At 44.5% G+C, this 288,358-nt stretch overlaps 1 protein-coding gene across 5 annotated transcripts; it reads left to right on the top strand.

The window, feature by feature from the left end:
• Positions 1-57,432: 57,432 nt before the first annotated feature.
• On the top strand, positions 57,433-230,263 carry tnpo1 (transportin 1). Of its 5 annotated transcripts, none has more exons than XM_070885929.1 (26): positions 57,433-57,528; positions 61,005-61,051; positions 107,797-107,910; positions 108,532-108,607; positions 128,433-128,582; positions 142,407-142,513; positions 150,319-150,452; positions 155,326-155,407; positions 162,178-162,300; positions 162,887-163,005; positions 191,274-191,334; positions 191,497-191,665; positions 193,932-194,084; positions 197,524-197,749; positions 203,363-203,534; positions 204,003-204,089; positions 208,094-208,201; positions 208,974-209,132; positions 209,254-209,341; positions 209,440-209,538; positions 211,827-211,922; positions 216,117-216,192; positions 217,280-217,379; positions 222,429-222,503; positions 227,045-227,183; positions 227,268-230,263. In XM_070885929.1, exons 1-25 carry the CDS (start codon positions 57,513-57,515, stop codon positions 227,150-227,152), a joined length of 2,745 nt encoding a protein of 914 aa, XP_070742030.1. In that variant the 5' UTR covers positions 57,433-57,512; the 3' UTR covers positions 227,153-227,183; positions 227,268-230,263. The 5 variants fall into 5 exon arrangements, with proteins under 5 accessions (XP_070742030.1, XP_070742031.1, XP_070742034.1 ...); XM_070885930.1 differs by having other exon boundaries at positions 227,045-227,156; XM_070885931.1 differs by lacking the exon at positions 61,005-61,051 and having other exon boundaries at positions 57,447-57,528.
• Positions 230,264-288,358: the final 58,095 nt, after the last annotated feature.

Consider the following 288,358-nt stretch of genomic DNA (forward strand, 5'->3'; position numbering starts at 1 on the left):
AGACACTCCAGAGTGAGGAACAGACCTTAGGGGTCGGCTTATATACAGTGCTCCCAAGGGACGCTGGGATCCCTTGGGACTTCAGGGGATGTGCTCCCTGGTGGCGGAACATGGGAGTGCATGCTTTAAAGATACACAACACTGTGTACTTCAAAAGTTTTTCTTTAATGTCATTTGGTTTAATTGTTTAGAAACTATTTAAGAAATGACCAAACACTGACATTCAGCTCTAAACGTCTAATGGGAAGGTGGATTGTTTTGATAGATAACCAGAATATAAATATTTACTGTATTTATTCACAGCACTTTTCCTTTTTTTAAACTCATGCTGGAAGGAATAGTAAAGTGGGTAGAACTTTTGTCACACTTTTGAAAGATAAATGGGATTGTCTTAGGAGAGGAGAATGCATTTCTAAGTAAATGCGAGTAAAAGTCCTTTTTGATTGACTTGTCAAAACAATACAAAAATCATCCCTCAAACAATAAAGTTGTTACAAAATGCTGATGAAAACCATAGAATATGACAAATTTAGAGCGGGATATTTTAAAAAGGAATTAGTCATTGTGGAGATGGAGTCCTATCTTCACACTGAGGACATCCTCCATTGTGTTATGTGGCACTACCACAGTGCTAAATGGGATAGATTCAGAACAGATCGAGCAGCTCAAAATTCGGCATCCATGAGGCGCTGTAGGCCATCAGCAGCAGCAGAATTATATTCCACCACAATCTGTAACTTCACTCTACCTTTACCATCAAGCCAGGGGACCAAGTCTGGTTTAATTAGGAGCGTAGAAGAGCATGCCAGGAGCAGTACCAGGCATACCTAAAAATGAAGTGCCAAACTGGGGAAGTGCAACACAGAACTACATAAGAACATAAGAAATAGGAGCAGGAGTAGGCCATTTGACCCCTCAAGCCTGCGCTGCCATTTAATAAGATCATGGCTGATCTGATCATGGACTCAGCTCCACTTCCCTGCCCCCTCCCCATAATCCTTTATTCCTTTATCACTCAAAATTCTGTCTACCTCCGCCTTAAATATATTCAATGACCCAGCCTCCACAGCTCTTTGGGGCAGAGAATTCCATAGATTTACAAACCTCTAAGAGAAGAAATTCCTCCTCATCTCAGTTTTAAATGGGCAGCCCATTATTCTGAGACTACGGCCCTGAACTTGGTGGCCTTGCCGTCCGCTGCCGTCAGCTGCTGCCGAGTTTTTTGGGTGGTCTCCCCTCGGTGCCAGTTTCCAGTAGGCCTCCCGTCGGTGGGCGGGGAAGACCGCTGGGAACCGCCCGTTGACGGCCACTAACGCGCAACGCGTGTTAAGTGTCTTCCCGCCCGTCGAGCTGGCAGATTCCTCCGGGCGGGAGTCGTCGGCAACAGAGGAAGAACCATTGTGTGGAGGCAGATCTAACCCAATGGTAAGTGTGAAGATCTGCAAAAAAAGGTTAGTAAACTTCTTTTATTTTATTTTTTTGCAACGATTCATGTGGATGGAGTCCCCTGAAGGTTTTCCAGTCATTTTTTTTTTCTGTACAAATTTTTATTTTTATGTGTTTCCCACCCCGCCCGCCCCCCCCCCCCACCCCCCCAAGCTCAATCCTTGATGGCACTTTGGCAAGGATTGCATTTGCCGCCGAGATTGGGAGCTGTCGCCCAGATTCACGGCATAAGTCGTTTTTTTTGCTGCCGAGTGGTCTTTGCAGATGTTTTGAAGGAATCTCCCTGCCAAAGTAGTGCCACGTCTCTCAGTGGTCCTTTGGGCGACCCTTGGGCGGGCCTTAGCATTGATCAAGTTCGGGCCCTATGTCCCCTAGTTTTAGTTTCCCCTATGAGTGGAAATACCCTCTCTGCATCCACCTTGTCTCGCCCCCTCATTATCTTATATGTTTCGATAAGATCACCTCTCATTCTTCTGAACTCCACTATGTATAGGCCCAACCTACTCAACCTATCTTCATAAGTCAACCCACTCATCTCCGGAATCAACTTAGTGATCTTTCTATGAACAGCCTCCAATGCAAGTACCTATATATCCTTCCTTAAATACGGAGACCAAAACTATACGCAGTACTCCAGGTGTGGCCTCACCAATATCCTGTACCGTTGTAGCAGGACTTCTCTGCTTTTATACTCTATCTCCCTTGAAATAAAGGCCAACACTCCATTTGCCTTCCTGATTATTTGTTGTACCTGCATGATAACTTTTTGTGTTTCATGCACAAGGACCCCCAGGTCCCTCTGTACAGCAGCACTTTGCAATTTTTCTACATTTCAATTATACTTTGCTTTTTTAGTTTTTCTGCCAAAGTGGATAACCTCACATTTTCCAACATTATACACCATCTGCCAAATTTTTTCCCACTCACTTAGCTTGTCTATATCCCTTTGCAGATTTTTTGTGTCTTCCTCACAATTTGCTTTCCCACCCACCATTGTAACATCATCTAACTTGTCTACATTACACTTGGTCCCTTCATCCAAGTCATTAATATAGATTGCAAATAGTTGAGGCCCCAACACAGATCCCTGCGACACCCCAATAGTTGCTGTTTGCTAATCGGAAAATGACCCATTTATCCCAACTCTCTGTTTTCTGTTAGTTAGCTAATCCTCTATCCATGCTAATATATTACCCCCAACCCCATGAACTTTTATTGTGTGCAGTAACCCTTTAGGTGGCACCTTATTGAATACTTTCTGGAAATCCAAATATACCACATCCACCAGTTCCCCTTATCCACCCCGTGCGTTACATTCTCAAAGAACTCCAGCAAATTTGTCAAACATGATTTCCCTCTCATAAAACCATGCTGGATCTGCTTGATTGAATTATGCTTTTCCAAATGTCCTGCTACTGCTTCCTTAATAATGGACTCCACCATTTTCCCAATGACCAATGTTAGGTTAACTGGTTTATCGTTCTCTACTTTCTATCTGCCTCCTTTTTTAAATAGGGGTATTTGATTTGCAGTTTTCCAATCCGCTGGGACCTCCCCAGAATCCAGGGAATTTTTGTAGGTTACAACCAATGCATCCACTTTCTCTGCAGCCACTTCCTTTAAGACCCTAGGATGCAAGCCATCAGGTCCAGGGGATTTGTCTGCCTTTAGTCCCATTATTTTACCACTATACAGTGGAAGGAGCATGCTTTTAACAGAGCAAAGCGATCCCACAATCAACGAATCAGATCAAAGCTCTGCAGTCCTGCCACATCCAGTCGTAAATAGTGGCGGACAATTAAACAACTAATGGGAGGAGGAGGCTCTATGAATAGCCCCATCCTCAATGATGGTGAAGCCCAGCACACAAGTGCAGAAGTCAAGGCTGAAGTCTTTGCTACCATCTTCAGCCAGAAGTGCTGAGTGGATGATCCATATTGGCCTCTTCCTGAGGTCCCCACTTTCACAGACTTTTGCCAATTCGATTCACTCCATGTGATATCAAGAAGTGCACTGGATACAGCAAAGTCTATGGGCTCCGACAGCATCCCGGTTGTCGTACTGAAGACTTGTGCTCCAGAACTAGCCACGCTTCAACCAAGCTGTTCCAGTACAGCTACAACACTGACATCTATCCGACAATGTGGAAAACTGCCCAGGTATGTCCTGTCCACAAAAAGCAGAACAAATCCGATCTAGCCAATTACCACCCCATCAGTCTACTCTCAATCATCAGCAAAGTCATGGAAGGTGTCGTCGACAGTGCTATCAAGTAGCAGTTATTCATCAATAACCTGCTCACTGATACTCACTTTGCGTTTCGCCAGGACGACTCAGCTCCAGATCTCATTACAGCCTTGGTCCAAACATGGACAAAAGAGCTGAATTCCAGAGGTGAGGTAAGAATGACTGCCCTTGACATCAAGGCAGCATTTGACCAACAGTGGCATCAAGGAGCCCTAGTAAAACTAAAATCAATGGGAATCAGCGGGAAAACTCTCCACTGGCTGGAGTCATACCTAGCACAAAAGAAGATGGCTGTGATGGTTGGAGGTCAATCATCACAGCTCCAGGACATCGCTGTAGGAGTTCCCCAGGACAGTGTCCTAGGCCCAACCATCCTCAGCTGCTTCATCAATGACCTTCCTTCCATCATATGGCCAGAAGTGGGATGTTCGCTGATGAATGCACAGTGTTCAGTGCCATTCGCAACTCCTCAGATAATGAAGCACTCCATGCTCGCATGCAGCAAGACCTGGACAACATTCAGGCTTGGGCTGATAAGTGGTAAGTAATATTCACGCCATACAAGTGCCAGGCAATGACTATCTCCAACAAGCAAGAGTCTAACCACCGCCCCTTGACAATCAACAGCATTACCATCGCCGATTCCCCCATCATCAACATCCTGGGGTGGTCACTATTGGCCAGAAACTTAACTGGACCAGCCACATAAATCTTGTGGCAACAAGAGCAGGTCAGCAGCTGGGTATTCTGCGGTAAGTGTCTCACCTCCTTACTCCCCAAAGCCTTTCCATCATCGACAAGGCACCAGTCAGAAATGTGATGGAATAAGAACATAAGAACATTAAAAAATAGGAGCAAGGTTCGGCCATTCAGCCCCTTGAGCTTGCTCCGACATTCAAAAGATCATGGCTGATCTTCTACCTCAACTCCACTTTCCTGCACTATCCCCATAGCCCTTGATTCCCTTTGTATCCAAAAATCTATCGATCTCTGTCTTAAACATACTCGATGACTGTCTCTGTCTAAATATACTCAATACTCTCCATTTGTCTGGATGAGTGTGGCTCGAACAACACTCAAGAAGCTTGACACCACCAGGACAAAGCAACTTGCTTGATTGGCATCCCATCCAACACCTTCAACATTCACTCCCTCCACCACCGGTGTGCCGTGGCTGCAGTGTGTACCATCTACAAGATGCACTTCAGCAACTCGCCAAGACTTCATTAGCAGCACCTCCCAAACTCGCAACCTCTACCATCTAGAAGGACAAGGGCAGCAGGTGCATGGGAACACCATCAGCTGCAAGTTCCCCTCCAAGTCATACACCATCCTGACTTGAAAGTATATCGCCGTTCCTTCATCATCACTGAGTCAAATACCTGGAACATCCTCCCAAACATTATGTGGGAATACCTTCATCACACTGACTGCAATGGTTCAAGAAGGCTACTCACCACCACCTCCTCAAGGGCAATTAGGGATGGGCATTAAATGCTGGTCTTATCAGCGACGCCCACATCCCATGAACGAATAAAAAAATCAGATTAGAGAGGACTGTAAGATATTGAGTAGATTATGGCAGTAAAAACTAGGCTGATAACATCAGCTCAAAAGATTTCCAGAAGCAGAATAAATTCTTGAAGGGACCTAGCAGTACAAGAATGTATTAGGCTTACGACCAAGGAAAAGGCTTCTACCTGAACTGTTTTAACCTTAGTTCATCTTACCTCTAAATGACATACCATAATATGATCATTGTAATCATCTCTCTATCTGTCAATTATTTTATAACTATACCACGCACACACTCTACCAATTTTTACATGAAAATGGTGTCAAGCTGCTACATCTGGTGGATTCCAATTTTGGGCAGGAGTGCTTGCCACCCATTTCAAGGCCTGCTCAAACAATGAGTTGAGCAAGGCTCAGGCAGTCAATACTCACAAGGTTTTTATTTAAATTTTCATCTGCCGACCACCCTGATTTTAAGCAAGAACAGTAGGCAGACAAAGATCTGAATATTTGTGGATTTATCTACTGACTGAACCAAAAATACCAAGGTAGATATTATAAGATGCAAAATGCAGCAACATCCATGCTTTCACCACCTATCAAATTCACTGTAACACAATTATACATAAATCTATTATGCACATTATTTATGTTGACCGTGCACAATTTATACTGCTAAGCAGCTCCAATGAAAACTGGTTATATGCAGTTTTCTGGCATTTTAACACTCATTTCCCCTCTGCGGCTGCCTTGCCCTGTCTATCTGGCTTGGTATCAATTTGTGCGTGCAGAGATCCACAATAGTTCAGTTGCTAAGTGCACTCGGTGTACAGCTAATCCCAGACAGACCAAAATGGTTCCAGCTCTGACACACAGGCCACGATTTTGCCAACGGGTGCGAGTAACATCGGTGGTGTGCGGGGACCGCACTCCCAGCTGCAGCTTGTTAAGCCCGGCCTGCGGGTTTCCCAGCCAATTAACTGGAAGTGGGTCTGATGATGTAATCAGCCAGTTTCCTTAAAGTGACCATGCTCAATTATTTTTTGACAGTTCATCTGTCAATCTTTTGCAGCATTGAGCTACTGCAAACACTGACAAACACTGCACAAAGGTGCACGGCTGCACCCAGGCTCTCCCATGACTTCCTCTAGATGCTTATGGAGGGAGTCACAGCACGCAGGGAGGTTCTCGTCCATTCCAATGGACGGAAGAGACCTCCCCAGGAGATTAACACAGCCTGGTTGCACATTGCACAGGAGGACACAAGCAGGGATGTGGTCAGGAGGACCAAGCTGCAGTGGTGCAAACCTTTCAATGATCTCAGTAGATCACGAAATGTTACTGCAAACCCACACTCAACCTCATCCTGCTGTGCCACTCATCACATCCCCATCACTCTGCCTTCCCTACTCCATCCCTGCACATCCTTACTCACACCAACTTACTTTGCACCTCCACCAATCCCTCTCTTTCTGTCTATCTACCTTATCAGTTCCCCATTTCACTAGCCGCCCCTCACACTCACCCTCATCTTTGTCCAATCATACTAACTAACAACACAAAAGGGTAGGCACTCGGGTCTTTTAGCTAATGTTCACGTATAGTTAATGTTGAAGTGATATCAAACATTGAAATCTTTATTTTCAGGACTTTGCGTTCTTGAACAGATTGGTGAGTACCTTTGGAAGTGGTTTAGTAAGTTGTAGTGAATGGTCAGACATAAGAGTAAACTCCACAATGGGTGATGAATGTGAAAGGAATGGGTTGGACATCGCAGGGATGTTTTATGGAGCTGGTGTGGGGTGATGCCAACCTGGCGCATCATGTGGCAGTCAAGCTGTACAGTGTGAAGTGAAGTAAATGTGGCCATGGTGAGGCCATCACTGGCCTCCTGGGCAGCAATGTAGTTGGGTGCTGATGCCTTGTGTCCTGTGCAGCATCAGGTGATTGCGGAGAAGATTGGTGTTGCTGTTGGTGATGTTGGTGTTTGGGCTGATCGTAGTGGGATTCTAAGGACCAAGGTGAGATTTTTTTCAAGGGAACCGATGCGGCTGGAATAGATGGCAGGTGAGGTTGAGATGACTGAAGTGCCGTCTCAATGCTGAAGGAGGTTGCTCTAAGGAGGTGACAGTGAGTAGCGAGTTCAGTGCCGACAGCTCAAAAATCTCTGCCAATTCCTGAAGGCTTCAGCTTCTGACATTGGAAAGTGAACAGCTGTGAAATGGTAGCTTTTCAACCATTTCTGCAGCTGTCAACTAGCCAAAGTAATAGAGAGTCACTGAGAACTGGACTCCACCCACTCCAAATTCCTCTCCAGCTGCGAACCCATCAAAAGGTTGGTAAAATTATAAGTGCCTGCTTTTAAGCCTCTTAACTAGCATTTAAGTACATTTTAATAATGTTAATTACCTGTTCCACTGCTTGCTGTCGGATCTGCTATCCGAACGCCATCCTGACGGCTGAGAAACTGACATGGAGGCGGGTTCAGAATGGGATCCCAACCCGCTGTCAATCAAGCCATTTTGATAGCAGGCCCACCTCCAAACCCGCATTCGCAGGGCTGGGAAGATTCCGGCCACAGAGTGGTCTTAAATGGAGTGCTTTTAAACAGATTGTTAAATTTGGGAATTTGGAGAGTGAGGGAACTCGGAGCAGAGGGGAAGGAGGTGCTGATTCTCGCCTGCAATACTTGCAGTGCTTTGTGTTGCAGGTAAATATTTAATTTAATCTACCTATAACTTAAACTAGATCAAGTAAGCAGTTTTTAAAAAACTATAAGCAAAGTTAATTAAATACATAAATTCAAATTAAATAACTAAATAAAGGTTATATAAAGGATGACAATGCAGGTGCTGTGCCGCAATTGCAGCAGGTGAAGGTTTGTGGAAGAGTATCGCGATTCACGACGACCACGTCTGCAGTAAGTGCCTGCATCTCAATGAACTTCAGCTCAGAGTTGTTGAGCTGGAATCCAAGGGGAGAGTTATCTGGACACTTTGATCCAGGAGGCAGTCATACCCCTTAGTTAGGTAATGGTACAGGTCTGGTTTGTGGTGAGGGACAGGAGGGTGTGATTGCGACTCAGGCAGGTAAGTGGACTCCAGGTGCCGTGCTGGAGGAGCCTTGGCCTTTGCCCTTCTCCACCATGTATAAGGTTCTTGCTGCCTATTTGGATCAGGGCAGAGTCTGCAGGGTGGATGAGCAAACTAGCCAGGGCACAGTGGTACAGCAGGCTATTCAAGTGGGGGAATGAAAAGGAATAATGTAGTGGTGGGGGCATTTAGTTAGGGGGATAGATATTGTTCTCTGCAGACGCGATCAGGAGTTCCGAAGGCTGTGTTGCCTGCCGGGTGCCAGGGTTAAGGATATTTCCTCGCAGCTCGAGAAGAATTTGGAGTGGGAAGGGGAGGATCCAGTTGCCGTGGTCCATGGAGGAACCAATGACATAGGTAGAACTAGGAATGAGGTTCTCCTGGGTTTGAGGAACTAGGGTCCAAATTAAAACACAGAACCTCAAAGATAATTGTAAAGTCCTGTCCCGTCAGTACAGATTCACACGAGGCATATAGTCAAGTCAAGGTCACTCTGGACCTGCACCTTTATTTCACAGCTCTGGAATGCTGCACTTGCCTGAGACCTGTGCTTATATACCTGTCTCTTGCAAGTGCACCCCTGGTGGTAAGGTATGCTGGTGGTTACAGGTCATATCTTATTACAGTCATGTATAGCATGTTAGGATACAGTTATAGATAATAATGTAATATACATGACATCACCCTCCCCCAAGGTCTTATTGTCTTTATAGGTTCAGTCTCTCAGGTGGTCTACGCTTTCGCGTGGAGCGTCTGAGTTGTGGTTCAGTTGTTTGCCTTGGTGTCTCTTTTTTTTTGGGTGTGGTTGCTGGTATCTCGCCTGGGCTGTCTGTTTCGATTGGTGTGATTGTTGTTGACTCGCCTGGGCTGTCTGTTGGGATTGCCCTTTCCTCAGGTTGTTCCCTCTGTCTGTCAACCAGGTGTGGTGTGAGTTCCACATTGTAGTCTGCCTCTGGTTCTGCAGTGTTGTTGGTAAATCTGCTTTTGACTTGGTCTACATGCCTCCGGCAGGTTTTGCCATTGTCCATTTGTACTACCAGTAGCCTGTTTCCTTCCTTGCCCGTTACTGTCCCTGCAAGCCATTTGGGACCCCTGCCATAGTTTAGTACAAACACTTTGTCCCCTATCTCATTCCATCTCCCCCTCGAATTTCTGTCATGGTATTCAGTCAGCTTACGGCACTTTGCCTCAACGATTTCGTGCATGTCTGGGAGGATTAATGAGAGTCTTGTTTTTAAAGTCCTTTTCATCAACAGTTGCGCGGGGAGGATCCCAGTCAGTCAGTGCGGACGAGATCTGTATGCCAGCAGCAGTCGCGACAGGCGACCCTGCAGTGTGGGACCTTGGATTTTAAGCGTGCCTTGTTTAATGATTTGCACTGCTCTCTCCGCCTGGCCGTTGGAGGCCGGCTTGAACGGTGCCGTCTTGACGTGATTTATGCCATGGTCAATTATAAAGTCTTGGAATTCTGCGCTGGTGAAGCACGGACCATTGTATGTTTTCAAGCCACAGCTGGTCAAGAGATGGGCTCTTCTCTTGTCTGCCTTATCGTCGCCTAACCAGTCTTTGGTTACAAAGCTTTGCTGGAGCCTTTCTATAAAGTCCTCCCAATTGTCTCCGCATTGTACTTTTCATCTGATCCGTTGTTCACCATTCTGTGGATTCTGTAATCCCGTAACTCGTCGCCACTGTAAAGTCCTGTCCCCTCAGTACAGATTCACACGAGGCATATAGTGAAGTCAAGGTCATTCTGGTCATGCAGCTTTATTTCACAGCTGTGGAATGCTGCACTTGCCTGAGACCTGTCCTTATATACCTGTCTCTTGCAAGTGCACCCCTGGTGGTAAGGTATGCTGGTGGTTACAGGTCATATCTTATTACAGTCACGTATAGCATGTTAGGATACAGTTATATATAATAATGTAAGATACATGACAGTATTCATCTCTGGCTTGTTTACTGAGACACACACAAATTAACATAGGACCAAGCAGATCAGAGAGTTAAATGTGTGGCAGTTTCGATTTATGCGGCACTGACACCAGTCCCAGGGAAAGAGGAAACTGTACCATTGGGACAGGCTCCACTTAAACCGGGGTGGGACCAGTGCCCTGGCTAGGGCTGTAGATAGAGCTTTAAAATTCATAAAGGGAGGGAGGATCAGGTGAGGGAAAATTTAGAAATTTAAAGAGAAAAGCCGAGGCAATGGAGCAGTGTAGCAATTTGGGTAAAGATAAGCAGAGTGTGACAGGAAAGGACAGAGAGTTTAACAGTACTAGTGATCAGTGAACAAGGTGAAAATAGGGAATCATGGTAAAAAGCTAAAATTAAAGGCTCTTTATCTGAATGCACAAAGCATTTGTAACTAATGACACAAATAGAGATAAATGCCTTTGATCTAATAGCCATTACATAGGTATAGTTGCAAGGTGACCAAGGCTGGGAACTATATATTCCAGGGTACTTGATGTTTTGAAAAGACAGGCAGAATGGAAAAGGACGGGGTAGGCAGCTCTGATAATAAAGGATGACTTAAGGACAGTAGTGAGAAAGGATCTTGGATAAGACGATCAGGAAGTAGAATCAGTAGGGGTGGAAATAAAAAATACAAGGAGCAGAAAACACTGGTGGGAGTAGTTTATAAGCCCCCTGACAGTAGCTATACCATTGGACAGAGTATTAATCAACAAATAATAAGAGCTTGTAACTTAGATAATGCAATAATTGTGGGGGACTTTAATGTTCATAAAGATTGGGCAAATCAAATTGGCAAAGATAGTCTGGAGGATGAGCTCATGGAATGCATTCGAGACAGTTTCCTAGAACAATATGTTCTGGAACCAATCATAGAACAGGCTATTTTATATCTTCTATTGTGTAATAAGACAGGGTTAATTAGTAATCTCATAGTAAAGGATCCTCTGGGGAAGACTGATCATAATATAATAAAATTTCACATTGGGTTTGAGAGTGAAATACTTAAATCGGAAACTACAGCCTGAAAATTAAATAACTAAAGAAGTTAAGGATAGTGTTAGATTAAAAGAAGAGGCTTATAATGTTGGAAAGAATAGTAGTAAGCCTGAGGATTTAAAACCAGCAAAATATGACCAAAAATTTGATAAAAAGGGAGAAAATAGAATGATATTAGATGAACAAGAAATCTAAAAACAGATTGTAAGAGCTTCAACAAGTATGTAAAAAGGAAGAGAGTAGAAAAAGTAAGTGTTGGTCACTTAGAGGCTGAGACAGAAGGCATTATAATGAGGAATATGGAAATGGCAGATACATTAAACAAATATTTTGTATCTGTCTTCGCAGTCGAAAACAGAAAAAGCATACCAAAAATAATGGGGAACCAAGGGGCTAATGAGAGTGTGTAACTTAAAGTAATTAATATCAGTACAGAAAAAATACTTGAGAAACTAATGGGATTAAAAGCCGACAAATTCCGTGGACCTGATGGCCTACATCCTAGGGTTCTAAAAGAGGTAACTGCAGAGATAGTGGATGCATTGGTTGTGATCTTCCAAAATTCCCTAGGTTCTAGAACGGTCCAGCGGATTGGAAGGTACCAAATGTAACCCCACTATTCAAGAAAGGAGGGAACACTGGCCAGTTAGCCTGACAGCAGTTGTCAGGAAAATTTTGGAATCCATTATTAAGGAAGTAGTCACAGGACAATTAGAAAATCACAATGTGATTAAGGGGCGTCAACATGGTTTCATAAGGGAAATCATATTTAACAAATTAATAAGCATTTTTTGAAGATGCAACTAACAGGGTAGATAAAGGATAGCATATTTGGATTTCAAAAAAACATTCGATAAGGTGCCACATAAAAGGTTGTTACGCAAGATAAAGACTCATAGGGTTGGGGGTAATATACTAGCATGAATAGAAGATTGGTTAATGGACAGGAACCAGAGAGTAGGGGTAAATGGGTAATTTGCAGGTTGGGGTGCTGCAAGGATCAGAGCTTTCGTCTCAGTTATATAGGGCCCAAAATTGATGACCTTACCACCCACTGCCGCCAACTGCCGCTGACATTCCTCTTGAAGTTGCGCCCAATGCCACTTTCCATTTGGTGTGGAGCGGGCGGGAGGGGAAAACCAGCGGGAGCTGCCCGCTGATGTCAGCGGATAGCCGAGTGGCACAACTGATCTCCTGCCCGCCGAGATGCCTTATTGATGCGGGCGGGAGTCGGCGGGAGTCAGTGCCAGAATGGGGAAGGACCATTGGCTGGAGGCTGTTTTATCCCCGATGGTGAGTATGAAGAGCTGAAAAAAAAGGTTAGTAAACATTTTCTAAATTTTTTCTTTACAGCGACTTACCTGGATGGGGTCCCCTGAAGGTATTCCGATGGATTTTTTTTTGATGATTTTCCTTCTGTGGGCCTGACTCCATCCTCGGCGATACTAAAGAACAGAAGAACATAAGAAATAGGAATAGGAGTAGGCCATAAGGCCCCTCGCCAAGCGCCTTTGCCGCTGAGATTGGGAGCTCCCGCCGACTGCTGCCCAGATTGGCAGCATAAGTCCCTCTTTTGCTGCCTGTCTGCCATCTTTTCAAGGACCTTTCTGACGAAAACCCCACCCAAAGTACCGTCAGGTACTTCGGTGGCCATCAACAGTCCTTTGGGCGGTACTTGGGCAGACGGGGGCCTTTACCAATTTTGGCCCCTTACAATTTATATTAATGGCTTAGATGAAGGGACCGAGTGTAATGCACCCAGGTTTGCTGACCATACAAAGCTAGGTGTGAAAGTAAGCTATGAGGAGGACACAAAGAGCCTGCAAAGGGATACAGACAGGTTAAGTGAGTGGGCAATAAGGTTGCAAATCAACTATAATATGGGGAAATGTGAGGTTATTCACTTTGGTAGGAAGAATAGAAAAACAGTGTATTTTTTTTAAATGGTGAGAAACTATTAAATGTTGGTTGTCAGAGAGATTTAGGTGTTAGCATGCAGGTACAACAAGCAATTAGAAAGGCAAATGGCATGTTGGCCTTTATTGCAAGGGGTTGAAGTAAGGAAATCTTGCTACAATTGTACAAGGCTTTGGTGAGACCACATCTGGAGTCTCGTGCACAGTTTTGCTCTCCTTACCTGAGGAAGGATATGCTTGCCTTAGAGGTGCTGCAACAAAGGTTCACTAGATTAATTCCTGTGTTGAGAGGGTTAACCTATGAGGAGAGATTGAGTAGATTTGGCCTATACAATCTGGAGTTTAGAGGAATGAGAGGTGATCTCATTGAAACATGTAAGATTCTAAGGGGTATTGACAGAGTAGATGCTGAGAGGTTGTTTCCCCTGTTTGGAGAGTCTAGAACTAGGGGCACAGTCTCAGGATAAGGGGTCGGCCATTTAAGACTGAGATGAGGAGGAATTTCTTCACTCAGAGGATTGTGAATCTTTGGAATTCTCTACGCCAAAGGGTTGTCGATGTTTAATCGTTTATTCAAGGCTGTGATAGATAGATTTTTGGACTCTAGGGAATCAAGGGATATGGAAATAGGGTGGGAAAGGGAAGTTGAGATTGAAGATCAGCCATGATCTTATTGAATGGTGGAGCAGGTTCAATGTGCCTTTTTTCCTAAGTCTAATTCTTATATTCTTATTTTAAGCACAATTCCCATCCTGTGCTGAGTCAGCTGATCTCAGCATGGGCAGTGTCAGGGGAGCTGTAACTGGTTCCTGCACCCCTCGCATAGTGTGAACAAAAATCACCATTCTAATCATTATTCCTCCCTGGAAAGTTTGTGTCTGTAGGTGTCCGGTGAAGATAGGATTGAACTTGACTACAATGCGCCCTGGTGAAATGGTCTACCCACTCTTGGGCAAAATTAAGGGAAGGTTGTTGGTGCCAATAGAACTGTAGCCTACCACGAATCAGTGACAACCTGGGGAAGCTGCAACACAGGACTACACGCATGCTAAAAAGCATGCCATAGACAGGGCTACGCGATCCCACAATCAATGGATCAGATCAAAGCTCTGCAGTCCTGTCACATCCAATCAGGAATGCTGGTGGACCATTAAACAACTAATAGGAGGAGGAGGCTCCATGAATATCCCCATCCTCAGTACGTGAGTGCAAAAGACAACCATCTTCAGCCAGAAGTGCCGAGTGCATGATCCATATCGGCCTCCTCCTGAGGTCCCCACCATCACAGAAGCCAGTCTTTAGCCAATTCGATTTACCCCACATGATATCAAGAAATATCTGAGCGCACTGGATACAGCAAAGACTATGGGCCCCAACAACATACCGGCTGTCATGCTGAAGACTTGTGCTCCAGAACTAGCCATGCCTCTAGCCAAGCTGTTCCAGTACAGCTACAACACTGGCATCTACCCGACAATGTGGAAAACTGCCCAGGTATGTCCTGTCCACAAAAAGCAGGATAAATCTGATCCGGTCAATCACTGCCCCATCAGTCTATTCTCAATCATCAGCAAAGTGATGGAAGGTGTCATCGACAGTGCTATCAAGCGGCACTTACTCACCAATAAACTGCTCACTGATGCCCAGCTTAGATTCTTCCAGTACCACTCAGCTCCAGACCTCATTAATGACCTTCCCTCCATCATAAGGTCAGAAGTGGGGATATTCGCTGAATGCACAGTGTTCAATGCCATTTGCGACTCCACAGATAATGGAGCAATCCATAACCGCATGCAGCAAGACCTGGACAACATTCAGGCTTGGGCTGATAAGTGGTAAGAAACATTTGTGCCATACAAGTGCCAAACAATGGCTATCTCCAACAAGCGAGAGTCTAGCCACCGCCCCTTGACATTCAACGGCATTACCATCACCAAATCCCCCACCATCAACATCCTGGGGGGTCACCATTGACCAGAAACTTAACTGGACCAGCCACATAAATACTGTGGCTACAAGAGCAGGTCGGAGGCTGGGTATTCTGCGGCAAGTGTCTCACCTCCTGACTCCCCAAAGCCTTTACACCATCTACAAGGTTCAAATTAGGAGCTTGTTGGAATACTCTCTGTTTGCCTGGATGAGTGCAGCTCCAACAACACTCAAAAAGCTCGACACCATCCAGGACAAAGCAGCCTGCTTGATTGGCACCCATTCACTCCCACCAGTGGCTGCAGTGTGTACCATCTATAAGATGCACTGCAGCAACTCGCCAAGGCTTCTTCGGTAGTACCTCTCAAACCCGCGACCTCTACCACCTAGAAGGACAAGGGCAGCAGGCGCATGGGAACACTACCACCTCCATGTTTCCTTCCAAGTCACACACACCATCCTGACTTGGAAGTATATCACCATTCCTTCATCATCGCTGGGTCAGAATTCTGGAACTCCCTCTCTAACAGTACTGTGGGAGCATCTTCACCACATGGACTGCAGCTTTCAAGAAGGCGGATCACCACCATCTTCTCCAGGGCAATTAAGGATGAGCAATATATGGTGGCCTTGCCAGCAACGCCCGCATCCCATGAACAAATTTTTTAAAAAGTAACATCAAGAGAGAAAACTGGAGGAGAATAAGTGCAACAAAAATCTATTCACATTATAATGTTACCAGTAATGCAATCCCATCTCATAAATCATGAGACAAACTCTTAAAAGTCATGAGATTTGGTAAGAAATTATGAGTCTTTATTTTTTTCAAACATAGATACTGGGTTGCCATCCCGAAGTTTTCAACAGCATGTTCTCTCTGCGTGTTTAACTGAATTGGATCAATTGAAACATGCATGTGAGTTTCCCAGACAATTAAATGCAGAGGGTCTGATGACATCACCGATGACTCGCCTTGCACACGTCACAGTTGAAGGTTGTTGGAGGAGGCATACAGTGGTTGGGAGAGGTAGCTATTGCTATATTTTGAAGAGATTTGTGTGGGTGCAAGAAAGGATAGAGTCACAGCACCAGAAATCTGCGCCCAGGTTCTCGGATGCCTCCCTGGAAGTCCAGGTCCAGGGAGTCAGAGCAAGCAAAGAAGTCTCATTCCCTGGTAACGGCAGGAAGAGAGTAGCCACTGAAATCAAGAGAGCATGGCTGGAGATCGCACAAGAAGTGAGCAGTAGGAGTGTTGTCAGCTGTTCCTGGATTCAATGCCGGAAAAGATTTAATGATCTCATGAGGTCAGGAAAGGTGAGTATAATGCCACATTCAACTACATTCTGATGTGTGTGCCATCACAACCCCATCATTCTGCCTTCCTAAGCCTACTCTTGCACGTCACTCCTCACACCAACCTACCTTGCAGGTGCACCCAACCCTCACTGTCCATGCACTTACTCACATCCCCATCTGACTAACTACCACTGACACCAATCCTCATCCTAATGCAATCCTACAAAGTAACGCCACAGAAGGAGGTTGTCATTTATGTGTGCTTGGGGTTACTAGCCACCAGGGGGCGCCACTGTCGGAGGTCATTGGGCTGTACGCTCGGGTGTGCGGGCCAGGTATATAAAGCAAGCCACCATGTAATTTGCGCACTTTGGGCCCGAATAAAGTTGAGGCAGGTTTGCTCCCGAGTGAGTTTACAGTATTCAGTCTATCAAGTTATTACATACATAACAAAGATCATTAGGCCATTCCATCACTCTCATTAAAAGTTCTCTTCTTTCCCTCCTTGCAGGAGAAGAGAGCACAGAACAGGTGAGAAAGGGTAGGGCCTATTAGAGACCATGAGGGTAATCTTTGTGTGGAGGCGGAGGATGTTGGTAGGGTTCTCAATGAATAGTTTGCATCCGTTTTCACAAAGGAAAGGGATAATGCAGATACTGCTATCGAGGAGGAGTGTGATATTCTGGATGAAATAAATATAGTGAGAGAGGAAGTATTAAGGGGTTTAGCAGCTTTGAAAGTAGATAAGTCCCCAGGCCCGGATGAAATGTACCCCAGGCTGTTCTGCGAAGTAAAAGAGGAAATAGCAGAGGCCTTGACCATCATTTTCCAGTCCTCTTTGGATCTGGGCATGGTGCCGGAGGATTGGAGGACTGCTAATGTAGTACCCTTGTTTAAGAAGGGAAAAAGGGATAGGCCGAGTAATTATAGGCCTGTCAGCCTAACCTCAGTGATGGGAAAATTATTGGAAAAAATCTGAAAAGACAGGATAAATCTGCATTTGGAAAGGCAAAGATTAATTAGGGACAGTCAGCATGGATTTGTTAAGGGAAGATCGTGTTTGACTAACCTGATTGAATTTTTTGAGGAGGTAATCAAGAGGGTTGATGAGGGTAGTGCATACGATGTAGTAGATATGGACTTTAGTATGGCTTTTGATACGGTCCCACATGGTAAACTGCTCATGAAGATTAAAGCCCATGGGATCCAGGGCAAAGTGGAAAGTTGGATCCAAAATTGGCTTGGAGGTAGGAAGCAAAGGGTAATGATTGATGGATATTTTTGTGACTGGAAGGATGTTTCCAGTGGGGTTCCACAGGGCTCAGTACTGGGTCCCTTGCTTTTTGTGGTATATATCAACAATTTAGATTTGAATATAGGGAGTATGATTAAGAAGTTTGCAGACAACACTAAAATTGGCTGTGTGGTTGATAATTAAGAGGAAAGTCATGGGATGCAAGAGGATATCAATCTACTGGTCAGGTGGGTAGAGCAGTGGCAAATGGAATTTAATTCAGAGAAGTGTGAGTTGATGCACTTTGGGAGGGCTAGTAAGGAAAGGGTATAAACATTATGCGGCAGGCCACTTAATAGTGCAGATGAACAAAGGGACCTTGGAGTGCTTGTCCACAGAACTCTTTTGGGAGGAAACAAAGACATTAATCCTTAAATCGTGTCCCCCCGATCTGGGGGGCACACCAAACATTTACAAGGCCCTTTTTTGTGTTTTTTGGGGGGGGGTTTTTGCGTTTTTGGTTTTTTAAAAGTTTTTTTGCGCACTAAAATCATATTTTTTTTTCTCCAAGTGCCCCCAATAAAAGGGGAGGGGGACACTTAAAAAAACACCGGCAATTAAAAACAAATTAAACTTTAAAACATAAAATCAAATTAAAATTTGGTTGCCGGGCGTGATGATGCACTCCAGTCCCTCCGGTGCCCACCTCTCGCGGAAGGCCGCGAGCGTACTGGTGGTCACCACGTGCTCCATCTCCAAGGACACCCTGGCACGGATGTACACGCGGAAGAGAGGCAGGCAGTCAGGTTGAACGACCCCCTCGACCGCCCGCTGCCTGGACCGGCTGATGGCACCCTTGGCCGTGCCCAGGAGCAGTCCTACGAGGAGGCCCTCGGACCTACCCGCTCCCCTCCGCACAGGGTGCCCAAAGATCAGGAGTGTGGGACTGAAGTGCAGCCAGAATTTCAGGAGCAGCCCCTTTAAATAATAAAACAGGGGCTGCAACCTCGTGCATTCAATAAAAACATGGAACACGGACTCTTCCAGACCGCAGAAATTGCAGGCGGCCTGGGAGCCCGTGAACCGGCTTAAAAATCTATTGCACGGCACTGCTCCGTGCACCACCCTTCAGGTCAAGTCCCCGATAAATAGTGGGAGGACTCCCACGTAGAGTGCCCTCCATCGGGGACCCCCGCCTCCTCCAGACGGCAAGATGGTACGCCATGGCGTGTCCGGACGGCAGGCGAGGATGGCAAAGTTGAGAGTGTGCAGGAGCAGCCTGTACAGGAAACCCCTCCGCGCGGAACTGAAAGGCACGGAGGGGATTTCCCCGAGGCGGCTCAAGTTGTGAGGCGCCGGCTCCCGAGGGAGGTTCCGGGGTTTGGCGCCAATGAGAAATTCGGTCCAGACGGGGGTCAGTTCGGACGGGATCTCCCCACGTGCTTGAGCCTCCTCGATGCACCTAACGGAGTCAGGGCCCAGAGCTGTTTTTAGCGACCCGATGGCATCGGCCGCGCGGCGGACGTTGGCCAAATTTAGGCACCGCGCCAGTGTGTCTGGCGCCATCCAGCCCGCTCCTCCGCCATCGAGCAGGTCCCTGACCCTGGTCACCTCACCAGCCACAGCCCTTTCGTCCAACCGCCACCTAAAACCTCGGTTGTGGAGGTACGGATTCCCGAGCAGCAGCTCCTGCAGGACAGCCGCCACTCCAGCCGGTGGAGAGCTGCGCTTGGTGGAGACTTTGTTCCAGACCCTGGTGAGTTCCTTGTAAAAGACAGGCAGCTCCTGGAAGGCGGTCCTGACGCCCCCCAAGCTCACAAACAAGAGCTGCGTGTCGTAGTTGAGGCCGTGCTGCTGACGGAAGAAATACGTCGCCAGAGCACGCCACCTGGGAGGGGGCTCGACGTAAAGGTATCTCTACAGGGTCTGAAGACGGAAAATCGCGAGCTGGGTGCTAACGCACACCAACGACTGACCGCCCTCCCCAAGCGGGAGACTCAAGACCGCGGCAGAGACCCAGTGCTTCCTGTTGTTCCAGAAGAAGTCCACCAGCTTCTTCTGTACCTTGGTGACAAACGCAGGGGGAGGGGTCAAAGTGACCAGCCGGTACCACAACATGGCGGCCACCAGCTGGTTTATGACTAGCGCTCAACCCCTGTAGGACAGCACTCGGAGCAGTCCTGTCCAGCGCCCTAGGCGAACAGCGACCTTGGCCTCCAGCTCTTGCCAGTTCGCCGGCCAGGCTTCCTCGTCGGGGCTAAGGTAGACTCCCAGATAGAGGAGATGGGTCGTCCTCCAGGCAAAAGGCCTGAGCTCCTCCGACAGGGAGTCCACCCGCCGCTGACCCACCAGGAGTCCGGAACATTTCTCCCAATTGATCCTGGCGGAGGATGTGGCCGAGTAAATCTCCTGGCACTCACACATCCTCCGCAGGTCAGCGGGATCCTCTACCGCGAGGAGCACGTCATCGGCGTAAGCCGAGAGGACGACCTCCACGCCCGGCCCTTACAGAGCCAGTCCCGTCAACCTCGTCCGCAGGAGGCACAGGAAAGGCTCCACGCAGATGGCATATAACTGGCCGGACATGGGGCATCCCTGGCGCACCCCTCTCCCAAAGCGAAGGGGCGCCGTCAAGGACCCGTTAACCTTTATCAGACACTCCGCGGCGGCGTACAAAAGTCGGATCCGGGCGATGAAATGCGGCCCGAACCCGAAAGCGCGCAGAGTTCCGAACAGATAGTCGTGATCCACCCTGTCGAGCGCCTTCTCTTGATCGAGAGATAGGAAGGCGACCGACCGACAGGCTTAGCGGAGCTTCCAGATTTTCGGCGCCCTCCGGGCTGACTTTCGGCAGGTCCTCCCACAAAACTCTACGTGCTTCCTCGCTGGATGGCTCTGGAGAGAACAGAGCGCCGTAATATTCATGGGCCCTGTTGTTGATGCCCTCCGGATCCGAGACGAGAGAGCTGTCGTCGACCAGCAGCGTCAAGAGCTGCTTACGGACACTCTGTCTTTTTTCCAGCGAGTAGAAGAAGGGGGAGCCGCGGTCCAGATCCCGCAGGAACCGGATCCGCGACCTCACGAACGCGCCTCGCGACCCGACGAGCTGCAGGTCCTTCAGCGAAGCCTTCTTCGCTTCGTACACCATCCGCAGGGCCGGGTCCTCAACGACTTGACCGAGACGGGACTCCAGGTCGAGCACCTCTTTTTCTAGGCGCCCGACCCTGGCTGCCCGCCTCTTGGTCGACCCCCTTGCGTACTATTGACAGAAGACGCGGACGTGAGCCTTGCCCACGTCCCACCATAGCCTCAAGGAGGGGAAGCCCCCCTGCTTCCTTCTCCAGTCGGACCAGAATCGACGGAACGAGTCCTGGAACCGCACGTCCTCCAGCAGCTGGTTGTTAAAATGCCAGTACACAGACCCCGTCCTCGCGCGGAGCGAAGCGAGCTCCGCCCACACCAGATGGTGGTCCGAACACGGCACCGGCCGCATGGAGGCCGCCGGGACGCAGGAAACGTACGCCCGAGACACGTAAAGGCGGTCGACTCTGGACCATCCTACTCCAGGCCTCACCCAAGTAAAGGCGCTGGAGTCGGGATGGAGATTTCGCCAGACGTCCACCAAGTCGAAGGACCCGACCACGTCCCTCAATTTCTCCATCGCAGTCATGCTCTGCGGGGCACCGGAGCGGTCCCTCGCCTCGAGGGTGCAGTTAAAATCCCCCCCGAGGACAATGCAGTCGCCGACGTCGACGGAGCCAAGAAGAGCGGACACCTCTTCAAAGAAGCGCGTCTGCTGCGGGCCGGGCTGAGGGGCGTACACGTTCACGAGATGGAGCGGCACGTCCCCCAGGCGAACCGTGACGTGCAGCAAGCGGCCTAGCATGGGCTCCTCGACCCCCAAGATCTCCGGCTGAAAATGCGGGGCCAACAAGATGGCCACCCCACAAGAAGTGATAGTGAGGTGGCTCATGCGGACCTCTCCTTGCCATTCCAGGAGCCACGTGGCTTCGTCTCCCGGAACAGTGTTGGTTTCTTGCAGGAAGCACACTGCATATTTCCACTCCCGCAGGAGCGAAAAATTGTTAAATCTACGGTGTGCCTCTCTGCCGCCGTTGATGTTGAGGCTGGTTATGGTTATCTTCATGACAAAATAATAGTGCAACCTCTACCTAACCTATTGTGGGGGGGGAGTGGAGTCGTTTGTTGACCTCCACTCCTTCAGCAGCCCAGCGAGGAACCTTTTGAGCCGGCGCAGCTCAAGGCCTTGCGCCTTTGATAAAGGCCCGCCCGCGGCCATGGTTTTAGCGGCGGCGCGGACGGACGCGACGAACAGCCCCGGCTCGGACCATCTTTCCAGGGCCAGATGGGCTCGGTTGCGGCGACCCTGGCTCTGGACCAAAAAGTCCCGGAGTTCCTTTGCAGGAATGAGGGGGGACTCAGCGGCGGGCACGAGGAGATCCACCGCCTCACTGGCGATGGACTCGAGATCTTCTCCCTCGTCCCCCACCGAGTCCCCGTCCCCCTACGGGAGGTCGCCACCAGCAGCCGGCCCGTCGACCGCACGAGGTACGGCAAACGGCCCGGCCACTCCATCCGACCCTGGCTCTGCCCCGATCCCACCCCCAGGATCGTCGGCAGAGGAGTCCCCACTGGGCTCTTTTAAAAGTGGTGCTGGGTCAGGTAGCGACAGCGGAAGGGGTTCCTCCACCGCCCCAGGAACCGGGGAACACAGAGAGACCTGGCCAAAGTAATGTGCCAGGTCCTCCAAGTACCCCAGCTCCAAAGTAGGGGGCAAGGGTTGTTGTTCTTCTCCCTCCCCGCCACCACCCCCCGGCCCAGCGTGTAGATGTTCTGTAAAATTATCATTTTCAGTTTCTGCCGAGTCGAGCAAATCCCGGGGGAAGTTGGATATTGGCTGGGCGGGCTCAGGTTCGGCCTTTTCGGCCCCGCCCGCCTTAGTCCCCGGGACGCTCGACCCGGCGGCATCGTATTCCTCCGCTGGCCCCATGCCCCGCACGACAGGCAGATCTTCCACGCCATCCCCGGGAGGCAGAGGCTGGGCAGCCTCGACTGTCTCACCCTCCCCGGGGACAGACTCCTCTCGCCTACAGCGCAGCTTGGGGGCGCTGGTGGGGGACGCGGGACACGCGGCGGGCACCGACTCCTCCACGGAGGGATGTTGTTCCCCCTCCGCCTCATTGGAGCGGCGCCTCCTTTTGTTCCTGGGGGGGTGCGGAGGCAGGGAGACCTCCATGTCTGCCGAGGCCTCCCGCTCCACTCCCCCCTTTTTTTTATCTTGCCCGCGCCCGAGCCCCTCTGTGATATTAGTCAAGGGCTCGGGCACGGGCTCAGGGCACCCCGCGCTCGCCGGTGACAGGGTTGGGTTGAGCGCGATGATCAGACTGTCTGGCGCACTGAGGGGACCCGCCTCAAGATGTTTCGCCTTCCTCCGCGCCTTCTTTCTGATCGGACGTTCTCCCGCCACCCCGCCGGAGGCCGTGAAAACAAAGACCCCCGACGATGCCCGCGCACTCACAGCTCCCGGCACACGGACGCTACTAGGGGGAGGGGTGGCGGCGGCGCCAGCCTTGTCCGCCTTCGGTGGTTTGGCGGCCTTGGAGGCGGGGCAGTTCTTGCGAACGTGCCCCACCTCCCTGCAGGCACGGCACCGCATGCCGTCCGACGTCCAAAAGACGCGGTAGGCAGTCCCCTCGTGCACCACATTAAAATTGCCCTCCGTCGTCTCCTCCTGCACCAGCCGGACAAAGAGCTGGCGGCGGAAGGAGAACGCATGGCGCAGGCTGTTCTCCCTGAGGCCAAGCGGTATGGGGTTGATCCCCGACCTTACCTCCCCCAGTTGGTGTAGGTGAGGGAGGAGGAGCTCAGCGGGAACAAAGGGCGGGACGTTTGAAATGATGACCCTCTGCGCGGTGGCCTCGAGAGGGTCCACCGGCAGGAACGTCCCGCCCACCGTGAGCCCCTTTTCGAGGGCCAGGGACACCGCCCGCTCCGACCCCAGGAAGAATACAGCCTTCCCAGACATCTTGGAGGCTGCGACAATGGCCGAGGGGCCGACTACCCCAGCCATCGCCCGCACGCACTCCTCGATGCTCATTGTGGGGTGAGTGTAGCTCTTGACCCCGTGTTTTTTTGTTATCAGTCTGAAAGGTGGCAGGGCAGCAGGAGGCGCAGGAGGCGCCGTGGATGTGGACGCTGCCTGCGCATATGTCCTAGCTGGCCCTGCCACCGGCGTAGATGGGGTCGCCATCACGGGGTCCCTTTAAGGGCTACACCCACCCCAAAGTCACAGGCCTTAATGGTCTTTAATTGGCCTCGTTGGTTTTTTGAGCAGAGGGAGCTCTTAATGGGGCACACCTCTCCCCTAGTTAACGAATGGGGAGGGGCCTTGCTCCCTCTGCTCAGTTGTCTGAATTGTTTTTACAATTAGGAGGAAAAGGCTCTCAGAGAGAGAGGGGAGAGACAGAGAGAGAGAGAAAGAGTCTGGGGGGTGGGAAAGAGGGAAGCTGCGAGGGCAGGTCTCCCCTCACAGCGATGGGTGGGTGTTTCTTGGGGTGCACTCCACAGATGGCAAAAAACACAGTCTTTGTAGAATTGTCTTCGGGTGGGGGAAGAAGATGTCTTCACCTGGGGTAGCTGGAGCCACCCAGGCACACACTCCCAACGATGTTTAATAGGGTAATTAGTACTACTTCAGCCAGGGAGCTCCAGCTATCCCAGGCTAGGCAATGGGGGAGGGGTGCTTCAGTGGTGTGTGGGGCCTAGCTGCAAGCAAGACCCCACAGACACTTACACACACACACACCCGCCGCGATGTTCCGGCCCTCGAAAGGTCTTCTTTCCTCCCCCCACCGATACAACAAAGTCTTTCGGGGAATGCACCAAAACACACCCATCTGTCGAAGATTGTCGAAATAGCTCTCCCTCCTTCCACACTGGATGGTGTTTTCTCAGGATGTTCTTTTCCCCCTCTCTCCAACTCTCTGTAGTAGCAATAAATGATACATTTTCTGCTCTCCTCCTCTCCCTCTGGACGTTGAATGTTAGTAATCCTTCCCCCTCCTCATCTTCCTGGGATGTTTCACAGGGCTCACTCTAGGCCTTCCAGACAGGAGCAAAGCAGGTAGCTCCTTCTCTCACAGCAACAGAGCTCCAACTGAATAGGCCACGCCTCCAAAGCTCCAGCATTGGTCCACAGAACTCTTTTTTGGGAGAAAATTAAAACATGAAATCATTAAATCGTGTCCCCCCGATCTGGGGGGCGCACCAACATTTCCAAGGCCCTTTTTTTGTGTGTTTTTTTAAAATTTTTTTTTTTGGGCACTAAAATCATATATTTTCCCACCAAATGCCCCCTATAAAAGGGGAGGTGGACACTAAAAACACCGGCAATTAAAACAAATTAAACTTTAAAACATAAAATCAAATTAAAATTTGGTTGCCGGGCGTGATGATGCACTCCAGTCCCTCCGGTGCCCACCTCTCGCGGAAGGCCACGAGCATACCGGTGGACACCGCGTGCTCCATCTCCAAGGACACCCTGGCATGGATGTACGCGAGGAAGAGAGGCAGGCAGTCAGGTTGAACGACCCCCTCGACCGCCCGCTGCCTGGACCGGCTGATGGTACCCTTGGCCGTGCCCAGGAGCAGTCCTACGAGGAGGCCCTCGGACCTACCCGCTCCCCTCCGCACAGGGTGCCCAAAGATCAGGAGTGTGGGACTGAAGTGCAGCCAGAATTTCAGGAGCAGCCCCTTTAAATAATAAAACAGGGGCTGCAACCTCGTGCATTCAATAAAAACATGGAACACGGACTCTTCCAGACCGCAGAAATTGCAGACGACCTGGGAGCCCGTGAACCGGCTTAAAAATTTATTGCACGGCACTGCTCCGTGCACCACCCTCCAGGCCAAGTCCCCGATAAATACTGGGAGGACTCCCGCGCAGAGTGCCCTCCATCGGGGACCCCCGCCTCCTCCGGACGGCGAGATGGTACGCCATGGCGTGTCCGGACGGCAGGCGAGGATGGCAAAGTTGAGAGTGTGCAGGAGCAGCCCGTACAGGAAACCCCTCCGCGCGGAACTGAAAGACACGGAGGGGATTTCCTCGAGGCGGCTCAAGTTGTGAGGCGCCGGCTCCCGATGGAGGTTCCGGGGTTTGGCGCCGATGAGGAATTCTGTCCGGACGGGGGTCAGTTCGGACGGGATCTCCCCACGTGCTTGAGCCTCCTCGATGCACCTAACGGAGTCAGGGCCCAGAGCTGTTTTTAGCGACTCAATGGCATTGGCCGCGCGGCGGACGTTGGCATAATTTAGGCGCCGCGCCAGTGTGTCTGGCGCCATCCAGCCCGCTCCTCAGCCATCGAGCAGGTCCCTGACCCTGGTCACCTCACCAGCCACAGCCCTCTCTTCCGACCGCCACCTAAAACCTCGGTCGTGGAGGTACGGATTCCCGAGCAGCGGCTCCTGCAGGACAGCCGCCAGTCCAGCCGGTGGAGAGCTGCGCTTGGTGGAGACTTTGTTCCAGACCCTGGTGAGTTCCTTGTAAAAGACAGGCAGCTCCTGGAAGGCGGTCCTGACGCCCCCCAAGCTCACAAACAAGAGCTGCGTGTCGTAGTTGAGGCCGTGCTGCTGGCGGAAGAAATACCTCGCCAGAGCACGCCACCTAGGAGGGGGCTCGACGTAAAGGTATCTCTGCAGGGTCTGAAGACGGAAAGTCGCGAGCTGGGTGCTGATGCACACCAATGACTGACCGCCCTCCCCAAGCGGGAGACTCAAGACCGCGGCAGAGACCCAGTGCTTCCTGTTGTTCCAGAAGAAGTCCACCAGCTTCTTCTGTATCTTGGTGACAAACGCAGGGGGAGGGGTCAAAGTGACCAGCCGGTACCACAACATGGCGGCCACCAGCTGGTTTATGACTAGCGCTCGACCCCTGTAGGACAGCACTCGGAGCAGTCCTGTCCAGCGCCCTAGGCGAGCGGTGACCTTGGCCTCCAGCTCTTGCCAGTTCGCCGGCCAGGCTTCCTCGTCGGGGCTAAGGTAGACTTCCAGATAGAGGAGATGGGTCGTGCTCCAGGCAAAAGGCCTGAGCTCCTCCGGCAGGGAGTCCACCTGCCACTGACCCACCAGGAGTCCGGAACATTTCTCCCAGTTGATCCTGGCAGAGGATGCGGCCGAGTAAATCTCCTGGCACTCACGCATCCTCCGCAGGTCAGCGGGATCCTCTACCGCGAGGAGCACATCATCGACGTAAGCCGAGAGGACGACCTCCACGCCCGGCCCTTGCAGAGCCAGTCCCGTCAACCTCGTCCGCAGGAGGCGCAGGAAAGGCTCCATGCAGATGGCATATAAATGGCCGGACATGGGGCATCCCTGGCGCACCCCTCTCCCAAAGCGAAAGGGCGCCGTCAAGGACCCGTTAACCTTTATCAGACACTCCGCGGCGGCGTACAAAAGTCGGATCCGGGCGACTAAATGCGTCCCGAACCCGAAAGCGCGCAGAGTTCCGAACGGATAGTCGTGCTCCACCCTGTCGAACGCCTTCTCTTGGTCGGGAGATAGGAAGGCGACCGACAGACCAGCCTCCTGGGAATGATGGATGAGGTCCCGGACCAGATGGATGTTATCGTGGATTGTCCGGCCCGGGACCGTGTCAGACTGGTTGAGGAGGATCATGTGGTCCAGCACGGCGCCAAGGCGAGCAGACATCGCCCTGGCGAAGATTTTGTAGTCCGTGCTGAGGAGGGAGACCGGGCGCCAGTTCTTAAAGAGGCGGAGATCGCCCTTCTTAGGTAGCAGGACGATGACTGCCCTGCGTCAAGAGAGGGGCATCTCCCTGGTCGCCAGACTTTCCCCCAGGACCCACGCGTAGTCGCCCCCCAGGACATCCCAGAACGCCCTGTGGAACGCCACGGTCAGCCCGTCCAGCCCCGGGACTTTTCCCCTCGAGAGCCGGTCGAGGGCGCCGGTCAGCTCCACCAGGCTTAGCGGAGCTTCCAGATTTTCGGCGCCCTCCGGGCCGACCTTCGGCAGGTCCTCCCACAAAACTCTACGCGCTTCCTCGCTGGACGGCTCCGGAGAGAACAGAGCCCCGTAATATTCACGCGCCCTGCTGTTGACGCCCTCCGGATCCGAGACGAGAGAGCCGTCGTCGGCCAGCAGCGTCAAGAGCTGCTTACGGACACTATGTCTTCTTTCCAGCGAGTAGAAGAAGGGGGAGCCGCAGTCCAGATCCCACAGGAACCGGATCCGCGACCTCACGAACGCGCCTCGCGACCCGACGAGCTGCAGGTCCTTCAGCGCGGCCTTCTTCGCTTCGTACACCATCCGCAGGGCCGGATCCTCGACGACTTGACCGAGACGGGACTCCAGGTCGAGCACCTCGTTTTCTAGGCGCCCGACCCTGGCCGCCCGTCTCTTGGTCGACCCCCTCGCGTACTCTTGACAGAAGACGCGGACGTGAGCCTTGCCCACGTCCCACCATAGCCTCAAGGAGGGGAAGCCCCCCTGCTTCCTTCTCCAGTCAGCCCAGAAACGACGGAACGAGTCCTGGAACCGCACGTCCTCCAGCAGCTGGTTGTTAAAATGCCAGTACACAGACCCCGTCCTCGCGCGGAGCGAAGCGAGCTCCGCCCACACCAGGTGGGTGGTCCGAACACGGCACCGGCCGCATGGAGGCCGCTGGGACACAGGAAACGTACGCCCGAGACACGTAAAGGCGGTCGACTCTGGACCATCCTACTCCAGGCCTCACCCAAGTAAAGGCGCTGGAGTCGGGATGGAGATTTCGCCAGACGTCCACCAAGTCGAAGGACCCGACCACGTCCCTCAACTTCTCCATCGCCGTCATGCTCTGCGGGGAACCGGAGCGGTCCCTCGCCTCGAGGGTGCAGTTAAAATCTCCCCCGAGGACAATGCAGTCGCCGTCGTCGACGGAGCCAAGAAGAGCGGACACCTCGTCGAAGAAGCGCGTTTGCTGCGGTCCGGGCTGAGGGGCGTACACGTTCACAAGATGGAGCGGCACGTCCCCCAGGTGAACCGTGACGTGCAGCAAGCAGCCTGATCTCCGGCTGAAAATGCGGGGCAAACAAGATGGCCACCCCACAAGAAGTGGTAGTGAGGTGGCTCATGCGGACCTCTCCTTGCCATTCCAGGAGCCACGTGGCTTTGTCTCCCGGAACGGTGTGGGTTTCTTGCAGGAAGCACACCGCATATTTCCCCTCCCGCAGGAGCGAAAAATTGTTAAATCTACGGTGTGCCTCTCTGCCGCCGTTGATGTTGAGGCTGGCTATGGTTATCTCCATGACAAAAGCATAGTGCAACCTCCACCTAACCTATTGTGGGGGGGGAGTGGAGTCGTTTGTTGACCTCCACTCCTTCAGCAGCCCAGCGAGGAACCTTTTGAGCTGGCGCAGCTCAAGGCATTGCGCCTTTGATAAGGGCCCGCCCGCGGCCATGGTTTTAGCGGCGGCGCGGACAGACGCGACGAACAGCCCTGGCTCGGACCATCTTTCCAGGGCCAGATGGGCTCGGTTGCGGCGACCTTGGCTCTGGACCAAAAAGTCCCGGAGTTCCTTTGCAGGAATGAGGGGGGACTCAGCGGCGGGCACGAGGAGATCCACCGCCTCACTGGCGATGGACTCGAGATCTTCTCCTTCGTCCCCCACCGAGTCCCCGTCCCCCTCCGGGAGGTCGCCGCCAGCAGCCGGCCCGTCAACCGCACGAGGTACGGCACACGACCAGGCCGCTGCATACGACCCTGGCTCTACCCCGATCCCACCCCCAGGATCGTCGACAGAGGAGTCCCCACTGGGCTCTTTTAAAAGTGATGCTGGGTCAGGAAGCGACAGCGGAAGGGGTTCCTCCTCCGCCCCAGGAGCCGGGGAACACGGAGAGACCTGGTCAAAGAAGTGTACCAGGTCCTCCAAGTACCCCAGCTCCAAAGTAGGGGGCGAGGGTTGTTGTTCTTCCCCCTCCCCGCCGCCACCCCCCCCCGGCCCAGTGTGTAGATGTTCTGTGAAATTATTGTCATTTTCAGTTTCTGCCGAGTCGAGCAAATCCCGGGGGAAGTTGGATATTGGCTGGGCGGGCTCAGGTTCGGCCTTTTCGGCCCCGCCCGCCTCAGTCCCCGGGACGCTCGACCCGGCGGCATCGTATTCCTCCGCTGGCCCCACGCCCCCCACGACAGGCAGATCCTCTAAGCCATCCCCGGGAGGCAGAGGCTGGGCAGCCTCGACTGCCCCTCCCTCCCCGGGAACAGATTTCTCCCGTCTACGGCGCAGTTTGGGGGCGCTGGTGGGGGACACGGGACACGCGGCGGTCACCGACTCCTCCGCGGAGGGATGTTGTTCCCCCTCCGCCTCATTGGAGCGGCGCCTCCTTTTGTTCCTCGGGGTGCGCGGAGGCAGGGAGACCTCCATGTCTGCCGAGGCCGCCCGCTCCGCCCCCCCCTTTTTCTTATCTTGCCCGCGCCCGAGCCCCTCTGCGATATTGGTCAAGGGCTCGGGTACGGGCTCAGGGCACCCCGCGCTCGCCGGTGACGGGGTTGGGCTGAGCGCGGTGGTCAAACTTTCTGGCGCACTGAGGGGACCCGCCTCGAGATATTTCGCCTTCCTCCGCGCCTTCCTTCCGATCGGACGCTCCCCCTCCCCCCCACCCGGAGGCCATGAAAACAAAGGCCCCCGACAATGCCCGCGCACTCACAGCTCCCGGCACACGGACGCTACTAGGGGGAGGGGTGGCGGTGGCGCCAGCCTTGGCCGCCTTCGGTGGTTTGGCGGCCTTGGAGGTGGGGCAGTTCTTGCGAACGTGCAGTAGGCAGTCTCCTCGTGCACCACATTAAAATTGCCCTCCGTCGTCTCCTCCCGCACCAGCCGGACAAAGAGCTGGCGGCGGAAGGAGAACACCTGGCGCAGGCTGTTCTCCCTGAGGCCGAGCGGTATGGGGTTGATCCCCGACCTTACCTCCCCCAGTTGGTGGAGGTGAGGGAGGAGGAGCTCAGCGGGAACAAAGGGTGGGACGTTTGAAATGATGCCCCTCTGCGCGGTGGCCTCGAGAGGGTCCACCGGCAGGAACGTCCCGCCCACCGTGAGCCCCTTTTCGAGGGCCAGGGACACCGCCCACTCCGACCCCAGGAAGAATACAGCCTTCCCAGACATCTTAGAGGCTGCGACAATGGCCGAGGGGCCGACTACCCCAGCCATCGCCCGCACGCACTCCTCGATGCTCATTGTGGGGTGAGTGTAGCTCTTGACCCCGTGTTTTTTTGTTATAAGTCTGAATGGTGGCAGGGCAGCAGGAGGCGCAGGAGGCACCGTGGATGTAGACACCGCCTGCGCATAAGTCTTAGCTGGCCCTGCCACCGGCGTGGATGGAGTCGCCATCACGGGGTCCCTTTAAGGGCTACACCCACCCCAGAGTCACAGGCCTTAATGTTCTTAAATTGGCCTCGTTTGTATTTTTGAGCAGAGGAGCTCTCAATGAGGCACACCTCTCCCCTAGTTGACAATTGGGGAGGGGCCTTGCTCCCTCTGCTCAGTTGTCTGAATTGTTTTTCCAATTAAGGAGGAAAGGAGCTCTCAGAGAGATAGGGGAGAGACAGAGAGAGTGACAGAGAGAGAGAGTGTGGGGGTGGGAAAGAGGGAAACTGTGAGGGCAGGTCTCCCCTCACAGCGATGGGTGGGTGTTTCTTGGGGTGCACTCCCCAGATGGCAAAAAACACAGTCTTTGTAGAATGGTCTTCGGGTGGGGGGAGAAGATGTCTTTAACTGGGGTAGCTGGAGCCACCCAGGCACACACTCCCAACGATGTTAAATAGGGTGATTAGTACTACTTCAGCCAGGTAGCTCCAGCTATCCCAGGCTAGGCAATGGGGGAGGGGTGCTTCAGTGGTGTGTGGGGCCTAGCTGTAAGCAAGACCCCCACACACACTTCCACACACACACACACCCGCCGCGATGTTCCAGCCCTCGAAAGGTCTTCTTTCCTCCCCCCACCGATACAACAAAGTCTTTCGGGGAATGCACCAAAACACACCCACCTGTCGAAGATTGTCGAAATGGCTCTCCCTCCTTCCACACTGGATGGTGTTTTCTCAGGATGTTTTTTCCCCCTCTCTCCAACTCTCTGCAGTTGTAATAAGTGATAAATTTTCTGCTCTCCTCCTCTCCCTCCGGGCGTTGAATGTGTAGTAAGCCAGCCCTCTCCTCCTCTTCCTGGGCTGTTCTCAGGGTTCACTCCAGGCTTTCGAGACAGGAGCTTCAGCAGGGAGTTCCTTCTCTCTCAGCAGCACAGCTCCAACTGAATAGGCCACGCCTCCAAAGCTCCACCATTGGTCCACAGATTCCCTGAAAATAGCAGGCCAGGTGGTTAAGAAGACATACGGAATGCTTGCCTTTATTGGCCGAGGCATAGAATATAAGAGCAGGGAGGTTATGCTTAAATTGTATAATACTTTGGTTAACCCGCAGCTGGAGTACTGAGTGCAGTTCTGGTCGCTGTATTCGAGAGGGTGCAGAGGAGATTTACTAGGATACTGCCTGGAATGGAGAATTGTTGTTATGAGGACAGATTGGATAGACTGGATTTGTTCTCATTTGAACAGAGGACACTGAGAGACCTCATTGAGGTGTACAAAATATTGAGGGGCTTGGACATAGTGGATAGTAAGGGCCTATTTCCATTGGTGGAGAGGTCTATTACGAGGGGGCATAGTTTTAAGGTGGTTGGTGGAAGGTTTAGAGGGGATTTGAGGGGGGGCTTCTTTAGGCAGAGGGTTGTGGGGATTTGGAACTCGCTGCCTGGAAGAGTGGTGGATGCAGAAATCCTCACCACTTTTAAGAGGTGGTTAGATGGGCACTTGAAGTGCAGTAACCTGCAGGGTTACGGACCTGGAGCTGGTAATTGGGATTAGACTGGATGACCTTTTGTTGGATGGCGCAAATATAATGGTAAGTACTGCAGAGAATCGAATATGGCCAGGGTGATCTCCTGGACTAATTTCGATCACCTGGATGGGTCAGAGAGGAATTTTCCCAGATTTTTTCTCCCTAAATTGGCCTGGGTTTTTATCTGGTTTTTGCCTCTTCCAGGAGATCACATGACTCCGGTTGGGGTGGAGTGTAGAATGTTTCAGTATAAGGGGTGTATAAGTTGTGCGAGGCGGACTGTTTGGGCTGGGTGCTCTTTGCCTTTCCGTCATTGTTCATAGGTTTATATGTAACCTTTAGGGCTGCTGACCAAGGGCCGTGTGGCTCTTTGTCTGCTGGCACGGACACGATGGGCCGAAATGGCCTCCTTCTGCTCTGTAAATGTCTATGTTTCTATGTTTTTAAAGAGAAGGAACCAGAACTGGCCCTCCAATATATCCTAATTTGACTACAGCAGAGGAGAATGCTCTTGAAATAAGTGGAGTGACAGAGCTGCTGGCGGTGGGAGACAGAGAGGGGGATCTCCCAGCAACCTGGTGATGGAATTAAATATCCCACATGGCATACAACAGTCACTCATGGTGACTGATGTCAGCAGCCAGTGAAATTTCATCAATGGCCCATCATCATCATCATTATCATAGGCAGTCCCTCGAAACAAGGATGACTCGCTTCCACGCCAAAAAGGGATGAGTTCACAGGTGTTTCAATGAAGGACCTAATATTCCAGATCCCAAACTACATCCTGAAGAATGGAAGATGCATGTGCTTGGATTTTTTTAATGTGGGGTGGCCGTTGCACACCAGCCACCACACGGGCTTGACAGAACTAGGTCTTGGTCCAGTGGCAAGGATTACCCACGACTTGCTCTGCCCCACGGGCCTAGTGTGCACACATATCGCAGTGTGGGCTGGCCCGTGCTGTCCCTGGGCCCTCGCCTCTTCTGGCCCAAGCTCACGCCTCTCCTGGGCCCCAATCACATCCCTCTGCAATCTCTCGCCGCTCCTTCACCCCGACTTCACCACTCCTGCTGTATCTGCCCACGCTCCAATCACCGACCTGGACCTTGATGACGTCCCTCTTCGCTGCCGTCGCCCTCCTGCACCAGCTCACCCCCCTGTACCTTGAAGTGGGACGTGAAGAATTGTGTTGTCATCTGGTATCTCACACATCACAAGTGAGCAAGTGCAGATGGTGGTGACAGGGACAGCAGTGGAGAGTCCTCACCGGAGAGCGAAGGGCACTCCAAGCTCTGTTCATCATGTGCATAATGGTAACATTAAACAATCTTATAAGGGGTCTAATTCATGTCTTTACTCTCCAACAGCCCCATCAAGAGCCCCCCCCCCCCGCCACCGCTGTCCAGCCAGAGGTGGGAAGACGACTTCTCAGAGGAAGCTCCAGTCTCTTAGGATGCACCACCAGACCGATGCCCACCCAGCACCAGCGCAGATATGCGCACATTGGTGGGTCCTGCAAGACACAAGAATCGTGTTGTCATCTGGTGTCTCACACATCACAAGTGAGTAAGAGCAGATGGTGGAGACAGGGACAGCAGTGGAGAGTCCTTGCCGGAGGGCAAAGGGCACTCCAAGCTCTGTTCAGCTGCAAGCAGATGCTGAACTGAGGAGGCTATCGATAAATAGATTGATCTTGGATGGAGCAGCTTTTCCAGCCATGATGTGCACGATTGTAGAGAGAATGGAGTAGTCCATCTCCAACATGAGCAGCACCATATCGCAGGTAATGGTGACGATGTGCTGTTCCATGGAAAGGAACACCACCTGCATGGAGCAGCTAATATGCAAGTCGAATGAGTACATGCTTGCTGTGAACAACAAATTGCAGACTCTTATTGACTCATCTCTAGAAGGGATAGTAACATAGACGTGGGTGTTCATTGCCCCACTGATGTGCAGCAAGGTGCTCTCCAGCTCCTCGCTAGCAGGGAGGTGCAGGTGGCCCATGAGAGTGATGATGGTGAGAGGGCACGTGGAAGTGGGGTCTCTGTGTTCAAAGTGCTTCCACTTCTCTCCCGTTATCTCCCCCTCAGTCATAGCCCCACATGCAGCCTCGGATCCCAATGACCGAGTCTGCCCCTGCAAAGTTGCAGGAGAAGCTATCTTTGGCAGGGCCCTCACAGGCTTCAAAACCCAGAGGGCATCTACCAAAAGTGTTGAAGCAATCACTGTAGGGAAGTGAGCAGCCTGCCTCTAAAGCTGCTGAATCCACAGGGGTTGCACCTCGTCAAAGAACTCTGAAAAGAAAAAAGACACAATCATAGATGCACAAGGGTATGCACATGGGTAGTTGCCAAAATGTTAGTGTTAAGTTTCAGTTCTATTTATGATGCATATAAATTTATTTCTTTGCACTACTTTCCCATCTTGTCCATTTTTGCCTGCTACCTGGGAAGTGGCCTTGTCACTTGGAGTGACATTACTTAACTCGAGCAATAGGTGTTTGTTTGACAGGAATGGTTTGGTCATTTTAGGACTGCTTTGTGGTGTTGCTGGTGGCGGGGGTGGGGGAACGAGGAAAGTTGGTCCAGCATTTTGGAGCCAGATGGGTGCTCTGGTGAAACTTAACTAAATCGTGCCAGCCCTCCCGGGCAGCATCTCCACCTCAGGCTCTTCCCCCTCCTCATTTTCCAGCTGTTCCTCCTCCTCCGAAGAAGAAGCTGTGTGCTCTGTGCCTTGCTCCTACTGCAGCTCCAATCTTTGCTGCTGCACAATGTTGTGCAGCGCGCAGCATACGATATGATTCTGGAGACCCTGGCTGGTGCGTACTGAAGGGCTCCTCCAGATCTGTCAAGACATCTGTTGTGTGTTCCAGAGATACACATGCGTAAATGTACCTGTCAATCAATCAGTGTTCAGGTATTGGGAGCCGGTCCCCTTTCGGAATTTGAACATTATAAATAGAGGCTTGCCAGGCATGCAGGCAGTTTGCTTTTTTTTGTACAGAAGTTACGGTTTGGAATTAATCAGCAGTTTAACTCATGAGTTTTCTGAGGTAAATCACAAGTTGGGGCTTTTTTCATTCAATTACATCACGAGAGTTAGCATTACGTTGCAACATATTTGATGAGTATCCAGCATGTGTTTGAGTGGATTCCTCTTTTGTTTCAGTGCTTCCCCTTTTCTCCCACTGTAGTGCAGTGTACCAGCCCACTTGGGAGTGGGGAGGCAAACCTGGAGGAGGGGGCAAGTATGGACCCGCAGCCACCTGCGGTATTTTTGTGGAGCCAAGAGGAACTTTTCTTGGCCGCTTTTGGAACCAATTTTTCTGGGTTGTTTTTGGAGCAGTGTCTTTAGGACCACTGGTTAGGCTGCTCAGTGCCAGAACACATGGACGGAGCCTGGGTGGTGCATGCTCCGCCCATCTGTTCGTGAAAATTGCAATCGAGGTCCAAACTGCATCATGGGAGCTTAATTTCCATAATTAAGGGTCCTACCACCAGAAGTAGGCAGGCATTCCGGCCACCTAAGGGAAAGCCATTTTGAGGCCGATACTACCCCATTAATGCCAATTTGGTCAGGTGAAAGTTCGTACCCCCGATCTTCTAATATGATATATATGCAAATACATTGGGGAAATAGAAATAAACATAAGAACATAAGAAATAGGAGCAGGAGTAGGCCATATGGCCCCTCGAGCCTGCTCCGCCATTTAATACGATCATGGCCGATCCAATCATGGACTCGGGTCCACTTCCCCGCCCAATCTCCATAACCCCTTACTCTCTTATCGCTTAAGAAACTGTCTATTTCTGTCTTAAATGTATTCAATGTCCCAGCTTCCACAGCTCTCTGAGGCAGCGAATTCCACAGATCCACAACCCTCTGAGAGAAGAAATTTCTCCTCATCTCAGTTTTAAATGGACAGCCCCTTATTCTAAGATTATGCCCTCTAGTCTAGTCTCCCCTATCAACATCCTCTCTGCATCCACCTTGTCAAGCCCCCTCATAATCTTATACATTTCAATAAGATCACCTATAATTCTTCTGAATTCCAATGAGTGGAGGCCCAACCTACTCAATCTTTCCTCATAAGTCAACCCCCTCATCTCCGGAATCAACCTAGTGAACCTTCTCTGAACTGCCTTCAAAGCAAGTATATCCTTTCGTAAATATGGAAATCAAAACTGCATGCGGTATTCACCAATACCCTGTACAACTGTAGCAAGACTTCCCTGCTTTTATACTCCATCCCCTTTGCAATAAAGACCAAGATTCCATTGGCCTTCCTGATCACTTGCTGTACCTGCATACTAACCTTTTGTGTTTCATGCACAAGTACCCCCAGGTCCCGCTGTACTGCAGCACTTTGCAATCTTTCTCTATTTAAATAATAACCTGCTCTTTGATTTATTTTCTGCCGAAGTGCATGACCTTACACTTTCCAAATAAACTGGATATTGTCCCCAAGGTTCCATGTTATGTACCTAAGTGGTACATGAAATACATTTTGGACATATTGTCTAGAGCTGCAGCAGTGATACCATTAATGTAGCCCAGGGGCCTATTCCCTTAGCTGGGGTGCTGTACTTAAGGGGGCATTGCACTTTTTGCTGGATATTTGTAAATGATTGGCTTTCTGTACTCTTTTTGGTCTTGTATCACAGGGGAAGTTCTTGGAATGAGTTGTAGACTTTCTGATCAATAGCAAAAGCAGTTGTGGCTTGTCAAATATTTAGATATTCATATCTGGAAGATATATAAGAATATTCCCATGGGCATTAAGCTGCATTTGTAGTTTCTAAAAGAGAAGGGCATAGATCAGGGAAGATATAAAAGACATGTGATATTGCACTTTAGATGCTCCCTGCAGACTTGCCCTTATGCTGACACTTATGTATGTGAGGCCTGGGTCTCATCTCTGCAGCAAAAGACTTCAATTTTTAAAGGAAGCCGTCACTAAACTCTGCGCTTTCCTGTAGCCAGATTGGAGACCAGTTACAGCCAGGGGATGTTCTGTCAATGACTGTCAAGGTTACAACTGCTTTGAACTTTAATGAGGCGACTTCTTTCAGGCAAGTGAAGGAGATCTCTGACGCATCTCCCAACCCCCAGGAATTTTATCAGTTTCCTGTAGAAAGCAGCCAGCAGTAAGAAATAGCCTTCCACTTCTGCTGTCTGGCAGAATTCCCAAAATGCAGGCCAGCATTGATTGTGCTGAGGTGGATATATGTGTCTTAGCCCAAACAGTATACAATTTATGAATAAAATGGGGTAGCATTGTATCAATGTGCAAATGGTCTGTGACCACAGCAATGGAATTATGCCTATAAATGTGCATTTTGCTGGCAGCTCCCCTGATTCCTTCAATTTTATTTGAAAGGGCAATAAGACTGCAAGGCTGGGGTTAAGAACATACTCTGCAGGTGGATTCATGACACTATGACAAAGGTTCAGGAGAGGCATTGTACAATCCATGGGGCCGAAATTCACCATCCCTGAAGAGACGGCTACCGCGGGGTTTGGGCGGCTGATCAAAAAAACAATTGGCTGCCGCGGTCGGGCATTTTTCCCTCCCCGAACCATATTCAGCTCGTGGGGAGGGGGAGGGGGGATTTGAGCGGTGCACACTTCCGCTGGAAACGGTGCAGTGAAGCCGCGGTAAAGGAGGGTTTACCGCGGTGAGTTAATCAGCGGGCGAGCCACTGGAAAATGGCCACCACAACGATTTTCAGCTACAAAAAGGTAGGACTTCTTCAAGCAATGTCCCCGCGAGGTATTCGAGTCAGTGCTTGAACGCGACATCGCTGGAGTTTTACCGCAATCGGGGCCCTTTACTACGAAAATAGTTTCATTAATTTTTCATTTGAATTTAAAGTGCAATAAGTTGTATTAATTGTTTTGGCTTCAATAAACCTGCTGAGTGCTGCTCAGAGGTTTTGACACACTTTTGTAAAACTTTCACTTCTGACTGTTTAGTGGAGGCCTGTAGACCTCATTGTGGGTTGCAGAGACCTACTTGTCAGGGTTGACCCTGTCATGTATTCAACCAGCATTGTAACCCATGTATAATCTGACCTAAGTTATACACTGTGAGAACAATGACCAATAGGTGGTGAACTTGTGGGAGACACTCCTAACCTGGACCTTCAGGTATAAAAGGGGAAGCTCCACCCACTTCCATCACTTGAGTGCTAAGGAATAAAGGACAGGTCACAGACTGACCTTCTCTCAAGCATGGGCCTCGTATGCATTTATACTGTATAGTAAGGACGTACCAATGGCGACAAGAAACTGGGATTTAAACCACGCGAGCATGGCCACTAGCAGAACAGACGAGAGGTACTGTGTTAAGGAATGGTTGGGACAGAGATTCAACATTGTTAAAGCAGCACACAGTCTTCCAGGCAGACAAGGGCAATCGGGCATGCCCCAACATGTAGTCGAACCCAGAGGGGGAATTTGACAGAGACAATGGCAAGCTGAATGGCGATTCACGCCATTGCAAGGGACAATGCGGCCAGTAATGGGGCCATCAACACCTGTTAATGGCGCACTCAAGAACAGTCACAGGGGCAGTCAGGGACGATCGACTGGCAAGGGACCTTTTGTTTCCAACAACAGCTCATGTTGGAGGCGTGGAGGCACACACTCAGCCAGAGTTTGCAGAGATGAGCAAAATACCTGCAGAAATTGCAGAAATGAACGCTGGGGGAAATCGCTGGAAGCTGAAGTTCAGCGAGTTGATGTGGAGCACTTATACAGTTCATACACCCAGGACGCCACCAATAATGATGAAAGTGCTCCTCAATGGCATCCCAGTCTCAATGGAGCTGGACATGGGGGCCAGCCAGTCCCTGATGGGTATCAAACAGTTCGAAAAGTTGTGGCCGTACAAGGCCAGGAGGCCAAAATTATCGCCGATTGACGCACAGCTACGGACATACACAAAGGAGATCATTCCGGTGCTAGGCAGCGCCACTGTAGTCGTGACCTACAAAGATTCGGAGAACAGGTTGCCACTCTGGGTTGTCCCAGGGGACGGTCCCGCACTACTGGGGAGGAGTTGGCTTGCTGTCATGAACTGGAAATGGGGCGATGTCAATGCAATTTCCTCTGTGGAGCGAGTATCATGCTCACAGATCCTGGACAAATTTGACTCATAATTCCAACCCGGCATTGGCACTTTTATGGGGGCCAAGGTAGTGATTCACATAAACCCGGATGCCAGGCCAGTACACCACAAGGCCAGAGCGGTGCCGTACGTGATGCGGGAAAAGATAGAAGGCGAATTGGACCGCCTGCTGAGGGAAGGCATCATCTCGCCAGTCGAATTCAGTGACTGGGCGAGCCCAATTATGCCAGTGCTCAAGGCGAATGGGTCGGTCAGGATATGTGGTGATTACAAGGTCACCATCAATCGGGTGTCACTCCAAGACCAGTACCCGCTACCGAGAGCGGAGGACCTCTTTGCGACGTTATCGGGTGGCAAACTTTTTTCAAAATTGGACCTGACCTCAGCTTACATGACCCAGGAGCTGGCGAGTGAGTCGAAGAAGCTGACCACCATCACGACACACAAGGGGTTGTTTCAGTACAACAGATGTCCGTTCGGGATTCGCTCGGCTGCTGCAATCTTCCAACAAAATATGGAAAGCCTCCTCAAGTCGATTCCAGGAACGGTGGTTTTTCAGGATGACATCCTCATCACGGGTTACGATATTGAAGAACACCTCCACAACCTGGAGGAGATGCTACGCAGATTGGACTGGGTAGGGCTGTGACTGAAAAAGGCGAAGTGCGTCTTCCTAGCTCCAGAGGTAGAATTCCTGGGAATGGTCATGGCTGTTGAAGATTTCGGAAGCGAAGGTTCACCCGTGACAGCCCATCAGATTAAAGTCTGGACAAAGAGAGACCCGCTATTGTCTCTAGTCAAGAAATGTGTCCTGAATGGGGACTGGGCAGCCACGTACAGGGCATGCCCTGAGGAATTTAAACCATTTCACAGATGCAGGGATGATTGCCTACTGTGGGGAAACCGTGTAGTCATGCCCCAGATGGGCAGAGAAGTGTTCACCAGAGAACTCCACAATGAGCATTGTCATGATGAAAGCAATTGCCAGGTCACACGTTTGGTGGCCAGGGATAGACGTAGATCTGGAACTTTGTGTTTGCAGGTGCAACACGTGTGCCCAGCTGGGCAATGCGCCCAGGGAAGCCCCCCGAAGCCCGTGGCCATGGCCCGCCAAGCCTTGGTCACGCATCCATGTGGACTACGCAGGTCCTTTCATGGGAAAAATGTTTTTGGTTGTAGTAGACGCCTACTCCAAATGGATCGAGTGTGACATTTTAAATTCAAGCACATCCTCTGCCACGGTAGAAAGTCTACGGGCAATGTTCGCCGCCCACGGTCTACCGGACGTCTTGGTCAGCGACAATGGCCCGTGCTTCACAAGCACTGAATTCCAGGACTTCATGGCAGACAATGGAATTAACCATGCCAGAACGGCACCTTTCAAGCCGGCCTCAAACGGCCAGGCAGAACGAGCAGTGCAGATAATCAAACAGGGGATGCTCAGAATCCAAGGGGGTTCCCTACAAAGCCGCTTATCACGCTTCCTGTTGGCCTACAGATCCCGACCACACACGTTCACAGGGATTCCACCCGCAGAGCTACTAATGAAAAGGATGCTCAAAACTCAGTTATCCCTTATACACCCCACCTTGAAAGAAATTGTCGAGAGCAGGCGCCAGTCACAATATGACTACCATGACAGGAATGAGAGGGCACGATGTATTGATGTAAATGACCCTGTTTTTGTCCTCAACTATGCTGCAGGGCCCAAATGGCTCGCAGGCACTGTGATTGCCAAAGAGGGAAATAGGATTCTGGTAGTTAAACTTACCAATGGACAAATCTGTCGCAAACACGTGGATCAAACAAAAAGGAGGTTCAGCAACCCCATAGAAGAAGCAGAGGAAGAACACAATATTGAGTTTACTCCACCACAGGTGACCAAACACCAGAACCAAAGGGAGGAGAGCCCAGTCACTGTGGGCAGTCCGGATAGGCCTGAGGCACCGCAAACAGCAGGCCAGCGCCCAACAACCGGAGCCCCAACTCAGGCACTCGACAAGAGAGCGTAAACCACCAGAGAGACTCAACCTGTGATCCCAATAAGACTTTGCGGGGGAGGTGATGTCATGTATTCAACCAGCATTGTAACCCATGTATAATCTGAGCTAAGTTGTACACTGTGAGAACAATGACCACTAGGTGGTGAACTTGTGGGAGACACTCCTAACCTGGACCTTCAGGTATAAAAGGGGAAGCTCCACCCACTTCCATCACTTGAGTGCTAAGGTATAAGGACAGGTCACAGACTGACCTTCTCTCAAGCATGGGCCTCGTGTGCATTTATACTGTATAGTAAGGACATATCAGACCCCAAGGATGGGAGGAGTGTTGCGAGGGCGACACCTCGTATACCTAGTCAGAAGCAGAGCAGCACGCAGGAGAAGACATCGCCATCAGCACCATGCACAGAGGCAGCAAGCAAAGGAGGCAGCAGCCATGGCTGCACAACAGAGAGAAGGGCATGCAGATGTGCATAGACCTGCAGCTAGAGAGGGTGGCCAGGAGGGAGATGGCATCCCAGCAAGAGCCTCCACAGGAGGCCGAGAATGAGGAGGACCAGGGAGTTGGCCAGCAGGCAGCTGCCAGGGGAGGTGGCCAACACAGACGTGGGGCAAGGAGGCCATACCCTCAAAGGGTCTATAGACCTCCGTTCTCCTTCCTCCAGGATATGATTTCGGACAGAAGTACTCAGGGAGCTCTGCACTGTCCTAAGAGAAGATCTGTAGCCTCAAACATGTCTCAGGACCGCTCTCACTGTGGAGACCAAGGTCACCATTGCCTTGAATTTTTACACCATGGGGTCTTTCCAGTCTGCCACTGCAGACATTGGCAACATCTCCCAATTCTTGGCACACCGGTGCATCGGACAGGTTACAGATGCACTGTACAGGAGAATGGTCCAGTACATCTCCTTTCCGATGACAAGGGACAAACAGGTGGAGTGGCAGGCCAGATTTGCCTGAATGGCAGGCATCCCGAGGGTGCAGGGTGCCATTGACTGCACATACGTTGGGCTGAGGGTGCCACATCATCACCCCGAGATCTTTATCAACCGCAAAGGTTTCCACTCGCTGAATGTGCAGCTCGTGTGTGGCCACCAGTGTCGGATCCTGGCAGTTGATGCGAGGTACCCAGGCATTCTGCGACAGACCAGTGTGCCCACCGTCTTCACCAGCCTGAATCAGGATTACGGTTGGCTGCTTGGGGACAAGGGATACCCCCTGTCCACTTGTCTGCTCACTCCACTATGCAACCCCAGGCCAGCGCCAGAGCATACATACAATGCCATTCATTGTGCCAGCATGTGCATCATCAAGCAATGCATAGGCATCCTCAAGCAGAGGTTCCGGTGCCTGGACCGCTCTGGTGGCACCTTGTAGTGCTTTTCTCAATGGGTCTCCATAATCGTCGTGGTCTGCTGCATGCTGCACAACCTGGCCCTCATGGGTCAAGCCAGCAGTACCACCTGAGGAGAAGGAGGAGGAGGAGGAGGCGTAGCATGAAGAGGAGGTTCCCCGTTGCCCCAGAGCTAGCAGGTGTCATCCCCATTGCTACCCTGGAAGGGAGATGCAGTTGCATCTCATAGCTGCTCGCTTCAGATAATCCCATTCACACATGACCCTTCAGCTCCAACTTTCAATGGCCATCACAATGCGTGCCTTAACGCAGAATTGCCTACTCCCAAATGAAACACCTGTGCCAAAAATAAAGATTTAGCCAATTATCCAAATCACTGCAAAAATAGAACACAAAGAACAATATAATAACACTCGAATAATTTTTTACCCCTGTGCATCACACTATAACACCTATTATGCGTGACTACCCTAACACTACGCCTAACTCTCATCCCTGTGGCTGCATCATGGGTCCGGGAAGACTGCCATGGTTGTTGGCTACAGCTGTCCTTCCAGGATGCCCTGGAATACCTCTGAGCCTGGAAGGGCCAGGTGCAGACTGGCCAGCACCCTCCTGGGAGGGTGTATCCTCACGTATATGGAGGTGCCTAACACCTCCCCTGCAACCTCCCTCCATGCATTATGTACTGACGGTCTGCCAGGTCTCCCCACGTCAGGAAACAGTATTCTTCTTCTGTCCTCCGCACCGCCCATCATTGTCTCCAGCTCCATATCAGTGAACCTGTTGGCTCTCCTTACACCTCTTACACCAGCCATCCTTTCAAACTCCTTCCCCCCTTGGGGCCTTATTGTTTTACAGGTACAACTCAAAATAGTTGTAGAGCTGTTGAGCCTATGGTCATACTTGTCTGAAAAAGCCCGATCTTGTCTGATCTCAAATGCTAATCAGAGTAAGACCTGGTTAGTACTTGGAAGGGAGACCGACTGGGAATACCAGGTGCTGTAGATGTTTGTTGCCACCACAAGCTGCTCGCAACATTCACACTGTCATCAACAAACTGTTCGCTTCTTCCTCCTGAGTTCAATTTCTCCCTTACCCTCTCTGTTTATTTTCAATTACGACATGCAGCTCCTGTTTGTGAACCTGGGAGGCGTCTAGACCGCCATGCGGAGGCTGCCTGTCTTTTACCAGGAACTCATCAGGGACCGGAACAGAGTCGCCACCAAACGCAGTTCTCCCCCGTTTGCAGTGATGGCTGTCCTTCGGGAGCCGCTGCTCAGGAATCCGCACCTCCACGAGCGCGGTTTTAGGTGGCAGGATGAGAGGGCTGTGTTTGGCGAAGTGAGCAGGGTCAGGGACCAGCTCGATGGCGGAGGAGTAGGCTGAATGGCACCAGAGGAGCTGGCATGGCACCTATCCTGGGCCGACGTCCGGCGTGCGGCCAATGCCATCAATTCGTTAAAACAGCATTGGGCCCTGACTCCTTTAGGTGTGTCGAGGATGCTCAAGCACGTGGGGCGATCCCGTCCGAACTGACCCCCGTCCGGACGGAATTCCTCATCGGCGCCAAGCCCCGAAACCTCTCTCGGGAGCCGGCGCCTCACAACTTGAGCCCCCTCTGGGAAATCCCCTCTGTGCCTTTCAGTTCTGCGCGGAAGGGATTCTTGTATGAGCTGCTCTCGCACACTCTCCACTTTACCATCCTCGTCTGCCATCCGGACACGCCATGGCGCACCATCTTGCCGTCCGGAGGAGGTGGGGGTCCCCAGTGGAGCGCTCTCTACATGGGAGTCCTCCCTTTATTTATTGGGGACTTGGTCTGGAGGGTGTTGCATGGAGCAGTTCCGTGTAATCGGTTTTTAAGTCGGTTCATGGACTCTCAGGCCGCCTATAATTTCTGCAGTCTAGAGGAGTCTGTATTCCACGTCTATGTTCAATGTGTAAGGTTGCAGCCACTATTCCATTATTTAAAGGGGCTGCTCCTCAAATTCTGGTTGCACTTCAGTCCCACGCTCCTGATCTTTGGGCACCCTGTGCGGAGGGGAGCGGGCAGGTCGGAAGGCCTCCTCGTAGGACTGCTCCTCAGCATGGCTAAGGTGCCATCAACTGGTCCGGGCAGCGGGCGGTCGAGGGGGTCATTTAGCCCAACTGCCTGCCTCTTTTCCATGGTTACGTTCGTGCCAGGGTGTCCCTGGAGATGGAGCACGCAGTGTCCACCGGTATGCTCGTGGCCTTCCAGAGGGAGTGGAGTGCATCATCTTCCTGGGAACAGAATTTTAATTTGATTTGGCAAAGTTCCCAGTTCATTTGTTAATTTGTGGATTCTAATGTCCCTTTAATAAGGGGGCACTCGGCTTTATCGTTTAATTTAAAATAGTTGTAGAGCTGTTGCATTGTGAGTGGCTTAGCCAGTCATGTGATGTTCCTAAGACTCAATAAAACTCCAATCAGTTGGGTCTAGGTCATCCATGATGAGGTATGCAGTTATGAGTCTAGTGGAGTGCGATTGTTAAACCTTTGTTAATAAACCAACTAGTTCTTAATAGTAGCAGAAAATGCTGGAAATCTCAGCAGGTCAGGCAGCATCTGTGGAGAGAAAGAGAGCTAACATTTCAAGTCGGTGACTCTATGTCAGATTTCAGCATCTGCAGTATTTTGCTTTTGTATTAGTTCTTAATCGCAATATGGACCACTTTCCATACCTCGGGAGCCTATTATCAGCAAGGGCAGACATCGACGACGAAATTCAACACCGCCTCCAGTGCACCTGGCTGCCTGAGGAAGAAAGTGTTTGAAGATCCAGCCCTCAAATCTGGTACCAAGCTTATGGTCTACAGGGCTGTAGTGATACCCGCCCTCCTGTATGGCTCAGAAACGTGGACCATATACAGTAGACACCTCAAATCATTGGAGAAATACCACCAACGATGCCTCTGCAAGATCCTGCAAATCCCCTGGGAGGACAGACGCACCAACATCAGTGTTCTCGATCAAGCTAACATCCCCAGCATTGAAGCACTGACCACACTTGACCAGCTCCGTTGGGCGGGCCACACTGTCCGCATGCCGGACACAAGACTCCCAAAACAAGCGCTCAACTTGGAACTCCTACATGGCAAGCGAGCTCCAGGTGGGCAGAGGAAATGTTTCAAAGACACCCTCAAAGCCTCCTTGATAATGTGCAACATCCCCACCGACACCTGGGAGTCCCTGGCCAAAGACCACCCTAAGTGGAGGAAGAGCATCCGGGATGGCGCTGAGCACCTCGAGTCTCGTCGCCGAGAGCATGCAGAAAACAAGCGCAGGGAACGGAAGGAGAGTGCGGCAAACCAGACTCCCCACCCACCCTTTCCTCCAATAACTGTTTGTCCCACCTGTGACAGAGACTGTAATTCCCAAATTGGACTGTTCAGTCACCTGAGAACTTACTTTTGGAGTGGAAGCAAGTCTTTCTCGATTTCAAGGGACTGCCTATGATGATGATGATGATGTTGCTATGAATTCTTAAGCAAAAAATCAGTTGTACAGGGCCTTGGTGGGGCCACACCTGGAGTATTGTGTACAGTTTTGGTCTCCTAACCTGAGGAAGGACATTCTTGCTATTGAGGGAGTGCAGCGAAGGTTCACCAGACTGATTCCCGGGATGGCGGGACTGACCTATCAAGAAAGATTGGATCAACTGGGCTTGTATTCACTGGAGTTCAGAAGAATGAGAGGGGACCTCATAGAAACGTTTAAAATTCTGACGGGGTTAGACAGGTTAGATGCAGGAAAAATGTTCCCAATGTTGGGGAAGTCCAGAACCAGGGGACACAGTCTAAGGATAAGGGGTAAGCCATTTAGGACCGAGATGAGGAGAAACTTCTTCACCCAGAGAGTGGTGAACCTGTGGAATTCTCTACCACAGAAAGTTGTTGAGGCCAATTCACTAAATATATTCAAAAAGGAGTTAGATGAGGTCCTTACTACTAGGGGGATCAAGGGGTATGGCGAGAAAGCAGGAATGGGGTACTGAAGTTGAATGTTCAGCCATGAACTCATTAAATGGCGGTGCAGGCTAGAAGAGCCGAATGGCCTACTCCTGCACCTATTTTCTATGTTTCTATGAAGAAAATACATTATACTCACGTTCGTATTCGGTCTCTGAGTGAGATTGCCAATTTAGTGCCACTTAATACCAAACTAGGAATGGTTTTCTACTATGGGCCTATGTCCAGTAGGAATTGCATGGAGAGTGCTCAACCTCATTTTGCATAGGATCATTACAACTACAGACACAATAGACATCCATCTCACCAGTCTAGGCTAGATTTGGGTTCTAGGTCCAGAGGTTAATCCACTGCACCATCCATTAAACAATGTATTTTTAATTAGCCTGGACTATATACTGATCTAATTCAGTTATAATCAACAAATATGACTTCATGTAGTATCTATACTCTAATCCTCAATGGAGCAATATCCATTTTCCCCCCAGGTATTAGTTGATAGTGAATGAGAAGAGGGTGATATATCAAAGTGAAATTGGATGAAACCTATTTTCCCAAATTTTGGTGCAGAAAGTAAGGATGGCACCATAATAAGTTGATGGATATCATGAGGAAGGATGTCATTAGCTATATGCAGACTGGCATCTGAAGAGAGGATTTCCATCTTTAGCCAAGTCCAAAATGAAATAGGGGGATGGATAGAGATGCAGCAGGTGATGGGATCAGTGCTTTCAGTTCCAGTGTTTTCTTTGCTGTTGATGAAATGAATTGAAAATATCAGTAAACTTAATAAATAATGCCTCCATGTAAGACAGATTAGTAAGTGGAGAAAAATGGAATTCACTTCCTAAACCCCTCTGTCTCTCTACCTCTCCTCCTTTAAGATACTCCTTAAAACTTACGTATCACCAGTCCTGTTATTTATTTATCAAAGTTTGTCTGATAACGTTCCAGTGAAGCGACTTGGGTCATTTTACTACATTAAAGGCACTATATAAATGCAAGTTGTTATTGTTAAATGCCTAACTTAAAAATATATAGGCAGTGGTAGGAAGGCCCTCCATCTCCACCTGCTCATTATGAATTGCTGAACTCCAGGATATAGTCAATGTATTCACTGAGGCATATGAAAGCATGGGCCTTACGCTCAACATCCGTAAGACAAAGGTCCTCCACCAGCCTGTCCCCGCCGCACAGCACTGCCCTCCAATCATCAAGATTCACGGTGCAGTCCTCGATAACATGGACCATTTCCGATATCTCGGGAGCCTCTGATCAATGAAGGCAGACATTGATGCGGAGATGCAACATTGCCTTCAGTGCGCCAGTGCAGCCTTCGGCCGTCTGAGGAAAAGAGTGTTTGAAGACCTGGCCCTCAAATCTACCACCAAGCTCATAGTCTACAGGGCTGTAGTAATACCCTCCCTCCTGTATGGATCTGAGGCATGGACAATGTATAGAAGGCACCTCAAGTCGCTGGAGATATATCACCAACGATGTCTTCACAAGATCCTGCAAATCCCCTGGGAGAACAGGTGCACCAACATCAGTGTCCTCATCCAGGCTAACATCCCCAGTATTGAAGCACTGACCACAATCGATCAGCTTCGCTGGGCAGGCCACATCGTTCACATGCCAGATACGAGACTCCCTAAGCAAATGCTTTATGCGAAGTTCCTTCAAAGTGCAAGTGGGAGGGCGTTGAGTTCTTCGAGTCTCAACGCAAAGAGCGTGAAGAGGTCATGCGCAGACAGCGGAAGGAGCGCGCGGCAAACCAGTCCCACCCACCCCTTCCCTCGGTGAATGTCTGTCCCACCTATGACAGGGTCTGTGGCTCTCGTATTGGACTGTTCAGCCACCAGAGAACTCATTTTGGGAGTGGAAGCAAGTCTTCCTCGATTCCGAGGGACTGCCTATGATGATGATGATGAATTGCCTAGTCTAAGAAAATAATGTACTCTTGAAGCTGAACCGGGAGAAATAAGTTGCACACCAAAGATTTGGAGCAAGCTCCACCCCACTTGACTCACAAAGCCTGGATGCTACAACCAGAACTCATGTGGCATCAGCACTATCAAACTAGCACCACCTCTACATACATGCTAATGTCAGTCAGTGTTTGGAGGCTCAGTCCATGTAACAGCGTTTCTGGCAGAAATCAGTGTAAACATGGACCTTTTCCCCTCAGTGCTGTTCCTACTGTTAATAACAGTGGTTTCATCTTCTGCATACTGTAGGCAGGAATTTTTGCACAAGCAGGAGATCTCACCTACAAAGGGGTTGGAATCACAGGATTGAGGAAGGAATGGTACAGAGTGGAGAGGAAAGGGGGAATGGTTGACAATGAAAGGCAAAGGAAATGGATGAATTGATTGCAAGAAGTGTTATATATGTATACTTGCATTTACTCTGTATAGCCACCAGAGGGCTCATCCCTTGGAGTCCCAAGGGATCCCATAATCCCTTGGGAGCACAGGTATTTAAAGAGGCTTCACAGGTTGGAGAGACACTCTGGAGACCTGCAATAAAAGACGACGGTCACATTTTACTTTGAGCTCACAGTGTTCAGTCTGACACTTTCTCCATACACAACAACTGGCAACGAGATACAGATAGCGAACCCAAAGATGCAGAGAACAGTGGGCATCCTGGAGAAATTTTCGGAGGGAGATGATTGGGAAACTTTTGTGGAGCGACTCGACCAATACTTTGTGGCCAACGAGCTAGATGGGGAAGAGAGCGCTGGCAAATGTAAAGCGATACTTCTCACCGTCTGTGGGGCACCAACGTATGGCCTGATGAAGAATCTGCTCACTCCAGCGAAACCCACGGAGAAATCGTATGATGATTTCTGCACACTGGTCCGAGAGCATTTGAACCCGAAGGAAAGCGTTCTGATGGTGAGGTACCGGTTCTACACCTACAAAAGGTCTGAAGGCCAGGAAGTGGCGAGTTATGTCGCCGAGCTCAGACGCCTTGCAGGACATTGCGAATTTGAAGGACATTTGGAGCACATGCTCAGAATTTCTTTTTCGTACTTGGCATTGGCCACGAAACCATACTTCGCAAACTTTTGACTGGAGAGACCCCAACCTTGAGTAAGGTCATAGCGATAGCCCAAGCGTTCATTGCCTCCAGTGACAATACTGAGCAAATCTCTCAGCACACAAATGATGCTACAAGTACTGTGAACAAAGTGATGTTGTTTTCGAATCGTAACGTACAGGGCAGGTCACACATACCTGCAGCTGCATGTCCGCAGATGACTCAGAGTCCACCATCAAGGGTGATGAATGGAAGGACATTAACACCTTGTTGGCGCTGTGGGGGTGATCATCGTTTCCATTCAGGCCGATTCAAAGGGTACGTTTGCAAGGGCTGTGGAACAATGGGACACCTTCAACAAGTGTGCAGACAAGCTGCTAAGCCTGTTAAACCTGCAAACCACCATGTTGCAGAGGAGGACAGATCCACGGAGGATCACGACGAAACAGAGCCTCAGATAGAGGAGGTAGAGGTACATGGGCTGTACACATTCACCACGAATTGTCCCCCGATAATGCTGAATGTTGAACTAAATGGACTCCTGGTGTCAATGGAGCAGGACACAAGTGCAAGCCAGTCCATCAAGGCAAAAAGACTTTCGAAAGACTGTGGTGCAACAAGGCCTCAAGGCCAGTCTTAACTCCAGTTCGCACGAAACTATGAACTTACACGAAATAACTGATTCCTGTAATCGGCAGTGCTACCGTAAAGATGTTCTACGATGGAGCGGTGCACAAGCCACCACTTTGGGTGGTACCGGACGATAGTCCCACGCTGCTCAGCAGGAGCTGGCTGGAAAAGATACGCTGGAACTGGGATGACGTCCAAGCGCTATTGCCCGCTGACGACACTTTGTGTGCCCAGGTCTTAAACAAATTTCCTTCACTGTTTGAACCAGGCATCAGGAAATTCCAAGGAGCAAAAGTGCAGATCCACCTAATTCCGAGGGCGTGACCCATCCATCACAAGGCGAGAGCAGTACATGATGAGAGAAAGGGTAGAGATCGAGCTAAACTGGCTGCAACGAGAGGGCATCATTTCACCGATCGAGTTCAGCGAATGGGCCAATCCTATTGTCGCAGTCCTCAAGGAAGACGGCACCGTCAGAATCTATGGCGATTACAAAGTAACTATCAATTGTTTCTCCCTGGAGGACCAATACCCACTACCAAAAGTCGACCACCTCTTTGCAACGCTGGCAGGAGGATAGACGTTCACGAAGCTGGATCTGACTTCAGCCTACATGACGTAGGAATCATCGAAGGCCCTCACCTGCATCAACATGTACAAAGGTCTTTTTGTTTATAACAGGTGCCCGTTTGGAATCCAATCAGCGGTGGCGATATTCCAGAGAAACATGGAAAGTTTACTGAAGTCGGTCCCGCACACCGTGGTCTTCCAGGACGACATCTTGGTCACAGGTCAGAACACAGTCGAGCACCTGCATAACTTGGAGGAGGTTCTTAGTTGACTCAACTGCGTGGGGCTCAGGTTAAAATGCTTGAAGTGTGTTTTCTTGGCACTTGTAGTGGAGTTCTTGGGAAGGAGGATTGCGGCGGATGGCATCAGGCCCACCAACGCGAAGATGGGGCAATTGAGAACGCACCGAGGCCACAGAACGTGACGGAGCTGTGGTCGTTTCTGGAATTCTTGAACTACCTTGGTAACTTCTTACTGGGTCTCAGCACACTGCTCGAACCATTACATGTCTTACTACGAAAAGGGGGCGAATGGGTTTGGGGCAAAAGCCAAGAAAATGCCTTTGTAAAAGCGAGAAAATTGTTATGCTCAAACAAATTGCTTGTGTTGTAGGATCCATGTAAGCGTTTGGTACTAGCATGTGATGCGTCGTCATATGGCGTCAGGTGTGTATTGCAACAAGCTAATGATTTCGGGAAACTGCAACCGGTTGCTGATGCATCAAGGCTGAGAGAGTTTACAGCATGATTGAAAAAGAAGCGTTAGCGTGTGTCTATGGGGTAAAGAAAACGCATCAATACCTGTTTGGGCTAAAATTCGAATTGGAAACTGACCATAGGCCACTTATATCCCTGTTTTCCGAGAGGAAAGGGATAAATACCAACGCATCGGCCCGCATCCAGAGATGGGTGCTCACGTTGTCCGCATATAACTACACCATCTGCCACAGGCCAGGCACAGAAAATTGCGCTGATGCTCTCTTAGTAGGCTGCCATTGCCCACTATGGGGATGGAAATGGTGCAGCCCGCAGATCTAGCCATGGTTATGGAAGCATTTGAGAGTGAGCAATCACATGTCACTGCCTAGCAGATCATAAACTGGACAAGCCAGGACTCCTTCTTATCTCTCGTCAAAAGCTGTGAGCTTCACGGGAGCTGGTCCAGTGTCCCAGTGAAAATGCAGGAAGAAATAAAGCCGTTCCAGCGGCGCAAAGGTGAAATGTCTGTACAGACAGACTGCCTTCTGTGGGGCAATCGAGTAGTGGTCCCCAAGAAGGGCAGAGACACCTTCATCAATGACCTCCACAGTACGCACCCAGGCATCGTAATGATGAAAGCGATAGCCAGATCCCACGTGTGGTGGCCCGCTACTGATGTGGACTTAGAGTCCTGCGTTCACAGATGTAATACATGCTCGCAGTTAAGCAATGCACCCAGGGAGGTGCCGCTAAGTTTATGGTCTTGGCCCTCCAAACCATGGTCTAGGGTATATGTCGACTATGCAGGCCCGTTCTTGGGTAAAATGTTCCTTGTGGTTGCAGACGCGTACTCCAAGTGGATTGAATGTGAGATAATGTCGGCTAGCACATCCGCTGACACTATTGAAAGCCTGCGGGCCATGTTTGCCACACACGGCTTACCCAATGTCCTGGTGAGCGACAACAGGCCATGTTTTACCAGTGCTGAGTTCAAAGAATTCATGACCCATAACAGGATCAAACATATCACATCTGCCCCGTTTAAACCAGCGTCCAATGGTCAGGCAGAGAGAGCAGTGCAAACCATCAAGCAAGGCTTGAAGAGGGTAACTGAATGGCTCACTGCAGACTCGCCTATCCCGAGTCCCGCTTAGCTACCGCACGAGACCCCACTCACTCACTGGGATCCCACCTGCTGAACTGCTCATGAAAAGGGCACTTAAGTCAAGGCTCTCGTTATTTCACCCTGATCTACAAGAACAGGTAGAGAGCAGGCAGCTTCAACAAAGTACAAACCATAATAGCGCAAATGTGTCACGCGAGATTGAAATCAATGATCCTGTATTTGTTTTAAATCAGGGACAAGGTCCCAAGTGGCTTCCCGGCACTGTCGTGACCAAAGAGGGGAGCAGGGTGTTTCGGGTCAAACTTTCAAATGGACTGATTCACCGGAAACACTTGGACCAAATCAAACTCATATTCACAGACTATCCTGAGCAACTCACCTTGAACCCTACATTTTTTGATCTCCCAACATACACACCAGTGGCAACCGGCACCACGGTTGACCACGAAGCAGAACCCATCATCCACAGCAGCCCTGCAGGGCCCAACACACCAGGCAGCCCAGCAAGGCTAGCTGCACAGCAGCCCAGCGAGGGCCCAACAAATGATTCAACAACAACAGCTTTCACACCGAGACGATCAACCAGGGCAAGAAAGGCCCCAGATCGACTCACATTGTAAATAGTTAGAGTATTGACTTTCGGGGGGAGTGTTGTTATATATGCATACTTGCATTTACTCTGTACAGCCACCAAAGGGCTCATCCTCTAGAGTCCTAAGGGATCCCATAAACCCTTGGGAGCACAGGTATTTAAGGAGGCTTCACAGGTTGGAGAGGCGCTCTAAAAGACTACGGTCACACTTTACTTTGAGCTCACAGTGTTCAGTCTGACTCTTTCTCCATACACAACAATAAGGGGAAAGGGAAAAGGGGGAATGGATTGCAATGAAGGTAAAGGGAAGGGGAATAAATGGTAATTAATCTGGGAAAAGAAGAGAAGAATGGGTAGCAAAAGAGGGGAAAGGGGAAATGTATGACAATGAAAAGAAAAGGTAAAGGGAAATGGAGGCAATGAAGGGCCGAGGATAGAGTAATGAAGAGAAGAGGGACATGCAGAAACTGGGAGCACAGCTCGAGGGAGGAGGGGGACTAGCTTGGATTTGGGGTGAGAAAAGGAGAATACCTGCATTATCCTAAAGGTGGAACTGATGGGGTTGGAGGGGGGAAAGATTGAATAGGAGATAGAACATGAGGTTAGAATTGAATCGGGTGGGTGCAGAAGACACTTTAGAAATGCATTGCCAATTTTATATCATCAGTATTTGGATTTTCCCCTTTGAGCTTTCTTGTGCTTATATATTTTCCTCCAATAAGGGGAAGAAATGTTTGGTATAACTACAAGTTAAGATACATAAGCTGGGGTTACTACTTATTTTCATGTATAGGCTTATAATCAGGGCCATTCTTGAGTTGTCAGCTTTTTAGGGTCTGTGTAAGTTGTTTTGAAGCTGTTGTTACTACTTAGAATCAGTCCTCAGGATCATCTACACTCCAAAAATTAACTCAGTACAGTTCACTTTGAAACATAGAAACATAGAAATTTACAGCGCAGAAGGAGGCCATTTTGGCCCATCGCGTGACTGCACGGCCCTTGGTCAGCAGCCCTAAAGGTTACATATAAACCTATGAACAATGACGGAAAGGCAAAGAGCACCCAGCCCAACCAGTCCACCTCACAACTGCGACACCCCTTATACTGAAACATTCTGCACTCCTCCCCAACTGGAGCCATGTGATCTTCTGGGAGAGGCAAAAACCAGATAAAAACCCAGGCTAATTTAGGGAGAAAAAATCTGGGAAAATTCCTCTCCGACCTCAATTCACAATGAATATTATTATGAGGAAAAAGGACACAATTTTCGGGGTCAGTTTTACATTTTAGAAATTTCTCAACAGATTGTTCAAAAGAAATTGTGCTATCTGGTCCAACATACAGGGGTATCTGACAATTCGGAAAGATAGACAAGAAGGGAAAGGAGGTACGGTAGCTCTGTTAATAAAGGATGATATCAGGGCAGTTGTGAGAGACGACATTGGTTCTAATGAACAAAATGTTGAATCATTGTGGGTTAGTGGGAAAATAGAAGAATGGGAAAATTTTAAACGACAGCAAAGAATGACTAAGAAAGCAATGAAGAAAGGAAAGATAGATTACGAAGGTAAACTTGCGCAAAACATAAAAATGGATCGTAAAAGCTTTTACAGATATATAAAACGGAAAAGAGTAACTAAAGTAAATGTTGGTCCCTTAGAAGATGAGAAGGGAGATTTAATAATGGGAAATGTGGAAATGGCTGAGACCTTAATCAATTATTTTGCTTCGGTCTTCACAGTGGAAGACACAAAAACTATGCCAAAAATTGCTGGTCACAGGAATGTGGGAAGGGAGGACCTTGAGACAATCACTATCACTATGGGGGGGAGTGCTGGATAGGCTAATGGGACTCAAGGTAGACAGGTCCCCTGGTCCTGATGAAATGCATCCCAGGGTATTAAAAGAGATGGCGGAAGTTATAGCAGATGCATTCATTATAATCTACCAAAATTCTCTGGACTCTGGGGAGGTACCAGCGGATTGGAAAGCAGCTAATGTAACGCCTCTGTTTAAAAAAGGGGGCAGACAAAAGGCAGGTAACTATAGGCCGGTTAGTTTAACATCTGTAGTGGGGAAAATGCTTGAAACTATCATTAAGGAAGAAATAGCGAGACATCTAGATAGGAATAGTGCAATCAAGCAGACGCAGCATGGATTCATGAAGGGGAAATCATGTTTAACTAATTTACTGGAATTCTTTGAGGATATAACGAGCATGGTGGATAGAGGTGTACTGATGGATGTGGTGTATTTAGATTTCCAAAAGGCATTCGATAAGGTGCCACACAAAAGGTTACTGCAGAAGATAAAGGTACGCGGAGTCAGAGGAAATGTATTAGCATGGATAGAGAATTGGCTGGCGAACAGAAAGTAGAGAGTCGGGATAAATGGGTCCTTTTCGGGTTGGAAATCGGTGGTTAGTGGTGTGCCACAGGGATCAGTCCTGGGACCACAACTGTTTACAATATACATAGATGGCCTGGAAGAGGGAACAGAGTGTAGTGTAACAAAATTTGCAGATGGCACAAAGATTAGTGGGAAAGCGGGTTGTGTAGAGGACACAGAAAGGCTGCAAAGAGATTTAGATAGGTTAAGCGAATGGGCTAAGGTTTGGCAGATGGAATACAATGTCAGAAAATGTGAGGTCATCCACCTTGGGGGGGAAAAAAAACAGTAAAAGGGAATATTATTTGAATGGGGAGAAATTATAACATGCTGCAGTGCAGAGGGACCTGGGGATCCTTGTGCATGAATCCCAAAAAGTTAGTTTGCAGGTAATCAGGAAGGCGAATGGAATGTTGGCCTTCATTGCGAGAGGGATGGAGTACAAAAGCAGGGAGGTCCTGCTGCAACTGTACAGGGTATTGGTGAGGCCGCACCTGAAGTACTGCGTGCAGTTTTGGTCACCTTACTTAAGGAAGGATATACTAGCTTTGGAGGGGGTACAGAGACGATTCACGAGGCTGATTCCGGAAATGAGGGGGTTACCTTATGATGATAGATTGAGTAGACTGGGTCTTTACTCGTTGGAGTTCAGAAGGATGAGGGGTGATCTTATAGAAACATTTAAAATAATGACAGGGATCGACAAGATAGAGGCAGAGAGGTTGTTTCCACTGGTCAGAGAGACTAGAACTAGGGGGCACAGCCTCAAAATACGGGGGAGCCAATTTAAAACCGAGTTGAGAAGGAATTTCTTCTCCCAGAGGGTTGTGAATCTGTGGAATTCTCTGCCCAAGGAAGCAGTTGAGGCTAGCTCATTGAATGTATTCAAATCACAGATAGATAGATTTTTAACCAATAAGGGAATTAAGGGTTACAAGGAGCGGGCGGGTAAGTGGAGCTGAGTCCACGGCCAGATCAGCCATGATCTTGTTAAATGGCGGAGCAGGCTCGAGGGGCTAGATGGCCTACTCCTGTTCCTAATTCTTGTGTTCTTATGTTCTAACAGGACGTGGGTCTTAACCACTCTATGATTAAGTGGGTCCGCGGAGAAAGAGCACTAAAATCGTTCTCAAAATATTGGTGTGTCTTATTTTAAGTGCATTTGACAGGGATAGAATATATGCTCGTCAATCACTTCCCTGCATTGTGCCAACCAATCCATTCGTCTGTTACCATAGAGATTTTTTTAAATTGCTGCAGGATGTTGTCCTGGTTACCGCCTGAGCACTCATTGACCAATCAGGCTGCCGGTTCCTTGCACGTGACATGTTGGTCGCCGGGCGCCATTTTAGGCGCGGGGAGCTGTTTGTGCACTTACACCGGACACTGTGATGGTTTGGGTTAGTGTGCGCTCGCTAACCAATGCTCGCCGTACAGCGTAAGTTTCTTTATGATTATTATAATATTTGGACGATAGTTACAATCGGAGATGAATAAAATTGTAGTTTTAATATATCTTTCTAAAGATCCCTTTCCCCAGAGACGCGTTATTTTAAGTAAGGTCCAGCACACGGCCAGCTTGAAGCGGGGTGCAACATTGAATGTCTCTGCTTCTCTCTATATTCGTCAGTTTTCTCTCACTGGGTATTTTAAACGCATGAACTCTTATTCCTGTCCGAAAGTCTAGCATAGTATCCACATGTTTGACAGGAGCGAGGAAGAGACCTTGGTATTTTTAGTAATGCTGAGACCTTCCGGACAGAGATGCTGATGGAGACTGGCTTGTGTGGGAGGGCGTTGCATCGTGATCTGGTGGGTCCAGAGAAACAGAGCTGGCACATTCAGGTCACAGAAGGTAAAAAAAAGATGGTGGGGGGCACTATCCAGTTTCTCTTGGAAAGATTTTGGGGAAAGCCTTTTCTCTCGCAGTGGCTAACTTCTGCAGCAATAGTATATCGCCTGAGCATGATTTACATTACCTACCACTTTTTGCTAAATCCATAACCAGATTTTAGAACATAAGAAATAGGAGCAGGAGTCGCCATTTAGCCCCTTGAGTCTGTTCCGCCATTCAATAAGATCATGGCTCATCTGGTCTTGGCCTCAACTCCATTTTCCTGCCTGCTCCCCATAACCCTCAACACCTCTACCGTTCAAAAATCTGTCTATCTCTACCTTAAATATACTCAATGACCCAGCCTCAACAGCTCTCTGGGGTAGAGAATTCCAAAGATTCACGACCCTCAGAGAAGAAATTCCTCCTCATCTCTGTTTTAAACTTATTCTGAAACTAAGCCCCCTAGTTCTAGATTCCTCCACGAGGGGAAACATCCTCTGCATCTACCCTGTCCAGCCTCCTCAGAATCTTGTACATTTCAATAAGATCACCTCTCATTCTTCTAAACATCAATGAGTATGGCCCAACCTTTCTTCATAAGACAACTCCTCCATTTCAGGAATCAACCTAGTGAACCTTCTCTGAACTGCCTCCAATGCAAATATATCCCTCCTTAAATAAGAAGACCAAAACTGTACGCAGTAGTCCAGGTGTGGTCTCACCAATGCCCGATACAGTTTTAGCAAGACTTCCCTACTTATATACTCCATCCCCCTTGCAATAAAGGCCAGCATTCCATTTTCCTTCCTAATTACTTCCTGTACCTGCATGCTAAGTTTTTGTGTTTCATGTACTCCCAGATCCCTCTATTGCAGCACTTTTTCGTCTCCCCATTTAAATAATTTGCTTTTTTATTCTTCCTACCAAAGTGGATAACCTTGGTAGAATCTTGGGCTTCACCTTCTCAATGAGGTGCTAGGGGTGATGTAAAATGGGCAAAGCTCAATTAAGATTATATTAGCCAATCATAGTCAGTGACACTGTAAGATGCTGGCAGATCAGGAGATTTGTTCACCATGCTGTGTCTAATTTACATCACTGACCTGGACTCAAACTCCAGGCCAAGTAGTCTGCAGATGATGCCAAACTGGGAGGGGCAATGGGATCTGAAGAAGTAGCTCAAATTACAGAATGAGTTGTTCAAAATATGCAAGTGGGCACAACATTCCAGCTGAAATTTAATACAGACTATGTGTTAATTACTGCACATGGGAAGAAAAAATGAATGACCCATACTCCATGAATGGTGTTGAATAGCTAAATGAAGTTGAAAAATATGTAGAAATGTCAGTCGGTGCTCATGATATGCAAGCAAATGCAGAGCATCCATTAACCAAGCTGATAAAATGTACTACATAATCAAAACAGTAATCATAGCAATTCACTGTCAGTCTGAACAGTGCAGTGGTCATACTGCATTATGTCCAGCTCTGGTCACCAAGAAATAAAGGAGACATTCAAGTGCTGGAGGCAGTACAGAGAACAACTATAAGATTAATACCTAGATTAAAATACCTGAGTTATGATAAAAAGACATTTCAGCCTGGAGGTGTTTGAGGGGTGATTTATAGAGGTATGTAAGATGGAAAAATCAGGAATTTTACTTTAAATTACATTGTGAGAGTAGGACAAGAGGCATGGGTTCAAACCAGTAAACGACAAATATAAGACCGATATCAGGAAGTTCTTTGCACAAAATGATCAACATGTGGAATGGACTTCCAGCTAGCATAGTGGAGGTCAAAACTTTTGAATCATTTAAGAAACAATTAGATATTACAATTAGTGGAATGTAGGGTCTTTCTGGATGTAAGAACTAAGATGGGCTGCATGGCCTTCCTCGTTGATACATGTCCTATAATCTCCCGAATTATGTGATGCCAAGATGGCACTGGGATGGATCATGGATGTTGTGATTCTGCAACAAATATCTAATACCATTTTCAAATAATTTGTAGACTGTTTCCATAATAGTTTTTGGAAGAGAAATACACATTCTGACTGCTTTCTGTGTAAATATTTTTTTTCTAATCTTTAATTGACCAGAAACTTAACTGGACAAGCCACACACATACTGTAGCAAAAAGAGTGGGTCAGAGGCTAGATGTTCTGCGGCGAGTGTCTCACCTCCTGATTCCCCAAAGCCTTTCCACCATTTACAAGACACAAATCAGGAGTGTGGTGGAATACTCTCCACTTACCTGGATGAGTGCAGCTCCAACAGCACTCAAGAAGCTTGACACCATCCAGGACAAAGTAGGCTGCTTGATTGGCACCTCATCCACCACCTTAAACATTCACTCCCTCCACCACCGGTGCACCGTGGCTGCAGTCTGTGCCATCTACAAGATGCACTGTAGCAACTTGTCAAGGCTTCTTCAATAGCGCCTCCCAAAACCATGACCTCTACCACCTAGAAGGACAAGGGCAGCAGGCGCATGGGAACACCATCACTTGCAAGTTCCCCTCCAAGTCACACATCCATCTGATTTGGAAATATATCACTATTGCATCATAGTCGCTGGGTCAAAACCCTGGAACTCTCTCCCTAACAGCACTATGGGAGTACCTTCACCACACGGACTGCAGCGGTTGAAGAGGCGGATCACCATCACCTTCTCAAGGGCAATTAGGGATGAGCAATAAATGCTGGCCTTGTCAGCGATGCCCACATCCAAGAATAAATTTAAAAAATATATTATATATATTTGTGGCTATCTTAAAATAGTGTCCCCATTGCATCTCCCTGACCAGTGGATACAATATATTCTTATTTATCTTACAACATTATCATAACTGTTCCATAAGACTTCATTCAATTCACCTATTAACCTTTTTGGCTAATGGAAAAAAGTCCTAACTTCTCAAGTCTGCTTGCTTCATCTATTTAGTGGTCCTATCCCTACTTTGAGTATTCTCTTACAGCTAATGTGCTTCTAGAAAGTCTTTTTTTGGCTAATTTTCTCATACTTGTATTTAAGCATCCTAATCTACTGTATGTGTTCTGTGTGATTTAGCTCTGTTGCCAGTACTTTCTCTTATGATCGGACTGCAAGAAGTAGCTGTAAGTTTTTCCCATTTACTGGATAATTTGCTAAAAGAAAATAAATTTAAGACATTTTAATCCTGCATTTTTTTAATTCAAGTGCAGCTTTGGATTTATGTTGGTCTTGTTTCAATAAATGTCCAATCTTACAATTACCATTCGCTGGTGGATTTCTAGAATAGATATTTTTTTGTTGCGTGTTGTCACATCAACCTTGTACCCACCTGTGATGCATGCTGCATGACTTGACCACTGAAATAGAGGATTTATGATAGGACTTGGTGGCTGATAGATTATTCCAAATATTGGAGGCATAATTTTTATATCTGGTTTACTGGTTTCTGTATGCGTTTTAATGTGAATCATTAGGTCCGATGATGTCAGAGAAATTTGACTTGACTAATTGCTCTCCTGTCTTGGAATCAACACCAAATGCAATAGTTGGATCAAGCAAGGTAAGAGGGGGGAGGAGAAATGGAGAAGATGGGGAAGGGGGAATAGGAGTTGGTGGAGAAAAGTTGACATGCCTGTCCCTCGCCGATGTCTGTTTTTTCTTGTCAATGATGGTGGTAGAGGTTGGTTTCTTGACTTGCTGCTTGGCAGGGGCAGCCTACATTTACCCAAGGTGTGATTATCTGCTCACTGAAGGGGTTAAGATTGATCCCAGCTCCTAGTTGGTGGTGCTGGGGGAGAGCTTGCTGTACTGTTAGCTCTCTGCTTGACTGGGGTGTGGAAGGGTTCTCGTACTTGATGATTGCATGACAGCTTATACTTTAAAAACGTATTTTTGGGATGTACGGGAGAACCCTGAAGGCATTGATCAACCACCGAATGTGGGATTGGAGTCACTGCATGCCAAACAGAGTAGGGGTGGCAGGTCACTTTCTTGAAGAACATTATGAATCAGGTGGCAGCTACCAGATTTCACAGCTTGCCTTAGTGGGATTTGAATTCATGACCTCTGGGTTGCTCGCGAGTACCATAACCACTAGGCCACTGTACCCTGTTCCTTGTGAATACCCACCATAAACTTTAGTCACTCCAGTGATCTGCACTGCACAATTCTTGATTCTTATGAACTACAGAGTTGGCTGAAACAACAGTTTTTCATGCAAGGTGAAGCCTGCAACCTGCGATCTCAACCACAACAGCTGAGTCATTGTGTCACTTTCTAGTCAACTTTAGCTGATTGGAAATCATTAGCTACTAAAGCATGCACAGAGCCTTTAGTCACATCGCAACAACATAGTACAGGTGCAACGTCCCGAATCCGGACTTTCGAAAACCGGATATTGTGGTGGACGGCGAGATTTGAAATCCGGCAAAACACAAAATCTGGCATGGATTCGGTCCGCGGCGAGGTCCGAAATCTGGTAAAACCCAAAATTAGGCATGGATTCAGTCTCGAGGATTCCGGATTTCAGACTATTGATTTCCTTGTGTGAAATCCTAGAAAAACCACAAAATTGGCACGGACTTGGTCCCGAGGATCCGGATTTCAGATGTTGTACCTGTAACTGTTTTCAGGTTGGGGAACACCTTCGATACATCTAGCCCAGTGGTTCGCTAACTGTTTTGGTTGAAGGATCCCTTTTCAAATGGATTAGTAATCGCAGATGACCCCCCCCCCCCCCCCCAATCTAAATTATAATGCTATATAATAACAATATGAAAGTGCTGCATGTAGAGAGTGCTTTAATAATGCTTTTAAGAAAACAGGTATTAACGTATAGTGAGATAGGTGTGCCTACTTTTCACTGCAGAGTCTCTCTATCCTTGGTGTGATGTTTGACAATGACGCTCGAACATTATTCTCGACGTACAGACAGAACCTGTAGTTTGTCGTCTTTGTTGCCATAGTAGAAAATAAGGGAGGGAAAATTGCGGTTGGAGGCTTGCTTCGGATGAACGCCTCCGACTCAAAAAAAAAAATCTACGAAAATATTTGGTGGTCCCGTAAGAACGTAAGATTCTGGTCGGAGGCCTCCATTTGCTGTGCAGCGCACGGGAACATGTCCACCAGGTACGTATTCGTATCCTGGAATCACGTGAGCCTGGGCCACCCATCACAATGTAGTATTCTCATTTACGAGCTCCCATTACTATCAAATGCGAATAGCCCCCTAAAACAAGAAACACAACGCAATAACTTTAAAAAAAAACACCTTGCATATTTAAAATTAATTGAAACTACATGTAATTAAATGTTTTTGTTTTAATAGGGTTAAAAATAAACTTGCCTTAATAGACGGGTTTCAATATAAAAATGAATGATTAAATTACATTTTACTATGTTTTAAAACTCTTACACCTGGTAAAAGCCTAGTTTTACTAGTGTAAGAGTTTGAAGGACATTCGATTGCCAAATAGCCAATCTCTGCTGGGATGCTTTGGAGCTGTCAAATTTTGACAGATCGCAAAAACCAATTCTCGACGCATGCGCATCGCGAACCGAGAACCAGCTTTTGCGAGGCCTCTTTGGGTGCGTGCGCACATCGTACGTACCGGCGAGGCCGTAATTTTCGGCCCAATGTTTCACAAATGTATGTTGTTGGAAAAGGTAGCAACATTTTCATTGCTTCTTTTTCCAATTCTGGGAACTCCGCAACAACAGATGGCCAAAAATGGGAAGGTGTTTGTTCCTAAAACTCATTTTCAGCGAGTGACCACAGGATATTTCCACCAGCTCCTCTTCTGTTTTTCCACTTAGGCAACAAGATGACGTAGCAAATGTAGAAAATGAATCTCCAACCCAATCGTACTTATCACTGTTGATATTTTCAAAATAAACACTGAAGTACTCTGCCAACGTTGCAAGATGAACAATGATCCTTTCTTTTACTCTCTCAACTGTTTCTATCCAGAAACTCAGTCAGTAGCAGGAACACCTGAAACTCCATTGCTCAGTCCAGTTTTCCAAATCTCAATTTTCTTCCTAAATGTTGCATCTTGTCACTCACTTCGACTATGGTTGTGGACTGTGTACAGCAGGTACTTCAAAGCACTGGAGAAGTACTACCAACCCTGCCTCCGCAAGATCCTGCAAATCCATTGGTAGGATAGGCGCACCAACGTCCCCAGCGACCACACTCGATCAGCTCCGATGAATGGGCCACATCGTTCGCATGCCCAATACTAGACTCCCATAACAAGAGCTCCATTCAGAGCTCTGACACGGCAGGCGAGCCCCAGGTGGGCAGAGGAAATGCTTCAAGGACACCCTCAAAGCCTCCTTGGAAAAATGCAACATCCCTATCGATCCCTGGCCCATGACTGCTCAAAGTGGAGGAGAAGCATCCGGGAAGGCGTTTAACATCTTGAGTCTCTGTGCTTGGCTTCCGCGTGCTCCCGACGAAAACAGCGGAAAGAACACACGACAACCCAAGCATCCCACCCACCCATCCCTTCAACCACCACCTGCCCCATCTGTGACTGAGACTGTAGATCTCACATTGGTCTCATCAGTCACCTGAGAACTCGTATTAGTGTGGAAGCAAGTCATCCTTGACTCCGAGGGACTGCCTAAGAAGATTTCTATATAATACTTGGATTTGCTGGTATTGATAGTTAAATAATAAAACTTGGAGGAATTTGGGAAGCAGAGAAGTAAATAGTTGGTTAGAATTTTGGAGATTTTGTGCCGTACAGGCTGAGGAGCTGATGGGCAGTTTCCATAGTAAGTGTGGACACTAGAATAACATAGAAACATAGAAAATAGGTGCAGGAGTAGGCCATTCGGCCCTTCTAGCCTGCACCGCCATTCAATGAGTTCATGGCTGAACATTCAACTTCAGTACCCCATTCCTGCTTTCTCGCCATACCCCTTGATCCCCCTAGCAGTAAGGACCTCATCTAACTCCTTTTTGAATATATTTAGTGAATTGGCCTCAACAACTTTCTGTGGTAGAGAATTCCACAGGTTCACCACTCTCTGGGTGAAGAAGTTCCTCCGCATCTCGGTCCTAAATGGCTTACCCCTTATCCTTAGACTGTGACCCCTGGTTCTGGACTTCCCCAACATTGGGAACATTCTTCCTGCATCTAACCTGTCTAACCCCGTCAGAATTTTATATGTTTCTATGAGGTCCCCTCTCATTCTTCTGAACTCCAGTGAATACAAGCCCAGTTGATCCAGTCTTTCTTGATAGGTCAGTCCCGCCATCCCGGGAATCAGTCTGGTGAACCTTCGCTGCACTCCCTCAATAGCAAGAATGTCCTTCCTCAGGTTAGGAGACCAAAACTGTACACAATACTCCAGGTGTGGCCTCACCAATGCCCTGTACAACTGTAGCAACACCTCCCTGCCCCTGTACTCAAATCCCCTTGCTATGAAGGCCAACATGCCATTTGCTTTCTTAACCGCCTGCTGCACCTGCATGCCAACCTTCAATGACTGATGTACCATGACACCCAGGTCTCTTTGCACCTCCCCTTTTCCTAATCTGTCACCATTCAGATAATAGTCTGTCTCTCTGTTTTTACCACCAAAGTGGATAACCTCACATTTATCCACATTATACTTCATCTGCCATGCATTTGCCCACTCACCTAACCTATCCAAGTCGCTCTGCAGCCTCACAGCATCCTCCTCGCAGCTCACACTGCCACCCAACTTAGTGTCATCCGCAAATTTGGAGATACTACATTTAATCCCCTCATCTAAATCATTAATGTACAGTGTAAATAGCTGGGGCCCCAGCACAGAACCTTGCGGTACCCCACTAGTCACTGCCTGCCATTCTGAAAAGTACCCATTTACTCCTACTCTTTGCTTCCTGTCTGACAACCAGTTCTCAATCCATGTCAGTACACTACCCCCAATCCCATGTGCTCTAACTTTGCACATCAATCTCTTGTGTGGGACCTTGTCGAACGCCTTCTGAAAGTCCAAATATACCACATCAACTGGTTCTCCCTTATCCACTCTACTGGAAACATCCTCAAAAAATTCCAGAAGATTTGTCAAGCATGATTTCCCTTTCACAAATCCATGCTGACTTGGACCTATCATGTCACCTCTTTCCAAATGCACTGCTATGACATCCTTAATAATTGATTCCATCATTTTACCCACTATAATGGAAAGTTGACACGTGCACATACAAGTAAGATTTTTGACACGTTATTGGTTGATTTCCCATGGTGTTGCACATGAGTTAGAACCAAGTGTAGCTTTCAAGTAAAGAGGGGTTAAAGGGTGGATGATGTAATTCATAAAAAGTTATATGTTCTGTCCATATTTTATATAATGGGTGGTTTGATATCTGCCGAGAATAGATTAAATACTTCTGTTTGTGCACATTTGCTGTCTTTTTTTTGTTGAGAGCTGCATTTTGCAGGACAATAATATGACATTTTAATTATCCCAAGATAGACTTGGATAAACGTAAATGGGGAATTCTCTTCATCCAAGACTACTTTCTGGATCAGTATGTCTCTAGGCCGATAAGGAAAGAAGCATTGCTTGACTTAATTCTGCAAAATGAAGTGGGGTAAATTAACTGACATGAAAATAGAACAATTGGGAAATTATCTCCACAACTGGATTTCCAACTACTTCCCAGTGCAATCCTACCAACTCAACTACTCTTTCTTTTACTTTTAATATGTTATAAATGCCATTACTATTTCCTTTTTATACAGTTTATTTCTGATAATTATAAGTTATTTTTTGTGCTAAATAAAATTTAATTAAGGAATGTCGACAAATTGCTGAGAAACCTGAATCGGGCAACTTGAAATCAAGAGTAGATTGTGCTAACTGCCTTTTGTCATATTCCCTTTTGGGGCTTCTAAAATCCCTTTTCATCTCCCCACTACATTTTCTATATTCGTTGTGATTTTCTTCAGGATTGCTAGCCCCAGTTTTATCATCCTCTTAATTTTCAGTTTAGTTGCAACCAATTTATTCACAGAAAGCTATCCTTTGACATTTCTTTTCACCTTGCAGAATCTATACTCTTAAAGTTTCCAACTGCTGATCCACTATTCTGTTTGCTAACTTTATAGATGTCTAATCTCATTGAATGTTTCCTATTTCTATTCCAGTACCCTTATTTCTGATTTCATTATCCTTTTCTATTTTCGCATTGAACCCATGTTGTGGGCAATTGGCCCAGATTTTGCTGTTAGCGGCGAAGGAATGACAGCTACCCCAGACTTTTCGCGGGATTTTGAATGACAACTTGCTGTCGTCGAGCATGTGATCCAGCGTGGCGCCCTCTTCATTATATCTGCGCTGTCCAACAAAGGTCATCCAGTCTAATTTAATGATTTTAGATGAAGGAATTGAATGTAATATTTCCAAGTTTGCAGATGACACTAAATTGGGTGGCGGTGAGCTGCGAGGAGGACGCTAAGAGGCTACAGGCTGGCTTGGACAGGTTAGATAAGTGGGCAAATGCATGGCAGATGCAGTATAATGTGGATAAATGTGAGGTTATCCACTTTGGGGGTAAAAACACGAAGGCAGAATATTATCTGAATGGCGGCAGATAGGAAAAGGGAAAGTGCAACGAGACCTGGTGTCATGGTTCATCAGTCATTGAAAGTTGGCATGCAGGTACAGCAGGCTGTAAAGAAGGTAAATGGTATGTTGGCCTTCATAGCTCGGGGATTTGAGTAGAGGAGCAGGGAGGTCTTACTGCAGCTTAACAGGGCCTTGTGTTGATTTCTGGATTCTTTTACCTCAATCTGGTTCAGCAAAATTACTGAAACGAATACCGTTTGTGCTTTAAACAAAGCAAGCTTTTATTTAAAAAGCAAATCCCGATCGGGGACCTTATCAGACAGAAGGAATGCAAGTCTGTTCGAACGCACCCACTTCCTACGGACAAAGTGACGTTACATTGTAAAGGGACGATGGTTATACATTTTCGGCAAAAGATAACAAGATAGGGCGAGAGTGACATCCTAGTTCAGCCTATCTCTTTTGATCCCTCTTTCCCTTTGTCCACTCATAAGCTGACCTAAGTATGGTCTGATTTTAAACAAAGACCTTCTGTTATTAAATCAGGTTATTAACCTGAAACATTAAGACCTTGAGGTTTTTCTGCAAGCTGTGGGTTTTGTTTCAATACGTGTTAGTGTTGTAACATTTCGCAGTCTCGAGTCAGATGTCATGGCTATTCCTCCATGAATTCTTTGTTAGCTTATACTGTCCCTATACAATTCCCACGTTCTCAACTTCAATGTCTCTATACATTTTTAAACATTCACAGGTGAGGCCTCACCTTTAATATTGTGTTCAGTTTTGGTCTCCTAATCTGAGGAAGGATGTTCTTGCTATTGAGGGAGTGCAGCGAAGGTTCACCAGATTGATTCCCGGGATGGCTGGACTGACATATGAGGAGACTGGATCGACTGGGCCTGTATTCACTGGAGTTTAGAAGGATGAGAGGGGGTCTCATAGAAACATAAGATTCTGACGGGATTGGACAAGTTAGATGCGGGAAGAATGTTCCCGTTGTTAGGGAAGTCCAGAACCGGGGACACAGTCTTAGGATAAGGGGTAGGCCACTTAGGACTGAGATGAGGAGAAACTTCTTCACTCAGAGAGTTGTTAACCTGTGGAATTCCCTGCCACAGAGAGTTGTTGATGCCAGTTCATTGGATATATTCAAGAGGGAGTTAGATATGGCCCTTACGTCTAGGGGAATCAAGGGGTATGGAGAGAAAGCAGGAAAGGGGTACTGAGGGAATGATCAGCCATGAACTTATTGAGTGGTGGTGCAGGCGCGAAGGGCTGAATGGCCAACTCCTGCACCTATTTTCAATGTTTCTAATCCCAATTACCAGCTCTAGGTCCGTAATCCTGCAGGGTACTGCACTTTAAGTGCCCATCCAGCCATCTCTTAAAAGTGGTGAGGGATTCTGTATCCACCACTCTTCCAGGCAGTGAGTTCCAGATCCCCACAACCCTCTGCGTAAAGAAGTCCCCGTCAAATCCCCTCTAAACCTTCCACCAATCACCTTAAAACTATGCCCCCTCGTAATAGACCCCTCCACCAATGGAAATAGGCCCTTACTATCCACTATGCCCAGGCCCTCAATATTTTGTGCCCCTCAATGAGGTCTTCTCTCAACGTCCTCTGTTCCAATGGGAACAAACCCAGCCTATCCAGTCTGTCCTCCATAACTAAGATTCTCCATTCCAGGCAGCATCCTAGTAAATCTCCTCTGCACCCTTTCTAGTGCAATCACGTCCTTCCTATAATACAGCGACCAGAACTGCACGCAGTACTCCAGCTGTGGCCTAACATAAGAACATAAGAAATAGGAACAGGAGTAGGCCATGCGGTCCCTCCAGCCTGCTCCGCTATTCAATAAGATCGTGGCTGATCTAATCATGGACTCAGCTCCACTTCCCTGCCTGCTCCCCATAACATACATAAGAACACAAGAATTAGGAACAGGAGTAGGCCATCTAGCCCCTCGAGCCTGCTCCGCCATTCAAAAAGATCATGGCTGATCTGGCCGTGGACTCAGCTCCACTTACTTTCCCGCTCCCCATAACCCTTAATTCCCTTATTGGTTAAAAATCTATCTATCTGTGATTTGAATACATTCAATGAGCTAGCCTCAACTGCTTCCTTGGGCAGAGAATTCCACAGATTCACAACCCTCTGGGAGAAGAAATTCCCTCTCAACTCGGTTTTAAATTGGCTCCCCCGTATTTTGAGGCTGTGCCCCCTAGTTCTAGTCTCCCCGACCAGTGGAAACAACCTCTCTGCCTCTATCTTGTCTATCCCTTTCATTATTTTAAATGTTTCTATAAGATCACCCCTCATCCTCTGAACTCCAACGAGTAAAGACCAAGTCTACTTAATCTATCATCATAAGGTAACACCCTCATCTCCGGAATCAGCTTAGTGAATCATCTCTGTACCCTCTCCAAGGCTAGTATATCCTTCCTTAAGTAAGGTGACCAAAACTGCACGCAGTACTCCAGGTGCGGCCTCACCAATACTCTGTACAGTTGCAGCAGGACCTCCCTGCTTTTGTACTCCATCCCTCGCAATGAAGGCCAGCATTCCATTCGCCTTCCTGATTACCTGCAAACTAACTTTTTGGGATTCATGCACAAGGACCCCCAGGTCCCTCTGCACTGCAGCATGTTGTAATTTCTCCCCATTCAAATAATATTCCCTTTTACTGTTTTTTTTTTTCCCCCCAAGGTGGATGACCTCACATTTTCTGACATTGTATTCCATCTGCCAAACCGTAGCCCATTCGCTTAACCTATCTAAATCTCTTTGCAGCCTCTCTGTGTCCTCTACACAACCTGCTTTCCCACTAATCTTTGTGTCATCTGCAAATTTTGTTACACTACACTCTCTCCCCTCTTCCAGGTCATCTATGTATATTGTAAACAGTTGTGGTCCCAGCACCGATCCCTGTGGCACACCACTAACCACCGATTTCCAACCCGAAAAGGACCCATCTATCCCGACTCTCTGCTTTCTGTTAGCCAGCCAATTCTCTATCCATTCTAATACATTTCCTCTGACTCCGTGTACCTTTATCTTCTGCAGTAACCTTTTGTGTGGCACCTTATCGAATGCCTTTAGGAAATCTAAATACACCACATCCATCGGTACACCTCTATCCACCATGCTCATTATATCCTCAAAGAATTCCATTAAATTAGTTAAACATGATTTCCCCTTCATGAATCCATGCTGCGTCTGCTTGATTTCACTATTCCTATCTAGATGTCCCGCTATTTCTTCCTTAATAATAGCTTCAAGCATTTTCCCCACTACAGATGTTAAACTAACCGGCCTATAGTTACCTGCCTTTTGTCTGCCCCCTTTTTTAAACAGAGGCGTTACATTAGCTGCTTTCCAATCCGCTGGTACCTCCCCAGAGTCCAGAGAATTTTGGTAGATTATAACGAATGCATCTGCTATAACTTCCGCCATCTCTTTTAATACCCTGGGATGCATTTCATCAGGACCAGGGGACTTGTCGACCTTGAGTCCCATTAGCCTGTCCAGCACTACCTCCCTAGTGATAGTCTCAAGGTCCTCCCTTCCCACATTCCCGTGACCAGCAATTTTTGGCATGGTTTTTGTGTCTTCCACTGTGAAGACCGAAGCAAAATAATTGTTTAAGGTCTCAGCCATTTCCACATTTCCCATTAATAAATCCCCCTTCTCATCTTCTAAGGGATCAACATTTACTTTAGTCACTCTCTTCTGTTTTATATATCGGTAAAAGTTTTTACTATCTGTTTTTATGTTTTGCGCAAGTTTACTTTCGTAATCTTATCTTTCCTTTCTTTATTGCTTTCTTAGTCATTCTTTGCTGTCGTTTAAAATTTTCCCAATCTGCTAGTTTCCCACTAACCTTGGCCACCTTATACGCATTGGTTTTTAATTTGATACTCTCCTTTATTTCTTTGGTTATCCACAGCTGGTTATCCCTTCTCTTACTGCCCTTCTTTTTCACTGGAATATATTTTTGTTGAGCATTATGAAAGAGCTCCTTAAGTCCTCCACTGTTCCTCAATTGTGCCACCGTTTAGTCTGTGTTCCCAGTCTACTTTAGCTAACTCTGCCCTCATCCCACTGTAGTCCCCTTTGTTTAAGCATAGTACGCTCGTTTGAGACACTACTTCCTCACCCTCAATCTGTATTACAAATTCAACCATAATGTGATCACTCATTCCGAGAGGATCTTTTACTAGGAGATCGTTTAGTATTCCTGTCTCATTACACAGGACCAGATCTAAGATCGCTTGCTCCCCTTGTCGGTTCTGTAACATACTGTTCTAAGAAACAATCCCGTATGCATTCTATGAATTCCTCCTCCAGGTAACCCCGTGCGATTTGATTTGACCAATCGAAATGTAGGTTAAAATCCCCCATGATTACTGCCGTTCCTTTTTCACATGCCTCTATTATTCCCTTGATTATTGTCCGCCCCATCGTGAAGTTATTATTTGGGGGCCTATAAACTATGCCCACCATTGACTTTTTCCCCTTACTATCTCTAATCTCCACCCACAATGATTCAACATTTTGTTCATTAGAGCCAATGTCGTCTCTCACAACTACCCTGATATCATACTTTATTAACAGAGCTACGCCACCTTCTTTCCCTTCTTGTCTATCTTTCCGAATTGTCAGATACCCCTGTATGTTTAATTCCCAGTCTTGGCCACCCTGCAACCACGTTTCTGTAATGGCCACCAAATCATACCCATTTGTAATGATTTGTGCCGTCAACTCATTTACTTTATTTCGAATGCTGCGTGCATTTAGGTAGAGCGTTTTAATACTAGTTTTTAAATCATGATTTTTAGTTTTGACCCCTCCTGCAGCCCCTTTGTATTCATACATGTTGTCCCTTCCTATCATCTTGTGGTTTACACTTACCCCAGTGCTACTCTGCTCTGTTGCCTCCTGCCTTTTGCATTCTTTCTTGGGGTCCTGTTCATCTGTGCTCTCACCCACTCTAACTAGCTCAGAGCCCTCTCCTGGATTCCGAATACTCCTCGCATTGAGGCACCGAGCTTTCAGGCTTGCCTTTTTATTACACTTTGACCCATTAGAACCCCTTATCCCCTTATCGTTTAAGAAACTGTCTATTTCTGTCTTAAATTTATTCAATGTCCCAGCTTCCACAACTCTGAAGCAGTGAATTCCACAGATTTACAACCCTCTGAGAGAAGAAATTCCTCCTCATCTTTGTTTTAAATGGGCAGCCCTTATTCTAAGATCATGCCCTCTAGTTCAAGTCTCCCCCATCAGTGGAAACCTCCTCTCTGCATCCACCTTGTCAAGCCCCCTCTAAATCTTACACGTTTCGATAAGATCATCCCTCTTTCTTCTGAATTCCAATGAGTAGATGCCCAACCTACTCAACCCTTCCTTTATAAGTCAACCCCCTCATCCCCGGAATCAACCTAGTGAACCTTCTCTGAACTGCCTCCAAAGCAAGTATATCCTTTCGTAAATACGGAAACCCAAGTATTATACAATTTAAGCATAACCTCCCTGCTCATATTCTGTGCCTCGACCAATAAAGGCAAGCATTCCGTATGCCTTCTTCACCACCTTATCCACCTGGCTGCTACTTTCAAGGATCTGTGGCCAAGCACTCCAAAGTCCCTTTGTTCATCTACACTATTAAGTGGCCTACCGTTTAATGTGTATACCCTTTCCTTATTAGCCCTCCCAAAGTGCATCACCTCACACTTCTCTGAATCAAATTCCATTTCCCACTGCTCTGCCCACCTGACCAGTAGATTGATATCCTCCTGCAGCCCATGGCTTTCCTCTTCATTATAAACCACACAGCCAATTTTAGTGTCGTCTGCAAACTTCTTAATCATACTCCCTGTATTCAAATCTAAATCGTTGATATATACCACAAAAGGAAGAGACCCAGCACTGAGCCTTGTGGAACCCCACGGGAAACATCCTTCCAGTCACACAAACATCCATCAATCATTACCCTTTGCTTCATACCTCCAAGCCAATTTTGGATTCACCTTGCCACTTTGCCCTGTATCCCACGGGCTTTAACCTTCATGAGCAGCCTACCATGTGGGACCTCATCAGAAGCCTTGCTAAAATCCATATATACTACATTGTATGCACTACCCTCATTTTGAGGAGATAACCCTCTTGATTCCCTCCTCAAAAAATTCACTCACGTTAGTGTTATGTCTTTAATGCTCTTATGAATGACTCCACGAGGTTTAGTATTGTACTTGAGCTGTTCTTCGGTTTGAGTTGGTCCGAAATTAGCACTTTCAGCTCCTCGTATGACTTGCTCGTTGTTTTCTCTGGTGCAAGCAAGTCCCTGACGAAGCCATAGCCTGCGGGCCCACAACTGGTCCACAGGATAGCTCTGGGCTTTTCTGCCAGCGTGGCCGGATCATCACCTACCAGGTCGTTTGCTACGAAATATTGGCCGAGCCGCTCCGTAAAGACTTCCCAATCTTCACCCCCTCAAAACTTTTCTAATGCACCAACGTTAGTCATTTTTGCGTGAAAGTTCAGAATCCCGTTGCCAGTTGTTGTGTCTTTAATACTCTTATGAATGACTCCAGGAGGTCTAGTGTTGTGACTTTAGTCTCATTTATTGTAACTCCAGAGTGAGGCACAAGCATGGTGGGCAGCCTCGGGTCTCCCACCGCAGTGCCCTCTGGTGGCACACCTTATGTAACTATAGTTAGTATACATGGTCTACATGACAGTTAGTCAAACACGATCTTCCCGTAACACATCTGTGCTGACTGTTCCTAATTAATCCTTGCCTTTCCAAATGTAGATTTATCCTGTCTTTCAGGATTTTTTCCAATAATTTTTCCACCACTGAGGTTAGGCTGACAGGCCTGTAATTACTCGGCCTATCCCTTTCTCCCTTCTTAAATAAGTGTACTAGATTAGCAGTCCTCCAGTCCTCCGCCACCATGCCCAGATCCAAAGAGAACTGGAAAATGATGGTCAAGACCTCTGCTATTTCCTCTTTTACTTCGCTCAACAGCCTGGGATGAATTTCATCAGGGTCTGGGGACTTATCTACTTTCAAATGTGGTGGAGACAGGGGCGAGACGTTTAAGAAGATGGTTAGCAGTAGAGAATAGTAGGGATTATCTTTGCATTCCAGAATTATCTTGGAATAGTGAACAGTTGTGACAGACAAGATTCGGACCCGATAATGCTTTGTGGTCCAGCCAGATCTGGCGGTGAATGGCTAAACTAGTTGTCCGCCACATCCGTTCAAGTCTGCGCCCCTTGGACTTGAGGGAGCGAAGATGAGGGCTATACCAAGGGGAACAGCCAGGGTGAGAGAGAGTAATAATTTTAATAGGGACTAGGGCATCAAAGGTGGTGGTGAGGGTGTTTTTGAGCAGATCGGTGGCTGCAGAAATGTCATGGTGAATGGAAGGCCAAAGGCTGGACAGTTTGGAATTGATGTGCAGTTGTAAGAGAATTTGGAGTTTTTTTTTTCCAGGGTCGGTCACAAAAGGATTGGGTGGGCGAGGGGTGGGGGGGGGGAATGTGGGTGGAGAGCAATACAAGGAAATGGTCAGAGATGGCCTTATCTACACCGAATCTGTGGTGTGTATGTGCAGGGCAAGCAACAGCTTGGCTCTTCAACCAACCAATCAGATTGAATAATTCTCATTGAGGCATAGAGTTTAAACCAGGAAGTATAAATTATATTTAAGTCATGTACAGAAAGTGAAATAGAGAGGGAAAGAAAAATGAGAGACAGGCAAAGAAAAAGTTTTAAATATATATATATATATTTTTTTAAATCTCCAACCCTAATTATATTCCGAAGGAATGAGTCTCCACATTTGTACAATTAAATTTTCAATGCCTGAGAGGTTGTTTGGCAGTACTTATCCCCTGTTGGAAGTTGTTCCCATCGAGCTGTGCGGCTGTGCAGCAGTCTGGAGGTCTAGCACATGTCGCTCAATGGCTTTTAAATGGTGAGAAAAAAGCGCATACACGGAAATTTGATTGGATCATGCAGCCTTTTAAAGGGGCTGCACACCCTTCAAAACATGAGGAAATAATGCTCATCATGCTGTTAAAAGTTCACTTGCACCTCAATGCACCAGCCCTAACTTTTTCTGCCATGTTTAGTCTTCTCTTCTTAGGCAGTCCCTTGGAACCGAGGATGACTTGCTTCCACACTTCTCCGGTGACTGATGAGACCAATGCGGGACCTACAGTCTCTGTCACAGATGGGGCAGACAGTGGTTGATGGGGTGCCTGGGTTGCCGTGCGCTCCTTCCGCTGTTTGCGATTTGGCTTCCGCTTGCTCCTGGCGAAGAGACTCCGTGTTTGACGCCTTCCCAGATGCTTCTCCTCCACTTTGAGCGATCTTGGGCCAGAGATTCCCAGGAATCAGTGGGGATGTTGCACTTTTTCATGGAGACTTTGAGGGTATCCTTGAAGTGTTTTTTCTGCCCACCTGGGGTTCTCTTGCCGTGTCTGAGCTCTGAGTATATCGCTTGTTTTGGGAGTCTCGTATCTGGCACGCGGACGATGTGGCCTGTCCAACGGAGCGATTGAGCGTGGTCAATGCTTCAATGCTGGGGATGTTGACCTGAGCGAGAACACTGACATTGGTGCGCCTATCCTGTCAATGGATTTGCAGGATCTTGCGGAGGCAGCGTTGGTGGTACCACTGCAGTGCTTTGAGGTGCCTGCTGTACTTTGAGGTGCCTGCTGTACACAGTCCATGTCTCTGAAGCATATAGAAGGCCGGGTATCACTACTGCTCTGTAGACCATGAGCTTGGTGCCAGGTTTGAGATCCTGGTCTTCAAATACTCTCTTCCTCAGACGACCGAAGGCTGCACTGGCGCACTGAAGGTGGTGTTGGATTTCATTATCTACGTCTGCCCTTGTTGACAGTAGGCTCCCGACGTATGGAAAATGGTCCATGTTGTCCAAGGCCTCATCGTGGATTTTGATAATCGGGGGGCAGTACATGTTTAGTGCGTAGCTAGTGGGTACCTATGTTCCCTTTAAGCTGCGCAGCGCTCCAAGGGTCCCACACAGCCTGTGAGCCGACTTTTAAATTGAAAAAAACATGCAGCACGGACCTTTGAATGGGCCGCGCAGCCTGTTACAGGGGCTCAAAAAATAATTACAGGGAACATTGATCGATAAGTACAGCAACTTCACACTCTTGCATAGATTTCAATGCCGAGTCTATCGTCGAGATACTGTTTTAGCACAGCCTGTGGAGGAGCAGGATAACTGACAACAACTTTGGGATTTCCTTGTTTAACTGTGTATGTTCGGACTCCGGAAGTTGCTGTCTGATTTACTCCATCATAACGGTGAGCGCTGTTAACCACACTGAATGCAAAAACTGGGCCAATAAATATTCTGCTTCACTCTTTACAAATAATGAGGAAGTGAGAATGAAGAGGTACAAGAGAAGGATGTGGAATATTTGTTAGAGATAACTGTAGAAAAGAAAATAATTCTGAAAAAATTAGCAGAACTTAGTGGATAAGTCACCTGGCTCTAATAGCATGCACAGGAAGTCAAAAAATAGCAAAGGCTTTGCCCACAATTTAATCTTCTAGTTAAGCAAATTGTACCAGGATTTGGAGGTAGCTCTTTTCAAGCAGTGAGTGAAGGATAAACTGCATAACTATAAACAAGTTAGTCTAATGTCGGTGATGAGCCAGCATAGTATCCTTAATTCAGATAAAATTAGTAAGTATTTAGAAATGCATGGTATATCCGAGGGAAGCCAGCACAAATTTGTTAAAGGCAATACATAGGGATAGGAGTAAGCCATTCAGTGACTGGACTCTTCCGCCATTCAATTAGACCAGTGCTGATCTGTACCTCAACATCCATTTACCTGCCTTTGCTCCAATTCTCTTGATACTTTTACTTAACAAAAATCTGTCTTGAAAATTTCAATTGATCCAATATCCACAGCCACAGGGGAGTGTGTTCCAGATTTCCCACTACTTTTGTGTGACAGTAATTTTTGATTACACTCTTAATTTTAAATTATGCCCCATTGTTCTGGATTCCCCAACATTTACCTCCTCATTTTGAAGACCTTGATTAGATCACCTCTCAACCTTCTAAATTAAAGATGATGCAAATTACATTTCTGCTGCCTTTCTCCCTATTACTCCTCGTGACCACCATCATCCTGCCGCTAGAACCCTGCATATAATGTATTTGTGAAGAATTCTATCTCTTGCTCACAAAAGTTCAAATTTATAGTTAAATTATAACTATGAAATTAGGTAATTCCAACATCTCTCGTTATGGAAAATCATAGACTTTTCATTTCCTTAATCCCTTCTTGATTCCAGCAATCACTAGGTCAATTTCTTTAGACCTGTTTTAATATAATTTACCCCAGATACAATATAATTTAATTCCTTAAACCCTGATATAATTCTGGTGAATCAGTGCTGCATCCCTTCCAGAGCCAATTTATCTTTCCTGAGGTGCCCGAAACTGAATGCAGTACTCCAGGTGGGGTCCATCTTCCACCCTCCGTAAACTTGAGGTCATCCAAAATTATGCTACCTGTCCCCCAACTCTCACCCTGTCCCGCTCACCCATCACCCTTATACTCGCTGATCTTCATTGGCTTCCAGTTATGCAACGTCTCAATTTTAAAATTCTTATCCTTGTTTTCAAATCCCTCCATGGCCTCGCTCCTCCCTAACTCTTTAACCTCCTCCAGCCTGACAACCCTCCCAGATATCTGTGCTCCTCCAATTCTGTGCACCTTATGCACAATTTTGTGCATCTCTGATTTTAATTGCTTCACCATTGCAACCGTGCTTTCAACTGCCGAGGCCCCAAGCTCTAGTATTCCCTCTTTAAATTTCTCTCTTTCTTTCCTTTAAGGTGCTCCTTAAAACCTACCTCTTTGACCAAGCTTTTGGTCATTTGCCCGAATATCTCCTTATGTGACTGTCAAATTTTGTCTCATAACACTCCTGTGAAGTGCCTTGAGATGTTTTACTATGTTAAAGGCGCTATACAAATACAAGTTGTTGTTGTCGTCTGGTGAAGTCTGTACAACTGAAGCATCACGTACTCACTTTTGAATTCCAACCCCCTTGAGATCAAGGCCAACATTCCATTGGCCTTTTTTCATCCTGTTCACTAGCCTGTAGTGATTTTTGTATATGGACATGTAAGTACCTTTACTCTTCCTACCAATCCTAGAATTTTATCAAGAAAATATTCCTATTTGTCTTTTTCAGATCCCAAGTGGATGATTTCTCACATCCCCACATTGAACTCACTCTGCCATAGTTTTTCTCACTCACTTTGTCTGTACCCCTTTTATAACTTTGTGCCTCCACCTACACAACTTACTGTACCTCCTAACTTAGTGTAATTTGTAAACTTGGATATACAGCTCTTTATTGCTTCATTCAGGTCATTAATACATATGGTGAAAAGCTGAAGCCCTAGTACAGAACCCTGGAGAATACCACTTGTTGGGCCCAAGTTTCCACATGATTTGCGCCTGATTTTTAGGAGCAACTAGTGGAGAACGGACTATTTTAGAAATCGCAATTCTCCACATTTTTTTTTTCTGCAGTTCTAGTCAGGTAGAACAGTTCTACTTTGGAACAGAATTTTTTCTTCAAAAGGGGGCGTGTCCGGCCACTGACGCCTGATTTGAAAGTTTCCACAGTGAAAACGTACTCCAAACTAAAGTAGAATGGAGCAAGTGAAGATTTTTGTAGAACTGAAAAAAACCTTGTCTACACATTAAAAAATCAGGCGCAGGTTACAAATTAGGCGTCCAGAGCGAGGGAGGGAGGGGGGGGAAAGGGAACTCATTAAATTCTACAATAAATCCTTATTTATACTTCTACAAATATTATACAAATAAATCCAACCTGAATAAACATTTATAAGCAAAGAAAAGATTAAATAAACCATCTTCCTACCTGTGTGAAAGTGCTTCAGGCAGGGAGAATGCTGCAGGTGTTCATTCACGTGGGGGGGGGGAAGAAGGGAACAGCCGCTTCGTTCCCGTGGAGGGGAGGGGGGGGGGGGGGGAAATTAAACAGTCGCTTCGTTCCCGTGGAGGAGAGGGGGGGGGGGGGGAAATTAAACAGCCGCTTCGTTCCCGTGGAGGGGAGGGGGGGGGGGGGGGAAATTAAACAGTCGCTTCGTTCCCGTGGAGGAGAGGGGGGGGGGGGGGGAAATTAAACAGTCGCTTCGTTCCCGTGGAGGAGAGGGGGGGGGGGGGGGAAATTAAACAGTCGCTTCGTTCCCGTGGAGGAGAGGGGGGGGGGGGGGGAAATTAAACAGTCGCTTCGTTCCCGTGGAGGAGAGGGGGGGGGGGGGGGAAATTAAACAGTCGCTTCGTTCCCGTGGAGGGGAGGGGGGGGGGGGGGAAATTAAACAGTCGCTTCGTTCCCGTGGAGGGGAGGGGAGGGGGGGGGGAAATTAAACAGTCGCTTCGTTCCCGTGGAGGGGAGGGGGGGGGGGGGGGAAATTAAACAGTCGCTTCGTTCCCGTGGAGGAGAGGGGGGGGGGGGGGAAATTAAACAGTCGCTTCGTTCCCGTGGAGGGGAGGGGGGGGGGGGGGGAAATTAAACAGTCGCTTCGTTCCCGTGGAGGGGAGGGGAGGGGAGGGGGGGGGGAAATTAAACAGTCGCTTCGTTCCCGTGGAGGGGAGGGGAGGGGGGGGGGAAATTAAACAGTCGCTTCGTTCCCGTGGAGGGGAGGGGAGGGGAGGGGGGGGGGAAATTAAACAGTCGCTTCGTTCCCGTGGAGGGGAGGGGAGGGGGGGGGGAAATTAAACAGCCGCTTCGTTCCCGTGGAGGGGAGGGGGGGGGGGGGGGGGGAAATTAAACAGTCGCTTCGTTCCCGTGGAGGGGAGGGGGGGGGGGGGGGAAATTAAACAGTCGCTTCGTTCCCGTGGAGGGGAGGGGGGGGGGGGGGAAATTAAACAGTCGCTTCGTTCCCGTGGAGGGGGGGGGGGGGAAATTAAACAGTCGCTTCGTTCCCGTGGAGGGGAGGGGAGGGGGGGGGGAAATTAAACAGTCGCTTCGTTCCCGTGGAGGGGAGGGGGGGGGGGGAAATTAAACAGCCGCTTCGTTCCCGTGGAGGGGAGGGGAGGGGGGGGGAAATTAAACAGCCGCTTCGTTCCCGTGGAGGGGAGGGGGGGGGGGGAAATTAAACAGCCGCTTCGTTCCCGGGGAGGGGGGGGGGGGAAATTAAACAGTCGCTTCGTTCCCGGGGAGGGGGGGGGGGAAATTAAACAGTCGCTTCGTTCCCGTGGAGGGGAGGGGGGGGAATTAAACAGTCGCTTCGTTCCCGTGGAGGGGAGGGGGGGGAATTAAACAGCCGCTTCGTTCCCGTGGAGGGGAGGGGGGGGAATTAAACAGCCGCTTCGTTCCCGTGGAGGGGAGGGGGGGGGAATTAAACAGCCGCTTCATTCCTGTGGAGGGGAGGGGGGGGGAAGGGAACAGCCGCTTCGTTCCCGTGGAGGAGAGGGGGGGGGGGGAACAGCAGTTTCGTTCCCGCGGGGGAGGGGGGAAGGATACAGTGAGAAGTCTGCAAGTGCTAATGTGCTTTTATTAAAAATATGTTCAAAAATTAAACAGCTACAAAGAACTACAAAAATAGTCGAGTGCCAATGTTTTTTTTACACTGAGCATGCGCGAACGCTCCAACGCGCACGCGCAGTGTTGCCGGCAGGAAAAAAAAACTAATTTAAATAGTACCCGCCCCCTCCCACTTACAAAATCGGCGCGAGTGTAGGCTCCGCCCCCTGGGCGCCGCGCCAGGCAGACAAAGAGCTGCAGAACGCTCCAGAATTGCGAGTTTTTTTTTAGGCGCGAAAAACGGGCGCCCAGCTCGGCGGGGCGCTCGTTTTTTATCCTGTGGAAACTTGGGCCCGTTATGTCCCATCAGTCAGAGTATATCCTTTTATCCCTACTACCTCCTAACCAATTTCAAGGTTACCTGCAATTCTCTGCACTTTCATTTTTGCTAATAATCTCGTGCAGAAACTTAGCAAATGCCTTCTGGAAGTCCATATCGACAATATCCACATGCACTACCTTATATGCCATACTAGTGACCGTATCATAAAATTCAGCTAGATTAGTCAGACATCTCATCCCAAATCCTTGCTGAATCTCTTTGTCCAAGTGCTCAGTAACTATGGCCCTGATCTTGGTGAAAACTAAGTTCTGCCCAAGTGCCGCTGAGATCCTGACGGTACTTTGGGCGGGAGTTTCATGAAAAAGTCCTAGAAAGATCGTCCGGTGGCAAAAAAGGGACTTGCGCCCTGAATCTGGGTGGCAGCAGGCAGCAGCTCCCATTTTCGGCGTCAAATGCAATCTTCGGCAAAGTACCGCCGAGGATTGAGTCGGGCTCGGGGAAGGGGGGAAAAACAGATTAAAATTAAAAATTTCCAAAAAATAAAAAAAAAACACACTCAAGCCTTCAGGGTACCCCATCCACCTGAATCGCTGCCCAAAAAAAAAATAAAGAACAGTGTACTAACCTGTTTTGCAGGTCTTCTTGCTTACCGTTGAGGTTAGACCTGCCTCCACGCAGCGGTCCTTTCCCCTGCTGCAGCGGAGGACCGCCCGGACCAAAGTGGCAGCTCGGCGGGCAGGAGGACACTTACGCGCATTGCAAGTCAGCAGGTGGTCCCCAGCGGTCTTCCCTCCCCACCGGCGGGAGGCCCCCACCAAACTCGCTCGGAAGGGAGACCACCCATAAAACCCGGCAGCAGCACACAGTACGTCCACAAATTTCGGCCCCATAATTTCCAGTAACTTCGTTAAACCAACGGGCCTGTAGTTACCTGGTTTCTCCCTTCTTAAATAATGGAGTGACATTTGCAATTTCTGAATATAGAGAACATCTGCAATTTCCTCACCTATTTCTTTCCATGCTCATGCTTTTTTTTTTAGTGTTCTTTGTTTTAATTTGTCTCTATAAAGGGAAAGTAGATGATGTAATAAAAAATTGATTTTCAAACGACTCAATGAGGCATAAGCTCTGAGGTCCAGCTTACAGCTTGGTTCTGGTTCTGATCATGTCAACGACTGACTGCCTGGCAACACCATTCTGTTGTAGAAAACTGGCTTTGGTATGGAATAAGCTATAATGCTACCCAATACACTGATTTGCCTTGTTTTGGATGAACACATCTAAATGGGCTGGATTTTGCTCTCAGTGCTGAATGAATGGCACCAGCTGTTCATTACACTTACACTTGCACTTGCCCACAACTTTCTATGGGATTTTGCACTGAAATTTACTGTAACTTAGAGAGCTAAAAGGTGTAGCACCCTCTACAGATTATCTGAGACCTGTGTGATCAGGGCGAGCATCTGTATATCTCAACCAATCAGATTGAAGAATAGTTCATGAGCAGCACAGAGTCTGAATCGGGAAATGCCAATTAGAATATTGAATTCAATGTCAAACCAGGTTCAGAAAGTGAAATAGAGAATGAACGAAAGATGGGATTGAGAAAGAGACATAACAGACAAAGAAAAAGTTTTTTAAAAATTAGTAATTGTTTTCTATTTCAAAATCTCCAGCAATAAAATCTGAAGGAATGAGACCCCACACTTGTAAACATTAATTTTAAGTGCCAGAGAGGTTGTTTGGCAGTGATCAAGACTCATCACATTGTTAAAAGGGTAATTACACTATAATGGATAAGCACTAACTTTTTCTGCCGCGTTTAGTTCCTATCTCTGAGGTAAGAACATAAGTAAAACAACTTCGCGCCATTCAATGTATTTTAGCGGTGAGTCAGATGGCGAGATACCATTTATAGCGCAGCTTTTTGCGAAGCAAGGTTTCTCGGATAGCACTTCCGGATTTCCATGTTTAACTGTGCACATGCAATATATTTCCAAGTCAGAATGGTGTGTGACTTGGAGGTGGTGGCGTTCCTAGGTGCTTGCTGCCCTTCTAGATAGATTTTATTTGTCTATAATACTCCTTTGAAGCACCTTTGGATGTTTTATTACATTAAAGGCGCAATATAAATGCAAGTTGTTGTAGAGGTCGTGGGTTTGGGAGGTGCTGTCAAAGAAGCCTTGGCCAGTGCATTTTGTAGATGGTACACATTGCACACATCGGGTGTCAGTGGTGGAGGGAGTGAATGTTTAAGGTCGTGGATGAGTGCCAATCCAGTGAGCTGCTTTGTCCTGGATGATGTTGAGCTTCTTGAGTGTTGTTGAAACTGCACTCATCCAGGCAAGTGGAGAGTATTTCATCACACTCCTGACTGCCTTGTAGATGATGGAAAGGCTTTGGGGAGTTAGGAGCTGAGTCACTCACCGCAGATTACCCAGCCCCTGACCCGCTCTTGTTGACACTGTATCAATGTGGCTGGTCCAGTTAAGTTTCTGGTCAATGGTGACTCTTTTTCCCCCCTCCCCCCTCCCCCCACCTTCCCCGGAGGGAAAGTCATTTGATGAAGCAGCTGAAGATGGTTGGGCCAAGGACATTGCCCTGAAGAACTCTTGCAATGATGTCCTGGGGCTGTGATGATTGGCTCTCCAACAACCACCTTCCTTTGTGCTAGGTATGGCTCCAACCAGTGGAGACTTTTCCCCCTGATTCCCATTGACTACAATTTTATGAGGGCTCCTTGATGCTACACTCGATCAAAGGCTGCCTTGATGTCAAGGTCAGTCACTCTCACTTCACCTCTGGAATTCAGCTCTTTTGTCCATGTTTGGACCAAGACTGTAATGAGATCTGGAGCAGAGTGGTCCTGGTGAAACCCAAACTGAGCATCGGTGAGCACTCAGTGAGTAAGTGCCTCTTGATAGCAGTGTCGATTACACCTTCCATCACTTTAGAATATTAGAAACATCAAATCTAGGGATAAGAAAAGCCTGGTTCAAAGGGTTTTTATGGTATTAAGGTAGGGTTGGAGATGCGAGGAGTATGAGGTTTGAAGCTTTGTTCCAGTCGAGCAAGCTTTGCATTACACTCAGTCTGGTCAGGAGTTGGGTGCAGCGAGGATCAAGTAAGCAGGAGGAAGTGGATCTCGTGAAAGAGATTAGTTTAGAGGACAGGGAAAATGGGAGTGGTTTGCGGCTGAGTACCACAGTGGCTAAGATCAGCTAACTCAAGTGAGAAGTTATGATCTGGAATGCACTGCCTGAAAGGGTGGTGGAAGCAGATTCACTAACTTTCAAAAGGGAATTAGATAAATACTTTAAGGAGAAAATATAGCAGGGCTATGAGGAAAGAGCAAGGAATTGGGACTAATTGGATAATACTATCAAAGAGCTGGCACAGGCATGATGGGCTGAATGGCTTTCTTCTGTGATGTATCATTCTATGAAACTGCAACATAGTAGGTTGGGGCTGGAAGTCAGCAGCCGTGGGAAGAGGAGAAGAGATGGCATCACAGACAATTGCACAAATGGTCTCTAATAGAGATGAAGAATTCATGAGCTCTTCGCATTTGGTGTTGGAGATGAGTGTGAGATAAAGGGGTTTGAGAAACATAGCTTGTCATAGAAACATAGAAAATAGGTGCAGGAGTAAGCCATTCGGCCTTTCGAGCTTGCACCGCCATTCAGTAAGATCATGGCTGATCATTCCCTCAGTACCCCTTTCCTGCTTTCTCTCCATACCCCTTGACCCCTTTAGCCAGAAGGGCCATATCTAACTCCCTCTTGAATATATCCAATGAACTGGCATCAACAACTCTCTGCGGCAGGGAATTCCACAGGTTACCAACTCTGAGTGAAGAAGTTTCTCCTCATCTCAGTCCTAAATGGCCTATCCCTTATCCTAAGACTATGTCCCCTGGTTCTGGACTTCCCCAACATCGGGAACATTCTTCCCGCATCTAACCTGTCCAGTCTCGTCAGAATCTTATACGTTTCTATGAGATCCCCTCTCATCCTTCTAAACGCCAGTGAATAAAGGCCCAGTTGATCCAGTCTTTCCTCATATGACAGTCCAGCCATCCCTGGAATCAGTCCGGTGAACCTTTGCTGCGCTCCCTCAATAGCAAGAACGTCCTTCCTCAGATTAGGAGACCAAAACTGAACACACTATTCCAGGTAAGGCCTCGCTAAGGCCCTGTACAACTGCAGTAAGACCTCCCTGCTCCTATACTCAAATCTCCTAGCATACCATTTGCCTTCTACACTCCCTGCTGTACCTGCATGCTAACTTTCAATGACTGATGAACCATGACACCCAGGGTCTCGTTGCACCTCCCCTTTTCCTAATCTGCCGCCGTTCAGATAATATTCTGCCTTTGTGTTTTTGCTCCCAAAATAGATAACCTCACATTTATCCACATTATACTGCATCTGCCATGCATTTGTCCACTCACCTAACCTGTCCAAGTCACCCTGCAGCCTTTTAGCGTCCTCCTCACAGCTCATACCGCCTCCCAGTTTGGTGTCATCTGCAAACTTGGTGATATTGCACTCAATTCCTTCATCTATATCGTTAATGTATATTGTCATGAGCAAAATAAGCTTATGGGTTGTCTTGCACTCCAGGATAATCTTGAAGTAATTGTAAAATTTGGCTGAGGGGAGGGAGGCATGGTAGTGCATAATTTGGTCCCACCAGCTTTGGCAAGGAATGCCTAGATTAGTTGTGTGTCGGGTCCACTCAGGAATTGTGGCCCTTGGACTTACAAGAGTGAAGATGGAAACTTGTAAAGTCACTTCTACCGATAGCAGTATGTCAAAAGACATTCAAAACAAAGTTGCAGGGATTTCTGGCAAAATGTAAAGAATATTGAATTAAAAAAAAATAAATAACTGTAAATGTGGATTCTTTTCCCTCAATCTGGTTCAGTGAAATCACTGAGTCGAATACCGATTTCCCTATCTCTATCCCTATTCTAAGTTTGAAAGGTATTCACCAGATTGTCCTGGATCTCGTTCAGACACTACCTGAGAACCAGCGAGTGGCTAAACTTTCCTCAGACTTTTGAAACCGGGGAAACTGGAGCAGTATTGAAATTATACTCACTCCAGTGGCCACTTTCCCCTCGTCTCGTCCAAGGCTAGTCTGGCTCTTAATTCGCAAGTTTTCGGCAGTTGTCCGTTGAGATCCCACTTCTGACACCAAATGTTGATTTCTGGATTCTTTCCATAACAGTTTATCTTTTTTAGGAGCGTCCTCCTGTGCTTTAATGACATCGTGGATGGTTGGCATTGGTTTTTCTGAGGCTAACTTATCCTTTGCAGGATTTTTAGTTTGACTCATCATTCTGGGCACTACCATTTGTTGTCCACGAGAGGCTTGTTTGGTCTCTTGGTCAGCACAGCGGTTTTTTCCTATATCAACCGGAGAGTTTCCGGTAGTGTGGGCGGTACATTTGACAATGGCAATGCGCTTGGGGAGCATGAGGGCTTGCAACAAGTCAGATATTAGCTGCTTATGGGATATCTCATTCCCATTTGAAGTTAGGAATCCCCTATTTTTCCATAATTGTCCGAAATCATGGGCTACTCCAAAGGCATACTCAGAGTCAGTATAGATATTGACCTTGAGGTTTTTAGCCAAGATACAGGCTCGGGTGAGGGCGAATAGTTCAGCTTGTTGAGCGGAATAGGCGGTCTCAAAAGCGGCAGATTCCAGGACCTGATTCTCCTGGTCTACTATGGCGTATCCCGAATTTCGTCTGCCTTCTGGGTCAATGGAAGAACTTCCGTCAACATACATAATACAGTCAGGGTCCTCCATTGGTACATCAACTAAATCCTCCCTGACCGAGTTAGCTTCTTGAATTAAAGATAAACAGTCATGACTCGGTTCTTTCTCATCTTGGGGTGGCTTGGTCAGAAAACAGGCCGGATTAATGGCAGTGCAGTGCCGAAAGGTCAGCCTTGGATTATTTAGTAGGTAGATCTCATATCTACTTTGCCTGGCCATGGTAAGATGTTGAGTCTGCAGTTGACCCAAGAGGGCAGCTACGGAGTGAGAGGTATATACAACAATATCCTGTTAGAGGGTAAGGTTGGCGGCAGATTGAAGGCTATTGTAGATGGCAGTTAATATTTGAGTACATACTGGGTGTCCCAAGGCAACAGGGTCTATTTTAGAAGAGTAGTAGGCAACTGGCCTATGCTTATCTCCATGTTTCTGAGTTAAGACAGCGGTAGCACAATCTTTCAAGATCGTACAATACAGTTGAAAGGGCCGGTCATAGAGGGGCCGGCCCAAAGCCGGAGCTTGCAGCAGGGCTGTGTTTAGTTCCTTAAAGGCTTGGACGTCTGTGGTTTCTATTTCAATGCTGCCTTCCTTGGTAGTGTATGGTGTGAGTTGCTTGGTCATCAGGGCAGCATTAGGAATCCAGGATCTACAGTAATTTACCATACCCAGCCACTGCCGCATTTGTCTAGCCGTGCTAGGGACCGGAAATTGGCAGATGGGTTCAATTCGACTAGCCTCCAAGGCTCGGTGGGTGCCTGATAAAATGATCCCAAGAAATTTGACTTGAGACTGGCCAATTTTGACCTTTGACCGGGAAACTATGTATCCCAGGGAGGACAAGTAATTCAGTAACTGATTAGCATCCTCTCTATTACTTGGTTCATCTGTGCTGGCTACCAGTAAATCGTCCACATACTGAATTAAAGTGGATCCCTTAGTCAGTGTGAGGGATTGTAACTGTTTCTGCAGGCACCTTGAGAATAAGGTCGGTGAGTGGATGAACCCTTGGGGAAGTCTAGTCCAGGTATATTGCTGTCCCTGGTAAATGAAGGCGAATAGGTACTGACTTGCCTGGGCTAGCGGCAAAGCGAAGAAGGCATGTTGAAGGTCTATTATAGTGAAGATCTTGGCGTTTGCTGGGATTATTGACAGTATCTGTGCTGGGTTGGGAACCAGAGCGTGCAGGGGCTGGACGATAGCATTGATGGCTCGAAGGTCTTGAGCTAAACGGTATTCGTTTGGTCTGCCTGGCTTAGGGACTGCCAGTATAGGAGTATTACACGGGGACTGGCATTGAACCAAAATCTCCTGTTCCACTAGCCCCTTAATCAGTTGGTGGATACTCGGTATTGCCTGTGACTTCATTGGGTACTGTCTGATCGAGGGCCAGTCCACATTGCCCTGCATTGAGATCTCAATCGGATCAATGGGAGTATAACCCACTTGGGAGGGGTCCTCTGCCCACACATGAGGATCCACATAGTCAGGTATGTCAGAGCCAGTATGATGCTGCAGAGTCGTTAAGACCTTCTCGGAGTTCCCGTGGAATTGGACTGTTCGGCCATGTTTTACAATTTGCACATCCCGGCTGGTAGGGTCAGCCTCGTGTATAGCCTGGCGCACCATAACTCCCAAATCTTTAGTGTGGTGAGGAGCTAATACTTCACGAGTAATATGTGGTGCCACCGTTGGGGGCTGTCTCCACAGATTCTTATCCATTTCCACAAAATCTGCCTTCCCTTCCGGTCCAGTCACTCTAGCCCTTAATAGAATTTCCTTCACTTCCCTTTCGTGATCCTGATAAAAGTTCTGCAGGTCCTGATTCTTTCCACTGGGATCGTATGCTAGGGTCACGTGATATGGTGCCTGCGGCAGGTCCAGAGACCACCACTGAGGGGTTCTAGTGGTATTATACTGCCGCTTAAGGGTTCCTTGTTTTACAATAATTCCATCATCTCCACACTCCAAATGCAACTGGAATTTGCAGAGGAGGTCTCTAGCCATCAAGTTACACTCCAGATTGGTAGTGATAACAAATCGATGTTCCACCGATTCTTCCTGGTAACCCACTTTAACCGGTTCTGACACTGGGAATGTAGAGACTCGTCCCAGGAATCCTGACAGTCCCTGTGTTTCAGTGGAGGCAGGGAGTTTAAGCTTTGGTTGTACAGAAGACATGAAGGCTCCCGTATCTATCAAGAAGGGTTGCCAATCATTCAGAACTTTTAATAATATCATCGGTTCGTCGTCCGAGGAGAGTCCCTGCACAATCAAGCTACGTAGTCAATATGAATAATTGGGGGACGATTGGCCAAAGGGATTGTTCTGGGAGAAGTTAGTGTAAGATCCTCGTCCTCTTCCCCCCCCCCTTGCCTCCCTCCTCTTTCTCCTCTTCTTTTTCGTGCTGACGGTAGGGACAATTTTTATTCCAATGTCCTTCTTGCCCACAATTAAAGCATTCAGTTCCTCTTACCCAACCACGACCTCTTCCCATACCAGGCCGGGGACAATAGGGCGGTCCGTAATTAGCAGGGCCCGGGCCGTTTGGGTGTTTAGTATAACCGTATCCTTGCTTATCCACCCAACCCTGCATACAATATTACGGTTCCATCTGGTATCCCCTTGGGTTGGGTTTAGGTCCTTCCACCCGAGACGGCTCTTCCTTTCTAGTCACGTATTCAGTCTTGACCCGGGTTGTGGGTGCACCTCCCCCCTCTCCTTTTTTTTCCTGACAATAATATTTAACCGCCCTTTCCATCTGAGCTTTACTGTTATCTGCCCAATTCATATTATTTGTCCGAATAGCGTGAGCAATTGAATAGGGCAGGCACTGAAGTAGGATAGCGCAGAATTGAGGAGAATCCTCTCCTTCCCTGAAGGCATTATCTCCTGATTGACTCCCGTATATTTCAATAAATCTTTCCATGAATTCATCAGTTTCTTCTCGTTTGGGTTTAGTTTCTAATACTGCGGCCATACTGATGGGCTTCTGAAGGGTCGTTGGTGTGGGGTTTCATTTATTATTATTTTTTTTGCCGGAGTGTAAGGTGGAGGGGGATGAGAAGAGGACTGAGGCAAGGGGCTAGGGGGTGCGGGAGGCGCCGTTGGGCGCCGAGTCAGTGACCATTTATCAATTTCATCATCAGCCTCGGTCAACGCAAAGCCAGCCATTTGACTACGTAGTCGATCAATACCTTTCTCAGAGGTCCCAGCAGATCTCTTAGTTCGTTTTTCGTGCGCACATTCTTTTTTTAAGACGTCTATGGTTTTAACATGTCCTCCCTCTGTCAATGAGAGTCCTAATTTAGTGGCGTTTATTTGCCAACTTGACAGAAGTGATGCATCTTTTAATTTTTGACAATAGTGTCGCCATGTTGCAATTAAATTCTTGGCCCTTTTCCTTCGCCCCCCTTCTCCAAATCAATCCCTGTGCCTTTTTTGCTACCTATCTGTTCCAATATCGTCTCTAGGTTCTGTACTTCATCCATGAGACGTCCTATCCCGATTGGGAACATCATGACCCCAAAGAACTTGTCGGCGGGGGTGATGGCTCGCTTGTATCGGCTGGAGGCATGTGCTTCCGCCAGGGTACGTACTTGCTGCACAAATGGCACCACATATCCCAGATAACAGGACCCTGTCCATCTTCCGGGTCCCAGGACTGGGCCCACAAACCTCCACCTGTTTTATTCGGAAGGTGAGAGAGGATGGTGACTCGTGCACCTGTGGTGATGTTGAGACTGTTTGGGCATTTGCTGTACTCTATGATATGTCCCTTGTTACTGGTGTCATTTCGGTTTAGACATATGTCCCCGGTTGGCCTCCCAATCCCCGAGGTATTGGTCAGGGCTAAGAATGGGGGTTCCTTTCCACGGTTGTAGGTTGGTTGGTACCATCCCTGGAACGTCTGACTAATGGGGTCTCCAGCACTCTCCCACTTGGTGACCTCCCCGTGGTCGTTCATGTGGTAACGGTATGGTACTCCTCCTGATCTCCATGATCCCTCTTTTGACCCGCCTTTCCTCTCTCGTATTTGGATTGGCCCCCCTCCTCTCGTGATAGTTTGGCTCTGTATCCATCTGACAGTCTCAGTTAGGGTTAGTGGAATGGGGCGCAAAGGAATTCCCCCTTTGGAATGTATAGGGAAATGTATAGGGAATGTGAACACACCCAACATCTAGAAAAGTTCCCATTTTGCACATAAACATAAGGCATGTACAAAAAGGTGTTTACATGGAGCTCTTGTCTCTGTCTCCCCTCCCATGCGCCGAAACTGTCATATTATACAGACTGTGGCATACAGACACAGTTTCTTCGACTCAGTGATTTCACTGAACCAGATTAAGGGAAAAGAATCCACATTTACATTTGGTGTCAGAAGGGGGATCTCAACGGACGACTGCCGAAAACTTGCGAATTAAGAGCCAGACTAGCCTTGGACGAGACGAGACGAAAGTAGCCACTGGAGTGAGTATGATTTCAATACTGCTCCAGTTTCCCCCGGTTTCAAAAGTCTGAGGAAAGTTTAGCCACTCGCTGGTTCTCGGGTAGTGTCTGAACGAGATCCAGGACAATCTGGTGAATACCGTTCAAACTTAGAATCGGTATTCGACTCAGTGATTTCACTGAACCAGATTGAGGGAAAAGAATCCACATTTACATAACCATAACTCTCAACTACAGTATTTGCAGTGGTAACAGTTCTTTTGAAACTATTGATTGCATCACAATCTTGTCCTAAACTTTAATCGATATGATTTCAGCACTGTTTATTTTTAAATGTAATTTGCATGCTTCACTATTAGAGATTATAATGTGGATTCTAAAAACAAATTCTACTTCGTAGAAGGTGTGTATAAAATGGTAATGTAATCTGTGGCCAGATGACCCCTGCCTATCCCCATAAACTGAGGTTTACTTGTCATATAAACTTTGCATAAAATAGTTATATTACTTGTTCTCAGCCATCCATAATTCTATTGGTAGAATTACCTGAAACCTTTCAATTTTCTGGTACTGATTATCACAAATAAGGCAAGTAACTTCATTGGGACCCCTAGCACTGAGAGATAGTTAAGTGATTGCATGATTGCAGAATTTTAATTGAAGGTATGGGAGATTGAACTTAATTAAAATGAAATATGTAAATTAAGAATTTCCCAGTGTCCGCATCAAACACTATAAAGTTCCTCTATGCAACTTCAGTATAGCATTCCTTACTGCACCAATGTTGTTTTTCTATTTCATGCACCACCCAGCCTTGTGGCCTTTGAGTGATAGTTCTAGTTTACTGCTGAATTATGTGCAGTGGACTCCTGCCAATGACTAAATGGGCTGGGACTGTCCAAAGTTCATATCACTTCGAACCTTTGCAGTCATCAAAGAGGAGGTTTTTCATCTATCAGTCTGGCTGGTTGCAATTCATAAGGCTGGACTTTCCATCGGGATCACCCAGTTACCGCCCATTTAACCGCTGAGATTGAATTTAACGCCCATAGTTTCCATTTTTTATCAAATAATGCCCAATTATCACCCATTTATCGCCGGCGTAACTTTCGGCATACAATTAACGCCGGGAATTAGCTGCCCATATTTTTTTAATAAAATCTGACGTCATTACTCGTGCACCACCCAGAAGACTGTTTAGAATGGAAACAAATGCCCAAATACCGCCCAGATTATCGGCGAGCATTACTTTCGGCATCTCGCCCATATGCCGTCCAAATGATCGCTCGCCCAAAAAGACGCTAAAGAAATGCTGCACTCACCTGAAAACCCAGCGATATGGACGCCATTTTGTAATTTGGAGGACTTTTCATAAAAGGCTGCTTCAAGCTTATGGGAGCATTGAAGTAATTGGTGAGTACTTTTAAAGTGGTTTTAAAATCTCTTCACAGCCATCTAATCACATTGTGGTGAATTTTGAGTTTCTATTGCATTTGTGGAGGAAAATGTAATAATTTTGAAGACATAATAGGGCATTTATAGTACTGGGGCCTGTCATTTCTCAACCAGTATTGATGACTACTCACATACTGCAGACTAGAGATGGGAGAAGGTTTATTGAAGAGCATTATGTGCCCAAAGAGGTGGCAGACTGCTGAGGATGGGATAAGTGATCATCCCTGAACTTGTCCGATAACACGTGCCTTAGGAGGCTGCGCTTCCGAAAGGAGGTCATCAGTGAGATATGCCAGCTAATTAAGGGAGATCAGCAGCCTATCAGGATCGCACTGCCTGTTGAGGTCAAGGGTACTGCGGCACTTTCCTTCTATGCATCGGGCTCCTTTCAGGCCTCAGCTGGCGACATTTGCAGTATCTCTCAGTACGCCACACATTGCTGCATTCGACAGGTGACTGAAGCCCTTTATGCTCATGGGATGGACTTTATAAACTTTCCTATGATCAGGAAGGCACAGACTGAGAAGGCTTTGGGTTTCTCGAATAGCAAACTTCCCCAAGGTGTAGGGAGCAATAGACTGTACACAAATCGCCCTGCGAGCACCGTTTCAGGATGCAGAGGTGTTTCGGAACTGAAAGGGATTCCACTCCCTGAATGCAACTCGTTATTGACCACAAGTAAATAATCATGGCAGTAAATGCAAAATTTCCAGGGAGCATCTATGATGCGGACATCTTGCGTGAGAGCACTGCCTCTGCCTGTTTAAGAGTCAGCCACAAGGTCACGGTTGGATGCCGGGGGATAAGGGATATGGCCGTGGCAGCTGGCTCATGACCCCCCCCGGCATAAGCCCCAGACGGAAGCCAAGAAGTGCGATAACGAAAGCCATATAGTCACACGCAGCATCGTCAAAGACAATTGGAGTGCTTAAGCAGCGCTTCAGATGCTTGGACCACTCAGGAGATGACTTACAATACCACCCTGAGCAGGTCGCCGAGTTCATTGTGGTGTGCTGCATGTTTCATAAGTTGGCTATCAGGAGGGGACAAGAATTGCCAGATGGGACGGCCGGTCCACCTCGGGAGAGAGCGGAAACGAGGACGGGGAGGTGGACGTGGACCTCTGGGAGGACAATCAGGCTGGCGTTGAAGCCATGCCCCCACCCCACCCGAGACTGCAGGAAAAGCCCCATGGTAGTTACACAGCTGCAAGACTGTTGCGTCAGCAGCTCAAATTAACACTTTGTGTGAAATTAGTTGATGACAGTTACAGTTGCATTACATTACATTTCATCCTTGCCTGGCCTCGCCATTGTTTGCAAACTTTGTTTTGATCATAACATTTGTTATTGGAAGACGCACAATAATAATTTAAATTAAAATATTTAATATTTTTTAAGACTTTTTTTTAACCAATATATAAACACCCATCTACCACCCCCCCCCACCCCAACAGTGAAATTTTTTAAATAACAGTAACAGCATAATATATAACAGTATAACAACAAACTTTCAAAAACAATTATAAATATAACAGCCACCCACCCAACAATCAACAAATTTATTAATAACAATACAAAAATCAATAGTCAATCCCCTCCGTCCCCACTTACAACCCCCCCCTTCTACCCACACCAAGCCGCTTTTTAGCGGGCACCTCGAGCGCTGTGTGGGGGTTGTCGGTGGCAGAGTCACAGATGAGACTGGAGAAGCTGGAGAGGACGTTTCCAAAGAAAACGTCCTCTGAGTCAGAAGCAACTGCTTCCCCCTGACTCTCATCCATCGACGATGGCGGTACGTCACGTTTGGGTACAATGCCATATTCCGAGACCACAGCCTGCCGTCTAGCATCCATGAAAGCGGCTATTCTCTGCATTGCCGCAACCATCCGCAGCATCTCCTCTGAGACCAATGCGGTCAGAGCGGCAATGTGACCAGTTAACCTGCCCATTGCCTGGAGGAGCTTTCGACCAGTGTCGACGCTCATCCAAGACAGTTGTACCATGTCCAGATTGCCTTCTGCCGGTCTGGGAGCAATCCAACCTCGCCGAACCAATATCCGCGGGGTCGGCACAGGCATTGAACCACTCTGGGTGCCCTGCTGAAGGAGCTTGGCCCCGCTGCTGCTTCGGTGGACAAGGACATGGCCGCACGAACATTAGAAGAACCTGCCGCAGGCTCATCTTCCACCCCCTCACTGTCCTCGGTGGATAAAAGCACTTGTACAAGCAAAGGAGAGGCTCTTGCCTCCTCGCCTCCAGATACAGGCTGGGGAGCCTGCGAAGCCTGGGGACCTAGAAAACATAAATGAGGTTAGTAGTAGAGAAGGGGATGCCAGGGTGACGTGAGAATGCTTACGCTACGCAGGCATATGTACGTGGAGCAACACTACAGTTATAAATATCATTGACAGATGTCACATATAATTAACATCATAGTACAGAATCTGCATTGCATTACAATATGTCATGATCTCATCATTAATTACATAATATTACATCAATCATATATTATACTGAAATGGTATTAAATTACTTTAAATCACCAATGGTTTATACGTTACTCACGTGTCACATAGAAACATAGAAAATAGGTGCAGGAGTAGGCCATTCGGCCCTTCGAGCTGCACCATCATTCAATAAGATCATGGCTGATCATTCCCTCAGTACCCCAAGACCAGGTTCCACACCACCACGGGTGGTCGAACGATTGTGGGCGCCCATTAACGCCTGCTCTTTGAGATTGGTGAGCTGGCACAGATCTGCCGGTCCTCCTCCAGTCCACCTTTGCTCGGTACGGTTTTTTGATGGTTTTCTCTGCAAAGGTGACAAAAGCATGACATAAGCTCATTGCCTAGGTACTATTACAGATATTACAGATATTAATAGATACTATTTCACAACACACAGATAATCCACAATTAGTCATTGCCCTTGCTATTCATTGTTAACGTTATATGCTTTGTATGCAATTGAATGTATGGTTACATCTACGGTCTGAGAATAAATTTAATAAGATCGTGGTTCGGAACTAACGCATGACACCAAGATTACCATCTTAATTACAATCAAGCAGATCTACATTTGAATTAATGAATCATTGCAACATTACAATTATAATTATAAATTTAATATTTGCTCTTCCGGAACCAACAAGGTCGTTCCAGCACTTGCGGCACTGATTCGGCTCACTGACATCGTGTGCCGCTGATCTCCGCCCATATTCTCTGATACGCCCTGGGGGGGTGGTTTTCCACGACCACCCTGAGTCAATTGGGCCCAACGAGTTTCCACCTCATGGACTAGTGCAGCATTTGCCTCTTCCGAAAAATGCTTGGCACGCCTTCAGCCACCCATCTCTGCCGCCTCACCCAGGTCACTCCCTTCACCCACCTCCTCCACCTCTCCAACATCACAACACGGCCTCCTCAACATGTTCCATTATTTACTTTTCATTATTTTTAATTATTCCCCTCAAAAAACACATCCTCAATCACCAAAACAACAGCTTTTCAACAACACTCTACTCTTTTCCACTCTTGCTCGCTCTCGGTCTCTGTTCTGCGCATGTGAACATGATCCCTGACCTCCCGAATCACGGGAAAAGTTAATCACCTAAAAAAAAAAACACGCATGCGCAGAACGGCCGTTGCTATGGACGCCGGCCTTGCACAACAGAATAAATCGCTGATGCCCATTTCACATTGCTATGGCTAACACCCAAATTAAAAAAGCAAAACTAGCGGTTTTTAAAATGGGCGATATTCCGGTAATCCCCAAAAATAATACCACTAACGCTGGAAATATAGATGTCAATGGAAAGTCTAACCCATGCACTCAGAAATGAGAATGTTCTAAGCCAAACATTTCCTCCAAAAGTTGTAATTTCAGTCTTTAGCCTAAATTTCTCACATGTATTTAAAGTGTCTATGGGAACTAGTTTTTGCAAGTATTCCCTTTTTGATTATACTATTTTATTACATTCACAAATCTTGTGAAATAAGTTATTTAAATCCGTTGCAAAGACGGTTTGTATTCTAGGACTTTTACAATCTTGATGTTGATTCAGCGTCACTTAACTGAGCATCTGCTGATCAGAGGGCACGTTGTGATAAAAACAAAAAATGCTGGAAACACTCAGCAGGTCAGACAGCCTCTGGAGAGAGGAAAGTAGGATTAATATTTCTGGTCCATGACCTTCCTCTCGCCACAGATGCTGCCTGATTTCCTGAGTTTTTCCAGCATTTTCCGTTTTTATTTCAAATTTTCAGAAGCTGTAATATTTTGTGTTTTGCCTCATTGCGGTGTTGAGATGTCTAGTCAAATTGTGACAGCTGTTGAGTGTCTGGTTAGAATTTTGCTTACTAAAATGTTCCTCTGAATTACTGTTATAATGTGTTTTCGGTATCCAGCAGTAGTTCAGTAATCTCGTCTCTTTTTTCTGAGAGAATTTGATATTAAAACCAATCAATATATAGCAATTTTACATAACTCAATGAATCTGTAACTGGTTTACAATAAAGTTCTCTCATAATATCCCCAAATCTGGCAAAATGATAGTTCTGTTTTTCTTTTTTTCCATGTGGCATTAGTGGATGGTCTAGCTTGAGGTTTGCAAATTCACTTCAGTTCAAATTGAACATTTTTCCTAAATGTTCTTTACAAAAGTTGCAAGTTCTCCTCCATTTTCTTTTGTCTATAGCTGTTGAAATAAAATAATCCAGAAAATACCTGGTTTTGGCTGACAGTGAATTTAGGCTTATGTATTGTGTATTACATCAAAGTTGTATGCAAGTTACTTTCTTATGCCTCTGTTTAGAGGCATAATGTAATGATTTACAGATGGTGGGAAGTAAGCAATAAGGTTCAGATGTCCCACAAAGTCATTATAGTGGAATTTGAGTGGTTTATTGATTATAAATTACATTTATAGTCTTGTACTGGTGGTACGGAAGATTTGAGAGGCTAGTTTAGTTGATAAATGCATTTTAGTGTCTTATGATATACAGGAGGATAGCATGTATACAATAATGACTTGAAATGAGATGCAAAGTGGCGGTTCACTTGAGTAGTTTTGATGACAAACATTCTAGCTTTCTATATTTCAATACAACTGAGATTAAAATACTGTCTCTGGTCACTGAATTTAAAATGATTATTGTTGGTTAATATCTGACGGATGTGCTGAGGGCCATAGAAGTAACAATTAAAATGAGAATAAATTGTGACACCGCCTTAAGGTACATGATATCAGTGACTGGTACTAAAGTAATACATTTTTGTAGGGTTGCCTTTCTGAGAGATAGAAACATAAAAAATAGCTGCAGGACTAGGCCCTTCATGGCTGATCATTCCTTCAGTACCCCTTTCCTGCTTTCTCTCCATGCCCCTTGATCCCCTTAATCGTAAGGGTCATATCTAACTCCCTCTTGAATATATCCAATGAACTGACATCAACAACTCTCTGCGGCAGGGAATTCCACAGGTCAACAACTCTGAGTGAAGAAGTTTCTCCATCTCAGTCCTAAATGGCCGACCCCTTATCCTAAGACTATGTCCCCTGGTTCTGGACTTCCCAACATCGAGAACATTCTTTCCACATCTAACCTGTCTAGTCCCGTCAGAATCTTATATATTTCTATGAGATCCCCTCTCATCCTTCTAAACGCCAGTGAATAAAGGCCCAATTGATCCAGTCTCTCTCCATATGACAGCCCAGCGATCCCTGGAATCAGTCTGGTGAACCTTCGCTGCACTCCCTCAATAGCAAGAACGTCCTTCCTCAGACTAGGAGACCAAAACTGAACACACTACTCAAGGTGAGGCCTCACTAAGGCCCTGAACAACTGCAGTAAGACCTCCCTGCTCCTATATTCAAATCCCCTAGCTATGAAGGCCAACATACCATTTGCCTTCTTTACCGCCTGCTGTAACTGCGTGCCCACTTTCAGTGACTGATGAACCATGACACCCAGGTCTCGTTGCACCTCCCCTTTTTCTAGTCTGCTGCCATTCAGATAATATTCTGCCTTCGTGTTTTTTCCCCCAAAATGGATAACCTCACATTTATCCACATTATACTACATCTGCCATGTATTTGCCCATTCACCTAATCTGTCCAAGCCACCCTGCAGCCTCTTAGCGTCCTCCTCACAGCTCACACTGCCACAAACCTGGAGATATTACACTCTCTATTCCTTCATCCAAATCGTTAATGTATATTGTAAAGAGCTGGGATCCCAGCACTGAGCCCTGCGGCACCCCACTAGTAACTGCCTGCCATTCTGAAAAGGACCCGTTTATCACAACTCTCTGCTTCCTGTCTGCCAGCCAATTCTCTATCCATGTCAGTACATTACCCCCAATACCATGAGTTTTGATTTTGTACACCAATCTCTTGTGCGGGACCTTGTCAAAAGCCTTTTGAAAGTCCAAATACACCACACCCACTGGTTCTCCCTTGTCCACTCTACTAGTTACATCCTCAAAAAATTCCAGAAGATTCGTCAAGCATGATTTCCCTGTCATAAATCCATGCTGACTTGGTCTGATCCTGTCACTACTTTCCAAATGGACTGCTATTTCATCCTTAATGATTGATTGCAACATTTTCCCCACTACTGATGTCAGGCTAACCGTTCTATAATTAACCGCTTTCTCTCCCTCCTTTTTTAAAAAGTGGCGTTACATTAGCTGCCCTCCAGTTTATAGGAACTGATCCAGACTCGATAGATTGTTGGAAAATGATTACCAATGCATCCACTATTTCTAGGGCCACTTCCTTAAGTACTCTGGGATGCAGACTATCAGGACCCGGGGATTTATCGGCCTTTAATCCCATCAATTTCCCTAACACAATTTCCCGCCTAATAAGGATATCTTTCAGTTCCTCATTCTCACTAGACCCACTGTCCCCTAGTACATTCGGAAGGTTATTTGTATCTTCCTTTGTGAAGACAGAACCGAAGTATTGGTTCAATTGGTCTGCCATTTCTTTGTTCCCCATTATAAATTCACCTGAATCCGACTGCAAGGGATCTACATTTGTCTTTACTAATCTTTTTCTCTTCACATATTTATAGAAGCTTTTGCAGTCAGTTTTTATGTTCCCTGCAAGCTTCCTCTCGTACTCTATTTTCCCCTTCTTAATTAAACCCTTAGTCCTCCTCTGTTGAATTCTAAATTTCTCCCAGTCCTCAGGTTTGTTGCTTTATCTGGCTAATTTATATGTCTCTTCCTTGGATTTAATACTATCCTTAATTTCTCTTGTTAGCCATGGTTGAGCCACCTTCCCAGTTTTATTTTTACTCCAGGCAGGGATGTACAATTGCTGAAGTACATCCATGTGATCTTTAAATGTTTGCCATTGCTTATCCACCGTCAACCCTTTAAGTATCCTCTGCCAGTCTATTCTAGCCAATTCACACCTCATACCGTCGAAGTTACCTTTCCTTAAGTTCAGGACCCTAGCTTCCAAATTAACTTTTAATAAGGAATTCTACCATATTATGGTCACTTTTCCCCAAAGGCCTCTCGCAACAAGATTGCTAATTAGTCCCTTCTCATTATACATCACCCAGTCTAGGATGGCCAGCTCCCTGGTTGGTTCCTCGACATATTGGTCTAGAAAACCATCCCTAATACACTCCAGGAAATCCTCCTCCACCGCATTGCAAAGCAAGGAAGTTATGCTGAACCTTTTTTAAAAAAAAAAGCACTGGTTAGTCCCCAGCTGGAGTATTGTGTCCAATTCTGAACACTACACTTTAGGAAGGATGTCAAGGCCTTGGAGGGGGTGTAAAGGAGATTTATTTGTCATGTATTCAACTATCATTGTAACCCATGTATAAGCTGACCTAAGTTGTGCACCTTGAGAACATTGGCCACAAGGGGTGAACTTTGTGGGAGACACTTCTAACCTGGACTTTCAGGTATAAAAAGGGAAGCTCCACCCACCTTCATCACTTCAGTGCTGGAATAAAGGTTACTGGTCACAGTGACCTTCTCTCAAATATAGGCCTCGTGTGCATTTATACTGTATAGTAGGGACAGATTATTGGCGACGAGAAACTAGGATTTAAACCACGCGAGCATGGCCACTAGCAGCACAGACGAGAGGTACTGTGTTGGTGATGATTGGGATGACTTTATTGAAAGACTACAGCAAAGTTTTGTCACTAAGGAATGGTTGGGACAGGATTCGGCCGACAAATGCAGGGCTCATCTCCTGACGGTTTGTGGATCCAGAACGTACTCCCTGATGAAGGACCTTCTAGCGCCAGAGAAGCCGGCGGACAAGACTTTTGAAGAACTCAGTAAGTTGATCGGGGAACACCTTAAACCGGCGAGCAGCATGCACATGGCGAAACACCGGTTTTATACACACCGGAGGCAAGAAGGGCAAAGCGTTCCAGACTTCGTAGCAGATCTCTGGTGTCTGGCGAGCCTATGTAAGTTCCCAAATGCATGCAGAGCTGAGATGCTGCGAGACTTTTTTATTGAGGGCATCAGGCACGCTGGGGTTTTCAGGAAACTGATTGAGACCAAAGACTTGACCTTGGAAGCGGTGGCTCTGATAGCCCAAACATTTATCTCGGGGAAGGAAGAGACCAGAATGATGTATGACAAAAATCTTGGCTCAAATGCGGCAAACGACCAGGGAGTCAACATTGTTAATGCGGCACACAGTTCTCTAGGCCGACAAGGGCAATTGGACATGCCCCAGCATGTAGTCGAACCCAAAGGGGGAATTCAACAGAGACCATGGCTAGCTGAACAGCAATTCATGCCATCGCAATGGACAATGGGGCCATCAACACCTGTTAATGGTACGCTTAAGGACAGTTACAGAGACAGTCAGAGATGATCGACTGGTAATGGACCTTTTGATTCGGACAATGGGGCCATCAACACCTGTTAATGGTACGCTTAAGGACAGTTACAGAGACAGTCAAAGATGATCGACTGGTAATGGACCTTTTGATTCCAACAATGGGGCCTCCAGCTCATGCTGGAGGTGTGGAGACAAACACCCAGCCAGAGCTTGCAGGTATCAGTAATATACCTGCAAAAACTGCAATGTCAGCGGTCACTTAGCGCGTATGTGCAGGAAGCCTGCAGCCAGGTTGATGTACGAGGAGGATGGGCCCGATGTAAGCCCTATGAGGCCAAATGAATACTGAGGGAAATCGCTGGAAGCTGAAGTTCAGCAAGTTCACGTGGAGCACATATACAGTTCATATACCAGGACGCCACCGATAATGATGAAAGTGCTCCTCAATGGCATCCCAGTATTAATGGAGCTAGACACCGGGGCCAGCCAGTCTCTGATGAGTATCAAACAGTTCGAAAGGTTGTGGGTGTCCAAGGCCAGGAGGCCAAAATTATTGCCGATTGACGCACAGCTACGGACATATACAAAGGAGATCATTCCGGTGCTAGGCAGCGCCACGGTAGTCATGACCCACCAAGATTCGGAAAACAGGTTGCCACTCTGGATTGTCCCGGGGGACGGTCCCGCACTACTGGGGAGGAGTTGGCTTGCTGTCATGAACTGGAAATGGGGCGATGTCAGTGCAGCAACTTCTGTGGAGCGAGTATCATGCTCACAGGTCCTGGACAAATTTGACTCATTATTTCAACCCGGCATCGGCACTTTCATGGGGGGCCAAGGTAGTGATTCGCAAACCCGGACGCTAGGCCAGTACACCACAGGGCCAGAGCGGTGCTGTACGTGATGCGGGAAAAGATAGAATGCGAATTGGACCGCCTGCTGAGAGAAGGCATCATCTCGCCAGTCGAATTCAATGACTGGGTGAGCCCGATCGTGCCGGTGCTCAAGGCTATGTCAGGATATGTGCCGATTACAAGGGCACCATCAATCGGGTGTCACTCCAAGACCAGTACCCGCTACCGAGAGCGGAGAACCTCTTTGCGACGCTATCCGGTGGCAAACTTTTTTCAAAATTGGACCTGACCTCGGCTTACATGACCCAGGAGCTGGCGAGTGAGTCGAAGAAGCTGACCACCATCACGACACACAAGGGGTTGTTTGAGTATAACAGATGTCCATTCGGGATTTGTTCGGCCGCCGCAATCTTTCAGCGAAATATGGAAAGCTGCCTCAAGTCGATTCCAAGGACGGTGGTTTTTCAAGACGACATCCTCATCGCGGGTCGCGATACTGAAGAACACCTCCACAACCTGGAGGAGGTGCTACGCAGACTAGACCGGGTAGGGCTGCGACTGAAAAAGACGAAGTGCGTCTTCTTAGCTCCAGAGGTAGAATTCCTGGGGAGGAGGGTAGCAGTAGATGGGATCAGAACTACTGCGTTCAAAACGGAAGCGATCCAGAGAGCAACCAGACCGCACAACACGACGGAGCTGCGTTCGTTCCTGGGGCTCCTGAACTATTTTGGTAACTTTCTTCCCAAATTGAGCACGCTGTTTGAGCCGCTACACGTGCTCCTACGCAAAGGTCGCAATTGGGTCTGGGGGGCCAGCCAGGAAAGGGCTTTTGATAGAGCATGCAATTTGTTACGCTCCAACAAACTGTTAACACGAGTTTCTTACACGGGTCATATAACGTTAACGTGCGATGCGTCGTCCTATGGGGTCGGGTGTGTGTTGCAGCATGTGAATGCCAATGGTCAGTTACAGCCGTTTGCCTCCAGAAGTCTGTCCCAGGCAGAAAGGGGCTACGGGATGGTAGAAAAGGAAGCGCTAGCATGTGTATATGCAGTTTTAAAAAAAATGCACCAGTACCTATTTGGCAGGAAATTTGAGCTGGAGACAGATTGCAAACCGCTAACGTCCCTTTTGGCCGACAACAGGGCCATAAATGCGAATGCATCGGCCCGCATACAGAGGTGGGCTCTCACGTTAGCCGCCTATGACTACACAATTCGACACAGACCGGGCGCTGAAAACTGCGTCGATGCACTCAGCAGGCTCCCACTAGCCACCACTGAGGGGGCAACTGAGCATGATGCTGAGATGGTCATGGCTGTTGAAGCTTTTGAAAGCAAAGGCTCACCTATGACAGCCCGTCAGATTAAAGTCTGGGCAAATAAAGACCCGCTACTTCTTTAGTTAAGAAATGTGTCCTGAATGGGGACTGAGCAGTCACGTACGGGGTATGCCCTGAGGAGTTTAAACCGTTTCATAGGCGCAAGGATTGACTCTCGATTCAGGCCGATTGCCTACTGTGGGGAAACCGAGTAGTCATGCCCCAGAAGGGCAGAGAGATGTTTATCAGAGAACTTCACAATGAGCACCCGGGCTCATTGCCAGGTCACACGTTTGGTGGCCAGGGATATATGCAGACCTGGAACTTTGTTTGCAGGTGCAACATGTGTGCCTAACTGGGCAACGCACCCAGGGAAGCCCCCCTTAGCCCCTGGACCTGGCCCGCCAAGCCATGGTCACGCATCCATGTGGACTACGCAGGTCCTTTCATGGGAAAAATGTTTTTGGTTGCAGTAGATGCCTATTCTAAATGGATTGAGTGTGCCATTTTAAATTCAAGCACATCCTCTGCCACGGTATAAAGTCTACGGGCAATGTTCACCGCCCATGGTCTACCGGATGTCTTGGTCAGTGACAATGGCCCGTGCTTCACAAGCACTGAATTCCAGGACTTCGTGGCAGGCAATGGAATTAACCATGTTAGAACGGCACCGTTCAAGCTGGCCTCAAACGGCCAGGCGGAACGAACAGTGCAGATAATCAAACGGGATGCTCAGAATCCAAGGGGGTTCCCTATAAAGCCGCTTATCATGCCTCCTGTTGGCCAATAGATCCCAACCACACTCGCTCACGGGTGCCACCCGCAGAGCTGCTGATGAAAAGGACGCTCAAAACCAGGTTATCCCTTATACACCCTACTATGAAAGAAATTGTTGAGAGCAGGCGTCAGTCACAATGTGACTACCATGACAGGAATGCGAGGGTGTGATGTATTGATGTAAATGACCCTGTTTTTGTCCTTAATTACGCTGCAGGACCCAAATGGCTTGCAGGCACTGTGATTGCCAATGGGGGGGAATAGGGTTTTGGTAGTTAAACTTACCAATGGACAAATCTGCTGCAAACATGTGGATCAAACTAAAAGGAGGCTCAGCAACCCCATAGAAGAAGCAGAGGAAGAACATGACGTAGAGTTTACTCCACAGGTGACCGAACAGTGAACCAAGTGGAAGAGAATCCAGTCACTGTGGGCAGTCTGGACAGGCCTGAGGCACCGCAAACAGCAGACACTTAGGCCAGCGCCCAACAACCGGAGCCCCAACTCAGGCGCTCTACAAGGGATCATAAACCACCAGAGAGACTTAACCTGTGATCCCCATAAGACTTTGTGGGGGAGGTGATGTCATGTATTCAACTATCATTGTAACCCATGTATAAGCTGACCTAAGTTGTATACCTTGAGAACATTGACCACAAGGAGCTAACTTGTGGGAGACACTCCTAACCTGGACTTTCAGGTATAAAAGGGAAAGCTCCACCCACCTTCATCACTTGAGGTCTTGGTAATAAAGGTAACTGGTCACAGAGTGACCCCTCAAGTATGTGCCTGGTGTGCATTTATACTGGATAGTAGGGACATATTAGTACCAGGGATGAAATACTTCAGTTATGTGGAGAGACTAGACTAACTCGGGTTGTTCTCCTTAGAGCAGCGAAGGTTATGGGGAGATTTGATCGAGGTGTTTAAAATCATGAAGGGTTTCCAATGGCAGAAGGGTTTCCAGTGGCAGAAGGGTCAGTATCCAGAAGACTCAGACTTAAGGTAATTGGCAAAAAAAATCAAAGGCGACATCAGAGAAAAAATTGTTTACACAGTGAGTTGTTGTGATCTGGAATGCACTGCCTGAAAGGATGGTGGATGATTTCAATGATAACTTTCAAAAGAAAATTGGAGAAATTCTTGGAGGAAAATTTGCAGGGCTATGGGGAAAGAGTAAGGGAGTGGGTCTAATTAGATAGCTCTTTCAAAGAGCTGGCATGATTGGCCGAATGGCTTCCTGTCTATGATCCTCATGGATTGGGCAGATGTCATGAAATTTAATGCTGAGAAGATCTGAGGTATTAAATTTTGGGGGGGGGGGGTGGTGTGGGGAGAGTAAGCTGAGAAATTATACACCTAAGGTGGTAAAATTATAAAGGAGTAGAACAGCGACATAGGGTTTCATATACATAAATCTTTAAAAATGAGAGCAGGTTGATCAAGCCATAAAAAGGTATGGGATCCTACGTTTTATAAATGGTCGAGTACGAAAGAAAAAAGGGAATGTAAAATCTATATAAATCATTGGTTAGGCCACAGTTAGAATGCTGTGTTCAGTTTTGAATATCTTACTTTACAAAGAATACCAAGATAATGGAGAGAGCACAGAAGAGATTTGCTGAGAAGATTCCTGGGATGAGATGCTTTAGTAATGAAACTAAATAAATTGGGGCTCTTTACAAAAAAAAGTTAAAGATAGAAATGTTCAAAATTGAGGGATTTTGAAGTAAAATTTGATTAACTGTTTCTACTGGTCAGTGAATTTGTAACTAAGCCATAAATGTAACATATTTACCAAAAGAATAAATGGAGAAATTGGAAATAAAAGGTTGTTTGGACATAGAATATCCTACCAGAAACAGTGATTGAATCAGTCTATAAAAGCAGATAAACATTGAAAGAAAAAATGGTGTAAAAGGAAAGGAAGGACGGCGGGGGCGGGGGGTGGAGTGGAGACAAGGGAACTGGTGCAAGCATGATGTGCTAAATGCAAAATTCTGTAACTTGAAGCTACTGGAAGGCTGGGGATGTTAGTAAGATTGTACTCCAGCATGAGGGAGAAAAACCCAGTGAAAAAATAGGCATTTTTATATTTTGGTGTGTAGTAGGAATTTATTGTAAATCATTTTGTGAAGTGGTGTTGATTGGTGCATGATGTAGGGTCTAAAGAATATTTAATGATGTAGGGCTGCCAGTATTAACATTTGTTCCAAGTTTGTTGAAGAAAAATCAAAAGATTAGCAATTCTGTTTATGGACAATAAGACACAAAAATGTAATAACTGAGTAATACTAGCAGCCCTTCTTTCGTTCAGCCTCGTGGTAGCGCATAGTATGGGAGAGTGAAACTAGTAAAAGGAAAAAAAAACCTTCAAAGACGCACACGGATATTTGAATTTAGAATAATTAAGATATTTCCAAAAAGGGGGGAAGTGTCTCCCTCAGGCACAGCCCTAAATTGCTTCATCCCTGATCCTCTCTTCTCGAACACGACAATACGTAACATTTCCATCCCTGAACCAAGGCGCTGGAAACTAATCTGTCTTTAGGACCCAGAGAACGAGATTGGCAGGTTGTGGTTGAACGTTCGTCCGGATGCGCATTAGGACCCAGGGAGGGAACGAGTCTTGCAGTTCTGTTGTCTGACTGGATTGAAAATTCGCCATGAGTCTGTCGTTTTAGGCCTTGGCAGCGCGGTGTCAGTAGGATTGTTGTCACGTTTGACTGAGGAAGAACAAAAACTCATACCTCGTATAGTGCAATTAGGTCTAAGAATTTAAGAACGGGAATTTTAACTTTGGTTTGGGGGTTAAAGGGAGGCGGTAATGGTGAGCAGTGTGAGCAGAATGTGTTTTGTGGTGAGTGGTGTTTGACCCGACTCTCTCTCTGTCTCATTGCAGCAAACCAAGATGGAGTATGAGTGGAAACCCGACGAGCAAGGGCTCCAGCAGATCCTACAGCTACTGAAGGAATCGCAGTCTCCGGACACCGCCATCCAGAGATCCGTCCAGCAAGTATCCTTTGTAAAGCGGCAGTATCGGCAACTTGGCCGGCCTGGTTTGTTTTTCCTTAAAATCGCTCATCGAAACGTGCTCGGCTGGGAAATGTTCCGTATTGTCGTGTTCGAGAAGGGAGGATCAGGGATGAAACAATTTAGGGCTGTGCCTGAGGCGGAGGGAGACACTTTTTCCCCCTTTGGAAATCTCTTAATTATTCTAAATTTAAATATCCGTGTGCGCCTTTGAAGGTTTTTTTTCTCCTTTTAACTGGTTTCACACTCATACTATGGATATAGTGCGCTACCACTAGGCTGAACGTGAAGCCTGTGGCGTATGCAGTTTTACGGAACCTTTTTTAATGGTGCTTAAACACGAATGGCACACCATCGCCATGCGTCTCACGTTGTATAAATTGGCGGATGGGGGAGGTGAATATGGTAATATGTTGCTCTAATTACTACGGAGCCGTTTATGTATTCGCCCATTTAAATGATACACTTTTGTCTAGTTGTCTAATTTATTTGACAACTTCATTCAATTTCTATTTTTACTAGAGAAACTGTACCATCTTTTATTTCAAACGTGTTTATTTTTTGTATTCACGGTTGTAAAATATTTCCTTAGCTTTTTTTTTAGAAACTGGAGCAACTTAATCAATATCCAGACTTCAATAACTACCTGATATTTGTTCTGACAAAGTTAAAATCAGAAGGTAGGTCCATTTGGTTTTCGGTTGTACGAATGACTAATTTGTCAACTCATTCTAACCTGAATTTGTAACTCAAGTTATGACTGCGAAATTATATACTGATAGTTTAAGCTTTAACAAGAAATAGAAGGAATGAAACTTGCTACAAATGTGTTTTTTCCACTAAACTGTTTTGGAGCATAATTTGGGCAATTTATAATTCGTTTTGAGATATGATTTATAATTTGTCAATTTTGGCACTACTGAACCATTATTTAGCTCATGATCTTTACCATTGGTGTTCTGAGCTTATGGGTCTTGGCCCTTAGTCACATGATTTAATTTTAAATTCTGATCAAGTTTAGAGAAACTATACAGCTTCAACTGTCTTGAAAGCTATGTTAAAAGAAAGCATCTTCATTTTAACTGTGCTCTTAAATGCTAGACAGTTTTACACTTGGCAATTGGCAAGTTGCCTGTGTATTTTAGGTGTTAAAACTAAGTTTGGAAGCAGGCATTTTAACCCTGATGTGCCATGAATAGGGAAAGCTGCTCAACGCTCACCATACTCATCTATGATATCACTGGAGTGAAATCCTGTGATGTGGCATCTGAAGTAGTGAAATACAAAATTCTGCCACTCTGAAACCTAGTGGGAATAGGTGACTATTTGCACAGATGCCCCTATTTTGAATATTTAAGAAAGAACTTGCATTAATATAACACCTATATCACATCCTCAATGTGTCCCAAAGTGCTTTTAGCCAACAAATAACTTTTGAAGTGTAGTCACTGTTGTTTTGTAGCAAATGAAGCAGTCAATTTGCACACATGGCAGTGAGACAAAAACCAGTTAACAAAAGTAAAATACTGCGGATGTTGGAAATCAAATAAAAACAGAAAATGCTGGAATTGCTCGGCATCAGGCAGCATCTATGGAGAGAGAAACAGAGTTAACATTTCAGGTCTATGACCTTTCATCAGAACTGGCTGATAACCAGTTATTCTGTTTTGATGGTGTTGGTTGATCAATGTTGGCCAGGACATGGCGAGAACTCCCCACTCTTTAGGGGAAAAAAAACATGTCTTGCATTCTTTTGAGTTGTATGACAGTTTATGAACATGCTTTTTCTAAATCGCTTGATTAATGTCGTTAAAGTGACACTTGCACTGATTTTAAATTTGCCTCACTGCACTATTGTGCCATTTATATTAAAAATGAACGGTTGAAAACTTGCATTACGTGGGCTTTATGCCTTTTTAAAAATTTTCTAATGTTGCTATTTTACCAAATTTCCTGTTTTTGAGAGAATATGATTAGATTAGATATTAAAATATTCAGTTGGAGAAATAAACTTAGTTAATCTTTAAATGTAAGCGTGTTTATTATGAATCAGGTTGAGTATTACATATATATTGTCCTTTGTTAAAAGCCTGTTTATCATTTAGGTTCTATTTGTTTCAAGTGCAGGTGTTTTTTTAATTTTCTTTCAACTCGTAGAAGTTTAGTCATTACTGGGTATAGTTCCACAGGTCACTCTCAGTATCTCAGCACAATGGCCATTATTCCTGTACAAGCCTTAACAGTTGAGAGTTGGCATGCAATTTGACCACTGGGTTTCACAGCCAAGCCCACTTATCCTTGCTTGCTTGATTGCGTTATGAAATCCAAGAGGAATTTTCTGGAGTTTTTCTTGAATTGGCTGCAGGATTTCTCCTCTTTTTTGTTTGTCCCAGGAGGTGGCGGTGTTGTTTGGTTGGGGTGGGCTTGATGGCCCTTAGTCTTTTCTCACTATTTTTGTATATTTGTGTGTTCACGTGCTGTTTCAGTAGGGGTTTCTGGAAGCTGATCAGAAACAGGGACTCTGACCCTTATCCAACCAAGGGTACTGGGGCTAAATTTAAGTGACCTATTCCTTGGTTGAGATCTGCTATCTCGGTGCAAACTAGAGATCCAACCACGGACCTTCCTGGTCTGTAAGGCTCTGCTACGAACTAAATAAACTCGCTTAGCCAGCAGGGGAGCTATGAATCAATATAAATATATACTGCAGAAAATAGTGGAAATCTCAGCGGGTCAGGCAGCATCTGTGGAGACATCACTCTGCTTTCTCTCCACAGATGCTGCCTGACCCACTGAGATTTCCAGCATGTTTTGTTTTTATTCCAGATTCCAGCATCTGCAGTGTTTTGCTTTTGTAAATATATACTGCATTTGATTTTGAGATCAGTTCAGTTTGTAAAATGGTTTAAAATGAATGTCAGTAGTTCGACCAATATAAGCAGATTCTGGTGGTTGTTCATCCATTTCTTCAACTCTGGGGATGCTTGTCTGCATGGGGTTTGTCTGCCAAGATGGATTGTTGAAAGGAAGTGAGTGTGAGAAAGGATTATGAGTGTCAATACTGAATAAAAAAAAAACTGTTACAAAGAATTCTAAAAAACCTTTTTTTTGTTAACCTGAGAGTCAACGGCTAGTGATTTAATTGTGGAATACTGATTTAGAAGGAGGGAGTTGACTTAACATACTGTAGATGCTGAAGGACCCTTACTTAACGATGGTTATATTGGTACTGACTCAATTTTCTCACTGTCTGCCATAGTAATTTGTTCAATTTAACACCCCAATGTTATTCCAAGCATCCAAAAATGAACAGAAATAAAGATCAAGATTAGTGATATCTTTTCCATAATATAAAGAAAATGTCAATGCACGAGTCCTGATAGATTTGTTTTAAGATAATGTTGGGAGTGTTTGTAAGATCTGCGAGATAAACATATATACTGCTTAGGCACCATGGAAACTTTGTTGGCTGAGACAGATTTGCAATTGTGTTTTGGTAAATGTTTGGCAGTAGTGTGATAAATGGAGTTTTTCTGTGAGCTATCCTTCACATCCGAATTACGAACAATTTATTAAAGTACTGAAGTTTTCCCAAGTTTTGCTGGGTGGATTGTTCTTTAAATGCTTGCAACAGGAAATGTCTTCAATATAGCATTGATGAAAAGACACTGGCTATTTAAAAGTCCAATTCACACTAAATGTTGTCCTTGCACCCAGCTCTACCTATTTTCTCTCAGGCTGCAGAGGAGCTCAAAAGCAGGTTTTTAAAGAGTTGCACAAAAAAAAAATACTTCCCTTCTTGGGAAATGGCCAGCGGTGTACATTGGGAGACTTGGGGTACACCCTACAGTTTTCAGTCAGTTTGATTTACAGCTGTATTTAAAAATGATGCAAGTCATCTACAATTCAAGTCAAACACCATTTCACAACGTGCTGAAGATGCTACTTTAAAAAAAAAGTTTGACAAACTCGGCTAAAGTTTGTAGGCCGATTTCTTGTTTGCTAACTGGTTTGAACTGCATTTTATAGTGGTACCTGGAGTGAATCGAGTTGGCTCAGTTCAGTGATTCATTGAATCCAATCGTGCCTAATTAGAGCAGGGTACCAGTCACCATACCAGATTACTTTTCATGGTAATGTGTGTGGCATTCAGATTCATTTTGGATTAGACTGGGTATTTGTTTGCATTGTTGAAACCAATATAAAACACACATGCTGGAAATGCACAGAAGGTTGATCAGCATGTGTGAAGAGACAGGTTAACGTTTTGGTTGTAAACTTTTGGTTAGAACTGAAGCCAAAGTGAAGAGTGAATGTTTATACTCTTACAATATTGTACGTGCATGGGATATTTATTGCTATGTTGCTTCAAATTCTACAACTCTTTATTGTTATGTCTGAGAAATTTAAATTTACTAGGATAATGAAGGGTTCATTTATTCACTTTAAAACTGCAATACATACAATGAATATACTGTGGTTCCATTTAATGTGAAATCATAGTGAGCAGAAAGTAGTTGAGGCCAATTCACTAAATATATTCAAAAGGGAGTTAGATGAAGTCCTTACTACTCGGGGGATCAAGGGTTATGGCGAGAAAGCAGGAAGGGGGTACTGAAGTTTCATGTTCAGCCATGAACTCATTGAATGGCGGTGCAGGCTAGAAGGGCTGAATGGCCTGCTCCTGCACCTATTTTCTATGTTTCTATGAAACTCTTTTTTTTAAAAAAAAACCAGTCTGTAAAGTTGAACATTAACATTTTTTTTGTTATAACAATACTTGTTATTTTGGAATTCATAAAGAATTCCCTGAGCAAGAGAAGCATGTAAATACAAAATCAGCTATTACTGCTTAGGCCATGGTGATTTTAAATAAAAAAGTAATGAAAGTGCATCAGAACTTTTAACTGCTTTGTTTATGAAAACTGCACCATGAATTTTGAATACATTTTTTATTCTTGGGCGGATTTCACACCACATTGTAACTGTAGATAGTAGGCTACTGTTTCACAAAGAATTCCCAATGAGATCAAAATCCATTCTCTCGAGAAATTGATTTGGCAGATTACAGTATATTTCTGTACTATAACAGTGATCAGCAGACTTGTATTTAAAATGTTCTAACATTTGCAGGCTGCTTCTGAATAGTTTTGAATTTTGGTGTAATCTCGTATGGCTGGGACCCTACCTGCATCATGAATTAAACCAACAGTTATGATTAAGCTTGCAAACAGTGCAGAAGTCACACTCCAGATGGTTAAAAGTTGAAACAAAAGAGAAAGAAAGTTTATTGTTCCTTCTAATTCAGAGGTAGAAATTTCAAATATCCTAATTTAGAACCTTCCGTATCGAGAACCATTTGAACTCTGATTTACCTGAGCGTGTCTTTATTTACAGCTGTTAAATAAGGAGCTTTAAAAGGACAGGTTATCTTAACTACACCTCCAGTTTAGCAGCAGATTAATGTATCCTGCTCCTCTTACAAAACAGTGGATCATCCAATGCCACATGCGATTAGTTAGTATAATAGGCCAGATTTTGCTCTCGGTGGCGAACATTCGTTAGACTTGTCCATAGACTCTCCACAGGGTTTTGTACTGAAACATGCTGCAAATTTAAGCGACAAATAGTATGCGCTACAGAGCATCTGGGACCTGTGTGAACAGGACAAGCAACTGTGTATCTCCTTAACCAATCAGATTGAAGAATTGTTAATGAGCAGCACAGTCTGAACCAGGAAGAGTCAGTTTGAATATTTAATTCAATATCAAATCCGGTACAGAAAGCGAAATAGAGAGGGAAAGAAAGATGGGATTAAGAGAGAGACAAGAGACAAATAGAAAATCAAATTTAAAAAAAATTTTCAACAGTAATTAAAATCTGAAGGAATGAGACTCCACACTTGTAAAAGTTACATTACAGTGCCAAAGAGATTGTTTGACAGTAATTAAGACTTAGCACGCTGTTAAAAGGGCACTTGCACTGGAATGGACAAGCCCTAACTTTTTCTGACTAGTTTTGCTCGTATCTGAGAAGTTCAGTAACTTCTTGGCATTCAATGTATTTGAGTGGTGAGCTTTTGGAGGAACGACGCATCTTGGAGAACAACTTCTGGATTTCCGTGCTTTTATGAAATTGCACATTGTCTGACTACCATGACCAATGCCACAGGAGAGTTACTAAGTCTATATCACTGTATCCCATTATGGAAACTTAAAACACCGCACACAGTCGAACACTTGTGTGGGGAAAAGGTAATACAAATATAAAGAAACAAAGACGGGATTTGAAGTCGACAAGGAAACTCCCAAGAACAGAAAATACCTGAGGTGAGTCAGAATATTTGCACTTTTAGTTGGTATTCCCACAAATTATAAGGCAGGATCAGAATTATCAACCTGAAGAGCAATTACATTTTGAATGCACTCCAGCCACTAGTTACTAACATCATTTAGACTTGCTACTTGTGAGACTAAGGCTTACAGGGTGGACAGCTAGAATGTTAGCTATGGCACTGTGGAGCAGGAGACTCTCGGCCCAAGGCGGGGGGGGAGGGCGCATAGTGAAGACTAGCAGAATAGAAAGGTTGTAATCAGAGGGGATTCAATAATAAGAGGGATAGATGGCGTCCTCTGCAGCTGCAACTGAGAGTCCAGAGGGTGTGTTTGCCGATCTGTTGCAAACAAAGGATATCTCTGACCAACTGGAGAGAAACCTGGAACGGGAGAGGCAAGATCCTGTTGGTGTGGCCCATGTTGGGACCCCTGACATAGGGGAGAAAGGTGAGGAAGTCCTGCTCAGGGAATATCAGAAGTTAGGAACTAAATTTTTTTTAAAACACAGCACACCTTGGTGGTAATCTTGGAATTATTTTCTTAGGGATAGATAGATCAGGAAGGTGACTAAATGATTGGTGTGAACACTTGCACCAATACTGGGACAGGAAGGAGATGTACCGCAGGGAGGGGCTCCACCTGAACCAGAGTGGGACTTGGTGGAAAGGATAAATGGGGCTGTCATCAGACTGTAAACTAGTAAAATGGAGGGGAGAGGAGCTGTGGGGAGGGTTTTGATGAAAATAACAAGTAAGATGATAAAATAAATAGATGAGAATAAAGGTCAGACCAAGGTAAGGAACATGGGTACCAAACAGTCAAGGAACAAATATAGTTATAAAACAGATGCATTAAAAGACTGTTTAAAAATAAAGTAAAAGGAACAACGATTAAAGACGAATTAAACTGCCTATACAGAAATGTACGCAGCATCCAAAATAAAATGGAAACTGGAGGCAATAATCCATAGTGAGGAAGTCGATGTAGGAATAACTGAATACTTCTTCACCCAGAGAGTGGTGAACCTGTGGAATTCTCTACCACAGAAAGTAGTTGAGGCCAATTCACTAAATATATTCAAAAGGGAGTTAGATGAAGTCCTTACTACTCGGGGGATCAAGGGTTATGGCGAGAAAGCAGGAAGGGGGTACTGAAGTTTCATGTTCAGCCATGAACTCATTGAATGGCGGTGCAGGCTAGAAGGGCTGAATGGCCTGCTCCTGCACCTATTTTCTATGTTTCTATGTTTACTTAAAGAACAGAACTGGCAACTAAATATTGCAGGTTATAACCTAATCCAGAAAGGAGAGAGAAGGAAGAAAGGGGGGGTTGGATAGCTGTCAATGTTCCCTTTAATTTTTTTTCCTTGCACGGACTCTTTAACGGGTTGCGTGACCCATTCAAATTTTCACACATGCGTGGTTTGATCCATTGAAAAACTGGTGAGCGGCCTGCACAGGACCGCCAGGCCACCACACAGCTTACCAGGAATGTTGGTGGCTGTACTAATTAGAGATAACTGTGTAGAAAAAAGGGACATAACTAACAGAAGATTCGAAACAAAATCCATATGGATTGAAATAAAAGATAGGAAGGGATTCTTCATGCTATGAGGGTATACTACATACCTCCTAATAGTGGAAAGGAGGTGAAGGAAGAAATATGTAAGCAAATGAGTGAAGGACATAGAATAATAATCATGGGTAATTTTAACTACCCCCAAATAAACTGGCAAGAAGAGGTTGCAAAAGGGGTACAGGGTATGGAGTATTTAGTGTGTGCAGGACTCCTTAGTATCCAGTATGTAAAAACCCCAACAAGAGTACTGCTGGATCTAGTAATTGGAAATGAACCAGAACAGATAAGACAAATAAGCATAGGGGAACATCTAGTCAATAGTAATCACAATACAATAAGGTTTCAGATAAATATGGAGAAGGATATAAATAATATCGACCAAAGTAATAAATTGGATTTAAAAAAAAAGCTGATTTTAAGGGAATGAGAATGGAACTAGGGAAAATAAACTGGACACTGATAGACAGAAACAGAATAGTGGTGGGAAACATTTAAAATGATGATCAATAGAATTCAGAAGAAATATATCCCACTAAAAAGCAAGAACACACTAGCCAGTAATGACACACAATGGATGAATAAAGAAATGAATGCAAAATTGAAAGGGCATAAGCTAAGTACATAGACAACAAGGGAGGGAATAGCCAAAGGGAATACGACAAGATTCATAAAGAAGTCAAAAAATCAATTGGGAAGGCTAAGAAAAACGACAAAATTAAATCATCAAGGAATATAAAAGAAAATAGTAAAGTATTCTACAGACGTAAATAATAAAATCAGGATAGGGCCACTGAGGGATACACACAAACTCGCAGCTAATTACAGTAAAATCGTATTTATTAGGAAGATTAACGTGACCTTAAAAGAGAGCAAAAAAGATATAAAAACATCTAAGATAGAAATGGGGGAGATAATTCATAAACTAGACCAACTTGGAGAGGGCAAGACCCCTGGTCCAGATGGATTACATCCATGCATATTAAAGGAAATTGGGGAAGAGTTAGCAGATGGTGGACAGTTAATGTGATTCCTATATTTAAAAAGGTAGATCGAACAAGTCCGAAGTGTTGAGGTCCGCAGATCCCTGGGGGTCCACAAAGAATTTCCAGTGGGCCCTAGACCTGTCTGCTCTCTGCTGCCCTGCCCCATAGTGACCTGTGCCATCGGGGCCATAGTTTTCCTCAAACTCTGGGACCAGGTAAGTCCCACGCCACGTACCTTGTTGGTGACCACTGCTGGAGCCGGGGATAGTGACCTGAGCCACGGTGGTGGGGAGAGGGAGGGAGTGGGGGGAAGAGAGAAGAGGGGAGCCACTGAATGGCCAGGGAGCCGGATCCCTCCCTCTACCCCGGAATCAAAGTTCTTGCATCGCTGGCATCTACTGTTGTGGTGGAATTTCACTGGTTTCCACCCTCCCCCCCACCGGTTACTCGTGGCATGCTTGGTTGCCTCCTCCGCCAAGATTTGTTGGTGGCTGGACCTGAGGCTTGTTTAACCTTCGGCTGATTTTATTCAGTTTGAGGCTGGGCCTCTGAGCTGTGATTGATAAAAGGGTTAGCACGCTGGGGGATTCCATTATTGGGGGAGGGGCACCTGATGTTCCATTATTGGGGGCGGGAGAGATTCTGTAATTGGGGGAGGGAGGCGCACCCGCGAGGATTCCATTATTGGGGGTGCGCCAGAGCTTTATGACCTGAAATATTTTGCGTGCAGATGGTGTCCTTTGATGGGCTGTGGTTCCAGTTATCTACTTTGTGCATGTGCTGAGTTCTTGATTTGGGTGAGATCCTTTCTCCTGAGTGTGAAGGCTGCAGCAGCTGGTGAATTAACTACGCTGCACTTCACGTATCTGTTTACACCTGACTCCAGTGACAGAGGTTTGTGAGCAGGTTGTGTGCCTGCCTTCTTAATCAGGGATAGTGCTGGGAGAAGAAGTAAACTTCTGTCGATAGCGGTTGGTATGTCTTATCCAATATATTGGTACCAAAAGTCGGCCTGATTCGTGAAATTGTTCACGAATTTCAGTGATCATAGAATCAGGTAATTTCAAGCCTGCTCTTTTTTAAAAAAAAAACAAGACTGATTCAGTTCTTGCAAATTATACTCAACGGCTGGGCCCGCCTCCTCATAAAGGCCCACAGCTCTCGCTCACTTTGCAACGTGCGCTCTTTGGCTCCTCTCCCGAGCGCCGCGAACCTGTGCCATCTTCTCGATGTGATCAGAGTACCTGTAGGGCCCTTGAAATATGTGCCTGAACATGTTCACGTAAACACGGACAATCCCACAGTGCAGCCAATACAGAACATGCCAGTGGGACAAGCATGTGCATGGATGCTCGTGCCCTCACTTGCCTTGACCAGCCTGCTGATGGCTTTAAAAATTGTCCCGTGCTGAGTGGCTGTTAGTGGGCACCTGTTGCTGTGGAGTACCCAGAATTGGTGTGAGAACAGGCATACCCATCTCATTGATATTGGTAATTAAATACTTGTTTTCTTAAAAGCATTATTAAAACACTCTTTCCATGCAGCACTTTCATATGAGTATTATATAGTATAATTTAGATGAGTCCGTGATTATTTGATCTGAAAAGGAGTCCTTCAACCAAAAGAGTTTTGAGAACCACTGCTATAGACCAATTAGCTTATCAGTGATGGAAAAGATAATGGAATCCTTACTCAGAGATGTAGTAGAAAAACATGTACAAACTGAAAATATAAGAGTAGTCAGCACGGATTTCAAAAGGAAAGTTCATGCTTGACCAACATTGAATTCTTTGAAGAAGTAACAGAAAGGTTAGATAAGGGTAATGTAGTAGATGTAATGTATTTGAATTTCCAAAAGGCCTTTGATAAGGTACCGTATAGTAGACTAAGATCAGAACATGTGGAGTCGGGACAAGTAGCAGAATGGATAGCGAGCTGGCTACAAAACAAAAAAAATAGGGGTTAAATGTAGTTACTGGGAATCGGTGCTGGGGGCCGCTGATCACCATTTACATAAATGATTTGGACTCTGGAATCTGAAGTACAATTTCAAAATTTTTGGAGACCCCAAATTGTCAGGTGTGGGGTTAGAAACATAGAAAATAGGCCCTTCGAGCCTGCACCACCATTCAATAAGATCATGGCTGATCATTCCCTCAGTACCCCTTTCCTGCTTTCTCTCCATACCCCTTGATCCCCTTAGCTGTAAAGGCCATATCCAACTCCCTCTTGAATATATCCAATGAACTGACAGCAACAACTCTGCGGCAGGGAATTAACAACGATGAGTGAGGAAGTTTCTCCTCCTCTGCAGTTAATACAGAGGAGGATTGCACCAAAATATAGGAAGAGATTAATAAACTTGCTGAATGGGTGTGTAATTGACAAATGAACTTCAATATCGATAAGTGTGAGTTGGTACAATTTGGTAGGAAGAATAAGGGAGGCCACATAATCCTTGCAAAATAGATTACATGGGGGTCGAGGAGCAGGGAAGTTTTGGAGTATAGATACACAACACTCAAAGAATATGACGCAGGTTAATAAGGTCATTTTTTTTAAAAAAAGCAAACCAAGCACGGGTTCATTTCTAGAGGGATTGAACTGAATAGCAGAGAAGTTATGTTAAAATTGTATCGAACCCTAGTTAGACCCCACGGAGTACAGTAAGCAGTTCTGGTCTCCATATTATAAAAAGGATATAGAGGCACTGGAGAATTGCTAGAATGATACCTGAACTGAGAGGTTATACCTATTGGGAAAGATTAAACAGGCTGGGGGTCTTTTCTCCAGTAAAGAGAAGACGGAGGAGTGACGTGCGAGAAGTCTTTACAATTATGAAAGGGTTTAATAGGTAGACATAGAAAAGATACTGCCACTTGTGTGGGAGACCAGAATTACGGGCCATAAATATAAGATGGCCACTAATAAATCCAGTAAGGAATTCAAGAGAAACTTATTTATCTTGAGAGTTGGTAGAATCTGGAACTCGTTAGCAAAAGGAGTAGTTGAGGCGACTATCATAGTTGCATTTAAGGAGAATCTGTAAGCATATGAAGGAGAAAGGAATAGATTGATATGTTGATGGAGGTAGATTGTGATATATTCTTTAAGACATCAACAAAAACATAAACAAGATGGCTCTGCAGGAACTTGTCATTGTGACTTGTCACATGACACTTTTATTGTATTTACAACAGCAATTGCATTACCACAGTAGTCCACTAGGTGGAGCTCTTACATTTTTCTCTCAATGAAGAAGTAATCACAACAAAATATATGGACTTATTTTGCCATATTTACAAATCAAACGTAACCACTTGTTTTCTGTTTCGAAGAAGATACCGTCACTCTTGAATAGAACTTTCCAAACTTGGTATCGAACTTGGATTCATTCTAGGCTGATCTTGCGGAGAAATTTTCTCCCAGGGCAACCCTTGATCTACATTTGAACTCTACAACTTCAGACTGTTTGTCTGCCTAACTCGGACTCTGACTTAAATTCTGACTTTCTCTTGGACTTGTTTCTAGTACATCTGATGTAGGATTTGCTACTGGTACTCTACTTGTAACAAGACTACCTGACTCATCAGAATTAATTGAATCATTCCAACTTTCAACTCCTTTCACATCTGTAGGTAAAATATAATCAAGGTGAACAAACCTAACCTTTCCATGATCAACATCTTGACCAAATATATGCAAGAGCCACATATCTTCACTACTCTTCCTAGTAACCACTTTAACCATTTATGATGATGGTTCTTCACTCGAACCGTCTGATTCAATTTCATACTTCCCTCTCTCGCTCTACCTCTATCATGATTCTCTTTCTGTCTTAATTGTTTCTCTTCTACTGACTGCCAAGTTTGGCTTTAACAATGAGAACCTGATTCATGGCTGTCGTTTGAGAAAAAACTCAGCTGGTGTTCTACCAGTAGTTGTATGAGGAGTATTACGATAAGTAATTAAAAATTTTGCTTGTTTATGATCCAATGACAACTGCTGTTTCTTTGGATTTGAATCCAACATTTGCTTGATGAGGGCACATTTTACAATTTGTACTGTGCGATCTGCTGCACCATAAGCAAAATTCGGTCAGTCAGAGTCAGCATGGATGTCACGTTTGACAAATTTGCTGGAATTCTTTGAGGATGTAACGAACAGGGTGGATAAAGGGGAACCAGTGGATGTAGTGTATTTGGACTTCCAGAAGGCATTTGATAAGGTGCCACATAAAAGGTTACTGCACAAGATAGAAGTTCACAGGGTTGGGGGTAATATATTAGCATGGATAGAGGATTGGCTAACAGAAAACAGAGAGTCGGGATAAACGGTTCATTCTCTGGTTGGAAACCAGTAACTAGTGGGGTGCCGCAGAGATCACTGCTGGGACCCCAACTATTTACAATTTATGTTAACGACTTGGAAGAAGTGACCGAGTATAACATAGCCAAGTTCGCTGACGATACAATGCTTTTTCTCCCATCTTTGTATCGTCAGCAAACTTGGCTGCGTCACACTCAGTCACTTCTTCCAAGTTAATATAGATTGTAAATAGTTGGGGTCCCAGCACTGATCCCTGCGTCACCCCACTAGTTACTGATTGCCAACCAGAGAATGACCCATTTATCCCGACTCTCTGTTTTCTGTTAGTTAGCCAATCCTCTATCCATGCTAATATATTACCGCCAACCCCGTGAACTTTTATATTATGCAGTAACCTTTTATGTGGCACCTTGTCAAATGCCTTCTGGAAGTCCAAATACACCACATCCACTGGTTCCCCTTTATCCACCCTGTTCGTTACATCCTCAAAGAACTCCAGCAAATTTGTCAAACATGATTTCCCCTTCATAAATCCATGCTGACTCTGCCTGACCGAATTTTGCTTTTCCAAATGTCCTGCTACTGCTTCTTTAATAATGGACTCCCAACATTTTCCCAACCACAGATGTCAGGCTAAGTGGTCTATAGTTTCCTGCTTTTTGTCTGCCTCCTTTTTTAAATAGAGACATTACATTTGCAGTTTTCCAGTCTGCTGGGACTTCCCCAGAATCCAGGGAATTTTGGTAAATTACAACCAATGCATTCACAATCCCTGCTGCTACTTCTCAGGTCCAAGGGATTTATCCGGCTTTAGTCCCATTATCTTATGTCCTTATTTGAAGCAGGTTAGTATAGTGGAACTTTGGTATGTTTCACACCATTTCTGCTCATGAACTGTGTGAATTCTTCTGAACAAAATTGCGGCCCATTATCTGACACACTTTCTTTTGGGAGGCCATATGAAGGAAACAATTTTCACAAATTGTTGAGTGTTTTACTTGTTTTCCGCATCGGAAACACTTCTATCCACTTCGAATGGCTATCAATCACAATGAACAATTGTTGTCCTTCTAGCTCAGCAAAATCTCTGTGACCTTTGCAACACCCTGGGAGGCCATTTCCATGGCTATAATGGTACTGATGGTGGTTTGTTGCTTACCGATTTGACATGTTGTGCAATGCCAAACAATGTACTCTATATCTTTATCTAAATCTGGCCACCATAAGTAACTCATGCAAAACTCTTGGTCAAGCACATTCCCAGGTGCTGGTCATGAAGATCTCCTAATAATTTGGACCTGAATTTATTTGGAATAACTACTCCTGCACCCCACATGATGCAATCTTTATTCACTGATAATTCATTCCTATGAACGAAGTATGGATGAATATCTTTCTGATACCTGGTTTGGCCAGCCATTTGCTATGTAATTATACACCTTTGACCTAACTGGGTCACGCTTGGTTGTTCTACCAATCTCTTCAGCTATGACTGGCAGCTCATCAATGTATGAAAAATAGAACACTTCTTCCCTATTGGGTGTAACTTGTGATGGGGATGACAACCTCAAATTAGCATCAGCGTTACCATCTGACTTGGGTACAACAACAATGGGTGTAGCCCAATTACTTAGATCTACCTCTTTTGAGTTCTTGCTCAACTTTCTTCTCGAGTGCGTATGATACGGGACATGGCTTGCAGTAAGCTCGTCTAGCGTCCTTCTGCACTCTGATACCTTGAAGCCTTGGATCGGACTGCACGTTTCGCGGATGACCTTTGGATACTGTTTGATGACATCCTATTTCGATGCAAATTTTGTTTCTACGCGAAAAATCTCATTCCAATCCAGCTTCAGTGATCCCAACCAATTTCTACCAATTAAGGCAGGCTTGTCTCCTGCCACTACGATGAGGGGCAAGCTCTGAAACTGATCCTTGTATTTCACCGGCACGGTGATATGTCCTATCACAGGGTTTTGCTCTCCTGAGTAGCCTCGCAGCTCTATCTTCGACTTTTCCAGTGGAAAATCATTCAACTTGTCGAGATATAGCGATTCCGGTACTACGCTCATAGATTGCATCAGTTTCGATTTCCATGGGTATCCTGGTTCCTGCAACATCTACTTTGATGATGATACTTTGCGAATCGCTGTTGGATACCCTTGTGCTCCTGATGACGTGTACCTCCAGAACCTCCTCGTCCTGTTGCTTCTCTTCAATGCTATGTCGTTTCTGGTGATTTCTACTTCTAGCATTGAAAATCGGTATACTCTTCAGTTGGCATGCCTTCGCAAGATGCCCAGTTTTCTTGCAGAAGAAACACTGTCTTCACATATGGACAGCTTTGAGCAATGTGTTGTCCCAGGCACCAACAGCACGACTTCAGTGCGCTGTTATCTTGGCCAGTTGTTGAGGCCTTGGGGTCCAACTGCCTTTTATTTTTAACCTGCAGGTGATTCACCTCGGTTGTCTGAAGACTGGAAATGGTGCAACATTCTCTGGACTATTGGTCGGCCATATCCATTGACATAGCAGTCTGCAGTCTGACAAGCTAAATCAAAAATCAGGTTAGGGGTTGTCAACAACTTTCTTCATTTTTCATCCCACCTGAATGCATAGCTTTTTTAATGCTACAATGTTACATAATATGCATTTCAGAATCGTCTAAACAAATCATTTTTTTTCATGTTATAAATTGAAAAGCTATTTTTGCCACTTAGTCCTTTTTAACGTTTTTAATGAATGGAGTGCAATTTCTTAATTTTGTCAATAAGTATCCCCCTACACTGCAAACGGGCCCTGTGCCAGTTTCCACCAGCCGTAAAATTTTCGTACGTAATTGCTGGGCAGTTGGTGGGCAAATAGCCCATTCTGCGCCAACAATTAGGATTTCTGTGTCAGTACGGATCATCTGTCACATTCTGACTTGACACATCGCAAGCTTGAGACTTAGCGCAAGCATGTGCGGAAATCCAGAACTTGCTGTCCGTTTCAAAAGTGCTATGACAGTGTACTCCGAGTATGCTGTTGCAGCGACTGCAAATTCTGGCCCAGCAGTTTTTACATTTTTTGAACTTATGGTAAACTCACATTTTGGGGGTTGGCAGTAGTTTGACTGGAGCATTTACTTAAATGTGGAAATATTGCCACAGTCTACATTTAATTCAGTCACGTAATTCAAATAATCTTATAATTTTTAATGTTAAATTCCAACTTTGCTGTATTTTTCATTAATTCAAATTATTGCATAATTCAAATTGTCATTGCAAAAGATTTTTGATTTTTATACTCCACTGAGTTGTGTTCATTTAATCAGTGCGGAAATAATTTAGTGGTACTGGGCTGTAGAAAAACAAAATGGGCTCATGGGGAAACCTATTTGAGACCTTTGGCCTACATCAACAGGATATATTTATATAGTGCCTTTAACATAGTAAAACGTGCCGAGGCACTTCACAAATGTAATATCTCCAAGTTTGCAGATGACACCTAAGCTTGGGTGGTGGTGTGAGCTGTGAGGAGGATGCTAAGAGGCTGCAGGGTGAGTGGGCAAATGCATGGCAGATGCAGCATAATGTGGATAAATGTGAGGCTTTCCACTTTGGTGGCAAAAACAGAAAGGCAGAATATTATCTGATTGGTGACCGATTAGGAAAAGTGGAGATGCAACGAGACCTGGGTGTCATGGTATATCAGTCATTGAAAGTTGGCAAGCAGGTGGTGAAGAAGGCAAATGGCATGTTGGCCTTCATAGCTAGAGGATTTGAGTATAAGAGCAGGGAGGTCTTACTGCAGTTGTACAGGTCCTTGGTGAGCCAAACCTGGAATATTGTGTTCCATTTTGGTCTCCTAATCTGAGGAAGGACGTTCTTGCTATTGAGGGAGTGCAGCGAAGGTTCACCAGACTGATTCCCAGGATGGCAGGACTGACATATGAGGAGAGACTGGATCGACTGGGCTTGTATTCACTGGAGTTTAGAAGAATGAAAGGGGATCTCATAGAAACATATAAAATTCTGATGGGATTGGGCAGGTTAGAGGCAGGAGGAATGTTTCCGATGCTGGGGAAGTCCAGAACCAGGGGTCACAGTCTAAGGATAAGGGCTAAGCCATTTAGGACTGAGATGTAAAGAAAATTCTTCACTCAGTTGTTAACCTGTGGAATTCTGTACCGCAAAAAGTTGTTGAGTCCAGTTCATTGGATATATTCAAGAGGGAGTTGGATATGGCCCTTATGGCTAAAGGGATCAAGGGATATGGAGAGAAAGCACGAAAGGGGTACTGAGGTTGAGTGATCAGCCATGCTCTTATTGAATGTTGGTGCAGGCTCGAAGGGCCGAATGGCCTCCTACTGCACCTAATTTCTATGTTTCTACAAGAGCATTATACCGAGCTGCATAAGGAGATATTAGGGCAGATGAGGTGGGTTTTAAGGAACATCTTAAAGGAGGAAAGAAAGAGGTTTAGGAAGGGAATTCCAGAACTTGGGTCCTTGACGGCTGAAGGTACGGCTGCCAGTGGTGGGGCGATTTAAAATTGGGGATGCGTAAGAGGCCAGAATTGGAGGCGCACAGATATCGCGGAGGGCTGTAGGGCGGGAGGAGATTAGAGATCTGGGGCCCCAAGTTTCCACATGATTTGCTCCTGATTTTTAGGAGCAACTGGTGTAGAACGGAGTATCTTAGAAATCGGAATTCTCCACATTTAGTTTGCTCCAGTTCTAGTCAGGTAGAACAGTTTCACTTTGGAACAGAATTTTTTTTTCAAAAGGGGGCGTGTCCGGCCACTTACGCCTGATTTCAAAGTTTCGTGAGTGAAAACTTACTCCAAACTAACTTAGAATGGAGTAAGTGAAGATTTTTGTACGCTCAAAAAAACCTTGTCTACACTTTAGAAAATCAGGCGTAGGTTACAAATTAGGCGTAGGGAACGAGGTGGGGGGGGGGGGGGGGGAGGGAAGTCATTAAATTCGACAATCAATCCTTAGTTATAATTATACAAATAAATCCAACCTGAATAAAAATTTATAAGCAAAGAAAAGATTAAATAAACCATGTCCCTACCTGTGTGAAAGTTCTTCAGGCAGGCCTTTAGGAAGCGGTTTGCCGTCGGGACCGAAGGCTGAACGGGCCGGGCCCGAGATTTCGGGCAGGGCCCGTCCCCAGCACCAGAGGTAGGTGGCGTTGGGTCGGGTCGGGGAGAGAGGTTCGGTTCGGGTCGGAGGGAGAGGGGGAGGGGGAGAGAGGGAGGGGGGTCAGGTCGGGGAGGGGGAGGTCGGGTCGGATCCAGTCCGGGGGCGAGAGTAGAGTCGGGTGGGAGCAGCAGACGCAGGCGGGTCGAGTCTGGTCTGGTCCGGTCGGGAGGGGGGGGGGTGGGCGGAAGCAGGAGCGGCAGCGACAGGCGGGTCGAGTCGGGTCCGGTCGGGGGGGGGGGGAGCAGGAGCGGGAGTCGGCAGGAAGCAGGAGCTGGCCGTGGGAGGAGCCTTATTCACACAGCTCCAGTGAGGCCATTCGGCCAGGGCTAGGGGCTGCGTGCTTCAGGCCCCTCCCACACAGTTTCGGGCGCCTGGAGCTACTGCACTTGCGTGCCCACTGTCGCGCGCATGTGCAGAGCTCCCGGCACTGTTTTCGACGCAGGGTCCTAGCTCCGCCCCCTACAGCTCCTGCTGTGCCGCGCCGCGCCGTGCGCCAGAGGACCTGCAGGGAGGTGGAGAATACGGAGGGTTATTTTAGGCGCACTTTGTGGCGCGAAAAACGGGCGCCCAGCTCGGAGGGGCGCCCGTTTTTTATCGTGTGGAAACTTGGGCCCAATATGTCCAACAGGATAGTGTGCAACTTTTGACGAGATTGTGTTCCTATAATCTTGGTGCCCTCCTTTCTTGGTGATGGAGATCATAGGGATGGAAAGTGTTTGGTCCTTGTGTTACTGCAGTGCATTAATTCATTTGTGCTGCAGCCACAATCCACTAGTAGTGGAGGGTTTTTCTATTGAGCCCATTGTAAGGGGTGCTGGTCAAATGGACTGCTCTGACCTGGATTTGTGGATTTTCTGTTGCAGCTGCACCATTCCAGGTTGAGCCTTGCCGATGGTATAGAGGCTTTGAAGGGTTATTAGATGAGTCGCTCATTGCAGAGTGTCCAGTGTTTGTTCTGCTCTGTTGTTGTTCATTTCTGGTGTAACTCGAACTTAGTGTTAGCAAGCAGGTTATTAATATGTGTGTTGCATGATGGCACTATTGATGACCCTGTCCACTGCTGATTACATGTTCATTTGCATGTGAAGGCTAAACTACATTCCAAATTTGAAGAAGTTTGTACTTTTAAAATTAGAAATATAATGTGCTTAATTCTTGTCAGCTTTGGCTCGGTGGTGAAGCACTAGTTTCTGAATCAGAAGGTCGTGGGTTACTGTAGGCACTTGTACATGTAATAAAGACTTAACTTCATCTTTTAGATGAGGCATAGATGTAAAAGATTGTATGGCACTATTCGAAGAGCAGCATAGCTCTTCCACTGTACTAGCTAACGATGTCTCCATAAGATCCTACAAATCACCTGGAAGGACAGGCGTGCCAACATCAGCGTTCTCGACCAGGCCAACATCCCCAGCATTGAAGCACTGACCACACTTGATCAGCTCCGCTGGGCAGGCCACATAGTTCGCATGCCAGACACGAGACTCCCTAAGCAAGTGCTCTACGCAGAGTTCCTTCACGGCAAACGAGCCAAAGGTGGGCAGCGGAAACCTTACAAGGACACCCTTGAAGCCTCCCTGATAAAGTGCGACATCCCTACTGACACCTGGGAGTCCCTGGCCAAAGACCACCCTAAGTGGAGGAAGTGCATCCGGGAGGGCGCTGAGCACCTCGAGTCTTAACGCCGAGAACGTGCAGAAATCAAGAGCAGGCAGCAGAAAGAGCATATGGCAAACCAGTCCCACCCACCCCATTCTTCAACGACTCTCTGTCCCACCTGTGACAGAGTCTTTGGCTCTCATATTGGACTGTTCAGTCACCAAAGAACTCACTTTAGGAATGGAAGCAAGTCTTCCTCGATCCCGAGGGACTGTCTATGATAACATTTATTCCTCAAACAACAAAAATACTTGTACAAAGTAGCCTACACTACAATAGTGACTACTCTTAAAAGTACTTTTAGTGGGAGTGAAGTGCTTTGGGATGGCACTATATAAATGCAATTCCTTTCTTTAATGGGTCTTTTCTATCACCGCTATGGTGGCTTTTTAAATTCATGAATCCTGGATTTGTTTTTCCATTACAGATGAACCCACACGGTCCTTGAGTGGTCTGATTTTGAAGAACAATGTGAAAGCACATTTACACAACTTTCCAAATGGGGTAACAGACTTCATTAAAATTGAGTGCCTGAAAAACATTGGTGATTCCTCGCCCTTAATAAGAGCTACTGTTGGTAAGTTATTGGTTAAGTAATGCTTTGGTCTGTTCACTCTCTTGATATTTTCATAACCTTCATCTGAATTTCTTTAAATAAAAACGATTGCGTACTGTACCTTATTTTTCTTTCAGGAGAACCACCCAACCTGAACCCAAGTATATCAGATTAAATAGTACTTTCCTTTTCTTAGTGCACTGAGGAGGTTTATATGATTTTTGTAGGTCCTGTGCAGTTCTTTTACTGTTGACCTTTGGTCGAGGACATTAGATTTTTGAGATTTTTTTTGGCTTCTACATTTCCGAGTACCCTGATAGGTACTTCCTTAAGCCCTTGAGAGTATTTAAACTTGCTCTGTAATCTAGGTAAGTTTGATAGCTTTCACAAGGGAATAAACAGAAAACCTTTTGTCAATTGCTTTAGCTACTCGTTCAATCCTGTGCCTACACAAACTCTTCCATAAAAACATAAGAAATAGGAGCAGGAGTAGGCGATTTGGCCCCTCGAGCCTGCTCTGCCATTCAATAAGATCATGGCTGATCAGATCATGGACTCGGCTCCACTTCCCTGCCAACTCCCCATAACCTTTTATTTTCTTATTGCTCAAAAATCTATATCTCCGCCTTAAATATATTCAGTGACCCAGCCTCCACAGCTCCCTGGGGCAGAGAATTCCACAGATTTACAACCCTCAGAGAAGAAATTCCTCCTCATCACAGTTTTAAATGAACGTCCCCTTATTCTGAGACTATGCCCCCTAGTTTTAGTTTCCCCTATGAGTGGAAACATCCTCTCTGCATCCGCCTTGTCGAGCCCCCTCATTATCTTAAGTTTCGATAAGATCACCTCTTCTGAATACTAATGAGTGTAGGTCCAACCCACGCAACCTTTCTTCATAAGTCAACCCCCTCATCGCCAGAATCAACCAAGTAAACCTTCTCTGAATAGCGTCCAATGCAAGTATATCATTCCTTAAATATGGAGACCAAAACTGTATGCAGTCATCATCATAGGCGGTCCCTCGAGCGAGGATGACTTGCTTCCACAAGAGTTCTCAGATGTTTCAATGAAGGACCTGAACTCCAATTGAGGGGGTGGAAGATGCTTGTGCGTGGATTTTTTTAACGTGTAGTGACCAGTGCAAATCAGCCACCACAGTGGCTCGACAAAGCTAGGCCTTTATCCAGTGACAACTGTGAGCCAGGACGACTGGAGACCTGCTCTGCTGCACGGACCTAGTGCGCACACATATCTCAGTGTGGGCAGGCCTGCGCTGCCCCTGGGCCCTCTGCTCTTCTGGGCCCCATACCCTCATTCGTCACACCTTCACCCACGATGTTCCTGGGCCCAGCGCTCCAGCTCTATTTATAGCCTCGACCTGCGGTGGTGGTCTCTCACAGGTCGAGGCCACCCATGATGTACGCAGTACTCTAGGTGTGGCCTCACCAATACCCTGTACAGTTGTAGCAGGACTTCTCTGCTTTTATACTCCATCGTCCTGGCAATAAAGGCCAACATTCCATTTGCCTTCCTGATTACTTGTGATTCATGCATAAGGGCCCAGGTCACTCGGTATTGCTGCACTTTGCAATTTTGCTCATTTAAATTATAATTTGATTTTCTATTTTTCCTGCCAAAGTGGATAACCTTACATTTTCACACATTATACTCCAAATTTTTGCCCACTCGCTTAGCCTGTCTATATCCCGTTGCAGATTTCTTGTCCTCCGCACCATTTGCTCTCCCACCCATCTTTTGTATCGTCAGCAATCTTGGCTACATTACACGATCCCTTCAAGCAAGTCATTAATATAGATTGTAAATAGTTCAGGACCCAGCACCGATCCCTGTGGCACCCGACTAGTTACTGTTTGCCAACTGGAAAATGGCCCATTTATCCCAACTCTGTTTTCTGTAAGTTAGCCAACCCTCTATCCATGCTAATATATTACCCCCAACCCCGCAAACTTTTATGTTGTGCAGTAACCTTTTATGTGGCACCTTATCGAATGCCTTCTGGAAATCCAAATACACCACATCCACTGGTTCCCCCCATATCCACCCTGCTCATTACATCCTCACAGAACTCCAGCAAGTTTGTCAAACATTATTTACCTTTCATAAAACCATGTTGACTCTGCTTGATTGAATCATGCTTTTCCAAATGACCTGCTATTGCTACCTTAATAGTGGACACCAGCATTTTCCCAACGCCAGATGTTAGGCTAACTGGTCTATAATTTCCTGCTTTCTGCCGCCTACTTTTTTTAAATAGGAGCGTTACATTTGCGATTTTCCAATCTGCTGGGACCTCCCCAGAATCCAGGGAATTTTGGTAGATTACAACCAATGCATCCACTATCTCTGCAGTCACTTTTTTTAAGACCGGAGGATGCAAGCTTCAATAAGAGGCGGAATTACAATATTAATTTAGCAAGCCATAAGGTGCATTAGGCCATCATCACCACAATCTGTAACCTTGTAGTCTGGTACATCCTCCACTCCTTGATCACCATCAAACCTGGAGACCAACCCAGATTTAGTGGGCAGTTTAAAAAAGCATGCCAGGAGCAGTACAAGGCAAACGTAAAGATGTGCTACCAACTTTGCGTCAGGGCCTTGGAGAGAGGTGATTTGACAGAATTATACCAGGGATGAGAGACTTCAGTTATGTGGAAAGACTAGAGAAACTGGGATTGTTCTTGGAGCAGAGAAGGTTGAGGGGAGATTTAACAGAGATGTGGGTCAGTAACCAGAGGACACAGATTTAAGATAATTGGCAAAAAAAAAAAGGTGGGGCGATGAGAAATGTTTTTAACGCAGCAAGTTATGATCTGGAATGTACTGCCTGAAAGATGGTGAAAACAGATACAGTATTAACTTTCAAAAGGGAATTGGATAACTACTTGAAATGTGCAGGGCTATGGGGATGGAGTAGGGGAATGGAACTAATTAGATGGCTCTTTCCAAGAGCTGGCACTGACACAGTGAGCCAAATGGGGGCCTCCTTCTGTGCTGTAAGATTCTACGATTCTATGAACCTCGTGGTTCTAGACCTGATCACAGCCTTGATCCAGACATAAGGTGCAAGATGAATGCCAGCGGATAGAGGAGAATAACTGCCCTGAGCATCAAGGCAGCATTCGACCAAGTATGACAAGGACTCTTGGCAAAAACTGAGGTCAATTGAATCAAAGGGACACCCTCTCATGGCTGGAGTCATGTGTGATTAAAAGGAAGGTGGCTGTGTGTTTGTTGGAGGCAAATCATCACATTACATGGGATATATAACTAGGCCAAAGCTTGAGTACTATGTGCAGTTCAGGTCACCACATTACAGGAAGGATGTGATTGCACTAACTAGAAAGAGTGCAGAGATGATGTCTGAGGATATAACTAGGACTGGTAAACTTTCGCTATGAGGAAAGATTGGATAGGCTGGGGTTGTTTTCCTTGGAACAGAAGAGGCTGAGAAGAGATTTAATTAAAGTGTATAAAAATATGGGGGGTCTAGATAGGTCCTTCCAATCCATTCTCTTTCCCTTAGCAGAGGGGTCAATAACCAGGGGGCATAGATTTAAAGTAGTAGGTGGAAGGGTTAGAGGGGAGATGAGGAAGCATTTCTTCACCCAGAGGGTGGTGGGAGTGTGGTACTCACTGCCTGAAAAGGTGATAGAGGCAGAAACCCTCATCACATTTAAAAGGTACTTGGGTGTGCACTTAGAGCTGTAACCTACAGGGCTATGGACTCAGTTGTTGGGAGGTGGAATTAGGCTGGGTAACTATTTTTCAACCACCACGGACACGATGGGCCGAATGGTCATCTGTATTGTAATTTTCTATTATTCTATATACGATACAGAAACAGGCCATTCAGCCTAACCACTCCATGCTGGCGCTGATGCTCCATTCGAGCCTCCTCCCGTCTTTCCTCATCTAAATCTATCAGCATAACCCTCTATTCCCTTCTCCCTCATATGCTTGTCTAGCCTCACCTTAAATGCATCTATACTATTCACTTCAACCACTCCCTGTGGTAGCGAGTTCCACATTCTCACCGCTCTTTGGGTAAAGAATTTTCTTCTGAATTCCCGTTGGATTTCTTGGTGACTATCTTATATTGATGGCCTCTAGTTATGCTCGACCCACAAGTGGAAATAGTCTCTCTCTCTATACACTCCATCAAAACCTTTCATAACTTTAACGACCTCTATTAGATCACTGTTTTCAAGAGAAATGAGACCCAGTCTGTTCATCTTTCCTGATATGTATACCCTCACATTTCTGGTATCATCTTTGTAAATCTTCTCTGCATCCTCTCAAGCGCCACATATCCTTTTTATAATATGGTGACCAGAACTGTACGCAGTACTCCCAAGTGTGGTCTAACCAAGGTTCGATACAGATTCCCTATACCTCTTAGAAATAAACCCTAGTTCTTGGTTTGCTTTTTTTTTTAAAATGGCCTTGCTAACCTGTGACGCAACTTTTAGTGATTTGTCTATTTGTACTCCGAGATCCCTTTGTTCTTCTACCCCACCTAGACTCTCGCCCTCCAAGTAATAAGTGACCTCCCCGTTCTTCCTACCAAAATGCAATACTTCGCATTTATCTGTGTTGAACTTCATTTGCCAATTCTGCAAGTTTATTAATGTCATCCTGTAATTTGTTACAGTGCTCCTCATTATTGACTATCTTCCCCCAATTTGGTGTCATGCACAAATTTAGAAATTGTGTTTTGATTCCAAAGTCTAAATCATTAATATAAGTTGTGAACGACAGTGGTCCCAGCACTGATCCTTGTGGAACACCACTACCTACCTTCTGCCATTGTGAATAGCTACCATTTACCCCTACCCTCTGCTTTCTGTCTTGAAGCCAGCTAGCTATCCATTCTACTTGTCCCCTGACTCCACGTTCTCTGACTGTTCAGATAAGGTACCTTATCGAAGGCCTTTTGAAAATCTAGATAAATTACATCGACTGCATTACCATTGTCTATGTTCTCTGTTACCTCTTCAAAAAAAACAGTAGGGTTTGTCAAGCAAGCCTTTCCCTTTTGAAATTCATACTGACTCTTGGTTTAAAATGTTCATCTATTTTTCCTATCACCGATGTTAAGCTGACTGGTCTATAATTCCTTTGACATGTTCTATCCCCCTTAAATATAGGTATTAAGTTAGTTATCCACCAGTCCTCTGGCACTACATCTTTTTCTAATGAATTATTAAATATGTGTGGTTATACCTCTTCCCTAGATTCTTTAAAAATGCGTGGATGCAATCCATCGCGACGAGGGTTTTCTATTCTGAGTTAACATAGAAACATAGAAAATAGGTGCAGGAGCAGGCCATTCGGCCCTTCGAGCATGCACCACCAATCAATATGATCATGGTTGATCATGTAACCTCAGTACCCCACTCCTGCCTTCTCTCCATACCCCCTGATCCCTTTAGCTGTAAGGGCCACATCCAATTTCCTTTTGAATATGTCCAACGAACTGAACTCAACAACTTTCTGTGGCAGAGAATTCCACAGGTTCACAACTGTCTGGGTGAAAAAGTTTCTCCTCACCTCGGTCCTATATGGCTTACCCCTTATCTTTAGACTGTGACCCCTGGTCCTGGACTTCCCCAACATCGGGAACATTCTTCCTGCATCTAACCTGTCTAGTCCCGTCAGAATTTTATAAGTTTCTATAAGATCCCCTCTCATTCTTCTAAATTCCAGTGAGTATAAGCCTAACTGATCCAGTCTTTTCTCATATGTCAGTCCTGCCATCCCGGGAATCAGTCTGGTGAACCTTCGCTGCACTCCCTCAATAGCAAGCACGTCCTTCCTTCAGATTAGGAGACCAAAACTGCACATAATACTCAAGGTGTGGTCTCACCAATGCCCTGTACAACTGCAGTAAGACCTCCTTGCTCCTATACACTCATCCCCTTGCTATGAAGGCCAGCATGCCATTTGCTTTCTTGACTGCCTGCTGTACCTGCATGCCTACCTTCAATGACTGATGTACCATGAAACCCAGGTCTCGTTGCACCTCCCCTTTTACTAATCTGTCACCATTCAGATAATCTGCCTTCCTGTTTTTGCCACCAAAGTGGATAACCTCACATTTATCCACATCATTAGGCAAAAGCATTGCAGATGCAGTATATTCACCTAACCTGTCCAAGTCCCCCTGCAGCCGCTTAGCATCCTCACAGCTCACACTGCCACCCAGCTTAGTGTCATCTACAAACTTGGAGATATTACATTCAATTCCTTCTAAATCATTAATGTATATTATAAATAGCTGGGGTCCCAGCACTGAACCCTGTGGCACCCCACTAGTCACTGCCTGCCATTCTGAAAAGGACCCATTTATTCCCACTCTTTGCTTCCTGTCTGCCAACCAGTTCTCTATCCACATCAATACATTACCCCCAATACCATGTGCCTTAATTTTGCACACTAATCTCTTGTGTGGGACCTTGTCAAAAGCCTTTTGAAAGTCCAAATACACCACATCCATTGGTTCTCCCTTATCCACTCTGCTAGTTACATCCTCAAAAAAATTCTAAAAGACTTGTCAAGCATGATTTCCTTTTTATAAATCCATGCTGACTTGGACCGATCCTGTCACTGCTTTCCAAATGCGCTGCTATTTCATCTTTAATAATTGATTCCAGCGTTTTCCCCACCACCGATGTCAGGCTAACTGGTCTATAATTCGCTGTTTTCTCTCCCTTTTTTAAAAAGTGGGGTTACATTAGCTACCCTCCAATCCATAGGAACTGAACTAGAGTCCATGGAATGTTGGAAAATGACCATCAATGCATCTACTATTTCTAGGGCTACTTCCTTAAGTACTCTGGGATGCAAATTATCCCAGAGGATTTATCGGCCTTGAATCCCACCAATTTCCCTAACACAATTTCCTTACTAATAAGGATTTCCCTCAGTTCCGTCTTCTTGCTAGACCCTCAGTCCCCTAGTATATTTGGGAGGTTATTTGTGTCTTCCTTAGTGAAGACAGAACCGAAGTATTTGTTCAAATGGTCTGCCATTTCCTTGTTCCCCCATTATGAATTCATCTGATTCTGACTGCAAGGGACCTACATTAACCTTCACTAATCTTTTTCTCTTCACATGTCTGTAGAAGCTTTTGCAGTCAGTTTTTCTGTTCCCTGCAAGCTTACTCTCATACCCTCTTTTCCCCTCCTAATTAAACTCTTAGTCCTCTGCTGAATTCTAAATTTTTCCCAGTCCTCGGGTTTGCTGCTTTTTCTAGCCAATTTATATGCCTCTTCCTTGAATTTAACACTATCTCTAATTTCCCTTGTTAGCCATGGTTGAGCCACCTTCCCTTTTTTATTCTTGCGCCACACAGGGATGTACAATTGTTGTAGTTCATCCATGTGATATTTAAATGTCTGCCATTGCCTATCCACCGTCAACTCTTAAGTATCATTCTCCAGTCTATCCTAGCCAATTCACGTCTCATACCGTCAAAGTTTCTTTTCTTTAAGTTCAGGCCCTTAGTCTCTGAATTAACTGTCATTCTCCATCTTATGGTCACTCTTCCCCAAGGGGCCCCGCACGACCAGATTGCTAATTAATTCTTTCTCGTTACACAAGACCCAGTCTAGGATGGCCTGCTCTCGAGTTGGTTCCTCGACATATTGGTCTAGAAAACCATCCCTTATACACTCCAGGAAATCCTACTCCACAGTGGGCTAACCAAACTGGTAGCAATAATCAATATGTAGATTAAAGTTACCCATGATAACCGCTGTACCCTTATTGCATGTGTCTCTAATTTCCTGTTTGATGCCATCCCCAACTTCCCTACTACTGTTTGGTGGTCTGTACACAACTCCCACTAACGTTTTCTGCCCTTTGGTGTTTCGTAGCTCTACCCATATAGATTCCACATCATCCATGCTACTGTCCTTCCTTACTATTGCATTAATCTCCTCTTTAACTAGTAACGCTACCCCACCTCCTTTTCCTTCCTGTCTGTCCTTCCTGAATATTGAATACCCCTGGATGTTGAGTTCCCAGCCTTGGTTACCTTGGAGTCATGTCTCCGTAATCCCAATTACATCATATCCGTTAACAGCTATCTGTGCAGTCAATTCATCCACCTTATTACGAATGCTCCTCGCATTGAGACTCAGAGCCTTCAGGCTTGTTTTTTTAACACTCTTTTGTCCTTTTAGAATTATGTTGTAATGTGGCCTTTTTTGATTTTTGCCCTTGATTTCTCTGCCCTCCACTCTTTTCTCCTTCCTTCCTTTTGCTTCTGCCCCCATTTTACTTCCCTCTGCCTCCCTGCATAGATTCCCATTCCCCTGCCATTTTAGTTTAAACCCTTCCCAACACCACTAGCAAACACTCCTCCTAGGACATCGGTTGATCAGTTTATTTAATATATCCCCTCTTTTTATTTTAAATGTAATCTCATTACTAATCTCATCATTCAATGTCATGTCCACCTATTTTATCTCCCTGGTAAATACTAAAGCAAAATAATTATTTAATATTTCTTCCATCTCTCTATCATTACTGTGGTATTATCCTTAATGGCCCTATTCCTATCCCAACCTTTTTTATTGAAGTGTCTGTAAAATGTTTTTATGTTCCTTGATGATTAAATTTCAAAGTTCCTCTGTCTTCCTAATTTTTTTTGACTTCTCTCCTAATCTTTTCATATTCTTCCTTACCATGCACTCCCTTGCTGTCTGTGTACTTAATGTATGCTTCTTTCTTTGCCCTCAATTGTTCCCTTTTGGCTTTATTCATTCACAGACTCTACTGTTTAGTTTATTCTTTCCTTTTAGCGGAATATATTGTTCCTGCACTCTGAGCACCGTTTTAAATGTTTCTACGTTGTTTTTTTGCTAATACTGTTGCCCATTTTATTTTCCTAAGTTCTGTTCTCAGCGTCTTTTTAAAAAAAAAAAATCAGCTTTTTCCCAATCTATTACCCTGGTTTTCATCCTATTTATATCCTTCTCAATTATCATTTGAAGCATATTTATATTGTGGTCACTATTGCCTAGATGTTCCCCCTACTTTTACTTCTCTTATCTGCTCTAGTTCATTCTCCATTACAAGATCCAATAGCGAATCTGCCCTTGGACCTTTTTTTTACATATTGGGTTCGAAGGAGTCCTGTACACATTCCGTTTTACTTGCCTCTTCTGTCCAATCAATATCAATCCCCCATGATATTCTATGTTTTTTACTAGTTTCCCTAATTTGTCTGCATAATTCTTCCTGTACCTCCCTTCCACTATTATGTGGTCAATCGACTACACCTATTAGTGTGATTGATCCTTTATTATCTTTTATCTGTATCCATATGGATTCTATTTTATATAGCTGCATCACTTCTTTCGACTGTTATGTTATCCCTAATAAGCACAGCTGCTCCACCTCCTTTTTCCCTAGCTATCTTTTCTAAATATATTATACCTCGCAATGTTTAATTTCCCATCCTGATTTTTCTGTAGCCATGTCTCAATAATCCCTACTATGTCTGGTTCCTTGCAACGCATGATTGTCTCCAGCTCCCCTGTTACGGCCACTGTGTATTGCTGTACAGACAGTTTAATAGGAATTCCTCTCACTTTATGTTTAACCATCTTTTGAGACTCCTGATCTATAACTATCTATTCCCTTGCCATCAATGTCCTCTCTTACTTTATTCTTTCCTATGCTCTCTTTTCCTGTTTTGTTTATATTTAGGCTAGTTATGTTTCTTGTAGATCCCTCCCCCCCCATCTTACTAGGTTGAAAGCCTTTTTACCCTTTCTGCTAGGACACTGGTCCAATCTCGTTCAGGTGGAGACCGTCCTGTCAGTACAGCACCTTCCTGTTCTAGAACTGGTGCCAGTGTCCCATGAAAAGAAATCCCTCTTTTCCAAACCAACCCTTTCGCTACGTGTTAATTCTCCTGATCTGTCTGTTTCTATGCCAATTTTCACATTGCTCGGGCAATAATCTAGAGGTCCTGCTTTTTTAATTTAGAGCCTAACTCCTGATGCTGTTTCAGCAGGACCTCTCCCTCTTCCTATCTTGGCTGTAGATGACACTATCTATCCCCCTAATTGTCGAGTCCCCTATCACTACCACATTTCTATTCTGCTCTCTCCGCCCCCTCCCCCTCACCCCTGGCTTGGACAGCCTTCTGAGCCATGATGCCTTGGTCTGCATTGTGGCTGTCCTCCCTGCAATCATCTTGTCCTCACAGGTAGCAAATACATCGTACCTGTTGGACAGGACCTTTTATCTGTGGAACCCCCTTCTCAACCTCTCCTAAATTCCTGCTACCCGGCTCCCTATCAGTCACACCCTCCTTTGCTGAACCTGTGCTTTCCTCTGTGGTGTGACTGTATTCTGGATAAAACTGCTCAGAAATTCCTTCCCCTCCCTTGCGTGATGGAGTGTCTCCAACTCTCACTCCAGCTCATTGACTCTGAGCTGGAGAGATTCGAGATGGAGACATCTCCTGCAGACGTGTTTGCTCAGGGCAGTCTCCTTATCCATAAACACAAGAAGAAAAGAATTAGGAGCAGGATTAGGCCATTCGGCCCCTCGAGCCTGCTCCACCATTCAATTAGATTATGGCTGATCTTCTACCTCAACTCTACTTTCTTGCATAATCTCCATATCTCGATTCCTTTTCTATCCAAAAATCTATTGATCTCTGTCTTGAATATACTCAAAGACTGAGCCTCTACAGCCCTCTGGGGTAGAGAATTCCAAAGATTCACTACCCTCTTGAGTGAAGAAGTTTCTCCTCAGCTCAGTCCTAAATGGCTGACCCCTTATTCTGAGACTTTGACCCCTGATTCTTGACTCCTCAGTCAGAGGAAACATCCTCCCTGCATCCATCCTGTCGAGCCCTGTAAGAATTTTGTATGTTTCAATGAGATCACCTCTCATTTTTCTAAACTCTGGAGAATATAGGCCAAGTCTACTCAGTTTCTCCTCATATGACAATCCACTCATCCCAGGAATCAGTCTGGTGCACCTTCGTTGCACTCCCTCTATGGAAAGTATATCCTTCCTTGGGTAAGGAGACCAAAACTGTACACAATACTCCAGGTGCGGTCTCGCCAGGGTCCTATATAATTGCAGTAAGACATTGTTACTCTTGTACTCAAACCCTCTTGTAATATAGGCCAAAGTACCATTTGCTTTCTTAATTGCTTGCTGTACCTGCATGTTAACTTTCAGTGACTCGTACAAGGACACCCAGGTCCTTCTGAACACAACATTTCCCAATCTCTCACCATTTAAAAAAAAAAACTCCGCTTTTCTATTTTTCCTACCAAAGTGGGATAACTTCACATTTCTTCACATTATATTCCATTTTCCATGTTCTTGCCCACTCACTTAGCCTGTCTATATCCCCTTGAAGTCTCTTTGCATCCTCCTCACAACTTACATTCCCACCTAGCTTTGTATCATCAGAAAACTTAGATATATTACATTTGGTCCCCTCATTCAAATCATTGATATAGATTGTGAATAGCTGGGGCCCAAGCACCGATCCTTGTGACACCCCACTAGTTACAGCCTGCCAACCCGAAAATAACCCGTTTATTCCTACTCTCTGCTTTCTGTCCGTTAACTAATCCCATGAGCCTTAATTTTGTTCAATAATCTCTTCCCGAATGCCTTCTGAAAATCCAAATACATCACATCCACTGGTTCTCTTTCCCCACCCCCCCCCCCCACCCCATCTGTTCTGCTAGTTACAGCCGCAAAAACTCTCCTTTCATAAATCCATGTTGACTCTGCCGAACCCTATTATTATTTTCTAAGTGCCCTGTTAAAATGTCCTTAGCATTTTCGCCACTACTGATGTCAGGCTAAGTTCTGTCGTTCCCCCTTTCCTTTCTCCCTCCTTAAATAGCAGGGTTACATTCGCTACCTTCCAATCTGCAGGAACCGTTCTAGAATCTATGGAATTTTGGAAGATGGCAACCAGTGCATCAACTATCTCTAAAACCATCTCTTTCAAAACCCTAGGATGTAGGCCATCAGGTACAGGGGATTTATCAGCTTTCAGTTCCATTAATTTCTCCAGTATTTTTTTTTACTAATACTAATTTCTTTCAGTTCCTCATTCTCGCTAGACCCTTGGTACTCTACTATTTCCGGGAGGATTTTTGTGTCGTCATCTGCGAAGACCGACACAAAGTATTCAATTTCTCTGCCGTTTCCTTATTTCCGATTATAATTTCTCCTGTCTCAGCCTGTAGGGGACTCGCATTTACTTTTGCTAATCTTTTCCTTTTTACATACCTGTAGAAGCTTTTCCACTCTGTTAATGTCTTTCGCCAGTTTACTTTAATTCTATTTTCCCTTTCCTTGCTGAACTCTAAAATCCTCCCAATCCTCAGGCTTACTGCTGTATTTGGCAACATTATAAGCCCCTTCCTTTGATCTAATACTATCTTTAACTTCTCTTGTTAGCCATGGTTAGACCACTTTTCTTGTGGGGGTTTTTGTGTCTCAAAGGAATGTATGTTTGTTGCAAACTCTCAATACTGCAGTCCAGACACACAACCTGCACTGCTATATCTTAGTCTAGCCTTATTTTATTTATTTAATTAGTTAAAGTCTTTATTCAATGATTATTTATAGTTATATTAATTAGTTTAACTAGTTAAGCTATAAGTTTAATACAGTATTTTATAGTTTCTTGCACCTAGTTTAAACCACAGTCCTAGGTTAGGTAAGTGTTGTTGGGCCAACCATCTTAAGGTGGTTTATCAATGACCTTCCCTCCATACAGTCAGTCATTCGGATGTTTCGCTTATGATTTCACAGTTATTTACCTTTATTCAAAACTCCTCCATCATTGAGCAGCTCATGCCATTCTACAGCAGGGCTTGGACAACATTCAGGCTTTGGCTAACAAGTGGCAGGTAGCATTTGTCTCATGGAAGTACCAGGTAATGACCATCTTAAATAAGAGAACATCCAGTCATCTCCCCGACATTCAGTGTTGGCGCCATTGTTGAGTTGTCCACTATCAACATCTTGCGGGGGGCCACCACTGACCAGAGGTTTAACAGTCATATCAATACCGTGGCAACAAGAGTAGGACAGAAGTTGAATACTCTGCAATTAGTGGCTCATCTCGTGATCCTTCAAATCCTCTTTGCCATCTACAAGGCTCACATGGAATGACGCAGCCACAACACTTGAGAAACTTGGCATCCAAGAGGATTAATTGATCTGTGCCACTGGATTCAGTATCCACCTCGTCTAGTACTGATGCACTGCAGCAACACACCCAGCTTACTAGAACTGCATCTCCCTCCTTTGAAGCCTCAACTGCCAAGACCAGAACAGCAAGAATATCGAATGCAACCATCTCGAAGTTACTCTGAGTTTCTCGCTATCCTAATTTGCCCATATGTATAGCTGTTCCTTCTTAATCACTGGATCAATATTCCTGAATTCCTTAACTAGCATCATTGTGGGAACACAGTCATCACGAGCACTGCAGCAGTTGAAGGAAAAGACACACCATCATCTTCGGTCAACTAGGGAGGGGCAGTAAATGCAATCTAGCCAGCATCAGCGACATCCCGAGAACAAATATATTTTAAATAATGCAAGTACATGATTGTTATAAATTAAAAATTGACTGCTTGGATTTATCATGTAATTTTATGGAAGCGTGCATCCCAGATTTAATTAATCTTATCCTATGTTTTGTATAAAACTTGATTTTGTAATTGAGAAATTATTTTTCTAGCCTTTTGCTTTTCAGATGGTGGAACTTGATATAGAAATGTTGTTTACTAATCTTATGTTTTGTTACAGGAATCCTGATTACAACTATAGCCTCAAAGGGTGAGTTGCAAAACTGGCCAGATCTCTTACCTCAATTATGTGGGCTTTTGGATTCAGAAGATTACAATACGTGTGAAGTAAGTTTGTTCTGCAGCTTTTAGTAATTTCAGAATTTTAATTTGATCAGGTGCCAAGCCAGTTGTTGACCACATGAAAGGTCCTATTTTGAGGATGGTATGTGTGGATAACCTAATTAGATATGATTAGCATTACCTCAAGACCAGCTTTAACAAAATGGCTTGGATTTTCCTATGTTTTGTCGCAACATTTTGGGCAATTCGGGAGTGATCAGAAGTCAAAAATTAGATATTGACCTGCAGCACTGTCCTCGTGCCTTTAATAACACTGTAAAGATTTTCCACGAGAGGCGAGGTCAATAGCCGTAAGTGCTCACTCAAGTTCTGATGGCTGTATATAAATTACATTTAAATAATACTGTGATGGAAACTGTTGGATTTCCCAATGTCTCCACCTATGGCCTATCCATTGCTGAAAACCCCAGTGTATGAGTTGTGTAGCACTGCTACTCAGTTTCTGACAGATGGGAGTGCATTTAGATGGGCATTTCACAGGATGTTTAAATTTTGATTCTTAATCAATTGAATATTCGTTGGGTATTTTCATCAAAACATTGATGTTTAGTTCAGTATTTATTATTGTGCTTTGAGCCTTTCTTTATTTGACCAATAAATTCAACGGTACAGGCAATTGTGTATCCATTAGGGTTTCACCTCTATTTATGTTCTTTAGAGGAAGATGAGGAACACAGAGAGGCAAAATTAATTGGGCACTACCTCTGTCTCCCCCTAAGCAATACTTACAAAGCCTGTGCTTCACTAGTGAGGCTATACAGCAGTTTATGCCACGTGCTCACCCTGTACCTGGAGCCCACCTCCATCAGAAGCATCATATTGCTAGTGTCAGCAAAGGTGAACTTCTACACCACAGGATAATTTCAGTCTGCATTTGGGGAAATTTGTAACGTGAGCCATTCGTCTAGACACGTGCAAAACAATTTACTTGTGCATTGGTTGCTGCAGCTGACTAGTATATTACATTTCCTATGGACATTGCTTATCAGTATGACAGGGCCGTGCAGCTTTAGTGGGCAGATTTCCCCAGCTGTAAGTTGTCATCGATTATACTCGTGTCACCATATTGTTTCCTTTTCCACAATGCAATCAACTTTCACTCAATAAATATCCAGCTGGTCAGTCATAAACGTCAAAGAGATGAAAATAGTAGCTATCCAAGAAGCTACCATAATTCTTGGAGGCAGATGAGCACCAATGTAATGGTTCATGGTGTCATCAGAATCATTACAGAGTGGACAACAGGCATTCTGAAGACATGTATGAGGTGCTTTAATATCTTTTCAGTACAGTCCAGCCAGGGTGTCAGGAACAAATAGTGCACAACTGCTTTTTAAATAGGCCTCCTGATGCATGCCCCAAAGACATCAGGAGAAGCACAAGACCAGAAATTTGAACAGACAACCAAGGAACCACTGCAGGAAGAAGTTGCAAAGAAGAACCTTTTGCTGGCTGTATGATATCAATGGGGAAAGCTAATATTGGACACATTTTCCTAACTTACCTGTGCTCATTGCTGCAGTAGTCCTGTCTCTATTTTTGTCCTTTACAGAAACACTCAATCATTCATATACAGTGATCTGGCTCTCTTACAAATTCTGTCTACAATTTCTTAAACACTCCAATATATTCTCCCACCCAACCAAAAAAAACAAGTATCTATGAAAACAATTTGTTGATTAACAAAAATTCTTCTGTCTTCCTACTGTCCTTTTGTCCCACTATGCCTCCCCTAGTATGTACAATTGTGTTTTCTTTCAGTCCTAACATTTTACTTCTCTCCTCCCTCAGTGGCAAGAAGGTGTAAAGTGATTGGCTGGTGCTTTGCCACAGTTTGGCGACTCAGATAGCCCTCGTCTCTAAAACACGCATTATCGATCATGTTTCTGCAGATAGTTAATGGACTCCTCCAACTGAGGCATAATCACCAGTAGCTGTACCTATATTTGCTGTGCAAGCATCGTTCCTTTATATTCAAAATCATTGAGATGTGAGTCCTGAGGCACCTCCGCAAAGGGGAGAAATTTGTCGCCGCTCTTTTCAACAATGACTGCCTCATCCTCTTTTCCCCTCCACCCTCCTCCTTTGGTCACTCATGCTGTGTAAGTCACCATGTGTACTGCCCTCTGCTCATTAACTACTGCCCCCCTCCCCTGGGGATGGGGATCTCTGGGCAGGGCTCTGGAGGGAGAGTGTGGATTGCATTGTGTAAAGAGGGTTTGCTTGGCTCTGAATCAGAGGGACAAATTCCTCTTGCTGTTCTTCCTTTCCTTTACCTAGATGAGTGCAGAAAGAGGTAAGCATGGATAGATGAGTGGTGTAGTGGCCATATCACTTTCAGGGCAAGACATGACCATAACTACTTGCAGTGTGTTATGATCAATTATGCATGCGCAGCAGAGGCATGAGCAAATGAATTTCGGGGATAACCTAAAACTGGGACCTCGCTTGCTATTTCGCTGTCTCCATTACTTCTCCTGTATATCTTTACAAGAGCTCCTCTTCATTTAGCGTGAGAGTTCAAAGGCTGTAGATTCAAGTTGCTATTGTCTTCAGTCACTGCTACAAACTCCATTCCCTAGCCACCGACTCCATTGCTGTCTCTGGCAACTGTCTGATCCTGAACCAGACTGTTCGCAACCTTGGTGTCATATTTGACCCTTCGAGGAGCATCCAACCACACAGGCACGCCATCATTAAAACTACCTAATTCCACCTCCGGAAAGTCGCCCGACTCAGTCCCTGCCTCAGTTCATTTTCGAAAGAATTCCTCATACATGCCTTTGTTGGCTCTAGACTTGACTGTTCCAACGCACCCTGGTCGGCCTTCCACATTCTACCCTCTGTAAATTTGAGGTCATTCAAAACTCTGCTGTCCGTGTCTTAACTCACACCAAGCCCGTTCACCCATCATCCCTGTGCTCACCTATATTAGCTCCTGATTAAGCAGCGCCTTGATTTTAAAGTTCTCGGCCTTGTTTTCAAATCCTGCCATGGGCATCGCCCCTCCCCATCTCATCTCCTGCAGCCCACATCCCTCCGAGATCTCCGCTCCTCTAATTCTGGCCTCTTGAGCATTTCCATTTTCAATTGCTGTGCCTTTGCCTTCAGTTGCTAAAGCCTCAAGCTCTGGAATTTCCTCCCAAAACCTCTCCACCTCTCTCTCCTCCTGTAAAACACTCCTTAAAGCCTACCTCTTTTCTGCCCAAATAGGACATTTTGTTTTATAATGCTTCTGTAAAGCACCTGGGGACATTTTACTACTTAAAGGTGCTATACAAATACAAGTTGTTGCTGGTGCTCTGTCATTGGTTAAGTTACTTTCTCCTTTTTAAGAAGAAAATAGATAGTGTGAAGGTGCTCTATTTGTCATCCAACCCTGGTATTGGTAAGCATTTTTAATGGGGGTCCCCACCACTTAAACTGTCCATGCTTATTGGGGTCACCAGCTATATCGAGTAAATAGCGCTAACCATTTGCACTGAATTCAATTACAAAGGCGCTGGCTATTTCGGGCAGCGGTGGATCAGACTTGTGGTATTACATGCATACTTATTTAACACACCTCATAATCATTGTTACATTTAGAGATTCCACTGCAGCAGAAAAATGTTGTCTTGAAAGTTATTTCTAATTATGAGCAGCAGAAGTCCTGGGAGCATTGGATTTCTCTTGGCCACAGCTGTCCTTGGCACTTATAAATCCTTTGTTATTTTCACAGGGACAATTTCACTTAGAGTGACATAAGAATGCTCCGCCATTCAGAAAGATCATGGCTGATCTGGCCGTGGACTCAGCTCCACTTACCCGCCCGCTCCCCATAACCCTTAATTCCCTTATTGGTTAAAAATCTATCTATCTGTGACTTGAATCCATTCAATGAGCTAGCCTCAACTGCTTCCTTGGGCAGAGAATTCCACAGATTCACAACCCTCTGGGAGATGAAATTCCTTCTCAACTCGGTTTTAAATTGGCTCCCCGTATTTTGAGGCTGTGTCCCCTAGTTCTAGTTTCCCTGATCAGTGGAAACAACCTCTCTGCCTCTATCTTGTCTATCCCTTTCATTATTTTGAATGTTTCTATAAGATCACCCCTCATCCTTCTGAACTCCAAAGAGTAAAGACCCAGTCTACTCAATCTATCATCATAAGGTAACCCCCTCATCACCGGAATCAGCCTAGTGAATCGTCTCTGTACCCCCTCCAAAGCTAGTATATCCTTCCTTAAGTAAGGTGACCAAAACTGCACGCAGTACTCCAGGTGCGGCCTCACCAATACCCTGTACAGTTGCAGCAGGACCTCCCTGCTTTTGTACTCCATCCCTCTCGCAATGAAGGCCAACATTCCATTCGCCTTCCTGATTACCTGCTGCACCTGCAAACTAACTTTTTGGGATTCATGCACAAGGAGTTTCATGCACAAGGAGTTTCATGCACAAGGACCCCCAGGTCCCTCTGTTTGTCTGTTTTATTGGATTCAAGTCATTATTGTTACTATACCAGTAAGCTCAATGGAGACTTGAAACATTATAAATATAAACACTACCAGTTTCTTCAAAATTTCACTAACAAAATTCCATTCAATTAACACAGTTTAACAATTAAAACGGTTTGTAACGCTGAGGAAAACATAGTGATGAGCATCAGATACTAATGTGGCTAGGCAAGTATCTTGAAAATTGAGGCAGTTGTATGATCTAAAAATACTAAGGCCTAGAAATTGACTTCCTTCGCACCTCCAGGGGGGCGCGATAACGGGGCACGAAGCACTTGCCGACTGGACATGGCAAGATCGACTCCCGCTATATTCGGCGGGAGGTTTGCGGCGGCAGTATGGCGTGTGTCCCGATCTTCTTCGTCCGAAGATCGTGACATCGCTGCGGTAGCGCCCCGAACCCGAACTTTGGTTCCGCCCCCTGCAGCATTGTCGGGCGAAAACACCAGCAGCTGCAGGAGGTGTTCATCGGGAGGCTGAGCGCTTCGGGGGTAATTCTTTAAGGCGAGGTGGCCAAGGCAAGTAAAATAATTTGTGGAAATTTCTCAGGCAATTTTTAAAATCATTTTTGCTCCAGATCAATCAACCCGGCATTCTGCAGTTGATTGGGCTGGATCGCGGCTGCCGTCAGGGTCCAGGTAAGTTTTTATTCCTTTTGCAGAGCCTTCCCTTTAAAGGAGGGGAGGAGCCTTCCAACGCGGTAGCACTGCAAGGCCCAGTGTGACTGCACGCCTACTTGATTTAGCGCTCCACTTCCTTCCTGGAGTGCAAACCCCAAATTTTTTTTAAGTTTTTAAAAAAAACATTAGCACCTGCCGCTGATTTTTTTTCAACTGTTAAAAGTTAGCGCCCCACTTGAATTTCTCCCCCATAATTCTGTAATCAAAGCTTTGGTTTCTCTCTCGAACACTCGATACAAGAATTCTAGATGCACTTTTATGGTCCCCTTCTTGTAGCGGGCAAATCGCATTAACACCAACGTGCCCATTATAAGTGGCGGGGACTTAACCAGCTGAGTTGAATTAACCAGTACTTAATTGCAAAATAATTGATTGACGGACCCATGGACTGACAGTTGTGGATCTATCCGTAATGAAAAAGATACCGATCTGTATTTGGTCAGTTCAGTCACTTTTAATAAACCTATTTGGTTATGGAGTTCTCTGGTTGCTTCCTATCATGAAATATTCTGCATCCACGGGGCTGCAGAAAAGCAATCAAAATGATTATTTCTCCTATAAGATAGTTATTATATGGAATGTTTAAAAAGACACTTTAATTTGAAAATGCATATATATATATATATAATATATATAGCACCATAGTGATGTTTCTCTTTAACCCTGTGCCACCACTTGTAGATGAATATGGTAACAATGCAACTTCAGTAGTGGGAGTGGAGTTCACAACCATCTATTGTGCCCTGCTCTTCTCCCTTGCCGCCTCCACCCCCACCCCCAAAAAAGTGTACAAATCTGCATAGTCAGTTTTGTTTTGTTGCAAAATAGCTTCTGCGTAGCATTGGGTTGATTTTAGTATCCATGCTTCAAACTAAATCTGTTTATTGTTGATTCCAAGCTTCTGTGCTGACTAGGCCTCCTTTGCAATTGAGGTCTTTATTACAGGTTGAAGTAAATGGATTTTGAATCAGCCCAATAAACAGTTCAAAGCTTTCAATCTTTTAACACTGCAAAATCTATTGTGCACCAAAAAACAAATGATACCAGATTAATAGTTTTATTCGAAGAACAATTCTGAAGGTTCTATTCATTAATTCTATTTGATAAGATACTTAAGGAATTTGTAAGAAAAGGAAGTTTGAATGTTGAAAAATTTCTTCAGTCCGTATAAGTTTAAACCAAAAATAAGTAACAAGATCTGCTGTGACTGGGTCTTATGGTAGAACATTTTTTATCTCTGCAGTTTGCAAAGAGTAATCTAATTGATGTATTCAGATGACATCCTCAATTATGTGAGCAAAAATTGAATTAGTTATGCTAAGAGTTTGCAGATTACTGTACAAAGTTTTATTGGTAGTCATGTTCAATTTCTGGTTTGTTTTTGTATGCACTGAAAGATTGAGTGTAACATGGCGCACGGTGTTATTAATTTGCAGTTGATTATAGTAGTGAAAATTAAATCAACTAGAGATAGAGTGCTGTATGCAGAATGTGGGATGTGGGGTTTTGAAACAAATATTTGTTTGGTGGAAACTTTGTCTTTAAATACCCTGGGGCCGAAATTGCCCTCCAACCAAAAGGGGGTGCACTCACCGATCTTGAAGATTTTTCTCTGCCCAAATCCATGGGCCGGAGAGTAGTGCGATATTCAGCTCTTTGAACTTTATTTTGTTCCGGGTGGTGAAGTCTGATTGCAGCAGGGCGGAAGTGCAAGGGGAGCGTAGCAACGTCCCTCCCCTTCAGTTAAAGGGGAGGACCGCCTTGAACTCTGCGGCCACGTTAGTGGCACCCACTGGGCCACCATGGAGGGTTTTGGCCGGGCCGGGTTGCCTGCTGGTGGCTCGGCCGAACCCGTGGCCGACTTCTTGAATCCGCCAACAATACAACGGCCCTTTAAGGGCACACGGCGGTAATGGCTCTTTAATAAATGGGTAGTTTCGGCCCTGTGTTTTTGACTTCCTGAGTGCCAGTTTTTAAAAATCATGAATTTGATTGAAAACAGGAATTTCACAGCTGTATTCCTTGAATTGGCACTGGTGCTGCAGGGCTGCTTTCTCTCCATATATGGGAATAACCATGTTTGTTCAGACTCCTAACAGCTGTATTCCCTTCAGTCATGTGCTATACAAGTGTCCCCTTAGCAACCACCGTTCCACCAGTGAACATAAATCTAAACAATTAGAATGGTCCCTGGGTACTCAGCTTTCACAATAACACAGAACTAATGATTTTTTTTTCCACCGCTTTGAAAGAATGTGTTTTCTATGCTATTGCGTTGCTCGGACAGCATCACTTTAAGTCTCGTTGAACTTCTAATTAGCATGTAAATACTTTGAAAAGGAATAGAGTTTGGAGACTTGTCTGGTTTTTAATCTAACAGTCAAGACATGAAAATGCAGGTGTGTCCTCACTTATGCGTTCAGTTGCTGTCTGAATGTTATCTAGCAGGTTATCAGTTCAGCTGCCTCCATGCTACATTATTTAGACTGGATCTCATTCAAATCGGAAGTCGTCACAGTGTCAGAAGTGCTGTTACAAGTTGATTTCTTAATCGTAGAGCATAATTGACACATTTGCCTGGAATTTATTTGTTGTACTGTTCTCTCCCCATTTCAGGGAGCCTTTGGTGCTCTTCAGAAGATCTGTGAAGACTCTGCAGAGATTTTAGACAGTGATATCCTGGATAGACCCCTCAATGTCATGATTCCTAAATTTCTGCAATTTTTTAAACACAGCAGTTCCAAGATAAGGCAAGTTCAATTCATACTATGTATGCTTTTGATATGCAAGCTTTCTGTAATATTTCATGAAAGCTATTTCTTCTCAAATAGTCAGACCTTCATATTTCTAAATTTAAAAATGTTGTGGTATCCAATTGAGACAGTGCAACTCCCTTGGGTTCATTACAGCCCCATTACACTAGTCAATTTTCTCAAACTTTTGGAAACATACTATCTTAGTTAAATTTTAGCGCTAATCTTGAAAGATTATCCTAGTTCTAGAATGGGAGATGGGATGAGATTGGACATATAAGGGATACACCAGACAAAGAACAAAGACATAAGTGAAAGAAGCAATGGGACAGTTGGCCAGGAAACTAAAACAGAGAGCTATTTAGAGAAGATCATGTCCCTTGTAGGTCAAGCTTTGTCCCATCTTCTCCAAAACCTAAGAGAATCTTCGTTTGTGATTTGACAAAGAATTGGAAAGATTGGCTATGAATTAAAAAAAAAAAAAATCAGAGCTTGTTACTTCAATATGTAGAATGTTTAATTTTGGGGTACGTTAAAAATAAACTATTTTGTATGGTTGCTATTAAGCAACATATAAAATTTAGTTCTAACTAGTCAAGACTTGGGAATATGCAGCACTTTTACACTAGCCATTTCACATCCAAAAAGTTTTTATTTGCAACAACATTTAAATTTGGCCATTTTTCTCAAAAATATTGCCATGATTAAATGCAGCTCATCCTCTCATGTTTCTGTTGCTAGAGATTCATTCTTCAGCTGTTCCTTCGGTATAAAATTGAATTTGTGTCACTTGGATGATTTCTGCCATTTATAAATGGACCGGCTGTTTGTAAATGAACTTTAAAGTTTTAGACTTTTAAAACATTTATTATAGGCTAATATACTAACTATATAATTTTACATGCATGGCATGTTGGGATAGAATATTGGGATACCAAATATAGTGGGGAACCAAGGGGCTAATAAGAATGAGGAACTTAAAATAATTCAGTATAGAAAAAGTACTTGAGAAACTAATGGGACTAAAAGCTGATAAATCCCCTGGACCTGATGGTCTACATCCTAAGGTTCTAAAGGAGATAGCTGCAGAGATCGTGGATGCATTGGTTGTGATCTTCCAAAATTCCCTAGATTCTAGAATGGTCCTAGCGGATTGGAAGATAGCAAATGTAACCCCGCTATTCAAGAAAGGAGGGAGAGAGAAACCGGAACTACTGGCCAGTTAGCCTGACATCAGTCATTGGAAAAGTACTGGAAGCCATTATTAACAAAGTGGTAACAGGGCACTTGTGGTTAGGCAGAGTCAACATGGTTTTATGAAAGGGAAATTGTGTGTATCAAATTTATTATGTTTTTTGAGGATATAACTAGCAGTGGACCAGTGGACCAGTGGATGTAGCATATTTAGATTTCCAAAAGGCATTTGATAAGGTGCTACATAAAAGGTTGTTGCACTAGATAAGGGCTCATGTGGTTGGAGGTAATATATTAGCATGGATAGAGGATTGGTTAATGGACAGAAAATGGAAAGTAGGGATAAACGGGTCATTTCCCAGTTGGTAGCTGTAACTAGTGGGATGCTGCAAGGATCAGTGCTTGGGCCTCCGTTATTTACAATCTATAATAATGACTGATGAAAGGGCCAAGTGCAATGTATCCAAGTTTGCTGATAGAAAGCTAGGAGAACACAGAGCCTGCAAAGGGATATAGACAGGTTAAATGAGTGGGCATTATGGTAGCAGACGGAGTATAATGTGGGAAATGTGAAGTTATTCACTTTGGTAGAAAGAGTTATTTATTTTAAATGTTGATGTTCAGAAAGATTTAGATGTCCTCATACAGGAAACAAAGTTAGCATGCAAGTACAGCAAGCAGTTAGGAAGGCAAATGGCATGTTGACCTTTAGTACAAGGGGGTTGGAGTACAAGAGTAAGAAAGGCTTACTACAATTGTACAGGGCTTTGGTGAGACCACATCTGGAATAATGTGCACAGTTTTGGTCGTCTTATCTGAGAAAGGACACACGTGCCTTGGAGATGCTGCAACAAAGGTTCACCAGATTGATTCCTGGCATGTGAGTGTTGTGCTATGAGGAGCGATTGAGTAGATTGGTCCTGTGCGCTCTCGAGTTTCGAAGAATGACAGGGTAGATGCTAAGAGGTTGTTTGCCCTGTTTGGAGAGTGTAGAACTAGGGGGCATAGTCTCGGGATTTAAGACTGAGATGAGGAGGAATTTCTTCACTCAGCGGGTTGTGAATCTCTGGAATTCTCTACCCGAAAGGACTGTGGATGTTGAGTCGTTGAGTATATTCAAGGCAGAGACATAGATTTTTGGACTCTCATTTGAGGATATGGGAATTGGGTGGGATAGTGAAGCTGAGGTTGAAGATCATCCATGATCTTATTGAATGGCAGAACAAACTCGAAGGGCCAAATGGCCTATTCAAAAGTGGATATATTGGGAATGAGGGGGAGGGGAAATCTTACTCATAATTATGATCTTGAAGGGTTTTCCCCAGTTCCAAAATGGAAGATGATGGGACACATTCTTCTCCAAATTCTCCGTTCTCGGTCAACTCTCCCTTTGTGTCTTCCATTTGGTGTATCTTTTTTCTTGGTCTGGTGTGTCCTTTACATAGCCAGCTTCGTCTGGTCCCTCATTCTGGAACAAACTCAATCTTTCAAGATCAGAATTATGAATATGATTCACTTCTTTCAATATGCCCACTTTCAGTCATCATAGGCAGTCCCTCGAAATCGAGGAAGACTTGCTTCCACTCAGTGAGTTCTCAGATGACTGAACAGTCCAATACGGGAATTAGTCTCTGTCGCAGGTGGGACAGAAAGTCGTTGGAGGAAAAAGTGGGTGGGGAGTCTGGTTTGCTGCATGCTCCTTCTGCCTGCGCTTGTTTTCTGCATGCTGTTGGCGACGAGACTCGAGATGCTCAGCGCCCTCCCGGATGCTCTTCCTCCACTTTCAGTATTCACATCTATACAGCATGTATGTAAAGTTGTGTAGTTAATACATTAGCCTATAATAAGTGTTAAAAATTATAAAGCTCATTTCCAAAAAGTTGGTTTGTTTGTAATTTCCATAAATGATCTGAAGGTTGCTGGCTCAGTTCTATGTTTTACTGTATTTATCTTTTTAAAGCAGAATACCCACAGTGCTTCATTTCTCAAGGAAGAAAATCCCCTTTAAAATAAGGGGATATCCAGAAAATATTTTCTTGCAGTCTTGAGAGTTGAATTGTTTTTTTTTTACCCATTCTAGTCTAAGAATCTGGTGACATGAAACTTTCAAGCCTTGAAGTGATTAATGCCTTTGACCAACTAGGATTTCTGTGTTTAATTTGTACTCTTAGTTGAATAAATTTAGCTTGTACCTCCTTTTTATGGAGCAAATAATTTGCACACCGAGTCTGTTGTTCTGACAGTAGGTTGCTTGACACTAGTTGTGCTGGACTGGCTCCTGTATTTCTTGGCTCAAGCTGACACAGCTCCATAAACTAAAATGTTTTCATTGTTGAGTCACAGTGTCATGCCAAAGTGAAACTGGTCTATGTATTTATTGGAAGGTACAACAATTACAATGAAGGATCAACTTAATATTGTGGGCTTCTGACACATAAGGGACCAAAAATTGCAGTCGGAGGCTTCCCGTGGGTGATGACTCCGACCAAAATTTTTTTTTTTTTAACGGAAATATCTGGTGGTCCAGCGTAGGGGCCCACGTATGTGCAGCCTGGGATCATGTGGGCCGGACCAACCAATGAAAATGGTACGGAGATCACCATTTCTGTGAAAGGGGATACCTGTACCCCCAAAAACACAAACATTTAAAATAAATAAGAAAAACACTTCACATATTTAAAATTAATTGAAATTTAATTAAATTAAATGTTTTAGACAAAGTTTTTTTGAAATATTTTTAGTATGTTTTAATAGGAGTAAAAATAAACTTACCTTAATGAACAGGGTTTTTAATATAAACATTATTGGTAAGTTTTATTTTTCTATCTTTTAAAACTCGTACACCTCCTTTTACCAGGTGTAAGAGTTTGAAGGACATTCGCTGGTCAAGAGTTGGGCAAAATAGCCCAAACCTCTGCCTGTGAAGACCCTTCTCCCGGGGATGCATTGGATCTGTCAAAAGAAACGTTAACAGTTCAGAAGTGCTGGATTTCGGGGCATGTGCATGGTGCACCATGAATCGGCACTCGCTGGGCCTCTACGGTTGTGTGCACACATCGTTCGCACCCATAAAGAACTCAATTTTTGGCCCATTGTGTTCTCTGGGCAATGTAAATATTAGAGCTTCCTCTAGTGGTAGCAATTGGGTACTGTAACTTTTTATTTGACTTCACAGCCTTTATACCAATTTTCTGCAAAAATGCAAATCCCAGCTTTTTGTTACTTGCAGGACTCGATTTTTTTTTTTCTCTTTCTTCTCACCTCCCCCCCCCCCCCCCCCTGCAAACACCAAGTCTAGACAATTTTAGTTGTTGCACAGGAAATGTTGTGCAGTTACTGGATATTGCTCATCAATTTAAATAGATTTAGTTAAGCATAATCCATGATAAATTTTAACATGTTTCTATTATGCTTGCTTTGTTTGACTTTTAGTTGGTAATTTTGTTAATCTTTGGCGGTGAAACTACAGTTGAAGATGGTTGAATTCTGTTTAGGTAATCACAATCTAATGGTGATAGTTTAATTTGGAAACACTGAGGCTCTTTTTACAGATAATCATTTGCAGAACAATTTTAGAGATCCTTAACATTGGACAGAGTAGACTTGTAAACTTGACATGGACATAACTGAGTTTGAAATAATATTTTCTTATATAGAAATGCTGTAATGCTTTCAGGTCTCATGCTGTTGCCTGTGTGAACCAGTTCATCATCAGTAGAACTCAAGCTTTGATGTTGCATATCGATTCTTTCATTGAGGTATGTTTACTTTTACATTGGGATAAGGACTGTTGTAATTTCTTGATTTTCTTTTTAAAGAATGACTACTGTTTGTTTTGAGATTTTAAATCATCACAATTATTAATTGGAACATCCTTTTCAGAACATTTATTTTTAGTCTTTTGATTTGTGAACCCTAGTAATATCAGGGCTACTGACATAGAAGTTCTTCTGATTAACTGTACAAGGCAGCTGACTGAACAACAGTTGGTTCAATCATAAACCAGGATCTTTTGCATTTAAAGGTTGATGTGACTTTTTCTTTTTCTTCCTCAACTACAATTTCCTTTAATATACTCAAATATTAAGAGTTCCAAAATATTTACTGTTTAATACTCTTCATTTGAATAGTGCATCAATAATCCAGGACACTCGCTGCTTTTTTTAATGGAAAGATGGATGGAATGACACAATTAAATCCCCAAAACATCAATAGAAATCCTGTAATCTCATGTAATATAAATGAAGTAAAACTTAGTCACCATAAACTAAAACTAAACATTGACAAAATTGCAGAATGCAATCCTGTAATCTCGTGTAATAAAAATAGAATCTTTGTAAACCATTAGACATATCTATCACAAATTGGCATCCTTGTGCGAAATCTCATTGGCAAATTAGTAAACCATCGACTATTGTTTTATGGCCATCTCATTTACTATTCGTGTGCACTTGGTCAACTTGACTTGTTCCATGTTTGATTGACAGGTCTCTAGATCAATGATTAAATGCAGGCCAAACAATAACTGGTTTGTCAAGACTTCGGTTTATACAGCTAAATTATTGATCCCTGGTATCCGCCTGCCCAGTTTTATGGTAACTTGTTCTGGGTTTTGATCATCGTGATTAGTCTGTCAGGAAAGTAACTGAAGAGGCTTATCTGTCATTGCTTCTTAGCACATGACCCATAATATATGGCACTTGTGATTAATGGCTTCATTTTAAAGTTTGGATTTTGGTGATGGAAAGAAAAGCACATCTAAAACTGTTTAGGTGGAAGCTTTTAATCAGTTGCTTTTGAGTATGTAAGGAATATTAAATTAAAAAAAATAAAATGTCTCTTCTGCAACTAAACTTGTCTACTCATAATTAGTTTTTGCCGCTTTGGGTATTTTTTTTATTATGACATCGTCCTGAAACTGCAGTAGAAAGTTAAGTCAGTGAGAAACATCATCAGGATGTGCATCTATAGTGTCAAAATGTCTGCTCGCTTTCGATTTATAACTTAAGCAATGGACTGGAGGAGTGCTTATTGTACTGCCCTTTGAAATAAGAGGAAAATCACAAGGAGACACCTTGTATAATTAATAAGCCAAGATTTACAGTGTTGAGGGTTTTCTATTTGATCCTGGGCTCTCTACAAATTACATAAATATTGCACAGGTAATGGTATCCTCCAAGTCATGGGGAGTAAGGGCTCTCCTACACGAATGGGGTTTCCAACTCGGTTCAACTAATCCTGGAAATTCGGTCTCATGACAGTTGCGACAGTCTACAAATGTGTGTCTGCATAAACATATTTCCCAGTAAATGCTCTGGAGTTTCATTGGATTACCTTATGGATGATTAACAGCTTGTTGAGACTTCACATGCACAAATAACTTTCCCATTTTCATTCATATCCTTACGAAAGAAAAGAACCTATGCTGAGTTGTACTTGACTGTTCTCTCTCTCTCATTGGGCTGCATGATTTTCTTTCTAAGGGGTTTCTGGATATTGAACCTGCCAAAAAAAGTACTGGAAACACTCCTCAGAGCTCTGGAAGGGTCCATAACTAAAACATCGGCTTTAGCTCTTCCAAGGCATGAACCGAAATGAGGAAGTACTTTTTTCCCGGGTTGCCAGAAGATTGATCATTCATTTCAGCAGACTGCCGGATAATCTAGGTTTGGCAATCCTGTACAGGATTGGTATGAGACACTGAACCTGCACCAGAATGAAAATCCATAAACTTAACAGTTTGTGGATTGCGTTGTGCGTTATTATCTAGTCAGTAAGGGGCGATCTAGTTTCTTTTCAAATTGTGCTACAAAATCAGATGCCATGTCCTGGGCCTATTGAAAGTGACTTGTTACTGTTTGTAGGGCTGTCGCCTGTCAAAATTTCCATATGTTCGCTAAATATTACTTTGGTTTGGCCAAAGATTATTTAGATACTGGTGTCCTTTGGAGTGAGGGAAATGTTTCCTCTTAAGGCATTGAGGTCATTCCCCTGTCGCATGTGAAGAATACTGTAATGCAGAATAATAATTTACTCTTATGTAAGACCATCTTAAAATGGAAACATCACCCGGCTAAAGAATTGCTCTTTTCCCCTTGCCACAGACATTTGCTTTGGCTGCCGCTCCGGATCCGTGCCATTCAATGCTTTTCCTCTTTCCTGTTCTCTCTCTCCCTCCCTGACCGTTCTCCCTTGTCATCATGCCTCCTTTCACCTCTCCTCTCTTGGATACTCTGTTCTCTACCCCAATCCTTCATTACTCTTCGACCTTCCTACTCGCCTGCCGCTGCCCCAGGCTTGACACCCCCCCCCCCAGATAAGCCTACAACTTCCCTCTGTGCCCTCTACATCCTACGAAGGACCCATCGAGGCACTCATTGCTGCCTCCTTACGAGCAGCAACCCCAACTGTCCCATCCTCTCTCGCCGACCAACATGCCCACTGGAGGCTAATCTTGCCAATCTCCTCCCCATCCAACTCCTTCCATCAGCTACCCCCCCAGCCTCAGTGCTGACCTTATGGATGCAGCCATCACCGACCCTCTCCGCATCTCCCTCCAGAACGTCCGTTCGCTTGCAATCAAGGCCCTTTCCCATCCATGACCTTATCGTGGATGATGGCATTGACATCATGGCCTTGATGGAAACCTGGTTACCTGGTTGGCAATGACACCTTAACCTTAAATGAAGCCTCCCCAGCCTGGCTATACCTTCCACCACATGCCCCGCTCAGACCACTGTGGTGGTGGTGTGGCTCTCATCAGCAAATCACACCTTGGTCTGTCCCCCTACTCCTCCGGCACGTTCTCCTCCTTTTGAGCATCTCTCCCTACTCCACCCTCTCGCTTCTCATTCCCTATCGCCCACCCAAGTACCATAAAAATTAACGATATTTCTTCACTACTTTCCTCCCTCAGCCTCTGTACTGAACGACTTCTCACCCTTGGTGATTTCAACCCCATCTCAATTCATCATGCTCTCCTCTGAGTTCGCTAGCCTCCTATCCTCCCTTAATCTCTCCCTCCATTTAAATTCCCCAACCCATATTCACGGCCACCCCCTTGACCATGCCATCTCTCGTGGCCTCACTACTCCCATCGTGTCAATCGCAGATAAGGCCATCTCTGACCACTTTCTCGTATCGCTCTTCATCCACATCCCCCTTCCATGGGACACTTGATTGAATCAACATACCAGATTTTGGGGGAAACTGATGGTAAATTGACCCTGCAAATAGTTTTTTTCTGACACTTGGCCTTTTGCTGTTATGCTTTATTCAGATTAATATTTTTAATTGTACTACTTTGGAAACTGCTTAGCAGCTTAATTACCCCCACATTTTATATTTGTGTATCTTTTGAATTTTCCCATACAAACTTCCATTTAGTTCAAAGGAGTAAGGGGGCAATTGTTAGGGCTGGTTGTGACGCATTTTTAATGTTTCCTAAAATATCCTGGTCTGAGATTGGCTTTTCAGACTGTTGGATGGATGAGTTAACGAGGGTTGTCTGAATGAAAGATTCAGAAAACTAAACTTTGTTATGCTAGTGGGAGCTGTGAACAGACAATCAAGCAGCAGTAGTAGTGAGGAAATTAGGGATGCGTGCAATAAAGCTACAGCAATTATCATGGATAACTTTAATCTACCTATAGATTGGGCTAACCAAACTGGTAGCAATGTGGTGGAGGAGGATTTCCTGGAGTGTATAAGGGATGGTTTTCTAGATCAATATGTCAAGGAACCAACTCGAGAACAGGCGATCCGAGGCTGGGTGTTGTGTAATGAGAGAGGATTAATTAGCAATCTTGTCATGTGAGGCCCCTTGGGGAAGAGTGACCATAATATGGTAGAATTTTTCATTAAGATGGAGAATGACACAGTTAATTCAGAGACTGGGGTCCTGAACTTAAAGAAAAGTAACTTCAATGGTATGAGACGTGAATTGGGTGGGATAGACTGGCGAATTATACTTAAAGGGTTGATGGTGGATAGGCAATGGCAGACATTTAAAGATCACATGGATGAACTTCAACAATTGTACATCCCTGTCTGGCGTAAAAATAAAATGGGGAAGGTGGCTCAACCGTGGCTAACAAGGTAAATTAGGGATAGTGTTAAATCCAAGGAAGAGGCATATAAATTGGCCAGAAAAAGCAATAAACCTGAGGACTGGGAGAAATTTAGAATTCAGCAGAGGAGGACAAAGGGTCGAATTAGGAGGGGGAAAATAGAGTATGAGCGCAAGCTTGCAGGGAACATATAAAAACTGACTGCAAAAGCTTCTATAGGTATGTGAAGAGAAAAAGATTAGTGAAGACAAATGTAGGTCCCTTGCAGTCAGAATCAGGTGAATTTATAATGGGGAACAAAGAAATGGCAGACCAATTGAACAAATACTTTGCTTCTGTCTTCACTAAGGAAGACACAAATAACCTTCCGGAAATACTAGGGGACCGAGGGCCTAGCGAGAAGGAGGAACCGAAGGAAATCCTTATTAGTCAGGAAATTGTGTTAGGGAAATTGATGGGATTGAAGGCCAATAAATCCCCAGTGCCTGATGAGTACTCTGGGAAGCAGACCAAGTAAGTAGCCCTAGAAATAGTGGATGCATTGGTGGTTATTTTCCAACATTTTATAAACTCTGGATCAGTTCCTATGGATTGGAGGGTAGCTAATGTAACCCCACTTTTTTTTTTTAAAAAGGAGGGAGAGGAAACAGGGAATTATAGACTGGTTAGCCTGACGTCGGTGATGGGGAAAATGTTGGAATCAATTATTAAAAGATGTCATAGCGCATTTGGAAAGCAGTGACGGGATCGGTCCATGTAGCATGGATTTATGAAAGGGAAATCATGCTTGACAAATTTTCTAGAATTTTTTGAGGATGTAACGAGTAGAGTAGACAAGGGAGAACCTGTGGATCTGGTGTATTTGGATGTTCAAAAGGCTTTTGACAAGGTCCCACACGAGGTTAGTGTGCAAAATTAAAGCACATGCTATTGGGGGTAATGTATTGATGTGGATAGAGAACTGGTTGGTAGCCAGGAAGCAAAGAATAGGAATAAGCGGGTCCTTTTCAGAATGGCAGGCAGTGATTGGTGGGATACCGCAAGGTTCAGTGCTGAGTGATTTAGACGAAGGAATTGAATATAATATCTCCCAAGTTTGCAGATTACACTAAGCTGAGTGACAGTGTGAGCTGTGAGGAGGATGCTAAGAGGCTGCAAGGTGACTTGGACAGGTTAGATGAGTGGGCAAATGCATGGCAGATACAGTATAATGTAGATAAATGTGAGGTTATCCACTTTGGTGGCAAAAATAGGAAGGCAGATTATTATCTGAATGGGTGACCGATTAGGAAAAGGGGAGGTGCAACGAGACCTGGGTGGCATGGTACATCAGTCATTGAAAGTTGGCATGCAGGTAGTGAAGGAAAATGGCATGTTGGCCTTCATAGCGAGAGGATTTGAGTATAGGAGCAGGGGGGTCTTACTGCAGTTGTTCAAGGCCTTGGTGAGGCCACACCTTGAATATTGTGTGCAGTTTTGGTCTCCTAATCTGAGGAAGGACATCTTGCTATTGAGGGAGTGCAGCGAAGGTTCACCAGACTGATTCCTGGGATGGCAGGACTGACATGAAGAAAGACTGGATCGACTAGGCTTATATTCACTGGAATTTCGAAGAATGAGAGGGGATCTCATGGAAACATATAAAATTCTGACGGGATTGGACAGGTTAGATGCAGGAAGAATGTTCCCGATATTGGGGAAGTCCAGAATCGGGGGTCACAGTCTAAGAATAAGGAATAAGCCATTTAGGACCAAGATGATGAGAAACTTCTTCACTCAGAGAATTATGAACCTGTGGAATTCTCTACCACAGAAAGTTGTTGAGGCCAGTTCGTTAAATATATTTAAAAGGGAGTTAGATGTGGCCCTTGCGGCTAAAGGGATCAAGGGGTATGGAGAGAAAGCAGGAATGGGGTACTAAAGTTGGATGATCAGCCATGATCATATTGAATGGTGGTGCATGCTCAAAGGGCTGAATGGCCTACTCCTGCACCTATTTTCTATGTTTACAGCACGCAAATAAATGTTATGTCCTGCAGTTGAGAGACATTTGACTTGCAATTTCTTATTCTGAAGTGGGATTTGGAAACATCGAAAAATTGCCCGTCAGCTATTCCATGTGCATTAAAGATACTTCAATTTATTTTGATAAATCTCCAAATGTAAAACTTTGAAAGCAGATTCATACTGGCTAACCGTTCAACATGTTGCAGTTTTCTCCTGTTGCAAAGTGACAGTATATGTAGTATTGTGATTTAGTATGTTGTGAGCTCCTCAGGAATTTTGAATTCTGACCACTTAATGCAGCTCCGCTCCTCCTGCTGATGCTAACTTTTGGGCACTGACTTCATTGCACCAAAGAAAGCCCACAGAGAAAGAGAAGTAATGCCTTTGCAACTATCTATCGTGCAATGTATAAAATGAAATGCAGTTCTAAATATTAATTACTGTTCTCTTAGAACCTGTTTGCATTGGCTGGAGACGAAGAATCTGAAGTACGAAAAAATGTGTGCCGTGCGCTTGTTATGCTGCTGGAAGTTCGAATGGACCGGTTGCTTCCTCAGATGCATAACATTGTTGAGGTGAAAACTACATTAAAGTATTATCGGCTTGTTTTATTTTGCCGATAACAGCAGCCAAATTTTTTTTTAAATGAAGTAATTAATTAACTCAGAAGCACTTTAGGATGTCCTAAGGTTCTGAATGGTGCAATATAAATACAAATTTCTCAATAGTCTGCTTAACCCTTTTCCACCAGTAAATTGCAATCTTTTTCTGCAATACTTTTGTACTTAGAGTAGATTTTGTTCAGTTTATTCAAATTTAATCTTGTTGTGCAAGTCATGCCACCATCTGGTCTCTGACAATCGTAAAAATATTCTCGAGTTTAAATATTACAATGTAAGCTTACTATTATGGTATAAACACTGTTCTGTGTAAAATGCAGTAATTCTTAATAACCCAATTATGCAGTTACCTTGTTAGTGTTTTGACATTTCTATTTATTTCGTTTGGTGTTGGACAGAACTGTTGCTTTCAAAGCCATGTTCTATAACATGTAGCTTTAAATATTTAAATAAACACGAAGTTCTTTATTGAAACTTGACGCCCACTTGGGTTCGCAATATGTTGAGCATTACTGATACTGAAGGCATTATTTTGCTACAGTACATGTTGCAGAGGACACAGGATCAAGATGAAAATGTAGCACTGGAAGCTTGTGAGTTCTGGCTAACATTGGCTGAACAGTCCATATGCAAAGATGTACTTTCTGGACATATGTCATTGTGAGTAACTGGCTCGTATAAACATTAATATTTAATGTGCTAATGCTTACAAAAGTGCTTTTTCTGATGTGCGAACATACTGGTTCGTTTTATTGAGTTAACAATCTTGTAGCTGAAAGTGCTTCTTCCCTGGGTTGTCAATCAGGTATTCAAATACATAATCAGGAATTTAAACATTCTGTTGAAATGCAAACCTTGAAGCAGTATTTTAAGATGTTTTTGGGGAGTGGACATGAAATGGAAAAGAATGAAATCTGTATACTGCAGCTACACTTCCAGCAGAAATAAATTATTTTTAAAGCTACCCAAACATCCTGGCCAGAAATATTACAGTAGAATACTGAAAATGTAACCATTTAATGGCTGTTGAGAAATGGGATCCCCCCCCCCCGCCTTGCCCCTCATGTACATGCTGCTCACTAATAATGCCAAAAAGAACTTGGGAAGATCATTTGGTACTGAATCATATCCCTTTGTTCAGTTGAGTGTCCATCAGCTCCAAAAGACTTCATGTTAGAGCTGCATGATCTAACTGCAAGGTGATTAATGAGTTGCAAATTAACAGGGATTAGAAACTGAGGTTAGCTGACACCAGATTGGGAGCATTAGGAAATTGTTCCAATATAATTACAGCAGAGAACATGTTTTGGGGAGTGCGGGGAAGAATGGTGGGGAGCAATTCCAAGGTGGATTCAGTGACTTTGGAATTGTAGAGTATTAGAAACCTTGCCATGGATGCCTTTCAGCAATCTTGAAGTCCTGCACTGATGCACCATGTAGTTAGTGCTATTCCTGCAGCAGTGTAAAAAGTGATGTTGCTGGAGACTGAATAATGGAATTACATATCAGCTGTAGCTATTTTGCAATTCCTTCGAAAAGCTAATCTCAATTTTTGTCCAAGTATGCAAGTAACTCCATATTGATTGGACAAATCAAATTTGTCAGGGTAGCCTTAAGGAAGAGTTCATAGTGCATAAGGAATGGGTTCCTTGAGCAGTATGTAACGGAACCAACCAGGGGGCAGGCTATCTTGGATCTGGTCCTGTGTAATGAGACAGGATTAATAAACAATCTTCTCGTATAGGATCCCCTTGAAATGAGTGATCATAGCATGGTTGAATTTAAAATTCAGATGGAGGGTGAGAAAGTTGGATCTCTAACCAGCGTACTAAGCTTAAATAAAGGAGACTATGAAGGTATGAGGCCAGAGTTGGGTAAAGTGGACTGTGAAAATAGATTAAAGTGTAGAATGGTTGATGAACAGTGGCATACATTTAAGGAGATATTTCACAACTTTTAAGAAAAATATATTTCAGGTGAGGAGGAAAGGGTGTAAAAGAAGAGAGAGCCATCCGTGGCTAACTATAAAGAAATAAAGGACGGTATCCAATTAAAAACAAGGGCATACAATGTGGCCAAAACTTGTGGGAGTACAGAAGATTGGGAAGCTTAAAAGCCATTAAAGAATGGCTAAAAAAAATGATTAAGAAAGGGAAGATATGCTATGAAAGTAAACTAGTATGAAATATAAAAACAGATGGCAAGAGTTTCTATAGGTATACAAAAAGGAAAAGAGTGACGAAAGTAAATGTTGGTCCCTTTTAGAGAACGAGACCCGGGAATTAGTAATGGGGAACATGGAGATGGCAGAAACTCTGAACAAATACTTTGTGTCAGTCTTTGCGGTAGAGGACACTAGCAATATCCCAACAGTGGATAATCAAGGGGCTATAGGAGGGGAGGAACTTAACACAATCACAATCACGAAGGAGGTGGTACTCAGTAAGATAATGGGATTAAAGGCAGATAAATCCCCTGGACCTGATGGCTTGCATCCTCGGGTTTTAAGGGAAGTCGCGGCAGGGATTGTGGATGCATTGGTTGTAATTTACCAAAATTCTCTGGATTCTGGTGTACCCAGCAGATTGGAAAACTGCAAATGTAATGCCCCTATTTTAAAAAAGGAGGCAGACAAAAAGCAGGAAATTATAGACCAGTTAGCATAACATCTGTGGTTGGGAAGATGTTGGAGTCCATTATTAAAGAAGCAGTTGCAGGACATTTGGAAAAGCATAATTCGGTCAGGCAGAGTCAGCATGGATTTATGAAGGTGAAGTCATGTTTGAAAAATTTGCTGGAGTTCTTTGAGGATGTAACGAACAGGGTGGATAAAGGGGAACCAGTGGATGTGATGTATTTGGACTTCCAGAAGGCATTTGACAAGGTGCCACATAAAAGGTTACTGCACAAGATAAAAGTTCATAGGGTTGGGGGTAATATATTAGCATGGATAGAGGATTGGCTAACTAACAGAAAACAGTCGGGATAAATGGTTCATTCTCGGGTTGGCAATCAGTAACTAGTGGGGTGCCGCAGGGATCAGTGCTGGGACCCCAACTATTTACAATCTATATTAACGACTTGGAAGAAAGGACCGAGTGTAACATAGTTAAGTTTGCTGACGATACAAAGATGAGAGGAAAAGCAATGTGTGAGATGGGGACACAAAATCTACAGAAGGACATAGGCAGGCTGTGAGTGGGCAAAAATTTGGCAGATGGTGTATAATGTTGGAAAGTGTGGCAGAAAAAAAATCAAAGAGAAAGTTATTATTTAAATGGAGAAAAATTGCAAAGTACAGCGGGACCTGGGGGCACATGAGCATGAAACACAAAAGGTTAGTATGCAGGTACAGCAAGTGACCAGGAAGGCCAGTGGAATATTGGCCTTTATTGCAAAGGGGATGGAGTATAAAAGCAGGGAAGTCTTGCTATAGTTATACAGGGTATTGGTGAGGCCAGACCTGGAATACTGCGTGCAGTTTTGGTTTCCATATTTACGAAAGGATATACTTGCTTTGGAGGCAGTTCAGGGAAGGTTCACTTGGTTGATTCTGGAGATGAGGGGGTTGACTTATGAGGAAAGGTTGAGTAGGTTGGGCCTCTACTCATTGGAATTCAAAGGAATGAGAGGTGATCTTATCGAAACATGTAAGATTATGAAGGGGCTTGACGAGGTGGTTGCAGAGAGGATGTTTCCACTGATAGGGGAGACTAGAACTAGGGGACATAATCTTAGAATAAGGGGCTGCCCATTTAAAACTGAGATGAGGAGGAATTTCTTCTGAGTGTTGTGGATCTGTGGAAGCTGGGACATTGAATAAATTTAAGACAGAGATAGACAGTGTCTTAACCGATAAGGGATTAAGGGGTTATGGGGAGCGGGCAGGGAAGTGGCGGCAGTCGGGAGCAGCGTCGAGGAGGTGCGTGGAGAGGCCTATAAAAGGCACAGCAGGGAGTCCAGGGCCCAGCGTCGGGAGCAGCGTCGAGGAGGTGCGTGGAGAGGCCTATAAAAGGCACAGCAGGGAGTCCGGGGCCCAGCGTCGGCGGCAGTCGGGAGCAGCGTCGAGGAGGTGCGTGGAGCGGCCTATAAAAGGCACAGCAGGGAGTCCGGGGCCCAGCGTCGGCGGCAGTCGGGAGCAGCGTCGAGGAGGTGCGTGGAGAGGCCTATAAAAGGCACAGCAGGGAGTCCGGGGCCCAGCGTCGGCGGCAGTCGGGAGCAGCGTCGAGGAGGTGCGTGGAGAGGCCTATAAAAGGCACAGCAGGGAGTCCGGGGCTAGCGTCGACGGCAGTCGGGAGCAGCGTCGAGGAGGTGCGTGGAGAGGCCTATAAAAGGCGTACTTGTGCAGCTACAGGGAGAAGGCAAAAAAGAAGTAGAAAGAAATCAAAAGGTGACGTCACAGCCAAGAGGGTAAGTGATTGGCTGGTGATTGGTGAGTAGTTTTTCTTTTTTCTCTTCTATATCAGTCAGTAACTTTTAACATTGTTGTTGCCAATTTAAGTGTATATAAGGGTTAAGTCATGGCAGGAGAGCTCGGTCGGGTGTTATGCTCCTCCTGTACCGTGTGGGAACTCAGGGATACTTCCGGTGTCCCTGACGATTACGTGTGCGGGAAGTGTATCCGCCTCCAGCTCCTGACAGACCGCGTTGCGGAGTTGGAGCTGAGGGTGGATTCACTCTGGAGCATCCACGATGCTGAGAATGACGTGAGTATCACGTGTAGTGAGTTGGTCGTACCACAGGGAAAGGGTCCACAGCCAGATAGGGAATGGAAGACCAACAGGAAGAGCAGTGCAAGGAAGGTAGTGCAGGAGTCCCCTGTGGTCATCCCCCTGCAAAACAGATACACTGCTTTGGGTACTGTTGAGGGGGATGACTCATCAGGGGAGGGCAGCAGCAGCCAAGTTCATGGCACCGTGGCTGGCTCTGCTGCACAGGAGGGCAGGAAAAAGAGTGGGAGAGCAATAGTGATTGGGGATTCAATGGTGAGGGGAATAGATAGGCGTTTCTGCGGCCGCAACCGAGACTCCAGGATGGTATGTTGCCTCCCTGGTGCAAGGGTCAAGGATGTCTCGGAGCGGGTGCAGGACATTCTAAAAAGGGAGGGAGAACAGCCAGTTGTCGTGGTGCACATTGGTACCAACGACATAGGTAAAAAGAGGGATGAGGTCCTACGAAACGAATTTTAGGAGCTAAATTAAAAAGTAGGACCTCAAAAGTAGTAATCTCGGGATTGCTACCAGTGCCACGTGATAGTCAGAGTAGGAATCGCAGGATAGCGCAGATGAATACGTGGCTTGAGCAGTGGTGCAACAGGGAGGGATTCAAATTCCTGGGGCATTGGAACCGGTTCTGGGGGAGGTGGGACCAGTACAAACCGGACGGTCTGCACCTGGGCAGGACCGGAACCAATGTCCTAGGGGGAGTGTTTGCTAGTGCTGTTGGGGAGGATTTAAACTGATATGGCAGGGGGATGGGAACCAATGCAGGGAGACAGAGGGAAACAAAAAGGAGGCAAAAGCAAAAGACAGAAAGGAGATGAGGAAAAGTGGAGGGCAGAGAAACCCAAGGCAAAGAACAAAAAGGGCCACTGTACAGCAAAATTCTAAAAGGACAAAGGGTGTTAAAAGAACAAGCCTGAAGGCTTTGTGTCTTAATGCAAGGAGTATCCGCAATAAAGTGGATGAATTAACTGTGCAAATAGATGTTAACAAATATGATGTGATTGGGATTACGGAGACGTGGCTCCAGGATGATCAGGGCTGGGAACTCAACATCCAGGGGTATTCAACATTCAGGAAAGATAGAATAAAAGGAAAAGGAGGTGGGGTAGCATTGCTGGTTAAGGAGCAAATTAAGGCAATAGTTCGGAAGGACATTAGCTTGGATGATGTGGAATCTATATGGGTAGAGCTGCAGAATACCAAAGGACAAAAAACGTTAGTGGGAGTTGTGTACAGACCTCCAAACAGTAGTAGTGATGTTCGGGAGGGCATCAAACAGGAAATTAGGGGTGCGTGCAATAAAGGTGCAGCAGTTATAATGGGTGACTTTAATATGCACATAGATTGGGTTAACCAAACTGGAAGCAATACGGTAGAGGAGGATTTCCTGGAGTGCATAAGGGATGGTTTTTTAGACCAATATGTCGAGGAACCAACTAGGGGGGAGGCCATCTTAGACTGGGTGTTGTGTAATGAGAGAGGATTAATTAGCAATCTCGTTGTGCGAGGCCCCTTGGGGAAGAGTGACCATAATATGGTGGAATTCTGCATTAGGATGGAGAATGAAACAGTTAATTCAGAGACCATGATCCAGAACTTAAAGAAGGGTAACTTTGAAGGTATGAGGCGTCAATTGGCTAGGATAGATTGGCGAATGATACTTAAGGGGTTGACAGTGGATGGGCAATGGCAGACATTTAGAGACCGCATGGATGAACTACAACAATTGTACATTCCTGTCTGTCGTAAAAATAAAAAAGGGAAGGTGGCTCAACCGTGGCTATCAAGGGAAATCAGGGAAAGCATTAAAGCCAAGGAAGTGGCATACAAATTGGCCAGAAATAGCAGAGAACCCGGGGACTGGGAGAAATTTAGAACTCAGCAGAGGAGGACAAAGGGTTTGATTAGGGCAGGGAAAATGGAGTACGAGAAGAAGCTTGCAGGGAACATTAAGACGGATTGCAAAAGTTTCTATAGATATGTAAAGAGAAAAAGGTTAGTAAAGACAAACGTAGGTCCCCTACAGTCAGAATCAGGGGAAGTCATAACGGGGAACAAAGAAATGGCGGACCAATTGAACAAGTACTTTGGTTCGGTATTCACTGAGGAGGACACAAACAACCTTCCGGATATAAAAGGGGTCGGAGGGTCTAGTAAGGAGGAGGAACTGAGGGAAATCCTTATTAGTCGGGAAATTGTGTTGGGGAAATTGATGGGATTGAAGACCGATAAATCCCCAGGGCCTGGTGGACTGCATCCCAGAGTATTTAAGGAGGTGGCCTTGGAAATAGTGGATGCATTGACAGTCATTTTCCAACATTCCATTGACTCTGGATCAGTTCCTATGGAGTGGAGGGTAGCCAATGTAACCCCACTTTTTTAAAAAAGGAGGGAGAGAGAAAACAGGGAATTACAGACCGGTCAGCCTGACATCGGTAGTGGGTAAAATGATGGAATCAATTATTAAGGATGTCATCGCAGTGCATTTGGAAAGAGGTGATATGATAGGTCCAAGTCAGCATGGATTTGTGAAAGGGAAATCATGCTTGACAAATCTTCTGGAATTTTTTGAGGATGTTTCCAGTAGAGTGGACAAGGGAGAACCAGTTGATGTGGTATATTTGGACTTTCAGAAGGCTTTCGACAAGGTCCCACACAAGAGATTAATGTGCAAAGTTAAAGCACATGGGATTGGGGGTAGTGTGCTGACATGGATTGAGAACTGGTTGTCAGACAGGAAGCAAAGAGTAGGAGTAAATGGGGACTTTTCAGAATGGCAGGCAGTGACTAGTGGGGTACCGCAAGGTTCTGTGCTGGGGCCCCAGCTGTTTACACTGTACATTAATGATTTAGACGAGGGGATTAAATGTAGTATCTCCAAATTTGCGGATGACACTAAGTTGGGTGGCAGTGTGAGCTGCAAGGAGGATGCTATGAGGCTGCAGAGCGACTTGGATAGGTTAGGTGAGTGGGCAAATGCATGGCAGATGAAGTATAATGTGGATAAATGTGAGGTTATCCACTTTGGTGGTAAAAACAGAGACACAGACTATTATCTGAATGGTGACCGATTAGGAAAAGGGCAGGTGCAAAGAGACCTGGGTGTCATGGTACATCAGTCATTGAAGATTGGCATGCAGGTACAACAGGCGGTTAAGAAAGCAAATGGCATGTTGGCCTTCATAGCGAGGGGATTTGAGTACAAGGGCAGGGAGGTGTTGCTACAATTGTACAGGGCCTTGGTGAGGCCACACCTGGAGTATTGTGTACAGTTTTGGTCTCCTAACCTGAGGAAGGACATTCTTGCTATTGAGGGAGTGCAGCGAAGGTTCACCAGACTGATTCCCGGGATGGCGGGACTGACCTATCAAGAAAGACTGGATCAACTGGGCTTGTATTCACTGGAGTTCAGAAGAATGAGAGGCGACCTCATAGAAACGTTTAAAATTCTGACGGGGTTAGACAGGTTAGATGCAGGAAGAATGTTCCCAATGTTGGGGAAGTCCAGAACCAGGGGACAAAGTCTAAGGATAAGGGGGAAGCCATTTAGGACCGAGATGAGGAGGAATTTCTTCACCCAGAGAGTGGTGAACCTGTGGAATTCTCTACCACAGAAAGTTGTTGAGGCCAATTCACTAAATATATTCAAAAAGGAGTCCTTACTACTCGGGGAATCAAGGGGTATGGTGAGAAAGCAGGAGTGGGGTACTGAAGTTGCATGTTCAGCCATGAACTCATTAAATGGCGGTGCAGGCTAGAAGGGCCGAATGGCCTACTCCTGCACCTATTTTCTATGTTTCTATGGACCGGAGTCCATTATTGGATCAGCCATGATCGTATTAAATGGCGGAGCAGGCTCGAGGGGCCATATGGCCTGCTCCTGCTCCTGTTTCTTACGTTTTTAGATAAAATAATCAAACTAGAAAAGATCATACTTGTACTCTGAACAATCGATTAGTGAATGTGTGTGTTCTATACACCCCATTTAAGGATATTTTGTGCAAAAATTTAACGCAAGAACATTGTGAAGTCTATAATATTGGCTGTGTTGGTTTGCTTCGAAGATACTTGCAAGTACTCTGCAGTCTGATAATTAGTAGCAAATGTAACCAAAGTTGAGGGTGAAGACCATTTGGCGCATCAAAAACCTAGTCTCGTATTTGTTTTTAATTTGTTATCTAAGTATTCTCGGACATGCACAGAAGGAGGCCATTTGGGCTATCATGCTGTGTTGAATTTCAAAGGGAAAGAGCTCTCCATTAAGTTCCATCCTTATTTAAATCTTCAAATAGTTATTCCTTTTAAAAGCTATTATGAATTCTACTTCTGGTTGGGCATATCATGTTTTAACAATCCTCTGGGAAAAACACTGTTCAAATTTCTCCCTTCTGTTTTTTTTTAGTGATTAATTTATGATCTCATTAAAGAAGCATTGATCAATGGAAATACTTTTTTCCCCTTTTTTATCTTTCTCAAAACACTTTCTCTGATAACTTTACATAATAAAAGCCTCTCGTCTCTAGTGTCCTAATGAATCTCTTCTGCACTATTTCGATGACCTTGGCATCCTTCCTGAAGTAGAGTGCTCACATCTGTACACACTATTCTGACTCGCATACACAATGACTTATGTAGGTTTAACATTACCTCTTTACTTTCGTACATTATGCATCTATAAAACCTAGAACCCAATTCTTTTTACATAGCTTTTTATTGTTCCTCTAATTTAAAAAAAGTTAAATCTTTAGTGTATAGTTGTTTACTTATCCTTTCTCCTAAAATATATAAACTTGCCTTTCTCCACATTAAATTTCATTTGCTATCTATCTGTCCAATTGATTAACCTGTATCTATCCTGTCATCATCATAGGCAATCCCTCGTATCGAGGATGACTTGTGTCCACCCCAAAAAGTGATGCGTTCACAGGTGTTTCAATGAAGGACCTAATATTCCAGGTCCCGAACTACATGTTGAAGGGTGGAAGATGCCTGTGCGAGGATTTTTAAAAATGTGTGGTGGCTGTTATACACCAGCCACCACACGGGCTTGACAGAGCTTGGTCTTGGTCCAGTGGCAAGGATTAACCAAGACGACTGGAGACCTCGTGCATGCACATAATGCAGCGGGAGCTTGCCCGTGCTGCCCTTGGGCCCTCGCCTTTTCTGAGGCGCGAACTCGTGTCTCTCCTGGGCCCGGATCACATCGCTCCGCGATCACTTGCTGCTCCTGCGCCCCAACCTCGCTGCTTCTGCTGTACCTGCCCATGCTCCAATCAGTGACCTGGACTTTGGTGACGTCCAATCGAGTTGCTCTCTTCACAGTCATCGCTCTCACACCAGCATGCGCTGTTCCTTGGATGGTATGCCTCCACGCTCTATCCTGCACTGTCCACTTCAGAGAACCACACTTCCTATTTTTGTTGTGTGCAAATTTGTTGTTGTGCCCCCTTTACCCAAGTCCAGATCGTAATGTATGTGTGACGGCCAAAGTCTGGAAAAAAATCCATTAACCAGTACTTAAGTCCATGTTCACCAGTTCCTTTTGAGTACATAAGAACATAAGAAATAGGAACAGGAGTAGGCCATATAGCCCCTCAAGCTTGCTCCGCTATTCAATAAGATCATGGCTGATTTGATCATGGACTCAGCTCCACTTCCCCGCCCGCTCCCCATAACCCCTTATCCCCTTATCGCTTAAGAAACTGTCTCTTTCTGTCTTCAATTTATTCAATGTCCCAGCTCCCACAGCTCTCTGAGGCAGCGAATTCCACAGATTTACAACCCTCTGAGAGAAGAAATTCCTCCTCCTCCTGTTTTAAATGGGCGGCCCCTTATTCTAAGATCATGCCCTCTAGTTCTAGTCTCCCCCATCAGTGGAAACATCTCTGCATCCACCTTGTCAAGCCCCCTCATACATTTCGATGTGATCACCTCTCATTCATCTGAATTGCAATGAGTCGAGGCCCAACCTACACGATCTTTCCTCATAAGTCAACCCCCTCACCCCCTCATCCCCAGAATCAACCTCGTGAACCTTCTCTGAACTGCCTCCAAAACAAGTATATCCTTTCGTAAATATGGAAACCAAAACTGCACGCAGATTTCCAGGTGTGGCATCACCAATACCTTGTATAGCTGTAGCAGGACTTCCCTGCTTTTATACTCCATCCCCTTTGCAATAAAGACTAACATTCCATTGGCCTTCTTGATCATTTGCTGTACCTGCATACTATTCTTTTGCGTTTCATACACAAGTACCCCCAGGTCACGCTGTACTGTGGCACTTTGCAATCTTTATCCATTTAAATAATAACTTGCTCTTTGATTTTTTTCTGCCGAAGTGCATAACCTCACACTTTCCAACGTTATACTCCATCTGCCAAATTTTTGCCCACTCACTTATCCTGTCTATGTCCTTTTGCAGATTTTTCGTGTCCTCCTCACACATTGCTTTTCGTCCCATCTTTGTATCGTCAGCAAACCTAACTACTTTACACTCAGTCCCTTCTTCCACGTCGTTAATATAGATTGTAAATAGTTGGGGTCCCAGCACTGATCCCTGCAGCACCCCACTAGTTACTGGTTGCCAACCAGAGAATGAACCATTTATCCTGACTCTGTTTTCTGTTAGTTAGCCAATCCTCTATCCATGCTAATATATTACCCCCAATTCCGTGAACTTTTATCTTGTGCAGTAACCTTTTATGTGGCATCTTGTCAAAAGCCTTCTGGAAGTCCAAATGCACCATATCCACTGGTTCCCCTTTATCCACCCTGTTTGTTACATCCTCAAAGAATTCCAGCAAATTTGTCAAACGTGACTTCCCCTTCATAAATCCATGCTGACACTGCCTGACCGAATTTTGCTTTTCCAGGTACTGTGTACCTTTTATCAATAAGTCTCCTTATCAAATCCCTTTTGAAAATCCATTTTCTTCAAAGAACTCTTAAATTTTTAGGGCATAATTTGTCTCTCTCAAATCTCTGCCCTCTTGCTCATCCATTATATATTAAACGAACACAACTGCTACCAACGAACCGGAAGTAGTTGGCGCATGCGCAGTTCCAGTGTGTTTTTTTGTTCTCGATGGACTTCCCACAGATTTAATTAGAGAGAAAGATGAGGGGTGGAAAATTCTGGTACTGTCTGAGGTCTGTAATGTGACGTGAAGGTGATATTAGGATGTTGTCAGCTTGAGAGTTTTATTGTACTCTGAGTGTGTTTATCGTAACCAGGTCCTCTGTCTGTTGTGGTTTGAACATGCAGCTGGTGAACAGAATGCAGGAGCTGGATGTTGGGATTTAATCGGCTGGGAAAAGGATCATTGAGAAAGAGAGTAGAGAACTTGTGGAGAGATAGAACAGAGAGACTGGGGAGAAAACCGAGAGGGAGGGCGGAGAAGTAAAGCGAGAAGAGAGTGGTAGCGGTGTGATTAATTCATCAGAACAAACTGCTAGAACTTCCAGTACAGTTTAACGAGGATGTTGTCAGCTTGAGAGTTTTATTGTACTCTCGCCGAGTGTGCTTATCCCTATCGGCTCCTCAGTCTGCTGTGGTGAACGTTACTTTTTCAAATTTGGGACCTGACATTTATACCTAAAATGCTTCTCTGTGGCTTCCAGTTCGTTGGCAGCAATCACTCCGGTATTTAAAAACAGAGTGGTAGCAAGATTCTGAATGTATTGTATGTGGTTACATGATATAGAATCATACAACTAGTTCGAGTGAACTAATAAACTACAGCATGGCCAGGGGCAAATGCAGCAGACCAAAGGCAGTGGCATGAAAAATGATTTAAAACACTAGAAAACACGAAGCTTGAAAGAATCCTATTGAGGTGGGGAGGAGTGAGGCAAATCCTTATATGGACGCAAGAAGGTAGAATTGCTTTGTATGATACTTGCCACCCATCGGGCAAACACCTGAAAGACTGGTTGACGGGGTGATCGTGCAAACTGAAATGGAAGACCGACATAGGAAGAGATTGCCCCCTAGAAAACAACTTCATCCTACTTTCCTCTCTCTCCTGCTCCCTTCCCCTCTCTCTGTACCCTTGTTCCTCGCCCATTTCATCTCTCCATTCCCCTCTGCCCATCCCATCTGTCTCCTCTCCCCTTTCCCACCCTTTTTCAGTTATCTCCCAGCCTGCTAAACCCTGCTTGATCTGAAAAGCATTCTTGGTCTTGACTCCCTATGTGCAATGTCATGGGAGAAGGACAAATTAATCCATATATTTCTACATGAGTATTAACTCTTATCCTTTATTACGGCCATTCAAAGCTTAACTACTGCTGATTTTAGGTGGCCTGGTACATAGCTATCTGGTTTATTGCTTTTTCTTTTTGAACAGAGATGTTAAATTTTCAACCTGTTGGTACAACTTCCATATCCCAGGCTATTTGAAAGATTGTGGTCTGAACATCTTATTTCCCCTCTGCCTACTTCAACATTCTCAGAAGCATGCCATTGGGGTATGATGCCTTTTCCACTTTGAATTCGGAACATAGGAAGGAATAAGCCATTTAGCCTCTTGAGCCCGTTCCGTCATTCAGTGAAATTATGGCTGATCTGCGACCTAACTCCATATACCTGATACCTTTTGGTTAACAAAAATCGATCAATCTCAGATTTTAAATTAACTGTTGATCTAGCATCAATTGCTATTTGCAGAAGAAAGTTCCAAATTTCTACCACCCTTTGTGTAGCAGTTTCCTAATTTCACCCTTGAAAGGTCTGGCTCTTAATTTTTAATACTATGCCCCCTACTCCTCGACTCCCCAACCAGCAGAAATAGTTTTGCTGTATCTACCCTATCTGTTGTAATATCTCCAAGTTTGCGGATCACACTAAACTGGGTGGCAGTGTGAGCTGTGAGGAGGACGCTAAGAGGCTGCAGGGTGACTTGGACAGGTTAGGTGAGTGGGCAAGTGCATGGCAGATGCAGTATAATGTGGATGAATATGAGTTATCCGCTTTGGGGGCAAAAACGCGAAGACATAATAATAATCTGAATGGCGGCAGATTAGGAAAAGGGGAGGTGCAATGAGACTTGGGTGTCATGGTTCATCAGTCATTGAAAGTTGGCATACAGGTACAGCAGGCGGTGAAGAAGGAAAAATGGTATGTTGGCCTTCATAGCTAGGGGATTTGAGTATAGGAACAGGGAGGTCTTACTGCAGTTGTACAGGGCCTTGGTGAGGCCTCACCTGGAATATTGTGTTCAGTTTTGGTCTCCTAATCTGAGGAAGGACGTTCTTGCTATTGAGGGAGTGCAGCGAAGGTTCACCAGACTGATTTCCGGGATGGCTGGACTGCCATATGAGGAGAGACTGGATCGACTGGGCCTTTATACATTGGAATTTAGAAGGATGAGAGGGGATTCTGATGGGACGGGACAGGTTAGATGCGGGTAGAATGTTCTCGATGTTGGGGAAGTCCAGAACCAGGGGACACAGTCTTAGGATAAGGGGTAGGCCATTTAGGACTGAGATGAGGAGAAACTTCTTCATTCAGAGAGTTGTTAACCTGTGGAATTCCCTACCGCAGAGTGTTGTTGATGCCAGTGCACTGGATATATTCTAGAGGGAGATACGGCCCTTACGGCTAAAGGAATCAAGGGGTATGGAGAGAAAGCAGGAAAGCGGTACTGAGGTGAAAAATCAGCCATGATCTTATTGAATGGTGGTGCAGGCTCGAAGGGCTGAATGGCCTACTCCTGCACCTACTTTCTATGTTTTTAAGTTTCTATCTTGAAAACTTCAATCAAATCACTCCTTAACTGTCTAAATTTAAGGAATACAACCCTAATTTGTGTAATCTCTCCTTGTAATTTAACCCTTGGAGTCTGGGTGTCATTCTGGTAAACCTATGCTGTTACTCCCTTTCGCCCCCAAGGACATGATATCCTTCCTAGGGTGTTGCGCCCAAAACTACTCTCAGTAATCCAGGTGTGGTCTAACCAGGGCTTTGTACAGCTTCTGCATAACTTCTAGTCCTCAGGCCAGCATTTCATTTGTCTTTTCAATTATTTGCTGTACCCGTTCATGACATTTTAAAGATCTATGTACCTGGACCCCCAAATCTTTTTGGACCTCCACTGTTTATAGCTGTTCACCATTGAGAAAGTACTCTATTCTATCCTTCTTGGGTCCAAAGTGGATGACCTCACATTTGCCTACACTGAAACCATTTGCCATAGTTTTGCCCATTCATTTAATCAATTGCTATCCCTTTGTAATTTTATGCTTTCATCTACACTGCCTACAATGCTGCCTTTGTGTCTTCGGCAAATTTGGATATATGGCTTTGGCTGCTAGCATCTGTGAATCGTTAATAAATACTGTGAATAGTTGAGGCCCCGACACATCCCTGCAGGACGCCACTAGACACATCCTGCCAATTAGAGTATCTGCCCATTATCCCTACCGTTTAGCCAATTTGCTAACCAGGTCAATAATTTGCCTTCGATTCTGTGGGCTTCTACTTTAGCTAACAGTCATTATGTGGGACTTTTATCAAATGCCTTCTGGAAGTCCATATAAATAACATCAATAGACATTCCCCTGTCCACAACTTTAGTCACCTTTTAACAGATTTTTCAGTACTGCTTGCTTATCTGTAGATATCCTAATTGTCGAAATCTCGATCTCCAATAAACGACTCTGACACCTTCAGCTCCGGCAGAAGTTTCTTTAATTTACTTGCTAGCAAGGGAAAGGTCACACTCAGTCAATGGCTAAGTGAACACCTCCGAAATGGTACAGTTTCACGAGATATTTATACAGTAAAACCCAAGTTATGGCCTCTCCCTGTGTATTGGCTCTGTCTCGCAGTCAGTGAATACAGATAAAGAGTTAATTACTACATCCTTGTCCTGACATGGTTTCCAGATATTTCCTTTTGTCAGGGTTATTAGTTGGCCAGCCGGCCATTACTCGATGAGGGTGTGGTAATGAGCTATTACCTGCCTTGCATTGTGTCAGGATGGTCCAGTTTCCTGGTCAGTTATCTTTTTGCATCAAATGGATGAGGTCTCTACAAGAGATAATGGCTGGTGGTTTGAGCACTGTCAAAAAGGTGGGGTGGAGTGGAACTAGTGTCTTTATAGACAATAGGAGAGCACCATGGGGGATACTTGTCTCAGCAGGACTTGCCTCCTAGCTGTCTGGTGGCTATCAGCCATTTCAAGCCAGGTTTCGCTGTTTATGCAAGCCGACTGCTTTATGCAGAAATTTCTGGAAGGACCAGGACTCCATTTTGTTATATATTGCAAAGAGCACAAAAATACCATGTGGTACAGCTTAGATAAAAATACATTTCCACATAATTGTTGCACCACATTCTTCAGTAGCCTTCCTACTATCAAGCGTCTATGAAAGTCAGTTTAAAGTACACATTTCATATCTCCATCATTCCTTCATCCTCTTGTTGTTGTTTTGTATCACTGGGAAAGCTTGGATGTCTAGTGTTGCTATCCATTTCTGGCCTCCCGAGGTGCTGGGTGGAGAAATGAAGTGCCTTCTGCAACAGATCTTGGTGGGCAGGTTGATGTGATGTGTTCCATGGTCCGGAACTCGTGGCCACAGCTGCACTTCGGCTCGTCCCTCATCTTCCACTTGTGGAGCAGGTGGCCGCATCGTTCCATGCCTTGTGCGGATTTGGTTGAGCGCTATCCACTATCTTTGAGGGAGGTGAAGCCAGGGACCTCTGCTTCAGTCAGTGATGAGATGTTGGTTCTTTATGTTGCATGGGACCCATGATTCTATCCATATGGATAGAGGATCGATACCAGCCGTATGAATATTGGCTGCTGTTTCCCCGGAATGGTCAGCGCGATTTTAAACCCTTTCGTGGTGGGTTTTTTAAGGATTCGTAAATGGGAAGGTTGATGTCCCCATCTCATGGAGCCCGGTGGTGAATGACAAGCGAGGTAATGTGGGACATTATCCTTTGAGATTTCCTTTTGGATTTCTAATTGGCCCTACCCTTTAATTCTTTTACTTTTTGTATTTATAAAATCCTTTTATTTTTCCTTTTGTCACCTACCAATCTTTATTTTTGTTCTCTCAGCTGTTCCAATTATCTTTGCGTTTCCCCGATATTTACTATACTCAGTTTAATTTCATTGGCTATAGAAACATAGAAAATAGGTGCAGGAGTAGGCCATTCAGTCCTTCGAGCCTGCACCACCATTCAATAAGATCATGGCTGATCATTCACCTCAGTACCCTTTTCCTGCTTTCTCTCCATACCCCTTGATCCCTTTAGCCGTAAGGCCCATATCTAACTCCCTCTTGAATATATCTAACGAACTGGCATCAACAACTCTCTGTGGTAGAGAATTCCACAGGTTAACAACTCTCTGAGTGAAGAGGTTTCTCCTCATCTCAATCCTAAATGGCTTACCCCTTATCGTTAGACTGCACCCCTGGTTCTGGACTTCCCGAACATCGGGAACATTCTTCCTGCATCGAACCTGTCCAGTCCTGTCAGAATTCTATATGTTTCTTTGAGATCCCCGCTCATCTGAACTCCAGTGAATTCAGGCCCAGTCGATCCAGTCTCTCCTCGTATATCAGTCTGCTGAACCTTCGCTGCACTCCCTCAATAACAAGGACATCCTTCCTCAGATTAGAAGACCAAAACTGAACACATTATTCCAGGTGAGGCCTCACCAAGGCCCTGTACAACTGCAGTAAGACCTCCCTGCTCCTATACTCAAATCCCCTAGCTATGAAGGCCAACATGCCATTTGTCTTCTTCACCGCCTGCTGTATCTGCATGTCAACTTTCAATGACTGATGTACCATGACACCCAGGTCTCGTTGCACCTCCCCTTTTCCTAATCTGCCGCCATTCATTTAATCTGTAGTGCAGGCGTCCCCTGCCCATCCCTGCCTTGCAGTTGTCATGTGCATCTTAAGTTTCATTCAAATTTGAATTTCTTCACTCATCCAAGGAACTCCAGCTTTTGCCACACCATCTTTACTACTTGTAGAAATATGTCGAGTTTGTACCCAAAACATCACCTAATTGAATGTTTCCCATTATTTGTCCACTGTCCTATCTACCAGTTTTTCTTTTCTGAATATCTGGATTAGTTCTTTGTTGAAATTGATTTTTTCCAGTCAACTATTTCTATCGCTGATTGTTTCCTTGCCTTTTCAGTTCTTGTATTGAAACTAATTTTGGTATGGTTGCTGTTTCCTAGATATTGCCCAACCCTGCTTGCACCACATTACCTGCATCCCGCACTTCATTTCCTAAAACTAGATCTAGCACTGCCCCCTTTCATGTTGGACTAAAAACATACTGTTCCAGAAAGCAGTATTGGGCACATTATAGAAACCTCATCATTTTTGCTACTCACATGACTTTGATCCCAGCCTATGTTTGGATAACTAAAGTCACCCCTTATTATGGCACTACTGCTTCTGTATTCTTTCTCTTTTTCTAAACTTCTCTCATCTCATCACCACTATTTGGTCGAGAATATACTCCTTAAAAAAAAAGTACCCATTCTGCTTCCTATTCCTTAACTCTAATCAAATAGATTCAGCGTTTCCACCATCCCTTACCTCCTCTATTCCAGTGCTACTGCCTTTCCTCCCTTTTTTCCCTACTCATCCCTCCAATATATTTTGCAACCAAGATTGTTCAGCTCCTGATCCTACTCTAGGCTAAACCAAATTTCTATTGCTCCTATTATATGATATGCACCCTGTAGCCATTTTTGCCTCTTAACGCGCCAGTGTTATTCACAGTACAGATTGAACCTCCTTTATCCGGCACACTCGGGACCTGGCCTGTGCCGGATAAGGGATTTTGCTGGACGAGGGGAGGTCACGTGTTCCAAGGGGAGCAATGCTATACAAACTGCTTTTACAACTCCATGCCCTAGCCAGCTAGCACCACTATCCCCAACCGCTGTGATCCACCGCTGCCTTCTCTTTTTCCCCCCCCCCCCCCCCCCCACACACAATGATCTCTCTCCCTCCCAGCCCCAGCCATCTACCCCCCCTCATGATCTCTATGCCGCTCTACCTGCCAGCCCCATATCCCCTTGCTCAGTACAGGTGTGTACCTGTAACATTCAATTAACTGAAGTCTCCCTAATCTTGCAACTGCATTTGTTCAGCTAAAGACTGACCTTTGGCAGTATTGTAACAGCAAATATTCAGCAAAATTGGGGCAATCTGTTTATAACGGGTGGGGGGGTGGGGTGGAAATATCACAACATCAAAGAGAGTCAACAGCAGCTGTGCCTGGAAATCGCTGATGACACCAGTTCTGACCACCTCCGCCACACTCCGGCTCCAAAACTGATGCTAATTAGTGATGTGATTCAAAGTTCCAAGTGTTATTGATGTGATATACAGTACAGTAATACTGTAATAATAATTAACTTATTTCTGTAGCACCTTTAACATTGTAAAACATCCCAAGGCGATCAACAACAGTACAGTGCAACAGAGTACAGTAGTGTACTGCAGTGTAACTACAAAGATAACTTATCTATAGCGCCTTTAGCATTGTAAAACATCCCAAGGCGATCAACAACAGTGCAACAAGATAGAAGAGATAAGTTTGACACCAAGCCACAAAAGTAGAACTGGTAGCTAACTCGAATTACATTCCAATTACATCTGAGGTCGCGGCGGCTGTGGTGACATCTGTACCTGTAGGTTTTTTTGAAACAATTTTGCAGTTTGACTTGCCTCATGTATTTTGGTTTTTCTTTAATGAGCTTGTCTTGTATAATGTAAACATACATGATGTCTTGCTCCGAAATGAAACTTCTTTGCTCAGTGAGTGGGCAAAAATTTGGCAGATGGAGTATAATGTTGGAAAGTGTGAGGCCAAACACTTTGGCAGAAAGAAAATCAAAGAGCAAGTTATTATTTAAATGGAGAAAGATTGCAAAGTACTACAGTACAGCGGGACCTGGGGGTACTTGTGCATGAAACACAACAGCTACAGCAAGTGATCAGGAAGGCCAATGGAATCTTGGCCTTTATTGCAAAGGGGTGGAGTATAAAAACAGGGAAGTCTTGCTACAGTTGTACAAGGAATTGGTGAGGCCACACCTGGAATACTGCGTGCAGTTTTGGTTTCCATATTTACAAAAGAATATACTTGCTTTGGAGGCAGTTCAGAGAAGGTTCACTAGGTTGATTCTGGGGATGAGGGGGTTGACTTCTGAGGAAAGGTTGAGTAGGTTGGGCCTCTACTCATTGGAATTCAGAAGAATGAGGTGTGATCTTATCAAAATGTATAAGGTTATGAGGGGGCTTGACAAGGTGGATGCAGAGAGGATGTTTCCACTGCTAGGGGAGACTAGAACTAGAGGGCATGATCTTAGAATAAAGGGCTGCCCATTTAAAACTGAGGTGAGGAGGAATTTCTTCAGAGGTTGTGGATCTGTGGAATTTGCTGCCTCAGAGCTGTGGAAGCTGGGACATTGAATAAATTTAAGAGAGACAGTTTCTTAAACTATAAGGGAATAAGGGGTTATGGAGAGCGGGCAAGGAAGTGGAGCTGAGTCCATGATCAGATCAGCCATGATCGTATTAAATGGCGGAGCAGGCTCGAGGGGCTGTATGGCCTACTCCTCCTATTTCTTATGTTCTTATGCAACTTATCAGCAAATCTAATGAAATTGGAGTGGGTTTCTTGAAGTTGTCAATGGCGGGTTTACTGTGCTGAGGGAATTCATAGTCTTAAGTTTGGCCGTTATTTCACGCACCCAACTTTGTGGAACAAACAGGAAATTGGCTATTTTAGATCTTGTCTTGAGTAATGAGAGTGTTAATTAGTAATCTCATTATAAGAGATACTCTGGGGAAGAGCGATCATAATATGATAGAATTTTTAGAGATCGAGCGTGACATACTTAAGTCCGACGCGAGAGTATTAAACAAAGCCAATTATGTAGGTATGAGGGACAAGTTGGCAAAGGTATATTGGGAAATTAGAATAAAAGATATGAAAGTTATCATCATCATAGGCAGTCCCTTGGAATTGAGGACGGCTTGCTTCCACTTTTAACATTAGTTCATAAGTGGCTGTACAGTCCAATACGAGAACCACAGTCTCTGTCACAGGTGGGACAGATGGTCGTTGAGGGAAGGGGTGGGTAGGACTGGTTTTCCGCACGCTCTTTCCGCTGCCTGCGCTTGATTTCTGCATGCTGTCGACGATGAGACTCGAGGTGCTCAGCGTCCTCCCGGATGCACTTCCTCCCCTTGGGGCAATCTTTGGCCAGGGACTTCCAGGTGTCACTGGGAATGTTGCACTTTATCAGGGAGGCTTTGAGGGTGTCCTTGTAACATTTCCTCTGCCCACCTTTGGCTCGTTTGCCATGAAGGAGTTCCGTGTAGAGCGCTTGCTTTGAGAGTCTCGTGTCTAACATGCGAACTATGTGGCTTGTCCAGTGGAGCTGATCAAGTGTGGTCAGTGCTTCGATGCTGGGGGTGTTGGCCTGGTCGAGGACGCTAACGTTGGTGTGTCTGTCCTCCCAGGGGATTTGTAGGATCTTGCAGAGACATCGTTGGTGGTATTTCTCCAGCGATTTGAGGTGTCTGCTGCTTGTGGTCCATGTTTTTGAGCCATACAGGAGGGGCGGGTATTACTACAGCCCTGTAGACCATGACCTTGGTGGCAGTTTTGAGGGCCTGGTCTTCAAACACACTCTTTTCCTCAGGTGGCCGAAGGCTGCACTGGCGCACTGGAGGCGGTGTTGGATCTTGTCGTCAATGCCTGCTCTTGTTGATAGGAGGCTCCCGAGATAAGGGAAGTGGTCCACGCTGTCAAGGGCCGTGCTGTGGATTTTGATGACTGTGCGGCAAGGAAGGCTGGTGAAGGACCTTTGTCTTACTGATGTTTAGCCTAAGGCCCATGCTTTCGTACGCCTCGGTAAATACGTCGACTATGTCCTGGTGTTCAGCCTCTGTGTGCGCGTAGACGCAGGCGTCATCCGCGAACTGGAGCTCAACGACCGAGGTTGGGCCTGGAGACGGCGATGGTCGAACAGGTTCCCATTGGTTCTGTAGTTTAGTTGCACTCCAGCGGGGAGCTTGTCGACTGTGAGGTGGAGCATGGCAGCGAAGAACATAAGAAATAAGAGCAGGAGTAGGCCATAAGGCTCCTCGAACCTGCTCCGCCATTCAATAAGATCATGGCTGATCTGATCATGGACTCAGCTCCTCTTCTCTGCCTGCTCCCCATAGCCGCTAATCTCTTTATCGTTTAAGAAACTGTCTATTTCTGTCTTAAATTTATTTAATGTCCCAGCTTCCACAGCTCTTTGAGGCAGCTCACAGATTCACAATCCTCAGAAGAAATTTCTCCATTATAAATGGGCGGCCCCTTATTCTAAGATCATGCCCTCTAGTTCTAGTCTCTCCCATCAGTGGAAACATCCTCTTCATCCACCTTGTCAAGCTCCCTCATAATCTTATACGTTTCAATAAGATTACCTCTCATTCTTCTGAACTCCAATGAGTAGAGGCCCAACCTACTCAGTCTTTCTTCGTAAGTCAATCTATTCATCCCCGGGATCAACCTAGTGCACCTTCTCTGAACTGCCTCCACAGCAAGTATATCATTTCGTAAATATGGAAACCAAAACTGCACACATTATTCCAGGTGTGGCCTCACCAATACCCTTTACAAACTGTAACAAGACTTCCCTGCTTTTATACTCCATCCCCTTTGCAATAAAGGCCAAGATTCCATTGGCCTTCCTGATCACTTGCTGTATCTGCATACTATCCTTTTGTGTTTCATGCACAAGTACCCCCAGGTCCTGTTGTACTGCAGCACTTTGCAATCTTTCTCCATTTAAATAATAACTTGCTCTTTGACTTGTTTTCTGCCAAAGTGCATGACCTCGCACTTTTCAACATTATACTCCATCTGCCAAATTTTTGCCCACTCACTTAGCCTAACTGTCCTTTTGCAGCCTCTTTATGTCCTCCTCTCACATTGCCCTTTCTCCCATCTTTGTATCGTCAGCAAACTTGGTTACATTGCACTCAGTCCCCTCTTCCAAGTCATTAAATAGATTGTAAATAGTTGGGCTCCCAGCACTGATCCCTGCGGCACCCCACTCATTAATGGTTGTCAACCAGAGAATGAACCATTTATCCCAACTCTCTGTTTTCTGTTTGTCAGCCAATCTTCGATCTATATATTACTCCCAACCCCTTGAACTTTTATCTTGTGCAGTAACCTTTTGTGTGGCACCTTGTCAAATGCCTTCTGGAAGTCCAAATACACCACATCCACTGTTTCCCCTTTATCCATCCTGTTCGTTACATCCTCAAAGAATTCCAGAAAATTTGTGAAACATGATTTCCCCTTCATAAGTCCATGCTGACTTTGCCTGACCAAATTTTGCTTTTCCAAATATCCTGTTACTGCTTCTTTAATAATGGACTCGAACATTTTCCCAACCACAGATGTTAGGAAGATTGAGAAGAGGGTTGGGGCGATGACGCAGCCCTGCTTGATACCGGTCCGGATGTGGATTGGGTCTGTGATGGATCCGTTGGTAAGGATCACTGCCTGCATGTCGTCGTGGAGCAGACGGAGGATGGTTACGCACTTTTGGGGGCATCCGAAAAGGAGGAGGACGCTCCATAGACTCCCGCGGTTGACGGTGTCAAAGGCCTTTGTAAGGTCGAAGGAGGCCATGTATAAGGACTGGCGCTGTTCCCTGCATTTTTCCTGTAGCTGTCGCGCTGCAAAAATCATGTCCGTTGTGCCCCATAGGGGACGAAATCCGCACTGCGACTCCGGGAGGAGCTGCTCTGCCACAGGGAGAAGATGGTTGAGGAGGACTCGAGTGATGACTTTCCCAATGGCTGATCGCAGGGAGATTCTTCTGTAGTTGCCGCAGTCGGACTTGTCCCCTTTTTTAACGATGATTACGATCACTGCATCTCTGAGATCTCCCAGCGTGCTCTCCTCTCTCCAGGTGAGAGAGATGAGGTCATGTATTAGCGCCAACAATGCCGCTCCACCATACTTCAGTGCCTCAGCAGGGATTTCATCCGCTCCTGTAGCCTTGTTTTTAAGCTGTCTTATGGCTTTTTCTACCTCGTGCAGTGTTGGGTCTTACTGAATTGGTGGCGGGTCGCATGCTATGGGATGAAGTCGAGAACACTCGAATCAAAGGCAGTGTCTCAGTTGAGATCTTCCAAGTGCTCCTTCCAGTGGGCCCTGACTGCCTTGGTATCTTTGATGAGTGTTTCCGCATTCTTGGCCAGCAGTGGGGTGGGGCCTGGGTGTTTGGACCGTAGGTGGCCTTGACTGCGATGAAGAATTCTCGCACATCATGGCTATCTGCCAGCTGCTGTATCTCCTGTGCTTTCTCCATCCACCACCTGTTCTTTAGGTCCCTGGTTTTTTGTTGGACTTCAGCCTTGAGCCGTCTGTAATGCTGCTTTGCTGCTCCCGAGTTGGGTTGTTGTTTAAGGCTCAGAAATGCCCTGTGCTTGCTATCTATTAGCTCTTGAATCTCCTGATCATTCTCATTAAACCAGTCCTTGTGTTTCTGGTTGAGTGACCGAGCATCTCTTTGCAGGCACTGGTTATGGAGGCCTGGAGGGCAGACCAGGCGCTGTGGGCATTCTGCATCTTGGGGTCATCAAGGCATGCCAGATTAGTTGTGAGGTGCTGACTGTATAGGGCTCTCTTAGCTGGGTCCTTACGTGCCCTGGCGTTGACTTTTTTGCAGCACTGCTTCTGCTGCCCCCTCCGCTTTCAAGCTATGTTTATGTCAATGGATCGGATTAGGCGGTGGTCCGTCCAGCAGTCGTCGGCGTGGGTGATGCGCACATCCTTGCAATCGGTGGCTCGGATGATGACATAGTCGAACAAGTGCCAGTGTTTGGAGCGAGGGTGTTGCCATGATGCCTTGTATTTGGAACAAGATAGACATTTTGTTAGGAGTAGGGTACCACAGGAGTTGGCTTTCCCTACCCCCTCTCTGCCAATCACACCCTCCCAGAGGTCTGTGTCCTTGCCAACCCTGGCGTGAAGTCACCGAGGAGGATCAGTTTGTCGCCTGCAAGGACGCAGGAAAGGGATTTTTCGAGGTTGGAGTAAAAACTCTCTTTGGTCTCATCGAGTGTTGGGATGTACTCACTGATAACTGTGGCCCATTGATTCCGGGACAGGGTGAGTCGAAGAGTTATGAGGCATTCGTTAACTCCGCAGAGGGAGTCTTTGAGGTGGTCGACCACCTCGTTTATGATGGCGAAGCCAATTCCGTGAAGGCGGCGTTCGTACTCTGGTTTCCCTTTCCAAAAGAAGGTGTAACCTCCACTTTGTTCCATGAGCTGGCCTTCCCCTGCCCACTGGGTCTTGCGTAGGGCGGCGATGTCGTTATCAAAGCATCTAAGTTCCCGGGTAACTATGGTGGTGTGACGTTCCGGCCTGTCGTTGGCGTTGTCCATGAGGGTCCTGACGATCCAGGTCCCGAACTTTATGTTAATGGGGTGGAAGATGCCTATGCGTGAGTTCTTTTAACGTGGGGTGGCCGTTGCACACCGGCTACCACACGGGCTTAGCTGAGCAAGGTCTTGGTCCAGTGGCAAGGGGGTCCAAGATAGCTGGAGACCAGGCACTGCTGTATGAGCCTAGTTGCCTACGGTGAGATGTTGGCCGTATGTTCGGCGCTGAGTAGCTCCCTTGATGGTAGGTGGTCCGAGATTTGGTTGGGGGCTGGCATTGGGAGGGTCAGTGGCCCACCAGAGTTCACACTGGAAGGTCACAGCCATGATGCTTACCAGCCATAAGAGGCCAGGTCACCAGTGGGGAAGTAGAGGCCCAGTCGTTTTCTGAAGGAGAGGGAAAGGCCAGCAGCTGTCATGGAAGAGGAGGAGGCCCAAACGCCGTTGTGGCGGAGAGTCACAGCTGTCGCCGCTGGAGTGGATCCGGTCGCCGTTGGAGAGGCTTGAACGCCGCTGGGGGCCCAAACGCCTGGTCGGATGCTCACCTCGCTTGCCGGGTGCCATCGGGGATCAGGTGGAGCAGCTGGGTCGATGGAGGAGGAGGAGGTCGGGCGGGGGGGGTGAAGGGTGAAGAGGGAAGAGAGAGAGGTCCAGGTTGATGCTGCAGGAGGCTCGTACGTCCAAGTCGTCGCCGATGGGTGGTTTGGAGCGAAGCCTGAGGTAGGCCCGGATTTTGGGATTCACAGGGTTAGGGCTAAAGGCAGGGATTTATGCACCCCCTATTGGGGTCTGTTAGGGACTAGGGGGAGTTTAGACAGTGGGAGGGGGGAGTTTTGAGGGTGGCGGGGGTAAGTTTGATTTGGCAGGGGAGCTGCCACCCGGCGGCCATCTTGACGGTATATAAGCAGTGGCAAACATTAAAGAAATCTTTCATAATTCTGAACAAATATACATTCCATTGAGAAATAAAAATGCCACAGAAAAAGTGATCTATCTGTGGCTAACTAAAGAGGTTAAGCACAGCATTAGATTAAAAGAAGAGGCTTATAATGTTGCCAAGAAGAGTAGTAAGCCTGAGGATTGAAAGTGTTTTAGAAACCAGCAAAGGATGACCAAAAAATTGATCGAGGGAGAAAATGGAATATGAGACTAAACTAACAAGAAATATAAAAACAGATTGTAAGAGCTTCTACAAGTAAGCAAATAGGAGGAGAGTAGCAAAAAGTAAATGTGGGTCCCTTAGAGGCTGAGACAGAAGAAATTTCATAGGGAATAAGGAAATGGCAGAGATGTTAAATATTTTGTGTCTATCTTCACAGTAGAAGACACACATTGTATTCTGGAAATAGTGGGGAGCTAAGGATCTAATGAGAGTGAGGAACTTAAAAGTAATTAATATTGGTATGAATGGGACTAAAAGTTGACAAATCCCCTGGATCTGACGGCCTACATCCTAGGGTTCGAAAAGAAGTGGCTACAGAGATAGTGGATGCATTGGTTGTGATCTTCCAAAATTCCCTAGATTTTAGAATGGTCCCAATGGATTGGAAGGTAGCAATGTTAACCCCACTATTCAAGAAAAGAGGGAGAGAGAAAATGGGGTTCTTGGCAACATTATAAGCCTCTTTTAATCTAATGATACCCTTAACCTCTGAGTTGGCCTGGAATCCATTATTAGAAAATTAGACAGTCAACATATTTTTATGAAAGGGAAATCACGCTTGACAAATCTATTAGAGTTTTTTGAAGATGTAACTAGCAGGGTAGATAGAATGGAACCAATGGATGTAGTATATTTTGATTTTCAAAAGACGTTCAGTAAGGTGCCACTTAAGGTTGTTGCACAAGATAAAGAGCTCATGGAGTTGGGAATAATATGGTAGCATGGAGAGAGGATTCATTAAAGGACAGAAAACAGAATAAGAATAAACGGGTCATTTTCAGGTTGGCAGGACGTTTCTAGTGGGGTGCTGCAAGGATCAGTGCTGCAGCCTCAGCTATTAGCAATCTATATTAATGACTTGAATTAAGGGATGTAATGTATCCAAGTTTGCTAACCATACAAATCTAGGTGGGAAAGTAAGCTGTGAGAAACATAAAAACATAAAAAAATAGGTGCAGGAGTAGGTCATTCAGCCCTTCGAGCCTGCACCACCATTTAATATGATCATGGCTGGGGGACAGAGTCTGCAAAGGGATATAGACAGGTTAAGTGAGTGGGCAAGAAGGTGGCAGATGGAGTAGAATGTGGAGAAATGTGACATTCACTTTGGTAGGAAGGGTGGAAAAAATTTATTTTTTTAAATGGTGAGAAGCTATTAAATGTTGGTGTTTATAGGTGTTTGGGTGTCCTCATACAGGAAACACAAAGTTAGCATGCAGGTACAGTAAGCAATTAGGAAGGCAGATAGTATGTTGGCCTTTATTGCAAGAGAGTTGGAGTACAAGAGTAAGAAAGTCTTGCTGCTATTGTACAAGGCTTTTATGAGACCACACCTCGTGGACCGCCCAGACCTGTGTGAGATCACCAGCGCAGGTCGGGGCCAAAAATAGAGCTGGAGCGCTGGGCCCTGGAACATCGTGGGCTGCTCCGACCTGTGTGAGAACACCACCGCAGGTCGGGGTTATAAATAGAGTTGGAGCGCCGAGCCCTGGAACATCGTGGCGGAGGTGCAGCGAATGAGGGCACGGTGCCCAGAAGAGCCTAGGTCTGTGCAGCAGGTCTCCAGTTGTCCTGGTTAATCCTTGCCACTGGATAAAGGCCTAGCTCTTGTCAAGCTTGTGTGGTAGCTGATGTGCAGCGGTCACCACACATTAAAAAAAATTCACGCATGGGCATCTTCCATCCCCTCAACTGGAGTTTAGGGCAGGAACATCGGGTCCTTCATTGAAACATCTGTAAACTCTCGTGGAAGCAAGTCATCCTCGTTCGAGGGACCACCTATGATGATTGTGTTAAGCATTTGTATCCATACCTAAGGACGGATATACGTGCCTTAGAGGCATGCAATGGAGGTTTAGTAGATTGATCCTAGGATGTGACAATTGTCCTATGAGGAGAGATTGAGTAGAATGGGCCTAAAGTCTCTGGAGTTTAGAAGAATGAGAGGTGATATCATTGCAACATCAGATTCTGAGGGGACTTGACAGAGTAGATGCTGAGAGGCTGTTTCCACTGGCTGTGGAGTCTCGAACCAGGGGTCATAGTCTCAGGATAAGGGGTTGGCTATTTAGGACTGAGATGAGAAATTTCTTCATTCAGAGGATTATGACTCTTTGAAATTCTCTACCCCAAGAGGGCTGTGGATACTTGGCCGTTGAGTATATTCAAGTCTGAGATAGTTTTTTGGACTCAAGGGAATCAAGAGAGATGGGGATTGGTTGGAAGAGTGGAGTTGATGTCAAAGAACAGCCATGCTCTTATTGAATGGCGCAGCAGGCTCGAGATGCCTTATGGCCTATTCCTTCTATTACGTTCTTAAGGTCAAAAAGTACAATATTCATGCTAGCAAACTCCTGTAATGCCACCTGTATTGGGAACTGGCTCTGCATGGTCACTGATCAGCAGCAAAGAGGGTTTGGTCGTCTTAGATAACTAACTTATCCAGTACTGCTACACAGATTTTAAAAATTTGAGAGCAATTTAGTAACTGATTTAATGAATATTTGTAGAAAATACTTAATCATGCTGAACTTTGCATATAATCAAACAATATTTGACTTGAGCAAATTTGTTGATTTCAGGTTAATACCTGTCCTTGTGAATGGAATGAAATATTCAGAAATTGATATTATTCTTCTTAAGGTGAGTTAAATTGTTTATGTCTGAGTTTTATTTCTCCAAGTATAAACTGTAAATTTTGAAGTAGATTGTAGTTAATTTACTAGCAGTCATGCTATGTAATGAGTGGAGTGATCTTGAGGTTAAAAAATAAATAATAATTAACAACTAAACTTTCTTTTTCAGGGTGACGTTGAGGAAGATGAAGCTGTTCCTGACAATGAGCAGGATATTAAACCTCGTTTTCACCGATCTCGAACCGTTGCTCAGCAGCATGAAGAGGATGGAATTGGTGAAGAGGAGGAGGAGGAGGATGATCTTGATGACGATGATACTATTTCTGATTGGAATTTAAGTATGTTTAAATGAGAATGCTGCTTACTAATTAGATTTTTTTCCATTCAGCATACTTTTTTGATCAATATTAAATTCTACTCTGGTTTAAATAAAATGCTTTTAGGATTATGTCCAAGACAAATGTTAGTGTAGGGATGTAATATAAGGAATGATGTATACTCATTTGTTTTTGCAAATGGTTGTCAAGGAGTGGATGGTGGGATGGTGCAGTATTATGATCAGTCTGAGCAGATAATTAACATTGCAGGTAAACTGATCATAATGCTGTAACACTGAGAACCCCCTTATCCTCCATCAGCATAGTGCATCTGGTTTATTCTGTAGATATAGTATAGTTTTAAAATGGATGGAATTGATGCAATCTATTTGACTCAAAAACACATTACTTGTACTTAACTGTGGAGCAACATTTGCCATGGACTAGTATTTGGGTTTGCAATTGTGTCTTTTTTGTCTCACACATTTACTGAGGAGTAAAATCAATAAAAGACTGACTGACATTTATATAACGCCTTTCACAACCATCGGACGTCTCAAAGCGCTTTACAGCTTGTGGAGTGTAGTCACTGTTGTAATGTGGGAAACATGGCAGCCAATTTGCACGCAGCAAACTCCCACAAACAGCAATGTGATAATGACCAGATAATCTGTTTTTTGTTTTATTGATTGAGAGAAAAATATTGGCCAGGACACCAGACCGGGATAACTCCCCTGCTCTTCGAAATAGTGCCATGGGATCTTTTACATCCACTTGAGAGAACAGACAGGGCCTCGGTTTAATGTCTCATCTGAAAGACGCCACCACTGACAGTGCAGCGCTCCCTCAGCACTGCACTGGAGTATCAACCTAGATTTATCTGCTCAAGTCCCTGGAGTGGCGAGAGGCAGTACCCACTCTGCCAAGCTGACACTTTTATTGCAGTGCATCACTATGGTAGAAAACACCTATACAAAGTTTTGGAAATAATGGGAAAAGTGGATGCTCCAAGAACTATTAAGTTTGATGTGATCATATTGTCTGAATCAAAACACACACATTATTACAAAAGTTACAAAAAGGCTATGTCGCATGAAAATAATAGTTTGTGGATTGTGCCTAATGAAAATGTGCTTGTGAGAATGGGTTTGCAGAGCCAGTTTGCAGTTTCAAAGCCCTGCTGAAAAAATCTTGTCAAAGAATGTCTAAAATATTTCGAGTTACTTGCAATGTTTGTACTATTAGCACAGTGTTGCATCATTAAATTAATAAGGCATGGAACAAAAAATGCTATTTTCACTATTAAACCTGATATTCCTGCAGGCAGTGCACAATCCAATGTAGTATGAACTGCACTGTATTTAATTTAATCTGAGGAAAATGCATACATAATTTTCATCTAGGCCTTTAAAAGTAATTGAGTAAATCTCCAGAAGAGACATTCTCATCTCCATTATACAACACTTGTTAATTGCTGTTTACAACTATTTCCTTGTGCCCAAAAATAATGAACTACTACGTTCCATGGAATATTTGATTGTTAGAGGATATTTTTTCTTTGATTTAGATGTTCTATCTATTCCCCAAAATCACTAACCTTCTTGAAGCATTCATCAATTAAGCTTATGGTACATGAAATAGTATTTGGGCATACATTTAAGATATAGATAGTACTTGCAGCCACATCAGATCAAACCCTCCCAAATCCTCATTACAATTTGCCACTTTTTATACACTTCTCTTGCTCCTACTGTGTGATTCTCATCATGTCGCCACATCACAGTTATATCAGAAGGTATCAATTTCCAGTAATGTCTTGCATATTGCTCCAAGCCGCCCTGCGAATGAATGGAATCTGTCTTTTTCTCTCTCGCTTTCTCTGTCTGTGTGTGTGTGGGGCTCTGTCTCTTGTCAGAGGCCCACCATCTTTTCAGCGTACCAAAATAGCACCATGACAGCAATACCCACATCCTGAGATCAAATAAAATAAGAACATTTTTGTTCTGGAAGGGATTGATAATAGCATTCCTTACTTTTTCCTGACAGTCTATTTGAATTATTGACACCCTAGAGGTGGGGGAAAATTAGGAAATTCCTCTGATTTTAGTCTTGTTAATTTTCTGTTTAAAATAGCCTGCTTATATCAACGTTAACTATGCTGTTCAGGATTTTACAGACCCAGATAATGTGCCCACAATTGTGTATAGTCTTTATCAGCTTTGAGGGTCTTAAACTTATCAGAACATATTGCAAGGGAAATGTAACATCAATATATTGTATTCTTTAGGAAAGTGTTCTGCTGCTGCATTGGATGTGCTAGCTAATGTTTTCCGGGATGAACTGTTGCCACACATTCTGCCACTGCTGAAGGAGCTGCTATTTCACCCAGATTGGGTGGTGAAGGAGTCTGGAATTCTGGTGCTTGGAGCTATTGCCGAAGGTAGGTCGAAGATTGAGTACTGGAAAAATTAAATGCCATATTTGTAATTTAAAAGTTTTTTAAAAATTCCCAGGTCCATAAGATGTCAACTTTGAATCTCCTAATTTGTTTTTGCAGAAACTTAATTTCTAGAGTGCATGAGCTTGTGTTCAGTGGAAACTCATTGGTCCTAAAATTCTGGTCGGAGGTTGTCTTCAGCTGAATGCCTCCGACCCAAAATTTTTTTACGAAAGTGCCTGATGGTCCCGGAAGCGCCTTAGTTTGCAGTGGGAGGCCTTTTTTCCCTCCCATCGGAGCGCCTGTCTTCGAGGTTCGGACGTAGAAGCTGGAGTCACGTGGGCCTGGACAACCAATCACAGTACAGTATTCTCATTGATAATAATGGGAACTCCGTATCTCCAAGTTCTCATTACTATCAATGAGAATAACACCCAACCACAACATAATAAATTTTTAAAAACACCTCACAATTTTAAAATTAATTGAAATTAAAGTGAATTAAATGTTTTAGAAAAACAATATTTTTTGGATTAAGTGTTTTAATAGGGTTTTAAATAAACTTACCTTAGTGGACAAGGTTTTTAACAAAAAATAGGTTTTTAAATTTTATTTTTATGTTTTAAAACTTTTAAAAGGCTATGCACCTGCTTTTTACTAGGCGCAAGAGTTTCAAGGACATTCACTGGGCAAGAGATGGGCAAATAGCTCCATCTCGCCCATGCGAATGGCCTTCCTGCAGGGATGCGGAGGATCTGTCAAGAGGTATCTTGACAGATCGGAAAAGTCGGTTTTCGGCGCATGAAAACCGACTTTTGCGAGGCCAGGATTTCAGGGCCAGTGTGTTCAGTGGAAGCTCATTATAATCAAAAAAAAGTTATGACAAAGGTGTTGTAAATTCTCAACTGATTCTTCTAAATGTGAGACATGCATTTTAAGTTGAAATGTGGAACCTTTCCATGAAGGAGAGGAAATTAGTGGGCAAGTTACCTTAATCTTGAAAGTGGAGAATTGTATCCCCAACAGTTTAGCATTGGTATGTAGGTCATCTGCCTTCTTGGATGTGATGTGTAGTGTGGTCCCTTAGAAGATGAGAAGGGGGTTTTAATAATAGGAAATGTGAAAATGGCTGAGACCTTAAACAATTATTTTGCTTCGGTCTTCACAGTGGAAGACACAAAAACCATGCCAAAAATTGCTGGTCACGGGAATGTGGGAAGGGAGGACCTTGAGATAATCGCTATCACTAGGGGGGGTAGTGCTAGATAGGCTAATGGGACTCAAGGTAGACAAGTCCCCTGGTCCTGATGAAATGCATCCCAAAATATTAAAAGAGATGGCGGAAGTTATAGCAGATGCATTCGTTATAATCTACCAAAATTCTCTGGACTCTGGGGAGGTACCAGCGGATTGGAAAGCAGCTAATGTAACGCCTCTGTTTTTAAAAAAAAAAAGAGGGGGGCAGACAAAAGGCAGGTAACTATAGGCCGGTTAGTTTAACATCTGTAGTGGGGAAAATGCTTGAAGCTATCATTAAGGAAGAAATAGCGGGACATCTAGATAGGAATAGTGCAATCAAGCAGACGCAACATGGATTCATGAAGGGGAAATCATGTTTAACTAATTTACTGGAATTCTTTGAGGATATAACGAGCATGGTGGATAGAGATGTACCGAAGGATGTGGTGTATTTAGATTTCCAAAAGGCATTCGATAAGGTGCCACACAAAAGGTTACTGCAGAAGATAAAGGTACGTGGAATCAGTGGAAATGTATTAGCATGGATAGAGAATTGGCTGGCTAACAGAAAGCAGAGAGTCGGGATAAATGGGTCCTTTTCGGGTTGGAAATCGGTGGTTAGTGGTGTGCCACAGGGATCGGTGCTGGGACCACAACTGTTTACAATATACATAGATGACCTGGAAGAGGGGAGAGAGTGTAGTGTAACAAAATTTGCAGATGGCACAAAGATTAGTGGGAAAGCGGGTTATGTAGAGGACACAGAGAGGCTGCAGAGATTTTGATAGGTTAAGCGAATGGGCTAAGGTTTGGCAGATGGAATACAATGTCGGAAAATGTGAGGTCATCCACCTTGGATGGGGAAAAAAGCAGTAAAAGGGAATACTATTTGAATGGGGAGAAATTACAACATGCAGCGGTGCAGAGGGACCTGGGGGTCCTTTGTGCATGAATCCCAAAAAGTTAGTTTGCAGGTGCAGCAGGTAATCAGGAAGGCGAATGGAATGTTGGCCTTCATTGCGAGAGGGATGGAGTACAAAAGCAGGGAGGTCCTGCTGCAACTGTACAGGGTATTGGTGAGGCCGCACCTGAAGTACTGCGTGCAGTTTTGGTCACCTTACTTAAGGAAGGATATACTAGCTTTGGAGAGGAGGTACAGAGACGATTCACTCGGCTGATTCCGGAGATGAGGGGGGTTACCTTATGATGATAGATTGAGTAGACTGGGTCTTTACTCGTTGGAGTTCAGAAGGATGAGGGGTGATTTTATAGAAACATTCAAAATAATGAAAGGGATAGACAAGATAGAGGCAGAGAGGTTGTTTCCACTGGTCGGGGAGACTAGAACTAGGGGGCACAGCCTCAAAATACGGGGGAGCCAATTTAAAACAGAGTTGAGAAGGAATTTCTTCTCCCAGAGGGTTGTGAATCTGTGGAATTCTCTGCCCAAGGAAGCAGTTGAGGCTAGCTCATTGAATGTATTCAAATCACAGATAGATAGATTTTTAACCAATAAGGGAATTAAGGGTTACGGGGAGCGGGCGGGTAAGTGGAGCTGAGTCCACGGCCAGATCAGCCATGATCTTATTGAATGGCGGATCAGGCTCAAGGGGCTAGATGGCCTGCTCCTGTTCCTAATTCTTATGTTCTTGTGTTATAATGGTGGAGGCAATGGGAATGTTAAATCATGTTTGTTATTCATTAGCTGTAACTTGGCTTACAAGCGCTAAAACTGATACATGCATCACTTTAACGTTGAAGATAACCCCTTTGTCTTGACATAATTGTTTTAATCAAATTATAATTGCAACATCTTGCTGTAAGAAATGCGCATTTAACTAGTGAATGTTTAAAATTAGAAGTGGTACAAATTATTTTACTTACAACCGAGAAGTTGGTGGATATGGCTGCAGATTTTTTTGCTGCAATTCTTGATGTCCTCTGAGCTAGGGGACTTGCTGAGTGAAGGTTAAGCTATTGCTCCACAGGAGTATCCGAGAAATAATAACATACATGATGCTCCATAGTTCATAGTGTGTAGAGGCCCGGGAAGGTTGCAAGCTGGAAAAAGAATACTAGAAATGTTCAGAATCGTTTTCATACTTGTGTACCATATATTTATCTGTAGAGTTGATTTACCAAAAGCATTACTTCGTAGAATTTTTTCCCAAAGTTTTACATATTTTCTAACTTTGTTTTATAGGCTGTATGCAGGGTATGATCCCTTACCTGCCAGAGCTTATCCCTCACCTTATTCAGTGCCTCTCTGACAAGAAAGCTCTTGTGCGTTCTATAACCTGTTGGACACTCAGCCGCTATGCACATTGGGTAGTAAGTCAGCCCCCAGATACCTATTTGAAGCCATTAATGACTGAACTGCTGAAGCGTATCTTGGATAGCAATAAAAGAGTGCAAGAGGCTGCCTGCAGGTTTGTTACTGGGCAATATTTTGGGATGTCATTACAAACTTTCTGGATGGCTTTGTAAATGTTATATTCTGATATCTTACTGTTGTGCAAATGATAAGTATGTAGACTTCAGATGTCTTTGAGACATAACAAATGAATACTTGGTCAGTTGTAAATGTTTAATGTATTCATATTGTAAAAGTTTAATGTATTCATATTGTCTCAACTAATTGTTTTTTCCAGGAGCACTATTTCACTGCAATGTTTGGTTGAAAAGTTCTTTGGAACCATCAACTTATTTATTAAAATGCAAGAATTAAGGACACTCCAGCAACAGTCTTTATGTGCATTTGTCTTAAACTCAGTTTAATTTGTTCACTTTACTCCATTGCTACAGATTTAGTATTTCAACATCTAATTTGTATTTTAATTTCGGCTGTTAGGATTATGATCAGGTATACCCCATGATACTCAGTGCAAAAGATGGAAATAAATATAGATACTGGTAGAACTGTTGTCAAGCAAGCAGTTCGTGGAGCTTTTTGTTTCAAGGGTGCTTTGATAGGTACATCTAAATACTATATTGACCATGGTGAGTGACGGCAATAATTCTTCACCAAAGAATTTGGAACGAATCCTGTCTCTGCATCATGGATTAACCATTTCAGAAACCACAATGCAATCAAGTACAGTTCCGTACATGGGGTGGCGAGTGATGTTCCCATAGAAAGCATTGCCATTGGGTGCCTGATAAAATTCTTGAAATGTTATCTCATTATAAACCTGAGGGCATCTTTACCTGCCCTTTTTATAAACTGTACCCAGACAGAAAGCTAGCTTTTTTAAATAAGAAACTGCAACAGCAGTGTGGGCGTACCTTCACCACAAGGACTGCTATGGCTCAAGAAGGCAGTTCACCGCCACCTTCTTGAGGGCAATTAGAGATGGGCAATAAATGCTGGCCTTGCCAGCGACGCCCACATCCTGGAATGAATAATAATTTTTTAATTGCCTTGTGGCTTGCGCTAGCACAATGGGGAGGGGGTGGAGGAGGAAAGAAGAGCCACTAGTGATTGGGAATTCCAACAGCGTGCTGCGCCCCCCCCACCCCCATATTTATTTTGTGCCTCAAACTACAGAAACAATAAAAAGGTATGGCTGAGTGGTGCTTTTTGAGAATAGGCTATGTTATCTTGACAGTTGACCATTGTGTTGCTCACGTAATGTGCCATTGTATTAAAGCAGAATCTGTCAACTGTAGTTAGTACTGTAAATATATCAGCAGGGGAAGCAGCTGCATTTGGCACAATTGAGAATCCCACACAGGCGCTAATAGTTGACACTGAAGCAGTGATTCTCTTGTAACTGCTGTAAGACATGAGATTTGCATTCATTGTCTGTTGATGAGAAAGTCCTGATGTCTAGATTACTGATTGAGGTGGAAATTGTTGATGCAGTGGGTGGATGCTGCTGCTAATAGGAGTGTGAAAAGGTCAAGCGAGTGGATCTAGAAAACAGATGAAGGTCGAAGTACCAGCACCCTCCACAGTCATTGCATTCCAGTTCATAAGAACATAAGAAATAGCAGGAGTAGGCCATTTGGTCCCTCAGGCCTGCTCTGCCATTCATTAAGATCACGGCTGATCTGATCCTGGCCTCAATTCCACTTCCCCACCCGCTCCCCATAACCCTTGACTCCCTTATCATTCAAAATCTGTCTACCTCCACCTTAAATATACTATGACCCGGCCTCCATAACTCTCTGTGGCAGAGAATTCCAAAGATTCACGACCCTCTGAAATAAGAAATTCCTCCTCATTTCTGTTTTAAATGGGCGACCCCTTATTCTGAAACTATGTCCCTGACTGCTCGATTCCCCCATGAGGGGAAACATCCTCTCTGCATCTACCCTGTCAAGCCCCCTCAGAATCTTATACATTTCAATAAGATCACCTAAACTCCAAGGAGTATCGACCCAATCTGCTCAACCTTTCTTCATATGACAACCCCTTTATCTCAGGAATCAACCTTGTGAACCTACTCTGAACTGCCTCCAATGCAAGTATATCCTTCCTTAAATAAGGAGACCAAAACTGTACGCAGTATTCCAGGTGTGGTCTTACCATTGCCCTGTACAGTTGGAGCGGGACTTCCCTACTTTTATAGTTCATCCCCTTTGCAATAAAGGCCAGCATTCCATTTGCCTTCCTGATTACTTGCTGTACCTGCATGCTAATTTTTTGCATTTCATGCACAAGAACCCCCAGATCCATCTGTACTATAGCATTTTGTAATCGCTTCCCATTTAAATAATTTGCTTTTTTATTTTTCCTACCAATGTGGATAACCTCACATTTTCCTGCCAAATTTTTGCCCAACAGGCCCCATCACTGATCCCTGTGGCATCCCACAAGTTACAGTTTTCCAACCTGAAAATGACCCATTTATCCCGACTCTGTTTTCGGTTCGCTACCCAATCCTCTATCCATGCTAATATATTACCCCCAATTCTGAGCTTGTATCTTGTGCAGTAACCTTTTGTGTGGCACCTTTATCGAATGCTTTCTGGAAATCCAAATATACAACATCAGCTGGTACTCCTTTATCCACCCTGCTCGTCACATCCTCAAAGAACTCCAGCAATTTTGTCAAACATGATTTCCCTTTCATAAAACCATGCTGACTCTGCTTGACTACATTATGATTTTCTAAATGTCCTGCTACTACTACCTTAATGATGGCTCCAGCATTTTCCCAATGACAGATGTTAGGCTAACTGGTCTATAGCTTTCTGCTTTCTGTCTCCCTCCTTTCTTAAATAGAGGTGTTACATTTGCGGTTTTCCAGTCCGCTGGGACCCCTCCAGAATTCAGGGAATTTTGGTAGATTACAATCAATGCATCCACTATCTCTGAAGCCACTTCTTTTAAGACCCTAGGATGTAGGCCATCAGGTCCAGGGGACTTGTCCACCTTTAGTCCCATTAGTTTGCCTAGTACTTTATCTCTAGTGATAGTGGTTGTTTTAAGTTTCCACCCCCCCCCCCCCCCCACCACTCCGCAATAGCTCCTTGATTATCCACTATTGGGATTTTTTTTTAAGTGTCCTCTACTGTGAAGACCAATACAAAATATTTGTTCAAAGTCTCTGCTGTTTCCCATTATTGATTCTCCAGTCCCATCCTCTAAGGGACCAACATTTACTTTAGCTACTCGTTTCCTTTTTATATACCTGTAGAAGCTCTTGCTGTCTGTTTTTATATTTGTTAGTTTATTCTCATATGCTACCTTTGTCTTTATCATTTTTTTAGTCATCCTTTGCTGGTTTCTAAAAATTTCCCAATCCTCTGATCTTCCACTGCCCTTCGCAACATTGTATGCCTTTGTTTTCAACTTGATACCATCCTTTACTTCCTTAGTTAGCCAGGGATGGTTTATCCTTTTTTTTAGCATCTTTATTTCTCACTGGAATAAATCTTTGCTGAGAGTTACAATATATCTCCTTAAATGTTTGCCACTATGTTTCTACAGTCTTATCCTGTAATAAATTTTCCCAGTCCACTTTAACCAATTCTGCCTTCATACCTTTGTAATTACCTTTATTTAAGTTCAGGACACTAGTTTGAGACTAGCTTTCTCCCCCTCAAACTGAATTTGAAATTCTTCCGTGTTATGATCACTCTTCCCAAGAGGATCCTTCACTACAAGATCATTAATTAATCCAGACTTGTTACACATTACCAGATTTAAAATAGCTTGCTCCCTGGTTGGTTGCGCAACGTATTGTTCTAAGAAACCATCCCGCACACACTCTGAACTCATGCTCAAAGGTTACCATTGCCAATTTGATTTGTCCAATCAATATGAAGATTAAAATCACCCATAATTATTGCTGTACCTTTCTTACAAGCTGACATTATTGATTTATACTCTGTGCCACAGAGTGACTACTGTTTGGGGGCCTATAGACCACTCCCACCAGTGACTTATTTCCCTTATTATTTCTTATCTCCACTCAAACTGATTCTATATCTTGATCTTCTGAGCCAATATAATTTCTTACCACTGCACTAATCTCATCCTTTATTAACAGAGCTACCCCACCTCCTTTTCCTTTCTGCCTATGCTTACGAAATTGCAAATACCCCATAATATTTAGTTCCCGGCCTTGGTCACTTTGCAACCACGTCTCTAATGGCAATCAGATCATACCCATTTATTTCTGTTTGTGCCGTCAACTCATCTATCTTGTTTCGAATGCTTAATGTGTTCAGATATAGAGCTTTTAATTTTGTCTTGCGTGCATACGCTCTGTCCCTACTTGTCCCAGTGAATTTTTTGAGAATGCGGCTGGTAGCTAAGGCAGATGTCTGGGGGAACTTTTCTCTGCGCTAAATACAATGTGGACAAATGTGCTGCCAGTATTTTGTAAAATGATTGAACTTTGCATTGTGCAGCTCTCGGGTGAATTTCAGTAGTCACTTTGATGTTTTATGGTGGTGTTTGTTGCTATAGTGTTTGTTTCATTAAAGTTGTTTCATTCGAATCATAGAATCTTACAGCACAAAAGGAGACCATTTGGCCAATGTCTGCGCCGTTTTTTGAAAGAGGTACCACACCCTAGCTTTGTCCCCATAACCCTGCAAATTAGTCCTCTTCATGTTCATGTCCAATTTCCTTTTTAAGGTTCCTATGGAATCTTAATTTCACGACCCTTTCAGGTAGTGCATTCCCAATCTTAACCCTTGGATAATTTAATTTTTTTCAAACAAAAATACAAAATTGAATTAACAGACTATACTGTATTGACCTGTTAGAGCCCCGTGTCTGGTATTTATTCATATAGCCATGCGGCAGGTGCTCTGCAGTTATGGGGTAGGCTTCATAATCAATTGAAATTAGTCTCGTTTAGATTTCACACAAAATCAAAAGTTCTTAGTGGTGTTATCCAGGACTATCCCTTGTCTCTAGACAGGTTCACTTCACTCAGATGTCTTTCTGAAGGTGGGGTAATAGATTTTAGGATATTATCCCTAATGATAACAGCCATCTTTGTAATTCCCAGCTACTATGGCTGAGCAGATTCAGCTGAAAATGATTTCCCATAGAGCACCCTGTCTCGGCCACTAAGGATGCAATAGGCTTCAGCTCTGGATTTTGCATGATGGTTACAAGAACACAATGTCCTGAAGCCCTTACTCCAGGTCCTACCCCTTTTGTTGCTGTTGGCACTAACAAAGATGTCCATAGTAAGATATGTTGCCTATCTGCAATGGGCTTGGGATTTGAAGTAAATCGAGGGCAAAACAATCCAAGAGGCATGCAAGGCAAATGAGTGACTATTTGAAGGGGCAATGTTACAGTATTTCAGCTATGGAGAAGTACTTTCTCATTTAATGTGTCTTAGTTCTGATTAACATGAACTCTTTTGTAAATTGTGGGCTTTTATAAATTTAAGTTATTGATATATTTGTGATGCAATTCCCATATTTTGACAACCTAAGCAAATTGGAAAAAATTGCTTCAATGTGGTTGAAAGTATCCTAACTTTGTAGTCTCTACAAAAAAAATGAAGTTAATTTAAGTCAAAAATACAGGCTTTTAATAGTACAACCTTTTTTTATTTGCTTTGCAGTGCTTTTGCTACCCTAGAGGAAGAGGCTTGCACGGAGTTGGTACCATACCTTGGTTACATACTCGATACACTTGTCTTTGCTTTTAATAAATATCAGCATAAGAATCTTCTAATTCTGTATGATGCTATTGGAACCCTTGCTGATTCAGTAGGGCACCATTTAAATAAGCAGGTGAGAGAAAATGCTGCAGCATGATCAATTGTCTTAAATTATTAGAGAGCGAGGTCAGCAAAGGCTGGGGCTCTTTTCTATAGAAAAGAGAAGACTGATGGGTGACCTGGTAGAGATATTTAAGATTATGAAAGGATTTGATATGGTAGATGAAGAGATGATATTTCCACTTATGAGGGAGTCCTAGGGACAATAAATAAAGGATAGTCACCAATAAATCCAATAGCGAATTCTTTACTTAGTGAACACTTGGTTAGAATATGGAACTTGCTACCACAAGCCACAAGGAGTAGTTGAGGCGAATATTTATGGGGAAGTTTAGATATACACTTATGAGATACAAAGGAATAGAAGATTATACTGATGGGGTTAGATGAAGAGGGGTGGGAAGACGTTTGTTATCAGCAACATGGATCAGTTGGTTTCAATGGGCAGTAAAATTAACCCTCTTTGTCTTTCTCACACAAGGAGTACATTCAGATGTTGATGCCTCCTCTCATTCAGAAATGGAACATGTTGAAGGATGAAGACAAAGACCTTTTTCCCTTACTTGAGGTGTGTAAAGATAATGGGCTGGATTTCCGGTTGCCTAACGCCTCAGTTAGCAACTAGAGGGGGCATTAATGGGATCGTAAGAGGTTACCGACTGGGGACACACATCAGTAGCGCCTAGCTGCTGAAGATCACTCCGTTCATGACGTATTCCTGGTGCAACGCCCACGCTTGCACCCCGGCTGGAAAATCAGGTGCGGCCACCTAATTTAACGGCCGCCAAGAACAACATCTGGAAAAACAGTCAGTACAGGCTTGCAGAGTCGTTAACTGGTGGCTACTTAAAGGAATGAGGAAGCGCTTCCCTCGGAAGTCACAGTCAGTGCAACGTTTACACAGAGGACGGTGCGTGAGCCTCCGAGTTTGCAGCGGCAGACAGTACAGGTTGTAAACAAGTGATTTTGAAAACTTTAATCGGTGCATTACTTTGCCGCGCCTTTAAGACTCGGCTGTTCCCGGGGTCTGACTCGTGAGTTCCGCGCATGCGCAATGAATCTGCCAAATTTACTGAGCAAACTTTCTTTATGACCCCCCCCCCCCCAGCTCAGGTGTGCAACGGCTGATTTAACACCCCTGTCAGCTCATCACCCGATTCTGATGTATTTCTGGGCGGAGGTCGCAAATTTTTTCAAGCTGATAAAATTACCACTCCGCCTGGGTTACTGCGCCAAATGAGTCTCGACCGAATATCCACCCCATTGTGTTTATTTAATTCGGAAGAATATTTATGTTGTTGGTATATCTTGTTGAAATCAGCTGAGATGCTGATGTTTGTGTCCCAGGTTGGCAGTCCACCCCTTGAATGTTGTTTTTACAGTATACCTCCCTTTCTGTCTTGCTCGTATTATAGCGCTGTTGATTTTTTATTTTGCTCTCGCCTTCCCCCCCGCCACTTTGATTTGTTAGCGCTAGGTCCAGTTTTCTTCCTTGCTGTGCTATCCCCTGCCCAAGTCTTTAGAAGAACAGCTACTATTGAGAATGTCGTTATCAAATACAGCTCCGTGACACAGCCGGTTGCTTTTTCTTCTCTATTGGCATAAATCTAAAAGTGCAACCTAAAAATTCAGCTTGGCACAGCACCAGACACTGAAAATGTTATCCTCCATAGCCACTGTTTCTTCTTCTCCCTTTATTCTACTCTTCTGCAACATTTGTATCTCCTCAAATCTTAGTTTCCCCACCCTCACTTTCTCTCTCAAACTCAGGATTTCCTTCTTTCTGACTCTTGCCCCTTCCAATTTCTCTTACACTTTTCATTGCAGCCTCCAGTGCAAAGATATATGCACTAATGCCCCTGCAGATTACCTTCGTTCCTTTTATTATCCGACTTCAATCTCTTCTAGTTAAAAAAATAGATTGTCCTTCTCACTAAATTCATCGGTTACCTCCATTACTCTCCTCCCCTTGATACTGTTGGGACTTTCAACTTTTTGTCAAGCAAGATTAAATCTAACTTCCCCTCTGAAATCACCATTACTAACTTCACTGTTAACCATCAGCAATAGCTTCTATTAATCAGACTAGTATGAATGCCGATTTCCTTTGTTATCCTAAGTAACCCTTGAATAACTTATTGCTTAATCATCCTGTACCCCTCGGGATATTTCAACTAATTTAATATTGTCCTCACTTCTAGTCCAATTTGCACTTTGTCTTTTTTTTTACAACTGGGCTTTTCCAACTGCTGTTTTAAATCAATCACTTAGAGAATATTCTATGGCAGGTTACACTCTGTAAACCAATTTTATTTGGTGCAAGGAGTCTGCCAACTGAAATGGTCGCAAATTCTTTGCTATTATTCCCAGGTTCAGTTGCTGCTTTCACTCTTGTGCCAGTGAATTGATCGATTTTCTAGTTGGCATGGAAATTTTATACCATCTCCCTCCCCTTCTGACAGATTTGATACTACATCTCGTTTCAAACATGTCCTTCTATCCTAAAAATTATTCTATCTCTTGTACCTGACCTCTTGATCTACTTGCGACATCCCACGGTTTTTTTTAAATTTCTGCGTGTAATTTCTGTAAATCCTCCGTTGCTAAATGCATTGTTTTCAAAAATTAGCATCAATTTTGACGACATCTCTCTGGCATTTATGGTTCCTTGAAAAAGCACTTGTAATTTCTGTGAATCCTCCTTTTTCATGCTGCTTCCAGCTTGGTGGTGCAGTTACTGGCTATAAGAGCTAAAGAGAAAGTTGACCTTGAATCACTCTTCTCCAGCTCTAATCTCAATGGTCTAGATAAAGAGCCTTCAACCATTATGATGATCTCCTGGTCTGTGTGGCTAAAGTCACTGGATATTCACTGATGTATAAGGAAATTGTTTCAGTTCTTCAGAGACAACTTTTTCATTTCCCTTTCAAATCTAGTTACAACTGCTGCCTTTTTGGATCCCTCCTTAGTCCTTGCTCCTCTATTAATATTCTTGGCCTCACTGTTGGCTCAGACCTCAAATCCATTCACACATCACCATTGCTAACTTCCAAGAAGTTCAGTTTCATCGTTGAATGCCAAACACTTTTTTTCCCCTTAAAGTCTGGTCAAAACTTGTATTTGAGCACACCTCGCATTCTTAGATATGATTTGTTACGCTGCTTGTCCAACATCCAGTACTGGATGAACAGAAATTTCCTCCAGCTAAGTATTGGGAAGACCAAAGCCATTGTGTCAGTCTTTGCCACAAACTCCATTCCTTGGCTACTGATATCATCCCTCTCCCTTGCCCTGCCTGAGGTTGAACCAGACCATTCGCACCATTGGAGTCCTATTTAACCCTGAGATGTGCTTCTGACCCTATATCCTGTACATCACCAAGGCGGCCTACTTCCACCTCCACCATTGTCAGCCATGCCTTCAACTGCCTAGGCCCTAATCTCTGGAACTCCCTCTCTAAACCACTCTGCCTCTATCTCCTACTTTTAAGTTGCTCCTTAAAACCTACCTCTTTGACCAAGCTTTTTGGTCACCTGTCCAAATATCTCATTTGGCTCGGTGTCAAATTTTGTTTGATAATGATCCTGTGAAGTGCCTTGAGATGTTTTACTACATTAAAGGCACTATACAAATGAAAGTTGTTGATGCAAAAAAAAACTTTAGCCTGATAGGTGATCACATATAACAGTTACTCTTATTCGAAGGTTTCTCTTTATTTTATTCTTTCTTTCTTAACTACAAGTAGGCCATCTAGCATGTTCTTCCTAAACACTGCTTCCTGATTTATAGGTGAGAAAATAGTGCTCTTATCTGGTTGCTATGATTTGACTGAATAAGCATGCTTATCGTGCAAATTTTTCATTTGAATTTCTCAACATTAATGTAACAACTGTGTTCTGTTTGACATGATTATTCTCCGCTTCTGTCTCCTTTTCAACTTTCACCATCCGTTGCCAACATCCAAATAAATATCTTTTCTGCGTTAGTCTTCCAGTGGATATATCTGGGAAATAGTCTCTGATTATCTTTATGCTGATCAATTTCTCAAATAATGGTGTCCAGTGCAGACGTGATCTGGTGGGCTGGCTGGTGCTTAAGACTGCACAGGTAATCTGCAGTTGTGAAACCCTAATTTAAATAATAAGCAGATAACTGGTGTTTCAGAATGAAAGTAGAGAAAGGTGAATGGAAATGAGTTAGTGTGGACTGGAATTTGAAACTAATTTAGTGGAAAAAATATTCAAAATTATCAGCATGGAAAATGAGATACTCCCAATATTTAAATATAAATATATTGTGTGATGTTACAAAAAAATGGATAATTTCCAGAGATAATCCTCGCTTGATTTACTGGTTGCACCATATTGGATCAGCAATCACTGCCTACTTTTGAAACTATTGTCCCCTGCTTTCTTATTTCTAAAATTACATTGTAGGGGATAAGTTATGTTAATAAAGGAGCCATTTATATCATAAATGTTGCAGTAGTGTTGTAATGAAAGCTCCATTTTCTAAATTGTGAGTGACCAGAAATAGCATTATATTAAATCTAAGATATGTTGTGTGTTGCAGTGCCTGTCTTCTGTTGCCACTGCCTTGCAGTCTGGCTTTCTTCCATACTGTGAACCAGTGTACCAGCGTTGTGTAAACCTAGTCCAAAAGACACTTTCACAAGCTATGGTAAGTATTATAATGCTATAAATTGTATTAGGATGTGATTGTTACAGAAAAACAGTAGTTTGTTATATAAATATAAGATCGTCACCAGTAAATGTAATAGGAAATTCAGGAGCAACTAGAATAGGAACTTGCTACCACAAGGAGTAGTTGAGGCGAATAGTATAGATTAATTTTAAGGGGGAGCTAGATACACACAAGGGACAAAGAAACAGAAGGTTATGCTGATGGGGTTAGATGAAGAAGGGTAGGAGGAAGTTCATGTGGAGCATTATCACTGGCCAGTGGGCTGTATGGCCTGTTTCTGTGCTGTAAATTCTATGTAAAATTACAATGACATTTTAGCACATTTAATTTGTCAATTTGATTAATATTCCATAAACTATTTAATTTTCAACACCCACTAATAGCAATTTTGAATGGGTAATGCTTACCATGCTTAACTGAACATTGATAGTTGCAGTCAGGAAGTATTGATCCCCCTTTTCAATTTTAACATTGGCTCTAATTTAATCTTTTTCATTTTCTTGAATTTGAGAAATGTTAATGAAGGTCATAGTACAGCATTCTACCAAGATGGGAAGGAGTAGAAGAGAAGACGAGATCAATGGAATAATGGTTTCTGACACTACTTAGATGTCCATTTAGGCTCTATCTGTAGATGGTAACCTGAATGCACATGGTATTTTCAGACAAACAAGATTGATATTATTGTAATCCAAATTGTTTTGGTGTCTGGTTCTGTTCTTTTATGTCATTGGTTCTTGTATTACAGTTGCATGGTTCTCAACCTGACCAGTGTGAAGCCCCCGATAAAGATTTTATGATTGTGGCACTTGATTTACTGAGTGGCCTCGCTGAAGGTCTTGGAGGAAGTATTGAACAGTTAGTAGCACGGAGCAATATTTTATCGTTGATGTACCAGTGCATGCAGGTAAGTAAATGTTCCATTAAACCAGAACTCTTTTGTCAATCAATCCCCTATCCTCTTTTCCGCCCCCACCCCCACCAGCCAAAAAAACCTGAAACAAATGATTGTTTTTTTTAACTTAAAGGATAAGATGCCAGAAGTACGACAGAGTTCATTTGCCTTGTTGGGTGATTTAACCAAGGCTTGTTTTCAGCATGTGAAACCTTGCATTGGTATGTAATGTCTTCATTCATTTGTTTATGTCACTGTAAATAAAATTGCATTTTTAATGGTTTTTGAATATGATTTCAACTTTATTTCTCTTTTACAGCTGATTTCATGCCAGTTCTTGGAACTAATTTGAACCCAGAGTTTATTTCGGTGTGTAATAATGCCACATGGGCAATTGGAGAGATCTCCATTCAGATGGGTTAGTATTTGATGTATACACAGCAAGCTGAACTTGGTAAGAAGTATACATTTAGAACTAGCGATGTTTCCAGCACAAAGGGGGTCTATTTGATCCATTCTATCTGTGGTGGTTCTTTGCTAGAGGAATCCAAAGCCACTCCTCTTGCCCTGCTTTCTTCCCTTCAATCCTGTATTTTTCTCTGCTTCATGCGTTTATTCACTTTTCCCTTAAAAGATGCAGAAGACTCCCTGTAACAAAACATTCCACGCTGTAACAGCTGTGACACTGCCATTTTGTTTATGAAAGGTTCCTCTTAACCCCTCTCCTCACTCTTAAATGAAGATTTTAAATTGATGACCTCACATTACTGATTCTCCGACCATAGTTTTTCGCTATTCACTCAATCAAAAGACCGCTACTCCTCCTGAGATCTCCACATTTGCAGTCTTCAACCAATTCAATTCATGCCACGAGATAGCCAGAAACAAGTGTGTTGGACATAAAGTGTATGTACCCAACAACGTCCTGGCTTTAATGCTAAAGAGTTATGCTTCAGAAGTATCAACGTTGATAGCTAAGCTGCTACAACCCACGCATCTACTCACCATGTGGAAAATTGCCCAATATGTCCAGTCCACAAAAAGGACAATCCAACCCGGCCTATTACCGCTCTTTGCCAATGCCTACTGCCAATCATCAGCAAAGTGATTGAGGGAGTCATCAACAATGGTGTGAAGCGACACCACCTCAACTGGAACAGCCACATTAAAGCCATGGCTACTAGAGCAGGTCAGAGGCTGGCTATTTTTGCAGCACGTAGTTTACCACCTAGCCCCTCCCATAGCGCCTCCACCACCTACAAGGCACATGTCGGTCAGAAGTATATAGTCCCCATGTTGTATAAATCCAACCAAAATAAAGTCATTTAAGTTCAGGCTCCCGACTCTTGAATGCGTAATGGTAAGCAGAGAGAGTCTGCTAGGAACAGCATTGCGCATGCTGTGAACAGGACAGGACTAACGGTAACTCCTTAAACTATGATATAGAAATAAGAAACCAAGTGGCATGACCGCCATGTTCTCTGTACTCTGAAAGGCAGTATATACAGCACAGTCAGTTACATTTAGGGGAAAATTTGTACAAGTTCATAGAAAATAATAGAACCAGTCTATGAAGTATTAAAATGCCCCTTTCTAGAACTTGTTTCTTACGCAGTTTGTTGCACGACGAAGATTTTGGGTGATTTTCAGTGGCTTAGATGCTGAATGTAGCTAATGAGATTCCTATGCCAGCTCATGGAGTCCACGTGCCAACTCAAGAAACTGAAATGAGTTGAAGATATTAGGAAAAGTCTGCATTCTATATTCCAACCCAAAGGTCTCTGAATAAATAACTGTCAATTGCTCAAGTTCAAAGACACAGTGGAGCATCTTGTGCATAGAATCAGTTGATGAGAGGGTGTTTAAAGCTTATCCAGACCTCTTGTATCTGTTGCTCTTATGCATAATTTGGTTGGCACCAAGGCAAAACTTATGCATCCAGGCTAATCTACAGATCAAAGTACTTGCCTGCAATGTTCCCTCCAAAAATTTTTTGGCCCACGCGGCCCCTTTAACAGGCTACCCAGGCCATTCAAAATTCCATGCATGCACGTTTTTATTCTATTTAAAACCTGGCTCACCGGCTGTGTAGGACCTTCAGAGTGCTGCGCAGCTGAGCAACTTAAAGGGAACATTGCTTGCATGTGCTTCGCTGACAACTGAGCTCTGATCTCTATTTTCAACATTAATAAAGAAAGACAAATTCTATCTAAACTTTAGTTATTTCTAAAACAGTCATCCTGCATATCTAGTCATTTCAAAAAAGCGATATACAAAATCCTCCAAATTGTCACGTGTATGTCCGCATAATGATCTTGTACAAAACTGATGTTAGGCCACTGAATTATAAAGTGGACCAGTTGTTATAAAAGTATACTGAGTAGCATATTTAAATACTATGGTGTGTTATTGCCGTTCCATACTGCTCTCTATGTATTTATATGTTGTAATTTTATTTTGAAGAAGTATCATTTTAATTTTCATTGTGCTTTGTCATCTGCACTATAATTGAAAAATATATATTTTCTTTCACTTTCTCCCTGGAAAAGAAAATGAGGAAGAAAAATTACTTAAATTTGTTATTTCCCCATCGTAAGTGTAGTTTCTATTGACATGGAACCAGTGTGTAGAACTTTAAAGCGCAATGGGTGAGGGACTGCCTTTAGCTGGTAAACTCTTCACTCAACTAATTTTATTTTTTACTAGGGATTGAAATGCAGCCTTATGTTCCAATGGTCTTGCACCAGCTGGTGGAAATCATTAATAGACCGAACACACCAAAAACATTACTGGAAAATACAGGTAACTCATAGTGATTTCGTAAGATGTTTAATTTGTTGTTGAGTATTGTTTTGATTAGGAATGTGTGAAGTATATCTGAAGTGGCTAAAAATATATTTTTAAGCTGCATAAATATGTATTAACATTGCGCGCTGGCTATTGACAAGACCGTGTTGGCCTGTTTGTAAAGCACCTATTCAGAATTTCTTGATAGCTTTTAGGTCAGGTTACTGATTCTAGTCAACTATTATGAAAGGATGGTAGTTCTACATATCGGAGTTGCCCTGTCAATGAACTCTTCGAATCTACTCGTATTAGTATGAAATGATGTTTAATTTCTGCTGTTAAAATTTCACTGTATTCATTGCATAGTGGAATGAGTCTTTCCAAGGATCGAAGTTGGAAATGCTGAATAAGCTTAGGATATTATGAAAATTACAAAACGTTTCAATATCAAAGAAAGGAATTTTGTCTTAATGTTTGACTTACAATGCTTAGCCTTGAAAGTAAAATAGAAAATACATTGGACTGTCATTGATTTATTTTGAGGCTTGTAAGTGATAATTGGGAACAAGCTTGTGGATTTATTGTCAGATGCATGGTCTGTTTGATAAGAATAAAATAAAATTACTGAGAAACTATTGATAGCAAGCAAATCAGTTTTTAAAAATATGCAAATTCTATTTGATGAAAATTGACCTGTTGTATGGGTATAAATTGTATAAAGTCTATAATAACATTTTGTCTGACATAGACCTGTAGAATTGGCATACTAGAATGCAATTTGCTTCATGTAAAGAATCCTGAAGGTTGAGGAACGCCTCCCCCCCACCCCCCACTCCCGTAAAATTGTGCAAAAAATATTGTTTATGTTGATACAGCTGATAGCCCAGAATGCTGCAGCAGTTTTGTCAGATTATCTGTTTTAATTTGGCTCCCTTGGGTTTTTGATGTCCAAACATATTAAAATATGCTAAGGCTAGAAATTCGCCTCCGGGGGTTTCTACCAGCTTTGCGACCAGGCACGGCGAGAGTACTGACGCCCACAAACTTTGTGGCGATGGTAACCCTAGCGCCACGCGATCATGACGTCAACAGTGCTGTGTAGCGACCCGGACCCGAACTTCAGCTCCGCTCCCTGTAGCATCGGCGGGCGACAACACCGAGGCGTTGTTAGGGCAGCCGGGTGCTTGGAGAGCGCTATGTAATGGGGATGTTGGTACATGCAAAAAAAATAAATAAAAATTTGCAAATGCCTGCAGTCCATTTTTGAGAATTTTCTTCAGCCGCAATCGATCAGCACTGTGTTTGGGGCTGATTGGGCCAGATCGCGGCTGCCGTCAGCAACGAGGTACCTAGTTTCAATGCAGAGTCAGCCGTGATGGCCCTTCTCTTTAAGGGAGGGAAGAAGCCTCCATTCTCAGCAGCGCTGCACCATTACAGCCCCTCTTGCCAGCTTTAGCACTCCAAGGGAAGTGGTAGAGCTTGATTTAGCGCTCCACTTTCTTCCTGGAGTGCTAAACCAGAAGTTCGCAACGGAGTTGCTCACGTAGTGCCCTGTGATACTTTTGCGCTGTCATAAAAGTTACCACCCCAAGTGGGGCGCCTTGCAATTCCTCCCCCTAGTTTCTCATGGTTATTCTGGTCAGCAACTCAGAGTGTCACTGAGGCAGCCATATGCACTCTTAGATCAGATTGTATTTTGCATGTTAAGTGTTTATTAAATACAAAGAACAAAATCTGTACTCTGTATTTGGTACATATATATTTAAATTTCTATACAGTTTAAAATATTCACTATGCTAATAGTTATAAGACCACTTAAAAAGAAAAACTTGCATTTATATAGCGCCTTTCACAACCTCGGGACAGATCCCAAAACGCTTTACGGCCAATTAAGTAATTTTGAAGTGTAGTTACTATTGTAATAATTAATCTACTTACAACTGTTTTGTGCAGAACTTGCATCTGACATGGAGTTCATTTGACTCCTTTAGCATATATCTTCTGACAGTTATGTTGCCATGTCCAGCTTCATTGATGGTTAATGAATATCTAGATTAGGGACATTTATGTTTATAAGCTTGTTCCTCTTGGCATTTATGTACTATTTAGGTTCTTCAAAGTATAGATGCAGGTGTGCAGTAAGACACTACACAGCAGCAATAAATGTGAACAAAATGTTGCACGTTTAATGAAGGATAACTGATCAACTGTCCCTTTTCTAAATATGCTACATTTGTGTCAGGGTTGAAGTATTATTTCCCAAAACATTTTGTGTAAACCTGTTGTCTGAATGTAAAAGCAAAACTTGGTGTTTTTTTTTTAATTTGTGAAATGTAGCAACACTTGCCCATTGTGTTGTGTATGTATAAGCAGTCGGTGCTTTCCTGGTTCAATTTCTAACTCCCAGAATTACGTACACACATTAAGCACAATCCTTAGTTGATCCTAACCCAATTCCTGAGCCGGTGTTGCTTAGTTATCCCATTTTTTTTTCTAGACATGTCTTCCTTTTATAAGTCTAAGTCAAACTTTGTTTCAGATACTTAAAATTTTGTAATCTTATTTATTTTCTCAGGAAGCTTTTTTTTTGAGGTGTTGCAAGAAAAATACAATCTATAAGGCCAGTTTCTACAATTTTAGAGATTTTTAAACTACCGTGGGCTTTTTGTAGAAATATTGCTAATTTAAGCAATTTGGTTACAATGTGAAGAAAACAACTTTGTGCTGAATGCACTATTATTCAAATTGCAAATTTATTCTGTGTACAACTTGCATGTTACGCAAGTTGCAAGAAGTTTCATTTCAATTGGCATACCCCTCGTACAGTTTGATCAGTATGTCCTACACTGAACTTTATTTTTGAATGAACATTCATCTGCTTTTTTGCATGTCTCATCAGATTGTTCATGAATGCTTGTTTTAATGAGAATGTTGCATAGTTTGTGTCTCTTGAACATAGGTTTCCCTCCTCTGCTTTATATGAATCTGCTGGATTTTTGTAGCGTCCTTGTAGTTAGTTTGGAGTAATCCTTAAACCATTACCTTTTCTTTCTGAATGATAACTTTTCGTGAGTTTAAAGGGGAACACTTCTAAAACACTTTGCTATTTCCATGTTTTATGTAATCTGAATTTTGGAATTATCCTAGTGGACATTACAAGGTCTTTTGAAAGGAATGCAAGGGCTATTTGAATTAAAGGAAAAAGCTTGAAATTTCAAATGTTTTTGCTACTTTGAGGAAACTTGTTCTTTCTGCCATCAGCAAACAATAGATTTTATTGTAGTCTATACAGCTATTTTAAAGGTTGCAGTTAATTTCAGAGCTCTCAATTTATTTGCTAAATATGTTCTTTATTCATTAATAACCTAATTATAATAGGTTATTACAATACTAATTTTATGATTTCTGATGACTGATAAATTGCCATTTTGGATTGTAATATCAAAGTTCAAAATTATGCACTCATTTGTTGCTATTTAAGCAACTGTAAGTGATTCAGTAATTTCCCTACTTAGCACAGATTGAGTATAGTGTACAGTACTATGAAAAATGAGGGCAAGATTTGAGGGTGGGGGAAGTTGCATTGTCATTTTAGCACAGTGTCACAGTGATTTTGAGTGTGTATTAATGTAAAAGTAACAGTATAATGCAAGGGATTATGGAGTACACTGAGGCCTCAATATGAGCGACCTCTTCCAGGAAGCTGTTTCATACTGATTTGAGTTTGCAGAGTGCAGTATATCTCCAACTTCATAGGGAAGAGATCTTGAAAGTTGCCAGTAACATTACAAGATTTTTTTTAATGAATGATAAAGCTGTAATTTGCATACATTCAAGGAAAACTATTTGCCAAAATGACTGATCAATCGGGGGGAGGGGGTTCAGTCTGATATTTTAGGAGGGCACATTTTGTTCAATTTGGGAGGGTTAGTTTAAAATTCGGGTGTTTTGGGAGTGTTCCCTCTTTTAACGTGTTTTTTGATTTTTTTTTAAAAAGATTGCACCATAATTTCTGCCTCCCCTCACTGGGTGGTAGTTAATCTAATAATCAACACAAAAAGATGATCTTAATTTTGTTATCATACACAGATTCTGTTGATTTCTGTTTCTGAGTTATTTGTTGTTTTTTCTTTATTTTTCTCCTCCCCCTCATTTGCTCATGTCTTGGTTGGCGTTTGGTGGTGTATAACCGTGATTGCGTTACCGTAGCAATAACAATTGGTCGTCTTGGTTACGTTTGTCCTCAAGAGGTGGCCCCCATGCTACAGCAGTTTATAAGACCCTGGTGTGTATTATTCAATCTTTATTTAATTCATTTTCCTCTTCACTCTTTCTCTATCTCTTTCTCACTTATAGCAATAGTTTTCAGTTGATTGCAAATTCACAATCCTTAACCATTGCCAACCATGTGACTAATCTTGTCCTATCAGGTTTGTGATTTTTCAGTAGCACTGTCATGTGTATATTTTTATTTTATGTTGTGGCTAACAACTAACTGATGCATGGGATAAGATTGTCACATGCTTGCTGTGTTGAGAAGCTTGATTATGAACGTAAAAGCATTAAAGAAATTTTCACCAGTCTGATAAATTGCATGCAGAAATCTTTTTTTAAAGTAATAGAAATACAAAATTTTAAACTTCACTTGAGAAACATGTTATGCTCTGAAATTATTAATTTTAAGGTCAAACACTTTGCTTGCAAACTGTGGAAGTCTTTTGTTGTATTATAAATTATAATACAGTTTTGTATGAATACCAGCTTGTGTTCCACCTTGTCGTATATTCAGTCATTTGTCTTTCACATGCTGCTTCTTAAAATTGAATGGCTAAAGTAGTAAATCTTGTATTACTGAAAAACTGATAGTTCTGACAAAGGATGACATTGTTGCAATAATGGATTAATTGAAGTATTCTTTAAAATGGTCTTTGTTTTAAAGTGTTTGATGGAATAATCAAGTCACGCAGAACATATAAGACCTTAATCCCAGTAATTTAAAGTGGGTTTAATTTTGAGATTGGCAGTGAATATTAATTGACTTTAAGTAATACTTGGCTATGCATAGACTCAAAAAATGAAAAGAAGAGCAATTGTAATCTCATTGATTTAGTATTCATAGAAAAGCTTGAGAGGCCAGATTATTGATGGACAACAAACATATTAAATTGTCCCGTTTAAGTGAAAACGTTAATTGTGTTACTGCTGTTAGATTTGCAAAGTGGGTAGATCAAACAGCCAAATTAACTGCAACATATCTATTCCATTAAATACTATAAGTAGATTATTTTGTGTGCAGTGCTTTAGTGGATTAAAATCAGTCTCTGTACATAACCCCTGTTTATACATGACTTTTTTTTAACACTATTGAACAGGTGTACTTCCCTGCGAAACATAAGGGATAATGAAGAGAAAGATTCTGCTTTCCGTGGCATTTGCAGTATGATTGGTGTCAATCCAGGAGGAGTTGTACAGGTGATAAGTTATGAGACTGTAGGATGTTTGTGATGACGTGATTAAAATGGGAGTCAAAAATGCTCCCATTACATTTGAATTCCTGAAGTCATGGCTCCTTTCTTGAACAAAGAAATGTGGAATGCTGCCAAAATATCCAGTCAAAACGGTAGTAGCATAGACCCCACTTTGTAAAATTAATGTAGATTTAAAGTTTTCATTAAATTTTGCCAACAATTTCCTGAATATTACCTTGGAGTTGAACAAACTTGAATGTAATTTAACATTGTTTTGCTTCATGCTGTAGTGTTCTTTGGTTTCTGTCGAAAGATCTTTTCTGTGTCCGTGGAGAACTAATTATCTTTTGTACGAAAGGTACTTGACTGGCAGCCTAGCATGTCCAGGGACCTTCACCCAACCTGAAGTGTTGGGGTTCTTATTGGCCTGACACTCAGCAAGCTTGTTCATTTCATTTGCGATCTTTCAATACAAATGTTAGTGGATCAGGGAGAGTATATTGCCTTCATTTTAGAAAAACTCAAGTTCTGTATTTGAACTGTGGGATTCAAATGTTTTAGACAGCTTCATAGCAATAACTGCATAGAATGACCACCAAGCTTATTATGTAATTTTTCACTAGATAGCTTGATGCAGGTGGTATCCAATCCAGGGTAAGTGGAAAATCTAAATATGCTATCCTAATGAGCAGAAATGAATCACTTGACCTGTTCAAATGAAGTGCTTTGTTGCAGTAGTGGAGGCAACGGGTAGAACATGTGAAAACTGGACAACGATAATTGGCCGGAATTTGCGGCCATGATGACAGCGAACTGGCAGCATTCGCTGCCATTCCACCATTGAAACTGAACACAGCTTCAGGATTTGACGCATGTGGAAATCCAGAAGTAGCAGTCAGTCATTGACAGCTCTGAAACAGGCTGTGCTGTGCTCTCCTCCCCACAGAACCGGCAATCTGTGTAATCAGCCAAATCATTAAAATTGCCGAATATGTCGTCTCTTCCGCAGTAATTATGCTGTTAAGTTCCCCACTAAAAGTTAGACCCAAAGGGATTAGGTGTAACTAGGGTTTTGACAACATTATTACTGCTAAACAAATGTTATGGGCCTGAAAAATGAATATAAATTTTCTGCAGTGAAATTTGTCCCTTTTAATAAAACTAAATTTTTAAGAAACTTTTCCAAAAACATTTTAAAAAATGTTTTAAGTTTGTTGTTCATTATTTCAGGTTTGCCATTTACCCAAGTGAGAGCTTTGTTTTGCTCTCTCTAACTATATTTTAAAGTTTGAATTTAAAAGCTTGCTCGCTTTCTTGTTTGCTGTCTGTACAAATTTCTGCATTTTGATTGGCTGCTTAGACAACCTGTGAATGTCACAGCAGTTCATACAAAGGGATCCTCACTATAGTTCGTTGATTTGAATTGAAGGTCAGAAAACCTTTAGTTCTCGACACAGATAGCAAGATCTTTGTGCGAAGCTTGCTTCAGGGCCAGCAGCAAATGCCTTTGTTTCGCTGCTGACCGCAAATTGCGGGTCTCTTAAGATGGAACTTTACTGCTTGCACAATGTAGAAAATGAAGTATACGGTGTTTGACGCTTCAACATTACTGATAGTAGAAGCATAAGCCAAAATCATCATTGCTAAGAAAGTTAATAGGCAGAAGTGTCCAGAAAAACAAAACGACAGCATGAAAAGAGTTGCAAGAACTAACCTTCAATACAATAGGAAACTCAATACAACTGCACAGCACAGCAGGGTCTCCGAATACCCTGTGGCCTAAGAAGATGATAGCACAACTGTTCCAGCTCCAAGATGGGGACATTATCTCAATATCAATCTGTTGCTGAGTCCAGTAAATGATACTGTTACCTGTCTTTTATAGTTACAAATAAGTAATATCAGCATAACTACTCAGTCTTCTAATGTAATTAACACTAATATTTGGCAAGGTCTTTTAAGTGCTCAGATATAATGTTGTGCATCTATAATTATTTGCTTTGCTTGCAGTGTGAAAGTTAGCTCCCAATAGTCTTATTACTTAAATATCTACAGTTAATGCATAGTCAAAAGTTGAATACTGAACATTATCTTCTATGTTTCCATAGATAACACCCATCAACATTTTCAAGAAAGGTGCATTTGAAGTTGACATATATTTTAATTAGTCTCCTCCCTTCCTGCCTCCAAACCCTCAAGTTGGGTCTGCAGTTATGACTGCTGTGAAACAGGAAAGGGAGGATCGGAAGCCACAGCTTTCCCTGGATTACAAACTGTACAAACTCATACAAACTATAACACTGAACACTGCACACACAGACACACAATTCACAAATGCTAACCCTACAATGTCCCCACCATGTACGCAGAACAGACTAGATGAAGCCATTTATCTGCTTCACTGGCAGTGCAAAATATTGACACTGCAATCCAGCTACATCGCAGTGCAGTGAGATGCAAGTAAAACGTCCAATGCAATATTGGCCGTACGTGATTTTCAGGCATCTGGGTCAGTTGCTTAGGTGGGCCCCTTTCATATGCGAATGGAGGGCCGAATACCTGTTTTGGGTATCCTCCAAGAAATTAGGCTGCTCTAAACAGACTTGGATTTTCCAGGTGTAGATGCGGCCTACTGAAAAGCTGAGCTTAAATTTTTTTACAAAGATAATGTGGAACTAAGGAACAGAAATGCTCTTCTCAGATCCACTGCACTCCTGACTGCTGCAATCGGCCTCCTTCCTACAATCCCGGAGAGGCAAGTAGCCCAAAAAGATCCCTTTTTGCACTAACTTTGGGCCTCCCGGTTGGGGTGTGCAACAGCAAGAATGGGCCCAGATAAATTTCTACCCCATTATGTTTTGTTGCTTGTAATAAATTCAATTTTTAAAATGCAAATTTTGTTCCAGGACCACTCAGAACAATGTAGAAATATAACATTATGCAAGTAGATCTGCGCACATAACAGGGGTGTTGCTCAAAGCTTTTTTTTTTTCATTTTTGGGCTGTGGTCATCACTGGTAAGGTCAGCATATATTGCCCATCCCTAGTTGCCCTTGAGAAGGTGTTGGTGGGTCTTCTTGAACTGCTGCAGTCCATTTGGTGAAGCTGCTCCCACAATGCTATTGAGTAGGGAGTTCAAGGATTTTGACCCAGTAACAATGAAGGAACAATGATATGTGACTTGGAGGTGTTCCCATGCAGTTGTTGCCCTTGTCTTTCTCGGTGGTGGAGGTTAGTGGTTGGCAGGTGCTGTTGAAGAAGCTTTAGCAAGCTGCTGCAGTTGGGGAAGAGGGTGGATGTTTAGGCTAGTGGATGAAGTGCTGATCAAGTGGACTGCTTTGTCCTGGATGCTTCTTGAGTGTTGCAGCTGCAACCATCCAATCAAGTGGGGAGTATTCCATAGCACTGCTGAGTTGTACCTTGTCAAGTGAAAGTAGTGAGGAGTCGGGAGGTGAGCCACTTGTCGCAGAATATCCAGCTTCTCACCATCACTAGAGTAGCCATGGCATTTATGTGACTAGTCCAGTTGAGTAAAACTGAAAATGGAATAAACCAATAATTAACGGTCCATTTAGCCCACTTGTGATTAATATTCATTATGGAGTTAATCCTATTTGGGGATAATGTTAGAGAAGTAAAGCTGTCAAAAGAAGCTTTACTGCCAAAAGTGCTATTTTCTGCGTGGAAATAATTTATCATTAAAATTACAAACTCCAAAAGGGTGCCCAGTATTTTCAATAGTAGTAATCGAAGTCAGGAAATATGTAGATGTGTATGTAAACAGTATAATGTCTGCATTGGTTCCTCAGTGTCACAATGGTGAGAAACAAGGTCTCTTGACTTTGGTGCTGTGCAAAAACCATTTGATTCCTGATTTTGTGTTTCTGGTGTCCTGAATATCTACCTCGCTACCACTCCTCTCGACCCCGCCATAGTCTCTAAATTATCAGACTGCTTGTCCGACATGAGCAAAAATGTTCTCCAATTGAATATTGGGAAAACCGATGCCATTGTTTTTAATCCCCGCCACAAACTCTGTTCCCTAGCCAGGCTGAATCAGACTGTTTGCAACCTTGGTGCCATTGTTGACCCTGAAATTAGCTTTCGACCGCATAGCCGCAGCATAACTAAGACCACCTATTTCCACCTCTAACATCGCCTGTCTCATCCGCTGCTGAAGCCCTCGTCCATGTCTTTGTTACTACTAGATTTGACTATTCCAAGCACTCCTGGCTGGCCCCCCACATTCTACCCTACGTAAACTAGAGGTGATCCAACACTCGCCAATAACCAATCCCGCTCACCCATCACCCTTGTGCTCGCTGACCTACATTGGCTTCCGGTTAAGCAACGTCTCGATTTCAAAATTCTCATCTTTATTTTCAAATCCCTCCATGCCCTCGCTGCTCCCTATCCCTGCAATCTCCTCCAGCTCCACAACAACCACCCCCCCCCCCCCCCCCCCCCCCCCGAGATGTCTGTGCTCCTCTAATTCTGCCCTCTTGAGCATCCCTGATTATAATTGCTCAACCTTGGTGGCTGTGCCTTCTGTTGACTGGGCCCTAAGCTCTGGAACTCCCTGCCTAAACCTCTCCGCCTCTCTACCTCTCTTTTCTCCTTCAAGATGCTCCTTAAAACCTACCTCTTTGACCAAGCTTTTGGTCACCTGCGCTAATTTCTACTTGGAACAGCTCAGTGTCAAATTTTTTATATCGTAATACTCCTGCTAAGTCCCTTGGGACATTTCACTACGTTAAAGGCGATATATAAATACGCCTTTTGTTAAAATGTGCTTTTACTTGTTTAGTTCCGTTAGTAACACTAATGTTATTTAACCTACAAGACTACGGACCAAGAGCTGGAATGTGGGATTAGCCTGGATAGCTCTTTGTCGGCCAGCGCGGACACGATGGGCCGAAATGGCCTCCTTCTGTGCTATAAATTTCTATGATTCTGTGCTTTCTATTAGCACCTCTGTTGACACTTCATAAAAGTCTGCTTGCTTTTTTAAGCATCTTGTATCAGAATTGTTCAAATATTTTTCTTCTTCTAGGACTTCATTTTTTTCTGTGATGCAGTAGCATCTTGGATTAGTCCAAAAGCTGATCTTCGAGATATGTTCTACAAGGTAACACATTTCTTTCAGTTTTGATCATTGAAATTGCTTGTTTTAGTTGCTTTTAGAAAAAGAGAATAAAGACAGAAGTGGTGAACATTTATTTTGTTTAATGTCTGAAATGACTTTGTTTTTGGTATTATATTTGTTATATTTGCTTTTTTTTTTATTTCAATGCACAAGAATGTTGACATTTATTGAGGAGAAATTGCATTTTTTTTAAGTTATCTCATTGACTTAAAAATTTATATTTTAACATCAGATTTTTCAGCCAGAGGAGCTTACGCTAAAAGCTTGTAGAAGCAGTCAGTGCAGTCTAACATAATCAGGTGTAAACCAGGTGATTACCCCACAGCTCGACAGTGTCCAAATGAGTAAACTTGTCTGTGGTCCATGACCGCTGTAGCAAGACCTGGACGACATTCAGGCTTGGACTGATGAGTGGCAATTGATTCATGGAATTTCTGTGTTTTTGTTCATTCCTGGGATGAGGGTGCCGCTGGCAAAGCCAGCATTTATTGCCCATCCCTAATTATCCTTGGGAAGGAGGTGGTGTGCCGCCATGTGGTCCATGATGATGAAGCTGCTCTCATAGTGCTGTTAGCGAGGGAGCTCCAGGATTTTGACCCAGCGACTATGAAGGAACAGCGATCTATTTCCAAGTCAGGATGATGTGTAACTTGGAGGTGATGGTGTTCCCATGCCCCTGCTGCCCATATCCTCCTTGTTGGTAGAGGTCGCGGGTTAGGAAGGTGCTGTAGAAGAAGCCTTGGCGAGTTGCTGCGGTGTATCTTGTAGATGGTGCATAATGCAGCCATGGTGCACTGGTGGCAAATGCGGTGCCAGGCAAGTGGAGAGTATTCCATCACACTTCTGACATGGTAGAAAGGCTTTGAGGAGTCAGGAGGTGAGACACTCACCACAGAATACCTAGCCTCTGACCTGCTCTTGTTACCAGAGTATTTGTGGCTGGTCCAGTTAACTTTGAGGTCAATGGTGACCCCCAGGATGTTGATGGTAGGGGATTTGGCGATGGTAACGCCATTGAATATCAAGGGGGAGTGGTTAGTCTCTCGCTTGTTGGGGATAGTCACTGCCTGGCATTTGTGTGGCGCAAATGTTACTTGCCACTTATCAGCCCAAGCCTGAATGTCGTCCAGGTCTTGCTGCATGTGTGCATGGACTGTTTCATTATCTGTGGAGTTGCAAATGGAACTGAACATTGCGGCAATCATCAGTGAACATCCCCACTTCTGACCATATGATGGAGGGAAAGTTATTGCTGAAGCTGCTGGCGATGGTTGGGCCTTGGACACTGCTCTGAGGAACTCCTGCAGCGATGTTCTGGGGCTGAGATGATTGACTTACAACAACAACCATCTTCCCTTTGTGCTAGGTATGACTCCAGCCAGTGGAGCGTTTTCCCCGATTACCATTGACTTCAATTTTACTTGGGCTCCTTGATGCCACACACTTGTCAAATGCTGCCTTGATGTCCAGGGCAGCCACTCTCACCTCGCCTCTGGAATTCAGCTCTTTGGTCCATGTTTGGACGAAGGTTGTAATGAGGTCTGGAGTCGTATGGTCATGGCGGAACCAAAACTTAGCATTGGTGAGCAGGTTATTCGTGAGTAAGTTGCCGCTTCATAGCACTCAACAACATTAATGATTTAGACGAGGGGATTAAATGTAGTATCTCCAAATTTGCGGATGACACCAAGTTGGGTGGCAGTGTGAGCTGCGAGGAGGATGCTATGAGGCTGCAGAGCGACTTGAATAGGTTAGGTGAGTGGGCAAAATGCATGGCAGATGAAGTATAATGTGGATAAATGTGAGGTTATCCACTTTGGTGGTAAAAACAGAGAGACAGACTATTATCTGAATGGTGACAGATTAGGAAAAGGGGAGGTGCAACGAGACCTGGGTGTCATGGTACATCAGTCATTGAAGGTTGGCATGCAGGTACAGCAGGCGGTTAAGAAAGCAAATGGCATGTTGGCCTTCATAGCGAGGGGATTTGAGTACAGGGGCAGGGAGGTGTTGCTACAGTTGTACAGGTCCTTGGTGAGGCCACACCTGGAGTATTGTGTACAGTTTTGGTCTCCTAACCTGAGGAAGGACATTCTTGCTATTGAGGGAGTGCAGCGAAGGTTCACCAGACTGATTCCCGGGATGGCGGGACTGACCTATCAAGAAAGACTGGATCAACTGGGCTTGTATTCACTGGAGTTCAGAAGAATGAGAGGGGACCTCATAGAAACGTTTAAAATTCTGACGGGGTTAGACAGGTTAGATGCAGGAAGAATATTCCCAATGTTGGGGAAGTCCAGAACCAGGGGACACAGTCTAAGGATAAGGGGTAAGCCATTTAGGACCGAAATGAGGAGGAATTTCTTCACCCAGAGAGTGGTGAACCTGTGGAATTCTCTACCACAGAAAGTTGTTGAGGCCAATTCACTAAATATATTCAAAAAGGAGTTAGATGAAGTCCTTACTACTAGGGGGATCAAGGGGTATGGTGAGAAAGCAAGAATGGGGTACTGAGGTTGCATGTTCAGCCATGAACTCATTGAATGGCGGTGCAGGCTAGAAGGGCCGAATGGCCTACTCCTGCACTTATTTTCTATGTTTCTATGTCTATGTTTCCATCACTTTGATGATGATGATTGGGAGTAGACTGATGGGGCAATAATTGGCTGGATCGGATTTGTCCTGCTTTTTGTGGACAGGACATACTTGGGCAGTTTTCCACATTGTCAGGAAGTTGCCAATGTTGTAGCTGTATTGGAACAGCTTGGCTAGAGGTGCTGCAAGTTCTGGAGCACAAGTCTTCAGCACAGCAGCCGGGATGTTGTTGGGGTCCATAGCCTTTGCTGTATCCAATTTGCTCAGCTGTTTGTTGGTATCACATGGAGTGAATCGAATTGGCTGAAGACTGGCTTCTGTGATGGTGGGGACCTCAGAAGGAGGCCGACGAGGATCATGCACTCGGCACTTCTGGCTGAAGATGGTTGCAAAACCTTGACTTTTGCACCCGTGTGCTGGGCTCCGCCATCATTGATAATGGGGATATTCATGGTGCCACCTCTAATAGTCCACCACCATTTACGACTGGGTGTGGCAGGACTGCAGAGCTTTGATCTGATCCGTTGATTGTGGGATCTCTTAGGTTTGTCTATAGCATGCTGCTTCTGCTGTTTAACATGCATCTAGTCCTGTGTTGCAACTTCCCCAGGTTGGTACGTCATTTTTAGGTACGCCTGGTGCTGCTCCCTGCATGCTCTTCTATACTCCTCATTGAACCAGGGTTGGTTTGATAGTAATGGTAGAGTGAGGGATATGCCGGGCCATGAGTTTACAGATTGTGGTGGAAAACCATTTTGCTGCTGATGGCACACAACGCCTCATGTATGCCAAGTTTTGAGCTGTTTTATCTGTTCTGAATCTATCCCATTTAGCACAGTAGTCGTGCCACACAACATGATGGATGGTGCTCTCATTGTGAAGACAGACTTCACCTCCACGAGGTCTGTGCGGTGGTCACTGCTACCAATGCTGTCATGGACAGATGCATCTGCAACGGGTAGATTGGTGAGGATGAGGTCAAGTAGGTTTTTCCTTCGTGTTGGTTCTCTCATCACCTGCCACAGGCCCAGCCAGGCAGCTTTGTCCTTCAGGGCTCAGTCAGTAGTGGTGCTAACGAGCCACTCTTGGTGGTGGACATTGAAGTCCCCCACCCAGAGTATATTCTGTCACCTTTCTACCCTCTGTGCTTTTTCCAAGTGATGTTCAACATAGAAGGAGTACTGATTCATCAGCTGAGGAAGGGCATGACGCCATGAGACTTCATGGGGTCTGGAGTCAATGTTGAGAACTCCCAGGGCCCCTCCCTCCCTCCCATATACCACCTCTGGTGGGTCTGTCCTGCCATTGGGACAGGACATACCAAGGATGATACTGGAGGAGTCTGGTTGAAGATATGATTCTGTGAGTATGAATATGTCACTAGTCTGTGGGACAGATCTCCCAATTTTGGCACAAGACCCCAGTTGTTAGTGAGGAAGACTTTGCAGAGTCAACTGGGCTGGGTGTACTGTTGACCGTCTGGTTATTACTAGTCCAGTAACATTACCATTGTGTGGCATTCACAGCTTTCTGAAAGTGTCAATTTCAGTCCAGCAGTTGCTATGGCAATGATCTTGCATGTACTGAAGTTACAGATGTTCAGTATCTCTTCTATGACCACAGGACATTAGAAACCTATTGGGAGAAAAAGTGAAGCAATGGGAGAATGTTATGAAAAACAAAGCAATAATGATGCTATTTGAGTTGGTACTGTGCAAGAGGAAAATCCTTAGATTATTTTAAGGTTTAAACTTATCACTGATGTGTATAAGTGTTCATATATCGAACATTTTAACTAGTATTTAATAACTGAAGATTATCCAGTAAAGCTCACAAAATGCCTTGATTATACAATGCATATTTTTGTTAAATTGATCATGCATATTTTAAACCTGTGTTAACTCAAAATACTATGTGTTGCATTTCAGATCCTTCATGGTTTTAAAAATCAAATTGGGGATGAAAATTGGAGCCGTTTTTCAGACCAGTTTCCACCTCCCTTGAAGGAGCGCCTTGCAGCGTATTATGGAGTCTAGCTGTGTACGCTGTTGTCAACCTATATTCGTGGTAATTTCCTAAGTGTTTTGCTTTGAATAGGATATGCTGTTCTTGTTTGTCAAACGTGTAAAACAGTTTTCTTTGTCTCCACAGGTCTTTCAAGCTGGGAAGTCCATAGGGAGCCTCTGCACCCAGGGAAAAAGTTACCCTTTAAGGGGGGGGGGAAGGGTAAACCAGTGGGACATATAGTACAATCCCAACCCTACTGGGACGGGTGGGAGGGAGGTGTTTAGCCGTCGTACTGTTCAGTCGACATTGGGGAAAGTTGAACCCTGAAGTCTTTTTCGATGGACATTTGTCTCTTCTTTTTAGAGCTTTACACCAGAAGAGAAGAAACAAAGGAAGACATCTGACCCAAACATCATGTTTCTGACTAAGGGAAAATGTAACAAATGCAGGAATGTAGGCTTCAAAAGTGGGTTGAAGTGCAGAGAGAAAATCATAATCATTAGGTTAAAAGTTGGCAGCCAGAGACATGGGGGTTTTACATACAGACTAAGGCTGAAGGTAAGAATTAAGGAAACACTCGGGGATTAATAGATATTTTGCATGAATTTAGGAGAGCTACAAAAATGACAATGTTAGTGCATTTCAAAAGTGCAGCTTGTTTCCAAGATTAATAGTAAACAACGAAGTAAAATCATAGACATTAAGACATGAGTTTCTAATTAAGTAACAATGTCAGTCATAATGAATGACTAACTATTGGTAACAAGGCTAAATGGCTCGGGAAACCCTGAATAGCTTATTTTTTCACTGAGTGGTACGTGCATACTGGTTTAAGTTTGACATATCTTCTTTAGTTTTGCATTTAAAAAACACACAAGATAGTATAAATAATTGGGTTGTAATGCCAGTGTTCAGATTTTTTTTCTAAACTAAGAACTACAGTAAATCTTTGTAGTGTAAATGTTCGATTTAAGGTACAGGCATGTAATTTGGTTCACTGTGGTTAACAGTAAGGTTGCTTTGTTTAGTGGGACATTGAGCTAGCATGCGTGCATCATAGAGAGTGGAAATGGTAAGGTTTCTTTCCCACTAGAATTTTTTTTAGTGTTGCAGCTCAACAATATTACTAAATAGACTTTGTGTAAAATATCCCGAGGTTTTTCATATAGGATTTTAATTTCTGTTAAGGTTATTCATAGGTATAACCAGTTTATAAGGATTTGAAATATCTTTAGGGTCCGCTAGGGTTAAGATTGTTATTGTATTGTGTGTAACCTGCACAATGTGGAAAGCTGAAATCTCCATGCAAATCTGTTGCCTCTGCTGTCAATGTGATGTGCTTTCTGCATGGTTATATACTATTCAAATTAATAGAACCTCCAGACATAAAAGAATTATGCTGTAGGACAATTGAGGGCTGCATAATTAGATGGCAAATGAGGACAATTGTACAAGTGTAAGAGACAGGTATGCTTTATTTAGTGTTTTTAATCAAACTTGATCGGTAATATTTTTGTTCAAAGCATGATCTCATGAGACGCTTATTGTCCTGTACTGAATCTTAAGCAGGATAGATCAAAATTTCAATCTGGAATATATGAAACAATAATTGGCACATTGGTGGCCCTTTGTGCCATAAAAGCTGCAGGAGTGCAAAATGGAATGGATCCGTTTCCTTTAATTTGTTCCACTTTATGTTGCTTTCTATACTCCTTTGTGTAAATAAATCCTTTCACATTGAATTCTGCCCCTTCCCCTTAATGTGTATTTTGTTGTAAATCTATTTTTTATTTTTTTATTAGTATGTACTGTGAATGTGGTAAACAAAACAAACTGGTACACTTGACCTTTATGCGTGAGTCTTTTATAATACATTGACTGCCTGATAATTATCCCATGATGGTTAGATTTTTTTTCAGCTGGGACATACCCTCCCCCAGGGAAAACAGCAACTCTGCTGGTCAGAGTATGAAGCGCAGCACTACTTTTGGAGGCTGCAAGGCTAGAATAAAATATACAGCAAATAATTTTACGTACTTTAAAAGCCATGGCAGCTTTTTATATTTCTAGGTTTCCCTCCATTACATATTTTGCTACACAAAAAATAGAGAAAAGGCTGAGTGTTTGGCTGAGTTTTGCAGCTTGCTTTTTAAGTATTGTGTGCGATGAATGGGATAACTAATGCACTGAAAAACACAGGCTTTGTGTGTGCAAGCGCCTATGAATGAGATTGCGGCATGGAATTCTTTAGCCGCAGTTTGCTTTGCAATGCATTTGTGTTTTTTTTTTACTTTGCATGAAAGAATGCAGTTTATACATTCCTTAACTTTGCACAGCTTGGCAAGTGTGATTGGACAGAAGTGTAGTGTTTAGTTTGTTTCATAACTGCTGCATATTATATACAAATAATGTAATATGCGAGTTAATTAAGCTCTTCACTAAAGGTCCCATCAACTTGTATGGCCCTTTTCGATATGTGCAACATTCATAGACTTGCATGCAATGTACTTTCATTAATTGCTAAGACTGATTAGAAAAAAAGTTTGCTCAGGTTATTAGAAAACAACTCCATGGCTGCTGCTAAAAGCTATTTGTATTGTGAAGAGAAATGTATTTGCATGTTCTTCATAGGTTTAAACCAAAAGAAATTTCTGTGCTCAGTACCTTCAGATGATTCCAAAATGTGCTTAACTTGCTTTTGTTATAAAAGGGCATTTTCTTCAGGTCAGATATTACCTAACCAGGAATATATATTTCAGTCTAGGTTTTTTCTCACTTTGAAAATAACTAACAAAAACCCCATAGTTATTTGAATTTAATTCTCTATAGTGTTCAGGTGTAAGGAGTAAAAGTTACAGTATTACAACAGATTGGACAGAATTATAAACTTACTTAATTCCCTGGGATAGAGGTTTTTTTTTGAGGAGGACTGGATGAAAGAGTAAAGATTAGATTCTTCTGTAAAGAATTAGAAAGCTTGGGTGAATGAGCTTTTTGGCTCTAATTCCAGTCTCTGTGACTAGTTATTTTGCTGAAGAAAACACTAATATTGCAGTAATGCAGCTGTTAGAATATCAGGAGTAGCTTTATTACTGTAATATTAACCATACCTACTAAAATAAAATGTAAGTATTAAACATTTTTGCCGTCCTCCTTTTTATCTCTTTCTTTCAATTTTATATTTTATCTATTTCTACTCAATACACCCTGTTCTAAATTTTTAGTATAAAAATGCTTTTACCTTTATTTCTCAATCTCTTGATTCTGCCATCTATTTTAGAAATTGGAGAACCATTTAAAAGTTAATTCCAAAGACCGAAAAGTATAAAAATGTGAAGTTACCAGGTCAATCTTCAATATTACTTTATTACATCAGTGACCCACCAGCAGCAGGATGAATTCTCATCCAGGAATGTGCTTTGATGAGATAAACCGTCCTTGGATAACAAAGGTTAAGATCATGTTGATACAAAATTTGCTTGGACAGCCAAACAGACATGCTCAATGGTGACCCTTTAACATCTATTCTTCTAGCAGTGTTCAGGTTTGAATTGCTATAAATTTATCAAATCTATATGCAGTATTTTAAAGACTGACTGACAAGTATCATTTGATAGGTCAGGCTTGGGCTGATTTGTTTAGAAGGGTGGGAGTGGTTTAATCCCAAAAAGTAATACTGTACCATAAGAATATATTTTCTTTGGTAGACGTGTCTATTTCCCCATCAAATAACTATGGGTGGACTCAACAGTCTGAAGTTTGATACTTTTTGTATTGGTCCCATTTGATCTTGGTCTGCACGTCTGTAAACTGCAATTGCGTTTACTCAACTTCTATCATTGGTTTATAAACTCTTAAATTATAATTGTTTCCAGCACATTCATTGAAAAGGTTGTGTTGAATGTGGAGTAATCAAAATTCAGTGCTCCAAAGAACAACTGCAGTAGCAGTATCTTCATTTTCAGATTTTATTGTTTTTTGTTCACTTCAAAATTCAGGCTTGCCAATGTACACAATTTTCATAATGGAGATTTACAAGAATTGGTACTTTGTGCCTCATTCTGGTGTATGTGTGGAGATAGCAAATGCTGTGATTTATAATGTTTTCTAGTCTCTTGTTTAATACACTTTTTATTTTAAAGCCATGGGGCTCACTTAAGTAAATCAGCCATTTGTTAGCAAAATCTGTTCAATTGTTTGGGCTATTCTAAATTATGTTCCAGTACTTAATGAATATTAAATATGGCTGTGGTACTTTTTTCTAAATTTAGATTGTTCTGGACCCACATAGCACTTTTCAACATTACATTTGACTGAGCAGCTGATAAATAATTAGTTACATTCTACCTGTGGCTGAAATACAAAGCAGGTCATGTAGCAATAGCCTAGTTCTTTGGATGGAGGTAGTGTGCATAGGTAGAACATCACAACTGACTCATTAGTTTATTCAGCTGTGATGTTGCAGTGTTTCAAAATTGCAACTGTAGTTTAAAACCCTCACTTTAACATCACAGATGAAGATGGGATGTTGAAAATTGCTTTCGTGAAAATATTTTAACTACAGTTGGTAACATTTTAATTTGAAGAAATGTATATATGTAACTAGTAATAGAGACAGTCAATGAAGAAGTATGCAAAAGTTTTTTTTAATGTTGAATTGCAACCCGTTCTTCCCTGATTTTAATCTAGACCATGGAACATTAATTAATTCCCCTTCTCTCAGATCTTCCCTCCCTGATTTTCAGCCAATTTATGAAATTCCCAGAGAAACTTTAAAAACTGAAAATGAAGAACCCAAATTATCTTTAAATTTGCATGCTCAATGCATTGCTGATGCATGATTTAGCGATTAATCCCAGCCACCTATTCAAGGGTACACATGTAAAACACAAAAGTTAAATTACATTTGGATTGCTGAGGGTATAGAAAGGAACAAATGTGTATTGTCAAAATACTTCATCCCCATCAAAAAGTTATGAACCTGAATATAAACACTTAAATATTTTTGTGCAAACTAAATGCATCATGGGATATACAGAGCATTTTAGTCGCTCGTCGTGTAGATGTACCATATGGTTTTTGAATGTTGGAGTCATGAGAATTAGTCTCATCACATTCCAGTGTTTCTGCCTTTTTGGCAAGCTAAAGCATGGCTTGATTTGTCTGCTCCTCACACTGAATGGAGTGCTGTTAGTGTGCTGTCCTTGCAGAAACGGCCGCTGCTACTGATGTAGTTTTTCTACTTGAATATTTTTACGTTGTAGAAATCTCAGGTCAGCATTTACTGTTTTTATATGCCTTTTACCTTCCCTTCCTGTTTGAGCTTCCCTCTTTTGAAGGGTTCTAACAGTGCATTATTTAGCAATTATAGATGCTTCAGGTTGATCTCCATTGAGTCCATTCACATGATTTTTCTTTGTCTTTGTCCGAAAATGGTCATAACCTGAAATGAAATTTCATGTGGAATATTCTCTCAAACATTTTCAACGTGATCCATTCTGCTCTATAGATGGTACAAGAATGCAGAAGCTTCCAACTTGATTATCTACTAAGTAGAAGTCCACAGCCATAGGCCATTATAGATTTTGTTTAAAAACTGCATAAAGATTCAGTTTTGATTTGCAGTTTTAGCATTGAACTTTTATCTGTCAGTATCTCAAGATGAACAATGTCTTATTTCATTGTAATTGGGACCTATGTAGAATAATCGGTCATTTATTAGTGGAATTGACAATTGTCATGAAATACAGTACTGTAATTGTCTGTAATATCTTTAAAAAATTAATTAAAGTGACTTCTCCAATTATTGAATACAAATGCAGTGATACCTCAATGGCATTTTCTGTCTCCACTCCTGCAAAAAAAAAACTAACCGCTTGAAATAACAGTGGCTTGCTTGAGCTTCAGTGGTCACATTCTGTGTCCTGGGTTAGTTACAGGCATTGACAGGCTTATAGCATGACTATCATGGCTAGTTGTAGAATTGTGGAAAGTATCTGCATTTATGCATGGGTTTTTTCCAGATTTAATGACCAAAGGATTCTTAAAGAGCTTCACACACGAGTAATGTGGTGTTAGAATTTACCCTTCAAAACCTCTCCTGCAACCTTTCAAGCTGTATGAACATTAGCAGCATTTCTTGGAAGTCTGCTTCTGTGCAACCTTGACAAAACTTCATTTTAAATAGAAACATGGTTTTAATTTTTGATAAGCTGCTGAATTTTGAAAAGTTTTTGGGGCCACCAAATATTTTGGATCATGCAGAGAATATATATTGTATTGATCTTATATGTAGTAATTTTTGTATTGATAAATGTTAGTTTGTATATTGTAGTGAACTAGTAGATGTTAATGTTAACCACTGCTAGGAAATGTATGTTCAAAATAAATCATTTAAAGATAACTGTTGGATTCTGGCTTTTATCCGGGACACTCAAGAAATGCAGCTATTCAGTGAAATCTACTTCTCTTCCCACCACCGCCCCCCACCGCCCCCCCCCCCCCCCCCAACACACGCACAAGCAAACACAACAAAAACCTGGGTTGCTCAGTGGGTAAATGCACTATGTCGCAACATTGTTTTGCAGTGGAAGGTCAGAGCTCCTGACTATAAGTTGACTTTGAGCACAGATCAGTATCCAAAAGGATATCGATTCTGCTCGGATCCTTGACGGCTGGATGAAAATGGGCTCACGGAATAGCAAAATACATAATTTCCACTTGACAGTCCTGATGTGGCAGGTTTCCATGGAGCAGCCAGTGCACCATGTGTAAAGCGAGAATATCTCCACCGAGATGTACATTTTTTGATCAATTATGTTTGTAGGAGGGGTTATAAAATTGTTTCTCACCTTGCCATTTTATTACAGTTGCTTAAATCACAATAGTTTGGAATGGTAGCATAGTGGTTAAATTACGGGACTAGTAATCCAGAGGCCTGGACTAATGATCAGGAGACGTGAGTTCAAATCCCACCACGGCAACTGTGGAATTTAAATTCACTTCATTAAATGAATTTGGAATGAAAAGCTAGTGTGAATAATGGTTACCATGAATACTACCGGATTGTCGTAATCAAAACCCCACCTGGTTTTCTCATGTCTTTAGGGAAGGAAATCTGCCGTCCTTACCTGGTCTGGCCTGTTGTATGTGACTCCAGACCTACAGCAATGTGGTTGGTTCTTAACTACCCTCTGAAATGGCCTAGCAAGCTACTCCGTTTTACACGACCACTACAAAAAGCAACAAGAATAAAAGCGGACCGTCCACCCAGCGTCGACTTGCCACAGGCCTCGAACACGACAACGGCACACCCAGCCCAGTTGACCCTGGAAATCCTCTTCATTAACATCTGGGAACTTATGCCAAAATTGGGAGAGCTGTCCCACAGACAAGTCCAGCAACAGCCTGACATACTCACAGAATCATACCTTTCTGCCTATGTGCCAGACTCCTCCATCCCTGGGTATGGTATGTCCTGTCCCCAACGGCAGGACAGACCCACCTGAGGTGGTGGCACAGTGGTATACAATTGGGAGGGAGTGGCCCTGGGAGTCCTTCTCATGGCTTCAGGTCTAGGATGGGCAAGGAAACCTACTGCCTTTCCTCACCTGATGAATCAGTACTCTAAGGTGAACACCACTTGGAAGAAGCACTGAGGGTAGCAAGGGCTTAGAATGTACTCTGGGTGGGGAACTTAAATGTCCATCACCAAGAGTGGTTCGGTAGCACCACTATAGCCGAGTCCTGAAGGACATAACTGTCAGACTGGGCCTGCAGCAGGTGGTGAGAACCAACATGAGGGAAAAACCTACTTCACCTCGCCCTCACCAATCTACCTGTCACAGATGCATCTGTCCATGACAGCATTGGTAGCAGTGATCACCACACAGTCATTATGTGTGGTGATCACTGAAGATATCCTTCATTGTGTTGTGTGGCACAAGCACCATGTTAAATGGGATAGATTCAGAACAGATCTAGCAGCTCAAAACTCGGCATCCATGACGCCCTGTGGGCCATCAGCAGCAGCAGAATTGTATTCCACCACAATTTGTAACCTCATGGCCTGGCATATCCCTCACTACCATTACCATCCAGCCAAGGGACCAACCCTGGTTCAAAAAAGGAGTGCAGAGGAGCATGCAAGGAGCAGCACCAGGCATACCTAAAAATGAGGTACCAACCTGAGGAAGCTGCAACACTGGACTACATGCATGTTATGCAGCGGAAGCAGCAGACTATAAACAGAGCTAAGCGATCCCACAATCAACTGATCAGATCGAAGCTCTGCAGTCCTGCCACATTTAGTTGTGAATGGTGGTGTACTATTAAACAACTAACAGGTGGCGGCTCCATGACTATCTGCATCCTCAATGATGGCGGAGCCCAACACCCAAGTGCAAAAGACAAGGCTGAAGCGTGTGCGGAGTGAATGATCCGTATCAGTCTCCTGAGGTCCCCACCATCACAGAAGCCAGTCTTCAGTCAATTTGATTCACTCCACGTGATACCAAGAAGTGGCTCAGCGCACTGGATATAGCAACGGCTATGGGCCCCAATAACATCCCGGCTGTTGTGCTTGAAGACTTGTGCTGCAGAACTAGCCGCAGTTCTAGCCAAGCTGTTCCAGTACAGCTATAACATTGGCATATGCCTGACAATGTGGACAACTGCCCAGTTATGCAAAGTCCACAAAAAGCAAGACAAATCCAATCCGGCCAATTACTGCCCCATCAGTCGACTTAATCATCAAAGTGATGAAGTGTCATCAACAGTGCTATCAAGCTCACCAATAACCTGCTCACCGATGCTCAGTTTGGATTCCGCCAGGACCACTCTGCTCCAGACCTCATCACAGCCTTGGTTCAAACATGGACAAAAGCTGAATTTGTGAGGTGAGAGTAACTGCCCTTGATATCAGGCAGCATTTGACCGAGTGTGGCATCAAGGATCCTTAGTAAAATTGAAGTCAATGGGAATCGGGGGGGGATTCTCCACTGGCTGGAGTCATACCTAGCACAAAGGAAGATGGTTGTTGGTCAATCATCCCAGCCCCAGTACATTGTTACAGTATTTCCTCAGGGCAGTGTTCTAGGCCCAACCATCTTCAGCTGCGTCAATAGTGACCTTCCCTCCAACATAAGGTCAGAAGTGGGGATGCTCGCTGATAATTGCACAATGTTCAATGCCATTCGCAGCTCCTCAGATAATGAAGCAGTCCATTCCTGCACACAGCAGGAGCTGGATGACATTCAGGCTTGGGCTGATGTGTGGCACAAATGTTACTTGCCACTTAAGTGCCAGGCAATGACCATCTCCAACAACCAAGAGTCTAACCACCTCCCCTTGATATTCAACAGCATTGCCATCGTCGAATTCCCCACCATCAACCAGGAACTTAACTGGACCAGCCATATAAGTACTGTGGCAACAAGAGCAGATCAGAGGCTGGGTATTCCGTGGCAAGTGTCTCACTTTGACTCCCCAAAGCCTTTCCACCATCTAAAAAGCACAAGTCAGGAGTGTGATGGAATACTCTCCACTTCCCTGGATGAGTGCAGCTCCACCAAAACTCTGGTAGCTTGGCACCATTCAGGACAAAGCCTGCTTGATTGGCACCCCATCCACCACCTTCAACATTCACTCCCTCCACCAACGGCGCACCGTGGCTGCAGTGTACCGCCTATAAGATGCACTGCAGCAACTTTTTTGACAGCACCTCCCAAATCTGCAATCTCTTCCACCTAGAAGGACAAGGGCAGCAGGTACATGGGAACACCATCACCTGCAAGTTCTCCAAGTTACACACCATCCTGACTTGGAAATATATTGCTGGGTCAAAATCCTGGAATTCACTCGCAAACACTGCCACATAAAAGGTTACTGCACAAGATAAAAGTTCACGGGGTTGGGGGTAATATATTAGCATGGATAGAGGATTGGCTAACGAACAGAAAATAGAGAGTAGGATAAATGGTTCATTCTCTAGTTGGCAATCAGTAACCAGTGGGGTGCTGTGGGGATCAGTGCTGGAACCCCAAATATTCACGATTTATATTAATGACTTGGAAGAAGGGACTGAGTGTAACATAGCCAAGCTTGCTGACGATACAAAGATGGAAAGAAAAGCAATGTGTGAGGAGGACTCAAAATCTGCAAAAGGACATAGGCAGGCTAAGTGAGTGGGCAAAAATTTGGCAGATGGAGTATTATGTTGGAAAGTGTGAGGTCATGAACTTTGGTAGGAAAAAAGTTATTATTTAAATGGAGAAAGATTGCAAAGTGCTGCAGTACAGCGGGACCTGGAGGTACTTGGGCATGAAACACAAAAGGTTAGTATGCAGGTACAGTAAGTGATCAGGAAGGCCAATGGAATCTTGGCCTTTATTGCAAAGGGGATGGAGTATAAAAGCAGGGAAGTCTTGCTACAGTTCTACAGGGTATTGGTAAGGCCACACCTGGAATACTGCGTGCAGTTTTGGTTTCCATATTTACAAAAGGATAAACTTGCTTTGGAGACAGTTGAGAGATGGTTCACACCGTTGATTCCAGAGATGAGGGGGTTGACTTATGAGGAATGGTTGAGTAGGTTAGGCCTCTACTCATTGGAATTCAGAAGAATGAGAGGTGATCTTATCGAAACGTATAAGATTATGAGGGGGCTTGACAAGGTGGATGCAGAGAGGATGTTTCAACTGATGGGGGAGACTAGAACTAGAGAGCATGATCTTAGAATAAGGGGCCGTCCATTTAAAACTGAGATGAGAAAGTTCTTCTGAGGTTTGTAAATCTGTGGAATTTGCTGTCTCAGAGAACTGTGGAAACTGGGACATTGAATAAATTGAAGACAGAAATAGACAGTTTCTTAAACGATAAGAGAATAAGGGGTTATGGAGAGCGGGCAGAGAAGTGGACCGGAGTCCCATGATCAGATCAGCCATGATTGTATTAAATGGCGGAGCAAGGTCGAGGGGCCATATGGCCTACTCCTGCTCCTATTTCTTATGTTCTTAAACAGCACTGTTGGAGTACCTTCACCACAAGGACTGCAGCGGTTCAAGAAGGTGGCTCACCACCACCTTCTCATTCGCAATTGGGGATGGGCAATAAATGCTGGCCTTGTCAGCGATACCCACATCTCGGAACTAATTTTTTAAAAGTTTTAACATGCTTCTAGCACTACAGATACAGAACTCATAATGGGCATCAGTGTGTTTCGGAATAAATTTGTGATTGAAATTCTTAATTTGCATATTAAAAACTGCTGTTTTTTGTCAGCTCATCGGCAGCCAAGAACATTACTATCTCCAGTGCAAGCATATGCAATCTATAGAAAACAAACCTTTAAGTCACTTATGTTCATGACTTCAGAGCTGCTTTGGAACATAGGGACAGAGTAGGACATTAAACTTTAGACCCTGTCCTAACATTTTGTTAGTCATAGCAACTGTCTCTTTAACCATAATTCTCCTTGCCTTCTCTCAATATCCCTTAGTACCTTACTTCTCTGTGTGTCTATCTCCTTTCAAACACGTCAGTTAACTTTGCATTCGTGGCTTCTAGAGCAGTGTGCTCCCCATTCAATCAGCCCTTTGTGTGACATAACATAAGAAATATTTTTCGGTGGCTTAGCATGAATTCTAAAATTATGTTCCCTTATTCTTGTTTCCTAAACTCATGGGAGAGTCATTTCCCATCTACCCTGTCAATTCTCTCATTTTAAACACTTCAATCAGATTCATCCCCCAATCTTGTATCTAGGGAATAAATGACAAGATTATGCCAGCTGCTGTCAAGCTTTGGAAGAACAGATGACTTTGGATTAACAGTTCCCAAAGCTTTCAACCACTGGGGGTTTTCTTCGCCTCATGTCTGAACCTTCTGTAGGTTAATTTGATAGGGTTTGATTGCCATGATTAGTCAACAGCTCCATTTTTGTTGTATCATGCAAACCGGATGGATAAAGTGAATTAGATTGAACTTTTCATCTAGCAATTCCTATGTCATAGCTCTGTCTGGTGAGTCATAGCAGGTGACGTAAAAGATTGCATGGCATTATTTAAAGAGCAGCAAAGTGTTATCCTTTCTAATATTCCTACCTTGATCAGCACCAACATAAAGATTAGCTGGTCATTAATCTCATTTGCAATTTGTGAGATCTTGATGTGTGCAATTGGCTGCATAATTACCTAAGTAGCAGTGACTACACGTCAAAAGTAATAAATTGATTGTGACACGCGTTAACACTCACTGAAAATGTGGTGAGATGCTATGTAAACCTTTTTCATCCATAGTTCCATCCAATGTAATTCAGCCTGCTTATCATTCATTTCAATTTTTCTCTTGGCATTTTTTTTAATACTGCAACCCCTCCTTTTCCTATCTTATCTTGTTCTTTCTAAAAATCCTATATTCTGGTATATTTCTTTTCCAGGCTGCAGTCAGGTCTTTGTAATTGCCATCACATCACCTACCTCTAGCTAGACTTGTGTTTCCACTTCCTCTGTTTTATTTTGTAATAGTCCTCACATTAATATTTTGTTAAATGATCCCTCCGCACACATGGGTCCACTTGCATCTGTTAATTTAACCGTCTTAATTTTTGTAAAATCTTCCAACTCCGCTTCCCCCATGCTCTTCGCCTCATTGCTTCCATAATATGGGCTAGAATTTCCAAACAATCTGCCAGCGTCAGATTGCCGCCCAAAATACCGTTAAGATTCCCAAAATTATCACCGATAAAAAAAATTCCCCCTCGCCCAAAAATCTGCCCTGTGAAAAAAATGAGCCTCACACGCCGATTCTCGGCAAAAAATGGAATCTTGGGCCGATTGGGTTGTTCTTTTTTTTTTTAAATGGCCGATTATTACGAAAATTACTAAAAATTTACACCGAGGCTAGGAGGAGAAAAACATAAAATAAAAAAATCAGAAAAGCTTTCTCCGGACCTTCTTCACTTAAATCACTGCATGAGAATTTTAAAATAATTAATAAAAACCCATTTACTTACCTTTTTTTGCAGGGCTACTTACCTACCATCAGCTCCTGTGATTGTCATGGGTGTTTGTTTTCAACTTATCTACGGGTCACCGCTGAGCCAAAAATCGGGCGATGGCAGTCTATGGACAGTGCACGCCAGCGGTACGCTCCCCAGCGGTACTTCAAATCCGCCGGCGAAACTCAGCTGTGGAAAATTTCGCCAACCCGGTTCTCGCCCAAAACAGTCAATACCGAGAAACCAGGCGGCAAAGCAATGGAAATTCTAGCCCATATTTAAAATTTAGATTTGCTTCTGTATTTTTCTAGTACTCCTCTACCCATGCAAATTCATGCTGAGACATCCTAATCCTCATGTTTCATTACTGCCTGGTGCCATATATTGATAAAGTGCTAATCTCGTTCTGATCTTCGATTAAGTACAAAGGTGTTGCTGGTCCCATTGCCAAATGATTGGGGCTGCATCATGAGTCGAACCAAGCTACTAAGCAGACACTTAACTGTCAAACCTAGCTCAAATTGCATTGAAATTTGCATGGAATACTACAAGCTCAGATTATCTAACAACTATAACTAGTTTCAGTGTCTATTGACACTTTGATTTGCAGACGTTTTTCAGACAGTTTTTGAAAAACAGGACAAAATTGTCATTGATATGTTGGAAGATATTGAAACATAGTTCCATCTGACACTACCAAGTTTTCTTGCCATAAGAAAAGAAAATCTCCCATGATTACCACTCCAGGTCAGCCAAAGGATGACCCTAGGTTGAGCCGCACCAGCGGATTCTTGATATACAATTTGGCATTGATAGTATCTGTTTCCTTAGGATGAGTAACCAAACGTTTGGTCAAAAGGTAGGTTTTAAGGAGCGTCTTCATGGAGGTGGAGAGGTGTACAGAGGGAATTCTAAAGCCAAAGGCACGGTTGCCAATGGTAGGGCTAAGAAAGTGGGAGGTGCACAAGGCAGCAGAGTTGGATGAACACAGAATTCTGAGAGTTTTAGGGCTGGTGGGGGTTGCAGAGGTATGGAGAAGCGAGGCTATGGAGGGATTTGAACATGTGTGGCAATTTTAAAATCAAGGCATTGGTGCTGTTCTGGGTTTGGGACTGAGGCACATGTTAGAAGTGTTCTCTGCTTATAATCTGGAAGTGTTAGATACTGATACTGGTTGCAAAGTGTTTCATTCCCCGGCACTAATGCCCCACATCTTGAGAGTAGAATGTTAAAAAAAAAGTACCTCAGTAATACTTCAACAGAAATGCGATCCTAGTTGATCACTTACATTATTATATTAACCACTTCCAAGCTTTTGTAATATCAGGACAACAGAATATGCAAAATTGCTGCTCACTTCCATGTAAGTGCCACAGGACCCAACACTTCCTAGTGTTGTGCTCATACACTAATACTAATCTATATTCCATCATTGTATGCCTACCAGCTCCTTTGATTCGTTCCACGAAGCTCCTGTCACTTCCTTGCGCAAAGCCAACTTTTTGGGTTTCAGCTCTGACCAATCAGAGATCAGCCTTTACCACTCCTTCAGGGCTGGAATTTTAAAGAGCTGAAGCTTGCAACTTTTCAAACTTTGGGGAAAGATAATTGGGAAAGAAGAATGGAAGACCCAACATATTTTGTACATAGATGGGCCTAATGGGAGTGGCCTTGTTTTGTTCGTATATGGGGTAGGGTCTGTTTTTTTTAATATATTGGAGTTTTGTTTATATGGGGGTCATGCAGTTTTGTGGGTGAACTTGCATTTCTGTTTAATCATTTGCAACCCATTCAGTAGTTTTGATGTGTATCCACCTGCTAATTCTAAAGGATTGGAAATCGCTGATATTCAGTATGCAGTAGACCGTACTTATTTTCATGGCAAATATTTTTTTAATTTGACGTACTACTAAATAAGTGTTATAAAGTATGTTTTGAAACTAATAGAATGCTTTCCAAATTGCCCAATCTCCACATTTCTGCATTCAGAGCCTACTCATGGAAACTACAAAAATGTTGACCCAGATGGAGTGTATGATACTGCAGTGATTATGGTCATAGATTAGCACAAGAAGTTGAGTTCAAATCCCAGTACAGTGGCATTGATGGGACTTACAAAAATTTAATTAAATACATTAAGATGGCAGGCTGGGTGATGTGTCAGTGCTGCAACATGTGGAAGCTGGTGGACCCCATTGATGAGCTGGAGTCGGAGCTGCAGACACTGCGACACATCAGGGAGGAGGAGAGTTACCCGGACACTGTTCCAGGGGGTAATCACACCCCTTAGGTTAACTAACTCAGATTTGGCTAGCGGTCAAGGATAGGAGTGTGTGACTACGAGTCAGGAAGGTATGGGGATCCAGGAGGTAGTGTTTGAGGAGTCTCGGCCCTTGCTCTTGTCCAACAGGTTCGAGGCTCTTACTCCCTGTGTTGACGAGAGCCGGGACTGCAGGGAGAATGAAAAAACTGACCACAGCACTATGGTACAGGAGGCCATTCAAGCTGGGGGGAGTAAAAAGAAACATTGTAGTAGTAGGGGACAGTATCATTAGGGGATTGATACAGTTCTCTGCAGTCGTGAGCATGAGTACCGAAGGCTGTGTTGCCTGCCTGGTGCCAGGGTTAAGGACGACATCTCCGGGCTGGAGAGGAACTTGGTAGGGGGTAGATCCAGTTGTGGAAGAGATGCAGTAATCGTGACCATCTTTAAAAGAGGCAAGTACGACTGCGGCAACTACAGAGGAATCTCCCTGTTGTCAGCCACTAGGAAAGTCATCGCTAGAATCCTCTTCAACTGTCTTCTCCCTGTGGCTGAGGAGCTACTCCCGGAGTCAGAGTGCGGATTCCGTCCACTATGGGGTACAACGGACATGATCTTTATGGCGCGACAAGTGCAAGAGAAATGCAGGGAACAGCACCAACCCTTGTACATAGCCTTCTTTGACCTCACAAAGACCTTTGACACTGTTAACCGCGAGGGACTAAGGAGCGTCCTCCGTTTCGGCTGCCCCCAAAAGTTTGTCGCCATCCTCCGCCTGCTCCACGGCGACATGCAGGCTGTGATCCTGACCAACAGATCCACCACAGACTTGACTGGGGTCAAGCAGGGCTGCATCGTCGTGCCAACCCTCTTAATCTTCCTCGCTGCAATGCTCCACCTCACACTCAACAAGCTGGAGTAGAACTAAACTATAGAACCAGTGGGAACTTGTTCAACCTTCGTCTCCTCCAGGCCAGATCTAAGACCGTCCAATCCTCAGTCGTCCAACTATAGTACGCGGACGACACTTGCGTCTGCGCACATTGAGGCTGAACTCCATATACGAAAGCATAGGCATTACACGAAACATCCGTAAGACGAAGGTCCTCCACCAACCTGACCCTGCCACACAGCACTGCCCCCAGTCATCAAGATCCACGACACGGCCCTGGACAACATGGGCCACGTTCCATACCTCGGAAGCCTATTTGCAAGGGCAGACTCAGACGACGAGGTTCAACACTGCCTTTAGTTCAACAGTGCAAAGAAGAGAGTGTTTGAAGATCAGGCCCTCAAATCTGGCACCAAGCTTATAGTCTGCAGGCTGTAGTGATACCTGACCTCCTGTATGGCTGAGACGTGGACCATATACAGTAGACACCTCAAATCACTGGAGAAATATGACCAACGATGCCTCCAAGATCCTGCAAATCCCCTGGGAGAACAGGCGCACCAACATCAGTGTTCTCGATCAGGCCACCATCCCAAGCATTGAAGCACTGACCATACAACCAGCCCGACACAAGACTCCCAAAGCAAGAGCTCTACTCGGAGCTCCTGCATGGCAAGCGAGCCCCAGGTATGCAGAGGAAACGTTTCAAGGACACCCTCAAAGCCTCCTTGATAAAGTGCAACATCCCCACTGGAAGTCCCTGGCCAAAGACCGCTCTAAGTGGAGGAAGAGCACCTTGAGTCTCGTCGCCGAGAGCATGCAGAAAACAAGCACAGGCAGTGGAAGGAGCACGCGGCAAACCAGACTCCCCGCCCACCCTTTCCTCCAACGACTGTCCGTCCCACCGGCGACAGAGCCTGTAATTCCCGTATTGGACTGTGCAATCACCTGAGAACTCACTTTTGGAGTGAAAGCAAGTCTTCCTCGATTTTGAGGGACTGCCAATGATGATGATGATGATGGTCCACATGAGTACCAACAACATAGGATAGACAAGAAGGTTCTGCTGAGGGATTATGAGCAGCCGGGGGCCAAATTAACAGCAGAACCACGAAGGTAATCTCTGGATTACTAGTTGACCCATGAGCAAATTTACATAAGATCAGAGAGTTAAACTTGTGGCTCAAAGACTGGTGTGGGAGAAAGGGGTTTTGGTACCTGGGGCACAAGTACTGGGCTAAGGGGGAGATGTTCTGTCGGTACAGACTCTGCTTGGAACGTGCTGGGGCTAGGATCCTGGCGAACCGAATAACTAGGGCTGCAGAGAGAGCTTTAAACTAATTAGTGGGGGGGGGGGGAGGGTTCAGGTGAGTAGAAACCTAAAAGCTCAAAGAACAAGGTGAAGGCAATAGAGCAGGGTAGCATTGGGGGAAACAAAAACCAGAGCATGACAGGAAGGGACAGAATCTATAAACATAACAGTGTATCAGAAACTGGGTCCATAGCAGGAGAAAATGGTAAGAAAACACATTTAAAAGCTCTTTATCTGAATGCACGCAGCATTCGTAACAAATTACATGAGATGCCGGCACAAATGGGTATGATCGGTTAACCATAACAGAGACGTGGTTGCAAGGTGACTAAGACTGGGAACTAAATATTCAGGGGTACTTGACAATTCAGAAGGACAGACAGAAAAGAAAAGGAGGTGGGGTAGCTCTGTTGATAAAGGATGGAATCACTACAATAGTGAGAAATGATATTGCTTCCAATGATCAGGATGTTGAAACAGTTTGGGTGGAGATGAGGAATAATAAGGGGAAAAAGTCACGGGTGTAGTCTATAGGCCCCTTAATAGTAGCAACTCTGTTGGTGGGAGTATAAACCAAGAAATAAACCAAGCTTGTAAAAAGGGAACAGCAATAATCATGGGTGATTTTAACCTCCATATTGATTGGGCAAATCAAATTGGTCTGGGTAGTCTTGAGGAAGAGTTCATAGAGTGCATAAAGGATGGGTTCCTTGAGCAACGTGCAACTGAACCAACCAGTGGGCAGGCTATCTTAGATCTGGTCCTGTGCAATGAGACAGAATTAATAAACAATCTCCAAGTAAAGGATCCCCTTGGAATGAGTGACCATAGCATGGTTGAATTTCAAGTTCAGATGGAGGGCGAAAAAGTTGGATCTCAAACCAGTGTACTAAGCTTAAATAAAGGATACTACAAAGGTATGAGGGCAGAGTTGGCTAAAGTGGACTGGGAAAATAGATTAAAGTGTAGGATGGTTGATGAACAGTGGCGTACATTTAAGGAGATATTTTATAACTCTCAAAATATATTCCAGTGAGGAGGAAAGGGTGTAAAAGAAGAGAGAGAGAGCCATCCGTGGCTAACTAAAGAAATAAAGGATGGTTTCCAATTAAAAACAAGGCCATACAAAGCGGCCAAAAACTAGTGGGAAGACAGAAGATTGGGAAGCTTTCAAAAGCCAGGAAAGAGTGACTAAAAAATGATTAAGAAAGGGAAGATAAATTATGAAAGTAAACTAGCATGAAATATAAAAACAGCAAGAGTTTCTATAGGTATATAAAAAAGAAGAGTGGCTAAAGTAAATGTTGGTCCCTTAGAGGATGAGACTGGAGAATTAGTAATGGGAACATGGAGATGGCAGAAACTCTGAACAAATACTTTGTATCCGTCTTTACGGTAGAGGCCACTAAAAATATACCAACAGTGGATAGTCAAGGGGCTATGGGGGGGGGGGGGGGGGGGGGCGGAACTAAAGACAATCACTAAGGAGGTGGTACTCAGTAAGATAATGGGACTAAAGGCAGATAAATCTCCTGGACCTGATGGCTTGTATCCTAGGGTTTTAAGAGAAGTAGCGGCAGGGATAGTGGATGCATTGGTTATAATTTACCAAAATTCCCTGCATTCTGGGAGGTCCCAGCAGATTGCAAAACTGCAAATGTAATGCCCCTATTTTTTTTAAAAAAAAGGAGGCAGAGAAAAATCAGGAAACTATAGACCAGTTAGCCTGACATCTGTGGTTGGGAACCTGTTGGAGTCCATTATTAAAGAAGCAGTAGCAGGACATTTGGAAAAGCATAATTCAATCGGGCAGAGTCAGCATGGATTAATGAAGCGGAAGTCATGTTTGACAAATTTGCTGGAAATCTTTGAGGATGTAACTAACAGGATAGATAATGCGGAACCAGTGGATGTGGTGTATTTGGGCTTCCAGAACGCATGTGACAATGTGCCACATAAAAAGTTACTGCACAAGATAAAAGTTCACAGGGTTGCTGATAATATATTAGCATTGATAGAGGATTGGCTAACTAACAGGAAACAGAGAATCGGGATAAATGGTTCATTCTCGAGTTGGCAATCAGTAACGAGTGGGATGTCACAGGGATCAGTGTTGGGTCCCCAACTATTACAATCTATATTAATTACTTGGATGAAGGGACTGAGTAATATAGCCAAGTTTGCAGACGCTACAAAGATGGGAGAAAAAGCAATATGTGAGGAGAACACAAAAAATATGCAAAAGGACATAGACAGGCTAAGTGAGTGGGCAAAAATTTGGCAGATAGAGTATAATGTTGGAAAGTGTGAGGTGATGCACTTTGGCAGAAAAAAAATCAAAGAGCAAGTTATTTAAATGGAGAAAAATTGCAAAGTGTTGCAGTACAGCAGGACCTGGGGGTCCTGGTGCATGAACGGGAGATCCAGGAGGCCTACAAAAGGCCCATCAGTCAAGGAGCGGCGAGAGTTCATCGAGGAGGCCAGCTGGTGCAGCTGCAGCAGGGAGAGAAAGCAAAAAAGAAGTCGAAAGAAATCGAAGGGTGACGTTACAGCCAAGGGGGTAACTGGCTGGTGATAGGTGATTAGTTTTTCTTTTCCTTTATCAGTAGGTAACCTTTATCATTGTTGCCAAATTAAGTTAATCTAGGGGGTAAGTCATGGCAGCTTGGACACGTGCCATGCTCCTCCTCTGCTATGTGGGAAGTCAGGGATGCTCCCAGTGTCCCTGACGACTACATGTGCAGGAAGTGTATCCAGCTGCAGCTCCTGACAGACTGCATTGCGGCACTGGAGCTGCAGATGGATTTACTCTGGAGCATCCGCAATGCTGAGGATGTCGTGAATAGCATGTTTAATGAGTTGTCCACACCGCAGGTAAAGGTTACAAAGCCAGATAGGGGACGGGTGACCAACAGGAAAAGCAGTGGAAGGAAGGTAGTACAGGCGTCCCCTGCGGTCATCCGCCTGCAAAACAGATACACCGCTTTGGGTACTGTTGAGGGGGATGACTTATCAGGGGAGAGCAGCAGCAGCCAAGTTCATGGCACCGTGGGTGGCTCTGCTGCACAGGAGGGCAGGAAAAAGAATGGGAGAGCTATAGTGGTAGGGGATTCTATTGTAAGGGGAATAGATAGACGTTTCTGCTGCCGCAATCGAGACTCCAGGATTATGTGTTGACGCCCTGGTGCAAGGGGTAAGGATGTCTCTGAGTGGCTGCAGGACATTTTGAAGGGGGAGGGTGAACAGCCAGTTGTCATGGTGCATATAGGTACCAACGATATAGGTAAAACACGGGATGCGGTCCTACAAAACAAATTTATGGAGTTAGGAGCTAAATTAAAAAGTAGGACCTCAAAGGTAGTAATCTCCAGATTGCTACCAGTGCCACGTGCTAGTCAGAGTAGGAATAGCAGGATGGCTCAGATGAATACGCGGCTTGAGGAGTGGTGCAGAAGGGAGGGATTCAAATTCCTGGGACATTGGAACCAGTTCTGAGGGAGGTGGGACCAGTACAAACCAGATGGTCTGCAGCTGGGTAGGACAGCAACGAATGTCCTAGGGTGAGTGTTTGCTAGTGCTGTTGGGGAGGTGTTAAACTAATATGGCAGGGGGGTGGGAACCTATGCAGGGCGACAGAAGGAAGTAGAATGGGGGCAGAAGCAAAAGATAGAAGAAAAGTAAAAGTGGAGGGCAGAGAAACCCAAGGCAAAAAGCAAAAGACCACATTACAGCAAAATTCTAAAGGGGAAAAGTGTGTTAAAAAGACAAGCCTAAAGGCTCTGTGCCTCAATGCGAGGAGTATTCATAATAAAGTGGACGAATTAACTGTGCAGGCAGCAAGTAACTAATATGACATAATTGGCATCACAGAGACATGGCTCCAGGGTGACCAAGGCTGGGAACTCAACATCCAGGGGTATTCAACATTCAGGAAGGATAGACAGAAAGGAAAAGGAGGTGGGGAAGCATTGCTGGTTAAAGAAGAAATTAACTCAATAGTAAGGAAGGCCATTAGCTTGGATGATGTGGAATCTGTATGAGTAGAGCTGCGGAATACCAAAGGGCAGAAAACGCTAGTGGGAGTTGTGTACAGACCACCAAACAGTAGTAGTGAGGTTGGGGACAGCATCAAACAAGAAATTAGGGATGCATGCAATAAAGGTATAGCAGTTATCATGGGCGACTTTAATCTACGTATTGATTGGGCTCACCAAACTGTTAACAAAGTGGTGGAGGAAGATTTCCTGGAGTGTATTAGGGATGGTTTTCTAGACCAATATGTCGAGCAACAAACTAGAGGGCTGGCCATCCTAGACTGGGTGATGTGTAATGAGAAAAGACTAATTAGAAATCTTGTGCAAGGCCCCTTGGGGAAGAGTGACCATAATATGGTAGAATTCTTTATTAAGATGGAGAGTGACCGTTAATTCAGAAACTAGGGTCCTGAACTTAAGGAAAGGTAACTTCGATGGTACGAGATGTGAATTGGTTAGAATATTTAAAGGGTTGGTGGTGGATAGGCAATGGAAAACATTTAAAGATCACATGGATGAACTTCAACAATTGTACATCCCTGTCTGGTGTAAAAATAAAATGGGGAAGGTGGCTCAACCGTGACTAACAAGGTAAATTAGGGATAGTGTTAAATCCAAGGAAGAGGCATATAAATTGGCCAGAAAAAGCAGCAAACCTGAGGACCGAATTTAGAATTCAGCAGAGGACGACAAATGGTTTAATTAGGAGGGGGAAAATAGAGTATGAGGATGCTTGCTGGGAACATAAAAACTGACTGCAAAAGCTTCTATAGGTATGTGAAAAAAAAATTAGTGAAGACAAACGTAGGTCCCTTGCAGTCAGATTCAGGTGAATTTATAATGGGGAACAAAGAAATGGCAGACCAGTTGAACAAGTATTTGGCTCTGTCTTCACGGAGGAAGACAGGAATAACGTTACGGAAATACTAGGGGACCGAGGGTCTAGTGAGAAGGAGGAACTGAAGGAAATCCTTATTAGGCGGGAAATTGTGTTAGGGAAATCATTCGCCAGTCTATTCTAGCCAATTCACGTCTCGTACTTAAGGAAATGGCTCTAGAAATAGTGGATGTATTGGTGATCATTTTCCAACAGTCTTTCGACTCTGGATCAGTTTCTATGGACTGGAGGGTAGCTAATGTAACACCGCTTTTTAAGAAAGGAGGGAGGGAGAAAATAGGTAAATATAGACTGGTTAGCCTGATATCCGTAGTGGGGAAAATATTGGAATCGATTATTAAAGATGAAATAGCAGCGCATTTGGAAAGCAGTGACAGGATCGGTCCAAGTCAGCATGGATTTATGAAAGGGAAATTATGCTTGACAAATCTAGAATCTTTTGAGGATGTAACTAGTAGAGTGGACAAGGGAGGACCAGTGGATGTGGTGTATTTGGACTTTCAAAAGGCTTTTGACAAGGTCCCACACACGAGATTGGTGTGCAGAATTAAAGCACATGGTATTGCGGGTAATGTACTGACGTGAATAGAGAACTGGAATGCAGACAGGAAGCAGAGAGTCGGGATAAACGGGTCCTTTTCAGAATGGCAGGCAGTGACTAGTGGGGTGTCGCAGGGCTCAGTGCTGGGACCCCAGCTATTTACAATATACATTAATGATTTCGATGAAGGAATTGAGTGTAATATCTCCCAAGTTTGCAAATGACACTAAGTTGGATGGCTGTGTGAGCTGTGAGGAGCTAAGAGGCTGCAGGGTGACTTGGATCGGTTAGGTGAGTGGGCAAATGAATGGCAAATGCAGTATGATGTGGATAAATGTGAGGTTATCCACTTTGGGGGCAAAAACACGAAAGCAGAATATTATCTGAATGACAGCAGATTAGGAAAAGGGGAGGTGCAATGAGACTTGGGTGTCATGGTACATCAGTCATTGAAAGTTAGCATGCATATTCAGCAGGCGGTGAAGAAGGCAAATGGTATGTTGGCCTTCATAGCTAGGGGATTTGAGTATAGGAGCAGGGAGGTCTTACTGCAGTTGTACAGGGCCTTAGTGAAGCCTCCTGAAATATTGTGTTCAGTTTTGGTCTCCTAATCTGAGGAAGGACGTTTTTGCTATTGAGGGAGTGCAGCGAAGGTTCACCAGACTGATTCCCGGGATGGCAGGACTGACATATGAGGAGAGACTGGATCGACTGGGCCTTTATTCACTGGAGTTTAGAAGGAAGAGAGGGGATCTCATAGAAACATATAAAATTCTGACGGGACTGGACAGGTTAGATGCAGGAAGAATGTTCCCGATGTTGGAAGTCCAGAACCAGGGGACATAGTCTAAGGATAAGGGGTAAGCCATTTAGGACTGAGATGAGGGGAAACTTCTTCACTCAGACAGTTGTTAACCTGTGGAATTCCCTACCGCAGAAAGTTATTGATGCGAGTTCATTGGATATATTCAAGAGAGAGTTAGATATGGCCCTTACGGCTAAAGGGATCAAGGGGTATGGAGAGAAAGCAGGAAAGGGGTACTGAGGTGAATGATCAGCCATGATCTTATTGAATGGTGGTGCAGGCTCGAAGGGCCGAATGGCTTACTGCTGCACCTATTTTCTATGTTTCTAAAAGGTTGGTATGCAGGTACAGCAAGTGATCAGGAAGGCCAATGGAATCTTGGCCTTTATTGCAAAGTGGATGGAGTATAAAAGCAGGGAAGTCTTGCTACAGTTATACAGGGTATTGGTGAGGCCACACCTAGAATACTGTGTACAGTTCTGATTTCCATATTTAAGAAAGGATATACTTTGGAGGCAGTTCAGAGAAGGTTCACTAGGTTGATGCCGGACATGAGTTGGTTGACTTGAGGAAAGGTTGGGTAGGTTGGACCTCTTCTCATTGGAATTCAGAAGAATGAGAGGTGATCTTATCGAAACGTATAAGATTATGAGGGGGTTTGATGAGGTGGATGCAGAGAGGATGTTTCCACTGATGGGGGAGACTAGAACTCTGGGGCATAATCTTAGAATAAGGGGCTGCCCATTTAAAACTTTGAGATGACGAGGAATTTCTTCCCTCTCTTGCTGTTGAGGTTTGGCTCCAGAGATGACAGGCCCCCTTTAGTAACTTACTCGCATGTTTGCGTGTGAATGTTAACAGTGCGTGTCAGCTGGGTATTGAGCCTTGGGGAACTCGATGCCTCAGAGTGCTGTGGAAGCTGGGTCATTGAATAAATTTAAGACAGAGATGGAAAGTTTCTTAACTGATAAGGGGTTATGGGGAGCGGGCAGGGAGGTGAACCTGAGTCCATGATTGGATCAGCCATGATCGTCTTAAGTGGCAGAGCAGGCTCGAGGGGCCCTATGGCCTACTCCTATTTCTTATGTTCTTTTGTACAGTTAATTTGTGAAATAAATTAAATCTGGCAATGTTGAGCTAGCCAAGAAAGATCCCAAGTCACTCTAGAAACATGTCTGCCCTTCAGAATTAGCTTGCAGGTGGCTCTAGCCCACAGTCTGTGGTTGACTGTTAATACCTCTGAAATGGCCAAGCAAGTCACTCAATTGTACAAGCTATTGCTACTTCAAGATGGATAATAAATGCAGCTCTGTTGGCCTCACCCACAACATGAGGATTGACTTTTTTTTTTAAGTGAGTAAATGCACTAGCTAATCCAGGAAGGTTATTTGATCTCTGGCTGGAACTACAGGCACTACAGTTATTCTCAGAGACTGATTGGGGAAGATAAAATCCCACTTCTGGTTTCTTTTCCAACCCTTGCTGGAAAGTGCAGATTGTGAATACTTGATGAAAACATCCGGCTCAGCTGTGAGGTTCCCCTAGGCTCAATACCCAGCTGACACGCACTGTTTACATTCACACACTTGCGAGTGAGTTACTAAAGGGGGCCTGAGACTAAACAAAATGAATGAAATCACCACAACCTCACGGATTCAAAACATTCTGTAAAAATTGACCATTCTCACTATCCGCTTTGATTAAAGCTACAACTACAGCTTTGTGAATTAGATGTTTTATAATATTTCCATTGACGAAAAGTAAGACCCCACTTAATTACAACCATCATTGTCCAAGCTCCCTCAATTGTAATCATAAGAATATTTCTCAAACCATTGGCATGAAACTTCTCTAATCCACCAGTCAAACATTTTTTTTTAATCAGGCTGGCATTCTATGCCTAATTAAGATGTTAACATTTTGGGGTTTTCAAACCTTTCAAACCTCAATCTGAACAAATGACAACACCTGTGTCTGTTCAAAGTGAGTTTGGTTCCTCCCATCAAGCCTGCTGTTTGAGAGCCAGCTTAACCAACGTTTCCACTATAACATGATCAAAATAGAGAGAACTGAATTGGTGTTTATATTGTGTTTGCTTCCAGCAAGTGGAGCCTGTTACAGTTCAGGGTTTTTCATTGTAATGTGATGAAGTGGGTAAGGAGATAGAGAACTGCAGATAATTGCAACATGCAGGAAGAAAATATGTGGACAGAAAACGCTAGAAATCTCAGTGGGTCAGGCAGCATCTGTGGAGAGAGGAACAGAGTCAACATTTAAGGTGCCATTTTACCTCCTCCCTTCCCACTATTCAGGGCCCCAAATACTCCTTCCAGGTGAAACAGCGATTTACTTGTATTTCTCTCAATCTAGTATACTGTATTCGCTGCTCACGATGTGGTGGTCTCTACATTGGGGAGACCAAATGCAGATTGGGTGACCGCTTTACGGAGCACCTCCATTCAGTCTGTAAGCGTGACCCTGAGATTCTGGTCACCTGTCACTTTAATTCCCCGCTCCACTCCCACTCCGGCATCTCCGTCCTCGGCTTCCTACACTGTTCCAATGAAGCTCAACGCAAGTTTGAGGAACAGCCACCTCATCTATCGCTCAGGCACTTTTCAGCCTTCTGGACTTAAGTTCAACAATTTCAGATACCCTCTGCTCATTTTTGGCTCTCCCACCCCCCGATCTTATGTTTTTGTTCTCTTAGTCTCCAATGGCAGCTGGTCATTATTCTGCCATTCGCACCCTATCTAGACTAACCTTTTTCTAACTTCTGCCATTACCATTTGAATTTTGTCTCTAATCTCTCCTGCCTTCCACCCTATCAAAGACCTTCCCTTTTGTTCTTTTTTTCAATTCCCCCTTCCAGTGCTCCTTAAGAATCTGTTCTTTTCGAACATTTGCCAGCTCTGATGAAGGTCATCGACCTGAAACGTTAACTCTGTTTTTCTCTCCACAGATGTTGCCTGACCTGCGATTTCAATCATTTTCTGTTTTCATTTCAGATTCCAGCATCTGCAGTATTTTGCTTTTGGAGAAAACATGGGGCTATGCTTACAGTAAATGGTATTACACTAACTAGGAAAACATTGAAAGATCTGGGAATGATAGTAGACTCAAGATTGACCACATCTAGGATTGCAGCACACTGATTAACAAAACAAACAGAGTGCTAAGATACATACCCTCATATGTATTTGGCAATCATGCTGATACTAGTGCTGTGGTAATACTCCACCTTGAGCAATGAAATCAGTTCTAGTTAGCAAAGCAAGTCCTCAGAAAGTGAAGAGAAGCGCTATGAGGCCGATTTATAATGCCAGAGGACTAAGTTGTGTGGAAAGGTTGGAAGGACTCTGACCCTCCCACCTTAATAGGTGACCTTATGTAACATATGTAACATACTGAATGGAATCAAAATGGTTAAGCTGGAGCAATATTTCAAGTTAAACTATGACTTTAGGACAAAGAGACGCAAGTACAATCTAGTAAATACATGTCATGTATAAACTGACCTAAGTTGTACACCGTGAGAACACTGACCACTAGGTGGGAGACACTCCTAACCTGGACCTTCAGGTATAAAAGGGGAAGCTCCACCCACCTTCATCACTTGAGTGCTAAGGAATAAAGGACAGGTCACAGACTGACCCTCTCTCAAGCATGGGCCTTGTGTGCATTTATACTGTGTAGTAAGGACGTATCAATGGCGACAAGAAACTGGGATTTAAACCACGCGAGCATGGCCACTAGCAGGACAGACGAGAGGTACTGTGTTAAGGAATGGTTGGGACAGAGATTCAACATTGTTAAAGCAGCACACAGTTCTCCAGGCAGACAAGGGCAGTCAGGCATGCCCCAACATGTAGTCAAACCCAGAGGGGGAGTTCGACAGAGACAATGGCAAGCTGAACAGCGATTCATGCCATTGCAAGGGACAATGCGGCTAGTAATGGGGCCATCAACACCTGTTAATGGTGCACTCAAGGACAATAACCGGGGCAGTCAGGGACGATCGACTGGCAAGGGACCTTTTGTTTCAAACCGCAACTCATGCTGGAGGCGTGGAGGCATACATTCAGCCAGAGTTTGCAGAGATGAGCAAAATACCTGCAGAAATGGACACTGGGGGAAATCGCTGGAAGCTGAAGTTCAGCAAGTTCATGTGGAGCACGTATACAGTTCATACACCAGGACGCCACCGATAATGTTGAAAGTGCTCCTCAATGGCATCCCAGTATCAATGGAGTTAGACACGGGTGCCAGCCAGTCCCTGATGGGTATCAAACAGTTCGAAAAGTTGTGGGCATCCAAGGCCAGGAGGCCAAAATTATCGCCGATTGACGCACTGCTACAGACTTGCACACAGCAGATCATTCCGGTGCTAGGCAGTGCCACGGTAGTCGTAACCCACAAAGATTCAGAGAACAGGTTGCCACTCTGGATTGTCCCAGGGGACGGTCCCGCACTACTGGGGAGGAGTTGGCTTGCTGTCATGAACTGGAAATGGGGCGATGTCAATGCAATTTCCTCTGTGGAGCGAGTATCATGCTCACAGGTCCTGGACAAATTTGACTCATTATTTCAACCCAGCATTGGCACTTTCATGGGGGCCAAGGTAGTGATTCACATAAACCCGGACACCAGGCCAGTACACCACAAGGCCAGAGCGGTGCCGTACTTGATGCGGGAAAAGATAGAAGGCGAATTGGACCGCCTGCTGAGGGAAGGCATCATCTCGCCAGTCGAATTCAGTGACTGGGTGAGCCCAATTGTGCCGGTGCTCAAGGCGGATGGGTCAGTCAGAATAAGTGGCGATTACAAGGCCACCATCAATCGGGTGTCACTCCAAGACCAGTACCCGCTACCGAGAGCGGAGGACCTCTTTGCGACGCTATCCGATGGCAAACTTTTTTCAAAATTGGACCTGACCTCAGCTTACATGACCCAGGAGCTGGCGAGTGAGTCGAAGAAGCTGACCACCATCACGACACACAAGGGGTTGTTTGAGTACAACAGATGTCCATTCGGGATTCGCTTGGCCGCCGCGATCTTCCAACGAAATATGGAAAGCCTCCTCAAGTCGATTCCAGGGACTGTGGTTTTTCAGGACGACATCCTCATTACGGGTTACGATACTGAAGAACACCTCCACAACCTGGAGGAGGTGCTTCGCAGACTGGACCGGGTAGGTCTGCGACTGAAAAAGGCGAAGTGCGTCTTCCTAGCTCCAGAGGTAGAATTCCTGGGGATGAGGGTAGCAGCAGACGGGATCAGCCCTACTGCATCCAAGATGGAAGCTATCCAGAGAGCACCCAGACCCCGTAACACAACGGAGCTGCGTTCGTTCCTGGGGCTCCTGAACTATTTTGGTAACTTTCTTCCCAAATTGAGCACGCTGCTAGAGCCGCTACACGTGCTCCTACGCAAAGGTCGCGAATGGGTCTGGGGGGGACAGCCAGGAAAGGGCTTTTAATAGAGCATGCAATTTGTTATGTTCCAACAATCTGTTAACACGTCGTCCTATGGTGTCGGGTGTGTGTTGCAGCATGTCAATGCCAAGGGTCAGTTACAGCCGGTAGCTTATGCCTCCAGGAGTCTGTCCCAGGCAGAAAGGGGCTACGGGATGGTAGAAAAGGAGGCGCTCGCATGTGTATATGCGGTAAAGAAAATGCACCAGTACCTGTTTGGCAGGAAATTTGAGCTGGAGACAGATCACAAACCCCTAACGTCCCTTTTGGCCGACAACAAGGCCATAAATGCAAACGCATCGGCCCGCATACAGAGGTGGGCACTCACGTTAACTGCCGATGACTACACAATTCGGCACAGACCGGGCACCGAAAACTGCGCCGATGCACTCAGCAGGCTCCCACTAGCCACCACTGAGGGAGCTACCGAGCATGGTGCTGAGATGGTCATGGCTGTTGAAGCTTTCGGAAGCGAAGGCTCACCCGTGACAGCCCGTCAGATTAAAGTCTGGACAAATAGAGACCCGCTGTTGTCTCTAGTCAAGAAATGTGTCCTGAATGGGGACTGGGCAGCCACATACAGGGCATGCCCTGAGAAATTTAAACCATTTTACAGGCGCAAGGATGAACTCTCAATTCAGGCCGATTGCCTACTGTGGGGAAACCGCGTAGTCATGCCCCAGATGGGCAGAGAGGTGTTCATCAGAGAACTCCACAATGGGCACCCGGGCATTGTCACGATGAAGGCAATTGCCAGGTCACACGTTTGGTGGCCAGGAATAGACGCAGATCTGGAACTTTGTGTTTGCAGGTGCAACACGTGTGCCCAGCTGGGCCATGCGCCCCTTAGCCCCTGGCCATGGCCCGCCAAGCCTTGGTCACGCATCCATGTGGACTACGCAGGTCCTTTCATGGGGAAAATGTTTTTGGTTGTAGTAGACGCCTACTCCAAATGGATCGAGTGTGACATTTTAAATTCAAGCACATCCTCTGCCACGATAGAAAGTCTACGGGCAATGTTCGCCGCCCACGGTCTACCGGACATCTTGGTTCGCGACAATGGCCCGTGCTTCACAAGCACTGAATTCCAGGATTTCATGGCAGGCAATGGAATTAACCATGTTAGATTAGCACCGTTCAAGCCGGCCTCAAACGGCCAGGCAGAACGAGCAGTGCAGATAATCAAACACGGGATGCTCAGATTCCAAGGGGGTTCCCTACAAACCCGCTTATCACGTCTCCTGTTGGCCTATAGATCCCGACCACACTCGCTCACAGGGGTTCCACCCGCAGAGCTACTAATGAAAAGGACGCTCAAAACCCGATTATCCCTTATACACCCCACCATGAAATAAATTGTCAAGAGCAGGCACCAGTCATAATATCACTACCATGACAGGAATGTGAGGGCGCGATGTATTGATGTAAATGATCCTGTTTTTGTCCTCAACTACGCTGCAGGGCCCAAATGGCTCGCAGGCACTGTGGTTGCCAAAGAGGGAAATAGGATTCTGGTAGTTAAACTTACCAATGGACAAATCTGCCGCAAACATGTGGATCAAACAAAAAGGAGTTTCAGCAACCCCATAGAAGAAGCAGAGGAAGAACACGATATAGAGTTCACTCCACCACAGGTGACCGAACACCAGAACCAAAGGGAGGAGAGCCCAGTCACTGTGGGCAGTCCGGACAGGCCTGAGGCACTGCAAACAGCAGACACTCAGGCCAGCGCCCAACAACCGGAGCCCCAACTCAGGCGCTCTACAAGGGAGCGTAAACCACCAGAGAGACTCAACCTGTGATCCCAATAAGACTTTGGGGGGGGAGGTGATGTCATGTATTCAACCAGCATTGTAACCCATGTATAAACTGACCTAAGTTGCACACCATTAGAACACTGACCACTAGGTGGGAGACACTCCTAACCTGGACCTTCAGGTATAAAAGGGGAAGCTCCACCCACCTTCATCACTTGAGTGCTGAGGAATAAAGGACAGGTCACAGACTGACCTCTCAAGCATGGGCCTCGTGTGCATTTATACTGTGTAGTAAGGACGTATCAAGACAAGTTTTGGATTCAGGTCATGAAGAACTTCATACGAAGAATGATTACTACCAAGCATGGCTGGGCTAGTGGAGGCCAATACCTTGGAATAATGTCAGAGGCAGGTGGATCTGTGTTGGTGGGATTCCAATTTACCATGGAAGAATGGGCAGAATGGCCTGTCCGTATTTATGAAATGCATAGAAAATTTACATGGCCAATGTAACCATGTTAACATGGGATGAGAAAAAGCTATTTGTGTTATTCGCCATGATTAGCCCTGAAAATGGGCAGGAGCACTTCCCAGCACTATTTGCCTGTGCCTTCTTACATTACAACAGTGACTACACTTCAAATGTATTTCATTGGCTGTAAAGCACTTTGGATCGTCCGATGGTTGTGAAAGGCAATATTTAAATGCAAGTCTTTCTGGTCTAAGTGGTGCAAGCAGCAGTCAAAATTCGTGCTGCCTGCTCATTTATATGATTGCAGTGCTGATCTCAACGCTAAACATCCTGCTGATTAGCTTAGCACTCAATGGGGGTCCAATATTGGCCTAGGCTCTCTCCACTACTTAAAGGGAAGGTGGTTTGTTGCAGAAACACCTCACTATCAGATGGAAAAAAGCAATGACTCAACACCCTAAACAAAGGGTGAGACATTTCTCAGATGCTGCTCTGGAGGCCTTGGTCCTGGGGTCCAATGTTGACCGGATGTCCTTTACCAACATGGGGCCAAGAGCCCTTCAAAGGTAACCAGCACAAGGATCTGGGGGGAGATACTGTGATGGATTGCGCTAACGTGTGTTATCCCAGGACCTGGATCCAATGCCACAAAAAGTTTAATGACCTCACAAGGCAAGTCAAGGCTTCAGAAAATATGATATCCCACCATCTGCACCACAAGCTTCAAACACTGCCCAATGCACCACACCCCCATCACTCACCTATCAACAATCTCTAGCAATCATCATTCATACTTCACAATCATAGCTTCACTTCACCCTCACACACTTACCACTGCTGCAACACTCGCACCCACATCCCACACCTTGCACACTCTGTCAGCTATTCAACCACTGTAGACACATGACCCAAACACATTGCACCACACTCACTGACACACTTCCCTTTCTCTTGCAGGCTAAGGTGATGCATAACCACCACGAGCAACAGCAGATGGGGGGCGGCCAAGCAAGTATTGAGAATCTAACTGACCGGAAGGAATCAATGTTCCCAATAATTGGAGGGGCTCTTGGTGTATTGTCCCCCTCCACTCACCATAACCTGATCCTTGTGCCTTTCTGCTTTCAGGAACCCAACAACTGACAGCAGCCCAGCCTGTCTCTGAACATGAAGATACTGATGGAAGAGAAAAAGAAAGAGACCTGTAGTGCATCTGACACTCGCAGACACCAGCTCAGAAAATGCCACTGCACAGACTTCGTAGGGCAGTATAGTAGCGGAATCTGCACGTGATGAGTCACCGGGCATGAGTGGGCTGCAAACAGGCTGGGGGAAAGGGTAGTTCGGGTGCCAACTCCCCGGAGGGCAAGTTCGTGCATGAGTTCTGCACCACACGACTCAGATGATGACCTCGATGGGGAGGCCTTCAGAAGAAGAGAAATGGGCATGCACATGGAAATGCTAAATGCAACGGCAAGCCTGCCAGAGAACCTCATGTCGGTGTCAAGAAGCATGGAGGAGTCTGGCTCCAATATTGCACAGGGTTTGCGCAGAGCTTGGAGCCCATGATTTCCGGGATGGAAATGATAGACAACTCCATGAGAGACATTGTGGACCCAAATATGCTAGTAGGTATGATGGGCCATCTCACAACTTCCATTGCAGCAGAGGTGGATCAACCCAACGTCTCACTTCCTGCAGTGGAACCTCAGACTGTTGCCATCATCATTGGGTTTACAAATATTGAAAGGGGCATGCAGGGTATTGCAGCAGGCCAGAAATCTGTCCCCCAGCTAGAGTTGTTGGGACGCCGCCTGGGGGAGCGGCAGTGGCTCCATGGAGCATGAACCTGCTGTCCTCGCTCAGGATGACAGCATTCCTACTCCCACCACTGCCACTCCGACATTGCCCTTGCCGTTGCCTACCTGTCAGCCAGCCAGCATGATTGCTGCGAGGATAGTGGGCAATCCCCGTCATGATGTGCTGGGCCTGGTCTCGCACAACAACTGCACATTAAGTGAGTGGTAGCTTTGCGGTTTAGAAACATCTCAGGATTAGTATACGGAGCCTGCAAAGTTATGTGTGTGCAGTCGATGACACTCTGTACCATAGGGAATTCCGCTATCCTGGCAAAGCCACTGCATGCTGCTCCTGCTTCTCTCTGTTCAGAGAGAAGACACTGAAGTTTCTTCTCCTGGAGTAGAGAGCCTCTGTGACTTCCAGGATGCAGCGATGGACGGTGAAGAAGGAGATGTTAGCTATGTTTCCTGTTGCAAACTGGAAGGATCTGGTGGCAAAAAAACTGAGGGCCACAGTGACATTGCTGAGAGCCCTCCTGACCCCCCCCCCCCCCACCTCCTTCTCCCTCTGTGAGCATTTAGTCCTTTTCGCTGCCTCTGCTCCATCTCCCTGTCATACGTGAGCACGAGGGGCACTACAAGTAGAGCCCCCATGATTGGGAGCAAGTGGTGTGAGCAGAAGCCTGTAAATGAGAAGCAAGGTCTTCTGCACTTGCAGCAACCCTCATTGTGATCTCGGCAACTTTTAAACAAGTTTAGAGAGCTCCGAACAGTTGCACAAACTAAGACAGAGCCAGCAGAATTGAAGAAGCAAATCAGCTGCAAGTTCAAAGAATCATGGAAATTTAGGTCATAGAAGGAGGCCATTCAACCCATCGTGTCTGTGCCGGCTGAAAAAGAGCTATCCAGCTCTTTGCATTTGTGAAAATTCCACTTTCCAGCTCTTGGTCCGTAGCCCTGTAGGTTACGGCACTTCAAGTGTGTATCCAAGTATTTTTTAAATATGATGAGCATTTCTGCCTTTAGCACTCTGTCAGGCATCGAGTTCCAGACCCCCACCATCCTCTGGGTGGAAAAAGTGATCCTCAACTCCACTCTAATCCTTCTACCAATTACTTTAAATCTGTGCCCCCTGGTGATTGACCAGTTGTTGATGATCTCTTTAAATAGCACTGCTAGGGGCTCCTTCCTGCTGCTGAATGCTTGGTCAGCTGGTTGTGATTAGGAGAGGGCGTTAAAAGGAGTGGCGACATCCAAAATGACAGATTGTGCATTAAATTAGAGTTGCACGCACATTGACATCACAATCTGCCCAATCTAAATATCTGGAGCGACGCTGGCAACAGGAGCGCTACCGACCTCCCCAAAATGGTAGCTGCCGCGGGACCCCGGAAGTGGGCAGAAGCGACTCTGCCGCCATTTTTTCATCAGTCCGAGGGGCCAGCATCGTGAGAGGAGCGGCGCGGGAGGATAAACGACAGTGGCAGCGAGTCAGAGCAGCGGCAGTCTGAGAGGCCAGCATCGCGAGAGGAGCGGCGCGGGAGGATAAAGGATGACGGCAGCGACTGGGAGTGGCAGCAGTCCGAGGGGCCAGCTGGTGCAGAGGCCGAAGGTAAAACAAAGAAGTAGAAAGAAATCAAAAGGGATGTCACAGCCAAGCTGGTAAGTGATTGGCTGGTGGATTGGTGACTCTTTAATTTTTTATTTATTTTTATTTCCTTATCAGTAGGTAACCTTTGACATTGTTGCCAAATGAAGTTAATCTAAGTGTCAAGTCATGGCAGGAGAGCCCAGACCTGTGTCATGCTACTCCTGTGCCATGTGGGAAATCTGGGACGCTCCCAGTGTCCCTGACTATGTGTGCAGGAAGTGCATCCAGCTGCAGCTCCTGACAGACTGCATTGCAGCACTGGAGCTGCGTATGGATTCACTCTGGAGCATCCGCGATGCTGAGGATGTCGTGAATAGCACTTTTAGTGAGTTGGTCACACCGCAGGTAAAGGTTACTCAGGCAGATAGGGAATGGGTGACCATCAGGCAGAGCAGTGGAAGGAAGGTAGTGCAGGGGTCCCCTGCGGTCATCCCCCTCCAAAACACATACATCACCTTGGGTGCTGTTGGGGGGGGGGGGGGGGGGATGACTCATCAGGGGAGGGCAGAAGCAGCCAAGTTCATGACACCATGGGTGGCTCTGCTGCACAGGAGGGCAGGAAAAAACAGTGGAAGAGCTATAGTGGTAGGGAATTCTATTTTAAGGGGAATAGATAGACGTTTCTGCGGCCACAATCAAGACTCCAGGATGGTATGTTGCCTCCCTGGTGCAAGGGTCAAGGATGTCTGAGTGGCTGCAGGACATTTTGGAGGGGGAGGGTGAACAGCCAGTTGTCTTGGTGCATATAGGTACCAACGATATAGGTAAAAAACGGGATGAGGTCCTACAAGCTGAATTTAAGGAGCTAGGAGTTAAATTAAAAAGTAGGACCTCAAAAGTAGTAATCTCAGGATTACTACCAGTGCCATGTGCTAGTCAGAGTAGAAATAGCAGGATAGCTAAGATGAATACGTGGCTTGAGGAGTGGTGCAGGAGGGAGGGATTCAAATTCCTGGGACATTGGAACCGGTTCTGGGGGAGGTGGGACCAGTACAAACCTGACAGTTTGCACCTGGGCAGGACCAGAGCCAATGTCCTGGGGGGGGGTCGTGTCTGCTAGTGCTGTTGGGGAGGGTTTAAACTAATATGGTAGGGAGATGGAAATCTATGCAGGGAGACAGAGGAAAATAAAAGGGGCAGAAGCAAAAGACAGAAAGAAGAAAAGTAAAAGTGGAGGGCAGAGAAACCCAAGGCAAAAATCAAAAAGGGCCACATTACAGCAAAATTCTAAAGGGACAAAGTGTGTTAAAAAGACAAACATGAAGGCTCTGTGCCTCAATGTGAGGAGTATTCGTAATAAGGTGGATGAATTAACTGCGCAGGCAGCTATTAACGAATGTGATATAATTGGGATTATGACAACATGACTCCAGGGTGACCAAGGCTGGGAACTCAACATCCAGGGGTATTCAACATTCAGGAAGGATAGACAGAAAGGAAAAGGAGGTCGGGCAGCTTTGCTGGTTAAAGAGGAAATTAACGCAATAGTAAGGAAGGACATTAGCTTGGATGATGTGGAATCTGTATGAGTAGAGCTGCGGAACACCAAAGAGCAGAAAATGCTAGTGGGAGTTGTGTACAGACCACTAAACAGTAGTAGTGAGGTGGGGGACAGCATCAAACAAGAAATAAGGGATGTGTGCTATAAGGGTACAGCAGTAATCATGGGTGACTTTAATCTATATTTCGATTGGACTAACCAAACTGGTAGCAATACGGTGGAGGAGGATTTCCTGGAGTGTATTAGGGATGGTTTTCTAGACCAATATGTCGAGGAACCAACTAGAGGGTTGGCCTGGTCTAGACTGGTGATGTGTAATGTGAAAGGACTAATTAGCAATCATGTGCGAGGCCCCTTGGGGAAGAGTGACCATAATATGGTAGAATTCTTTATTAAGATGGAGAGTGACGCAGTTAATTCAGAAACTAGGGTCCTGAACTTAAGGAAAGGTAAGTTCGATGGTATGAGAAGTGAATTGGCTAGAATAGACTGGCGAATGGTATTTAAAGGGTTGACGGTGGATAGGCAATGGCAGACATTTAAAGATCACATGGATGAACTTCAACAATTGTACATCCCTATCTGGAGTAAAAATAAAATGGGGAAGGTGGCTCAACCGTGGCTAACAAGGGAAATTAGGGATAGTGTTAAATCCAAGGACAAGGCATATAAATTGACCAGAAAAAGCAGCAAACCTGAGGACTGGGAGAAATGTAGAATTCAGCAGAGAAGGACAAATTAGGAGGGGGAAAATAAAGTCTGCGACGCAAGCTTGCTGGGAACATAAAAACTGATTGCAAAAGCTTCTATAGATATGCGAAGAGAAAAAGATTAGTGAAGACAATCATAGGTCCCTTGCAGTCAGATTCAGGTGAATTTATAATGGGGAACAAAGAAATGGCAGACCAATTGAACAAATACTTTGGTTCTGTCTTCATGAAGGAAGGCACAAATAACCTTCTGGAAATACTAGGGGACTGAGGGTCTAGTGAGAAGGAGGAACTGAAGGAAATCCTTATTAGTCAGGAAATTGTGTTCGGGAAATTGATGGGATTGAAGGCCGATAAATCCCCAGGGCCTGAGTCTGCATCCCAGAGTACTTAAGGAAGCGGGCCCTAGAAATAGTGGATGCATTGATCATTTTCCAACAGTCTATCGACTCTGGATTAGTTCCTATGGGACTGGAGTGCAACTAATGTAACACCACTTTTTAAAAAAGGAGGGAGAGAAAAAACGGGGAATTATAGACCAGATAGTCTGACATCAGTAGTGGGGAAAATGTTGGAATCAATTATTAAAGATGAAATAGCAGCACATTTGGAAAGCAGTGACACGATTGGTCCAAGTCAGCATGGATTTATGAAAGGGAAATCATGCATGACAAATCTTCTAGAACCTTTTGAGGATGTAACTAGTAGAGTGGACAAGGGAGAACCAGTGGATGTGGTGTATTTGGACTTTCAAAAGGCTTTTGACAAGGTCCACACAAGAGATTAGTGTGCAAAATTAAAGCACATGGTATTGGGGGTAATGTATTGACATGTGGATAGAGAACTGGTTGGCAGACAGGAAGCAGAGAGTCATGATAAACGGGTCCTTTTCAGAATGGCAAGTAGTGACTAGTAGGGTGCCGCAGGGCTCAGTGCTGTGATCCCAGCTATTTACAATATACATCAATGATTTAGATGAAGGAATTGAGTGTAATATCTCCACGTTTGCAGATGACACTAAGCTGGAGGTGTGAGCTGTGAGGAGGATGCTAAGAGGCTGTAGGATGACTTGGACAGGTTAGGTGAGTGGGCAAATGCATGGCAAATGCAGTATAATGTGGATAAATATGAGGTTATCCACTTTGGTGGCAAAAACAGGAAGGCAGAATATTATCTGAATGGCGATAGATTAGGAAAAGGGGAGGTGCAACGAGACCTGGGTGTCATCAGTCATTGAAAGTTGGCATGCAGATACATCAGGCGGTGAAGAAGGCAAATGGCATGTTGACCGTCATAGCTAGGGGATTTGAATATAGGAGCAAAGAGGTCTTACTGCAGTTGTACAGGGCCTTGGTGAGGCCTCACCTGGAATATTGTGTTCAGTTTTGGTCTCCTAATATGAAGAAGGACATTCTTGCTATTGAGTGAGTGCAGCGACAGTTCACCAGACTGATTCCTGGGATGGCAGGACTTACCTAGGAGGAGAGACTGGATCGAGTGGGCCTGTGTTCACTGGAGTTTGGAAGAATGAGAGGGGATCTCATAGAAACATATAAAATTCTGACGGGACTGGGCAGGTTAGATGCAGGATGTTGGGGAAGTCGAAAACCAGGGGTTACAGTCTAAGGATAAGGCGTAAGCCATTTAGGACCGAGATGAGGCGAGGCTTCTTCACTCAGAGTCGTTAACCTGTGGAATTCTCTACCGCAGAGAGTTGTTGAAGCCAGTTCGTTAGATATAGTCAAGAGGCATTTAGATATGGCCCTTTCGGCTAAAGGGATCAAGGGGTATGGAGAGAAAGCGGGAAAGGGGTACTGAGGTGAATGATCAACCATGATCATATTGAATGGTGGTGCAGGCTCGAAGGGCCAAATGGCCTATTCCTGCACCTATTTTCTATGTAAAACCGTCTTAATGGCTGATGCTAACCCCCTGGATTTCTAGGGCTGTATCTCTTGAAGAATACAAATACTACCAGTGAAACATCCATGGGGGAAAAAATCTTGAGATTTCTTAATAATCAAAAAGGTAACCAAGAAAAACTCCAGGATATCTATCCCTCATCATAAAAGTGATGTATCTGTGTGTGCTTCCTGTCATTTGACTGTCACACTTCAGCTATCATAAACTGGCATTACACTTTATTGATTAGCTCAAAGTAAAACAGCAGCATATTGGAACTGAGGGGCTAGGTAATGAATGAATCAAAAGTGAAGCTAGAAAATTTATAAAAAGGGAAAAAATAGTCAGAGAAAACTAGCAAGAAATATAAAAAAACAGATTGTAAGCTTCTACAAGTATGCAAAAAGGAAGAAAGTTGCAAAAGTCAACATTGGAGGCTGAGGCAGGAGAAATTACTATGGGCAATAAGGAAATGGCAGAAATGTTAAACAAATATTTTGTATCTGTCTTCACAGCAGAAGGTGCAAAAAGCATACCTAAAATGGTGGGGAGCTGAGGGTCTAATGAGGATAAATAACTTAATGTAATTCATATAAGCAGAGAAAAAGTACTAGAGAAACTAATGGGACTAAAAGCCGACAAATCCCTGGATCTGACGGCCTGCATCCTAGGATTCTAAAAGAAGTGACAGCAGAAATAGTGGATGCATTGGTTTTGAATTCGATTCCCCAGATTCTAGAACGGTCCCAACGGATTTGGAAGGTATCAAATGTAACACTGCTATTCAAGAAAGGAAGGAGAGAGAAAACAGGAAACTTCAGGTCAGTTAGCTTGACATCAGTCATCGGGAAATGTTGGAATCCATTGTTAAGGAAGAGGTATCAGTATTAGGCAGAGTCAACATGGTTTTATGAAAATGAAATAGTTTTTGACAAATGTATTAGAGTTTTTTGAGAATGTAACTAGCAGGGTAGATAAAGGGACCAGTGGATGTAGTATTTTCGGATTTCTAAAAGGCATTCGATAAGGTACCACATAAAAGGTTATTACACAAAATAAGGGCTCGTGGGATTGGAGGTAATGTATTAGCATGGATAGAGGATTGGTTAACGGACAGAAAACAGAGAGTAGGAATAAATGGCCGTTTTCAGGTTGGCAGGCTGTAACTAGTGGGGTGCCTCAAGGATCAGTGCTGGGGTCTCAGCTATCTGTACTCATGACCTAGCTGAAGAGACCAAGTGTTATGTATCTAAGTTTGCTGACAATACAAAGCTAGGTGAGACAGTAAGCTGTGAGGAGAACACAAAGCTTCTGAAAAGGGATATAGATAGACGAAGTGAGTGGTCAGTTAGGTGGCAGATGGAGTATAATGTAGGGAAATGTGAGGTTATTCACTTTGGTAGGAAGAATAGAAAAACACTATTTTTCAAATGGTGAGAAACTTTTAAATGTTGGTGTTCAGAGAGATTTGGGTGTCCTTGTGCAAGAAACACAGAAAGCTAGCATGCAGGTACAGCAAGCAATAAGGAAGGCAAATGGCATGTTGTCCTTTATTGCAAGGGGGTTGGAGTATTAGAGTAAGGAAGTCTTGCTACAATTGTACAGGGCTTTGGTGCGACCACACCTGGAGTACTGTGCACAGTTTTGGTCTCCTTATCTAAGGAAGGATATACTTGCCTTGGAGGCGGTGCAACGACGGTTCACTAGATTAATTCCTGGGATGAGAGGGCTGTCTTATGATGAGAAATTGTGTAGAATAGAGGATTGGCTAACTAACAGAGAACAGAGAGTTGGGATAAATGGTTCATTCTCTGTTTGGCAACCAGTAACTAGTGGGGTGTGGCAGGGATCAGTGCTGGGACACCAACTATTTACAATCTATATTAACACCTTGGAAGAAGGGACTGAGTGTAACGTAGCCAAGTTTGCTGACGATAGAAAGATGGGAGGAAAAGCAATGTGTGAGGAAGACGCAAAAAAACTACAAAAGGACATAGACAGGCTAGGTGAGTGGGCAAAAATGTGGCAGATGGAATATAATGTTGGAAAGTGTGAGGTCATGCACTTTGGCAGAAAAAAAATCAAAGAGCAAGTTATTATTTAAATGGAGAAAGATTACAAAGTGCCGCAGTACAGCGGGACCTGGAGGTACTTGTGCATGAAACACAAAAGGATAGTATGCAGGTACAGCAAATGATCAGGAAGGCCAATGGTATCTTGGCCTTTATTGCAAAGGGGATGGAGTATAAAAGCAGAGAAGTCTTGCTGCAGCTATATAAAGTATTGGTGAGGCCACACCTGGAATACTGCGTGCAGTTTTGGTTTCCATATTTACGAAAAGATATCCTTGCTTTGGAGCCAGTTCAGAGAAGGTTCACTAGGTTGATTCTGGGGATGAGGGGGTTGACTTCTGAGGAAAGGTTGAGTAGGTTAGGCCTCTACTCATCGAAGTTCAGAAGATTGAGGTGTGATCTTGTATAAGATTATGATGGGGCTTGACAAGGTGGATGCAGAGAGGATGTTTCCACTGTTGGGGAGACTAGAACTAGGGGGCATATTCTTAGAATAAGGGGCTGCCCATTTAAAACTGAGATGAGGAGAAATTTCTTCTGAGGGTTGCAAATCTGTGGAATTCGCTGCCTCAGAGCTGTGGAAGCTGGGACATTGAATAAATTTAAGACAGAAATAGACAGTTTCTTAAACGATAAGTGGATAAGGGGTTATGGGGAGCGGACGGGGAAGTGGAGCTGAGTCCATGATCAGATCAGCCACGATCTTATTGAATGGCGGAGCAGGCTCGAGGGGCTGTATGGCCTACTCCTGTTCCTATTTCTTATGTTCTTATTAATAGGCCTATACGCTCTGGAGTTTAGAAGAATGAGAGGTGATCTCATTGAAACATACAAGATTCTGAAGTGGATTGACTGGTTAGATGCTGAGAGGTTGTTTGCCCTGGCTGGAGTGTTTCGAGCTGGAGGAGCACAGTTTCAGGATAAGGGGTATGCCATTTAAGACTGAGATGAGGAGGGTTTTCTTCACTCAGCAGGTTGTGAATCTTTGAAATTCTCTGCCCCAGAGGGCTGTGGATGCTGAGTCTCTGAATATATTCAAGGCTGAGATATAGATTTTTGGAGTCTCGGGGAATCAAGGAATTCTTATGTTCTTAAAACTATCAATTACTAAGGACGTATCAAAACAGAATTTACAATAATAAGACAACCTATGAAATATTCTAAGGGGGTAGAGTTCTAGCGCAGTTTGCCCAAAATAGGCCAAATCCGTGCAAACGATTGCAGAATTTCAAGTGCAAGTTACGTTCAGCACATATCGAGTTTCCAACTTTTTGAATTTTTGCGATGGTTTAAAAAACCTTGCACTAGAAGCTGGCCCCGCCCACTAAATTGACCGTGCCCCAGATGGAATTAGTCACCATGTTGAAGTTCTGCTAATTGCACTCATTTGCAGTTTTTCAAGATGGCTCTTAAAATGAAACTTTTTTTTAGGCACAAGAGCAGCAATAGGCACCTTTAAAAAGCTTTTAAAAATGTTAATTTACTTAGGAATTATCACATGACTTGGTATTGGCATGCTCAGTTCACTCTGATCTAATAAAGCAAGCACATGGACTGGCAACACATCATTTCTCTGTCCTTCATTTGTTCCACCTAAGTATATTTCATTTTGGCAATGAGGATGGGATGCTAAAGCTATTTTTAGGGATCATGGAAGGACATAATGTTCCACCTTCGAGTGGACAAGTTGAAGGTGAATTTGTGACACCTAAACTCCATTTTTGCAATATTTTACCGTTAATGCTCATGCAGAATCGTCTGTGCTTTGCCTTTGCGTGTATGTGTACACAGTACCAGTGGCGTTGATTCTCACAGGTAGCACGCTGAGTCACTGTTCGACGGGATCAGGACAATCATAGCCATGCCTACAGGATTCATTGGAAACCTCAGCATGTGTGACCGAGCCCGCGAACCATTCAATTCTTACATTGAGCAGATGGAGATTTTTTTTAAGCCAATAACATTATTGCGACCGAAGGTGCATATGAGAATGTTCAAGCTCAAAATAAAGTAATTAGTGAATGGAAGAAAGCAATTTTTCTAATGGAGATCGGGCCAGATGTCCACGGACCATCGTGCCAGGAAAAGCAAAGGATGTGTTATTTGAAGACATTGTCGATAAACTGGAGGACCATTTCAACCCAAAGCTGTTAGAAATAGCAGAGAGCTGTAAGTTTGGTACCAGAAACCAAAAATAAAGTGAAACCATCAGTGAGTACATCATAGCTCTTAAGAACCTTGCATCATAACTTCAGCACATTTTTGGATCGTGCGTTGCAAGATAAGTTTGTGTGTAGACTGGTGGATGAGCGCACGCAATCCAAGTTACTGAACACTCCAAACCTAACGTTTGACACAGCATGAAAAATTGCCCCATCTATGGAGATGGTGTCTAAGAATGCTAGGGTGCTCCGTCCAACTCACGTGACTAGTGCAGCTGAGATCTACAGACATAAAGCCACCGCTAAACCTAAAACTGTGAAATCGAGTCAAAAGCATGTCGGTGTGAGCAGTTCAGTGAATTGTCATCATTGCAAAGAAAATCACTCATCACAGTCCTGCCAATAGACATGCAAAGTGTTTTCACGCCCAGAAGCAAGGCCATATTTCAATAGCTTGCGGCGCTAGATCCAAAGCAGGAAGTAAGAAGCATTCTCGTGGCAATGCAATGCAGTGACAACAAAATGGAGGCGTTCACAATATTGTAGTGAACCCACCTGATGTTGAAGAACTAGGCATCTATAGAATCTATGCCACTAGCGGCAATGCTAGCAGTCATGAAAAAGACTTCTGTACAAAACTTTTGATTAAAGAGCAATATATTGATATGTGTATTGACATGGCAGCGGACTGCTCTGTCATGAGTAAGGACACATATGAGAGTAAGTTTAATCAAGTACCACTTAAAGAGTACCGTAGAGTTAAAAGCCTACTCCGGAGAAATCCTGCAAGGCCATCAGGGATGTGAGCATCGCTTGCAAGGCCACAATTTATCGCCATCCATAATTGCCCTTGAGAAGGTGGCAGTGAGCTGCCGCCTTGAACTGCTGCAGTTCTTGTGGTGAAGGTACTCCCAGTGCTGTTAGGGAGGGAGTTCCAGGATTTTGACCCAGCGATGATGAAGGAACAGCAATATATTTCCAAGTCAGGATGGTATGTAACTTGGAGGGAATCTGGAGGTGATAGTGCTCCCATGCGCCTGCTGCCCCTGCCCTTCCAGGTGGTAGAGGTCGTGGGTTTCGGAGGTGCTGCTGTGCATCTTTATAGATGGTACACACTGCAGCCACGGTGTGCTGGTGGTGCTTGAGGTGCCATTCAAGCAGGTTGCTTTGTCCTGGATGGTGTCGAGCTTCTTGAGTGTTGTTGGAGCTGCACTCAGCCAGGCAAGTGGAAAGTATTCCATCACACTCCTGACTTGTGCCTTGTATATGGTGGAAAGGCTTTGGGAAGGCAGGAGGTGAATCACTCGCCGCAGAATACCCAGCCCCTGACCCATTCTTTTTGTCACAGTATTTATGTGGCTGGTCCAGTTATGTTTCTGGTCAATGGTGATCCCCAGGATGTTGATGGTGGGGGATTTGGCAATGGTAATGCTGCTGAATGTCAAAGGGAGGTGGTTAGACTCTCGCTTGTTGGAGATGGTCATTGCCTGGCACTTGTGTGGCACGAATGTTACTTGCCACATATCAGCACAAGCCTGAATGTCGTCCAGGTCTTGTGCATGCAGGTCTGGACTGCTGCAATATCTGAGGTGTTGTGAATGGAACTGAACACTGTGCAATCATTAGCGAACATCCCCACTTCTGACATGATGGAGGCAGGGACAGATTAAGGGTGCCTCGGGCAGTACCCCGGCCATGGCCCCCCCTATTCCCATTCCCATTCTGCAATAAATGACATTAGTGAGCTAAGTCACAGGGCACTATACTGACTACGCATCAAGTCGAGGTCAGGACTAAATCTCAGGTTATGATCTCATTGATACTATGATGACACTCATTTAATATTTTATGTTTCCAAACAATCAAACCAATACCTTGGTGAAACCCTATATAAACAGTAAACACCAACGCTTTTATAAAAAAAAATCTTTACATTTTAAATCGACAATGATAACAATTTAGAACAAGGCAGTGCAATTTTTTTGGAAGACCATCATTTGTCATTTGCATTCCATTTTCTCCACAGAGGCAACTACAAGTATAATATTACATTGGTCTTTTCCTAGATTTTTGTTGGCTAAACTCAATGATTTTCGAGAAGTCAAGTCCTCTCAGTACTTCGCTCTCGATACTCATGCTTGAAAGACTATTAAGTCGATCTTGTCCCATTCGGTGCCTGACCTCATCCTTGATGCATTTTAGTTTTGAAAAGGACCGCTCACCACTGCAATTTGATACCATCATCGACAGATATATCCGAAGAGCTATTTCAATGTTAGAAAAGATTTGGGTGAAGGCGTGTGTATGGAGGAATTGGTACATTCTCAGCTCTGCTGACTTAGTTTGTTTGACAGAAATTGAGGTTTGAAGCTCTGTTGAGGATGCCACCAAGCTCGAAAACTGGATGAATTCACTTTCAATCATAGGTTCCAAATTTTTGGGATAGGAGTGGGCAAGATTTGCTGCGGCTTACTTGATCTCATGAGTCGAGAGAGCGGCTTGCTTGGACAGGAATCCAAACTTGCAGTTGATTTCCTTGTATGCTTCAAGGTGGTGTTTCAAGGTACTGATTAGTTGATCAATGATGACAAGGAACACTTCAGTTTTGAATTTCTCCTTGGGTGACAACAGTGTTTTCAGCATCTTCATCGTCATAGCGGCAGTTGCGTACCCGGACGCGCCTCTCAGCTGAATTGTACTCGCTGTGGCCACACAGTTTAGAAACATAGAAAATAGGTATAGGAGTAGGCCATTCGGCCCTTCGAGCCTGCACTGCCATTCAATGAGTTCATGGCTGAACATGCATCTTCAGTAACCCATTCCTGCTGTCTCGCCATACCCCTTGATTCCCCTAGTAGTAAGGACTACATCTAACTCCTTTTTGAATATATTTAGTGAATTGGCCTCAACAACTTCCTGTGGTTGAGAATTCCACAGGTTCACCACTCTCTGGGTGAAGAAGTTTCTCCTCATCTCGGTCCTAAATGGCTTACCCCTTATCCTGAGACTGTGACCCCTGGTTCTGGACTTCCCCAACATCGGGAACATTCTTCCTGCATCTAACCTGTCTAAACCCGTCAGAATTTTAAACGTTTCTATGAGATCCCCTCTCATTCTTCTGAACTCCAATGAATACAAGCCCAGTTTATCCAATCTTTCTTGATATGTCAGTCCTGCCATCCCGGAAATCAGTCTGGTGAACCTTCGCTGCACTCCCTCAATAGCAAGAATGTCCTTCCTCAAGTTAGGAGACCAAAACTGTACACAATACTCCAGGTGTGGCCTCACCAAGGCCCTGTACAACTGTAGTAACACCTCCCTGCCCCTGTACTCAAATCCCCTCGCTATGAAGGCCAACATGCCATTTGCTTTCTTAACCGCCTGCTGTACCTGCATGTCAACCTTCAATGACTGATGTACCATGACACCCAGGTCTCGTTGCACCTCCCCTTTTCCTAATCTGTCACCATTCAGATAATAGTCTGTCTCTCTGTTTTTACCACCAAAGTGGATAACCTCACAATTATCCACATTATACTTCCTCTGCCATGCATTTGCCCACTCACCTAGCCTAACCAAGTCACTCTGCAGCCTCATAGCATCCTTCTCGCAGCTCACACTGCCACCCAACTTAGTGTTATCCGCAAATTTGGAGATACTACATTTAATCCCCTCGTCTAAATCATTAATGTACAATGTAAACAGCTGGGGCCCCAGCACAGAACCTTGCGGTACCCCACTAGTCACTGCCTGCCATTCTGAAAAGTACCCATTTACTCCTACTCTTTGCTTCCTGTCTGCCAACCAGTTCTCAATCCACATCAGCACACTACCCCCAATCCCATGTGCTTTAACTTTGCACATTAATCTCTTGTCGAAGGCCTTCTGAAAGTCCAAATACACCACATCAACTGGTTCTGCCTTGTCCCACTCTACTGGAAACATCCTCAAAAAATTCCAGAAGATTTGTCAAGCATGATTTCCCTTTCACAAATCCATGCTGACTTGGACCTATCATGTCACCTCTTTCCAAATGCACTGCTATGACATCCTTAATAATTGATTCCATCATTTTACCCACTACCGATGTCAGGCTGACCGGTCTATAATTCCCTGTTTTCTCTCTCCCTCCTTTTTTAAATCCCTAGGTCTTCGAAGTCCTCAAACTCTGTCTGCTGGGTTTTGACAAAATCGACAAGGGGCTCGAGTAAGGACACCATGATGTTCAGATTCAAGCCGGTTTCTTGGTCAGGTGAAAGCGCTTCAAGACTGTGTTCCAAATAACAATGAGAATAGCTGAATCCAGTTCGCCAAGGATCAACTGAGCTTCATTTCGGCATTCAACTTTCTGCTCCACATCAGCTGCCAGGGATTCCAACACTTCGCATATGGGAATGTAACTTTTGAGCAGGGCTGACACTGCTTCATACCTTGCTGACCATCGAGTAGCAGAAAGCTGTTTAATGACAGACAGCCCTGAAGGCTTTCGTTTTTCATAAAGCAGTTGCCAGCGATGTGTCAATGCAGAGAGAAAAGTGTACAACTTCTGTACAATGTCAAAAAATCTGACGATTACTGGCCTGCATTCAGTTTTTCCCCACAAGGTTGAGTGGGTGTGCTGCGCATGGTATAAACGTCAAATATGGGCATTGCTCTTTGATGGTAGTTTGGACAACAATGTATTTCCCACTCATATTTGAAGCATTATCATAAGATTGTCCGTGACAATTTTGTGTGTCGATCCTATTCTCATCCAGAAAGGCCAGTATTATTTCTGCTATTTCTTGTCCAGTATGACCAATTATCAGCAAGTACTTTAGGAACCTTTTCTCAGGACCAGTCGGTAGAACATAGCGGATGACAAATGTCAGCTGACCTGAGTGTGTGACATCTGGAGTTGAATCAACAGATATTGAATAGAACTTCGCTGATTTCACTTCCTGGATAATCGCCTCAAGTACTTTGCCACCCATTAGACTAATCAGTTCGTCACAAGTGGTGGAAGATAAGTATGAAGTATGCCCTTCGGCTTTGTTGGCGAACCGCTTGATATGTTCAGCAAGAAATACATCATAGTTTGTGATAACCTCCAACACACCCAGATAATTACCATTACTTGGAGACCCAATGATTTTGTTCTCGTTCACAGAGAAATGTTATCTCACAGGCAGACTGCTCTAGCACCTTGCACCAGTACTGCCGTTCATTATTAAACTGGAAGACAATATGACCATCCACACAACCGGTGTCTGCTTGTCTAGTGCACATTACTACCATGGCTTCTCTCTGCTGGATGCTGTTTTTGTGAGATGAAATGTTCATCTCCATGCTTCCAGTCATTAAACCCATGAGTAAAGTGGCTACTTGTTCATGCTGTGACCTTGCAAGCAAAGCAGTATACTCTATGTTTTGAAGGTGAATAACAGCTACGTTCGCTCCACACATTTCCCTGTCAGCGGGTGCATGTGTGAAGAAGGACTTGGAGCAGTATCGGCAACACCCTTCCTTGGCATGAATCACACCGGAGTTTTGGAAGTCTGTATCACAGTTTCGGCAGTCCTCTCTACCTTCTGCAATCCAATGGCTTTGCATGTCTTCTGAGATATTGTCTCCCCAAGCCCAATGTCACTCGTAAGTTGCATCTCTTTCAGCTCAGTATGCACCAGTTGATTTTCATCATCTTCAACTTTTTGGACTTGGAGCTCCAACTCGGCCAACTCCGGGTCCAGTGCCACTAGTAGTTTTGTTGTTGAAGTTGACTGCACAACGTCATCTTGGTCTTCATCTTCATGATCTTGAGTTTTTAGTTGGAAAAAATTATCTAGTTTAAACAGTTCAGCTACTTCTCGTCTCTTTTGCTCTTCGCGTAGCTAGTGCTCTTTTTTGCCCCCGATTTGTGTGTAGAATGCATCTCTAGAAAAAAGGCATCTCGAGTCTGTTTACATCAAGTCGAGAATAACATGCGCCTGAGCCCTCGCGGCTTTGCTCTGCTCTTGCTACGTCACTTATGTCAATACTGTTTAACCTTGCCCTTAATCCGACCCTGTATGGGCCCCACTTTAGGCTTGGGCCCCGGGCAACTGCCCCATCTGCCTCCCCCTTAATCCGTTCCTGGATGGAGGGAATGACATTGAAGAAGCAGCTGAAGATGTTTGGGCTTAAGACACTGTCCTGAGCAACTCCTGCAGTGTTGTCCTGGGGTTGAGTTGATTGACCTCCAACCACCACAACCTAGGTATGACTCCGGTCACTGGAGAATTTTCCTCCTGATTGCCATTAACTTTGATGTTATTGGTGAGTAAGTGCCGCTTGATAGCACTGTCGATGACACCTTCCACCATTTTGTTGATGACTGAGAGTAGGCTGATGGGGCAGTAATTGGCCGGATTGAATTTGTCCTGCTTTTTGTGTCCAGGCCATACCTGGGCAGTTTTCCACATTGTCTGGTAGATGCCAGTGTTGTAGCTGTACTGGACTAGCTTGCCTAGAGGTGTGGCTAGTTCTGGAGCACAAGTCTTCAGCACGACAGCTGGGATGTTGTCAGGGCCCATAGCCTTTGCTGTATCCAGTGCGCTCAGTCTTGATATCACGTGGAATGACTCAATTGGCTGAAGACTGGCTTCTGTAATGGCGGGGATCTCAGGAGGAGGCTGATATGGATCATCCACTCAGCACTTCTGGCTGAAGATGGTTGCAATGGCTTCAGCCTTGTTTTTTACCTGCGTGCTGGACTCCGTCATCATTGAGGATGGGGATATTCATGGAGCCTCCTCCTCCTGTTTGGTTGTGGGCAATTAAACAACTTTCACGACTGGATGTGGCAGGACTGCAGAGCTTTGATCTACTCCGTTGATTGTGGGATTGCTTAGCTCTGTTTATAGCATGCTGCTTAATATGCATGTAGTCCTGTGTTGCAGCTTCCCCAGGTTTGTACCTTATTTTTAGGTACACCTGGTTCCGCTCCTGGCATTCCCTTCTGAACTCCTCATTGAACTATGGTTGGTCCCCTGGCTTGATGATAACATTAGAGATGGATATGCTAGGCCATGAGGTTATAGATTGTGGTGGAATACAATACAATTCTGTTGCTGCTGATGGCTCAAAACGCATCATGGATGCCCAGTTTTGAGCTGCTAGATCTGTTCTGAATCTATCCCCTTTAGAATGGTGGTAGTGCCACACAACACAATGGAGGATGTCTTCAGTGGGAAGACGGGATTTTGTCTCCACAATTGCGGTGATCATTGCTACCAATGCTGTCATGGACCGATGCATTTGCGACAGGTAGATTGGTGAGGACGAGGTCAAGTAGGTTTTTACCTTCTGTTGGTTCTCTCACCACCTGCTGCCGGCCCAGTCTGACAGCAATGTCCTTCAGGACTCGGCCAGCCTGGTCAGTAGTGGTGCTCCCCAACCACTCTTGATGGACAATGAAGTCCCTCATCCAGAGTACATTCTGTGCCATTGCTGTCATAACTGGAAAAGTACCGGGGTAGGTTTAGGCAAATGTGGACAAATGAAATGTACAGTTCAACACAATGGCCAATCAGTAAAGCTGCCAATTATTGTAGCAAGCTACAGCAGGCCAACTCTCTTGGGCAAAGACTGGTTGAGGAAGATAAAACTAGACTGGAAAAATGTCTTTGGTGTAGATGCTTTAAAGAAGCACCATGCTGAACAGGTACAAAAGCATATTCACAGACAGTTATAAGGGCATCACTGGGTCTGATGTGTACTTTGGAGGCTCAATCTTTGAGTATATTCAAGACAGAAATCGTTAGATTTTTGAATATTAAAGAAATCGAGGGATATGCGGACAGTGCAGGAAAGTGGAGTTGAGGTAGAAGATCAGCCATGATATTGAATGGCGGAGCAGGCTCGAGGGACCGAATGGCCTGCTCCTGCTCCTAATTCTTATGTTCTGTGTTCTTATGTTCTTATATCCAGATCAAGTCCAATGCAAAGCTTTTCCCCTTGGCATTGAAAAGTAAGGTGGAGGAAGAGCTCGCAAAGCTCAGAGCAAATAGAGTGCTTGTAAATACTGACAAAAGTGAATGGGCTACTCTGATTATGGTAGTGACCAAAGCAGACAAAACTGTACACTTGTGCAGTGATTACAAAATTACTATCAACCAAACATTTAACTGAGCAGTACCCTTTACCTACATCGCAGCATTTGTAAGCAACACTCTCTGGGTCAAAGGTTTTCTCCAAGCTTGACCTGGCGCTCAGCTGAATGTTGACACAGACTCAACAGTATCTCAACATGAACACACACACAGGACTGCACTCATACACCAGATTGCTGTATGATGTATAGTCCTCCCCCAAAATCTTCCAGGCTATGGTGGATAAGACTTTGCAAGAAGTTCCAAATTGCTTATGCAATCAAGACAATGTGCTGATCGCAACAAGCAGCGAGGAATAAATCTAGAAGTGTTAGCTATAGTGCTTCAAAGGTTGAATGCCCACAATATCATATTGAAAAGGAGCAAATGTGCTTTTGTGCAGCCCGAGGTTGTGTACCCTGGTCTGAAAGTTGATGCAAATAGCTTGCAACCAGTGAAGGAAAAGGTTGATGCTGTCAACAATGCTTCAAAGCCACAGAACTTGTCTGAGTTAAGAGCTTTCCTTGGAATCTTCCAGTACTATGCACGTTTCTTACCTGAGTTAGCGACCATGTTAGTTCCATAGCACAAGCTCCTCAAGAAGGCTGTCCAGTGGAAGTGAACTAAAGCACAACAGCTTTACGACACTTGTAAGAGAAGTCTCTCTAGCGATGCTCTACTGTGCACTACGACAGAGTGTGAGCTTAAGTTAACGTGTGATACTTCCAGCTATGGGGTGGGAGATGTCATAAGCCACGTAAAGGATGATGGCCAAGAGAAACCAATCGCGTTCACATCGTGAACCCTCACAATGAAATAGACTACATGCAAATTGAAAAGGAAGCACTCGCCACAGTGTTTGAAATCAAGAAATTCCAACAGTTCCTGATCAGCAGAAGGTTTACCCTGATAACCAATCACAAATTGCTCCTAGCAATATTGGGGCCCAAATCTGCCATCCCTGCAATGGCTGCATCAAGAATGCAATGTTGGGCAGTGTTGTTGTCACAGTTATCACATGATTGAATATCGCACTTCAAAGCAAAACGCAATTGCAGATGCCTTGTCCAGGTTGCTACATGAGGACTCGTGTGTTGGGACTGAAGGTGCGATTTTCACGCTAGGTGCAGTTGACAAAGACTTTCTTGTGAATGCAACTGAGATTGCAGATGAGACTCAAAAGGACTCTACTGAAAAGTGTCATGTATTCTACTGTCATTGTAACCCATGTATAAACTGACCTAAGTTGTACACCTTGAGAACATTGACCACTAGGTGGTGAACTTGTGGGAGACACTCCTAACCTGAACTTTCAGCTATAAAAGGGGAAGCTCCACCCACCTTCATCACTTCAGTGCTGGAATAAAGGTTACTGGTCACAGAGTGACCTCTCAAGTATGGGCCTCGTGTGCATTTATACTGTATAGTAAGGACATATTAAAAAGAGTGTATGAAACCACCTTGAATGGATGGACTGATCAGTGTATAGACACAGAATTGAAACCATTCCATAACATAGTATTGAGTTGTCTTGTGAGCAAGATTGTGTCAAGTGGGAAAACAGTGGTAGTACTTACTACTTTGAGAGAGAAAATTCTGGCCGAACTTCATACTGAACATCCAGGGATTGTCAGTATGAAATCAATTGCAAGAAGCTTTGTTTACTGGCCTGGAATGGACAATAATCTTGAATCACTTGTCAGCAATTGCCAAAGTTGCAGAAACAAATCACCCAAAACTCCACTACAACCCTGGTTATAGCCAAGTAGACCTTTTCAGAGAGTTTATGTAGACTGCTGTGAGAAAGCAAATGATTATTTCCTGGTATTTGGAGATGATCACTCAAAATGGAATGAAGTGAAACAAATAGGTTCAAACAAGTCTGAGATAGAAAGAGGATCATCTTTGAGTTGAAAACAAAAATAAAACAGCCCAAAAATTGGTTCAACAACAAAACCTTCTGTCAGGAGATCAGGAAGGCTCCACAAGCCTGTTATTGAACTGCATTTGTAGTTCAATTAAAAGAAAAAAAGGCAGGAGTTTTTGTTATGTGATACGTGTAATGCTGGGAAAGGTGGGACCATAGATTTGTATTTGAGGGGGGAATACATGCATTTTTTTTTAAGGGGAAATCAGTGTAATGTATTATCACATGGTTTGGTATGAGCATGCTCAGTTCGCTCTGGCCCAATAAAGTAAGCACATGGACTATCAACTCATCGTGTCTCTGTCCTTCATTTGTTCTACCCACATATATTACAGAAACTGCATGGTATAACAAATGAAACTAATAAATAGTTCTGTATAGTCAATTTAAGTTACTTAAAATCAGGTTACTCACAGATGGTGGACTTGATACTTATTAAAAATGCTTATTTTTTGTGATAAACCCATTTTCAGCTCTATTAATAAAACTGCACCAAGTTACCACTTTTAAATATATCAAGGAACATATTTTGATGCAAAAAAAAATTATGTTCCAGGACACTGTCCTATTGCGATGGTTCATGGGCGATTTTATGGTTGTAATTATGCAAATATATTTGAGTGGAAACTTGAACCATAAAATTAATTTGGAAAACCAGCACAATATTTAGCCCAATGTGTGTCCGAATTGCCTATTGAGCCAAAGCGGAAACTCTATCCCAGGATTTTCAACATAATAAAATAATAAAAATAACATAGTTAACAATAATGTGATTAATTTTATTTAAAAAGTTGCTATTTGTGTGTTTGCCCAGCTTCATTAGAAGGCCTCCCACAAAGTCTGGACTTCAAATTGATACTTTGATTCAGAGCTAGCTGTTAGCTGTTAGCTTCAAGGAGAAGGTGCAACCTGAAAACATGCAAAATTTCTCATTCTCCATCAGTAGGATTCTGTCAGTGTGAATGAGAGGCTGTTTCACAATTGGTAAGGTCTACCTTCTCTCTGTGTAAAATTATTTTTGATTTGAGTTTCTCCAGATGATTTGAAAACATTCAGCAGAATTAAATTTTCAGGTAAATGTTTTATATGTTACCATTTCTGTTTAGTTCAGAGTGGCAGCAAAAATCCGAGATAGCTATCCAGACAGACAGTTTAGGGCAGAATTTCCTCCGGAGTAACACCAGTTTACCGAGTAGGATGCCATCCAGTTACTCTATTCTACCAGTAACCGCTAGAGATATTAAGACATTTTTTGAACTAGCTTTAAATACTACTGGCTCTCACAAGTATGTTATATGCTGATCGCAGACACAATGTTGGTAACAACAGCTGAACAATAACTGAAAAAGCAAAGTCGCAGGAAATAGCCAGTCAGATGATTTACTGACTGATTCTGGCTCGTTTTTAAATTAATTGTCTGAATGCTTTAGACAACTTCTCGCTCACCTTTGTCAAGAATTATTGATAAGTTAGATACTCAATCTGTAATTGCTGCGACTTTACTAGTAGCCATGGAGCTTACTGAAACAATTAATTTGTACGCTATTGATTCTTCCAGACTCATTTCAGTAATAATGCAGTAAACATGTCGGACTGTGTAATTGAGTTCACAGAGGCCTTGCTGAAGACAGCATCTCAGTACAGTACATACACTTACCTAAAATTACACAGTGGAACTGAAAATAAAGAAGAAATGTTGTACTCTTGCTGGAATATTAAGGCTAATTGTTTGCACAGATAGTGAGATACAGGCACACATTCACAATATCTTTCTGTACATAAGTAGCAAAGGACTCTCTTCAATTAAACTTTAAATGGCAGTTGATGAATGTATTTACAGGTGTATCAATTACCCTTGCTTCACATGTGACGACTTTATTCTGTGGCACTGTTGGCCATTTTTGACCCAGATGTTCAAGAAATAAGAGTACAGGGTTTAATAGAAGTGGCAGTGGACATGGCTTTAAGACATGGCCAATGATTTTATGCTTTATTCATGGGACCATTTCAAGCACAAATGTAATGATCCACAAGAGAGCTACATGTACAGTTAAAGAACATGCTTTTGGCATGTTGAAGAAATATCTCTGATATCTCACCAGATTGAGAAGCAATGGCAAACTTTTAAAGAAATATTTTATAATTCTCAATGAATATACATTCCATTGCGAAATAAAAGCTCCACGGGAAAAGTTATCCAGCCATGGCTAACTAAAGATGTTGAGCATAGTATTAGATTAACAGAGGAGACTTCGGGGCTGAAATTGCACTCTGCCCCAAACGGGGTGCACATTTTGACTTAAATTATTCTCCGCCCCAATCCATGGGGCAGAGAATAGAGGGATTTTACCCTCTTTTCATCTATGATTTTGTTGGGGCGGTGTTTCGTGAGGCGGAAGTGGGTCAGGTGGGAGGTGTCATCTGCGCTGAGCATGTCACTGCGACACGGACGTGCCGAATCACGCTGATGAGTAGCAATTTCCCTCCCCTTCAGTTAAAGGGGAGGCCTGCTGCGAGCTGTGCAGCCACTTTAGTGGCGCCCACTGGCCACCGGGGCAGGTTTTGACTGGGCCAGCAGTCTGGAACCCAAGAGAGGGTATTATATTTAAATTTTCAAAAGGCATGCGATAAGCTGCCACACACAAAATGTTATTGCACAAAATGAGCACTCGTGGAGTTGGGGGTAATATAAAAGCATTGATAGAGGATTGGTTAAAGGACAGAAAACAGAGAATAGGAATAAATGGGTCATTTTCTGGTTGGCAGGCTGTAACTAGTGGCACAAGGATCAATGATTGGGCCTCAGCTATTTACAATCTATATTAATGACTAAGATAAAGGGACCAACTGTAGTGTATCCAAGCTCACTGACGATCCAAAGTTAGGTGGGAAAGTAAGCTGTGAGGAGGATACAAAGGCCACAATTTTGTCTACCGAGGGGAGTCTAAGGTAGCCGGGGTCTTTAGCGAGGTTCCGGCTCACTGTTGGCTGCAGTCCACTCCACGTAATTTTACGATGATGGGGCTCGTCCAGCAAGGTCCCGGACAATTAAAAGGAAGTGGGTCTGATGATGTCATTTGAAGACGCGTCATCAGCCGGTTTCCTTAAAGGGACTATGACCAAATTGATTTTGACAGTTCTGTCAGTGCTCTATACCATTGAGGTGCTGCAAACACTGACGAGCACTGCACAAAGGTGCAGGGCTGTACACAGGCTCCTCCATGACTCCCTCCATCTGCTCATGGAGTGAGTCACAGCAGGGAGGTTCTCTTCCCTTTCAATGGGCGGAAGAGACATCCCCAGAAGACCAACACAGCCTGGTTGCACATTGCACAGGAGGGCACAAGCAGGGGTGTCGTCAAGAGGACCTGACTGTAGTGGCACAAACCTTTCCATGATCTCAGTAGATCACGAAACATTACTGCAAAACCACACTCAACCTCATCCTGCAATGCCTCTCATCATTTCCCTATTCTACCTCTGCACATCCTTACTCACACCAACTTGCCATGCACCTCCATCCCTCTCCGTCTTCATTATCACTTCCCAATCTCACTAGCCACCCTTCACATTCATCCTAGTCCAATCATACCAACTAATAACACACAAGGATAGGGACTTGGGTCTGTTAGACAATATTCATGTGAAGTTTCTGTTAATGTGGTGTCAAACATTGAAATCTTTATTTTCAACACTTTGCATTCTTGGACAGATTTGTGTGTATCTTTAGATGTGGCTTAGTGAGTTTCAGCGAATGGTGAGACATAATGATACCCCCTGCAATAGTGATGATTCTGAAAGGATGGCTTGGGCATTGCAGGGATGCTTTATGGTGCTGGTGTGGGGTGGTACCAATCTGGCGCATCATGTGACAGCCAGGGTGTACAGTGTGAAGTGAAGTCAATCTGGTCATGTTGAGGCCATCCTGGCCTCCCAGGCAGCAATGTGATCGGGTGCTGTTGCCCTCTGTCCTGTGCAGCATCAGTTGATTGTGGAGAAGATTGGTGTTGTTGGTGATGCTAGTATGCCTGGTAATGCTCGTGTTGGGACTGATCATGGTGGGATTCTGAGGACCAAGGTGAGATTTTTTTCAAGGGCATCGATGCTGATGGAATAGATGGCAAGTGAGGTTTAAATGACAGAAGAGATTTGTTAATGGTGAGAGAGGTTGTTCCAAGGGGGTGACGGTGGATAGAATGTTTACGCCAAACACTTTCAACCTGCATAAAAAGCTCAAATGTGTATTTCAAATCCTGAAGGCTCCAGCTTCTAAGATTGGAAAGTGAACAGCTGTGAAATGGAAGCTTTTATACCACTTTTGCAGTTATTAACTATTCAGCAGAATAGATACATATTGAAAACCCGACCTACTTACCTGACATGGGGGCCGAAATTGGTGAAGGCCCCCGCCTGCCCAAGTGCTGCCCAAAGGACCGCCGAGGTACCTGACGGTACTTTGGGTGGGGTTTTCCTCAAAAAGGTCCTTGAAAGGGCGGCAAAAGAGGGACTCATGCTGCCAATCTGGGCGGCAGCCAGCGGGAGCACCCAATCTCAGCAGCAAAGGTGCTTGTCACCGAAATGCCACCGAGGATGGAGTCGGGCCCACGGAGGGTTGAAAACCTGAAAAGGAAAATCATTAAAAAAAAAACCTTCGGAACACCTTCAGGGGACCCCATCCAGGTAAGTCGCTGTAAAGAAAAATTTTAAAAACGTTTACTAATTTTTTTTTTTCAGCTCTTCATATTCACCATCTGAGATAGAACAGCCTCCAGCCAGCGGTCTTTCCCCATTCTGGCACCGACTCCCGCCCACATCAATATGGCATCTCGGCGGGCGGGAAGTCAGTAGTGCCACTTGTCCCTCCATTGATGTCAGCGGGCGGTTCTCCCCTCTCGCCCGCTCCACGCCAAATGGAAAATGGCACTGGGCGCAACTTCAAGAGGAATGTCGGCAGGAGTGGGCAGGAAGGCCATCAATTTTGGGCCCAGGATCCCTGAGCACCGTGAACATCATGAAAAAGCTGTAAAAAATGGTAAGTAAATGGTAAAATCTGTTTAAGTGGTTATTACCAAGCTCTTAATGATGTCAATTGTCTCCCCGCCGCTTGGTGTCAGGTCTGTTAAGCGCTGATAGATCCGACACTTGGGAGACTAGTATGGAGGTGGGTTGACAGCGGGCTCCTGAGCCGCTGTCAATCTTTTCTATTTTGACAGCTGATCTGCCTCCGAACCTGTCCTCTCAGCACCGGTAAAATTCCAGCCAAAGAGTCTGCAAAACGATATAAACAGGTTAAGTGAGTGGGTAAGAAGGTGTCAGATGGAGTATAATATGGGGAAATGTGTGGTTATTCACTTTGGTAGGAAGAATAGAAAAACAGAATCGTTTTTAAATGGTAAGAAACTATTAAATGTTGGTGTTCAGAGGGATTTGGGTGATCTTATAAATGAAGCACAGAAAGTTAACGTAGATACAGTAAGCAATTATGAAGGAAAATAATGGGCTAAACTTCCATTTTTTTTGCATTGATATCGCCCATTTTAATGCTGAGATGAGGTATAACACCCAAATATCACCCAATTAGGCACAAAATGGAAACTAATGCTCACTTATCGCTCAATTATTGCCCGGTGTTACTTTCGGCATGTAATTAACGGCAAGAAATAATACCACCCGCCCACTTTTTTTGGTGTAAGGATCAAAATGGGCGAAACCAACGGCCATTATATCACCGAACGTTACTTTCAGCATGTAATTAACGGCAAGAAATAATAATACCGCCCGTCCACTTTTTTTGTCGTAAAGATCAGAATGGCCGAAACTAAGACCCATTATATCGCCGAGCGTTACTTTCGGCACCTCGGCCACATATCGCCAAAAATATCGCTCGCCGAAAAACCCGCTGAGAAAAATCTACTGTCACCCCTGAACAAAACCCAGGGGTATGGATGCCATTTTGTAAATCGGAGGTCGATTCATGCAAAAGGCTGCTTCAACTTCTGGGGAGTTTGAATGTACTCTGGAGGTCTTTTAAGGTGATTTGAACATCTGAACAAACATCTTATACTGTGGATGATTTGAAGTTATTTTAGGTGTCTTAGTAGGTAAATTTATTGTTTGTTAACAATTGATATAATACTGAGAGTTTTGGAATGGGGCCTGTAATTTCGGAGCCTGTCTTGCTAACCATGCACATGCTGCAGACTAGAGATGGCAGAAGATATATTCAACAGCATTATATGTCCAATCAAAGACGTGCCAGACTGCTGAGGAGGACGTGACCTTACACCCCACACACTTACAGGGAGAAGCGGTCTTTCCTGAACTTGTTGGATAACACATGCCTTAGGAGACTGCACTTCCGCAAAGAGGTTATCAGTGAGATATGCCAGCTCATTAGGGGAGATGTGCAGCCTGCCAGCACCATCAGGACCGCACTATCCGTCAAGGTCACTGTGGAACTTGCCTTCTACGCATTGGGTTCCTTTCAGGCCTCAGCAGGCGACATTTGCGCTATAGCTCAGCATGCCACACATTGCTGCATTCGACAGATCACTGAAGCCCTTTACTCACGCAAAATGGATTTTATCAGCTTCCCTATGACCAGGGAGGCACAAACTGAGAGCACTCTAGGATTCTCCAGAATTGCAAACTTCCCCAAGATGCAGGGAGCAATAGACTGTACTCACATTGCCATGCGGGCACCTTTTCAGGATGCAGAGGTTTTTCGGAACCGATAGAGATTCCACTTCCTGAATGTGCAACTCGTTGTCGACCACAGGAAATTATAATGGCAGTAAATGCAAAATTTCCTGGCAGCATCCATGATACTCACATCCTGCGTGGGAGCACTGTAGCTGACATGTTTACCAGTCAGCCACAAGGTCAATGCTGGATGCTTGGTGACAAAGGATATGGCCTCGCCACCTGGCTGATGAACCCCTGCGTAACACCCATACCGAAGCCAAGAAGCAATACAACGAGAGCCACAGAGCCACGTGCAATATTGTCGAGCATACCATTGGAGTGCTTAAGCAGTGCTTTAGATGCCTGGACCACTCGGGAGGCGAGCTACAATATCACCCTGAGCAGGTAGCTCAATTTATGGTGGTGTGCTCCATGCTGCACAACTTGGCTATCAGGAGGGGACAAGAATTGCCAGAAGGGACTGCCAGTCCACCTCAGGAGAGAAAGGAAGAGGAGGACGAGGAGGTGGATGCTGACCTCGGCCAGACAATCAGGCTGATGATGAAACCATGCCCCCGCCCCCTTCTAGACCGCAGGAAAGGGCCCGTGGTGGCTACATAGCTGCAAGACTCCTATGTCAGCAGCTCACAAGTGAACGCTTTGAAATAATGTTGGTCATTTTTACAAAGCTGCAACACTGCTGTGTCTGCAGCTCATACATGGATGCAGTGCATTACCTTGGTGACAGTTAAAAGTTTAAGTTGATTCAAGTTAAGTTTAATTATCCCCTTTCATGTTAAGGAATCACCAGTGTGTAACGGTGCAGCTATCCAAGACAATGCACAACAAAGTTATGTTAAATAAAAAAACATTTAATGAAAACATTTGTATGAAATCATTATCATAACTCTAAAAAAAAAAAACACCCCACCCCACCCCACCTCACAACAAATTTAGAACTTTTATATCATTCATTCAATGTTAAACATTTCCAACAACACTTCATAAACATAGAACACAAATGCAAATCACCTCTACCCCTTCTCCTTCCCCTCCTGCCTCCAAGCCGCCTGACCAAGGAGCTCCTCAGGCGCTGCTTCATTGGGAGGGATGATGGCAGAACCGCTGCTCGGACGGATACGGGAGAGGACGGTCCCGAGGTGGGAATGTGCTTCGAGCTAAAAGCAAGATATTCCTCCTGTCTCTCATGTTGTTGATCATGGGGGTGCGGTACCTTGGGGTCTAGTGCCGCGCTCCAGGACCACTGGGAGGCC

The sequence above is a fragment of the Pristiophorus japonicus genome, chromosome 1, assembly GCF_044704955.1.
Source record: "Pristiophorus japonicus isolate sPriJap1 chromosome 1, sPriJap1.hap1, whole genome shotgun sequence".
In the NCBI taxonomy this organism is placed as follows: Eukaryota; Metazoa; Chordata; class Chondrichthyes; family Pristiophoridae; genus Pristiophorus; species Pristiophorus japonicus.

What these genes read in the sequence shown, in the direction of transcription:
- tnpo1 (XM_070885929.1), top strand. An exon ending in ACCTTTTTCCCTTACTTGAG is followed by an intron (nt 204,090 to 208,093) that starts GTGTGTAAAGAT and finishes TGTGTGTTGCAG; the next exon opens with TGCCTGTCTTCTGTTGCCAC. An exon ending in TTCGAGATATGTTCTACAAG is followed by an intron (nt 222,504 to 227,044) that starts GTAACACATTTC and finishes GTTGCATTTCAG; the next exon opens with ATCCTTCATGGTTTTAAAAA.